The 288,358-nt window shown below is 37.5% G+C and overlaps 2 protein-coding genes across 8 annotated transcripts; both read right to left on the minus strand.

Annotated features, from left to right (window-relative positions):
• Nucleotides 1-2,049: 2,049 nt before the first annotated feature.
• Nucleotides 2,050-68,189, minus strand: MTNR1A (melatonin receptor 1A). 4 transcript variants are annotated; one of them, XR_010884277.1, is made up of 4 exons: nt 67,866-67,944; nt 65,001-66,172; nt 62,901-63,087; nt 29,111-29,276 (listed from the first exon to the last, which is right to left on the minus strand). XR_010884277.1 is itself a non-coding variant. In XM_067297140.1 (2 exons), the coding sequence occupies exons 1-2, from the start codon at nt 68,062-68,064 to the stop codon at nt 2,050-2,052; spliced, it is 1,068 nt and encodes a 355-aa protein (XP_067153241.1). In that variant the 5' UTR covers nt 68,065-68,189. The 4 variants fall into 4 exon arrangements, 1 of the variants encoding a protein (XP_067153241.1); XR_010884276.1 differs by lacking the exon at nt 29,111-29,276 and having other exon boundaries at nt 62,787-63,087; XM_067297140.1 differs by lacking the exons at nt 29,111-29,276; nt 62,901-63,087; nt 65,001-66,172 and adding an exon at nt 2,050-2,918 and having other exon boundaries at nt 67,866-68,189.
• A 43,888-nt stretch (nt 68,190-112,077) lies between these two features.
• FAT1 (FAT atypical cadherin 1) lies at nt 112,078-224,338 on the minus strand. Of its 4 annotated transcripts, XM_013942103.2 has the most exons (29): nt 224,257-224,338; nt 211,911-215,199; nt 184,445-184,759; nt 163,414-163,475; nt 159,720-160,049; nt 159,016-159,226; nt 154,608-154,747; nt 147,462-147,737; nt 147,004-147,214; nt 140,155-144,222; nt 139,318-139,514; nt 137,800-137,953; nt 136,135-136,368; nt 134,473-134,862; nt 132,886-133,100; nt 132,311-132,448; nt 131,856-131,999; nt 129,501-129,698; nt 124,400-125,201; nt 123,334-123,465; nt 123,062-123,225; nt 121,969-122,431; nt 121,294-121,447; nt 120,921-121,031; nt 120,073-120,704; nt 119,694-119,831; nt 117,232-117,291; nt 114,507-114,542; nt 112,078-113,553 (listed from the first exon to the last, which is right to left on the minus strand). In XM_013942103.2, exons 1-29 carry the CDS (start codon nt 224,314-224,316, stop codon nt 112,931-112,933), a joined length of 13,947 nt encoding a protein of 4,648 aa, XP_013797557.2. In that variant the 5' UTR covers nt 224,317-224,338; the 3' UTR covers nt 112,078-112,930. The 4 variants fall into 4 exon arrangements, with proteins under 4 accessions (XP_013797557.2, XP_067154095.1, XP_067154096.1 ...); XM_067297994.1 differs by lacking the exon at nt 117,232-117,291; XM_067297995.1 differs by lacking the exons at nt 114,507-114,542; nt 117,232-117,291.
• Between the last annotated feature and the right edge of the window lie 64,020 nt (nt 224,339-288,358).

Consider the following 288,358-nt stretch of genomic DNA (forward strand, 5'->3'; position numbering starts at 1 on the left):
AATGTTTCCATTACCAACTTGACATGAGTGAATGGCAACATGAGGCACCTACTTTTAAGGTAAGAAGCTGGTCAGTTGACAAAGTATCAGTGGAGTTTTCAAGTAAATATGAATATGTTCCCTTTAGCTTATTATTAATATTAAATTAAGGGTACACTAATATACGATCCAAGAGAGATGACACAGTATTAGATTTGTATCTAATGTATTAGATTTGTGTCTAGTTTAAGGAATTATATAGTTCAGGGTGACTCTTGCTTTCTAAGAAGTCTCAGCTGTTGAAAATCGGTACTTTTTTCCAGCATAGCAAGTAATAGTTTAAATGAATTGGTTTAAATACAGTCTACATTTTAACATAGGTTAACGGAAGTCTGATAGGCTATTCAGAAACTCTTAGTCCAGTAGAGATGGTTGGAATCATACTTACCCTGGTGTTCAGCTACTTCAAATGTAGTTGAACACCAGGGTGGGTATGAACACTTGAGCATTGAAAGGTATGACAGTTGGAGTATCCTTCCAGACCTAAATGCTCCTTCTCTCTAAGGTCAGTGAAACTACTGAATGGTATTTTCATATCATTTGAAAGGATCTTGGCCTATTAAATTAAAAAGGTGAAGCCTATTGTTGTAAACTGTTTTTCTCCACCAAAGGGCTTGATTATAAACATAGATTCACTGTTGCAGGAGACAGCCTGTCTAGCTTTGTTTCCTCACTTCACAGTGTGTTTCTTCACCCTTAAGAGGCACTGGTTATCTGTGGAAAGTCCATATGGCAAGTCCTGTCCTGAGAGTCGTGTGTTCCTCCTCGTACCAGTGTCATAAATAGCATCTTCTCTTTTTGATTATTTGAACGTGTCTCATTGGTCTAGGTTCTTACACTATTTTCATCATTGTGGTAAACACCTAATTATTATTTTGAAAAGCTTATCTCTGGCAATTTATAGCATAATTTATAGTCTCAGGAGCTTTTCAGGAGGTCAAGTTGAGAAAGATATCATATGGTCATCCTGCAAATATTTCTCATTTCCCAGAGTTTCATGTGATTAAGATTCTGCTAGCCAAACAAACTCTCATTCTCACCTGCTATCCTTCTTAAATGCATCATCTTCTTGGAGAGGCTCAGAAATTCCATACTTTATTTAACTGAGGAATGAGGAATAATGGGCCTTCCTCGCTTATGTTTCTAGGAGGTGTCTCCCAAAATCTCCTCTGGGGAACTTTCCAATTTCTTGTATTAGTTTCTTCAGAAGAAGAACGGTGTTTCATATTTCTCTCCCCATGCCTCCTTCACCTTTTTTCTCCCCCGAATGGCTTGATTTTATGAATCATGTCTTTTTTCTTTCCTTCCTGTTTATCCTCCTTGCCCTTATAGCTTTGAAAATAATGAATCAGGTATATTTCTCCTCCTACAAGCTATTTTAAAATTGAGAAGTCAATTGGGAATGCCATTCCTAGGAGGGCTGGTGAGGTTTAATTTCCACAAAAATAAATAATTATGCCCATTATAAGAGCAAAATAATATAGGTAGAGATACTTATCAAATATCCTGATGTCTTTTCAAATACCTTGATTTCTCACTTCACCAGTATAGTCTCACTAATATATTTGCTAATGGCCTCATTTAATCTTTTAAAATAAGTTCTCGGAGGTTTTAGAATCATGACTGTAACCTGGCTGGAAGGAAAAGCATGTAGAAAATGGTAGGAATGGTTTTGTAATTTCTTTTACTTGACTAGGCTGAATGGATACTTCTGTTTCAAACTATCTCTAGTTGTTGTCTCCATTAAAAAAAAAAAAAAGAAATTATCCATGTGTAATCCTGTAATATCCTAAAGAATTTGACTGTGTTGTTATTTGAAAGATACATCATTGTATAATAGGATCCATATGTCAAGGCTCTGTAACTTTGGTTCCCAAGTATCATGCAAGGAATTTTATCCAAGTGCCTTCAGTGTAGAACAGATATTTCACTGTAATATTTAATAGTAGGTTTAGTAAACCAGATACTGTATTTGGTTGTTGTTGAATGACAATAATAAGGTTTCAATTTTCACACAGAGTCCACCTTCATTTGGTTGTTGTTTGTAATCAATGGAGAAGGTTTACTTTTCATCCTGTCTGCTGCATCATTAGAACTATCCTGGAAGAAAACTTTTGCTGTACAAAAAGTGACAATAATTCTCTTGTATTCTCTTCTGAAATTCTGGTTCAGGAGTCCATATATGATAGCATTAAGGCAGCTGTTGAAATATGCCATGTAATAACTAGATACGAACAACCACTCTGGAATCCTAGGGATTATAGTTTCTGGGTTGACAGCCACAGCAAGGCCTATAAAGTTCAAAGGAGCCCAGCAGACTGCAAATAGTACGAATACCACAAACATGGTGACAAAGTTTCTGAAGTCATGTGGTTTCAGTTTGGGGTTGTTGTCTGGTTTAACCCTTCGCCTTACCTGAATAACAAGGATCCATATTCTCAAGTAACAGAAAGCAACTATGGCTATGGGAAGCATGAAATGGAAAAACACCACTGCTATTGTATATGCTGAGCTCACAGATTGTGCAAATGTACACGAGTAAATCCTAGGGTCGTATTGTAGAGATCCCACAAAGAGATTGGGCACGATAGCAACAAAGGTCAGGACCCAGATAAGAACCACATAACACAAAGAATTCTTGTCGCTGTACAGCTTGTCATATTTAAGACTGTGGCAGATATAGCAATACCGATTGATAGCGATGCCTGTAATATTGAAGATTGATCCAATGACACTTAGGCCCATCAAGAAGCCACTAATCTGGCAGTGAAGGTATCCCAGATTCCATCCATTGTGAAATACAGATGCGAGGACCAGTGGATATGGGTAGATTGCTACAACCAAGTCTGCAATAGCCAGGCTTACAACAAATACATTTCCTGTAAAATAAATATAAAAAGACAAGTATTAGTTTCTCTTTTGCTCTCTTCTGTCACTGCTTCTCTCAGTGTTTTAATGGCCAGCCTTAGCAGAATATTTTATATTTAACTAATTTCTAGTTTCTAGATCAACATTCATTTTTACATATCTTTAAATAAGATTCATTTTTAATCTAAAGAGGAAGATGCTCAACTTAAAGGTTCATCTTTTAAAGGAAAACTATTTGGGGGTTTTAATTACCATGAAGTACTGTTTTTATCATCTCATTTATTTGGATTCTCCTAATCTCACAAACTGAGAACTCATATCTAATTAAAATATTCATAATTTTAAGCCTGCTTTGGTCCTAAATAGATAGTCTCTTTTGAAAAATCAGCATAAACAATATGATGACTAATAAATTTCAAAACTTACATTTACCTTTCATATTTAACTTCATTCCTTTTCCTTAAATTACCCCTTAACTTTTCCAGTCCTGAAATTAAAATCTGTTTTTCTATTTGTATTTCAGGCTTCCATTACAGTGATATTGTCTTTTTCAATCTACTGAATAGCACTTAACTAAACCATTGCAATTCATATTTTGGGAAGTAGCAGCTTTGGACTTTTTAAGAAAAAGTTTCTGAGATTTGAGCAGAATGCAAACTCAGTTGTTTTTCCTAAATTAAGAGACATGCTCTTCAGTAAAACAAGTGATGCCAGGTGGTGACAAAGACAGTTGCCACAGACCACTGACGCCACATGCTTCTGTGCCTCCTAACTGGGAAATTAAGCAATGATCCATTCTCTAGGTTCATTTTTGAAAAAAAAAAAAAAGAGAGATTATTTTAGACTGTGTTCATTCCTGAAAGAACCTGTCTCTGTTCTTCAAAGACAATGGAACCGATCATAAATATATGTTTTGAATTAATCCTTTGAACATAGATAGATTATATATTTTCTCTTTTTTTTTAGGTATGTAAATGATAACTCTTGTTATATTTCATCTGAATGCCTTGCAACCATTCACAATTCTGAGATACATGGTTATGTTTTTCTTCATTTTTTAAAAAATAACTACTACATGGATTGGCCTAGTTATATATATGAATACATACATATCTACAGAAAGCTATCAATGTGTATGTATACATACTTACATATGCATGCATATATGTATATAAGTGTTTGTGTATGTGTGTTTATATATATGTGTGTGTGTATGGGATTATATTTTGGAATCCTGAGATTATTCACTGAAGATCAAATATGAGCTCCAATTGGAAATTGTTAGACACTATATTCCTAGTTTTATATGACACAAAATTTCACTAGTACTCCAAAGTGTAAGCTTTTATGGGTTTATTTTGAGTGGTCAAAATACAAACAGATAAAAATAGGTTAAAAAAATACTAGTAGGGCACTTTAGCTTTTATAATGCTCAAAATAATCATTTTTTAATATATTATTTGAAACATTTTAAAATGTGTGTTCTCTCACTAATCTGATGCTTTAAATGGTCAGGTAGAAATATTAAATCTACAAACACCCACAGAGAAAAACAGAAATTGTTTGGCTAAGGATTCCACTTATTTCCTTTTGTGTAAGTTTTATTTGATACAGATATTGAGTTTGACATTTGAAATTAGTCTAAACTAAGGGCAGCTGGGATAAATGGCCTCAGTTGAAAGATTGCTATACTATTTTTCATAGTTTTTGTATCTGGATTTATAAATATTTTTCTCTAGCTGATTTCTGTAGTTGTTTCTTCTTTTTGTCTGGGAGTTCTTTGCCAGACTGATATATGCTTATCCTGAAGGCTTTGGCAGAATTCCAGATCTTTTCAGCACAAACATAAGACCTTCTTTAAGCAGAAGAAGAGGACAAGGGAAAAAAACATTACTTTCAGCATCTACCCTTGACATACTGGCAAGTGATACAGGAATGGATCAAGACACTGTGTGAAGCTCAGAACTCTGTGTATAATAATTTATGACTGAGAAGTAGAAAGTGACTGAAAAGTTGTTGGTGTTTTTTTCTTTTTCCACACAATGTTGAAATTTGCAGAAGTGGCAACATGTAAACTCTAGGTGCGACTAAGAGCATCCTTATTAAAATGTAGTGCTTAAAAAATCCTATTTACATTTTAGTATAAGTTTTCAGTTTAGCTAGAGATTGCACATAAAATGCTTTTCTCTCTGCCACCTGCTGCAACTTCTGCTGGTGCTTTTGATTAATATTCTTATTACCGTTATTGGCAAACTTGAGCCAAAACCTTCAGCAATTGAAAGAACATGGCTACAAGAAATGGTTTCTTTTTGCCCTGTGTTGGAAAAAGAAAGCTGATGTGCTTTTCTTTGAATAGTTTTAGCAATCCTATGCTTTGGCAAACAGTGCAGTCCTAGATTAGTGGAGGAGCTCTATGTTCAGGTAGTACTTTTCTTCTGTTATCACTGTGTAACTCCACACAGGTTAGCCAAGGTACAAGTCTTCAAAAAATTCAGGTTTCATGTTCTCAGCTGAGACTTATATTTTCACAGCCAAAGATTCTGCTTTTATTAGAAAGGTGTAGCATAGGTCTGAGCACTTGCCTTGAAGTTCTAATGTTCTTTTAGTTGGGGTTAGGACCGGATAACTGAACTAAAACAGCAAAGGCATGTTTCCCATGCTGTTCATCATGTCCTCATACTGGTCTGTGGGGGACAAATGCAGATTGAAGGTAATATCAGCAGGTGGATGATAAATGACACATTGCACCAAGGAAACTGGGCAAGAGAACTGAGACTGGGAGCTGAAAATATCACTGGCCGGGTAAGGCTTCTGGAAACCTGACTTTCCATTGCATTCACTCTTTGTGACTGTGAGTTAGTAAGAAAAAATGGAGACAGACGAAGTAGAAATGGAGAAATTGGAGGAGAAACAGGTTGGTGGAAGGTCTGTTTGACAGTATTAGGACTGGGTCAGGAAGTGAAAAAAGTCATAATACAAGCTGGAGAAAGCTGATTGATAATGAAAGAAAGATGAATGGAGCTAAATGGTAGATCTGGCCAGAAGACAGAGGCATAGAGATAGACAAATCATAATTGAAAACTATAGGGGTTAGTTAGTTAGGACACTGGATTTTACAGGGATATATGAGAAGGATCTTCAAAATATTTGAGTGTTTAGAAAGTGTTGGAGTTTTGTGTCTGAAGCAGCCACATTTCAGGCTTCCCCAAAATGGGGAGCCATGGTTGTCTCAGCTTATCCTCTCTGGCTGCCTTAGAGCCAGAAAGCCTGTAAGTCTTGGAAACACTAGCTGCTTCATATAGAAGCTGGAGAAGAACAGCGTATCCTGGGAGCCTGTCCTTTTAAAAATTCATAAGCATGGAAACCAAAATTCCAGGCTTCCAGCTTCCAGTTAGCATGTCAGGTGGGACACCAAATAGTTGAGCTAGAAAACTGGTTGTAAACTAAATACCTGCTTGCAGAGAGGACTTTTAACCTGCCTTTCAGGAAGTGTTCCCCTGAAACCTGAGTTCTGATACATTTTCCTTGTGAGCACAGGAACATTGTAGTTGTAGAATGGCCAATTCAAATAATAATTTATTTGAGTTTAGTATGTTTGTTGGGTATTTTGAGGTTCATTGTTTCAGACACTGAAGTTTGATTAGCAATGGTGTTAGGTTTTCACACATTATAAAATAAGTACTTTAAAAATAAGACCTCAGATTTAGGCACCCACGATTACTGGAAAATGTTAACATTCTATGAAATAGAATGGCCTATTGTGAAAATAAACTCTTTTATGTCGTGAAGCACTTGGATAGTGTAGTGGTGAGCACTGTAAGGAAGATACAGGAATAAAGTAATTTTTATCTTTAGAATTGGCTTTGAACAGAATGCTGCAAATGAAGCCTGGAACTCCACATTGAACAAAAAAAACCAAAATTCCTTAACACCAAAATCTTGAATAACTTTTCATGAGCAAAAAGTATTCATTCCCTTCAGAAAGTGAGATCAGGCTGCTGTGAAAAAAATGTCATTTACGTTACTAAAGAATCCTTTACAGTGCATAAACACCAGTTGGCTGAACTGAGGATGTACAGGTTGAATTTCTTGACTTTGCCATTTAAATAACTTAAGCAGCTGTTGTGCTATAGATGTATGTGGGAAGAAAGATAAGTTAATGGTAACCAGCTTTGGCAGGCTGTGCTTTTAGATGCAGTCCAAAGCAATGTTCCATTAAATATTTTCTCTGCTATAACTGGAAAAGAAGCCCCTCTGCTCAGCAAACACACAGCAACATCAGACCTACTGGCCAAGTAAAAAAACTGCATTAAAGTAACAGGAAACAAAGTGCTCTCCCAGATAACTTAACTTTTCCAAGAGCAAAATACAACATAAATGGAACGGAAAAAACTGTGACCCTGACAGATTGTAAAAAATGTGTTTGGGATTAGTTGTCATGATGTTGAGATGGGTAGAAGAGCATCTCTGAAGAACTAGATGATGTTGCATCTTCAGCAACGGCTATCTGCGAAACATACACAAAATGCTATGTGGGTTGTGATTCCCTAGATGTAGTGCTAAATATGTCCTGAAGTTATTGGAAATTATGTAGTTTCCAGAAGTTTCTAAAAACATAAATAGGTGCAGAATAATAGTAGAAAATTGCAGTCACTTAGTCTACATAGTGCTAAGTGTCTTCTATTGACTTCAACTGGAAGGCTGAGCACTTTGCCAGCAGATAAAAAAGAAGCAGAGGGACAAATGCTTTCTTCAAATTTAGGAGCATAACTGAGAGTTGTGGTCTGCAGAGATGTTTCCTCATGTATTGAAACTGTGAAGTATTTTCTCTTTTCCAAAACTTTTATCTTGGACAAAAGAATGTATCTATGGAACAAAATAACAGTGTTTTAAAGCATTAGGAACTTTAGCCAGAGGTTTTTGTACTAATGAAATCTGAATGAACTGTGGAGAAGATCTCATTTTGGTGGCAAAAATGGTGAAGCTACTATTTCTCCTCCTATTTTTCAAGATTTATCTGTGCCTTTTAATATTGGTTGCCAGATTGTCGGATCACTATTTCTGTTAATCTATTTCAAAATATTTCCCATATAAATAATGTATTGGTTTCTTATTACAAATCTTTTCCGGATACCATCTTGTTTTCATCATGTGGCTACATTTTGTAGTCTATAACATTACATTTCCTATTTATGCATTAATGCTTCAGGTTGTACCAAATTTATCTAAGAGTACAGGATTTTTATGCTAACGAGATGCTTTTCCCTTTAGGCAAAACTAAACTGTAGATGCAGCTTCCATTGAAGTCAGGTTCAAAGCTTTGTTTCAGTGGCCATTGGCTCAGACCTTTAATGTTTACTTGTTAAATGTATCTTCAAGGAAAAAGGATAGTAATGTTTCAATGGTGGACCAATTATGAGATCAAACTTAATTTCTACCTAGCAGGTCCTTGCCATTCCTACCTACTATCTTTTTATCACCTCCGAGATACTGCCATATGTGTGAACAGTCATCTCTGATCATTTTATAATGAGGCTTATTTAGTAGATTGCTTTGCTATAAATTCAGGTCAAGTTCGCTGGAAGTTGTAATTTATTCAAATGTAATATTGCCATGATTTTTATACAGTTTTCATGTATTTAATGGTGCCAAAGCTTTAATTTATATTTTAAAGCACCAATTTCTGATTACTCTTAATACTTTTACTGATTTTCTTCAAGGATAGCTTACAGATTTTGCAGCATTTTGAAATGTTTCTCATTAGTCCAGAACTGATCTCATTTAATTCTATAAAAAACCCTGGCTCAGAATGTGAATCTAGGGCTGTGTGCTGATAAGTGAAAACAAGACTAATATTATCTGCATGCCAATGAATGTCTACAGCGGAAAGTAGAAAATTAAAATATGGCACCTCATAGTCATAACTGAACACAACACCATACTGACATCTGGCAAAATTGACTGAACTGATAGACAGCTGGCAAAACACCTAGCCTAGAAAATGAATAATTCCTCCCCTTCACAACAGAATGCTAGGAGTGATTAAGTCTCTGTATCTGGAATATGACACATCACAGGAAATCAGGCAGTAGGCTAATTTATAAAGAAAGCAAGGTTAGAAGACTAAGCATAATATTCAATACAGTCTGCTTTAATTTTCTGCTAAGAGCTGGACTTCCTTTCCTTAGAAAAGCATTTTTTAGGCATACCTGTTGGTCAGGCCTCTGCTTCTGTCACATGGCTGTCTTCATGCACAAAATGGTGTCTCAATGACAGATGCAAACACTATTTTCTTCATAATCTACAAACATTTCTGCCCTTAATGTTCTTCCATTAGCACCAGTATTTCATGTTTAAAATGTCACAAGCAACTACAAAATCAAGGAGTGAAAGCTGTTTTTGTAAGTACTTAATGCAAATTTAATAAACTCCTCCTGTTCATGTATTTGGGGACAGAGCTTAGTTTTATAGGCTCAGAAACCCTTCTCCCTTAGACCTTAACCAATAGTAAGGTTTCAAGAAAAGGAAAATCTCTCCAGAATCTTTCTAACATCAACTTAATATTGGAAAGTTGCTGTACCTGGCAGCCCAATTGGAAATTCCACAAAGGTCATGTGCAATAAAAACTATTAAATTAAAAAAAAAGAATCCATAAGGAGGGCCAATGTTCACTGTTTCTCAGACAAAATCCCAAAGCCATCTAAGTTTACCTAGAAAGAAAGTGTGCAGACAGTTCCAGCTTCACTGTAGAAAGATTTTAAAGGATTATGAAACTAACAGTCCTTGATGCAGCTCAGCATCAAAATGACATAAAACAGCTGAGCAGAAGTGTAGAAATAAATATTACATAAACTCCAGTTACTCTTGGGAGCTTCATTCATTTTACAGATCATAATATCAACTCCCTTAGATATAAAATGCCTATTTTTAAACTCAAGGTGCTATTTATAAACCTGGTCCGAAATCAAGAAGTCCACATGCACATTAAATTTGAATAGCATGATGGGCCTGTGGGTTTTGCTTCTGATTAGCAAATTAAACCTGGTGCTGCAAGTGGTGATACAAGGAAATGTGAATGGCTTAAAGCCCATAATGCACATTTTGGCATAAAACACGTAGGAAAACCTCTTTCTCTTTCTTTTTAAATTGAGAAAAGGCCTGATATTATTTAGCAGTTTTCGTACAACCTCATTCAGAAGTGCACATCTCTCTCGTAGTGGAAGGAATTTTCAGACCCACTGTCATCTAGTGGGGACACTAATGAAGCCTGCTATATAATTACGGGCATGGCGATTGCCTCCAGCTGCAATGATGTCAGGCAGGTAGCTTGACACTGAGGAGAAAGTATTAAATATTTACTGTATAGCCCAAAGTCATATGCAATAATCTTACTAAGGCAGAGATTTTGAATGTCATAGACTAGTTCAGATCCTGCAAGAACCTAAGTAACCTCAACTTTTAACTGGAACTGATAGACATTCAGGGTGGTCATGATCTCACAGGTCTGGACAGCTGGAGAACTACATAACAATAGATTTCAGAGACAGGGAAGAATAGATTTGTTAAAAGACCATGCTATAAGAATAATCTGCATTGTAATACTTCATTGCAGTGCATAGCAAGTTGGAGAAAATTTGACATAACCAGCACAGCATAAATGAAAGATCACACTGATACACTCCACAGTATTTAGATTATAGTAATTATCATACAGAAACTTCCAATGAAGCTGCAGCAACAATTTAATTTGAAATATCTGTGCCATCTTCTGGCAAGAAAATTAGATGCATGAAAGCATAATTGGCAGAAAATGGCAATGAGGAATTATATAATACTTAGAATAAAAGAATGGAGAAGGTTGGTGTCAGCTGAAAGTTGGCTGTAGCCAAACAGTATGTAGATGTGATGGAACAGTTTTGCAGATACACAAATGACATATAGTTTTCTGTGACTTTATCACCTCCCATCTTTCTCTGTGGTGTCATGACACAGGTGTGATTGAGACAGCTACTGCTCTCCTTACAGTCTAAAAAATATTTGACAATGCTATTCTTGGTGCTTCAGTCATGAGAGTAAAGTGATGTGAGTTTTGCTATCAGGCAGAGAGAGAGGTGAATCCATATGCTGAATAAGTGCTCCAGACTTGGGGACCTAACTTGTCTCTGGCAGTTTTCTGTGACATGCCAGGGCTGCTTTAAAAATGCCTCTTATATTGGATCTCTTGCATGATAGGAATACTTAGTTTGTACAAAGTACTAGATTTACTAGATGCACAGGACTTTGAACAGCTCAGCACTGTCAAGACTGAGGTATTTCTGATTATGTCAAGAAGGGCAACGTTAGCCCTTGGAGTAATTTAGGTACCATGAAATACAAAGCAGATGGGAAAATCTGCAGTAAAGGAAAGGCCAGGATCACAATTACAGATTTAGGCACCTAATGTAGAAGTAGGTAGGGCTTGGCTGAAGTCCTTTTGTGGGTCTAATCATAAGGATTTAGTGATAGTCAGGGTTTTTTTTCAAGAAGTGTAGCTTGAGAAAAGACTTTAAATGCTAGTGGTCTGAGCTAAACTTCAGGACATACTCATCTCACCTTTAAATTACATAGTGCTATAAAATATTTTCCTTTGGAAGTCTATGCAGTATGTTCATATCCAAGATAATTTGCTTTAGAGGCAGCAGCAAGTTGGAGGAGACCTTCCATTCTTGTAAACGAGCCTTTAAAATTTTATCAGGATAATATCCAGGTAATATATATATCTTTGGTATGAAAATTGGATTAAACTAACATTGTCATATATATTTATAATTTTACAATATAAAAATAACACATGAAAGCTCCTGTTAAATAAATAGTTTTGTAATCTGAGTGAACGATTCAGTTTTTTGAAACACTTTTTGACAGATCTCCAGTAGATGTTGATAAAATAAAAACAGTTTAATTGATGTTTAACAAATAGTTGAAATGCTGTACGCACATTTTGATAGTCAAAATGAGTATCATTATAGTTATGTGCTCTGTTCAGTGTGTAAATATATAATTTTTCAGGTCTACATTGTTTTTCACCAAAATGCAGAAGTCATGACATCTAATTCCATCAGATAAAATTCTGTTTAAATCATTCTTAACTTCAATTCTGTTCTGTCTACTCAGCCTAGGGAAGAGGATGAATTAAGACATAGGGTAAAATATCAAGAAAGCTACTAATGACATTGAAGAGAATCAACAAACACTGCTGTCTTGCAGGTGGAGGTTAGAAACCAGGGCAGGCAGACATAGTGGTGGATGTCTTCACAGAATCACAGAAAAGTTGAAGTTGGAAGGGACCTCTGAAGGCCATCTAGTCCAACCCCCCTGCTCAAAGCAGGGTCAGCTAAAACACGTCGCTCAGGATACTGTCCAATCTGGTTTTGAACATCTCCAGGCGTGGAGACTCCACAAGCTCTCTGGGCAACCTGTTCCAGTGCTCAGTCACCCTCACAGTAAAAAAGGTTCTTTTGTTTAAACAGAATTTCCTGTTCTGTTTTCTGTTTCAGTTTGTGCCTGTTGCCTCTTGTCCTGTCACTGGGCACCCCTGAGAAGAGTCCGGTTCCATCTGCTTTACTCCCTCCCTCCACTATTTTTAAACATTGATAAGATCCCCCTGAGCCTGAACAGTGCCAGTGCTCTCAGCCTTTCCGCATGTGACAGATGCTCCAGTCCCTTAATCATTTTTGTGGCCCTTCACTGGGCTTGCTCCAGTATGTCCATGTCTCTCCTGTCCTGGGGAGCCCAGAACTGCACCCACCACTCCGGGTGTGTCTCACCAGGGCTGAGTAGAGGAGAAGGTTCACCCCCTTCAACTTGCTGGCAATGCTCTTCCTCATGCAGCCCAAGAGGCCGTTGGCCACCTTTGCCGCAAGGGCACATTGCTGTCTCATGTTCATCTTCTTGTCCTCCAGGACCTCCAGATCCTTCTCTGGAAAGCTACTATCCAGCCCCCAGCCTGTACCAGTGCCTGGATTATTCCTCCCCAGGTTCAAGACTTTGCACTTCCCTGTGTTGAACCTGTCCATTTTTCCAGCCTGCTGAGGTCCCTCTGAACAGTAGCACAACAGCATCTTGAGCTCTGTGATGTTGGTTTTGGTGCTTTAGGTATATGTCTGGATCATTTTTTTTATACAATTCACTGGGCTGGTGTGATTTCAAGGTCAAGCCATCTACTCCTTTTGAACATTAGCCTCTTCTCCCATGATGACAGTATCTCAGAGACCAAATGGATTCACCTGAGTAACTTACCACTTTTACAGAAGGGAATTATATTACCCCTTCTGGTTGATCTTTTCTATTTCTAATTTCTCTAATTCATTCAGGAGAAAAAAAAAAATCCTGAAGAAGAGCATGTTTTCCAACAAGGTGTTGCCTAGATGTTGCAGAACACTAAGGTGATCATCACAGTTCAGCAAGCTGTATGAAACTGATTAGAATAACAGTACTGCTGATGTCAGAGGATCACACTACTGAACTGGATCAAAGCAGAATCAGGATAAGAGTATTTTTTCCCCTTCGATTGCATTTGCATTGGAGAGTGGAAAAAGTAGACGGACAGAAAATGCTACTATCACAATAATATCATAGCTCAGAGAAATAAAGGTAATAATACAGTTCAGAGGCTAAAGCAAAGCAAAGGGGAGAAGCAGGGAATGACAGAGATGGATGTATGTGAAATATTATTACATTTTGTATTTGTACAGAATTTCATAGATCAGTCAGGATCAGTGTGCTAGGAAATGAAAAGATACAGCCTCTTCCCATCTAAGTTCGAATATGTATTTTGATAAAAACAAGTAAGACAAAACAGGAAGGTGGAGTTACAACTACATAACTGGCAGCAGACTTTCATACTGTATGGAATATGAATATGAAATCTCTGTCCTGAACCTCTTTGAAAGTAACTGTTTTATATAATAGGGTTTTATGGCTGAATTTGTCTGTAGAATTATTCATGTGAAGAAAAAGAATGAAAAAAAAAGCCTCTCCAAAGTACAAAATAATCAATTTTTCTTTCCCTTATGACTAATAAAAGTATAGGTAGTCATTCAACCAACCCCAGCATTTAAACACAAAATCCAGAGTAGACAGCCAATAGTGTTAATTAAACATGAGTTTTTAAAATAGTCATCCCATTTTTTTCTCATAAAATCAGCAATGTAGGACACCTGCCAGGAAATTGCAAAGTAGCATTATACAAAATATCAATTATACATAGTTAGATTTATGTGCATTTACTCTTGCTTCCTCTATCCATTCTCTTTTTATTTCTCTGTTTCTCTATTCCTTTTATTCCTTCTCTTATTTATTCCATCTTCACATGTTTTTTTCTCCATACCTCCTTAAAACATAAAATCTTCCACCCTTCCAAAAAATAAACTTTTTTTCTTCTTTCTTTTTCCCCTGATTTTCTCTCTCTGTCCCAAATTCCTTTAAAAAAGGTGAGGAGACACAGAGAATTATCATATAACTCTCCCACCTTTAGTTTGATTGGCGTTTTTTAAAGGAGTATTCCATCCTGTCATTATGAAAGACCCAGCTGCCTCCAGTTCTTTCCCCTTCCCTTTCATTCCTTCTTTTGCTCTACTGTGCTACAGCAAAAAGCCAGAAGTGGCATTCTCATGACTGGGTGCCTGGAGAAGGGCAGGATGTTCCAGACACACTGGGGGAAAGTGAAATTGTCTCAAGTGTCATGGGAGATTCACTAGACTAAGTGCTGTTTTAATTGCAATGTTAGTAGGCTTTTGTTAGTGGAAGTAAATCATGGCAGCAAGAGGTTAACTCTTTTGTAGCTGCAGAGGTACATTTAGCACTGGAAGCTAAAGGAAGGACAAAGAAGTGGAACTTGTGCCTGTGTGGCTGCAAGGCCAAGGGTGTGTTAATACCTGTCTTCTGTTCTCTGATGCTTATCCATTCCTCTTTAGGAAAAAGGAATGGCGAAACTACAACTCTAGATTAAGAAAGGGAGAAGACCCACTGATGTGTGGTTCCTTTCCTCTGTAAAGAGTTTTATAAGCCCTAAGGAATTTACTCCAGCTATTGGATTATAATAGACTCTTGAGAACACGTACAGTATTCTCATATGTCTTTGTATGTCTGTAGCCTGCTAGGAGGATCCCTTCCTCAGCGTTTGCCTTTGTATTTTGCTGAGCACCTGTATCAACTGCAGGCTTCTGCACCTGCCTCACTGGGGTGAAAAAAAAGGTGAGAAATACAAACTGCTTACACTGAGTGCCAATCAAATCCACAATATGACACATCAACAATTTAGGTTTTGGACACCTTTCTTAGAAAGAGCATGTCAGCTAGTAAGTAAAAATCCATAAAATCGATATGAGAAATTTGTGTAGGATTACTTCAGCAAGCAGATAAAATTATAGCACTGTCAATGTAAGTGTGTCAAAAGTTTAGAAGCATTAGTAGATTTTGTCCCTTTATGTAATTTAAAATAAAACGGGTTTAGAGGTATGATACAAGACAGATTTATAAGAAATTGAGGGGAGCAGGCAGTTTCTTCCTTAGTGCCCTGATTCATATAGGTAATTAATTATCAGATTTTGGCACTTGAATAGGATAATATGACTCAGAAACAATGTTTGTTTGCTTAAATTAGACATGTATTTTAAATAGCTTGCTGACAAAACCTAAGGAAGCAACACAGCTACAGCTGATATTTTATATTAGAGTAGAGGGAATGAAGACATTGCACTAACTTAACTAAAACCTGTGTTTTAATTTGTGTCATGAAGCTAGGGAAAATATATAATTACTCTGCATCTAAACTTTTTTTTTTGCTAAAGATCTAATTTCTAGTGCTCTAACAGGACCAAAGTGGAGCTGGAAAAGTAATTTCTGTTTTCTAAGGCTATTTCCTTTGCTTGTAGCAATAGTCTAAAAAGATCGTGAGATAAACTTTAACATTTATGATATTTGAATGACTATAAAAATATTTTCATTCATTTTAGGCTTCTCAGGAGGCTTACCTTAGTACAAGTTAGTTTCTTCATCAGAAAAGCAACAAGGACTACAGATTAAAGAATAGGTGCAAAATGACTATAAAGAATTAATAGCACTTTAAAAAAATTCTTAAGTCATTATTCCTGTAATTCAGATAAATAAAGACATGAGGTTCAAGATTTTTCAGTATTTCTTCTGGATTGCCTGAAATATACACTGTGACTTTACTGCAGGCAAGTAATGAAGTCATCTTAAATTCATACTGATAATACCTTTACACTATACAATAATATGAGAAGCATAGATACATGCATGCATCAGCTAGTTATTCTGTAACAATGGTGTGGTAAAATATTAACAGTGCTTAAATCATTTTAGATATAATATTTAGAACAAGAAGTGTACTTCTACCTAAGCTTTTTCTGGTACAAAATGTTTGGAACATCCTCCATCTAGACATCACGACTTATGGGTCAATTGATTAGTGATAGCTTGTAATGGGATATGGAAGCAGGACTCTTGCCTTGTATTATCTGTTACAACAGCTGTAGTTAATAAATATATTTCCACTTAAATCTTAACTGAGTAATCTATTTTTCCTCATTAGAATGAATGGTAAAATTTCCACAGACATTGTTTGTAGTTTGATCAGGCTCTAGAATTTATGAAGGGGTGGGGAATTTTTTTATTGCTTGTTGCTTTCCTTTTCTTTCCCTGCATGATTGGATTCTACACACAGCATAGAATAAAATTGCCAAGCAATAAATATGTGACAAAAACGAATATGAGAAATATGCAGGTATCATTGCCCTTTGACACTTAACCATAATAGAAAACTCTTCAGTTATTTCCATAATACCCTCATGAGCTTACATAATTGAGGTCAATTTTCTTAAAGGGACTTTTCTTCCCTTTAGTAGATACTGTCATACAACTCTAAAATGTTTCAGTATACTCTTGGTTAGTTAATTAGCAAATATGTGATTTTTATATTTAAGGCTTATTAGAATTAAAATGGGGTTAGGATTTATGCCTTTTATCCTAACAGTATTAAATGAAGTTTTTTACTAAGAGCTCACTTCCAAGGAGATGTGTAATTTAGTATGAAGGTGAATGTGCCAAACCATTGCATTCTTAGAAGTAGGCTTGTGACTAGAAGCAGTTGGCTAACATAATGATTTAACTAACTCTCTTACTTCAGAAAAGTTGAACTAGTGCAACTGGGGTAAAAGGTAGCTCTGTGTGCAGAATGTATCTCATAATTTGTGTATTGAATACATTATTCCTCTCCAGCTTGTGTTAGTTACTTGCCTGTTCTCTAGGTTTTTCTTCAATGAATAGTAGTTTGGAATTTTTTGGAAAGCATTCTATTTTTCTATTGCCTAAGTCTAAATTGGTAATTTCAGTACGGTTAGCATTTAAAAACTGCACTGTGATATCTCATTTGAAGTATTTGTACCCATCGATTTTTGTTGTGACTCAAAAATTTCTAACTGCTCACCTTGAGAATTCAAACACTCTGTAAAATCACAAGTTCAAAACTTACAATGTAAAAAATGTGAACCTTTTCTTTGTGTGAAAATAAAATAGATTTGAAAAACTCTATCTCCAATATGATCTTAGTTTCATAATATTATGTATATTATATTTTGATTGTTGGAGCTTCTCTGCTTTTTTATGCTTCTTTTCTCTCTTATACTCCTTCTTATCTTTGTTTAAATACTTTAGAGAGAATCGTACCAAAAAAAGCTTTTAAGCAAACTGAACAGCTAAATATATAGACAGCTAAAGATAGTATCCTTTTAAATATTCGGTAAAAACTTAGCCTGTTCTCCCTCTGAACCTTACTCTTGAGCTCTCCATCTATTTTTAGCTACAATTTTTTAGTATGCAAATGTACTAAATTATTTAACAAAATTTAGCAAACCAGAAGACAACACTTCTAGTTAGGAAGCTAAAGATAAAGAAGGCACCTAAGAAAGATGGGATAATTATCTCAGTGAATGTTAAAAGAAAATCCCTATGCTGAGGATTTAAAGGATGCCAGAAAGAAGAGGTATTGTACAATCAGTGCATGTCAAAGATGTAGTGTATTTATACTGTGCTACAAAACCAGATAGGAAGTTTATTACAAGAAGAATAAAGTGGTGTGCAAGCATTAATGAAATCTTAGCATTCAGCTGAATGGTCCTTTTGCTTTTCTTTACTTTTGTCTATTAGGGAACAATCACCTTGTTTTTTTAAAAGTTATCCTTCTAAAATGTACTGAAGCTGACTGAACACTGAAGTCAGTCAGTTAACAACCACTTAAAGAGTCAGAGACAGTGAGAATTAAAAAAAATCTTTTTTGTGTGTGTCTCTATCTTCTGCCTCTCAAGTATAGCCTCCTGGATTTTCTTGCTTCAGTTTCAGAAACATCTGCATTTAGCTTTGTAGGTGAAAAGATTCCTTCAACAGTGTTGGAAGTGAAAGACAGCTTGAGCCTCCTCAGAGCGCTGCTTTAAAGTAGACTTAGATGTTTCCATGTATAAGCAAAAAAAAATGTATGCATTAGGAGATTAACTTATTTTGTAAAGTAATAGCAGAAAGACTTCCCCAAAACATCTGAAAATACTTCACTCAAAATGTAAACCCAGTCTTCATCTGTGTGAAATAAAACTGGTCAGTCCATGATGTAGAAAGGACTGTCTTGGTAACATGCAAAGATTCCTCCTCTGAGCTTTTACTGAACTTGTAGGTCAGTTCCAGCCACTGATGGGAAATAGTAGTATTTGCTCTGTCATTATATGCCTTTCTTGATAGACTTGAATACATATTTTAGGAAAGTCCATGGGAAATTTTTTAATAAATTCCAATATCTGAAATAGTCAGGACAGTGTCAGTTCTTTATGGTATATTTAGGCATATTTTATTAGCAAGATCAACCTTCCTTTAAATATGGTGTGACAGGATATTGAGTTGGTTAGAGCTGTAAGATAAATCTATTTACCTGCTTACAGTGAGCTCCATTAAGAAAACCATTTAAGATGGGGAAGAACAAAAATAAGCTGGTTTCTCCCTGCTTTTTCTGTACTTTCAGGGCAGAACTGTCCCTCCAGGGTTGATTTCAGTCAGTTCAAGGGTTTTGACAGTCTCCTGTTGTCCTCTTTTCCCATTTCTTAGGCCTGGTCTGCTTCTGTTCTTAGCAATCTCAGTTCCTGCTGGAGCTGCAGTCTCTCTTCTCTGGTATGAAAGCTCCTTGACTGATTGACTTATTGGCTGCTTGACCATGCTCTGCTGCTCCTGAGAGAGGGAGCCATCTCCCCCCTCCATCCAGAGGATCAGACTCACACACCTATGCCCTTGTTAAAGGAATGTAGCACGTGAAGTGAGAAGATCCTATGAAGTGAGAAATTCTATGCCAAACTGCCAAGCATGAAACAAACATGAAACAAAAAACATATCCAACCCTTTTTTCCAGGATAAGAAAAAACTTAGTGACAAGAGATTTTTGGTGGTTGTACACGAGTCAGTAGATTTACAGAGCAGGATGAGGTTCAGCAGTGCTGACCAAGTATCTACCTCAGCTTGGTCTCCAAGTCTTTCCTCTGATGATTCGTTGTCTGAACATCAGGCCAACTTGGAGTCAGTTTCACTGACAAGTGAACATTGCTGAGAATAGTCCCCACTGCTGAACAAGTCACTCAAGTGGGAAGAATAGGGGGTAGAATAGGTGAAAAAAGTGACAACACAGCAAAACTTCGTGTGACTGGATGCTGAGACAGGTGAAAAAGTTACTGAAAGATGTTGGGAATCCTAGTGTAGGGAGAACAGATTTTTCCACAGAGTAATACATTCTTCTGGAGTAAATACATTCAATTTAAGTTACGGGTATTAAAGGAGAAAATAATATATTATTGCTCCTAAGTTAATGTTCCATTTTAGTTAATCCTACCCTATAGGACAGTATACTCTTTTGCTCCAAGACCTATCTGGAAAAGAAAAAAGAAAGCTGTTGGGATGCTGGTTGTTTCAGTAGCTTCAGGCAGCCACAACTGATGCTCAAGTCTTACTAAACAAGTAGTCATTCTAAAGATGGGAATCTGACCAAGTGTAGCAATGGTGTTAAGTTCTAAGTCATTTTCCTTTATCAAAGAGAGAGTCTGATCGTGTTCCATGGACAAAGGACACACCAGAGTCCAACATTTTGTGCCAGTTTGCAGTGGTTGGCTTGGTTTGTCTTATCAGTTCTAGTGTAGAAGTTATGCAGGAGCTATAGAATTTTCATGTAAGTAACGCTACAGCTCTGTATTCCTTGCCAGCTCTTAGATTTTCTTTTCATCAGATAAAAAGAAGAAAAAAAAGATAGAAAAATGTAGGCATCTTCACATGAACCTCATAAAGTGCTTTAAATACGTTTTTCTGTGATCCCAGTCAGAGAATCTTCCCCCTACCACATCTCTAGATGAAAATGTAGCTAATCAGTTATTTGTAAGTGGGACCAGCACTTAATGGCAGACACAGGATTGTCTTTTGTCCTTGCATAATTGTGCAACCTCATGATCCCTTTTTGTCCTATGAAACCATACTCTTACCTAGTGTTTGTATTCACACTTCTCGCAACTTTTTCCCATGTTCTTCTTTACCAGTATCTTGACTGAGTATGTATTATGTATATATAGTCGCTCTGTGAACAAAATCTGAATTCTCAGTGTTACATATGCCATTGTATCTAACATTATACCAGCTAAGCGAACTACTTCATGGCTTTATTAGTGTATTTCCATTGTTGTCCTCATAATTAACTCACTTATTGTGACAATCAAGTTTCCTCTCTGTTATACCTATATCTGAGTGAGCAAAAACATGCTGAAGTGCACAGGATGCTAATCACCCGAGGATGATAAAATACTGTTAACCTTAAGGAACACAGAAATTATATCACTACAGCTTGATAGCAATCAGGGTTGTGTTATTAATTGTGTGAACATCTGTTCAACATCCAGTTTACTGTTGAGGTATTTAAAGAATATCTTGAAGGAGAACTGCTAGAATCTAAGGATTGGAGGCTGCTTTTTCACAATGGAATTGGCTGTTCTTGCTCCTCATTTGTGGGAGAGTTTCTAAAATACAGTTCCCTGGGGCAGGAGGGAAGTGATGGCAGGCCTTTCTCCCTCTTCCTATCACAAATACATCCAGGAACTAAAGTTGAGGAAAAGAAGCATGGACTGCAGTACATTTGTGATTTGATAAGTAGGGAAGATTATTTGAAATCACTGCTGTCTTTAGTTTATAATGAAAATTTAAATTTCAATGTAAATTTGATTATACTTAATACAAGATTTAAGATTAAAAAAACATGCCAGATGAGTTCAAATAGCAAATCAACATTACAGCAACTTCAGCTTAGTTGTATCTTATGCAAATATATAGGCTTTGAACTATGGTTTATAGTGTTAAATGAATGCCTTACCATATTCTAATGTGGTAAGTCTATTGTTGATACAGAAATGATTTTAGTGAGAAGACCAGTTACTACATGTGATCGTTTAGCATCCCTACGATACCTTCATCATTGAGACTATTAATTTTCATAGAAATGTTGAGCGAGAATCTCAGTTCCCCCCAAAAAACAATGACAGAAATCTAGTGAAATTCTTAAACCCATAATGTATTTTATGTCACATTCATTATTATTGCACACAATCAAGCTCTTCCATAAAATGAAGGCACCTCCAAATTTCCATTAGCAAAAGCTGCTGCATGATATTATTTTAATTTTGTCATTTCATCACAAGAAAAAATAACTAGAGTGTAGTGATTTCATAACAATGCTTTGCTAGAATAATATGCTAGAATAATAGAAAATGCTTGTTGCTGGCTATTTAAAATGTTGCTATAGACAACAACTTTAGGATTTCTTAAGTCAAATTCAGATAAAATAGCATGATTGCAAAAGAACTTAAATGGAACTTGAATAGCTCTCTTTATTTTTCAAATCGAAACACTATCTTTCAAAGTTTTAAAATACAAATACATTTTTGCAGCCCCCAAAATTAACTAATCAGGCATAATGTGTTTCCTTGGGAAGTTAACTATTGTGCAAGCAGAATTCACTTATATGCACTCAAGTGTATTTAAGAGTGAATAAAAGCATCCCAATAGATTCATTAGTATAAAGTTCTGAATCAACTTTAGAAGCAAATTCAAGGGTGAAAAACAGAAGTCTCAACTCCCTGGCTTTCCTGGCTAAGGTTATAGCAAATAAAAGTAGTTCTTTTTTACAGAGAGCAGAAATATTAACCTTTCTAAGCTGAACTTTTTGCACCTACTAACATCTGCAGAAATAAATTGAAATTCTATGTGTAAAAAGCAAATCACAAAATGCCAGAGAAACGGACGATGGAGACCTGTCCTTCAATCTGGAAAATGTCTCACAAACCTTGCTGATTAAGTGCTTATTTTAAATATCTTTTAGAAACCTTGAAAAGTGAATAGATGATTAGTTATGCAACTCATTACTATATACTCTTTGCTGATGAACGGTGCTCTTTCTTGCTATACCGCGAGGTCAGTGCTTGCTGTAGAACTTCTAGTTTTCACAGTTCATTTTCTAGGCAAAGGGAATTTTTTTTTTAAATATCATCAATGTTAGGCTGGAGTTAGAGGTTAATTTAAAAAAGCTAACATTGGGCACAACCATATTTGTGCATTGTAGATTCTGCTAAAAGGCCAGAGAAGAAGGCAAAGTTTCTATTTTCAAAAGCACGGTGACATTCATAGAACAAAGCTGTAATCTTAAGAGAGCTACAGTCTGGAGATCTCCAGCCTGACCTGAGGCAGCAGCAGAAGTTGAAGCCTACAGGCACTAAATTCAGGGATTGTCTCTAGAATGATGCTGGCGTTTTTTATTCTTTTGCTTCCTTCTCTGTTCTTCGATTTCTTCTCCCCTTCTTCTTCCCTCACTTTGAGGAACAAGTAGAAGAAAAGATGTCATCTCTAGAAGGTGAGCTCTGATTCCAGAATACAGATGCTCCAAAACCTGAAGGAACCAGATGCGTTAATTGCTGCTAGGGTCAACTGTTTTGCTTCCTTTCTTTCTCTTACTGATAAACTGCTGGTGGGTGGTTGATGGGGAAAGACAACCTCTGAAGAAAAATGTTTCATATTCTCTAGTCTAGTAGATGTGTGAAAGGATATCATTGAGTGATGGACAGCTTCTTTTCCCGAAGTTTTTATGTCATGAAGTTAAGAAAAAATAGGTCTCTTCTTTCATGCAAAAATGATATACTGGATGCTAGCTGATTGTATATTACCTCAAAGTCTTCCCCTCTCTGTCTCAAACCCCCCCCCCCCCCGAATTTATCTACAAAGAACTTTAATACTTTTTCTATACAAATAGCTATGGAAAACTCTAATAGTATCCCAAAACTGACTGTATAGGTGTGCAAGCAGCAACCCAGCAACAGAATCCTTACCATTACTTTTTAAACTAGGGCATTATGAATGCTCTCTACAATAATAGACAGTGCTTTGTGTGCCATTCCAAAGAGCTAGTAAGCATGCTTCCTGCACTGTGAGCTGTAGTGGAAAGATGGCTACACACATTCTCTATAAAGAAAGTACTCTCCAATTTATTTGCTAACCAGGACATAGACATCACTATCATTCTTACTGCTCAGCAGGGAACTGGCTGAAACAGAGTCTTTAGGCAATTTAGCCTCATTTGAAGTGGCTATAACACAGCATATAGACCTCAGAAAGGACCATCCAGCTGTGCTAGGAGTATGCACAATATAGGCTTTAATTCTGTGCATACAGATACAGTAGGCTGGCTATTTAACAACCAGTATCTAACATTTGTAGAGTGTGTTTAGTAATGAGGCTTGGTTTGACAGTAGAAGTAGGATCTTTTATTAAACTGATATTGTTGGAAACAACAGACAGTCTTACAGGAACACAAACCTTTCTTCAGTCTAAATGACTTTAAGCACAGATTGGCAATCTGTCCTAATACAGTAACTGGTGATTTAAAACAGCAAAATAATTTGGTCATTAAATCAGATTTGTAATTACTAGTTTACATTTGAAATAACATCAAGCATATATCATTGCAAGTGATAGTTTCATTTGTCTTTAAGATGAAGCTGAACCTCAAATCCTCTCAATGTATCCTCCCTAATTATGAATCTGTGTGGAAATAATTGTAATAACATTGTATATGGAATGCAACATAAAGTGTGCCAACAAGCTCATTCCTATATCTTAAGATACTGAGGCATGAATTTCTATGCAAAAAATTATCCACTCAAAAAAAAAAAAAAATCTATGCCCCAAAAAATCCACTGCAAACCAAAATGGAGTATTTGGTACAGTAAACTTGACTAAATTTTGTAATAAGATGAACTACGTAGAAGGAGTAGCCTGTAATATATGGGAGTGTATTAGCTTTAAGAAAATACCTATTTCTTTAGGTCTTCTGAATGAGAAGTGGAGATATTTTAAAGAAGTCAAATAAAACTGAAGGGAATAAACTTATTCAAGTACTTGCAGCTATCCTTGCTTTAGAAATATAAATCAACTGTAATCATCTCAGCCATAAAAGCACATTAAAGTCTTCACAGTGGGAAGATACTGAATGGAGTATTTTGAAAACTAATATGTTCAAGGTTAGCTTGGCCATGATAATAAACCATAATTTGGCACATGTGGTTTGTAACTGCTTGAAGTAATAATGAGATTAAATTATGTTGTCAGTGATCTCCCACACGTCTAAAATGAAAGAAAAGCATACTCAATGACAGCTATACGTGAACTTCTGCTGAGTAAAAAGTTTGGTAATCTTCATTTCTTAAGCAGAAAAAGTCCCATAAATTCGCTGATCCAGCATTGATTCATAATAAATTCACTATGATCCAGCACATCACTGTTTAATAAATGTTTTTCATACTACCAGGATCTTGTTTATTTGGTTTTCTTGTCACGGATAATCATTTAGTCATCACACATCACACATCAACAGTGAATGCTACTTGACTCTTGAATGATCATGGGCTTGGACCTTAGCCTTTACTGTTCAGTTCCAATATACAAGCACACTTTTGTCCAAGATGAAAAGCTATGGAGCTGAACAGCTGAAAACACATAAGGAATATGATTCTTATGTCACTTATCCAGCTATTAATTGGGAATAGCTGAACTGATGACAAAGGGATTTGGCTAATGTTAATGGTTAAGAAGACAATGAGTCTAATTGGTTTGAATTCATATTTATCTTCTAATCTCGGCCTAAACTGCACAGAAGCAGGAATGTAAGAAAGTGAAGGGACCATCTACTGTTATGAGGCCTCCTTGAGGTTCTTGTGTGGAAATGCAAAGATAAGCAATTTCTGTGTAGTTATTGATTATTCTTTGAGCTGATGAGCAAGGAATGCCATGAATCATTTGTGATCTGTAATCTTTCAGTCAGTTCAGCTGAGCTAGCAGATACATGTCATCAGTCAGCTATCTACCTGAAACAAATCAGAATCTACTTTGTTTTCCTGTAGTGAAAACAAATTTGATTCATTCTTTCAATGAATCGAATATTACCCATGAATTATTTTTTACTCTACTAGTAGCTTGTGTTAAACTGGCCTATCTATCAGTTGTCTAGCAGACACTATCCTGCAGCTGCTGAGTGAAAACCAAAATTAAGGTATGGGAAAGAACAGAGAAAAGAATATTTTTTCCATCTGTATGAAGAGAGCAGTAATTCATTTCTGAAAATTTGTCATATTTTATTCCTATTGATAGTTCTTTGCTCTAAAAAATATGATGAAAAACAAGATGAGGTAAAATTTACTGACAGATAACGTTTGCTAGCAGAAGGATCAAACTTGGATTCTAAGCATTAAGAAATCCCTTTTTTAGGTATGATGTTTAGATAAATTATGGTGATGCAAATACAATTTTTGTATGAGGGTAAGAAATTAAATGAATATTTTAAAAGCATAAATAAATGAACAGTCCCAAAAGTCCCAAATTTACAGCTTCAGTTTTAAAAAGGATAATTCCACATCAATAATATTTAATCAATCAGAACACTGAGAGAATTTTTTTAAACATTTTGCTAGGAAATCTATATTTTAAAAATACTTGTTAATATTCTTATTCTCCAGTAAGCAGATTAGAAGCACATAGATCATATTCCTATGTCTGGTCTGCTCTTCCTTGATTCCTTCTCTCATTTAACTGAGAAAGCGAATTCCATCCAGACTTCGTGCATATGCTCCCTCCCAGTGGCCATTGTCTACTTTTCCGTTGTTTTTCCTTCTTTCTTCCCATAATTCCTTCTCTTTCCCCTCTCTCACGTCCTATTATCACATGCCAAATAACTGTGTTGTATTCTTTACGCCTCGCCTCTTACGCCATACCCCTTCACTAACCACTGTAAAGTCAGTATTGTCCTCTTCGCTCTTGAAAAGATCTTTTTAACTACTTTAACAAGTGAATTCTCTCTGATTTCCAGTTGAATCCCCTCATTACTGATCATTCTGCTGCAAACACAGGGGAAGTTGTGTGTTCCCCTCACACCCCTATCACAATGTCCTCTTTGTTGACTGTCTAATCTGCTGTTACTTTTAACTCTGGATGTCCTTTTCCCAAACAATGTTTGAAACTTCTGAACTAAATTTGAAAGCAGGCATATAAGACACTGGTGTACAGTTTCTGCTAGTTGGGTGAAAATTTATTGCTAGTTAATGGACTAAGACCAATAATAATACTCCCACTGAGGGAAAGAAAGGCAGATTTCAGTTTTTATATGTTCTGTTTGGAAGCGATCTACACATGGATAACTCTGGATTAGTCATAGCAAGGGCTCTCCCTTGACTGCTAAATTCATAATAGGGAATGTGGGCTGGGGGAGAGACTGGATTTACTGTTTGGAAGAAGAGAGATTATAAAGATGCTGGGGCAGAAGTCCAAAGGAAACGAGGATTTATCATTTCTGTTGCTAATGTAATGATTTTCAACAGGACCTTCTTGTGCTGTCTTGATTCCTTTGCTCCTAATCTACTAATCTCATATGAACCCAAAATGCACTCTCTGAATATTTTTTACCTCATTCCAGTTCTGTGGAGAACATTAAGAAACTGTCAGTTCTAGTCTCTAATTTTTAGCACTTCTAATACTCCTTGCTTGCAATGATTACATTCTTAATGCTCAGCATTTGACTCAGGAAAGCCAGTCAGCCTACCTGTGGTTAATTAATGCTATCACCTCAGTTAAGAAACATATTGTAATTAAATTAGTTTTAAATAAAGAATAAGGCATGCAGTGATAATCTAATGGCCCATCTCCCAGAATTTTTTGAATATTTCAATACTGATTTCATAGACATTATGTTAGGAAATTCAGGTCTGATGTAAACAGATTGAGTCCCAAGATACTTGCAAATCTGAACCTTATAATATCAAGTCTGAACTTGATAAACTAAAGCTATGACACAGATCAGCCAAAAGTATTTCTACTTTAGCCAGTCAGATTCACTTCCATTTTTAAAATAACAACACTTTGTTCTTCTACTGTCTCATTTAATCTCTGTATGGCATGTTGCCTTGGGAGGACCTAAATAAGAAGGATGATCTGGAATCCAACACCATCCATCATTTTTAGGATTCAGGACCTCTCTTACTGGCAGGAGACTGAAAAAGTTCATATCAGCAATGTGTTTGCTGTTTGCAAAATATCAAAGATCATATACAGGATCTTCTTGCCAAATAGACTGCAAATTCACTCAGCATGTTAATGAAAAGGGGGAAAAAAAGGCAGCAATGATCTTACTCCTTTATCAAACTGCCTTAGTTCTAGGGCATTTCTTATTGCAAAAACTGATATTGCTATGGCATTGATTGTCACTCATGAGCACAAACCAAAGTGGGTGCTGCTGGAGGGACATGTCCCGAAGTTCCTAAGACATAGTCCAGGGTGCTAGCTTCTTCCCATCTTCATTGTCTATGCAAATAGAGGTGGAGGAATACTATCTCTCTTCTGTATTTATAGGCAAAAAAGAATAATTAAGCCTTTAGCGACATGGTAGATATGATTTTGTACTAATACTATTTCAACAAATATGTACATGAGATGACCATAGGCACAGTAATATAGAGTAGTATGGGATCCTATTCCCATTTGGTTTATGCCCCTGTACTACTTAGAATTTCTGTTACTTATCAAAAAAGCATCAGCTCCGTGATAATGAACACTCAAAAAACTGATAGGTGGTGGCCTTTGGTTGCTTAAACACAGGGATCTAGTGTCATTTAAGAGACCTTAGGGGGTCCTACCTGACATCTAGCTGCTGCTTCAGGATATAGGTGTCCTGTAAGTTCTGTTCATATCTTCCAGCCCTGTGCAGACATCTGTATCAAATACTCTAAGGCACCGCAGATGTCACCAGACACCAATGTTTAAGCACCTCATTCTTAAGTATTTTAAAAGAACGTGAATGTCCAAAAATGAGAAGGGGAAAGGAAAATAAATAATTTATAGAAAGGATCTGGATCTTTCTATTTTATGTTCTTTATTGTTAGAAAATTAGCATTGTATCTTGGCTCAAAGAAGTACGCCACTGAAGTACGAGCAAGACAACCATGAACTTGTAGGATCTTGGTAGCCAAATGTGTTTGTGCGTTATTTATTCAAAGCTGAGAAATTCTTGAAAAACAAGATGGACTAGGCTGAAAATAAACTTTCCCAAAATACCAAGAAGCAGCCATCTTTAGAAATATTTCTATTTAGAAATTATATAAACTAGATCAATAGAAACAGATATTTCTATATAAATAGAAAGTATGTAAAAGTTACACTGCTGCATCAGAACAGCAAGGAATACTCTAGTAGTAACATGAAGAAACTAAGACTGTGCCAGATTTTTCATTTATGCGTCTGCACTGATTCTCAGCTGCAGTACTACTGATTCTCTCAGTAACAATTTCTGTCATTAAGGAGTATCTGTGGTCCTACGAAACAGGAGGCCTAACAATGAGTACAGCAGAGCCCAATTTTGTGGAATGCGAGTTAATCCAGCTTGAATTGCACTTAATCTTTGTTAGTAGATTAACAAAATATATTTTTCTGTTTCTTTTAGATTACATAGAAATATTTGTAGAGATTAAGAACTAACATAGCTTAGAGCTCCATAACAAAAGCTTTATTGGTTATGATTTCAACAGACAAAGGAAAAACACAGTAATTGCAATTGACAAACTCTCTAGGAAGTAAAAGGACACAGAAAGTAAGAAGTCACAGAAAAAAAAATGAAGGTGTTCCTGGATATATACAGTCTTTTTCATAGGGACCTCCCTTTGTTCCCTTCTAGGTTCATGATGCTCGTACAACATTTCCATATAATTATGCTGCTGCAAGAGAAAAACATAAGTCTTTAATTATATCCGTATCTGTAATGATGCTTACATATACCTATATAGTAATATATACAGGTACATAATGCCAAATTGTCTCTGGTATAAATGTAGCAGCAAGGAATAGACTGCAGGTAGCTGTGATACCTCGGTGAATATTGGAGAAGTTCAAGTTCATACTAAGTTTATGGCAGAAGCCTGACTATATTACAAACCAAGTTAAAGGTTGGTAATCTTTTTAGGTGCATTTATTTGATCATAACTTATAGTGTGACAGCAGTCGTTAAATGATAGCATTAGAAAACAATGTGAAATAATAGTACAAAACTAAGGGATTTAACACATTCAAAAGTCTCAGTCACAAGTGTTATGCATTAGGGATATATTTTCTCCTGTTGAGCATGCATCAGTCTCATTAATATTAACTGGAGTGATTTATGCATGTTTAAAACTGAAGATGACATTTAATAACTGCATCAGCAATTGCATGGATATATGTTCAGATAATCGTACCACTCATTTCTGGAAATTGTTATCTGGAACATTTCAGCCTTGCTTGGTAGTCATGTTTGCTTTATTTTATGTATAAAGCTGTCTGAAACATGAAGTGTTCCCTTTTATACATCATTCAGTAGTAAATATGTCACTTTTTACATATATGGTACCTTGGTTCTTCTCATTAGTTACACACTTTGATTAATGATCAAGCCCTGATTTCCTGAGAGGCACTGGAATTTTATTGCTAAGACAATGATCAGAGTAAATCATTATAAAGTCACATTTGTGAAAGGTTAAATGACAATAATAAATCTTCCAAAATACTTAAAGTAGCTGTGCACAATCCTGTCTGAACTCTGTATCTGGCTGACTCTACATGAAATGGTCTACTTTCAGATGACTAAACCAACTGGTCTGTTTATAGAGCTCTTTTCCTTCATATTCAGATATATTTACACTTTAGAATATAACCTCATCAGGAATTTGAGGACTTCTGAAAATCTTGCCCTTCTTTCCTTTTTATATTTCTGAAAAATACATTTGGGGGAAAAGTATCAGTCTTTTCCTTGTTATGATCATGGCATCCTTTTCTTTTCTTCTTTTTTTTTTTTTTTGCCCAGAATCTGGTTACATCCTCTTTTTCTCACCTACCAAATTTGTGTCAAACAAAAAGTCTGTATTATTCTTCACTTGTCAACTCATCTTTTGTCACCTAGTATCACTATCACAGCAACTCCTCTCACCCTACTGTAGCACTCAGGCAAGGGGTAATCAATCATGTTGAATAATTCCCCTTTACACTGGTAGACACTTCTATTTATCTTTCTTCCCATTTACTCTGTTCCTTGAATTAGTCAGCATGAAAAACAGATTAACGTTTATCTCTGCCCTGCACAGAGTATTCCTACGCCTTTTCCTGAAACCAACCCACTGATTTTGTCAATTGAAGCAAAGTAAGCAAAGTAATAAGGTAGCAGTTTTCTTTGTAGCTTGGTCTTAGGTTTTAAAATGGGCCTCAGCAATGTGGATGCCCAGATCTCCCTGAAGTTCAGTGGGAACCAGCAAGCTAGTTTCCTTGTGCTTCTTTGGAAATCTCAGCCACATTTTTCGGCAGTAAAAACAGCAGATCATCTAAAGCAGTCGTAACCGAAACAATCAAGAACAGTTTGTAAAGTTGTAGCAGTTAGAAGGAATGAGCAAAGAACTGAGTAAGAATGTCTAGCAATTACAATTAAAACTTACGACTTTTAATACCTGGCTTTGAAAACTCCATGCAGATGACTGAACTTTTCTTATAGTACCTAGAGAAAGAGAGCGGATAACTTCCCACTGCTCTGAACACTGTCCAGTAATGTCATGTGCGTTTAAAACATTGGAGACATTCCAAAGTCTGTGCAAGATGGTTTTTGGCGTAGTTTGAGGAGTGCACCTTCACATCTCTGTTGTGACCCATGATCCCCCATGACTGTTACACACCACTGCTTTACATCCCTGTCTGGGCTAGACCACCACTGAACTCTCTAAAACATTCAGATTGCTGCAAAGGAACATTTGGATTCTGTATAGGTCTAAGGTATGCCCAATTTCCTTTTTTACTTTTTGAGGGGAAAAAGCAGAACATATGGAGTGTGTGGGTCAAGAAAAAAACCTGGGAACTCTTTGGGAGAAGATGAGCACAAACATGAAAGAATTCTTTGTACTTATGAAAAATAAGATAAGTTTCTTAGCAAAGATGAACTGCTGTCTCTGTGAATGAACATGCACCTATAGAAATTCATGAGAAAGCCATCCATAGAAGGAGATGAAATAAACCAGCCATCATTACCTTGATAAAATTATTACTATATTTAATGGATTTTCAGCTTCTGTAAGGATTATAAAATCAGACTTTATCACAGCTGACTGCTCAATAAAGAATACTACTGTGAATCCAGTGTTGTCTCAGATTCTGAGTTCTAATTCAATGACTCAATAACAGCATTACTACAGTATAATTAATCACTTTCTAGTAGAACTAGAAAATGTTTTTAAAATCTTATTTTAAGTAACTCCATTCTAATTCTGAGAAGTGATGCCTTAGATGGCATACATTACAGTTTGGTTTGTATCTTAAGGCTCCAAAAACATGGAACATTTTTCCCTCTAGCGTCTGGTAGTAGTAATTACAACTAGCTGAATGGATTTTTGATCAATTACAGTATTTTAATTAATTTATAAAGACTTTGTTTTAAGTTAAAAGCGTGTTAAAATCTTACTTACACCTAATGGGTTATTTTGAAATTATTTCCTAATGAAGAATTATTATCAGGCCCAATTCTTATACTGAAATTAAGGAAAGTTTTACTGTTGATGTCAATGGGCTATAAATTCCTTGTTAAAATGAGAAATTGGGGAAAAGACTTATAGCTTCACAAATGTAAGATGAGTTAAAGTAACATCATACTACTGAGTCAGAAGTAGTTACAGTAAATATAGATTGGAACTCATATTGAAAATGTGGCTATTTAGTAGGGTATGTTCTACACCTTTAGATGTATCAATATCATGAACTATAAAGCAGTGTTTTCTGGGAGTTCCTGACATCTATGTAACTTGCAGTCAAGGCCTGATTTGCCCTATCCAAGCTTGTCCATGTAGGCTCTATAAACTTAATATAGTGGAGCCATAGGTCAATATTGGCACCTATTATAGCAGCTAAATTTAAGAGATCGATGAGCAATTCAGAGTGCTTACTATCTGTATCTGCCATATCTGTCATATCTTGTATAGTCACTAGAGAAAAGCAGGAATGTAAACTAGGAACTTAAAGTGAATGTTTTGCATATGGCATTTTCCTTTCCATGTAGGGAGCTTTGGGGAGTAGATAGTCTGAACCATTAATTGCTGCCTTGAATGTCACAAGAGTGGTTTTATTGTAGGCCTCAAAGTATGCTCTCCAAATATGTCCTGTAAGTGATAAATATTATTAAAAAGAAATCAGACTAAACGATGATACATTTTTAATCTTATGCATGAAGCATACATTCCCAGAGAATTTACCATCTGTAATTTAATTAGATTAAACTAAAAGCTATTGTGTTCAAATGGTGCTTATCTTGGATTTTGCTACTTCTTGTCAGATCTGGTCAAAGGAGTCTGGGCTTGAAAGTCTGTCCGTTTTTTCCGGACACTACTATAGTGAAATTTGTTGTATCTTTCTACAAATCTTAACTCAGATACTAAATTTTTGTAACTTCTTTTTCAAAGTAGTATTTATGGCAGTGTGAGGGTATTGTTTCTCCTGTTTTTTTTTCCTTTTTTCTGATAAAATGTCTTATTTTCTTTTTTTTTTTGGTTAAAGATGTGACTATCAAAGAGAGTAAACTCTGTCTCTCATACCCAGCCTACCCACCAGCTGATCTGTCTCAGGAAAGGGGAAAGGAAAAAAATCCATGGCTCCTCCTTTTCCTCACCACTGCTTGTTCAGTTGTTCACAGAACTTGAGTATCCATAGACCATTTCTTCTCTCTTCCTGTTCTCAGGCTGATAAAGGGGAAAAGATAAAAGAAGGACCTTCTTCTGGCTATGCAGAGCTGAACTGAAATTTAACTTCCAGGATTTATCTAATTCTTGTGCTAGCATTATAGTGCAAAGTTCATGACATTTGGTGTTTTCCTTAGACTCTTAACTAATAAAATCTCTGGCTGTAGGTAGCATCTTTCATTTTCAAAAGAATGTAGAATAACAATGGAAATACCAGAAATCAAATAAAAAGTCCTAGTGTTTTCAATTTTAAAGCATCTCATCATATTTAAGATGGACAAAGTCCTTCTGTATACAAATATAGCTGTGCTTTATAACACAAATAACTATTCATTTTAAGATGCACCAAGAATAACAATTCCTAGTCACTGAATATGAAACTATCCCAGAATCCTGATCATACCTTTTATTCATCCACTATTTCTGATTCAATCGCAAGCCTGAACTTTGTCCCAATCTTAGTTAGGTATTAGTTACAAACATTACTGCTTTAAGCCATCAATATCTACTGTCATCACTTTTTGATCAGTTGTTTTCATCTTCTTAAAATAATTCCATGATTTTATTGTATTATCAGTTCAGTAAGTATGATTTTTCAGTTTCCTAGATAATAATATGGCCTGAACCAAAAAAGGGGTTCCTAGAGGAAGCAGAAATCACATTACATTTTCTCTTTTACTTTAATTCAAGCATAATGCATGAAGTTATAAAAAATGATCAAGACAATGTCTTTCATTTCAACTGCACCAAAGTACACAGAAATAAACCTTTGCTCTTTAGAGCATATATTGATAACAAGATTTTACTGCCTAGCTATATTTTAGGTGCAAGTATGTGCATGCACACACACACAAACACGTTTACACACATCTTGAAGATAATCTTTCTCCAAGAAAAAATAAATATAAAAAACAAAAGCAAACAAAGCTCATGGTTTTTCTTGAAAATCAGAAAAGATATAGCATATTTCCTGTTTAGAATATTTACCTGCTATTTAATAGAGACAGAAAAGATTTAAACGGTAAGTAACAATGATGAAATTCTGCCATATTCTCAGTTGGCATCAAATCAGAAGTGTGTTGACAGAAAAATACAATGTAAAATAAATAGAAGTATTTGAAAATCATGCTTAAAGTCAAGGAGAACTGATATATGATAAATTCTATAATCCTATCTAAAAAAAAATTTAAGTCCAGGCAATACAATATGCTATTGGAACAAAGTGGTTCTACTTCGTGCGAATAATTTACAAGAAAGTAATTAGTCATTTAAAAATGTAAAGTCTGCACTACAGAATAAGATTCTGCTTAGGTATGAGGTTTTGTGGTAATGACTTGCTTAAAGAAACTTTTGTAAAGTAATGGAAAATAAGACTAATAGAAGACTGACATTCCAGGAACTTCTGTCTGCTTGGAGATGCCATTTGTTCACTGTGGTCACTAAAAAGAGTAGGAGTGGAAAGAATCTGCTTGAATAATGTAAGAGCTGGTGGATCAGGGTGGAGGTCCCAAAATTATTCGAAAGGAGATCCAGACAAAAATAAATAAATAAATAAAGCTCACAGATGGAAAAAGAAGGAAGAGAACCACAGTTCCTGTTCAGTTGCTGAAAAATGAAATGCATGGCCTACCAAAAATGCTGTTTATATATTCACAAGTTATTGGGAAAAAATCAATGGCACCTGTATTCCTAAGTAATTTAGGCATTTTGTAAATGTCATCCCATGTATTTTCATCTCCTAGGCATTCATTTGCAAGTACACCCTCTTTCACATGTAGACTGCAGTTTCATTATAACTGAAACTTTTTTTTAGTTTTACAGTCTGGTTCTGTCTTGAGTCTTTGAAATCTGCTGAACTGATCAGTTACTTGGTCGTTATTCACTAAGTTTGGTGTTAGCCCCTAATGAGAAGAGCACATGCGCAAAACTGATGTAGTACTTGCCTATGAAAGAAAGAGAGCTTCCCACAAAGCTTTGTGCAAGCCAAGTTTCTTTTAAACTAAATGTGTGCTTAAAATCTGATTGTACACAGAAAGCAAAACCGGGGAGGATCAGTTATATTACTTGCAAAAATATGAACAAATTTTAGGAGAAAACATGGATTGTTTGACCTAAAGCTAACATACCAAACATCATCTATGACACTCACAGTATTGCAGCACAAGATAAATGTATCACTTTTGTTATGATTGTTAAGTATTTGGCCATGGAACAGTCAAACAAACTCAGATTTAATTGTGTGCTTATACTTCTAAAATGTATGGAGTGAAATATACTCTCCATTCACATTCATGTTAACAATATTATTTGCTGCAGGTGGTGAAAGGGATGCGTGTGAACCTGAGACACACCACTAATAATCTGTGAAGAGAGTCCTGTTTTTGCTACAGTTAACACATCAACTGTTAGCAGCCCTTCTTTCTTTACCCCGAAACAAAACAAAACAAGCAAGCATAACGGATACCTGTGGAAGACTGATTGAAATGGGGAGTAATGGCTGGCACCTTTATCATAGGTATATGCTAAGTATATCCAAACTGTTGCTAAGCTATTTCACAACTTCAGAATCATTTCAGAGACTCTACAATCTCAGATTCAGTTGCTCATGTAGAGCAAATATGATAGAGAAAACAATCAAGGAAAAGTGCCATAAAATGAAAATTGAAAATCTGCCTTCCTATATCCCCACCTGTTCCTTAAAGGGTTGTGTTAGCTCTACAGAATTTCAAGTAACAGCAACAGCAGTGGGAGATACAAATTTCCACATGAATGAACACAAGGATGTTAAAAAACAGCTAGATTATCAAGAAATGCATGCTTTTCTCTTCTTATTACACATTTGCTTTTACTTCTCTGCTTTTAAGCATAGCGGAAAAGATCAATATAAAATATACCTATCATCAGTAAAGAGTGAAAAAGTTCATACTATTTATGAAGTAATTATTTATTTCATACTATTTGAAGGGAACATTGTCAAAAACAGTGATTTACTGAAAAATAGTATTTATAATACATGTTTTGTGGTCATAAATATTTCATTGTAAAGAAGAAGATCTGAAAAGGCTTCATCTTGGACTCTAAAGTTTGCACACAGGATTCCAGAGATGAAAAATAAGTGAGAATGCCTGTATCATTTATTTTATTTTATGATCATTTTTACAAAAAAATTATTGAGAAGCAAATTCTGTGGCTTTTCTAAGTTTCTGTCACATCTTCATTCTGCTTTATGAAGCAAACGTATTACTCTTTTGGAGCTTTTTTTTATTATTAAATTATTTTTCTTTATGAGAGTATCCTTCATTTAGTACTTTACTCTCTTCCTACTCTGTTTCTTATCTTTCTTTTTTTTGTAGGCCTTACATTTTCTTTGAGGAAAAAGGCCAGATCTCCTAAAAGTTCCTTATCTTCTTTTTAGCCATTTAGTTTTTTCTTCTCAACTCTGTATCCCTCTCTGAGGTCCACTTTCCAGCTTTATCTCCTGCAAACCTTTCCACTGGTTTTTATCCGTAGAAGAAAAAGGGTTGAGAAGTCTTCTTTAAAAAATCAAAGACATCTCTTCACTTCAGTGTTTTTTTGACTATTCCTACGTATTTGATATCATACACAAAACATTTTTCTCTGAGACCTTCTTTTCTTTAGACATATATGACTATAGTTTATTCTTCTCCTATTTCAGTGGTATTCCTTTTAGTGAATCCTCTTTTTCCATTGTTCTACTGATTTTGAATTCTCCAGTTCTTACCTCCTTCTTGTCCTTTCAACAGGAGCTCACAGGTGGCTTAACACACGAGCATGCATTCTAACTTGTTCTACACTAACAACCATCATATCTTTCTTTTGTCCCTCTGTACCTCTGCTCCAACTCATACCTCTGACATCAGTTGCTCCGATTTGTGATATCTTCATAAGGGTGTCCAATAGCACTATATATTTAGTAGGAAAGTCCCATCTTTTCTAGGAAACTCTTCACCTTGCTCCTTTTACGTCATAATTAATAGGCCATCATCTTCCTCTCAGACATTGAACCATGCCATCTTGTTGTGAGAAGAGGTAGTTATCCCAGTAATAAAACTAAAAAGCAGAAATAGTTACTAGTGGAAAAGAGAATAATGGAGCAAACAGGCGCCAGCTGTTTGTTTAATGAAAAAAAAGATAGCTCTCAGAAAAATCATAATAGTTTCCATTATTAACCATTTGTATGACAGTTATATGAAGCCCTGAGACATTGTGCAAAAACATGATGGGGAATTCTCTCTCAGCTGATCAGCTTTCTTGTGGTATTTCCACTGATTTTATAGAGGTCTCTTACATTGTACTCGTAACTGAGGTACTTTGGCTGGTCCCTAAAAGTAGAAGACATGAATGACGCTTCAATAAAAAGAACACCTATGATATAACTAATAGATACAAGAAAATAAAAATGACAAGTATTATCCATTCTTATTTAAAAAGCAGAGATGTTAAGAGCTTGAAATTAAAAAACAAATTCAGTAAACAGAGCCTAAGATTAGATTTCTACACTGACGTTTAGAAAACCCAAACTTCAAAAGTTTGTAGCTGCCAAAGTTCTGTGGACTTTTTGTCCCCTAGTTCTTTAAAAGTCTACAAGACTGTATTTCCCCTGTTTGGGCAGTTGCATAAATGTTTTCTGGCCTAACATTTTTTGTGGAGGAGAAAGAACTACATACGGCAGGATATTTTATTATGACTCTTCTATGAAGTGAACAAGAAAAGGTGTACAATTTTTAGAGCAATTTTATGACAAAACTTAATTACAATTCTGAAGTTCATTATTATTTTAAAAGTTTAGCAGTGTAAGGATGACATCAAATAGGTAGTTTTCAGTTAAAGTCGATCTTGGTCATCCTGATAGACATTCTTACAATAGTATATCAGGCTTACCAAAAATGAAGAAGTTATATTCCAAGAGAAGAAAGTTTCAATGCTCTGAAGCAATCTCAGAAAAATATTCTCTACGAACATCAAGTAATGTCTGCTACAGAACTTACAAACTGAAAGATGCTGCATCATATTGTTTTTAGTGTCTTTTAATTAAGATAATTGCCCCACAGGGGAAGAAGTTCCAGTGTTCAGTGCAATATCACAACAGATTTTTAATGTGGTACTACTTGCTGGGAAAATCACTGCTGATGGATTACTTTCAAAATCTTAAGAAGCAAAAAATCTTCCCAAGTTTCGGTGAGCTGTAAAAATCTTATGTTTGTTGAATCTTCGGCTAAATGGTGCCAAAGTAAGTATAAATCAAATACTTTGCTTAAAATGACTTTTTAAGAAAATCAGAATTTACTGTAGATGAATTAACAGACGACTAGATGTAGAGGGAGTTCTTTGTAGATGGCAAACTAATGAATTCTGACAGGTTGAATGGTGCAAAGATAATGGGCTGAGCTGCCCACTGACTGTAAAGCAGAAGCTGATTAAGGTTAAGACTGTAGGAAAAGGCCCCCACAAAATTGGACTGAAAGGAACAAAGTATTTGATTTAGGGTTTGAACTGCAGGGATTCATCCTTTTTACTAAATGTTACTAAATAGTCCAAGTATTTTTAATTTTATGCTGGTATCATGACTTGAAACATAATTCATGATTGTTCTAATATTATCCTTCACTTCTCCCTTCCAGATATGAAGGGCCACATGCACAATCCTAATACAATCTTTAAAATAATTTCAGAATCCATTATATGTAGGGACATCTTACTGCATTATTTGTTGGAAAACTTTTTCAAAAGGGGGGTGCCTGAAATCAGATTGCGGAAGATGAAGCAAGACTACAATAATAGTAAGAGTTATCTACTAGTAAAAGTTATCTACCAAAGAACTGTTACACAATTTTTCTTGCAGAAGAAAAAAAGCGTCACTTGTGGCTTTAAAATCATGGCTAATGATGCTAGGATTTTATATAAGGAAAATTGCAAGACATATGTGAAAAGGTTGGATGACTTTTGTAAGGTCTCAAATCAGCTAAAAACACGTGGGATGTATTAGGTAGAAAAGGAAGTTCTGCTTCTAGGGATATTTATCTGCTTAGCTTTTGCACAGATTTGACTGATTAATTAAATGTCTCAGAAATCTGCAGTGGAAGAAACAACATTTACCCTTTCTATCATTGGCAGAATGAAAAGTAATCAAAGAGATGTTTGTTTCCTTTGTTGTTCTCTGTTATTTTTTAGATGTCATCAGCAAAAAGCAATCTGAACTGTTCTGGACAGTGACTTGTCTAATCTGCCAAGGCTGGATCCCTGTTATCACTACTCAGGTGTCAACAAACCAAGAAACTTTTCTTGGTCATCATTAAAAAGACTAAAAAAATTCTATGTATCCAAACTAGAGAAAAATAAACAGAATCTGAAGAGGAGAAGGCGAATTTGTCAAGATGTCAAACGTACTGAGCTTTCATAATAGGTTCTGAAAGTTGTGATAGAATTATGGATCATTAGCATCAGGGGGGTGCTGATATCAACTTTCAGTTAAAAAGCTTTTAATTAAGAAGACAAAGGCTATTTTCAATGGACAGTTAGCACATATGTAACCTCTACTGTCAATGCTCAAGGTTCAGCTATAGCTTACTGCTCTCAGACTACACATAAAAACAACTTATTCTTCTCAAAATGGATGTAACCATATAAAACAGTCACTTTTTTGTTTTCAATAATGCTAATCTATCACCAAGTATAAAAATCTAACATAGTTTGAATATAAAGATTTTGTGTTCCAAAACTATAAATACTTTAACAAATGCTGATATTTTTTGTCATAAACCTAAATAACATGACTCGTGAATTAAATAACCTGCATACTTACATTTTTGCAGGATTCAACCTATTTTTCTAATTGGCAAGACTCTTTTGAGAATTGTTTTAATGAATTCTTAAGTGAAAAATAAAGTGAATATTTCTCATTTTATTCTCTTTATTGAAAAATGATTATGTGTTTTCAGTCTTTGTATGAGACACGGAGATGTGACAAAGACCCATCAGAGATTGATAATGATATATTTAAGCTCTAATCATCAGTTTTACATGACTTCAGAAGCAGAAAGCAAACAACACTTCTTGATGAAAATGAGAAGGTAGTTACTGTGTGCACAGATGCAAAGTCAGTTTTTACTGCACAATTTTTCTGCACAGAAACAAGTAGATTCTGAAAGACAGCAATGGATTGATGTAGGAGATACCTTTTCAGGGTCACTTTAGTAGAATTGATCCTGCATTAGGTAGGACAAGAGGCAGACTGGATGACCTTTTGAAATTTGTCACATCATTCCATAGCTGTTTGCTCTTATCCCTCTAGAACTGGATGTATCTAGTATGTTGATAGCTATTAGTATTTTATTCTGAGGGCACAAAAGACTAAGAAGTTGAAGGAAGATAGAGTAGAACAGATCAAAATTTCCAAGTAGAAACAAAAATCCACGAATATTGTAGGTTCCTTAATTGTCTGTACTAAGGTCATGCTCGTGTGTCACATTCAGAATTCAAGTGCCATTATAATGTAGTAGAAGATCATTCTGCAGCCATTGCAGTCTATCAGCATCAGATGACAATCACTGTGGCTCCAAATTGTTGAAAATACTGATGTGAGACATTTTTCCATTCTGGATAATTGCACAATTATAGCTGGAGTCTAAAAAGACTTTCCACTTAGTGCAAGTGTTAATGATAGTCATCAACAAATCATACATGTCAGACAGATTTGGGTTGAAAGTCCAACAGGTAGTACCCCTATCTCTTTTTTGAAGATAGATGACATTCTCTTAGGACAGCCATGCTCCTGGAAATAATTATAGGAGAAAAAATCTGCAAAAATGCCATTATATTAAGAGACATGATTAATGAAAGAAATCACTGGCGCAAAACAGTGAAGTCATTTGTTTGCTGGAAGTGGTCAAATTTGTCTTTTGCAAACCTTCCATTTGCCTTTGGAAACCCGAAAAACCCTGGCTACTTCATAACATCAATAAGAGCTCTCACTTGAGAAATGGTCAGAGATGGAGTAAAGCATATACTGAAGCTGGGGAATAAGATCACCTGGAAATTAACTTTAAAAGAGCAAAGACAAACCCCAGAAAATTTAGCATTCAAAGATTCTTCTGAACTTTAGATAACAGTTGATGTGCACAGCTTTGGCCAGTCAGTACTCAAAGAATAGCATCACAAACTTTATTTGATGAAAGGCAGCTGCCTCTATTGAAATGACTTTTGTGACAAACCGAGCAGCTAAGGATGAGCCAAAAAGGAATGCAGTGTGTTAGAACTGATTTTGATTTTAGGTAAATTCATGGATTTGAGTGCCTGGAACATGGATATACCAGGCCTGAAGATACAGTGCATAAGAAATACTTGTTAGCATTGCTAAGAACATGTGTCTTAGAAACTTCACTTTGAATACTTTGTTTATAAGAAAAAGAGTCAAGTCATTTGAGCAGAAAGTGCCTTCAGCATCTGGATAAAAAATAAAATACATTTGTTTCCTCTTCTCAAGTGTAACTGGCACTGAAGCTATTTTTTTCTCTAGATGTTTAGTACATCAATCATGCTCTGCTTTTGCAGAGGTGTTACACTAAGATGAAGACAGAACTGTCTGAAGTAGCTGAAGTTATTCTTGGGACTTCTTGTAAACACAGTGACAGCATTCTGTGTGTCCTGAATATTTTCCACTCTCAAAAACATTTGAATTCTAAGTTTAATTGAGACAAGAGACAAAAGGAAGCCAAAAAAATCTTTATAATAGCTTCTAGCCCGAAGTTTTCTAATGCTGATATATACAGCTGAGCCCCAGATCAGCAGAGCTTTTAAACACCAGACAGTTGCAGGGGTAAACTTTGTTTGGGGCATTCACATCCTTAAAATGTTCATATTGAAATGGAGCTACACAAAAAAGAACACTGTCTGAAAAAAAAACAAAAAAAACAACAGTGACCACCTTCCCTCTTCTTCGCTGTACAAAAAGGTCATGTAAAAAAAGAAAAAAAGAAGAAACTTCATCTGAGGCCCCAGTGAGGTGACTGTATTTAAAAGAGAACAGGAGCCAAGTTCCTAAAAAAAATCTTCAGCAAAATGTACAGACTTACTGACCTATCCAGAATTTCCTGAAATGGCCAGAACGGACTGTTCCCCAGTCAGTAATAACCACACCTCATCCGCCATCTCAGGGAGAGAAAAAGATACTCACTAATAATTACTGGTCTTCCAAACTCCATGCACGCACATAACAGTGCAGGAAGTACATCCACCTTGCACCCTTCAACTGGAAAGCTTATCTCAAGAATATTCCTATAGAGCTCGAACGTCCTGCTGTTCTCTCCACTCCGCAGCTGGGGTAGAGAGGCTGGTACTTGACTTCCACCTCCCAGTTCTTAACTGCAGAGTGCTAGCGTGTCAGGGACTTCTGTAAGGGGATGGGGAGAGTAGAAATGAATGCAGAGTCTGCATGTGGATAACATGCATTGCAAAGCTGCAGTTACTGGTAAGCAACTTAGTGTTTTCCCTCTAGCACTACATTATATGCATATCCTACTGCGGGTGGCTCAAAAATAATAATAAAAAAAAATCCTGTCCACTCCACACAGCTTACAGCTCTAAACAAAGAATGTCTAGAGGACTCTGGCCAAACCCAGTGTCTTTTCTGAAGCCTCTGTAGTAGTATAAAGCACACTGAAAGTGTGTAAGGAGTTTCAAATGACATTATATGCAAATGCCTGAAACAAAGTCCTTTTGAAGGGAGGCCACTTAACCTGCCTTCTAACATCCAGTCAGATTCTGTTTTGACTTGAATGAGGAGATGTCTTATTGAATAAGAAAATGCCATAGCCTCCTTTATCTTAAAATTGAATTTAAATAGGCAAATATCATTACATGGGGGTGTGTAACATCAGCTACAGCTGACTGTCACAGCTCTAGAAACTGAGAACATTTACATCAGTTAAGGATCGTTTATTTGATTTAAAACAGAATAAGGAGAAAACTACCAAACTCTGTGATAGCACAGACACTCCACTGTCACACAACAAAATGTGGGTAGTGCCAGGGCTATTAAAATCTACTGCAAAATTGTCAATTCAGTGTAAAAACCTAGCATACATGAATTAAATGGGGCAGATGGCTCTGAATATTCATTCTGTATATGAAATGATACACTGAAGTGAAAAGAAAAGCTTGAGAAAATCAGCAAGAGTCCATTTGAAATCAGGTTTGAAGATAGATATACCAGTAGGATTGCCCATATTGAAAGGGTAGACAATCCAAACATCTGCAGCCAAAGGTATGTAGGTGTTAATTAAAAATGAAATGATTATTGCAAGGAAATACAAAAGTGTCATATAGCAGGTAAATATACTTTAGGTGTATATGATATGCATAGAATATATATGTACATACATATATATACATATGTATATGTATACAAAATGTGCTTTCGGTCTGCCTCATCTCTTACTCAACTCTAATACGAGTTATAGCTGTGATACACATTTAGAATGATTGATAAGCAGAGAATTTGAGAATACTGCTGTGATCAACCTTAAATAATAAATAATTGCATGAACCCCATTTGTAATTACTTGATTACAATTCTTTTAATAGGGACCTCTATTTTTTGTGCGTGTGCAGTGTTTACTACACAGAAGCTCAATTCATGACTGGGGCAGTATAAATAAGCATGAAATTGGTAAATGTTATTCCTATTGCTGTGTAATTCCATTTCTGTCATCACAAACATAAGTCTCTGTTTCATCTTTTTCCTATAATTTAGAAAGTAATATTTCAGTTAGTAGTTTAGGTTCATAGAAATTAAAACAAAATAGACTATTGGGATGTAATGCATGAAACTCATGTCTTCTGAGACTCATGCCAGCGAGGGAAGAGAAGGCAAGTGTTATTTACTGAGGGAATAAGCTTACTCTAGTGAGCTTTTGTATTTAGTGAGTTTAGAAAATATTTCGAGTGACTGTTCATGAAGTGATGTTTTCTTACACAAGAATTCTTAAAATGTGTGCATAATCACTTATAGTTGAATGAAATACACATAGAAAAGTCATCTTTTGAAATACCTGTTTGAATAAATACACCTTTTAAATGTTTTTTCCTTTGTGTGCTCGTAACAAAGTTCAGCCCCATAGAGAATACTTATTTTGACCTTTCTTTTAGTAGATCATTTCTCATCCTGAACATCAGGCAGTCCTTTCACTGCTAATGCAGTTGGTAAGCCAGGAAACCACTGACACGCTGTTACGGTAAGAACACACAAACCAGTTGCCTCAGGGTAGAATTTACAGAAAGTCAGCTGCTCTTCAGTAACTGTCCATTTGCAGACCTTAAATACCTGATGTGGGTGAGATAGCTAATACAATTTACCATGAATTACTTCATACCACTTTCTTATCATTCTTCCTGTCTTTCAGACCCTGTCCTCATATCTATGTCCCTACTTCCCCTCTCCTCCCTTCTCACTAACTCAATGAGTTAGTCTCAGGTTAGTCTCCTAAGCTAACCAGGAAAGTATTATGCATCAGATACCATGTGATCAGAAGGAGCTGCCCATGTAAAGGCTTTTGTTGGAGAGTAAATGCTAAAGAAATGATGACTGTGTGCGCCTTTTAAGATGACTCTTGAGAAACTTCATGTAAAAACAGTAAGTGATCTTCTCAAATGGGCTGCTATCTAAGATTCAGTCCTCAGGAGGGATAGACTGGGAAGCTTCACACTCACTTGTACTCTGGAGAGTGGGCATCTATGAAAACGTACTTTGCACCTTACCTCTTCTTAAACTAGTTCTGTTATTTGTAAATCTCTCATGAGCTTATAGCATTGTACTTACATTGTACATTTTGTGGGGCAGGATCTACTTTTTATTGCACATTGTGTGCAGTAACCTGTGTGCAATTATTATAAAAAGATACATAAAGTAGTGAAGTGCTGCGTGAATTAGTTACGTTAGCAAAATAGTAATCAGTGATATTAAAAATTGTCCTAAAAAGATTTATAACATTATCTTCACTGGTTTCATGAAGCAATTGATCTTACAGGCAACTACATATTATGTGCTTCACTAAAGAATAGGTTTCAACAAAAATTTACCAGTAAGCAGAAAAGTTTGGTTTAACACAGATGTGCATGTGTGTATGTCAAAAAAACATGGAGTAGTTCTAACCATATGAAATACAGAGACATAGCTGCATGCTGGAATAGATGAGTTTGTTACTACAGTCTTTATTGACTTAACTTTCAGTTTGATAAAATCTAAATCAGGTACAGTTAACTTCCTTTGTGATTAAAGCAGATTTGAACTAAGATCAAGCAAAGATAAAAAATGTTGAAGATGTTCTCTGATATTTTTAAGAGGGCCTGTGTTTGAACACTAAGGCTTAAAAAGCTCATTAATCAGCTAGTTTTTAACAGATATGTGTCATACTAAATACACACACACAAAAAAGCCCCCCAAACCCAAGATTATAATCCCTGTGCACTTTGTTTGCATATGCAAACATCTGATAACATGTTTATGTTGCTGTGAAAGACTCTGTTTTGTGGTGACTCTGATACTTCATCTCCAAAGGAGACAAAGCTCTCCAAAATCGGTGTGATGTCAGCTAAATCATTCCTATGTCTGGCTTCTGTCCAAATTCTGCCTTTTGTCTATGTCAAAGATAAGAGACACTTGCTTCTTTTGGGGGGAGATCACAGAGTCCACCTTTTAAACCAGGTTACTTTAGGATTTTCCATACAGTAGTGCCATTCATTTGAAGATAAATTTGGGGGATATCCAGCTATAAAACATAAAAACATATGGCACAAAACAGCAGAGAATGATATTCTAGGCTGCATGCTCTTCCCTGAGTTCTGTAGGGATTTCCACTGAAAATTATTTTGTTATAGGTCATTATAAACTTTTGAACTGCAATATCTGGATCTGTGCATTGAAAACATGCCATCCAAGCAAACTGTTGCAGAAGTCACAAAAGAAGCTAGATTAGCATGAAAAAGAAAAGGATTTCTGAAGTCTTCAGTGTTAGGGTAAGCACTTTTTACAAAATACGAGCATACATTCCTCTCTCCAGTTTTGAGCAGCTCTTCTTTGGCAAACACATATACTAAAACAAGTGAGCATCGGACATCATTTTTTCCCCATCAACTCTCATTTTTCCCCTTCAACAGATTTTTCCTTCATTCATTGTATTTCATATATTAGCAGCAAGATGCTCTGACTTCCTCTTTTCTTTTGCGGAAGTTCCATTGGGGAAGAGACAGACACTCCTTGTTTGTGCACAAGGAACGTGTAGCTTACCCAGGATTAAAGAACTGTACCAAGTACTATTGGCAGTACTTGAAATTCCCCTGGCATTTGACACAGAGGAACTAGTTCATCTTTCCAGAAAAAGTAAATAGCATAAAAAATAAACTGAAGAGCAAGCAAACCACAGAATCAGCTGACCAGAAGCTTGAGTAGACCTACAAAATAACTTTAGTGATTGATGTTTACTGAGCTTCCATTCTACACACCTGTCCTGCAAGTAGAAATGTTGCAGACCCTTCTTTCAACAACTTCTTAGCTCCAGAGGTAACTAAACCTAGCATGATGTAATAAGCTTTTTTGTGGGAATCTACTTTCTACTTCTATCTACTATGTTTAATATTGGTAGGGCTGACCAACTTGACTTTGGCTCATACCCAAACTCCATTAAGATCTGAAAAGATCTACATTGCTGGAGGACCCTTGAGTTCTAGCATCCCCAGGATTGGTACCTAAATGGAAACAGTATGGAAAGGGACACCACCTTTTTTTTTTTAATCGCTAGCTTAGTGATTAGGGAGTTCAACAGCTGTAGACTATTGTGGTAACAGGGTCTTCGAAGTTGAGAGTTATCCTGTAACAAGTTCAGATCATTATCTGAATGATATAAATTAATTTAGGTCTTGGCTTGTAAAAGTGCAAGAAAAAAAGTGAAATACTAAGAGAAACATATTTCTTGAATATTTTAATGTAGACTATGTGCTTTGTGCAGGAAATTTATTGATTCACCTGAGAAACACAATTAGAACTGCTGACAAAATGTTTTTGAGAATGAAATAGGGGGCTGTCAAGTTATTTTAACATTATGAATATCTCAGGTTCTAGCTGAGATTTCATGAATGATAAAGAGTTAGCAGATAACAAGACATATATGAAAGAAAATTTCTGAATTTCCCAAAATGTAGACAATTTGGAAAAATGTATTGTGAATATACTCAAAATACTGAAGTCAGAGGGATGCCTTCTGTGAATTTACTTAAGTTTTGGATAAAGCTCATGAGAAGAAAGGTTTTCACTTTCTATATCTATGAGTTTGACACTGAAGAAAAATTAAGAAAGGTAAGGCATAAATGAAAAACAACTTTGGTCTAAAAGTGACTTTTTCTCTTATTTGCTAAAGGCTTATTTGGATATCTAAAGTACCTATGTATATGCATAGATAGGATCAAATGCATTGTGTTAATAGTAACTGCTGTGAGCTCTGTAGGGAATATGACTAAAGACCATTAAGAAATTTTAAGCAGCTTTTCATGTAACTGAGCATACTAAACATGCATGCTTAGCAGCATTTTTCACATGGTGGAGTATTATTTTAGTACTTAATATTCTAATTTTCTGTTTATTTCATGGTACATTTCTAAACAGTGTCTCCACATAACTTCTTTCTTGCTTATTTAAGAGATTTTTCAGTCCAGTAAATGAATTGAGTTTATACATCCTCTTGTCAATCTCTGAAATTCTAAAACTGTAAACACCCATTTATACAAGTAGCCATTAATCACTGTTTACAGTGCATTTAAACAAGGGTTAGAGGATAAACCTAGGTATTTGTACTTCTGTTATAAGTAAAGGACATGTGATTCCAGAATTCAGATCCTTCATTAGTCAACAGAATCTGTCCTTCTATGATTCAGGAAACACTGCCATAAATAAATAGATTTGTATATGAATATATATATGAATATTTATATATGTATGCACACACACATACATGAAGAGAGAGGGAGCTTATCACTTTGCTGATATTTAAAACAGCATTTTGAAAATGAAGTAAAACCAGCTCACAACACAGAAAAGTAATTGATCAAAAAACTTAAGAAGAAAAGGCTTTATTCAGCCCAAACTTAAGAGTTATGATGTTTCTCCAAATCCGAGTATGTAATGTTATGTTTAGTTCAAAGGGAAAATAAAAAAGGATACGTAGTCTAATTTTGCACATTTTCTAACAATTAATTTAGGACCTATTAAAGCACTGCTCATAGGCCACTTTATCCCTCCCTATCTGAGAAGTACCCCTACAACAGAATCATCTGCTGGTGCAGACCCCATGTGATCAAACCTTGAATCTCTTGAGCACAGGACATTCTGGGATGAACCCAAAACTGAAGGAGAATTTCAAATAAATATTCTTGGTTCTTTAGCACTTTCCTGACATCCACTTTAGGAGAGAGTGAAGTATCAGTTCATCTTTGAATTTTGTAAGGTATTTGAGAAGCTCGTAGGAAGTTTCACCTCGCTTTTGAAAAGATGCATAAAGTATTTCCATCCTGACCCTGAGCCTGTGCAAACATTGGCAAAGAGATGAATCTGTCCACTGTGGTTTACCCTTCACTGGACAGATCCTTCTGCCATTTTGACACATTATTTATCCTATTTCAAACAATTTTAGAATATCAGTGGAGGGACTACCCCTATGTTTTTTAGAAAATATCTGTTTATAGTTTACAGCTCTGTTAACAAATCTGTGAGTCAAAACAGCAGCTTGATTTGTGGTTTGCTCTGTGGGACCTCAGCTTTGCCATTTAGGAACCGCAATTTCTTCAGGGAGAGGAATTTTTCTGGAGTTTGTTTGATTTGCTGTTGCTTTTATGAGAGAGAGACCATTTGCCTGCTAGTCTTAGACTGATATTTTAATGTAAAAAGAACGTTAATTCTATGATGATTACTTTTAAGTCAAAATCATTCTTTTCTGTTAAAATTAACATCAAGGTAATACGCATAACAGTGTCAGCACAACAGAAACTTTTTAGAAGTTTTTAATATCAGCAGTTTATGTGGCAAAGACCGTAATTATAGTAACAAACATTACTAGCTTTTCTGGTAGTGATTTTAAAGCTATGCCATGCCCTTACTCTGGGACAACTCTGTAGCTGTCAGTAGAATTTCCACACGCACATAGTGACACTTGGCTGGTATTTCAACTTGTTTGAAAGGGCATAAACAACTTTATGGGCTCATTGTACACTAAAGGAGACCTGAATTTCTTACCATAAAAGTGTCCCTACACATTTTGAGAGAAGAACATAAAAAGTCAATATTATTAGTTTTTTTAAAGCATTCAGAGGAACATGCTATTCAAAGGCAACTATGAGCTAAACCTACCTGATTGTCCCAATTAAATGTTCCAGAAAGTGAATGAAGCCATATACACAAAGCAACTGAGTAACTCCATGCTATTTCTAGAACTGATTTATTATTTCAAATATGACTTTCAAAGGTGCTGTTCATCCCAGTTTTTTTGTTATTGTTCCCATCAGTGAAATCTTATCAGCTATATCACATGAAAAGGTAAAACTGGATAAACTTTGTGGTGGGGATGGGAATTACAATCATGCTTCAATTGGATTTTCATAGCTATTCTGGGAATAAAAGAAACTTTGTAAACTTTATCTAAAATAGGCTTATTTTTCCAACCCTTATTTGAGTGAGATTCTCTGGTGTGGTAGTGATGATTTTGCTTGAATAAGTTTTGCAGTGTTTGAGCCAAGAAGATTTCGAGTGTTCTTGAAGTATTGTTTCATGTGTTTCATGAAACACAAATGTGGTACTATGATATTGATACCTCAGCTATTAGCAAAATGTAAGACAGAAACATGATATATTTTCTTCAGAATAAGAACTTTGAACTGATCAGAAAGCATCTTCTTCCATCATATCTGTCTGTATATTAATTGAAATGTTCACTATTGGCTCCACTCATCTCTTTGAGGCTAAAAATAGAATGCAATGTTAGAGGAGTGACAAGCTGAAAAACAGCTCCAAATGCCTCTAATCCCTGTGCAACTACCAACTAGAACAATTTTCTTTAATCTTCTAACTTGATCACATAAAATGTTCTCTTCTATGTACTCAGCAGTCATAAAAGCAAGTAAAGCTATCGCAACAGGATAGATTATCCCATTATTATTGAATCACTTCAATGTGACCTTTGCCTCCCTTAGGCAGATGAACTGTTAGTTTCTAAACACCCCTCATTCAAACCATGCTTCTTTGGCCCACTAGACTGATAGATACTATAAGTGGTGGCTGATAATCTGGAGGCTTTCTAGTGAAGTTAAAAATATCACCTAAAGAAAGGATAGCTGACAAATTTGACAGGGCTATCCTGGCTAATACAATTGTAATAGAACTGAACATCATTGACTCAATGTCTTATTCTAATGAGAAAGCATTGCTAACGTTTCCTTTGCAAATTGATTGATGGAAGAAAAAGTTTAAGTTATCATTAATATGTCTAACGATACATACTAATGAGGTTTAAAATCTGATGGGGAACTTCTAGTACAGTTTGAGTAGTCATAGACCATGGAGCACTGTAGAATTTTTATAGATGATTTTGCCAGTGTGTAAAATACCTGAAAAACACTCAAATTTTGTCTCTGCTGGAGTTCATGAAGCCTGTGCTTGAGTCATGCCAGACTGTTTTCAGTCAGCTACCGGGAAGCATACAGGCATTGTAAATTCATTTCCTTTGAATTAAACTAAATCTGAGATCTCAAGTGATAAATAGCAAAATGTGTTATCCTGATGCATCATCTGGCAACTAGAAGACAAAGTAGCCTCATATCATGTCTGCAAAATCCTTTTCACATAACTGTGATCATTTTGTGTCGGCATAAAAGATGGTGACATCTTCTACGTGTAGCTCTAGTTATAAGTCTACATTCAACCTCAAAGCTTTAAAATCTCTCTTTCATAATGTATGTCCCCCTTCCAATATTTCATAACATTTAGTAGGTAATTATGAAATTTTGAAAATATCGAAGGTGGGATGAAACATTTTCTTTCAGACATGTTAGATAATGATTTATTAAATATCAGCTGAAAATTTTTGGTTTGTCTAGCAAGCTAATATTTCTATCAGTCATTAATCCCCATACACCTTTTAAAATATATTCATTCTAGCTACTTAATAGAACTATTTGCTGTCTGATAACTAATTTCTTACTGCCTTTTATTTCATATTCCATGTGTTCAGCTCAAATTCTTTTGCTGATGAAGCAAAAAAGGCTTTTTTCTTCCCTGTTTCTCCAGTTTATCTAATAAGTCTTGATACAACTTTCTTTCTGTGTTATTTATAAATTGGACTTGTATCACTATTTACCACGTCATTCTCTTAGATATGATTTTCTAACTACCTCTTTCTCCATCTTAAGCATGGGTATGTTTCCTGTTAGGTCAATAAGGCAACCAGCGTTGTTAAAATAAAAATATTTTGCTGAAAAAAAGTTTACTCTTGGTTTATTCTTCTTCAGAAAATAAAGTATGTTAGTAGTATTTTATCAGAAAAATTTACTAGTCAGGCTGTAAGGGAAGAACTTCAATCTTACAAACATTTCTTCAATATTTAAGAGCTAAAATCTTTTACAGATTCTGTTTTCAATCTGTATGTTCCATCTTCTTAAAATGTTATTAAGCAAGCAAAGCTGCATCTCCGCAAGAATCATGATCCAGCCCATGATCAGGAAGAGGGGGCAGATGCTCTTCCCCATACATTATTACTACCAACTGCACTAGGCTGGTATGGAGTAGGCACCAGAACTGAAATCAGGAAAACTTTCTGCAGATTATACAAAACTGGGAGGTGTGGTTGATACACCAGAGGGCTGTGTTGCCATTCAGAGGGACCTCAGCCCCTCAACAGGCTGGAGGAGCAGAAGCCTCATGAAGTTCATCAAAGGCAAATGCAAAGTCATACACCTGCAGTGTCATAACCCCATACACAGTGTAAGCTGGGGGCTGATCAGCTGGAAAGCAGCTTTGCAAAGAAGGACCTGGAAGTCCTGGAGGACAAGAAGATGAACATGAGACAGCAATGTGCCCTTGCGGCAAAGGTGGCCAACGGCCTCTTGGGCTGCATGAGGAAGAGCACTGCCAGCAAGTTGAAGGGGGTGAACCTTCTCTACTCAGCCCTGGTGAGATACTCCTGGAGTGGTGGGTGCAGTTCTGGGCTCCCCAGGACAGGAGAGACATGGACATACTGGAGCAAGCCCAGTGAAGGGCCACAAAAATGATTAAGGGACTGGAGCATCTGTCACATGCGGAAAGGCTGAGAGCACTGGCACTGTTCAGGCTCAGGGGGATCTTATCAATGTTTAAAAATAGTGGAGGGAGGGAGTAAAGCAGATGGAACCGGACTCTTCTCAGGGGTGCCCAGTGACAGGACAAGAGGCAACAGGCACAAACTGAAACAGGAAACAGAACAGGAAATTCTGTTTAAACAAAAGAACCTTTTTTTACTGTGAGGGTGACTGAGCACTGGAACAGGTTGCCCAGAGAGCTTGTGGAGTCTCCACGCCTGGAGATGTTCAAAACCAGATTGGACAGTATCCTGAGCGACGTGTTTTAGCTGACCCTGCTTTGAGCAGGGGGGTTGGACTAGATGGCCTTCAGAGGTCCCTTCCAACCTTAGCAGTTGTGTGATTCTGTGGGTTACAGAAGTGTTTGGAAAGGGACAGACAGGACGAACAGTCAGGGCTGAGGACCTGGGACTAACTAGAGGACTAAGGACAAAGAGAGCTTAAAATAGTACATTTGAACTTGCAGTGCAAGAAAACTGAAACAAGGCATAGCAAAATAGGGAAGTCTTGAGAAAGGCAGGAAGGAGGAGGAGACTGAGCCCAAAGGTTACTGAGAAAAGAGGCCTGAGAAGTTAACATCAAAATTAAGACAAGGAGGTTGGAACTGAGAAAGAAAAGACTAGAATATATAAGCTTGAAAGAGAAGGGCCAAAAAAATCAGTAAGGCGATAAGAACAAGTGAGCAAAAAATGTCATATATTCTCTCTCTTCTGAAGCCTGGAATGGAACTAAAAATTTCAGTTTCCATACCTCTCTAATGTCAGCAGGTATTTCTGTGAAAGATAACAAGACAAATGTCTTGTTCCATTCAGATGTTGATGACAATCTGCTACTCCTGGAAGTTACTCACATAGCTCATATGGCTCTACTATTTCCAGCTTGGCGGATGAGCCATATAAAGGATCAATATGATGATACATTTCTGGGATTTTTCACAGTTGTTTTTCACGACTCTAGGAGAAGATCTCATCAGATAGATACACACAAAAACATATATTTTGAGACTACAAGTGTTGCAAAATGGTACTCAAAGATGTTTTATTTCTTTATTCCCACTAAGTACCGCACATTTAAATCAAGAGGTGTCAGCTGAACTGACTTCAGGCACTAGAGAATACAACTATGAGAAATATGATTATTGAGATAGCTTTAAAGGATTTTGTAGAGCTCAATAAATTCGGTAAGTTGACCCTAGAAAGGTCTGTGTTTCTGAAAACTTACTGAAGAATGTGTCTAATGCATTCTTTTACCCTAAGGTGCTACTCCATTCTGCTTTGCCAAGTCTAATTTCTAATGCTTCCTACATTTGGTCTCTGCAAGTAGGATTTGACTTTGAAAATATCAAAGTTCACTTGTAAAAACCTAAATGTGAATCAAAGGTTGTGAAGGCCTAGTATTGTGATGACAGTTTAGCTGTTTTTAAAATATTGTTAATACTATGATGCCAGAAACAAGAAAGTAACTAATAGGGTCTCCAAATTGCTAGCCTCTTGTATGAAGTGGAGGCAACTTTTGTAGTTATAGATTGCAACAGGCAGAAAACTTTTCTGTCATACTCCAAAGATCCCTCCACCAGTCCTGTATAACCACTTCCATTTTATCTAGACCGAGTATTAGGCATGCTGTTCTCTGATAACCTGCAGTCTTCTGAACAGTCATCACACATGCTGGTCTGACAAGAAAACAGATAAAGCTGTCTGTAAATAAGAAGCACTATAAACTTTCTCAGCCAGTACAGTATGGTTTTGGCCAAACTGAGGGGCTGGTTACTTATTTCACATATGTACACTTAAAATAACGTTAACTTCATTGATGTCGGCAATCTTAACAAGGAGAAAAAATGCAACTGAAGTCCATGTCCTGCTTTCATCAGAGTCCAGTATCTTCTGTGAAGTTTCTGATTTTAACAGCATAGAAAGCTATGTAAACGTAGTGGAAGTGATGGCAACATCTATTTCACTTGGGAAAATGTAGAATTTAGGGCCAACCCTGCAAGAAGCCGCATAAAATTTTGACACCAGAGCAAGAAATGAGAGAAAATGCACCCTAGGGCACATTAGGCATTATCTGAACTATCATTTGAGTCACAAATAGCGGAAATGTCCAAAAGCTATATTTTTACTGAAGCTTGGGAGTATGAGGCAGAGAAGTCAATAAAACCATATGGTCAAAGGGGCTGACAGAGCTAAAAGAATCCACGTGGGCTTTTGAACTTTGTGTCACTAGTAATCAACTGATATGTCTAATACAATGATCTTCATGACGTACCTAGATCAAAAGAGAGGTAAATGGAGATAAGATACTTAAAGAACTGAATTGTCCCCTGGGCTATTTTGCCATTAATTTTCTTAGTAATCTTCTCAGTAGTTTTCTCAATAATTTTCTCCAAAATGTGAAAATTAGAAACAGCAGCATTTTCCAAGGCAGACAACATAATAAATTTAGACAGCTGAGAGACTGAAATAGCATATTTTTAATTCTACCTATACTGAAAAGATTGTACTGTAGTGGAACCCAGCAGATCAGGTGAATCATAGTCTAATCAGCTCTACTAGTTTTGCCATCTAATTGATGCCTCTCAAAATGGTATGTTTTTGGAGCAACTCCAAAAAAAGTAAGAACAACATCCTTAATGTTTATCTTCATTGTGTCATCTCATCCAAAAGCAGCTGTGCAAACTTAAGTAGGAAATTATCTCAGAACATGATCATGAAAGAAAATCTAATTACACAGGTCATTTCAAGCTAATGTTTGAAGGTGTTCTGCACTTTCTAAAGGACTATATATTATCTGAATAAAAATTTGTGAACAAATGGCATTTGTAAGGAAAGATATATGGGATAAAAATTCGAGAGTTTTCTTTTTGAATGCAAGGTACATTTTCAGAATTTCACAAACTATATAAAAAGAATTTTAAGAAAGAGGAAGGAAGATCAAGTCTGAATTGCATACTGATGGACTCATAGATGACTTAAAGCATCAAGGGTAGAATCAAACTGGAGAGTCAAATATGAATATATGTAATTCTGTATACAGAATATATGCAACAGTTCATACAGCTGAGTCTGTATACAGACACAGCTTTTAAAGTAATGGGTCACAAATGTGGAAGTGGGGATCACGATCTGCCATGTTCAGAGTAGACAACGTACCCAAAAAGATAAATTCAACTCTAAAGTACTACAGAATAGAAGAAATCGCATGTAATGACTGGAGTTCAAAGAAACATAGAATTCTACACTGTATTTAGAGAATTTATCTCTCAAACTTTATAATGAGATTGAACCTAATGTATTACATTATTACAGTTATTCATTTAATAGACATAACAGGTCTCCCTTGGATAAGGTAGTCTGAGTCTGTGCTCATATAGTGTGAAGGAATTAAAAAAGAATCCAGAGGTGGGATGACTTTAGTGGAAGCAATGGCCTAGAATAAGGACAGTTATTAATACTTTTTCTTGGAAAGGTCTACAATGCCCCTGAGGCTGAAAAGCTTATATGTTGCTAAACATATATAAACATGCTAAACCAGGCATGCTCTGCACAAATGCATCCATTACCGAAATAAATCTAGTTATGCAGTGTCTGAAATTGTTTGAGGGGCTAGGGGCATTCCAGAACATTATACATTTATAACAGTTGATAGCCTCCCTTAAAAAACACGAACTTCAGAAAAATCTTTTTTGGTTAATAGACTCAGGAATACATCTAGAAATGGAAGAATCGTAAGTAGGGTGAATTCACCATGGCAAAGGTTAATAGCACAGCCCTAAGGCCCCCGCTCGCACACAGAATTACAGTTTGTATTAATCTTGAAGATCCTGACATTAGTTGCTAGTGGCAGGAACTAATGTGAAGCTCTGAATATAAGCAAAATATCTTAGAAATCAATTCACTGCTCTGGTGTTAGTCTATCAAGTTCTCTCTGTACAAGAAAAGCATGCTCAGGCAGCCTGACTCCAGCTGGCATTCTGGCAGCATTCTGCCTTGTTACAGCAATGGCTTGAGAAAAGTGAGAAAGGAGGACCTGCTAAAAACACTTACAACGAAGGGATTCATCAGTATTGTGACAAATGTTCTGTACCCCAGTACAGAACAAATACCTACAAAAAGTAGACTGCAAATTCCACCTCCACTAGGCTGCTTCCACTTAGCTTATTTGCTTCTTTTTTACATTCAGACTTTCGCACTTACACATGTCAGATTCAGCCATATCTTTGGGGCACATTTTAGGTAATGAATGTTTCCAGCTCTATGAACAAGATGCAAGTGCAAGCTTTGTGCACCTGTACAGTCTTCTCTAGATTGTCACTAAATATTCATTAGAAGTTCTTACCAGGAATAATTGCAAAAGAAGCACACAATGCCCTTTTAAAATGCTATTATTTGTAATACTGCTAAGAACAATGCAGCATCTCAGTATTCTATATCCCATATTCTACACCTCATATTTTATATCCCATAGAGAGTATGAAAAACAGTTTCACAGAATGCATAATGGATCCCATAAAGGAAAGGTCCAAGTCAAAAACAACACTAAAACAACAGCCTTTCGGAGGAAACCTGACAGATCTATCCTCAGTGGAAAAATGCAAGGAAAAGAAAAATCACCTAATTTACTTCAGGAGAAAACAATTTAACAAGGATAGTGCAAAGTCATTCTTCAACACAGGAGTGGTCGTCTTCCTGCCACCTTCAGCGTAATACTTTGTGGGTGTGGCTTGTCCAAGGAAAAAGTACAAACATGTGATGAACAGAACCAGGACAAATTCCTAGAACCATCCAAAAATAATTGAACAAAGGTGGCTAAATGAGGCAGAAGCAAAATGCTGTGGCAGGAGGCAGTCTATAAATACAGGAAGTATTATGCCATAAAAGCAATGAAAATCAAGACAGGTTTCCAGCAACCAACAAAATGTTCACAGTCAACAATCTTACCAGGCACTGCAGAGATTCCCAGTATGCTGAATGGACAAGAGAAAAAGGAGTCAGGAAGAGAGATGAAAGAACTGGAGCAGGGTGAGCATAGATTTCTAAGAGAAACTGCAAAAGAGATGCCCGCTTATTTGCTAAAAACAGTGTTTGAAAACCTTTGCTGCAGGAAAGTGCAAGAAAATATGAATACATTTTGAGCTCTGCTTTAGTTATTTGACATATGCTTAGACACAAAACTTGGATCTGTTCTCTTCTCAGTACTTATCAGTATACAAAGTAGATGAAAAGCAGGCTTACCCAGCCAGATGGTAATAACTATGTTAGCTCTACAGCCTTTAATGGTTACATGTGGGATAGTTAGAATGAGCTTGGCCAGTGAAAGCTGTGTTCTGGTGGCATTCACCAATACAAAGTTCCCTATGGGAGCCAGTTAAATAAGCGTGAATTTTAGAAACATTGAACTGTTCTAATTTATACTATGAGCTAAACCTACCACCTGTGTCTAGGTAGAGGAAAGTTGGGGAGACACTACTGTCCCTCCTCCCTATCAGACACGCTGAATATTGTTCTCCCACATATGAGATATCCTAATTTCTAGAGCAAGTGTATATATTCACAAGCAATAAACAAAAATGAGTTGCAATTTGTCAGTGGATGCATCATTAGAAAAAAAGGGTGGGGGAGGTATTTTTCCATAAAAAGACCAAAATAATCAAAGAAAATGTTTTTAAATGCATCTATATCCATAAATTTGTCAAACAAGTGAAAAATACCTTGAACTCGAAGAACCTTTGCTGCAAGTACTTTGTGCAGCATGACAAAGAACTGTAAGATTTATGTATGCCTTAATATGAATGTGTGTGTGTAACAGCAGTGCTGCTCTATATCCCAAAATCAAGACACAGCCAATGCTAAGAAAACCTTCAGTAACTTAGGTATTGAAGTGTGTTGTATCATCAGTGAAGAATAAAATGGGTTTATGAGATTCCCAACAGTATGGTTCATTAGACAAGAAAAAGAAAAGAAGAGAGCTGAAAAGGTAGTGGTGGGAGGTAGTCAGATAAGAGAAATTTCAAAAATAACATCCATAAATATATACGATGGTGGTGTATTTGGCAACAGAACCAGTAGATGATCTGTGCAATGAGGCTATAGAAACAGCCCCAGTTCTGAAATTTATTCTGCTTATTATTATTCTGCTTTATATATTATATGCTTATATATTATTATGCTTAATATATTGTGCTTATTGTATTATTTTGCTTATTATTCTGCTTATTTATTCTGCTTATTATAGAACTATGAGTTTCTAGAAAGCAGAGAAGAACAAAGATAATGTCAAGGATAAAATGATGTTATCTGACCAGACAACTCAAGTGCAAGCAAACCCAAGTAGCAAAAAATCCATTCATTAAAAACAAAACAAAGGAGTTAGACAGGACAGCATTGCAGTAGTAGATGGTCCTTTGGTTTTCTTTATTCCCAGGAGTGTTCTTGAAATACTGATTCTTAGACTCAATAGTTTGCCTGTCTACTGTATATGAAATGTAACTGACTTTCCATCATGCACTCACCTCAGGTTATACACATCAGACACTTACAGAGGGTACAGTGACCCTCATCTGCTGTCAACTTTTTTGCAAGGAAATCAGTGCTCTAACAATAATCCTGGTTCTGACATCAGAGTTCTTAAAGTATGCGATGAATCCCTTGATATTAGGAACATTAGGGATTTCACCAGATACCATGCCTAAAGGTGGTGTCCAGAGTAGCAATAGATTTAAAGGTGGTCTCTCATCTTACCACAGAGAAAGACAGAGATAAACGTAGCCTATGTCTTTGGATTTCAAGTTGAGGTCAGGTACAAGAAGTAAAGTTACAGTAGAAACCTCTCTGCCTACAGCACTTTGGGTTTAAGGCTGTTAGCAGTATAGTAGCCCTATTATTAGGCAAGTGTTGCACCTATGAAAAATTAAAGGAGACTGTCCTGGACCTTGGTAAAAGTTTTACTATTGATTTTACTACAACCAGGATTTTGCTTTTAGGGAAGGTATGTTCTAGAGCTGAGGCACTCCTAAGGGGAGAGCACCAATCTCAAAAGGGGAAAGGTTATCTTGTCAATAGACTAATAGAGTTTGATATTTGACTTTTTTGGACTAGCAAAATAACACCTAAGAGAAGATGCTTTTACTGTTTACTCAATTAGGAATTGAGTAAGATCAGCAGTTTATGCTAAAGGACAGTGGTGGTACAAAAGCAAAAGAGTATAATAAACTGACCTGAAATATGTTTAAGCAATGAGAATAACCTTCTTGACCTGGATAAGAACGGAAGGAAAAAAAAAAAATCTCAAGGTGTAGACTGATTCTGAAAGGATTTGTATGAATGCCTGTTACACCTGGGGACTGGACTTGATCCAGAAGGTCCTTGTCAGTCTTTTTTTCTAAGTGACAGCTGATTCAGCAACAGAGAGATTCAGTAAAGACTGGGAGATGTAACATGGGGGTAATAGAAATGTGGGAGAAAACCTGAGTTTCTTTAGTAAGTCATAATTATGTGAACTTGCATGTTAGGTAATTGCATTACAATACTTAGAGAAAGTAGATGCCAGTATTACACAGCCAGAGATAATCTGAAGACGTATCTTTAATGTAAATAATTACTGTAATTAAGTCAGAACATATGAATGCAAAATAGACAAACTGTTAGGACTTTTTTTATTTATAGGCTATTAATTCTTCATCCAAAACAAAAAATACAACTGAAATAACTGGTTCATTCACATTTATGCAAACACTGGTTCTTCTTATTCACCACTCCCAAATTTTCAACAATGATATCCAGTATTCCAAAATAAGCCTGTGGATACTGTTACTCAAGAAAAAAAAAAAAATCTGAGTAGTACTGAAAGAGGCTAAAAAGTCATTGCAGTTCATCACTTCATGAGTGGTTTGTGATGTTTGACTGAAGGGCCAAATAGTGGTAGTTAATGAGGAAAATTCATGTAAAGAAGACCCTTTCTTTCAATATCTCTAACATGAAGCTGTCCACACCTGAACTGTATTGGGGTAAGAATACTCTTTCACCTTGATAATGAAAACATTTCTTTGCACCCCAACACAGACAGGGAAATAAATGTGTCCTTAATTTTAAGTAAGATTAAAAAGTAGAAAACTTCTTTTGTCGCTCGATCTAGAAGACAGGAATCAAATTAAGCCCATACTTACTACCACGCGGGAAGAAAATATTCATGAATCTTCCCTCAAAAGCAAACAACAACAATGAAAAAATCCACTGAAACTTTTCTAGGGTCTGACAGGATACTGATTTTCATGGCTGAACATCATACTCCTGGCCATTCATCACTTGACCAATAGCTACAGAGTCAGCAGACAAGATGTCTTATCTGGCTGACTAACACAGTATTGGACAGTTGTGCTGTAACCTTACTAGGCTCATTGAGCTTGCCTGTTTTAGGATGGGGGCAGAGTACATTTGCTTAGTAACTTCTCCCTAAAAAGCAATGAATTTTGTTAACCTTGCCTGCGCACCCCAAAAGCAAAGCCAAAGTGATAAGATGCATACAGATGTTTTATTTCAGCATCACTTGGGGCAAAATGTAGAATAGATTTTCTACAGGTCTAAACAGAAAAATAACTAGACTTCATCTTCTGGATTACATAACCTGTTCAACTGACATAGCAAAAGTAGCTGAAATAGCCTGTTTAAGGGTGGGGACAGAAAAATAAAATATTTTATCTGGGACCATCCATATACCTTGCCAGGTGCTTGCAATGTATTTGAATGGAAAACTCCAGTGGTCACTCACAGCAGTGCTTGATAGCAGCTGCTTGTAATTAATATTGTTTCAGAGAACAGGGACCTTGGGAGTAAGGGATAATTGAAGAGTCTGAATGAAGTCTTAAAGGACTTTCCCAGAACCCGAGCAATGGAAAAAGATTAGAAGTCCTCCATGATGGGGGGGGGCACCCCCCCCACCAACCCCAATCTAACCGAAGTCCCTAATTCAAGTACGTAAAAATGCAACTCTTATCTTGCATAGTTATGATCATCAGTAAGATAGTAACTATTCTTCAAAAGGCATCTGTAACTATATGCAACCTGGTACTGTATTAGATCATTTATAAAATGAAGAGAATAAGCTACCCTCTTCCTCTGGGAAGAGGATAATGAGATAATCATGTAAGGTAGGAACCTAGATGATCCTGCTCTATTGTAATACTGCCTATCGTTGCAGACTTCAGAAGGGCTAAATTTTGAAGGAGTACTTCTTTAATAGCAGATTTTTTACTACAGTCTCAAGCATTATTTAACTACATGTTAAATACATGTTTATTTGTTCATTAAATAACCAAACATTAAAACATTAACAAAATACATGTTCTCTTATATGCTAAATAATTCTGTTAGTACCACTTGTCCTCCTGAAGAGGCTGGCAATCATTTCTCAGGAGTGGAAGGTTAATCCAGGATTTGAGACAGCTCTGACTAATGCGAGTAGAAGAAAAAACTGCTAACAGCAAGGGTGGCAATCCCTTTTTAGTTGCAAAGCTAAACTGTGATGCATAGCACTGAATTGACATTGCACAATTTTTACTGCCCTAGGAAAGCAAGCCTCCTTGTACAAACAGGTTGGACATTGTCATATTAACATTGGATTCCTGTTCTTGGTAGCACTTTAGTCATGGGAAAACTAGATTTGCTGCTGATTCCTTGTTCTAGAAACACGTGAAGTATCTATGCTGTAACAGGGTGGGAAAGCAGCTAACAAGAAGTAGAAAAGGGATGAGAGTAGGAGAAGCAGATCAGGGGAAATTGCTAGTGAAAAGACCTGAAAAGATGAGAAAATCTTAATGAAGAAAGGGAGAACTCCAAAAAATAATCTAAAAAGACACAGCAAGTAGTATAACCTATCAGTACCAATGTCTGTTGGCAGGAGCAAACTAGAAGCACTGCCTCTAAAGACTTCAGAATGCAGAAGTTTTCGGATGGAATAGGAGTAGTTGGGTTTGACAGACATATTAGTAAAAAATGGAGTATTATTTGAAGTGTTCATCTCTACCTTTGGTCATTGACAGAACGGTGCCATTTAAACAAGTTTTTGAATAAACTTTTGATTCAGTAAATTATTCATCAAAACCAGTCTGAGGAACAGCTTTATTTAAAACAATGCATTTTTATGCTCAATTCTGTTCAACAATTGGCAAAGTTCAATATATCCACTAGACATTTTCCCCTCTCCCATTTGGCTTACCATTTTTAATACCTGAAGTTACTCATGTCTGAAATACCAATGTTCATTGTCATCAACATCTCAGTTTTCATCAGAACCCTGACTTTATCTGCTACAACTTGATCTTCTGTAGGTTATCTCCCTTGAGTCACACATTTCTCAGGCAACCCATTTTCTCTCTGGACATAAAAAGAAGTCCAAGGATCACCTGTAATAAAAACAATGTTTCTGTTAGTCTGAATCCACAATAGGAGTTTCATTTATTAGATAAAAGGATAATATTAAATACTCTATTAAAAAATGTTTTAAAACAAAAAACCAAAACAGATCATCAAGAACAATCATTCTGAAAAGGCTGATGAGATCTTCAATCTGATTATTAAAAGAGGGTTCCAATCCTATGTTCAAAATTTATATTCTAGAAAATACACCAAGAGGAACACTCTTCACCAACCAGATTCTTATGCTGCTCAAAGTATATCATTTTTAACAAATAAAAACCAGTCAATTTTGAAAAGCCTACAAAAAGTTCTCACTGATATCCCATCCCCCAATTCTGCAATGCTATCCAGCATTTGTTAATAGTACATCAAAAAAATAGTACTAAGTAGCTGTTCTCCTTAGTTCTTCCAGCAGTGAGTTCACTGATCTTACAGGCTTTGCTCAGGGATTACTTTCAAGCTCATTCTTTTGAGTACTCAGAGCTGTCTTTACAGACCTGTTTGTTTCTAGTGCAGCTGAGGCAGATTTAGCATATAGACATAGTTTTCTCCCTTTTTCATTGCTGCCTCATTCACAAAAGTAGCTGCATGCATGCTTAAATTTAAGCATGCATGCAGTCCTACTGAAGTTAATAGTATCTTGCTGTTCTTGGGGCCCTGGAGCCTCAGCAATGTCAGACTTCTTGTCTGGCTTCTTCACTAATAACAAAAGCACAAGAGTTGTAGCAACAGAAGGCCAGGGACATGGGAAACTGGGGAAAAAGTACAAAAAAGCCAAATGTATCCATGTGCAGGAGACTAGCATAGAACAGAGATGGGTGAGAAGTGGGTGAATGCAGCTTTCTGCCCTGAGGTAGCAGGTGCTAGTTACCAGCATGGCACCAGTGCCTGAGCTGTCAGGTGTCAGCAGACAAGAGGATGCCTTCTGACAGGCACAGAAGATGAGGGTGAGACTGATGGGGCTCTCCTCTGGCCTCCTGGAGGCCCCTCCTGTCATACAGGCTTGCATAAAGTGGCCAGGAAAAAGCAACCCACTGGGCCAAGAGAACGGTTTCAAAAGGAAGAGAAAGAACAAGCGGGATAATAGTGCTCAAGACAGCTTTCTTCACTGACCTTAAGAAGGGTCCACTCCTGCAATCCTTGAGTACCCCAAATCCCCTGTGACCAAAATGGCAGTTGTGTGTTGACTCTTCCCCTTACATTTTAACTTAAGTGATAAACTAATCTTTATAGTCAACAACAAAGACTTATGACTGGTCCCTTAACCATGTTCTTGATGCATTGTTTTCTTGGTGTGGGTAACAATGAAGGCATAAGGATACTAACAATCAGTGATAGGAATGTGTAATATTACATAAACCACTTCTAACGATCTCTTTTTTCTATTTCCTGAGATGCTCTAATCCAATGATGAACAAGTAAAAACTTCACCTGATGTTGCAAAAACTACAAGTATTTCTCTAATCCACCTTTCCTAAGGCTAGTCATTTTACCTTTTCAGAGTGGAACTTTTGTTGAATTACCTTATTATTTCTCTTCTATGAATATTAGCAATGGAAAATGGAACACATTAAAATGATTTACACCTTTCTTTTAAGATGAGTGTTATTAAAGAGTGCATCAATTTAAAGTTTAAGATGCATGAATATATTGTCAAAATATGGGTTTTAAAATCCTTATGCCTTGAATGTTTCCCTTTAATTTTTGTTCAAAGTTAAAAGACCACAGACATCATAAACCAAATTCAGTCTTTGTGTAGACCAGCATTAAATTGCAGCAGTTTGCATCAGGACTGAACTGGTATCAGGTGCCTGTTAGAATATAAAGTCACCATTAAAAAATAGACCATAACTATGAAACTTATTACAAGTCAAGTACATTAAATAAAAGAGGATCCTACCAGTTGCATCATCGGCTTCTGTGTCTAGAAGAGCATCTACTGAAGCCACGCCTGTGACTATGAAGGAGTCTGTAGTATCAGACACTCCTCGCTTGCTGAGACAAACTTCTTTGAGATACTGACTCCTCTGCTTTGATCAGTGTCTTTTACTAACCTTCTGACTGTCAGGAAGGTTACACCACTTGTTGAGAAGGTGTCTAGGCCTTCCTACTATGCCCCAATGCACTTTAACCATAAAAAAGTCCACAGGTTCGATTTGTAGTTATCTTCCAAAAATACTTAAATAAGAGTGAGTACGACAGATGAAAGATATTTTCCCCCACTAAATCCACCTTTTTGGTAAAGTGTTAAGTATTCCTTATATCTGTTAGTCCTCTTTTGCAAGGAAGGAAGTCTTCAGTGAGATACATTTTCTTCAGGAGGTATCTTCTGTTCCTCCCTGACCTTTTCCAGTGGAATTTTCATCCTGTGTCTTTTTTCCTCAATAAATGTGCCAGCAAAGTGTTATTAATACAGTTGTTGTAAAATCAGAAGTTTCTTTATTACAGCTCTGTAAAAAGTTTTAACTGTCTTTATAATTAACAAATTATAATTGAATTGTATGTATAAGTCAGTATTTTCAAAATAATCTCTTCCTAAATAGCCTGAATTATTGAAAACAGTTTAGGAAGTTCTTTCCTCCCCATATTCAATGATATTGGGCCAGGATCTTCTAAATACTTATTCATAATTTTACTCACCTGGGTAACCCCTCTGAATGCAATGCCAAGTTTAATGGTGCTGCTCACATAAGTAGAGTTATGCATAAGCGTAGTTTTTCATGGGATTAGTCAAAAACAGCTTGCATACCATTTTATGAGGCTTATTATTTTCTTTCCAAAGTTTCCTTTTATCTGTGTACTAAAAATACGTAGATTTATCTGTAGAGGACAGAAGACTTAATCTACCTCCTTAAGAACTTTAAAAGTTACTTTTACTATTTTTCCCTAAAATGGACTATAAGCTATTTCCATCATGTACCAAGTACCTACTACTTTTAATTAATTCTTGATTTCAGAGAATAGAACTGTATCTACTTCATGTTCCAGTCTGGAAAAAAGTGCAGAAGAATGCTCTGTTCTCCTAGCTGTAGTAGATAACTGTTGCCAGTTTGCTGCAGTTCTTAACAGCCACTGTGAGGGAAAAGGCAAGAATGAGAAATGCAATGAGAGTGAGCATGTGTGGGGATTCAAGAGGGATTATGTGAGATCTGCAGTAGAGAAAATATACACACACAGAGAACTCAGTAATTCAGTTGTTTCCAGAAAACACACACCAATCACCACATTTTGTTCAAACTTGTTACCAGAAATGTCTGCATTATGAACTTCCCACAGAAGAGCTGAAGTGTATTTTTATTAACTAGGGGGAGGAGATATCACCCTTTCCCCTAGAGTAACCCCAATAATATGCCTATTCTCTTCCTTTATATGGAGGGATCCTTTCTCCCTCCATATAAAAACTTCTCATCAAAAGAATCCAGGATGAAAAGAAAGATCTATGTGATGGAGTAAGGGTGGTCAAGAGCTGACTTGAATTCTGGGGAGATGCACTACATAACCTTACCGGCCTTAGTGAAAGTATTTGTATCAAAAAAACTGAGAGGAGAATATAGCTTTTAGATCAGTGGCAATCACAGAAGGAAAAAAAAAATCAGTTTGTCTTCATTTTGATCCTGTGTGTTGGCATTCCACTATGACTGAATAAAAATAAAAACCATAATCCTTTTGAATTACCCGCCTTAACCTTAGAAAAGTAACCGTGGCGCTGTTTACTGGAGTCCAACACTAGCTGTCTTACTGTGCTAGTTTATAGCAAAGCCAGGGCTGGAGTTGCCTCTCAGATGAGTTTTAAATGACTAACTATTGGAGGTTAGTGGTGTTAAAACAAAGAATCTGACAGCTAATCATGAAAAAAAATGAAAGCAACATCTCTTAATTATCATGGAGTAAAAAACCCGAGAGTTCTGCTTTCATTAACACGGCAGCTCCCTTCACATGCTCCCATATTTTTTTCAGTGAAAGATGCATGGGGTTTTGAGTGCACAGATTTGGTACACGTGCACAGCAGCTGGTCTGAGATGATAAAGCAGAATGAATCTGAAGAAGTTCCTGTCTGGCAAACCAATAATCCATAAACTAAGAGGGATTTACTCAGTAGACCATGACAGATTCTATCCTGTCAAAATCACACTTTTTTTAGAACTTGCCTAAATCTGTTTCTCTGTCGGATGTTTCCAATCCCTGAAAGACCTAAATAGCAAGTAGGAAGTGAACAAAGAAAATGAATAGAGTGTCTTTGTTTATTCTGAATCTTGCAATGGCTATAAGTTAATGTTTGGCTTAATTTGAAGCTCCAACCACAGGATTTACTGTTGGAGACACTTCTATTTAACTCAGAGGAAATGAATCTGTAGAATAGCCTCTAGCATGCACAGGCACACACTGTATGTCACAGCAGCACCCCCAGTACCGTGTTTAATTTCACTCCTAAATAAGGCTTGCGAGGTTTCTTTCTTTTCTGCTAGGTGGGACTGAGCAAGAGCTAAAAATAGCACCACGATTCGGTGGCAGTTGCTAAAAATACCCCTGCCCGCTCGATCACCGATTTAGCATGAAACATGAAGCCCGCGGCACCTGTCACAGCCTGTGACGGCCAGCCCGCGATGCCCCGGACAGGGCGCAGCCTGGAGTTGGGAGCCCGGGCGAAGTTTTACGCGCAGACGGGAGGGCGCAGCGCTCCGCCGCCCGAGCGCGCCCTTTGCCGCCGCCTGCCCCGCCGCGGGGACACCGGCCGGGGGGGGTAGGGGCGGGCGGCGGCTCTTACCCGCGTTCCGCAGCTTCTTGTTCCGGTACACGGAGAGGATCACCAGGAGGTTGCCCAGCAGGTCCACCACGATGGTGAAGATGAGGATGACGGCCAGGGTGGAGGTGACCCAGGGAGGGCGGCGCGCCGCGCCTGCTCCCTCGCCCGGCGGGTCCCGCGGGAGGACGGAGTCGTTCAGCTCGCTGCCGTTCGCTCTCATCCTCCTGCCCCGCCGCCGGCTCACGCTCCCCGCATGCCAGGGCGGAGCCCGGCCGCGGGGCTCCCTCTCGCGGGGGGCCCGGCCGCAGGCTCCCGCTGCCGCCGCTCTGCCTGCCCTCGGGCGGGCTGGCGACACCGCGGGGAGCGGGCGCGCCGCCCACGGCCGCCGCTCGGGCTTGGAAGTTTCCCCGAAGCGTGCATGTGCCACGGCGGGATATTTTATAGCCTGCTCCCCTCCCCTCCCCTCCCCTCCCTCCGCGTCCCGTCCCGCCCCGCCGCCGCCGCCGCTGCCTCCAGGTGACACCGAACCGCCCCCGCCGCGGACACGTGCGCGGCCGGGGGATCCCGGCTGCCGCGCGGTGCCGCAGCGCCCCCCCGCGGCCGCCGCGCCTTCCGCGCCAGCCGGCGCCGCGGCCCCATTCATTCCGGGCCCTGCGGCCCCATTCATGCCGGGCCCTGCGGCCCCATTCATGCGCCCGGCTCGCTCGTTCGCGTACGGCTGCTTCATTCACGGGCCGAGGGACGGCGCGCGCGGCGGGGCCGCTCACCGGGAAGAGATCGATGGGTTTGCGTGCTGCCGTTCTTGGGTTTACAGCGTCTGGGGCTATTTTTAGCTTTCCTGGGTAATGCCGCCTTTCGATTAGACGTGCACTTTTAATTAGACGTTAATTATACCCTTCCCCTCCTCCTTCGTCTTGCTATAACACCGCACTCGGAAAGTAACGTGAGAGGGGCGAGAGCCCCCCCACCAGCGGAGCTGATCTGTGGTGCTATAAAAAGCTCCTCGCGAAGCTGCGCTCGCCGGCGGGTGGGATGCGAGGACCCGCATCCCAGGAGCAGCACGTGCCGCCGCTGCACGGGGGCAGCAGCCCGCCGGGAGCCGCCGCGCCGCGCCGCGCCGCGCCGTGGGCGAGCCGCCCGCCAGAGGTACGAGCCCGCCAGGGTCTGGCTCCGCCGTTCCCCCGAAGCAGCGCGGGGGAAATAGGGAGCCATTGCCCAGCCCTAAGGAGGAACTGATCGTGTGAATCAGGTACTCCTCGTACAACGGATGTTCCAGTAAAAAAGGCGTTTTCTTCTGACTGTAAATAACTGCACTGACTCCCCTCGCGTACGTGGTGTGAAGCCGTTTAAGACTCAGTTATCTGATCAGACTGGGGATAGAAATGACTCTCCTATTCAGGGTAACAGAGACTGCGAGCTCAGATGGCAATTCGCACTGTGCTCCGCTAAACAGTGCAGGGAAGGAGCAAGCACTGGCAGAGTGCGTGAGCAATTCTGGCAGCCATAGGCGGTAACCGGGCACGGAAGTCATGCTCGAAACATTTAGTAAGGTTTTGGGGTATCTGAAGGCGGGGGGGGGGGACGGGACCACGGTGCTCCCTCCCAGCGGGAGAACAAATGCGCTGGAAGATGGGGTGTTGCTTTGGTCGTGAGGACCTCGCTGTGCAGAACTGGGGAAACTGCTGCTGCATATCCTAATCTGCACCCACAGCCTGGCGGTTACTGTCTTGTAATTGAAGTCCTTGGTGATGAATAATTAAAGCCATCATTCTGAACGGTTAAAACCCGTTATTATGAATAGTGGCTCCACTGGCCACGTTATGTAACAACAACGAAGGCAGCAGATTTTACAAGAAAGCCGGTGATCATTAGCACAAAGGCTCAGAAAGGCAGCTGATGTGTGCCGTGCTCGGATCCTGCCCTTGGTGGGGGAACCTCGATAAAAATAGCATCCACGGGTTCGGGGCAGCTTTTACTTCGAGGCGTCACGAGCGGCTGTGCTGCTCCGCCAGCCCTGCACGCCCCCTCGGGCCCGCGCCGCCGCCGCCCAGCGCAGCCGCGGAGAAGCCGGCGGAGGCGCCCGCACTACCGAGCAGTCTCTCCCGCTGCCCCCAGCAGAATAAAGCCTGTCGGGGGAGACGGAGAGCAGCAGCCCGGAGCGGAGCGGGGGGCTGGCGGAGGGGTGGCCCAGGGGCTTCAATCCGGAGCTGGGCGGGGGGCGCAGCCACAGCCCGCACCGCGGTGCCGCAGCCCCTGGGGGGCGAGCACACCCCATCGCCCCCCTCCCCCCCGCCGGTGACTCTGCAGGGAGAGAAAAATGAGCCTGTGTGTCCTTGTAGGTGCATGAAAAATAGGTTTCCCAGCTGTGGGGGAAGATTAAAATTAGGGGGAGCCAGCAGAAGGGGGTGAACAGGGCAAGACAGGCACACGTGGAAACTGGAGCTTCCAGCCAAAACTACCTGGTCCTCAATAGACCTTGACGGGTGTTTCATTTGGCAGGGAGGGGCAGCCGAGAGGGAGAGAGATGTGAAGTTGCACAAGGTCAGATATTTTTAACCAGAAGGTAGAGTGGAGATGAGAATCGGATCAGCCCAGGATTCAGTTAAAAAAAAGGGAATCCAATTCATTTGCTGTCACTTTTTTCTTGCAGGGCAGGGGTGTTCGGCCACGTTTGCAGCTTAGACCCCCAGGGGATGAAGGCATCACTCACTCCCATTGACCCTTGTGACAAGAGTGCACGTTGGGCACAAAGGCCACTTGTGCTGGTGAGAGCAATGCTCAGGGAAGGCTGCACCTGAAAAGGAAATGGAGAGGTCATACCAGGAAACCCTGTTGCAGCTAAGGATGACCCAAGCACCACCAGCAAGGGCTAACATATATCGGAAAGCCCTGTGCTGTGAACAACAGTTCCCTTTTTTGTGCTGGAAAATGTGGATTCCTCACATGTGGATGCTCAGTGTGGATGCACTTCTTTCCTTCCCAAAGTATGGGAACATCAGTATCTGAGTCAGGTTCCAGCCTGCAGACAGGACTACCTTCCCTTTCCTCTTGGAAAAGGAAGAGGGATACAGTAGAAATGCAGGGATCAGATGAGTACAGTCTCTGGGAAGGTGCTGAAACTAGACAGGGCTGAGGGCTATCAGAACAAGATTGATGAAGAAATGCATGAAAAACAAACTAGATCAGGAATGAAGCTTGGTATTTGGATACAGTGAGTGCTTGGAAGAAGGGAGAGAGTTGGTGTACAGTGTAGAGTGCAGGGGAACTGGGTAGGGAAAAATCTCACAAAGACCACACAGCTGAGCAGTGTGGGCAGTCACAAATGACAGTAGGTTTTAGCAGAGGATTGGGAGATTCTGGGCAGTGATTCCCTGACATGGCACGTCAAGGCCCTGAGAGCACTAATAGGCCTTAATGATCCTGACAAGCCTCACCTGGGACTTCCACCTCCCACCCATGGGCCCAGGAGCTGCATTTAAGCTCAGGTGTGGGCCCTCAGTTCTTGCCTGAGTTATGTTACAGGTGTGCTTGCCTCAAGCTTTGTCTCTACCCTTGTTTTCTGTCTGGACCTTAGGCCTATGTTGTAGCCTTGTTTTCAGTCCTATCTGGGCTCTTTGGATGCATGCCAGCCCTGTCTCATCGTCTTGCCTTTCCTGGGACTGTTGTGGAATGTTATGAGCCCCTGTCTGCTGCTTTCTCATCCTGGGGGGCTGTGCCACGGTTGGTGAGGGTACTGCTTGTATGGTGTGGTTGCCTTTGACTCCTGGCTTGTCTTCCCTGGTGGAGCAGCCCTGCTCTTGCTGCTCCCCAGCAAGGGACCCCAGGTGAAAGGGGGGAGGTAATGGATCAGCTCCAGCTATCTGGAAAGATAGATGGAAATATGGAAATCATGAGAAGAAAGTAGCAGTTTCTCAGGCTCCCTGAGCAGGGAGGAAGGAGGCTGCCTGGCAGATGGGAGAGGAATATGGGATGGTCACTAGCAGAACCAAGTGCTGGGAGTGTGCTGGTAGGGTGGCTGGCAGAGAATGGAGGGGGAGAGCAAAAGGCATGAATCTTGTCTCCAGATGGAGAAGCCTTCACCAGGACTGCCTGTTTTCTTGCATTGGAGGAAAGAGCTGGGGAGGCTGGTGACAGATAGCATAGCTGGGAAGAGGCTGGCTCTGGCACAAGTGGTGGAGGAAGCTCTTGGATGGCTGTTCTGGGACTAGAAGGTAGGTAAGCTGTGGCACCCTGTGGTGGGGAACCAGAAGGCTCTGAAATCCTGTCTGTTTTGCTGCCTTTTTCTTCTGCGGAGAAGCTCAGGAGCTGCATGAAGTAAAATAATGCAGGCTCTGTCCTACTCAGTCTCAATAGGCATTTCAGTAATGAAATGTAGAAACTATCTTAGAGTAGAGAGGTGGAAGGGTTGAGGTAAATGAAGTGTGGTGGTGTGTTTCTGTGGCAGACAGTAGTGGTGGAGGGTGTGAGAAACAGCTTGTTTGAATGCTCAGCATTAAATTACATGAGTACAGATTCTGCCTGGTGCTGTTTCTTACTATAAGGCTGTAGTATTTTGAGATGTCCAGACATCTTCCCTTGAGGAATAGTTAGGATGATGCTGAAGGTCCTTGGACACTCTAGAAATAAATAAATTAATTAAAAAATCCCCATGGCTTATCACTATGATTTGGAGCTGCTTTGGCCACTATATTTACTAGCCTTTTGGTCTACTCTCCCAGAGCACTGACACAGTCCCTTAGTTCTCCCCAAAAACTTGCCTTGACAGCTGAGGTTTGGTACACAGCTCTTGCTGAGATACCTATGGGCAAATATGTGGGCAACTCCACTTTGTTAACGGTAAAACTGCTGTTATGGTAAGTATGCTTCATTCCACCCCACTGCTGGGGGTTATTTGCTCTTCATTACACCACGCCGTTGGTTGTGATGCTGGGCAAAAATTGAACTTGGCTATTGTTCAGAGGTGTTGTTCCTTGAGTCTTTTTAGAGGAATGATTTTAGAACGCCAGAATTTCCTTGTGTTTTGTTTTTGTGAGCTGCAGCTCTTTCCCTGCTGTGTCTGTGTGAGAAGTCTTTTATTTTAGTGGGTTTTTTATTTGCCATCTGTGGTATTTTCTGCCCACATGCTAGAAGTCCTGAAATAACTGTGTGAGTTGCATTCTGTCTGCAAATACTGTTATTGGGCAAGTGATGCAAGAGATGGAGGGGGGACATGCCAACTTCAGTTCTTCATTCAGTACTGCCTTAGCGCACATCCTTGTGCTTTCAGGAAGAGCTGTTGGAACAGCTCTTGTGCAGCACAGGGGCTTTCTGATTGTATATTCCTGCCTCTGAATATTCTGCTGTCTTGTGTGTGGATGTATTTTATCTCCTTCCCCCCTGCCCCCCCGAAGCATTTTTAACATCTTTGAGTATTCCCTTGTACTATTTTCTATGACTGTTTTCTTGGTCTGAGTTAACAGTTTCTTCATGTTTCCTTTTGTGTAAAAGATGGGGAATAGAGGAGGCATGTTTCAAATTGAGATCATTGAACTGGAAAGGGTCTACAGAAAGAACTGCCTGGAGTTTGATATATGAAAGACTTGTTACAGTCAGTTCCATTCTCGTTCAGTAGTGGAAAAGCAGGAAAACAAATACAAGGTCAAAGAATGCGGAGGGGGAGGGAACATGGCATGGTTAATGTGAATGGGAAGAAGTAAGGGGATTGACGGTCTCAGGAAGCGAGATGAGAATGAGCTGCAGGGGGCAGGCGAGGGGTGGGTGTCACGCTGTCATGCTATGAAGGTTCGATAGCAACGACTGAGACAGTAATATAATAATAATAAAAAAGATGTTTATTTCCTCACACAAGTTCTTGGATTAGTAACATCCATTAAAATAATGCGATTACTAATTTAGGAAGGATAACACAAAACCATCAGTTACTAATTTAGAAAGGATAACCTGAAACCGTCGATTACTGCGTTATTAATTGGAAGGACTGCTTATCCCTACTTGAAAGCTTTCTTGTTCACTCTCCTAGTGAGAGGGCTCTCAACCTCGAGGAGTTACCTTAACCCAGCGTCCCAGGGAAAGGGGAGGGGGGGGAATACTCACGGTCCAGCCGGAGAGGATGATCAGGTCACGTTCCCGTCCCTGCTCAAACTCTCCTAGCTCCCAAGTCTCTTTTTATACGGCTGGGGCTCTGGGCAAACACTGCTTTTGCTGACTTTTTGCGAGTTTCGCAATCACAGGACTGTCTGTTTGTCTGCTTGGGAGGACCCTGCTAGCGAGGCAAGACCACAACACCTCCGTATTGCTTCTTCCCTCCCTGGGGGTCCGTGCAGATTCCAGGTGGCAGACCTCTTCAGTCTTGTTAATGCTGCCATTCCGCAGCCTTGCGCATATCAGTCCTTGCGCATATCGCATATCGGTTGGTAGACGACTTTAGTCCTGTTAAGTCCTCTGTTCAGCAGCTTTGTGCACGTCAGCTCTTGTGCTATCAGTTCTTCTGCATATCAGTTGACAAACTTCAGTCCTGTTAACTCTTCACTCGCCCGTCAGTGGGGAAGTAGAAGTCTCTTTCATTGGAAAAATGTGTGATTGTGTTGGTAACTATTCTTGTTTTAGGCTGGTGATACTCTGTTGAAATCAATAAATAATCAGAAGTGGAATAAAACCTGACTAAGAGTGATGACAGTCCTGTGCTATGGATTGCATGACATTTGACCCTTACAAAATGTGGAAGTAAATGTAATTAGTATTGATGGAAAGCCACTAAGAAGACTTAACACAGCCTCTACTGATTTTAAATGAGACTAAGTATTGAGAGGTTTTGATAATAGTTAACTTTGCAAGAAAGGTATCATTAGCTTAGCTGCTGCTTAAGTTTTTCTAGCAAAAACAGGCTGTCTTCTTTCTGAATTATGATATCATCAGTAAAGCAAGGAAGAGAGCTTTTAAGTCTCCCTTGTTTAGTGTTGCTGAAAGACTTTTCAGACTTGAGTCTACAAATAATTGCTTCTTGGTGCTTTTAATGATAAAACCAGAGTGGCCTCGATACAGTTTGTAGTTGAGGATAAGGCTCGTGTTGCTAGTTTGCCTTTCATGTGGTACCTAGGAAAATGACAGCACTTCCCTTGAAGTTTGTATGCCGCTGTGAGCAGCTCCAGAACTTTTATCCAAGAAGAACAGAATGTGTAAGAACAAACGGAAGCTAAAAAAGCAAATGGGTGATTTTGAGTTGGCAATTGTGTACTGCTGAACTTTGTTTGCTTGGCTTCTCTTGATTTTAACCTTTCTTGCTGCCTTTAACTTCTTCACGTTTTCTGACTTATTTCTATTTGCAACTGTTTCACAGGTAAACAAAAGCAGGCTTCATAACAATTTCTGCTATAACCTGTTCATCCCCTCCCCAAAATGATGCAGCAGACTACATCCTTAGTAGTGTTAGTAACTTCTCAGCTAGTTGAGTCATGTGTCAGTTTAAAACCTAGCCACAAAGTAAACAACAAGGTTAGCAATGGCTTGCTTATTCAATCTTTAAGGGGACATAAAAGTCAACAAATATGATGTTTTTGGTCAGTGACTGAACAAATAACATACCTGACTTTCTTTAGTATTGCTCAGTAATTAAAGGACACTTTTTTCCCAAGTGAATCCAGTGCTCTTGAAAGACAAGTGACAGCTCTGAGAAATGTTTCCTGTATGTGGAAAGATGCAATACACCCAGTGGACAGAAGTGCTGGCTCTATTGCTAGTTTACCTGAAAACATACTTTAGAGACAATTATACAAAAGATGATTCTGCCTTCACATTGATTTATAGCCCTTGATATCTTTTCTGGAACTGCTAGTCAGGGTATCCAGTGATAATGGCTATAATGAAATGGGTAATATTATTCTGGATATGTAGGAAGATGATTGCTCTGGTCTGTTCTCAGACTCCTGACTTCTATATGCCATTGATCATTAACAAGGCAGCACTGACCAAGCCCACAATCTCCTATACTGAATCACAGTATTTGGTTTCCCTATGCCCAAACTGGGACTGTCTTAATGTACTGAGTGTATTTAGAGGGGGGGAAAGGCTGTAGCGGTGATGGGAGGGCATAAGAACTTGCAGCAGTCAGTGGCCCACGGTATGTCAGTCTGCCCTGTCTGCTCCAACGGTTCACATAACATGAATTAAATCTTGTGTTTGCTTGCCCAGCTTTGTCCTTGAGCTTACTCACAGCAATTCTCTTTAACTTTGTGTCAGTCTTATCCTCCAACATTTCTACTTTTATTTTTTTCTTTCATTTCACCTCTATCCTTAAAGCCTGGGCGTGAGATTGCGGTGAGCTGCCTTTTCCTTTTCCCTAGAGCTTATGGGTGGAACAAGAAGGGGGCATAAGGAAAGGAAATGGAAAGGCAGCAGAGGTGTTCCACACGGCTTGTGTGCGCACACACATGCTTGTGCAAAACTGGGAGCAGGGAGGAGGACCTGACTTTTGCCCCCTTCTTCTTTGTCCCCCTGTGAGAAGGAAGAGCCACATCACTGCACAAAGGAGGAAAACTTTGTCTTTTTGAAACAACCATTTAAGAGAGATGCAGGTAGATATGGTAGGAATCAGAATACAGAGTATCTGAGAATCAAAATTCATGAGGATTTTCTGGGATCAACAGAGATGGTATCAAACTCAGCTGAGTTGTCATGGTGAGACAGAAGTATTTATTAACTTGTGATCTCTACTTCTTCAAAGGTAGTTCTCTGAAACTCTTAGCAAACAACCTCTAGAAAGATGCAAAAAGATGAAGATAGTAAAAATAATCTGGTAACTAAACAGTTGCTAAACATCATTCACAGTACATGCAATAATCACTAAGGGAATGCCATTTAAATATGTTGGCTTGGGAGTTTTACATCACTACTAAAGTAATGCCTGTTTTCAAAAGCTGTATTTCTGTTTTCTTTAGAACTATTTTATAGTTCTAAAACAAAAACCATTAAATGACAACCTGCAAAGCAAAAGTGCCTGCAAAGACAACATGCATAATAGTGAAAGACCTGAATGTCAAAAGTAATCTAAAATCCTTGTTCCTTGAGGATTATGAATAGTTCCTGTAAAATTTTATTCATTCTCACTAGTTTATAGAAAATACTTTACCTGTTAAGCCTCTGATCATAAAAATGCACGAGTAAAATTACTTATGTGCACATATGTTTTCCAGGCTGATTTCTTATAAACTGTTTTAATAAATAAAACTATGTAGTACTTGTAATAATTTGTAATGATATAATTATAATCTGATCTGGTAGCATGATTCTTTTTACAGCTCTGAAATTGTTTCAGAACTCTTGAAAGTGTGTATGAACAATAGCTCCTTTATATGAAAAACCTCAAGTCAAAGCTATATAAAACCTTAAGGAAGTACTTGCTTAAGTTCAGGAGACAAGCATAACCAAAGTAGAAATGGATATTTTCTTAATCATTTTTGGGTTTCACATCAGATATTAAACTTTCTCCTACTCCCAGTAAGAGATGAGGTTTTCCCAAACATGTCAGTTGCACCTCACTCATGAAGTTTCTTTGCTGTAATACTGTTATGGCACAAGAGAAAAATTTAGATTAAAATCTCCTATACTCCTTGGGCATTTTACTTTATAGCCCACTTTTTTGTCCCTCTCAAGTGTTCAGGATATGTAAATAGTAAGTTTGGTTTTAGAAACTAAGATTCTGGAATTTGCACTATAGTTATTGAACTCTTGTTACCAGACTCGTTACACTTTCCTTGCTTTAACCTACTTTAAATACAGACTTTTAGGGAAGGGATTTGATTACTTTTTTTTTTTTGAGGCAATCATCTTCATTTTCTTCATAATGTCACTCCATTTTGTAGCTTTTCACTCAGTATTTTCGTTCACCTAGAAAGATGCTTTTTTCATCTCTTAATGTCTTCTTCATAGATCTATAGCAAATGATAATTATTTATCTTTGAAAGTTATTTTAACCATAAAAAAGGAGATGAGAAATCCAGAAAGACATCCTCCCTAATCTCTGACACACTCCATTAAACAACTGGAGACACCCTGAGAGAACACTTACTGAAATGAGTGGACTGGAAATCATTCTGCAAATGTTTTCTTAGGGTATTTAGTGCCCAAAGGATCAAGCTTTGCACTGATTTGTGTTGTATGTTCCTACTGGATGTTTTTAGATAGAATGATGTACCAAAAAGCAAATTTGGGCTTTCTTCTAATTTCTAAAGTTCCAGTCCCAGGTTGATCATGTTCCTGTTGAAGTTTCTGACTCCAGAAAAATAGGACTACTATATCTAATCTACTATAAGGTATGCAGTGAGCACATTGTTCCACAAATAGTAGATAACAAACAAGAGCTCACAGGCATATGTTACATGAAAGGTACAGATCTTCTTTGCTTGCCTTCCTTGAAAACAAGGAAACAGTAATTTAAGAAAGTCATTAAGATTGGCAGCATTGCAGTTCTAGGAATAATTAAAAGTAAATTGCAAATTAATGGCTAGATTTTGTTTAGAACTTTATATTCTACCTTAAATCTAATATTCACTTACAACTCAACATTTGGTTAATTTGTAGTTTGATCAATTTTGTTAATTTATAATTAGCCTGATTTATGTGGCAGTTTTGCTCTTTGTAAATTAAGCTTTGCTAATTTTTGCTTGTTTGGGATCCTATTATGTCATCATTAGTTTTTACTGAAAGAAAATACTTTAGATGATTAATTACTTTCCAATTAATATTTTCAATAAAAATAATCTTAGTTGAGGGGTGGGGGGGAAACTGGTATAATGCCATTTTCCTGTTGGAATGACAACAGGCAAAGTGCAATATGGATAATGCACAACCAAAGATGTAAATTATGCAGGATTACAGTGAATCCTGTAGGATCAAATTCTGACCATGTATCATATCGTTGAGAATAATAAGCAGGCTGAGAGATAAAATCAGTTCAAGGTAAAAATACAGACTTAGAAATCTCTAAATATAAGGAGAAAAGTTACGCTATGGTTAGAATTTAAAAAGTGATAACAATCAATAGGATGAGATAAATAGAAAACACTTTCCTCAGGAAGAGGATCCAGAAGCAAGAGATACATTAAATGGAAACTATACTAGAAGTATGTGCATATGCAACAGGTATAAGAGCCTGTTGCCATTGTCTGGGCAGTCACAGATGCAGTTTTGAGTAAAAACAATTCAGTGACAATTTGGGAAAAAAATCTCCATCCAAACTGATTTAGGTTTTTCAGCAACTAACCTGTGCATGAGACTTAAGTTTTGACCAGAAATGTTTTTACCTCATCATACAAAATAGGCTTAGGAAAAATGTGAAAAAATTGCCTGATATATCGCATTATCCTGTGACAGTCAACCTAATTGATTCCTGGCATATATTCAAACCTGTTCTTTCATTCAGGGGTGGATGCCTCATGGGGTTCACAGCAAACTGATTACAATACTCAGTTATTCCTAAAGTATTCTTAAAATGTAACCTAAATCTGCTGTGTTTGTTTTTTTTAATTCAAATACAGACAGTATACAGAGATAGCATTTAAAAATCAAGCTACTACATGAGCAATGAAACTAATGGAACCTGGTTTCCTGCAGATCTGTTACTTTCCCATAAGTTGTTCCCATCTTCCTGGGTGTGAGACTTCCTGTGGGCAAGAGACCCTAGTGTTGTGGCTAACTGGGAGCTACATGTACAGTGATTGACAGCTGCAGGAAAACCAGGTATATTTCAGTGAATGGTTTCTTCCCTTTGCTGATGTCCTCCAGCTTCTGCTCTCTGGGAAATGTGTAGAAAGTGCTGTTTTAGCTGAAACTGGCAAATCAGGTGGGGGAGGTAATGTCTGAGAGATGTAATGTGTGTTTGCATGAGCCTCATTTCCTAAGGAAATCCAGCTAAAAATAATACAGATCTGATCTTTTTAATTAAAACTTCATACTAGGGATTCCAAAAATCTTTACTTGGGTCTCGTAGCCTAAGACACCCTGCATTGCCCAGGGCAAGTCACTTAGCCTCTGTGCACCTTGCTTCTCCATGTGTAAAATGGAGATAATTATACATCTTTGCTCTTACCTTTCTAAGTCTTATCTGTTTTGACTGTCAATTTCTTAAGATAGGTACAATTTCATATTAAATATTTGCTTTGAGCTTAATGAACTGGAATTCTATTTGACTGAATCCTTTAGGCTATACTTTAATATACATTAGTAGTTGGTTATATTTACTGTAACACAAACAAAGTCAAATTAGGACATGTTTAGCCAGTTTTTAGTCATTCCTTATTCTTAAAAACAAACAAAAAAAAGCCCAAGCCCCTTCATTTCAGTAAGGACTAGTAAAAACTTCAGGGTTTGGTTTGTAATTGGTGAAAGGGCAAGTATAGCCATAACGTCTATACCTGGTGAGACACTTCCCTAACCAAATCCTATTTGGAAGTTATTCCTTGTGGAACAAGACCTTACTTTCTCTGAGGACATGAAGCACAAATTAAAAAAAAAAAAAAAAAAAAGCCAGACCAAAAGAAATAAGCAAATGAAAATAAACTACTTATTTTGATGAGAGATGTGGTTTTAGTTTACAGCAGGAACAGTCATAAGTGATCACAGCTGGCACTACTGGAAGCTTGATTGCCTTGTGTGTTTTTCTCTGATCTCTAAGGGGTTGTCTGTTTGGTCTCAAGAGTTTTTGCATAATTTCTTAGAATACTTTTTATGTTTATATTTCACTTAAATGCTGTGCACCTGCCTAGTAGTAGAAGTTTATGAACTATTTTTATTTTGGGTTACTGATGAAGACTGAACAAAGCCAAAATAAGAGAAAAGATGCATCTGGATCATATTAAAGAGTTGAACTTTAAAATGGCATCCTGGGAATAGCTAATCTGCAAATGAGAATGTGGTAGCATGTGCAGATTTAGTGCAATTAAAATCACCAACAGCAGTGTAAAGACGTACTAACGGACTAAAACACATGCTGGCAGCCAAAACAAGCTCTTGAAGAACCTAGATTTGTACTGTGTTGGCTAGCAGGAACTATAGGCCTTGTTAGGATGTGCTACACATGTTTGGTAGTACTACCTATGCTAAACTAAGGATGCCAATTCTATACTTCATTGATTGGATCTGACCAACCAATATGTGCTGCTTTTATTTGTAGTTCTCTAAGACTTGGATAGGAATCAGGCTATTGCCTAGACTATTTTGATGGTTTGTGCTCTTGTCCTTGCCATTCTCTTGTCTGAGAGCCACCTAATTCCTCCTTGCCAAAGAAAGACTAGGAGCACACCTCTCTCTCAGTGGAAAGGTAAGCATCACCCATCAGTGACAGTTCTACCTCCAGTCACGTCATCGGTCTGATCACCAGTGCTATCATGTCATGGGATGCAAATCCCTCATTTGACAGGGGACAGCTGGACTTTGCTCAGAAAATGGAAGGAAGGCTGCAGCATGCATCCCTCAAGGCTTTCATTTGAAAAAGTTGAGGGCAACTTCACAAGAGGGTGGGCACCAATGATTTAAGCAATAACTGACCACATTCATATTTTTTTTCCTACAAAAATCAGTGCTACATATCCCTTTGGCTTCTCTTATTGTTAAAAAGCCATTTCTCAATGGACTGAGTGACTGCAACTAACATCTTATTTTGACAAGCTATTGATTTAGCATATCTCAAATTGGTGGTTGGTATGGGTTTGAATATAGCAATATCAGAGAGGCAGGAAGAGTCATTTTGTCTGCAGCCTCTTCCTTTATTTTCAGACTGAACAAAGACTTTGGACTTGATTCTGTTCTGATAAAAGTGACTAGTTACCCTGCAGTCAGCTTCAGTAGTTTAGGGTCACATCCAAGGTGGAAAAAGTGCCATCAGCCTCTGTAAACTGGGCCGAGAGAAAAGTGGACAAGTTTAGTCTGTCTTTCATCTTTCAAAAGTTACAAAGTGGTAGCATTGACAAACAGAGGTATATAGGGTATTTAGTCAAAGCCTGAGGCAGCTCTACTTAGAAAACTTGCTCAGTATGCCAGAGAACTTCTTATCTCTATGGACTGCACCCTGGGCCTTGGATAAATGCCCAATATGTTGAGGGGCGAGGGGGATCATTATGCCCACTTTCATGTTTAAAACATAACTTGCCTTGCATATGTGAATTTTATGAATTGTGAAATTCTGAAATAACACATGTTAAATATACTGGTCAAATGTTTAGCTGAGATGGATAGCAACCTGCAAAAATCTTTGCTTTGCTTATAATCTCATAACAGATGAAGATGCAGACTACTTCTCTCAAGATTAAAAAAAAATCACAAAATATCCAGGAAATGTTTGTTCTACAGAGGACTGAATTGTTTAGTAATAAGCCTGCAAAAATAACGGCTGCTGTAAGCTAACTTGAACCAAGAATTACTTGTCTGTCTGAGGTTAACAGCAGATGAGCTTTGCACAATTGAATTTCTTCCATTGTAATGAGCAGTCTTAAGAAAACAGAGCTAGAAATGCTTGTTCTTTTAAATAATTCATTTGCACACTTATTAAATGATTAACAGGCCAATGGTAAGCAGCTCTGAAGGTTCAAGTCCTTAAGGAGAATATCGTCAGTCTATTGATAAAGTCTACTGACATCAGAAGAATCAGGCTATGGTATATTTTACACCAGGTCCTGATATATAAATTGCATTATTCTATTTTGGAATATTATCAAACCATAGCAGCACTGGAGAAGTGTGCTATGCTTCAGTCTGTTCAGATTTATTGTGTTTTTTTTTGTGGTGTGTGTGTAAAAGGGACTTGTATTGCTGCCATTTTAACTAGTGTTAGAACTTGAAATGGTATGGAAGGCCATATGGGCATCTCCATCTCTGACATATTTTTAACCCTCTTCAGTATTCTTAGCTAAAGGGTGTAGTGGTCCTAACAAGACAGCTATTGTACATTGAGGAGTTAGTTATCCACATAACAGTAGACCAGTGTGGGGGTGTGCTGTGCCATAATATACTACACATCACTTGGTTTTCAGGACTGAGCTGTTCTGCACATATCCCTTGATATAGGATGAACTTAGCTGACTAATCATAATGAAAGAGTCTGTAGGTAGCACCCATGTGGCAGCAGCCATGGTGCCACCAATATGTCCTAGTCCTTATCTTGAAGTGAAGCAACAGACTTTCATATGACCATCCTCTTGAAGAAAATCCTATAAAAACCTCTGAAGACCATAATGCCAGCGAACCTCACCATGGCCAGTATCTGTGTAGTGTGCTGTGGCCTGACTAGAGGTCCAGCTGATGCTCTATCCAATAGGGTTCCCAGCACTGGAAGGGACATAAGATTTCATAATTTGCTATCATTTCTTCTGTGATGTTAATAACTTTCTTGAGAGTGCTTGTGCCTGCCTTGGGGTCCAAAAAGGCCCAGCACCTCCTGGTGCAAAACAAGGGCAAACAAAACTATTACATTCAAATTATTTAAGATAATTGAAAAATGGAGGCTGTGGTAGTGTTACAATGTAACCATCTACAGAGCAAGTCCTGTGCTTCCACCTTATGTAGACATTTGGCTGGAAGGGCTGTGACCTTCTTGTATCCAAAAGATGAATCAGTCTCATAGAAGCCAAAATGGCTTGCCAGAAGTTTGGCAGGTGAAGCCGCAACACACTTTTCTTTGTAGTAACCCCCAGCAGGGTTTACTACAAATGCAGAATCTTAGTCAATCCTTAACTGCTCCAGTTAAAGTAGCAAGAAGGATCTGTAAATAAAAAGCATCTCCTTCCTAATCCTGACAACTTCTCCATTTCCTTCTCTTTTTAGTAAGAATTAATTGTTAAATTACTGAGCTTTTTGCCCTGGCTGGTGTTTAGCGCATGTGTACTTATTCACAAATGGTCTTGCAGATAACAGATCTCCTGAATTCAGCCTCTTGTATGACATTTCAAAGGCCCCAAAATAAGCATGTGTATATGAGAAATTCCATTGTGCATAGCATGGCAATTCTTATGCCACTCTCTCTGCTTCAAGTGCAGCAGCTTCCGTAAGCTCATCAGCAAAGCTAAGTCAGAAATCCACTGAAAAATATGATTTGGCCAGTTTAATGAAATCAGTGCTGCAAACTGCAATTTGTACCAGAGGACACCACAAACTGGTCAGCAGTACAAAGTTAGAGAGAATCAAGTTTTCTAGGAATCATGAAGTGGTTGTCTATTTTTTTAAAATTTGAATTCTTTGGATCCAATTTATGTATTTATCTGCTCTCTAGATGTGGCTATGGTGCAAAGATGTTGAAAAGACACACAAATGTATGTCTCTAAACCACTGCCCAGGCACACTATTTACTGTCTCCTTGCATTAAGAGGCCAGATTTTTCACTACATTTTCACAATGTCTCATCCTACTGCCATACAGCCAATATCAGAAAAGTAATTTGTCTAGGTTCCTTTCAGAAGGCCCCAGTATCAGTCTAACAATATTCAACATGTAAAGCCCTTTGTTTCTGACAAAAATTTCTTTCCCCTGACATTGGTGGCCCTCAAAGACAGTGTAGCAGTTTGATATTCTCTAGTGGTCTTCAGCTTCCTCATATTCCAGTTTTGCTGGGGCTTTTGATTACACTGTTCTTGCACTGATGCTATTTTCTAATGCATGTTCCACTTCGGCACCATGTGTTGAAAAATCACTCGGAGTCAGTGAGTCTGACAAGACATTTGCCTCACTAATTGGTCAGCATCACTAACATGATCTCTATTGCAAGGCAAGTATTTCAAGCTGAATGACGCCATCTTCAATAGCCTGTTGTTCTTTCTACCCCATTTTGTTAATAAAATTTACAACCAGCCTGCTGGATGAAGTTAAGGAAACTCACCTGGTTTCATCATCAGGCTGAATCAGTTGCAGATGAGTTCTGCAGCCATGTACAGGTTCCTGAAGTTTATAAAGCCACCAAAAGAAGGTATCAGAAGTATCTCAGTTCCTTGTGCATTCACAGTGTGCATTAACAGCTTCATTAGATCGTATTCTATTGTAATATATCTCTTTTTAGATGACCAATTTAATCAAAGCCTTATTGTATTTAATATTCATCATCTTTTCAAGGAAGCTGATGTGACTTGGAGGCTCAGGACTCTGTTGTTATAGTAGTTTGTATAAGGAAAAAAAAGGATGAATTACTTGATCAGCTTTGTAATATCAGTTTCATCATATCTAAATTTTGAGTCCTTGGGACATTTGCTATGAAAAATTCTGCAGCAGTAACCTAAACAGGAAAATGCGGAGGTTTCATTCACAAGCCATCCATGCTAATTGAAGTTGTGCACTAGCAAGAAATTTTTAGCACCATCAGTTTCAGTTATGTGGATTATACCTACAGTCCCCATGTTGACACAGTTGATTTATTTCAGTAGTTAATTGCTACAAGGTCAATTGAAGATATGTTGCTCTCTATTAGAATTGAAATTTCCTGCTATAGATACGGTCTGTACAACTTCCCAAATAATTTTGGTTGTCTTTATGAAGAGATGTATTGCTTTTAGGCTTATTTCATGGCTACAGATAGTAAACCATTATATAAAATTGTTATATACTTTTTATGTAGTCTGGGACATTGACTAAATACTGTGGCTATGATATTGCACACAACATGCATTGACTTTATGGAATTTACCTGAATTAGTACTGATGTTAAAGCTTTATATTCAGTTTCACATAGAAGCTCTTTTTCTTTAAAACTTCATAGCAGAGTTTAGTAATAGTTACATCACTGTGATTTCTTAGACAGCTGCACGTATTCTTTGGATCTATTTCTTTAACAAAGTTGCAAATTCCCTGGGGAAAATGTATGACAAATGTTTGATTCCTGTTATATCTGTACCTGAGGAGCTAGTGTAGCATTACATTGTAAGAGGTAAATACTAACGGCCAGAACATGCATTTTGTATTTGCATAGGTGATGAGGAAACCATGGATTCATCAGCAAGAAAGAAGATTCCCAAAGTTATGTTATATATGTTTGAATAATAAAGCAACAAAGAAAAAAAGGGAAATATCAGATTGCCAATAGCCATGGCACTGTATGAACACATCATCACCTAAAAAGACTCATCTTGCTTATGTTTATGCAGCCTGTGAGCCATTTGACAAATTTCACCATTCAGTAACTGATATAAGTTAATGCCTTTCATCTAGTTAAGGACAGGTGCAAACCTTGAAACAAAGGAATATTCCAACCTCCCCACCCTCTTCTATTAGCTTTTCATTAGCAAATTCAGCTGAGAAAATAAGAAAGTAATGGCAGTGGAAAGTAGCTTGCCCTTTCACCTTTAAGACTATAACTCAAGGTCTCAACCAGCATATGTGTGGTAGAATTTTTAATACTTTATTTGGTCTGTAGAGAGAAGATTTTATTCTATGCCTTTAGTGACCTAGCTATTTACTGGTGGACTGAATCCACTTAAAATAATCTTTAGTGAACAGCTATTTCACTAATAAATGCTTAACCAATAGTTAGGCATATTATCAATCAAAATGTTTTAATTGAGACGGTTGAATTTGCAGCTATCCCATTGCAACTAAAGAACTGTTATAATTTTGTGGCAAAAGAAAGTCATTAAAGTGGAGTTTTTCACTCTTCAGATGATGGGGAATAATTTCAGCGAATATGTGTGTTGCTTTTTTGGCAAAGTTTGCTTAGTTCTGCTGGCTACCTGTGGTCAATTATGCTACCTCTTTTGATGGCATATCTTGAGGAAGGTACACAAAATACAGAAGTTAAAAAGTAGGCTGCAGAATGATAAGGCAAAACAAAATAAAATAAACAATTTTGCCAGTACTAGGTTTAGGGGTTTCTTTGTTTTAATTTTTTTTTTTTCTGACGAGTCTGGGAAATACTCTTTGTTTTGAATCACAATTTTAAAAGCTTTTTCATCATATTTCCATTTATACTTATTTGTATATAATCTGCATGTACTTCTTTCAGTGCTATTAACCAGCCTTCTAATTTTGTTTAGGTGGGTTTCAAGTGGTATGGGTTTTCTTTTCCCTCTACAAGAAAAGGGATTGACATGTTGTCCTGTCCTATGGAAATGTATCAGTTATTGTGCCCGATATACTGACTTGTTACTTACTAAAAACTCTTTCTCCTAGCATACAGGATGAATTATTTGTTTGTTTCTCTTACTTTTGATTTATTTCAGACTGGGTCGTTCAGGCTCCGGTCTCAGTTCCTTGGGATCAGTATGTGCTTTATGAGGAGTTTTGGGTGTCATAGAGTTGCATAGATAAGAAAATGAATAAAAAAATGTAATCTGTTTTAATAATCTGTAACTGTCAGTACAGAGACAAGTGCTAGGAGGATCCATAGCTAGTAAAAAGATACTCGTTTTTCCCTCAGTGATTTACCCTTTGAAATAAGTTATTACCAGCTGAAGGTACCCATTTTTTCCATGTCTATTTTTGCTAAGATACAACAGGGCTCACTAAATTATGGAATAAGATTTTGTTATTATTTATTAATATACATAATCCTTAACGTATCTAATATAGCTCTCTGGAATGGTCCAAATAAAACAAGCTTCAGGCTTAGTTCACTGTAAATTTGTGTTCTGCACAGTTAGTGATCTTTTTTCAAGTGCTACTAATGTCCCACAAATCACTAAGATAGCTCACTACGTAGCATAGAGCTACCTTAGCAAAGGTAGCCAGAATGCTTGTGATATCTAGAAATTTTCAAAGAAGGAAACAGAGGCAGTGGAAATATAGCTGTATTTTGAATATGTAACTCATAAAATACCTTGGCACAGCTAGGAATACCCTATGTTAGGTTAACATATGCCTTTTGTATGATTTCAGGTATATTGGGAGTTGCAGAAAATTAAATGCAGTTTATGTCATAGTCTTATTTCTGTTCCAATAAATTTTGTCATCTGCAATGTGATTTCTTCATGAGAAAATTTCTCTTCTAAATTTTGCCATCACTCTTCATTATTATCAGAATCATTTTTAGATACAACTTTCCCATTTGTCCTGCTTTAACTTACAGACAGATAAAACTGGCTGTGGGCAGTAGTGGAAAAGGTATAACATTTTTCTTATTTAAATATTCTGGAATCTCAAAGCCTGGGTTAGACATAGTTTCTGTTTGCAGTCTAGTGACTTTTGCACACAAAAGACCAATATGTATGATGGAATCAATGACTACAGCACAGAACTGGGGCTAAAACATGACCAGTCCTTAAAGAGCAGAGCTGATGCTCCACCGCCTTCTTCCCCATAGGGTTTTTGCGGTAGTGGCAATCACCAAGCGTTAAGGAGCACTCCTACTGTGCAGCCCAGAAAGAGCAAATGGAAAACTGTTGAGAGAACAGTCAGGGCACAATTGCCACTTCTTCCTCATACACATACCCATTAGTGATGAGTCCAGAGAGAGCAACTGTGCCTTATTTTTCCCTGTGCATAGGAGACAGCCTAGATTTAGATGAATGCCTACAGATATCATAAGCATATTTTTTCAGTGGTGTTAGGCTTAGGCAAGTTCTAATGTTTGTTGATTACTTTATTTCAAGCGTGGAATTTCAGTTTTCTCATTGAGTCAGCACCTGTTTATTATCTTTTCTCTGTGTGACTTTGTTCAGATGAACCTGTATTTGCATGACCATGTCAGGTGTGCATGTACATGTGTTATTGCCTTCAATGAGCATGCAGCTGTTTGCTTTAGTTGCACAACTGAGTTATTTCAGAGACAAGTTGAGGAAACAGCCCAGAAAATATGTTGTCATTAAAGCGCAAGGCCAGTTTCAGTGTAGCAGAGTTAAAACTTATAATGAAGATGATAATATGTGAGTATTTCCACTCTGTTGAAAAAACAAGGAATACATAACATACTGTCTGCAATAGGTAATGCAGCAGGCTGGAGGGATGGAGGAGAGCTATTGTTTTGTGTATGTTTGTTTCCCCCTCTAATGATTTCTAAATTCCACCCTGAAGTGAAAGAATTCAGGTAAAAAGCGGAACGCAAAGTGCAACCAAGTTTTGGGTGTATGTTTAGACTAGTAAACAGAAGAGAGACTAGTGCTCCAGGATTACACCAGGATTACACAGACCATGGGGTAGAGCCTGCGGTTTGTTGGAGATGTGGGTAAGAGAGGCTGTCACCCAGAAAGCAGGTAGGAAGAGGGGAGATTTTGTGCCAGCTGAGCTCCCCTCCATGCCCTAAAAATTGATTAAACAATATGGTAACAAGTTTTTCAAAGCAAAGGGTAGCACCTACTGCTGTTTTTTACTGTGCTCTCTTAGAGTACATTTCATCCCCCCTGCCCATGCTGTCTTTTGTTTTCTCTGTCACTGACCTCAGAACCTATTCTTCCCCTCTTTTTCCTACTGTACTCTATTTGATTTCTGTGATTTTTGTTTTGCCTGCTTTTCTCTGTTGTCCTCCTCTGCTTCTTATCCTTGATGGTTCCCACTGTAATTTAATTTGTTTTGAAAAGACTGATTTATTTTCTTTTCCTCTTAAATACATCCCCTTATTTCAGAATTTAGTACTTTTCTACAACAGACAGGTGAATTTACCCACTTTTTATTTACTGCTATATTGCTCTTCACTTCCAAAGCTGGACACTACTCAACAAACCTGCCTGCCTGCCTGCCTTGCCTGCCTTTCCTGCCTTCCCCGCCTTCCCCTGCTGGCTTCTTGAAAATATTATTATGCAGACACTTTTCAAGGGTGACTCATGGTTTTTGCTGTATACTCCTAAAAAGGCAGCCATAGCCTCAGAATGGTCCTTTGGAGATCTAGCAACACAAATGCGCAGTATCTTCTTTGAATGTGACATTGGAGGTAAGCTGAATATAGTGTGCTGACTATAATATAGTGTATAGAGAATAGTAAGTGAAGTCTGAAAACATTTCTGATATTACGCTCTAAGTCTTATTATGAGCAAAAGGGATCACTCAACATACATGGAGCCAAGAATTTATTGCTGTGCTAAATAAATCTTAACAATCTAGTCAAAATACAAGAAAAATATTCTGCATCCTACAGTTGAGAGTGCCAGTAACCCTTAAACAGAGAAGCTGGGGGTGTCAAAGCAAGTCGTCATTGTCTCAAGCTCATTGTCTTGAGGAAGAGCTTAACACTGTTGAACACAGGGGGCTCCTTCCTCCTTGGTCTTGGAGTCTACTTGCTGTTTTTATGCAAGTTTTCTTGTCACAGTTTGCTTCCTTCCCCTTGCTTCCTGGCTTCCCCCAGCCTCCCCCAGCCCCTGATAGCTGAAGAGGCAGTTTGCTGCCCAGCGGCTCCCAGGGGCTGGCAGCCTTTACCCCGCAGGGTATTCCCAGCGCTGAAGCTAAAGCAGGTCGGCAGCAGGCAGTGACTGCTGCACAGCTGGCAAACCAGGCTGAAACCAGCTCAGGCCAAGGCAAGTGCTGACAAGTCCTGAGACCCTGGGCTGCCTGGTCAGTGCAACACCTGGGGCCTTCTGGTAATGGCAAAAATCCCATTTACTGGGCTACACTGGAGAGTAGGATTGTATGGGGGATCTGTCAAAATCCTGAATTTCACAGCTACCTCCTTGCTACAATAGATGTCTCAGAGCCCACATACAAGCAAAATTCAGGCTGTGTCCCTGTTGTAGGTAAGGGCATCTGAGTTCACAGTGTTAGGAGCTTGTGTGCAGACACTGGTTGTTTTGCACTTAAGAGACAAGTGAAATCTTGGGTGAAAACAGAAGCTCTTGTTCCAAATGCTTTGTTTGCCTTGCCTTTGGGGAAGATCCTCTCCTGTGAAAAACCTAGCTGCCAAAGTCTGGGCAGTTTTGCTCGAGTCCTCTCCTTTCCCTACAGGGAGTGGATGGACAAGGGAAGTAGCCAAAGCAAGGTAAATTCTCTTTTCCATTCAAGCTAAATAAGATTCTTCTTCCTGTTTGTCTGGGGTCTGTTTGGAGTGGCTGACTGAAAAACCTGAGAATTTTCTTTTCACATATGCCCTCTCATTATCAATTGTCTTCAACTTCTGTTTGAAATCACTTTGACGAACAGTACCTCTCTTTTTAGACACAAATACTCCTTTTAAATGAGTATGGAAAAGGTAGTACTCAATTTTAAGGAAAACATCTTTCTCACAGGCTGGACAAGGTCCAGCCATTTTTTCCTCTTCTGTTCTGCTCAGAATCATTTCTGATTATTGCAGCATCTACAGGCTTGCCATCTGTGACCCATGTTCCTGCTGTGTTTGAATGAGCTCCACATACCTGCAGAAAACTGCATTCAATAAAAGCAGGTACAAAAAGTACAAAAAGCAGGAGAGATTTAGGTGATTAGACTCCAAGGTGACTCTTCTGTGGATGCTGCTGCTGGGAGGACCTATTCTAGAGAGGAAAGAGGCAAACCTGCTCCCAGCAATGTGTCCTGCTGTGAGGGGTAGAATATGCCTTGGCAGAAGAGGTCCCTGAGACCCTGGCATAGGGCCATCAGCAGGTCGGTTGCCTCGACTTCAATTTTGCAAGGGAAGTAGTGCAGTGAGGGTATATGAGATGTTTTTCTGCCTTCTCTTCACCACAGCCACCAGCTGCTCATGCTTTAGCCCTCAAATATTTAACTCCTCAGGCACCCTTTGTGGAGGCATGGCAGACAGCCATAAGGTTTTGAGATTTTTTTTTCTTTTCTCTTTCCTTTACATCTCTCTCTTTTTTTATTTTTGTATCGGATCTTTTATTTTTAGTGTCATCTGCCAGTCTGTTGTATATAGCTCTTCAGAAGCATACTGACAGAGGTCATACGAACATCTGATCTGAATGACTTTGAGAGTCTACTTGTATGTCCTTCTTCATCCAGCTGCATCACCTCTTCATGGGGCTGACCTGGAGAAGTGGCTTCTGCAAACCTAGCATCTTGAGGTCCTTTCTACTCTCACATTTGTTTTCTCCTCTTATGCATGCAGCTGCTCTTTTCTAACTCTTAACTGTTTGGGAGAAGTAGACTTTGAGACAGGGATGAGTTATGTAGGGTGGCAGCACATCTCAGAGAAAGGTCTGGGATATATCATAGGGCACCAGCAGACCCATGGAAATGCCACCTTTGGAATTTTGAGAACACCAAAAGGTTTCCCTATTTTCTCCTCTGAAGCCCCTCTTGCAGCTGGGGAAATAAATAGCTGAGTTGGGAAAGCAAATCCTATGCTGTGCGAGAGACAACTTAGATACTACAGACATTTATGCACCTAATTCTGGACAGCTATTGCATTTAGACATTTCTGAGGTCCTAAAAATGGGAAGAAAGGAAAGATAAGTAGGATGAAACAGGGAAAAAAAATTAGCTGCCCAAACCCAAGTAAGCAGCAAAATCAGGGAGATGAACCTGCTATAAATGCATATTAAGAAGATAAGAAAGGCACTTTCCATCTCTTATTACCTTGTATGTTACTAGCCTTGTATTTTCCAGAAATAGCTCAGAACAGACTCTTTATCACTATTTCAAGTAAGTACCAGAAACCAGCAAAAGCCTTTAATTGAAGAGATGTGACTTAAATTCCAGGACAAATTGTGTCCTGATTTACAGTCTGTGTAATTCCACTGATAACTTCATTAACATGAAGTTAATGAAGTCTTCCTAGGATACCAATCAGTGTAGAAGTGTCTTTGTCTGTAGTTCGGTATCTTAGCATCTCATAGATATGACTGTGTACTCTTTTGTCTGCAAGCAGCTGCAGGGCACTGGAGGAAATTTTAAAATAGCCCAGATGAACCTAAAAGCTTAGCTCAATATGCACAATAGAATGCTTAAGGAAAAGCATTAAACTAAGCCTTAACCTTATTGTAACATATGTATTAGTAGAAACAATGTTTGTGTCAGTAAGACTTTTTGTATGCTTCTCTTAAAATAAATTGCTTTTTTTATATTATGGGTATACACTGTTACAGGCTACCTGTTAACATGAATGCTTTGAGGTCATAAGTATGCTAGTAAATGGACTACACCAGTGCTCTTTTATTTTCAGTCTGCTCGCAGAACAGATGCAATTTTAGCATTAACGAACTGCAGCTTGTAGGTATATAAAGATGTAGGTCCAAAAAGATGAATAACTTGTATCACCATGTTATTTTTTCAGTCCTGATATGAAGGAAATAATGTTATGTCCTCGGGTGAATACACTTGCCATGTAATAATTAGCTTTCATAAAAAATCATTATAACTATTTCTAAAACAGTGTACCATTTCATTTATCTTGTAAAACACTGAGTTCCTTCTGACACTTTCCAGAATTTGTAGCTATCTACAAAGCAGATGTAAACCAGTATGAATTCACAATGGGAGCTGTTATCGTGTCCAGATAGCAGAGTGGTAGCAAGATTTAGGAAGGAAGGGAATCCAGATCAGGTGCTTGTCTGTGGGAAGTGTCAGAGGCAGCAAATATATGCTTGAACCCCATGGGGCTAATGCTGCTGTTACTGCTGACCTGGAGGAGGAGGTGCATGTCCAAAAAGAGGGGCTAAGCAGGCAGCAGTAGTAGTGAAGGGAGCCTAGTAAGGAAGGAAAATGGTGTGGATGGACATGGAAGGCGTGAAACCTGTAGGAAGCATCCAGACTATGTGTCTAGACTGCCCTGATGTCTTGCTATAGTTATGAGTAAATGACTATATGAAGATCAAATGGAAGAAGACTGAAGAGCAGCCCTGTATGGTGTTTTCTGAACTGATCTTTTCGGTAATAATGGAGCCTCGTGTCATGGGATAGGGATCTACTCACTTGCAAAGAGAGTGCGGGTAAAGTCAGATTTGACTGCAGTGAAGCAATGGACAATTTGGAGGATTTACGCACAAGGAGGAAGAGGGTATTTTCTTTTCTTCAGCAGTAGAAGAATGTGGTAAAGCCCTCCCATTAGGTAAAGGTTAGAATGAGGAAGGAGTACTTTAAAGAAAGTGGATGTAGGAATGAGAAGAGAATGCATCTGTTTTGGTCAGGCATACATTTGAAAGGCAGGAAAATACTTCCAAAATCTTCGCGAATTACATGGTGTCATAGCAAGGCCTCACTAGTTTAGAGAATGTCGCAAATAGAGATAATGTAGTTTCTCATAAAGGAAAATGGGAACTGACTTTTTGCCCTTTGGACATCCCAGTTGTTTGTTCTACTATGCCTTTCTATCCCTTCATCCCCCATTGCCATGCAGATATGTAGCAAACTGGCTTGGGAAACTGTGCTTGCTTTTTGTTGGTAAGTTTAACTACTATCTGGTGTGAGCTCCTTGATCCAGTGTGTTGCACTGCAGCAGGTTGTACAAGCACAAGCCCTGTTTTTCTGTCTTCTTTCTCTATTGATTTAACTCTCATCTAAGTGGATCCTCTCTTGTTAGTATAGTCCTTCCTCCAGCTCCACCTTTGCATTTACTTTTCAAGGTAATTTTCTCCCTCTCTATATCCATATTCTCAGTGCACCTAGCCTTTAAGGGCACTATTACAATACAACAAATGGGTGTCCTTCATGATGATACAACATATTAGCAATTACACCAAAGAGCCAGCAAAATCCTGAGATGCCTTTCACCTCTCACTGAGCAACAGAACACATTTAAAAGTCAAAATGAACAAAGAAACTGTTACAGACCAGAGAAATGGCATCGTCCACAAAAAAAAAAACATATTTATGGGGGAAAAAACTACTGAAATATTTTATATAATTTGATAAAATAATTGCCAGTTATATTGTCTTCTAAATGAAGCAATCACTGAGGCAACCAATTCAGAGAAGATACTATACAAATACTATCTTGTTTACAGCTATTAGATTGATATTTCAGGAAAACTGTTCTGCATTTGGTGTCATGTGGAACTGTGCAACGTATTTAGTGTGGAGAAAAAATGTGTTGTTAAAACCAATGAACTGTACATTTTTGAAGCTGAATCAGTCCCAAGAGAGTTTGTGTGTTAAGATTTCTGAGGTTTATTTGTTTGCTGACAGAGAACTGGAAAATGTTGAACTTTCAACCTGATTCTAAAAGCCAGTATGTATGGTGATGGGTCAATAGGGACAAAAGGCAAGCAATTTAAGAAAAGCAAGGCTAAACAAAAAAAGTGTACACTGGAAAATGTTGTCAACATTGACCTGAATTCATATGAAATAAATATGGGAAGAGAGTTTCTTTAAAATGCTAAATAAGCCTACCAAGGCAATTTATTAGGAGAAAATAGGATAACCCTTCAAGGATAATGTGGTGTTGCTTGTTGTTTGGTGAAGACTGCAAAATATACAATGCAAAGGGTGATGTGTTCAACACAGAGATTAGCCAGGGCAGGAATTCAAACGGTGGGATTGTGGTTGAAAGAAACATGTGGAGGCACTGAGGCTTTGGGCAGGCTGTAGCACCTATGTCTGGAAGAGAGAAATGGACCTGTCTCATTCCGATACCAACTTGTTTGTCAATTTAGGTGGCAGTAATGTAATAGAGGACTGCACTGTCAGCTCTTGCTTGCTTCTGAGACCTGTGAAGCCTTGCCGGGGTAGTTTGGGCAGCAGCGGTGAGCTGGGAAAGGGCTTTTGGCCTCGCTGGAGTTGTGTGGGCAGTGGGAATCCCGCAGGGAGCTGAGCCATGCCGGGGGCTGGCTTGAAGGAGCGAAGTGAGCAGGGATGAGAGGCCAGAGTGGCTGTGGGACAAGCCTTCACTCTGCATGCTCCAACTCAGCTTTCTAAGCAGGAGCTGAAGAAGGGGGTGTGTGTAAGTAGAATGAAGGAATGGATATCAGGACAGGCCTCACTGCGACTTGCTTCTCTCTGCCGTATTACTGCACTAGAAATGATAAGCCATAACATATTTCAGTGTTGTTCAGTGAAGCAGAATCTGGGCTGGCTGTTCCTTCTAGTGCCTAATGCGTTTGTACTGTGGACAGGACTACCTGTGGCAACTTTATGGCAAGCCTTTATTAATTTGCTTTCCCTTTTAAGTCCTTGTTACCTAGCCAGGCAGTAGGCTGCTGTTTCATCCTTACTGATGCCTGATTCTCATGTTCTTGACCAGATTAAATGGGAGGACCTCCACTCTGAGAGCGCACCTGCAGCTGCGGGTGGGACACTCCTTTACTGATACATGACAAAAATATGCACTGAAATTCAAACAGAACAATGTTCCATAATTCGAGCTTTCACGAGTAGCATATCCTTTAAATGGTTCCCATTGCTTCTTTTCTACTGAAGCAGCATCAAGCATGTTCAGATAAGCAGATGAAAAGATCAGGCATAGCTCCCTTGGTTTCTCCTCTGAGAAGCTAACAACTCAGCTGGGCCAGTTCCAAAATCAATAGTAGAAACAGCATTTTAACTATCTTTGATACTTTAAGCACAAGGAACCAGTCTAGTGTTGTGATTTCAAGTGAAAGGAGAAATTCCAGTCAGTTCTAGATCCATTTAAATCTTAATTATATATAGCTAGCAATAAATACTTTCGAGATGCTTAAGATGATATTTAAGAATCAGCTTCAGGTTGTAGTGCACTTAGTGTCATGCTGCTTTGGCAGTATAAGTAATCCCCAAAGTTAGCATTGCTGTAGGTGTGTCAGAGCAGATATGCAGTGCTGGATGACGAGCTTTCAGCTGCAGAGTCTGATGTCATCTGAGGATACGAAACACAGAGGTCCCTTGGGCATCTTTCATCTGCCCAGTGCCTTTCTGATGTCAGATCCTGCTTTTTTGGCTATGGCTGCAGTTCTCACTCCTAATACTTTTGTTCTGAGTCTTATGTGTTTCTGTTTTCCCTGGGGAAGAGTTTTCCTTGCTAATTTGTATACCAGGCAACCATGACCATCTTGCTGTATAACATTCAGTTTCACTAATTCAGGCTGGTGTGCCATCTGCACTGTGTATTTAAAGGTCAGCTCAAGTGTTACTTGTAATTCTGTAGTTTCTAAAAGTGCTGCCTTGTCCCCACTGTGAACTAACTGACATGGGTTTTCTTTTACTCAAACTATCTATACAAACTACAGGATGTAAAAAGATTAATGTTCATGTTACAGTGCAGATATAGAAGCTATAACTTATTAACAAAAAAAAAGGCTGCTTTTTCAAATGGTAAGCTGGGGGGGTTCTGAGTGTAAATCATGTCAGCATTTTTGGTGTGATCTAGTTTCTGCTGGTTGGGGGGAGTACTTGGATTTCACTGCTTCAGCTGGTAGTTCTGGATCAAACCAAATGAAGGGATGTAACAAAAGTTAGCCACACCTTTTCAAGTGTAAGAAGGCTTCATCTTCATTCTGAAGACTGGTTCAGCACAGCTCTGCTGACTCAAGACTGATTTGCCTGTTGCTCAGTTAAGTAGCAGAGATCTTAACTGTTTGTCAAAGAACAGTTTGTACTCCTTCACGGGAAAGATGGATTGCATGCTCTCCTGAGTTCACTGCTTACAAAGCAGGCACTGAGATCACCTGTGATTTCTAAGACATGCTGTTTTATTGATTTCAAAAGTGTTGCTGGATATGCTGTTGAATTTACTGGATATGTGATGTCACTGATGCGAATCGAGATTCTGGCTATGACTGTGGTTAGCATTGCTAGTATACAGCAATCTCCTAGATTGTCATTGGGCACTTTCTAAATCCTGAGTCTTTTTTTTTTTTTTTTTTTGCAAGGCAGACAAAATATGTTACTGAAGTATGTGATAAAATTGTGGAATAAAATACTGTATTTTGTGAAAGCTTCTGAGTAAATGACTTAACAGTATCAAGGAAAGAGATGAGTCACTTGGTGATAGTGCTGTTCTCTCTGGCTTACTTGATTTGCATTTCTGATTTACTTGACTAGGGCTATAAGAGATTTCCTACTACAAGAAGAAACAATACAGCAAAATGGGGAAGGCTCAGCCTGTGTGCATAACTTTGGAACAGATGCGCTGTTTGCTTGTAGTTGCTTTCAGAAGCTGCTGTTCAGGACCATATAGCAGCTACTGCTTCTTGTCTAATGCAAAATAGTTGTATGAAGCTTGGGGTTCACGATAATTTTTTTTTAAATTTAATGTTGCATGTCTAAAGAGAAATTCTAGTTTTTGGAACTGGGTGGTAAACCAATGAGGAACACAAAAGCTACAGTGGCACATTTCTTGCCCTTGTTGTAATGAAACTTAATTCTTAAAAGTTGAAATTCATTTTGGATGCAAAAAATCCTGAAGTGGAATTTTACTTAATTTTTCACTTGTAAGTATATTTTTATCTCTTGCATTTTTAGTGTCAGGGAGTTGAGTCTTATTAATAAATCATGAGTAGTTAAGGAGGCAATCACTGCCAGTTCCTGAAAACCCAGCAAGACCTGAAAGTAATACAGCCACCTCCCCCAGTTTTCCACCAGGCATACTTCAGCATAGAGGATGTGAAATAGGAAATGGCAGGTGAGAACTATATTTCTTAATAAGTGGCGCTACATAGTAGCGGTATGCTGATTTTTGTTCTCTGATAACAGTAAGAGGATTTGGTTTACCCCTAAAAATAAATAAATAAAAAAAAAAGGTACCTGTCACCAGGAAGAAACCCATATGTCTTAGTGTTCAGGAGCTGTTACTGCATTTCTGAGCACTCATTTCATTACTCAAGTGCATTTCATGACATTAGATGTTAATGCACGCGGTGCTTCGCCAGCCCTGCTGTCTCGCCCGTGACGATTAACAGCGGCCTCTTGTGATCTCCAAAGCAGCTTTTGGCTCTTCAGGGTTTCCGCATAAGCAGCCTCAGTGCCAGGGGCTCCGGAGCCATGGCCGAGTGGGAGAGCGATTGCTGGGAGGCCATGCGCTCCGCTCGCTACCTGCGGGGGCTACAGCTGCGTCAGAGGCAGCAGCTTCAGGCAGAGTAAACAGCAAAAGGAAAGAAATAAATAGGATAATCTCAGGCATCTGTCTTGCTGCCATACCAGGCAACAGGCTGCTGCTCTGTTTGCTGAGCTCCTTCTGAGCTGTGCTCTGTAAAGGAGCCTACAGGTAGCGGCGGCCAGGAGAAGTACCATCATGGGAGCTTTTCTCTGGGGCACTGCCCCACGCACACGTGTGTCTGCAGGTGTCACAGCTAGACCTGAGCACTTGAAAAGTCTCCAAGATGCCTGTATGCTGCTTGGCTTTTTTGTTGTTTTTACTAGCGCAGTAGTGTATTTTGAAGGGGGGGGGGGGAGAGACACTTTTAGTGGTGAGGCCCAGCTTACAGAAGGAAGAAGAGGTGCAGCCACTGTTGGAGAAACCCTCCATCTTGCCAAGAGTAATAAATATTTCACACACCCTCAATGTGCTTGTGGGTTTTAAATTGTATGAGAGGCTTCTGAAATGCTCAAGAGGAAGCACCAGAGGGAGACTATGAATAAACTGGAATTTGAAACAGTAGGGAAATCTTTTGGCTTGAGTGCCAGTATTAGGGCTGCCTGTGTCTTCCAAATCTATGGTGTCAACAGTGTTGCACTGCCCTGTGTTGCTGCTGGCTGCTGCTCTGGATTTGGCTGCTCTTCCCTTTGAATGAATGAGGAGCTGAAACAGCAAAAATATTGGATGAAATCTTGTCATGGTATAAGTTTATCTACCACTAGTGGTTATTGATTATTAGTTGAACAGAACGCAAGTTTGGCCTAATGAAAAGATGTTTGACTGAGTCTTGATCTAATGTGTTACTATCATAGAGCAATTTAAGTGCTCAGAAGAAATGATCAGGAGGAAGAAAGCTCTGACTTTAATCTGTAATGTGCTGTTTGCCCTGGAAGTGAAAACAACAATAAATCAGTTTTATTTTATACATATTTGTAATCTGTAGACTTTACTTGAGATGCTGCTTTACTTACTTCAGGCTGTAGGGTTTGATGCCATCTTTACTTGTTTTATTAGCCTGTGTAATCAAGTTGTAACTTTAGAGTAAGCTGAGTGAGAGACAGGAGAAAGGATTACTGGAACTAATATGTGATGCATAATAAAGAGGTACTGAATTGCAGCCAATATTTTGCTATACGTGACTCTCTCCTTTTTCTCTTTTTTTTAAGATTCAAAACTGCCAGTACAACATTAACAAACTATGGAAGAATTTTCCTGTGGCAGTGATTTCTCTGACGCTTTATTTCTAGTGAAGGAAACCATGTTTCTGTAGTGGTGCGTTGCCTGAGAAAGCTGCAGAAGGAACTTTGTTGTAAGACATAGCCAACAGTCTTGTTATATAGTCATGGAGATGAAAAGCAATTTCACGAATAGTGCAGTAAAAATAATTTCTCCCTGGTTCAAACACCAAACTGAAAATTTCATTCAGTACTGCTGAGTGAAACTTTCTGTATCTTGCTGAAACGAACATTAAAAAACAAAGCAAAACAATAACAACTTGGGGCAAATGAACTTTTAGTTCTGCTTCAAAGAAAAGCACTTTGTTTCTTTTATTTGACAAAAAGTGAAGGAGCAGTGAAGGAACTAAAATAATTCACAAAAGCAGGGAGAGGCACTAGTGCCACTTTCCTCTACACCTTTATTCAGGACTCCAAGCAGCTGAAACAATTTTCCTTCGTTGGGGGAAACCTGAGTTAAAAATCTCCTTTAAGTAAAAGACTGTTTTCCATTTTTCACTTTCAAGGTCAGAGCTTGCTGTTGTATTAATAAGTCCTGTTTTTCAGAAAATATTCATCCGGTTATCCTTGGGTAGTAATTCTAACTTGATGCTTTGACTGAACCTGATTTTCAATCCCTGTTCCATGAATATCTGAATGAAAGCAGAAACACGCAGCCGTGGTGTCCGCGTGAGATCTGCTATTACCTTTGATAACATTGAGCTCTTTGGACAAGCATTTCGATAATGGTCATGTTGGCAGGTGTTCTTTTGCCTCTTTTATGTGTAGAAACAAAGAGAACATAATAAGTTGGTACAAAGAATCTGCAAGTGCCCAGGCTGGCGTCACGTGAATCTGCTCCGCTGGGCTTTTACAAGCTGTGGACCAGACTGTCTCGTTTGACTGTCTTGATTTAATTGTTCACTGCTGCTTCCTGTACAGTATTTTCATTTTTTTTCTTAAATGCTGTATTCATTAGAACCTGACACCTGGTCAGGCGATGGTTATCTAGCCTGGTATCCTGGCTTTGTCAGTGGCCAGTCTTGTGATCCCAAGGCAGTTTGAGCTGACTATGCCACAGGCAGTTGCTTTGCAAGTGATGAGTCTGTTCTGTATTGCCTTTGGCACCTTTCATTCTCCTTTTATTAAAAATAATCTTTTTATTGTGTAATACTTCAGGTTAAGACATTGCAAAGCAGAGAAACCTCTCAGTGAACATAGATGCAGTGGGGAAAATACCTGCTAGTTTCAAATTCTCTGAGGTTCCTGTTATGCCTCAATCTTCTGCTGGCTCTACAGACTCTGTGGCAGAATTTTCTGCTTTTAATGTGATAGAAAATAGACTGTGATTTTTTTTTTGACCTCTGCAAATCATTCCTCAAACATTTATGGCTAGTCTTACTCTGTAAGGTACTTGCCAGAGTTTGTTCCTCCTTAGTTTCCTCACCCGAATACAACTTCAGCCTCCTGAGAATCCCTTATAGCTGTTAATAGCCTTCCTTGCTTTACTGTTTTACCCTGCCGGTTTCCTTTTTGTCTTTCAAGACTTGTTTGGATAAATGATACAAGCTTGCTGCGAGCTGCTGCTGTTAAGTCTGTAATGTCTGTGCTCCCTGCAAAGAGCTACCTTTTTAGCTGCCTCTTTTAGTTCTCTTTAAAATGCTTGCTCACTTTTGTGTGGTTTGGGTGCTTTTTGAGCCTGCCAGTAAGAAGTTTTGGCTTTCAGTGCTCCTACAAAGATGTTAAATTTAACTTTATTGTTGCTTTGTTAAAGATTGGCTCTTCAACAGCGTTATTACTCAGCGTGCCCTGTGTACTGCAAAGGACATGTTCACGAGTTGCTTCTACTCTTTTGGGTTCCTGGGCTGTTTTCTCCAGTGAAGGAGTCACTGACAGGGCCAAGTTTGAAGGAAATGAATCATGAGAAAGTGCATTAAATACCACCATAAATGGGCATCAAGGAGAGAATATGAGTATTTCTTGAGGTAAGGTACTATAGACTTAGCCTTGTGGTAAATAAATGATATGTTGGAAATGTGGAGGAATCAAGGAATAATTGTGAAGTACTCTGAAACTCTCAGTTCACCCCAGGATTCCTTCTGGAAGTGATTAGAGTCAGGTTTTGTCAAGATGATCTGTTTTCCTTCATGCTGCTTCAAGTATGAGAAATCTCACTGTTACCATCAATCTTAATTTTGCTTCTGTTTATAGATAAAGACTTGATCTGATTCACTAAAAAAAAAAAAGATTTTTTTTCTTTCTGATTGAATGGGAAGCAAGCTTAGAGGAGTTGCTCTAACAAGAATGAAGCACAGTTGTTCTCACGATCCAGACTAATAGAGGTAAAGATTATGCCATGTTAGTCCTGATTTTTTTAATGACAAGAGATAAAACTTTATCATCTTCTCTGAGAGTCTGTAAATGGCTGACTATTAATGGATGTTGATGTGTCTAACTATTCTTATTGGCAAAGCCTACTTAAGCACGTTATAAGAGATTAGCTGGTTTCAACCTTGCATGCTAGACCCCAGATATGGCCTGACCTGTCCAAAATATCCTCCTTACTTATATCATCCTTTTTCACTAACTCTACAGAGAAACAGATAAAACTTGTTTTTACAAGGTTTACTTAAGACTTTAACTAGGCCTGTTGTGAAAAAGCCACCACGTGGGAGACTCGTAGGTTTTTAATTGAAAGCTGTTATTTTCTGTGTGGGCTCCTAAGGTGGACTGATTTAATTAAAAAAATGTTTTGGTAGAGCAGTTAAATCAAGTATGAACATGGAGGGGATGTGTTTCTGCCTTTTCCCAAGAAAGCTGACAAGTTATAGCCAAAGGGAGACAAACCCCTAAAGACCAAGGCTGCTTAAAGGTAGAAATAATAACACACTGTGAAGTGAATAGCATATGCTCCACTCCAGTTGTACAGAAATAATCTCTGGTATTTAAAGTATAGCATCACTGGTATTTCTTCATGTTTGAGGGGTGACTCAGCAGCATCTGAATCCATGTACAGTCTGAGCTGAATGTCAGCACCTCATGTGAGATCTGTTTTCCACTTGTTATAACAGTAAGTGTGAATACCATTGGCTTCTGGGAATATAAGCTTAGTCCTCCCTCCTGTGTGCTGGTGCTGTGGGGTTAAGAAGGACTTTTGCTGATCTGCAAAGCAGCTGTGGACACTTTAGCAGACATTCAGAAACAGGACTTTTTAATCTGAGAACTAGCATGTGGGAAGTGGAGGGCAAATGTATTGCAGTCGTCAAGAGACCCAGGGGACTTAAGAAACTAGGAGTCTGTCTCTCTTCCCTTTAATGGTAAGAATCCTGAGAGTGGGATTTTTAGGGTGGACAAATAGGAAAGTCACAGCAGCAATTTAAGGATACATATTTCTACGAAAGGACTTTGAAAATGTTCTTAGAATTTAATTCCTTGGACTTTAGAGCAAAACCTGTGCCTCAACAGCTCTTTACTTTTTATAGCTGTTTTCCTCAGACTTTCAGAATTCCTCACATTTTGCTTCTGTGCATGCCTGCTTCTGAGTTGATAGTTTCTTTTTGGTTGTTGCCGTTGGTTTTTTGCCCTACCAAAGCGCTATCAGGATCCAGATGCCAGCTGAAGGTGTCCGATTCAGCAAGCACAGGTAGAAGATCCTAGTGGTGCAAGACACTGTTTTGGCTAGTATTTCTAAAGAGCAGCTGCTTGCCTGCTAAGTTTGAGTGTGACCGTACCTTTTTGTTGGCCTAGAGCCTTTTGAAGCTCTACCATTTCGCAGCAAAGAATTAAAAGAAATTGTTGAGAGTGGCCTTTAAACGGCTTTTCACCTCTCCAGGGAGCTGGAACCTGCTTGGGCCAAGGCAAGCGGTCTTTCTACTTGCGCAGCCAGTAAGCTGTTGAGGTTGACAAATACCAAATGCTGCCAAACACATAATTTATGAGAAGATCTCTGTGTCGTTACTGTCTTTGGACTGATGTGGAATTGAGCAGAATGTCTATGGGCAGAAGCAGGCAAATGCCCATAGAGCATTATGCTCTTTCCTGTATCTTTAACTGTTTTCACCACTGCTGAGGGACATTTGGAAAGACTTCACTTGACAACCTAGAGAGACATCTCAGTAGAAAAAGCATCATCATCTAAAGCTTCTTTGCAGTGAAAAAGCTGTGGTAATGGGAGTCAGGAAGAAAGGAAGAAAAGTGGGGAAAAACTTTGCCATAATGAGCTGCCCTATTGAAAGGTGGTCTATGGCTTGCCGTACTGCTTTCTGCTCTTAAGAGTACTGGAGCTATATTTCTAAATATAAAGTCTTACTTAACAAGAGCTTCATTCTACTGAATTGACCTTGAAAAATACGTATTTCTGTTTTCAGGAAGAGAGTTCACTTCACTGTGTAGTTTATACTCTGTGGAAGTCACTTCTGAAAAGTGTATCAGCAGAAAAACATTATTGAAATGTTGCCAGCTAATGTACTATTTAACTGCATTTTCTCCCTAACCTCATGCCAATGCCTTTGTTCTAATAATTAAGCATCTCTACATCCGCTTGTGTCAATAAGAGAGGTCTAGTGCTTACAGGAATGAGAGATTTGTTCACTTTATGCAGTGATGATTTAACACAGTTGTTGTTGCTGGAGGAAGCAGAACTCCAGTTTTTGGGTAGGCAGTTGTCAAGTCCTGGCCCTGTGGCTCAGTGAATCTTAAATGTGTATGCATTGCTTCCCAAATAAACCCTTCAGAAAAGGTGGAGAAGCCCATCTTAATGAATCTGCGTGCCTTAAAGATAGAGGTTGCTTTCTAGATGTAGCCAAGATGGATTTGAAAACCTTCCAGTAGAAGAGAGCATTAAAGATGACTGCATTCAAAGTAGTTTTATTAGGATAGGTAGAGGTAGTTCCCTCTTAAGAAGGCATCTCCGTGTTTTTCTTTTAAAGATAGGTACCCAGCGCCAGGCTTAGGCTGGCTTACAAGATTTTGAATGAGGGAAAGAATCTCCTTGAAGGCGGGTGTGTGGAGGCATATGCTCTCCAGTGGAGTGGGGCGCAAGGTGCATCTCTTGGCCTTCGCTTTTCCTGTTGCCCTGGTGCAATGGTCTTCCTGCTTCCCCAGGAGCAGCTCTCAAGGTGCGTGATCAGTGAAAGATGCTTTTTAAATACTTTGCCAGAGAGAGATCAGAGATTTAAACTTTGTTCTCCTGCTTTCTAGGTGAGTTAACAGAATGAGTGTTTGAAGGTGGAGTTCTGTGCAATTCCAGTGGGACAGAATAGCGTTTAGTTTCAAAATAAACAGAACCCTTAACTGGAGCTGAGTTGCGTGGATTAGTTATCAGACTAGTTATTTTTTAACCTATTTCTCTATAACTAGTGGTCCTTTTTTCCCAGTGAAACTCAAAGTCAAATTGCCCCCTATTATCTTATGTGGTGTTTGATACTGTGTAAAACCTTAACAGCGTTCTTACCCTGTTTTTAGATGGCCATTGGAAGGTATTCATTATTTAAAAGTGAGGCTTTTGAACTTTATAAGTTACTCTGTGCTGTGAGTTCTCTAGAAAAAGAAATTAAATTAGAAAACTGAAACTTTTGATACTGTGCAGTCTTTCCTTATATATTTTTTTCAAAGTTAAACGCAAGCTCTGAAAGTATCTCATTTTGCTTAGCATGTTTTCAAATTGGTATGCTGGAGAGTATGTGAATGAGTCATACTATCATTAATTGGGCCTCACAGTGCGGTTCCTCAGACTGCAAAGTTTTTACTTCAAACATATATAAAAATACCAAGAAATTGAGAACTGATCATCTGCAGCAAAAAACTTAGAAAGGCCTTTCATGAAATACGGCTCAGCTTTGGTAACTCTTTAAAGGAAAACACAGGTGTTTGCTCTTGTTATAATGTTCATAATCTCATGTCCTTACTGATATTTTGTCTTGACTCCTATGACTGCTGCAAAGGCCTAATTTTTGTGCATGTGAAGGTTTATTAAATGTGTGTTACAATTAGAATGCTTTTGTGGATCAGAGTTAGCAAATGGACGTTAGGCATTGATATTCAATAAGCTTTTGATTATCAGGAAGTTCAGAAATTTACCTATGTCACATGAGGAAAAAATAATTTTGATAAGCTTTCTTTTAAAATTGTCTCTCCCTTGGTACCCAAGACCAAAGCAAAGACCTCATTTTCCATCTTTGCAGCTACACAGCATACAAAACTGTGCTTCTCTGATCTTTTTTCTCCCATCCTAACTGTAGAAGAATGAGCAATGCTGCTAAAAATCAGCCTGTTTCAGCTTGCTTGGTTTAATGGGGACTTCTTCATCCCTTGAGTATTTTTATGAAGGATTGTGTGGGCTTGAAAGCTGTTTGATCCTAAAAATTGGCAAGAGCTATAAAAAGCAACTTAAGCACCTACCTCATGGCTGTCCGCTCTCTGTGAATGGAGCAGCTTTACTGTGACATGAAGAGACTCCTTAGGCGAAGACTTTTGGTACCTTGGAGTAGCAGCTAGCTCCTGTTTAGGGTGCAGAACTGTGATCTAGGCAGAGCTGGTGAATATGAAATCCTGAGTGATTCTAGGGATTTTAATGAACTGCAGCTTTTCAGGGTGTGGGCACTGGTCTCTGTGAGACATTGGGCTGTACGCAGGTATCTGCCATAACCCCTGCCAGAGCATGGCCTAATCCCAGTTCCTGAAAGTAGATGCCTACAGTTGTTTTCAAGGGTTTTACAGATTCAAGGGGGAGATGGTACGCTTTGTCCTCCGCAAAAAGGGTGGAACTTACATTTTGTGTTTGCAGTTAGAGACTGATTTATCATCATCTTTGGCTTGAGTTGATTCAGATTTGCATCTCTTGACTCAGGCAGTTTAGGAACTTTCCTCACACTTGGTTGCTTGAGACAGCACTTGTTGCATGAGGGCAAGGAACAGAACGGAGAATGAAAGAGAAACAATCTTAGTTGTATTTTATACTAGGATGCAAACTCAGTAAATGTTGTTGCGAGGAGGGACAAAAACTGGTGCTCTGTAGTCATGTTCCTTCTTGTAAGCATGTGCCTCGTAATCCTAGATTTCTTGGACTAGCTTTGAATTTTAAGTATTGACTGAAAGAAATTTTATAGGATTATCTGTTATAGCATCTACTTCAAATACTGTTAATCATGTAGGATCTCAGTTCATCCTTTGCTTCAAGCCAAAATAATTCAAAATGATGACATTTCATGCAGTTGAAATAAAACACAGATTGGGCCAAACTTGTTCTGCCTGGATCTGCTCAATTAAACTTTCTTTAAATTCTGCAAGCTCATAAATATTTTTCTAAAATAAATAGGAAAAAAAAATCACTCCCGCATTCAGGATATTGCTTTAAGACCTTTTAATATGGACATGTCAAATACTAGGAAGCTGTGAAATTAAGTTTGTATTTCGCCTGAGACACTTAAGGAAAAAAATATATATATAACAAGCTTGTTAGACAGTGTTTTAAGATATGAACAATAGAGAGACATGTTGAGTAACCACAGAACTGCAGAACAGTTGGGGTTGGAAGGGACCTCTGGAGATTGTCTAGTCCAACCCCCCTGCTCAGAGCAGGGTCAGCTAGAGCAGTGCTTAGGGCCATGTCCGGCTGGATTTTGAAGGATGGAAACCCAATGGCAACCTCTAGGCAACCTGTTCCTGATCACCCTTATGGTAAAACAACCCTTTCTTCTATTCAAATGGAACTTTCAGTACTTCAGTTTGTGCCCATTGCCTCTTGTCCTATCACCGGGCACCACTGAGAAGAGTCTGGCCCCATCTTCTTCACTCTCTCCCTGCAACAGGTATTTATACAAATGGATTAGATCCCCCTGAGCCTTCTCTCCAGGCTGAACAATCCCAGCTGTCTCAGCCTCTCCATATAGGTCAAATGCTCCAGTTCCTTAGTTATCTTCATGGCTGGACTCACTCCAGTAGGTCCATGTTTCTCTTGTACTGGGGAGCCCAGCACTGGATCCAGCACTGCAGTTGTGTCTCACCAGGGCTGAGTAGAGGGGAAGGATCACCTGCTGACATGCTGGCAATGCTCTTCCTAATGCAGCCCAGGGTTGGCCTTCTTTGCCCCAAGGGCACATTACTGGCTCATGGTCAACTTGTCCACCAGGTCCTTCTCTGCAAAGCAGCTTTCCAGCCTGTTGGCCCCCAGACTGTACTGGTGCCTGGGGTTATTCCTCCCCAGGTGCAGGAGTGCAGGACTCTGCACTTCTCTTTTTTTGAACTTCATAAGGTTCCTGTTGGCCCACTTCTCCAGCCTGTCAAGGTCCCTCTGAGTGGCAGCACAACCACCTGGTCTGTCAGCCACTCCTCCCCATTTTGTATCATCTGCTAACTTGCTGAGGGTGCACTCTATCCTGGTCATTAATAAAGATGTTAAACAGTATTGGCCCCAGTATTTTCCCCCCCTGCGGGGGGAAACCACTAGTGACCAGCCTCCAGCTGGACTTTGTGCTGTTGATCACAATCCTCCGAGCCTGGCAATTCAGCCAGTCTTCAGTCCACTTCAGTGTATACTTATCTAGTCTGTACTTCATCAGTTTGTCTATGAACAAACCAGACTGTGAACTTCTTGAAACTTCATCTAATGATCTCTAAAGAGCAAAGTAGGACCTCAGCGTGATGATAAACAGGTAGGAAGAGGCAATTTCTGTTCCTGTTTAGAGTATGTTTACCTTCACTGCCTCAGTACTCATAACGACACATTAGGTATGTCTTACAGTGTGCTTACTTGAATATATTGTACCAAAGTCTCATAGGCATTTCTTGTGTCAGCTAGTATGTGGGAAATACAAGGATTCTGCAGGAAAAATAATTCTGTATTTTTAATTAGTTATTAAATGGAAGCATCTGTCTGTATTCTGACACTTCCACACCATTAAAGTATTGCACAAGAGTTAATTTTGCAGTATTGTGGATTTTGTACACAAAGTTACAATAATCCTACAATCTGCATGTTAGTCCTTTGCTCCAAATGTACTTCATGTCTTGCAGAGCAAAGTTTCTTTGCAGCATGCCCTGAAAGTGTTGCATGAATAGTTGCTATCTCTCAATAATCCTAGGGTTTAAACATTAATTCTTAATAGAAACATATGGCATGCAACCATGCTAAAATGTTTCAAAGTTGTTCCCCCCCTCCTTATGGCAGGAAGCATATAGTGGAAATGACACATGCTGTAAACCTCATAGTGCCCCAAAATGTTTACATTCCCAAATCCTGCTGTAGGACCTCTTAGGCAGCTGGAAGGAGTACTGAAGAACAGCACGGACAGCAGAACTACCTTGAGGCAACCAAGTCAATTGAGAGTATTAGAAAGCAGGTGGGAAAAGATCTTACTATTTATTTCCTCTCTTACCCCCCTTCTCTGTAATCAGAGCTGAATTCATGGGAAGGAAGTAATCTGCATCTGGCAACAAGTTCCCTTCCTGCCTGGCCAATTTAGTGGTTACTAAAAGAGAAATCCTACTTCATTTGCTTTCCATTTATTTAGAGCAGCAGCTCATCTGACATCTTGGCAAGTCAGTTAAGGAACATTAACCACTAGAATTTAGGTACTTCTTTTCTAGGTTTAGTATTCTCTCTGATGGTTAATGGTCCTGAACTAGCTACCACAGAAACAGACAAGTGGCAGTAAATACAGCTTGGGGAAGGACACGAAGAAGAAATGATGAATCCAAAACATGTTTACCTGCATCATCCACTAATTCTACTGATGCTAACTTGTGAAAATTGCTTTACCTGTAACCCTAATGCCTACATACAAGGGGTTAGGAAAAATATCTTTTCTTAACTGTTACTAGTTTCTCAGCAACTATGAGGACTTGAATATATGACTTTGGTGGAAGTCATTACCTAGTTCAATTGTTTGCCTCCTAAAATAAATCATCTGGCCAATGCTCTTGAATTAATCTTGAACTATTATCAAGTCAGCCAGCAATGCATTGCTCTATCAGTGTTCTAATCGGCTTTAAAATGGCAGCTCGTCTGTCTTGTGTATTGTCGTAGCTCAAGGTGGAAAAACAGATTTAATTTACTTTTTGCACTTGAATTAGGCAATAATAGCTCCTGGCACTTCTAAAAAGAGAGCATGTTTAACATGCTCTGTGTAATTAAGTGGGCATATTTGTGCACTACTCACCTCCTGCAAAGTTGTTGTGGGGTGAAACTGCCTGCCATTTTCATAAATGACTGGTATGATGCTGTCTTGTCATCTGCTGTGAAGTATAACTTGGGTGTTGCGTATTGCCTAACAGTGTAGTTCTTGTGAAGACGAAAAAGGGTATTCTGATACTTTCTAGATAGGGATATTTGTAAGCTAACTTTGTCTTTGCAGAGTAATGAGCAGACATTGCTCCTTTTCGGCAAGGATAACTCTATCCTATTTTACAATTTATCTAAACTGTCTCCTAGGTGCATAGTTTCCAGTAGGATTCTATTTTGTTTCTATTGCTGTATATTCTCTACTAATGCTATGGTCAAAAATCACTGAAGAAGTCAGAGTAAACAGAAAATATTATCTTGCCATACTAAAACAATGGAATGAGATTCAAATCTCATTTTTTTTTTTAAACTCGGGTCCACATTGGCCTACAGTTCACCGTACTAATACTAGCAGTTCACCATACTAATACTAGAGCTAAAGTATACTAAGGGGTTGATATTCTTGTCCATCACCTCTGTCAGTTTTTAAAATGTTTTCCAACCTTTCCATTGTAAACCAGTAACTCAAGAAAAGGTATTTACAGGGCAGGCTTTTATCTTTACTGCGAGTCATTCCAATTGAAAAATGGTGGTAGCCTGTGTTAAATTCATTCTCTTCCACTGGCTGACTTCCAAGACCAATTCCTACTGAGAACCAGATATTAAGAAATCTTGAGTAGAGGTGCCACTAAGCTTATCCTTTATAGCTCAGGAAGAGATGGACATTAAGCAGTGATCCAAATGCCTATAAAGGTGCATGATATCCTTTACTCAATTTTGTAATATTCTTTAAGTTATTAAATAAGAAAATACTTTTATTGACAATGGGCCAGATGTACAAAAAGCTCTTAATTGTCAGGGTGAATACTGCAGCTTAAAGACAGCACACTGCTCTAAACCCTGTTGATTAGCTTAGCCTTTTTACATGCATTACAAGGTTCTTTCTTACCTCATGTGGGCAAGTCTGAGGAAGGGCTGTGCAGTACCTGGCTCTGGGCTCCATCCTGTAATCCATTCATTTATTTATTTATTTCCCTTATACAGCTGTCAGGCTGGGATTTGCTCTGCTTTGTGCAGATATAACAATCAGAATACAAATCTAGTACCCTGTTCTCTCAGATGACGGGAGGCCCAGGTTTAGCACTCTCATGCCTGCGAGAATCTGATTTTGTACCTTTTCAGGCTATAGAATTTTCTGAGACAGTAAGAAAAAATGGAAGTGGATTTGAAATGGTTCTAAGCTATATGGAAAAGACACCAATGTGCTGGGGAATCTGTTCTGAACTTCAAAAAGTGTCCTTCACTCACACAAGCGGGAGAGGAAACTTATCTTACTCCTTCAGTGCACCACCAGGGCAATCTTATATTATAAAACAACACAGATTTGTTTTTGTCTAATTGGAAAAATAGCTGAGCAGTATACATGCAAACTGTGTCCTGTCCTGACTTCACACTAGAAGCTTAAGTCAATGCAAGAAACTGTGATTGAAATATAATTGCCTAAAAACCCCAATGTATTTATCACAAACTCAACAAAAATTATCACAGGTATTTCAGCATAGAAGTGCACAATCGGGGCAAATATTAATGAAAATCACTAGCTGGTGATTAAGAAAGGAAGAAATTGCTATTTCAAATAAACAGCTTTCAAAGTTGTCTTTTCTATGTACATTTTTGAGGACTTCAGAACAAATACTCAGCAATTTACATAGCTATATTATGTGTTTAAAGAAAAATGCAAACTACTGAGAAGGCTACTGAAGTTTGATACCCATCAATCTTTATTCATAGTGGCCCGATTGCTTTTAAAACACCATTAAGTAGACACACACTGCCATCTAGTGAGCATCTCTAAAATAGCTGCAGCTTGATTTCTGAGGAGAGAAAAATGTTGCTTGGAGCAAGTTAACTAATACAGTACAAAACATACAGACCTAAAAATGCTGCACTGAATGCGTTGTCAATTGTATAATATATAATAGAGATACACAGAGCAAAGCTAAAGTATTTATTTTATTAATAATTTATTGTCAGTAAGAAAGACTGGCTAATGGTAGTTTTCAGTAAAAACCTTTACAAGACTGTTGGATCACAAATATACAGACACTATAAAAACTGTGTCATGGTGGTTTTGGTTCTAAACTGGTATGTAGAGAGTCCCCAACACACTTTCCAAGAAGGGAAAAAATGTTTACAGTTCTAAAATACAGCAACCCATTTAAGACATTTCCATGTAGCTGACCCAGAAAAATATCAGACCTAACCTATGTACAATTGGAATTGTGTAAATATTTTGAGATTTTTTTACAATGAAATGTCAAACCTTAGTTTTGGAGGGGGAGGAATACATACAGTGATGCCCTGATTATAATGTCAGGGTGCTAGTTTTTAATGGCACACTAACACCACTAGTTTCAGTGGAAAACAAATTCACAAAATATCTACAAAATCTAGTTAAAACTATTAAAATCAAACTGTACATAAAATTTACAAAAAGTAGGAGAAAATTATATTTGCATTAGAACTATATAAATATATGCATCATGCTAACATGGAGAAGTTGTATTTTTTTTAAACACAGACAATGTAAGTACAAAAAACATGTTCAGAAATGGCACAGCCAATGGAAATCTTGGAACTTTCCAATTACAGTAGGTCAGGAAATGGAAATAGGCTGATTTAGTGAAATGAGCTGCATGATCCAGTGCAGCCATGCCAGTTTAGCTCACTGAAACAAAAGCATTCACTGTGGCTGGAAAAAAGAAAAAAAAATTTAAAAAGCTCTTGAAGGTTTTTCTAGCATTGACAGAGTTTGCTAAAGTCCAGGCACTTTTGTTGAGTGTGAGTGTCAGACTTCTGTATGTTGCTGGGAATCAAGTGGAGGAATTTTCACATCTTCAAAATGGCCATCATCTCCACTCTCATAGTCACTCATCATGACTTCAGACTCCATTTCACAGCATGCTGACACATCAGAGCATGAAGCCGTGGAAGCATACACAGACATGGACATGTTGTCTACAGTGGGTGCTTCAAAGTCTCTATTGTACCCTAACGTGTAAGGAGCATAAGGTTCTCTATAATTACTGTTGACACCACTGGTTGTGGTCTGAGGTTCTGACATATCTGCAGGATAGTGATGGGGAAGGTACTGGTTAAGGTTAAATCTCTGCCTGCTTCTTGTAGAACCCAAGCTACCTATGGCTGGCATGTCTCTGGGTGGCTGTATTGACTCAAACTGGTCGCTGTATTCTGGTGGTAATGGTGGAAGCTCATCAGGTGCAGGGAAGTCATCAGGTGGAGGTGGGAAATCACTTTCTATGTCATAACCTCCAGGGTAATAGTCTGTATCGATGGCATTTGGATCTGTGTAGAGGGGAGCTGCCTCCTCAACCACTTCGTAATTTGGATACTCTTGGATACCTGGCAATTGAACACTTGGCATCCAGTCTGATGTATCCCAGTGATAACCTGGAAGGTGAATTTTTTTAAAAGAAAAGTAGTGTTAGTATCTTGTCCTCACATCAATCTGAACTAAGAAGTCAACATACTTTTTAAGACAATGCAATCGCCTGTGATTAGGACACTACTTGTTAATTAGGGAGCAATTTGCCCCTGGTTCCACAGAAGACATTCAACACAACACAACTGTACATTATGCCATGCATTAGATATTGCATCATTCACACTTGAATTTTTAAATTTTTTCAGATATCTCACCTAACATGGGAGGAGCTGTAGGTCACCTATGGCATGTGCTGTCACGATACATAATGGTATAGAATTGTTCACTGGGTAACAGATAACAGCCTCCCCGGTCTAGCTTATTCTTATAGTCAGTTGTTGAATAATTACAGTTAGAATGATACCAGCTGCCTGTTCTTCTTATGAATATATTTAGCATATAGAAAACTTACTCTTCCTACTCAAAAGAAGCAATTTCTAATTGGTAAAATATCTAGAATATTTAAAGTGACTTTACCACTTAACTAAATGGTGACATTAATTTCACAAAATGCTGTTAGCTCTCCAGTAGCTGGCATCTCACAACACTTCCATATCCAGATAAAATCCTTTGACTTATTAGTAAAGACATTCCACATTCAAATAAAACAAAATAGCAAAATAGCAAAATCAAGCTCAATCATGCATAAATGACAGAACTTGTTTGTCTTTTACAAAATTCTCTTGAATAAGTCCTTATTGCTCTATTGGACACTAGAGGTAAGCCTAATCTTATTAAAAACAAGTTGGTTTTATTTGCTAAAAGGAAAATAATAGAGACTTGGAATAAGGTGCAAACCTAGTAAAGCGTAATCACTGCAGACAGATGCACAGCAAACAACTTAGAGTAAGTCTGTGTTAAAACTAAGTATTAACAGAAATATTTTGGTGAATATCAATGAACTGCATGCAGAAGTCACCTCTTGAATTGCTGAGGTCAGGAACAGCAAAAGATTCTTTAGGTGGCAGAATGAGAAGAAAAAAGGAGAAAACATTTGTAGTTAGGAATCAAACAGGAGAACTGATGTGAAGACAAACATAATGACTGTCACTGGTATACATGCTGCTTTTGTCTGGTTCTGGTATACTGCAGGCTAAATACACCAGTTTATTTAGCAGTACTAAGGCTGACATTATTTTCTCCCAGGCTCCTTCTTTATTAGACTTGAACTGTAGAAGGAATAGCAACTGAGTTGATGTACAGCCCACCTGGGACAGTTGTGCAGTGGCAAAATCTGCAGTCCATAGTTTGCTCAAATCCCCATTTCAGTAACTTTCAGGACTTCTGTTAAAAAGGTTTAACAAGACTTGGTCTGATTGTTCTCTTTCCTTGCATCCCCTTGGTTTTCTACATGGGGCTAAATCTATTAGGATTTCTAGTATCTCAGTAGATGGGAACTCTGTAGACAGGAATTCAGTTTAGCATCTAATGTCTGTAACATGGTGCCCTGGGAGCCCCAGCTGCCTCTGTACTGCAATCCCAACAACTCAGACTCAGCAGAGAACTGTCCTGTTATCTGATAAATCTTAAACCTTTCTCATTTCAGAAATGTATATTCCCTGTTCAGGGGTGTAAGGAGACGTGCTCATCCTAATCCCAGCATCATATCCTAAGCATTGATGCTTTTATCTATTTTCAGAAGAGTGGAGGGACAGAGGTTGACTCTACTTTTTTTTTTCTTCCGCTTACCTAACCAAGCAATAAAAAAATCCTGTCCATATTAAGGGAAGTATCAATCCTTTATTATCCATGACCTGAGATTCTTAAAACATCTCTGGTCTCATCTCCAGGGGAGTACTCTAATTGCGAGTCTACTTAGAAGACAGCATTATTCATTTTTCTGGGGAAACTGGACAGCAAAAACCCAAACCAAAAGTAATGGGCAGACTTCTGTCCTTTTGTGCTCAGCACCATTGATTTGCACAGTGACGCAGCTTTATTTGGGGAGCAGGGCAGGAGAAGTGCACGCCTAAAACTGCTTTAGGGGGAAACTGTCTAGTTAAAGTTCCTGTTCCCAGCACACCTGTTGGGCAGAACTCCTTGGGGAGGCTAAAGGAAAAGACTATCTGTCCCAGAGCTTGACCTTGCTTAAGGCTCAAGCAACCATTCTCTGCTGCTCAAACTGGTACCATTTTGGGGTGCACAAAACCAGAGCTCTTTATCTAAGATACTTTAAAGAAAGAAATGCTTATTAAGAATAGAAACTTCTAGGTGTTAAGAAGAAGCTGAGCAGTACATCCTTAACTTCTCTGTCCTTTATGAATATTTTGAAATGCATAAAATAGTTGTATGTGTTTATCTTACAGTGATACTAAAACACTGAACAATGCTTTTAATTTTGTCTTGACAACTGCATCAGTCATTTGTAGCCTCTATCAATTAAAATCAGAAAATTGCATAAGTTGTTGAATATTTCTCCAAGTCTTTTAATTTTGCCTTTTTAAGTAAAGTACAGTGCATTATGATTTTCTAGCAGCGAGGTTTATGGTCTGCAGGTATATATTAATAAAATATTCTCATGTAATTAGAAGTCTTTGCATTTGTCTGCTCCTATTTTTAAGTCTGCAAACATTATACAGGATATATTTCAAATTACAAACCAAACAGAATCCACAGCTACTATAAGCAATTTTATGTTCTTCAGGTGACTTTAAGTAGGACTTAATAAAGAGGAAGAAAACCTACTTTTTTAAAATTAAGAAATACAAAAAAATACTGCCTCCCTGATCTGTGGATGTTATTCAGCAGTAACCACTGAGAACTCATGAGAGGGGGGATACAAAGGACTGAACTACTTGTGTATCACTGGAACTTTCAAGGCTTGTTTTAGTCTCTTGAAATAACAATTAGCATTTGTGTAGACTCACTGGCACCCTTAGTACTGCTATTATTTCCAAAGAGTTTGTGTACTGTGTTTTGCAGAGTTGTCAGTTCTTAAATGGTAGCAAAAAAATCGAATTCCATTGAAAATAGCTACTTTGCCTCTAACTTCCAAATACTTACACACACATAGACCTCTGTGTGTGTGTGTACATATATAGATGCATACAGGCACACACACGCCTTTTAGATTCTCCAGTAAGATTTGGCGGTGAGCAGCTACTTAAACTGATTGATAGGCAAGTGTATGTCTCTATGTATCAACTGCTTTGTGAGAATCAGCATTTGCAGCTAAAGAGGCAGCCCGATCTAAAGGCCATGGAAGAGAGGTACTGACTTCAGACTCCTCTTGTGCTCAGCTGGACAAGGTGCCAACAGGTATGCAGGGGAGAAGAAAAGGAAGTGGGGGTGTGGGGGGGAGCTGCTGGTCTTTCATCTACTACAGTGTTTGTAATTGCTTTTGGTGTCTCCATTCTGCTGGGGGATCTTGTGTGAATATTTGCAGAAGGAGAGTAAGAACTGAGACCTTTTTATGCTTTTTTTGTTTGTTTTTAAATCACACTTTGAAGCCTGCCTACAGGGTAGCCACAGTGCACAAAAAAATATGAAGATACATACAGGTTAAATATATTCTTTACTAAAACTCATCAGAAAGTCTACATAAATAATACTTTATATCTCCCACTTACTATGACTACATTACTAGAAGACAAACGTTCATTATTCTGCCAAAGCAGTAAATAAAAATGAAAACATGTATATACCTTCTTTTTCCACCGAGTCAACAACAGCATTGACAAGGTGTATTACAGTCACTATGGAAGCTTGTAAAAGGTATAAAAGGAGCAAATTAAAACAAACCTATAGTTAGTATCACTTTAAACAGCATATAGGTATACAAAAATATTATAAATTGCAGTTCATTACTATTTTACAAAGCAAGATTATCTGTGTACATATACATGTACTATCTAGAAAGCAATTGCATAAAATATGTAACACGCTCCTAAACCTGAAATCATGATAAAGATGGCAAAGTAGTTATGATAACTACTCCTGAAACAAACAAATTACGCACAAGCACAGAATTGCTTTAGTTTTATGGGAATTTCTGAAATGTTGCCTAAACATGCTGTTTGCATACTACTGCATCTAGACAGCAATAAACTCAGTTTTTCTAAAGGCCTGTGTTGGGTGAGCTACAGAGTACTGCATTAGGCTTCCCATTTTCAGCTGCAAACTACTATTTTTTTTTTAATGAATGAATGGAAAACCAGGGGAAGAATCATTCACTGAAGCATGACTGAAATACTGGAATATGAAAAATATATATTGAAAATTTCTGTTACTGACCTACTTAACAAGTTAGGAGTGAACAGTGGTATATAGCTGAAACACTAAATTGAGGTTGCAACATTCTTATTTAAAAACAACCAAAATTAATGTACTTTTTGTACATTCTCCTCTTCCCAACATACTTTGGAAGGGAGAAGGATTTACTGTTATAGGATAGGATGAGGTAAGCACATGCAATTTGTTTGCATGCCTCAGGGATCAAATTTCAAACTAAGAACTTCAGAATCTACCAAAAAAAGGAAGGAAGGAAGAGTCTCTGATGATACAGTTGTTTTTTAGGATGATGTATTAATGTATCATCTACAGTAACAGAAGATAAGCATCATCTACTCTGTTACAGGAGTAGTGATCAGAAAGGCAGGAAGGGAAAGAAACCCCTCAGAAAGGAACTTCCACTGAAGCCGCTGGGGAGCTGTGCAAGTCGTAAGGATAGAGTTCAATTTTAGGGCTGTCAGCCTCACAGTCATGTCACTGACTTCTTTCATTAATTTGAAGAAGTGCTTTTGTATATTAAATTTCATATCTATTTTTCTATATCACCCCTCCCCCCTTTATGATCAATACATGACAAGAAATAGCAATAAGGATATATGAAATATATGGGATGGAGAGGAGAACACCATGTACTGCACAACACTTAGTACCACAGGAAAATAAAAGTTGAGAGTTGACATCAAGTCTATTGATAAAATGACGAGAACTATAAGCATACCATTTTACTTTCACCAATCATTAACACAGACATTTCTTTTCATGTTATTAAAGAATGAACCACTGTACTTTGGTGAGAAGTAGAACATTCTTTATTCCTAGACTAAAGGAATTTCAAATTCTTTTTACCATACAGAGACAAAAGCAGGAATTGGAATAGAGTCAAAACACCTTAACTTAGTGAATTAAATTACGAGGCAACTGTAACTTTGTCCAATCAGTCTTAATATCTGAAAAGTTTCTGAACACAAATAAATGCATATCAACTGTAGAAGCATGTGTTATCACAATGGAAAAGTGAAAACCTTCCAATTTATAAAAAGAACCAGATAAATAAGTATGCTGAGTAGATTTTGATGGACCAGGGTTATCATTAGAATGTTTATATTCCTATTTTTATACTGGCTTTTTTCAATGTATGAAATGCTATATGAATTCATTTTAATCATGGTGAAAGCCAAATATACTGCTCTACTAAAATAAAATTCCTTTTTGTGCAACTTCCTTCATTACTTAAGTAATCAAACTTACAAGCAGTCCCTTAAACTCTGCTCTCACTCAGAACTGATCTGATCCATATGGGAGCTGAGGTCGCAGCAAGGAAAAGGAAAAAAAAGAAAAAAAAAAGGGAAACAAATGAAACCATAACACCAGAAAGCTTTACTGAAAGCTGAAGGTCAAAACTAAAGTTTATATTTGTGCAGAGGCTATTTTTTAAATTGACTGTATTCTTCCATAAGGTGATAACTAATGATAACCTATAAGAGCATCCCAAATTTGAACATACTTTTAAACAGCTACACACACCTTGTGCTTCATTTTCATTGTTAATATTCTAACAGAAAAATGAATATATATAATTGTAAGGTAAAGTAATTAACTTGAGGTAGAAGATAGGCAAAACACTTTAGAATTTAATAGATTTTGATATTACATAAGTAAATACAGATATATATTAAATAAGCTATTATTTAATATATGTTTATATTAATATAAAATATATTAATATAATAGTAAAATAGTAATATATTATTTAATATACATTTGATATATGTAACACCTATTGATATTAACAATGCATATATAGATGCAAAGACAGAACATTTGAATTGATCATCTGAATGTAAGCAATAGTACAGAACGATCGTATTTTACATACCATTGTCATCACATGATTCAGACTGGAAGGAGCTAAGAGACTGGACCTCAGACATGCTTTCTCTAGCACTGTAAGGATGAGAGTTCTTTTCGTCTAGAGGCTTTTTTGAAAGGCAGGGATCAAGATCTACTACTTTCGCTGAAAGAAAAATTTCAAGTGGGACAATTAATAGATTCTAGGTTAAAGAGCCAATAAGTCCTAAAATCTACACATTCTTACAAAATTTATTTAGCATGAGGCCTGATCGGACTCAAAAACCTGTAAACTCACAATGTCTTTTCTATCATAATAGGCATAGACAGACTTTGAACTCATAGTGAAATTGTACCACATGCACGTACCGTTAACAGGAAGAGAACAACATAAAAACATTTCTTACTGTCATAGTCAAAATCCCAGCTGGGTTTCTGTATTGAATCGCTGTCTGAAGGAGAGTTGGAGGGAGGTGGAGGTGGCAGGTTTGGTGCTACACTGCAAACAGCTACAGCTTTTCGGTGACCATGCACAGAATCTGGGTTAAAAGTACTAAACTCTGGGTGCTCGGGGATGGCAGATCCCTCAAAAGAATTCCTGTCAAGATTGTTCCTAGAGTCACTTGGGATGCTTGGAGTGTATGAAATGGGACGAACAGGAACCTGTGGTGGGATGTCAGAATAAATGTTCTTATTCAATTTTGAATCAAAATAAGGTCTTTGCAAGAAAGCTGTTGTAGCTCCCAGTTGCTTGTCTTCAGGCTCTGGCTGGTGTTTCTTCTTTCTACTAATCACTTTGCGGCAAATAACAAAAATCCCAACTAACAGGAATATTCCTGCGATGAAAACAATAATTCCAATTACTTCAGCTAAGCTAATGTTCCAAGATGTTGAAACATATTTGTTAAGAACAATGTCTGTACAGTGTTTTCCTCCAAATCCATGGCTACAATTGCAATGATATGAACCATAAGTATTCTCACAAAGGGCACCATTAAGACATGGGTTTTCTACGCATTCATCAACATCAGCCAAACACCTATCAGAAACAGAGCAGAGAAATAATGGTTAGTATACATCAGTAGTCACTAGTGTAGTCTCCTTGTTCTCAACAATTCTAGATATTTGTTTTTTAATATGCTGTACTGTACGCTACCAGGCAATTTGTTATTTATCAACACTTCAGATTTCAACCAATTTGAATTGTTAAATAAAGTAATGTAGTTAAAAATTCACTGTGTGGAACACTACCCACCTTTCTCCGCGAAAGCCTGTTTCACACTCGCAAACAGGTCCATCCAAACTGTCAATGCACTTGCCGCTATTTTTACAAGGATTGTCTTTGCAATATGGACCCAACTGGCATCTGCAAAGGTTTAAAAAATATAAATAAATAAATAAATAATAAAAGATCAACGAACCATTACCTTACTATAAGTACGTAGTATAGGATTCAAGGCTATAATGTACTGGCTAGCATTAACCTCAAACAACTCCAGTAAGTACATTAGCTTTCAAAGTCTCAAAGCTTTAAATAGGAAACAGACAAAAAGGAATACAGAGTAAGTGTTACACTCATAAACTATTCTCTAAGGGGTTCATTTGTAGAATAAACAATACAAACATACCTTTGGCCTGTGTATTGTCCTCGGCACTGGCAGATAAAATCATCACTGACTGGGATGCAAGTACCACCATAAAGGCAGGGGTTGGAAGCACATGGGTTGACACTTACATCGCAGTGAGTTCCCATAAACAAAGGAAGACACTTGCAGTAGTAACCTGAAATCAAATATACTCTTTTGAAAGGCATGCATGGCTTTACTAGTTAAAAAACAAAACAAAACCCTCCCTGTCCACCTACCTTTTTAAATAGAGGGAGGATGGGAAGAAATAGAGAGATACATCTCATTAGAAGACAAAGGAAGAAAACTTAAGTTTTATGTGCAATTGAAGCATTACTTCCATTTCTCTCACAAAACTCAAGCTTGTCAGAATGTTTTCATAATTTTTGAAGAAAGACCCTGAGGAGTCTTCAGTTAGAGCAGTCAGAGGATGGACTTCAGGTGTTAATACCAAAGATTAAATTTCTGTTTTTTTTCCGATGTGCATTGTCTGCTTCATATCCCAAAGAACTGAGCCTGGAAGGTAGGCAGACACAGCCCTCCTACCTGCTTAAAACCAGCCTTCTACAACTCTCTGGAAAAGGAAGAGTTATTCACAAGGCTGTTTTGTCCCTCCAGGACAAGTAAGTTGGAAAGCAGCTTAGAAAACTAACAGCAGAAGAATAGAGCAGAGCTTACCTCCATTTGACAATGCATTGCAGATGCCTCCGTTCTGACATGGACTGCTTGAACAACCTTCTGTGGTAGTCAGTAAACACCCAGGAGCGACATCTACAGATTCTTCCATGTGTGCATAATTTCGTGGTTTGCTGTTTAGAGGTAGCTCTTGTCCATTAAGTACAATAGAATCCATACACCCTCTGAAACCATTGCTAACCTGAGGACTCCTGTCATGTCTTGTGCCTTGCTGCCGAATATGACCACCAAAAACCACATGATTATCCAGATTTAGTGTCCGAAGTGTACCAGGAGCAGTACCAGATGCAGTATGCACCCTGTCCAGAACAAGTCGTGCATAATTTCCGTCCACTTCAAGAGAAACTGAATGCCACTGGCCATCATTAATCTGAATGCTCTGAACGGAGACAATCCCAGGCCCACTGCCACAATCAAATTTATATTGCAGCCTTCCATGGTGAATCTACAGAGGAAAACAACATCATCAACAAATAGACCACACACTTAGGAGAGTCCCTGTGAAAAAACAAAACTGTAAAATATCGATGTCTATAAAAGTTTGTTTGCTGGTGGTGTTCATAAAGAGCAGTTTACTAATATTGTATTGCAAACATTTACAGTGATTGTGATTCATTGTACGCAGTTCTTTTAACTAAAATGTATACCTGGTATGTTTCTTCTCTAGTAGAGGAAGTCACAGACCATCAACAAAAGATTCTAGTACTTCAAGATGTAGCCTTCCCCTTCTGTGATCTCTTTAAGTGACTAATATCTCAAATATTTTAAGTGTTTTCTGTATGGAGTTACAGACTGCTCATACTTTACAGTAAACAGTTTATGCAAGCATCTCTAAAGTCTGTATTTAAAATTGCTTTTTTAATTAAAGAAAACTAATTCCTCTTACACATTAAAACAATTCAGTAGAAGTTTGCCACCTGGATGCATAATAAACTCTACTTTGAAGGCAATTTTCAATTATAAGAGTTCTACCGAAATGGTATGATTAAATCTTTTAAATTGACATTAAAAATAATGAGGTTGATGGTAACAATAACACAGGAGGAGATCTATGAAGTGGGAGATTTTAATGTACCTCTAGGATACTGTAGTCTGTTCCTCGAGCATACATAACAACCGCATGAGCAGAGTACGTTCTAAGCCTCATTGTCAGCTTCATTTCCTCTTTGTTCTCATTTTCCATGAGGCGGTATTTCACATAGCTGCTCCCAGTAAATGTCACGGCAGATCCAGCCGATGCTTAAGACAACAGAGAAGCATGAAATGGATTAACACAGGACTGGAACCAAACTTATCTTTGGAAAGTAGTATGGTTTTATGCAGAGAGTTTCAGAGTTAATTTCTCACCAGGACACTGTCCAGCTTTGCTGTCATGGCAAACACAGGTGTATTTTCCTTCCTTTGGATCTCCTAGACATTCAGTGCCTTCAGGGCATGGGTTTCCTTCACACACGCTATTCATCAGAGGGCATCTCCCTTCTGTAAAATGAAATACATTATTTCTCTTCTGTTGGCAGCAATGGTATTTTGTGGAGGGGGACACTTAAGTACAGTAGCTAAAGCAAAACAATCTTGGATTACCTCAAACCAAATGAAATTCCTAAACATCAGACAACAAGAAAGTGAACTGACAGTTATTGAACATGACTGGCAAAAATGCAAACTAGAAAAATAGTACATATAGTGACTGTTGGTCATAATTATCTTGAATGTGAATATACTTGAACAATTTAACTGGTACAATTTGGAAACTGCTGCTGTGGTTTAAGCTTTGCCATTACTATCATCTACCATAAAAAATCCAAGTAGATATTAAACATGGGGAAGGAGGATCAGGGAGAAGAGGAGATAAGTGTGTGTTTGTTTGACACAGAAAAGGAACTGGCTTTAAAAATTTACTTGTGATAATTCACCAGTAATGTTACTTAATGATAAAAAAATTATTTTCCAAAGAACCAAAGACCAATTAATCATCTGTATACCTCTATATATTTTAATGTATGTTCATTTCCCAGTTCAAGGTGTCATTCCCTGTCAAGTCTGAAAGCCATGTGGGATATTCCTCTAAGCAGAAACCAGGAAATATTCAGGTGCTTTACAAGAACTTTGTGCACAGAAGACTGGAAATGGCTGACAACTTAGAACAGGCAACAAAAAAGGAAGTTCTTTCATGAAATGGAAAATGAAAGCGTAATAACTATAAAACAATCCTCTTCCATAGGCTTATATTAGGTAAACTCTTAAAATGAAGTCATGAGACAAGAATTATTCCTTACTCCAAATATAGTGAGGGAAATGTTGCAGGGACGATTACAGGACATTCTTCAATTTTGTCCTATAACATTAATTTTCCACCATGTATTATGGCTATGTAAAACCAAGACATTCTTTTGAAGGATATTGCTTTCCTTACCTTTACAAAGACAAACTGCTGTTCTGTGATGACGTGGAGTGACAAAACTCAGCCTGGCTGTGCTGTGAGTTGACATGATGTTCTCATCCACTGTTACTTTTTCTTCACAAAATTTCAAAGGACAGTCTAGGCCTGCACAAAGCTTATGGAAAACATCAATTATCCGGACACCCAAGATCTCCTCTAGGTCAGCCACAGAAGAGTTTATCTTGTGGAGCAAAATTCTCATTGGGTGCTGAGAGCTGCCAGATTTTTCAATATTCAGGAGGACATCAAGGTTTGAAGGAGGATCAGAAGGCTGCAAACTAACAATCTGGATGTCATTTCTCCTCACACCCAATATGTTTCTTAAAGCTCGCTGGAAATTGCGCCAGTAATCACCAATGAATTCTTCAGGAGCAAGGTTTGCAAAGCGTATTGCAATGCTGTGATTTAGCAAATCTTGTGTGATTTGTCTGATATGCACAGTAATATCAGCTGCAGTTGTAAATTTTCCATCTGTAACAGTGATATTTAGGAGGTATTGTCCTACATCTAATTTTTTATGCGCTATTAGTTTGCCACCAGTACTGGAAACAGAGAACAGGGATTCCATTTTGGGGTCCAGACTGTATGTCAAAGTATCATAAACATCCTGATCAGTTGCATGAACTTTTCCAATGACGCCACCAGAATATTCTTCCCCAAAGGCTGTAATAAAGATTTCTAGTGGTAGAATTGCCGGAGAGTAAATGCTTTCCTCAATAACTCTAATATCAATGTAACTCAAAGATGACAACTGTGGTTTTCCATTGTCTGCCACCTAATGGAAGACGAGGAGAGAGTTATATTTTGTTTTATCTCATCAATTTCTACTGTAGATATTTGTATTGTATGCAGTAGTATATTTCTTCTAAAAAAACTCGTACTTTATAAAATGTCATAAATATAGGTCCTGACACAGAGTTAGTATTGAAAATTTAGAGCTGCACACACCCAGACAAACAAGTTTTGACGTCTTCCAAGATTAAATGGATACAGTGTTCTTAATACCCGGAAATGCAGGGAAGCCTACTAACACTTCTAGCAAGTACAGAGAAAATGCACAGTAGCTGATTTCAGACAGCAGATGGTGCTTGAAGCTTTTTTAAATTTCAAGCATGGAAACACATTAAAGTCAGAATGACTCATGCACTAGAAATTTACAACATGCTTCACCACAGTCATTAGGAGATGGTCTGTTAAAGACGATTTAAAATGCAGTATGCCAACCTACTTCAAAAGGAAAATAGCCCATGTAGAAAGTTACAATTAATTATGCTGTCTTTCATGATTTGTGAGCATGGAGAGGGGAAGAAAAAAAAAAAAAGACACCCCCCCCAACCCTGTAATGGTATTTGCTTCAGACAATTAAAGTAATTAACTTTGACAGAATCAGCCTGTCTACTTCAATTTCAAAGCCTTTTTAAACATCTTGTCCCCTGTCCTCCACCCTTTTTTGACAAAAGGGCACACTAACATCCTATGAAGAGAGGACAAAAGTAGCAGAAGACAGTCTTCCATCCTCCTCCTGTCCACTTTATTTCTTTCTACTTCTCAGTTCTTGTTTCCCTTCTATCTCTCTTCTAGAGAGCTCTTTCCCAGCTATTGAAAGTGAGACTAAAGAAAGGCGAAAGAAGAATAGGAGCAGGGGGCAGAGGGGATGCAGGGCTGAAAAGGTAGAGGATATCCTGCACTGTTCAAAAGATTTTGTAACTTTACTATGACTACAGGTAGTCTGTACACTTGCAGATCTATACAGAGAAGCTCCCTTTGAGTTGTCATAGAAATTTAAACAAAAGAGAAAAACTCCCAGCATATGATTATCTCTGGATGTGCATATAATTGTAGCATTTTTTAAAAGCTAATACATGTCTCACAGTATTACGTGAATTCACCACTAACTCCAAAAGACAGGCATGGTTGGAAGCTTGACCGCTAGTAACCCAAACTTAAATAGGAGACAGAGAGAGAGCTCCAGTTTGCAAAGTTTTGTTTTGCCTAGACTTCTGTCTGGAAACAAGACAAGGCAGGGAATGTAGCTACAGAAGAAATGCCCAAGGAAACAAGAAAATGATTAAAACAAACAGGCAAAGAAAGTATAACAAATGGACAGCAACTAGGAAAGAAGCGCTCCAGGAGAAATGTTTTTTCAATAGTGGAGATATTTAAAAATCTGCTGTGATTTTAAACTAAAGACTTAGGAGAGTGGCACAAAGGACGGTCTGACTCATAGCTGAAGATTCTGCACACTAATGCTGTGAGATGTTTGTTAACGGATAATCTACTTTCTTTGGAGAGAAAGAAAGAATATGCGAGTGAGTGGCATGCACATGTAGGTGGCTATTGAGGAAAAAAAAATTCTTATTTCCACTAAAAAGACAAAAGTAAAGTTAAGGAAAGGTTCATGTCCAGGGACTGTCAGTAAAGCTGTGGTTTTTTTGTAACAACTTACAAGTTGCCTCTTTTTTTTTCCCGGGGGGTGGGGGGTAACTTAAGAGCTCTGCCGCACAATCCCTACAGAAATCAACCAGAGGTGAAAGCTGTCAGTGCTGAAAGCTCTGCTAGTGAATGTCAGTTAAAAAAAAACAAACAACAAACCAACAAAACCTCCATATATCAAGAGATCAGACATGACCACTAACTTGTGAGGTGCAAGAAAAAAGGGCAGAAATGAAAAGCATTATAAACATGAAAAGATGCCTTTGAAAATCTTTCTTCTTAAGTGAAGAGGAAAAGAATATTGTTCTAAGGAAATCATGTACCTATTTTTAATGTGTATCATTGAAACTGAAGTCTTGTGATATGGAAATGTTAGTTTTAGTCTCAGATACCTTCATACTCATGTACGGTGCTTCTCTGAGCCAGGATAGTAGTGAATTATAGCACTGTGACTATTTTAAAAAGCTATCATAATAAATGATGATAAATGGCAGTTAAAAGACAGTGACATATTTCCAGAATCTAGGCAGGAAACTTGTAAATCAAAGAAACAGGTAAAAAATATTGGGAGTGATTGGTACAGTGTGCGTATACACACGAACACACACAAAGCATGACAGTGATATATTCTGCTTTCATGATATAAGCTCTCTGAAAAGCTTTGGTTCTAAAGGAGTAAATTTGTTTTAAGATGCATGTTCAGCTACTGGGTGCCATTAGAATACCCCTTTTTCATTCCCTAGAAAAAAGCACTTTTCACGTGCTGTGCTGAAGATGAGACAGCTGAAGTAATCACAGCTGATTACAGGGCAAGGAAGGGTCAGTGGTGCAGCGAACTCGTGCCATATGACAAAGACATTGATATCACAGTTCACACAGAACAGAAATAATCTGAGGTGCAGGCATGCAAAAGGAACACGTTCTAGACGCAAAACACATAGAAATTAGTTACTGCTTAAAGGAAATATAAAACAAAACATACAAATCTTGTATTATACTAATTGCACATATACATTTTAGGAAAAACAGTCCCTGTTCTTGCTCCCTAAATGAAAAGGTGACGTTATGGAATTGGTATACAGTTTGGCAAGCCTGTAAGTGCTGCGAAGGCCAGCTCTGCTGGTTTGCACTCCTGAAGGCTATGAAGGCCAGGAGAGACATCACTTAGGCACCTTGAAAGTTAATCTGTCCCATGACTAATTAGCAGATCATCAATGAGAAGAAAATAGCTAACAGAAGGATGATATACTCCTCTGCCTCCTTTTTAATCTCAATTCTTAAATCCTAAACTACACTTAAATGGAGCTTTTATCTATGCTGGTTCTTATACTGCTGTCTCCGGATATCATATTTCAGTTACTCAGAATAGTAAATCACAGCATGTGTGTGTGTGTGCGTGTGTGCCCTTCCATAAAGAAAAGAGACAGACTTCATGTAAATATGCCATGATTATTAACCCAACAAGGACAGAATTTAGTATACACTGGCACAGACATTACTGCTCTAAAATTCTGCACGTGCCTGCAGAAGTTGCTCAGAAGTTGTTTGCGATATTATGTAAGAGAATGATCTGGAGATTGAAAGATAAATTCTTGCAGGCCATGTAAACTCATGTAAAAATGAAGGTGAAATTTTTTTTTAAAATAAAACACAAATCTGGAAGTGAGGTTTAAGAATTAAGACCAATTATTTTCAGCCTTCCCATCTTAAGTCCACTGTTCACAGCCACTTAGTTTATAACTGAATTAAAAAGAGTAAGATTAAAAAAAACAGTAGTTTGAACTTTTCTTATGATAGGGTAAAAAAAGGATTTTTTTTGTTTTTTAAGAGAACTTAGCTGTGTAATCTCTAGTAAGACTGATTTTGAGACATGATCTGTTCTGCACAAGAATGACACATGTTGACACGTAATAGCCTTTCAGGGTTATTTTAGAGTTTTGTCCTGTGTTTTCCATTGCAAGAATCTGAGCCACACAGGTACTGCACCGTCTGTGAGAATCAGACACGAAAGTTGAATGCTGTAACAAAGTTCCACTGACCCTGGTTTTCCAAACGTAAAAAAAAATTTTCAGTTGCTGTGAAAGGAGGTTGCACTACAGAAAGATATTTCAGTACTGCTATGCTGTTCAACTTTTAACATCTGTTTCTGCTCTATCAGTGTAGACCAGCTTATAGCTTCAAGGGTCAAAGTGATAGTGGTTAAAAAAAAAAAAAAAGCGAAGTCTGCAGGCACAGAAGGTGGCTCAAGGGGCATATAGCCATGCTGGCTTTTCCAGGTAGATGCTAGAGTGTAGCAAAATGCATAGCAGTCTGAAAAATACACCGTGCATGACAGGCAAAGGGCTTATCAAGAACACTCACCCTGTTAACTTTTCACTTATAACTTATCCTTACGATAAGTTTAATTAAGCTCACTTGTCCATCTGTGTACATTTTCATTTAAATCAGCAGACTCTGCCTCTGAAGATGTCACCACAAGGAACATGTCTCAAATCACTACTTGGAATGTCAGGATCTTGCAACCCAAAGACAAGGGGTTATCCTCCAAGTAACAGGAAAAGGCAGTGGGTTGGGAGTGCTTAGGAAAGTTAACTAACACTTATGCTAATAGCACAAAACAGCTAGAGGTAGCATATCGTACCTTAACGTGAAGCAAGTAGTGATCTCTCACTTTGCGATTCAGTGCAGCAGTTGTTGTCAGCACTCCCTGCTGGTTAATCTGAAAAGTGCTCTCTTCATTTCCGCTCAGGATGGTGAAGAGAAAAGGGGGGCCGTTGTGAGAAGAATCCTTGTCTGTCACTACTAGCTGTAGCACACTGAATCCAATAGGCTTATTTTCCTATAAATGCACAATACAATCACAGCGGTTTTGTTATAATTAGAGATATAGCTTGACACTGATTTCTTTTTTACAACAGGAGAAAAATACTAAAATCAAATTACTGTCTAACCAGTTAACCAATATAAGTGAAATCCAAATGACAATATTGTTTAAGGAAAATACTACTCTATTTGAATAATGATGAAAACAGTAGAAGGCAGTATATTTTTTTTAACTTTGTCTTACATTTTTCTAAAGTAGCTCAGCCTTGAAACTTTGCATTTTCCACCATTGGTCTGAAATAGGGTTACAGCAAATTAATTACTGACTTATCATGTACTTCAAATTTAGCTAAAATACTTATTAAGAACAATCCAATGCCTTTGTTGGGAGGACTAGAAAAACACACTCCTCCACCTGACTCCCACGTCCTTAATTAGTGTTCTGACTACAGCCACAGTCTGGTTAAGGCATGAAAGGCAGTTTTTAAAATTTATTTCACAAAACCTCTTCAAGTTTGCATTCTGTGGATGCCAGAGGTTTCACAGGCACTTCACACACGTAGGTTATCATGTATCTGATACACGCACACCCCCCTAACACTCATAATATTTTTCCCAGAACATTCATGTTACACTGTATTGACTGTTATTTTTTTAACATTTTAAAATGTAAAAAAAAAAAAAAGAAAAAGTGTTATTGTGAAGTACAATGATAATAAAATGCTATCCTTTCACAGCTGCACACAGCCCAATAACAAGCATACTCTCTGCTCTTGGGAGAGTATGTAGGTAAACTTCTGTAAAGTTAATTATCAGATCTTGCAGCTGAAGTCCTTTCCCCCCAAAACAGACAAGGACTATCATTAAAAATAGAAATATTTACATTTGGATATCTAAAGTATTTTGATTTTCATAATAACCAAACACATTTCCAACTATGTCCAAATGTGCACCGCCAATGTATCATGAAGCGTGCACCAACATTCTCGGGGAACTCCTCGAGCTTTTTCTCTGCTACCCTCATAGTGGGATAGGCTGATATGAATGAACAATAAAACACAAGATTTTCCTTCTTAATTTTGTGAGAGAACCATTACAGACTTCGGTTATATAGTCTACAGTTTCACGGGATACTTTAATTAAACATTCACTTCAAGAGAGATTATGATTGGGGAAAGCAAAGTATCTTTGACAGCACACAGAAAAACGTGTGCATTTTTTTCTTTAAAGCAAGATCCACTTGCGTACTCTGTTTAGGTGGGGTAGAGATGAATCACCATCCTCATCCTTTTTTGGAAAGCTACCTTTACAAAGCATTTATATGGTCTCAAACAAAAGTGGTATGTTAGGATGGCTCAGTGCAGCAGTAACACTGCCTGATCCTCAGTATTTATCTATTGGCCAAGGCCAGGCACCAGTGACGGGACCCAAGCGACTGAGATCATTTACATTATTAGCATAAAGGTTTTAATGCAACTCCTTTGTTTCCTTCCATTTATTCTGTACTGGATTCAGGATGACAGGATGAACAGGAGTTGTCCTCTGCTACGTTTGCTTTGGCAGACAGGTGTCTGAATCAGGCAAATACCTGCCAGCTATTTGAGAATCTGGTGCCTAAGGTGCAAAATTTGTCAAAGGATTGGTATGTAGCAATATGAAATACTATTCCTGCTTCAGCTGCTTCTGATACCAGAGGAGGCCAATATGAATCAAATCTGGAACTATGTGCCACAGTGCAGAATACTTGCTTTGCAGTAGCAGTCAGATAAAGTATCTTTTTCTACGTAGTAACTCTAAGGTTAACAAAATAGCAAGACTATTAGGTATTTTAACCTAGCTGCATGATGTTAAGCACATTATAAGCACAAATGCAATATATATGCATGCACACACACACACACACACAAATTACATCCAAAAAAAGAACACACACTCCTTGCAACATAAGTTTCTAAATAGACTGCACAATACGGATTTTGTAACCCTTAGCACTTAATTCAGACAAGTGGTCCCGCTGACAACCTTGAGCAATAAAAATAATAAAAAAAAAAAGGAAAAGAAAATTGAAGCATTAGGTTTATCATAGCTTGCCTACTTTTTCAAGTCAAAATTAACACTCAAGTAATATTATTAATTTGATTCCTAAAACTTTATCGTCTATATTTAAGTTTACCTGGATGATGACACTATAATTTCCTTTCGAGAATACTGGAGGATTGTCATTTACATCAGAAACATCAATATTAACTGTAGTTGTATTTAATCTGGGTGGGTTTCCATTATCTGAAGCTTGAACTGTCAAGGTGTATCCTGAAATCTAAAAATAAATTTAAAAAAATCCACAGATTCACTATGGAACAAAGAAACAGTAACAAACCCAGCTTTCTTTTAATGAAGAAATATTTTTGTGCAAACCCCCAATAAGACTTAAGTTTATATAAGCATATCCCTCCAAATATGACCCCCACCCTCAGCACTGCCATAAATAGTTGCTTTCACTTTGTTTTGGTTATATTAATTCTGAAATATTTGAAATGGTACTTTACAAATATCATCCAAAAAAGTGGTGGTTTTCAATTACTTATAACTAAATTAATCCCAGATAATCAAAAAGTATCAAAAACTTACTTTTTCTCTGTCTAAAAGTTTAGTCACTTTTATTTCACCCCTGGTAGGATCAATTGTAAAAGGATTTCCCTGATTGCCATCTATAATCGAGTAGTGAATGTGGTTGTTTGAAGGTCCATCAGCATCATCTGCCACAACCTACGGGACATTATAGTCTCATTTAAAACAGGTCTAGACAGACACTATCATGTTTCAAATAAACTCATCCTGAAGACAAGCACAGCTGTTTCAGGCCTAATAAAATTACAGAGTTCTCGGGAGAAACATCATAATATTCGGCACATACCAACGTCACCTAAACTCATTTCCTGAATTCCTTCTGAAAATGAAGTCATGTTCTCATGAGAAGAATATACTACACATATATACAAATATACCACACAATATCATGTACTTTCCCATAGCACATCATGTCCCTGCTTTTGAAACTTTTTCAAAAAAATTTTCAATTCACTCAGTGGCAAATTTATCTATTCATTTATGCCTGTCTTCAAATTAATATTTATTCCTCCAAGACTGAAAGCATGATAGTCATAACAGAGCATTTCAAGGGAAAAAAAGATGATAATACATACTGTAATGATTGACTGTTCAAGGATAGCATCTTCACTGATTACTGCAGTATAAGTGTCTTGGCTAAACACCGGAGTATTGTCATTAATATCTGTTACATTAATATTCACTGTTACAACATCACTTAATGAAGGTGTGCCTCCATCTGTGGCTTCTACTGTCAGGTAATACTCATGGGAAATTTCATAATCCAGGTTCTCAATAATAAAAATGGCTCCTACAAGGGGGGGGGGAATAAAAAAAAAAAATCACACATCAACAGAAATTCTGCTATGACTGTAGTATTACATATTACAGGTTTTGAGTTTGTCTGACAAATAAGCAGCTTCTTCAGGACTTGATTCATCACTGTAAAGGTAGAGTTACCCAGTGATATAATCAGGCTTTACACATAAAAGTAAAAAGTTTAGAAGTTCCTGCCATTACTACACAAGACTCGCACTTTAAAACTACTTGGCTCACATTTTTTCATTAAAAAAAAAAAGAAGGAATTAAAAAAAATGTTTAGGAAAAGTCCTTTTCTTAATATTTAATTAATCAAAAATACGAAATGACTTCACTTCCCTTGCAGCCAGCATTAATGTTGGGCAGAGGAGTACACAGAGGTGATAGCAGAACTGTCTGACCATGGATTTTGGTTGATTGAAAAATTTCAGTTAAAAGTGTGAGTTTTTAACTGAATAGTTAAGATAATGCAGTCCCTAACAGACATGCTAATCTACTGCTGGAAGAATGTTTTTCTGAATATCCTTCTCCTCCTTTCAAATATGAGAAGAAGTCAAACTGGCAAGGTACCTCTATAGTACTAGTGTGCACACTGGAAAGAATAGTAGGAAGACTTATTTCAGTTACACTGGTATAATTAACTACTATTAACTTTTGGGTAGAAATCTTATTAAAAAAAAAAAAACTTTACCTGAAATTTTACCTAGAAAAAGAATTATGTAAGAAAGAAAAGCTAGAATAGAGGAGTATATTAACAAAATACTGCCATTAATGGGGTAATATTTTCCAAAGAATCTAAGTGCTTTCTGAAACTAAATCTGATTAACATTCAAGCCTAAAATTTCTGATGTCATGCTGGACATATGATTGAATAGAGTACTCCAATCTTTCTTTAATGCCATATCAAACTCCTCTAGAATTACCATCTTTGTGGACCAATGACTAGTTTTCCTTGCCAATTTAGTTTCTGATCTTTCTTTTACAAAGTCTGGCTACTCATTCTGATTATACATAATGGCTTTTGTGAAAAGACTATTATGCTTCTATAATTATAGAATTCTTCCATTCCCCAGGTGGAGAACATTCTGGCTAGGAAACCTTTACTCTTATAAAACTAAATAAATCTAATGCAAAAAAAACAATAAACAGCAGTATTAAATAAAGTTCTTGTTTCACATTCTATTGCCCTTCTTTGTATACCGCCAAAATGGGTGATTAAACAGTATCACCAGCTTTACAGCCAGGATGGCGGTATGGGTAATATACATGGATTATACATAACCTATTTGGCTGAATTATTGCAGAGCATAGTACAGCACAGTGCTCTGTTAGGCTAACGTATATTCACAGTTACATTCTGTTACCTGTTGTGGAATCAATACCGAATTTTCCATGTTCATTCCCACTGACTATTGAGTATGTGATTTCAGCATTGGCTTCGATGTCCCTGCTTGCAGCATAGATCTGGAGAACTTCAGTTCCAACCAAAGTGTCCTCTGATATGCTGGCACTATACTCCCTATGCTCAAATACAGGTGGATTATCATTTATATCCAAAACAGAAACTATAAGACTACTTGTGGAAGACAGTCTTCTAGGTAAACCTTCATCTGTAGCCTTCAGAGTCAGAGTGTACACAGCTTGCAACTCTCGATCCAAAGGTTTCTCCAGCCGAATGATTCCAGAGAATTCATCAATAGAGAACTGGCCTTCTGCAGAGTTCACCAGTGAATAATGGATTTGACGGTTTATCCCTGCATTTTAAAAAGAATTGCAGAGTACGATAAAACAGTTAAAATACACCAACATAATAGTGGATTTGATAGCTACAGAAATAAAATGTGCATGTGAAATACTATCATTCATCTTAAAGTAAATTTCAGCAACAGTTAACAGCTCCTGTCAAGGGCAAAATGATCCCCCAAAACATGCAATCTGATTAAAAAAACAACCAAACAAAGAAATTCTTCATCATAGAGATTTTCTGTCACAAAAAAAACCCATGAAGCATGGTTGTTTCAGTCACAGTACTGTATATTAGTAATATAAATTAGAACTTCAAAACAACAGCATCTGCTTAGCAGGCTTAAAAATAACACTGGAGAATATGGGGGAGTTGGGCTACCTCAAATAACCAGGCTCTATTCCAGTAAATTTAAGAATCATATCCCAAAATTAACAGGAACATCATTTCTGGCAAGATTTCTGTATAAAACAAACAAAAAACCCCATACTGTTTTGGGCCAAGCATTTTGCTCCTAAGCCTCAAAGACTAGTGAAGTGTCAAAACATCTGACTGTTATCTTCCAATTCAATAACCTAGTTTATTGTAGCACAAATCAGGTCAGTTGTTTCACGAGGGTGAGGCAATTATTGATATTATTTAATTGAAAAAAGGATTATATATAAAAATCATATACCTTTAAACAAAGACTATATGCTCTTGTGTTCTTCCTTCCAAATATATGAACAAGTCTAAGAACAAATTCTTTCTAATGTCATTTTCAGTTCATGTTCACTAAAATACTTAGAGCTAAACAGTGATAATAAAGAGGCAGCAAAATTCTTAATAAGGTTGCATATACATAAAGCTATAACTAACCATGGTTCTCTTTAGGATACTATCAACGGCTAGGCTGAGGAGCACACATTGAAAACATGACTTCTATCTACATGGACAGGGCTTCAGCTTCCTTTTACTTAAACCAGGAGCAAAAGGATGGACTTACTCCATCAGAACATTAATAGTTAACTGCACAAAAATGATCCTACATTTTGTCTCTCTCTCTTCCCCATTCTTTTTTGCACAGTCAGAGACATGAAAGGGATGTTTTCCAAGCTACTAACACATGAAACTTAGGTGTTACATCATTTAGACCTAAATATATCACTCAGAAGTCTAACCCTAAGAGGTACTGAACATCTGTCAGTTCCACTGAAAGACCTAACATCTCTCAGGATGCGACAAAATAAACATTACTGTAACTTTGAGACCATGACAAGAGAATCAGTTAAAGAATGCGTACCTGCATCTGCATCTGTTGCCTGCACTCTTGTCAAAAGGGTTTTAGGCTCGGTGTTTTCAAACACAGTAATGGAGTAAGGATCAGCTGTAAACTCTGGGGCATTATCATTCACATCTTCCAGAGTCAGAATAATATTAGCCTGGCAGAATCTTCCTCCTCCATCTGTGGCTTTCACTAGAAGATAATAAACTGCTTGCTGCTCACGATCAAGTGGCATTAGTGTTTTCAGTTCACCTATAAACAGAGTAACAAATATAAATGGATGCAAGTTGCAAGAATTAAGTGTCCCATAATGTTTTGTAGCCTAGCATGCTTTCCTCCTCTAAAATCCCTTGGTACTCAAAAAAGATGATCAATTTTCTTTTTGAGGATAATTTCATCGGTGGCTGAGTCAACAGCTGCACTGCACCAATGAGCTCTACTTTGGGCAAAACATGTCAGCGGCCTGCCTCTTCTGCTTTAAAAGTTTAAATGTTAAAACCCTTCAGCTTTGATTTTAAATCACTCTAAAACTGAAACTAGCTGAAGTAACAGTACTCAATGGTGCAGAGTATGTGCACACATGCATGCACATACATGCATGCATGAATCCATCCATGTACACTTCGTTTAAATAATTACGTGTTATTGTGTAAAGAAAATTAAAATATTCAAACCCTGCCTTTAACAAAATGCAAGGTAAAATGCTATGTATTTTCTGGGCTATTTGGTTGTGTTCCCTCCACAGTTATTGAGTTGACTCTCCTCCTTTAACATGTAGCAATGAATAACAGAGGTACTTACACCATCAAATATAACTTGTTGCTGCAGACAAATCTCTAAAATTTATTAATGTTATGAACATTATTTCTATTAACATAGAATTTATGAATTTATGTAACAACATGCTAGCATAGCACATCAGTGAAATCAAAGTGAAAAAAAAACTGTGAAGTAAGATCCTTCTCATTTACTTTGCCACTAAAGTATTCTTATCTTCTTCTCTGTATTCCCACTATATCTTTTTATTTATCAGTTATTTTTTATATATCATTTACTACTCCCTTATTACTACTTGTTTATTGTACCCTGCAGCACACAGGATTTTGGCCTTGGTCATCCAGAACACATGAATAGCAGGAAAACAAAAAAGAGTCAAGGAAGTTAACAGTTCATCTTGATTATATAATAATTCCAATAAAATTGGAGGTGGCTTTGGTGTATTTTACTACGGAAAGGAACTTTGTTCCTCAGTCTAACCTCAACCCATTTAATATGCCAAACCGAATGATGGCGAAGAGAATCTGAATAAAGTTATTTTTAATTCATAAACTCATTATGATTGCTACTGACTGATATACTGAATATAAAAAGTACAACATATATACCATACTTTTATTGCCAATCACTTTGACATGGAAGTTTCTGCCTTCAGGGCAATTACTCCATTTATTCTTTAGTTCTTCATATATTAAATACTGACCTTTTCCCTGACCTCTCATCAATATGTTATTAATATTTACATAATAGAAATTCACATTTAAAACAAGTCATATAATAAACTAACCATTAATACAAAGCTTAAAGTACTGACATTCACGTATGTCTTACATAATAGTAAAACATTTTATAAAGCGAGGCTATGACTGCAATTTTGTACAGCCTATAACATGTTAGAAGTATTACCTGTGTCTGAAGTCAGTCTGAATTTTTCTGCTCCTGTGCCATGCAGTGTATAAGTAATTTCAGCACTGGAACGAATATCTGCATCTGTGGCAGATACCTGCATTATCAGTTTGCCAGGAAGGGCATCTTCAGGAACAGCATCAGTGTACAAAGCCTAAAAGATTTTAAAATAACATTGTAAGATTAAAACATATGGAGTAAGTAGGAGTTGCACAGGGGGAGGGAAGAGAAGAGAATGAAAGATGAGATATTCTGTTTGAATGTTTGGGAACATGTGAAGTGAACCAGAGGATGAAATACCTGAAAATCATAAGGACTTGTGATTTTTCTAATTAATTACCTCACAGTTAATAAATTACTTGGAAAAGTAATTATTACTGACATTTGCAACCTTATGGACTCTTGAGTGTCAATGCATAGCTACGAACTCTAAACACCTCTAACTGATTAACTAATAATTTAAGACATCCCCACTCTTGGAGTTGTGAAATTTTTTGCAACTTTGCTTTTTCATCTTTGGGTAAGTCATTTTCTCTAGGTCCAACTGAATCTAGAAGAAATCAACACCTGCCTTTTATACTAAAGGGTTACAGGCTTCCAGTTTCAATAACAACTAAGAAAAAAAAAAATCAGAACGTAAAGACATGAAGCACACTTACTCATTCATGTTAGGCATGTGAATTACCATAGAAGGACTGGCCGTTATAACCGAAACCAATATTAACAAAGGAATAAAGCTAAAAACATCGATTTACTGATTTGTATTTAGCTACATCCTTTCTTACATGAGTAAGAAACACAGACTAATAAAAAGAATCAAAGGCTCACTGTATACTTAATCCTTCCCAGAAAAAGAAAAGATTTTGCCTTTCACCCCAATAACATCAAATCTGTTCAACATGACACAACCTGATGGCTATGAAGATTCCAAAGGTGCTAAGGAAAAAAAAAAGCTGACTGAAAACTCAGGGCTTTTTTGTAAAGCAATTATATTCCTTGCAGGTTCTGCTTTCCTGTTTTCTTCCATTCTTAAATTTTTTATTTATTTTTTAACAGATTACAAGTTTTTGGTGTTGTTTACTGTAACCACAATGCAATTTTCCAGTCTTTCCAACTCTTCTACTCCTATTACAGGAAATGCACAAATACTTTGAGGCTTTACCTACTTCAGAAGATAGAAGCATATAAAACTATCATGGCAGCAGCCTAAAACATTTTCTTTTGCAAAAGCACGCATTAAGACAGGAAAAATGTATTAAATTTGTCTTCATGCTCTTCAAATCCTCATCAAATAATGAAATTACATCATTGAATTGTCTTTGGGTTTTTTAAATTGCTAAGAAATCTGCCCAAGAAATCACCTTTCTTTTGTAGCATGTTGTCTTTGTAGTACAAAGTATATTTCTGTTACCAGGGAATACCTATTTGTCAGTCCTCTGAGATATGATTTCAGAGAAAATGAGCTTACATTTTACCCAGGAAAGCAGCTGAATGTGGAAGATAAAAGATTGGGCCTACCTTTTCACAAACAGGGCTGTTATCATTAGCATCAAGGACTTTAACCTCCACCACAGCTTTAGATGAAAAGGTCCCATCAGTAGCTGTAATATTTAGAAGGTAATTGTCCTTTTCTTCCCTATCCAGAAGCTTCTTGACATAGACCTTCCATTCATTCTGCATATTTTCAATGGCAAACTGTCCCAAGGGATCACCTCCTGAAATATCAATAGACACATTTCACTAAAAACAAGAGAGAGAATGTTACAATTACTCTATCAACATTAATTTACAGCTAAAAATAAAAAATCTAAATGCAACCAAGCAGCCACTCCCCATGGCTCTATATAGAAATATCTTTATTTTTCAGGTAAAAATAGTCAGTGAATGCTTAGACAACAAATTTAACTACAGCCAACAGAAGCTATAAATAATAACATAGAAATTAATGCAGCATTACAGCTAATGAAGACACTTATACTAAATAAGAAATATATTAAAATACTCTACTGGAAATTAATACTTTATTATTTTATGAAATTTCTTTGGTTCGGTCTTTAATGGCATCATTTATTTCAGTGTAAATATATCTTCCAATGAAATCTGATATATAAGAAGTAAACAACATCTTTAGAAAGACATTTTAAGCATGTGTCAAACAAAGCCAAAGATATGCTTTTGAAAACTCATTTTTACCTGTAATTTTTAATCTTCACTTTAAGACAATGACATTTTTTCCTTGCCACTATATGGCTTCAAAATATATATGTTTTCTAATAATTTGAAAGACTAAGTTGTAACTCACAGCATTCCAGGATTACTCAAATTAATACTCTGACATTACTCAAAGACATTTACCTGTAATGTAATAGGAGACTTGTCTATTGGCTTCTTCTGTATCAGCATCAGTGGTACTTAAGATGGCAATTACCCCACCAGGAGGGTCATCCTCACTGACTGTACCTTTATATATCCCTGCAGTAAAGCGCGGAGGATTGTCATTCACATCTGTAACATTAACTTCAACCACAGCCATAGAAGACAGCTGAATTTTTTCACCCCTATCAGATGCAACCACTGTAATTTTGTATTTGTCCTGTTTCTCATGGTCGAGCTCTTTGAGAGTGGTTATCCAACCAGTTTCCAGGTTTATGGCAAAAGACTCTAAAACGTCTAGTTCTTGAGAAGGATCTAAGCTGTAAGTAACCTGCCCATTGAGTCCTGAATCTAAATCAGTTCCTTTAACTTGGATGACTCTTGTTCCAGCCGGCATGTTTTCTACAATGAATGCTTCATATGGATTGGACTCCAAAACTGGTTTATTATCATTTGCATCTTTTACCTGAATGCTCACCTCTACTGAGGAAACAACATTATAATCTTCATTCGCATACTGTGCTAGCACTGAGAACTGATACCATTTAGTAGTTTCGTGATCAAGATTCTTCTCAAGTTTCAATCTTCCAGTTTGTCGGTCAATTACAAAAAAATCATCCCTATTGCTTTCAGGAGTGTTCCCTTTAATCAGACTATACACCAAAGTCTGATTATGCTCTGCTTTGATAACATCTATCTCAGCTCCAATTGGAATGTCCTCGGAAACTGTATAAGAATAGAACGGTTCTGAAAATTTTGGGAGAGGCACTTCTGGTGGGAGTATTCTAGCATAGACAGGAACAATTGACTCCTTTGGGGGGGAACCACCATCCACTGCTCTAATAAAGAAGGTTAGAAATTCATTTTCTAAACCAATTAAGCTTTCTTTTGTAGTAATTACACCAGACAATGAATCAATTTCCAAATTCTCTTTAACACTTTCAGACTCTGCTTCAATAGTATATGTGATATCTGCATTTGTACCCTCATCAGCATCAGATGCCCAGACTTTAATGACAGAAGTTCCCCTTGGAACATCAGATCCAATATTTACTTCATACTCTGTTGCTCGGAATTGAGGAACGTTATCATTATCATCTGTAAGTATTACATTAACTGTACAGAAAGCAACTTTTCCTCCTGAATCTTTGGCCATTAAGCTTATGGCAATTACTTTTTCTGCTTGTGTTTCACGGTCAAGCTTTTCAGAGGTAAATATCTGCCCTCTCTCATTTGTGTAAAATCTATCTTTGGCAAAGTCATTTACAATGTGGTAAGTGATGTGGCCGTAAGTACCAGAATCTTCATCTGTTGCTTTAACCTCAGTCACCAAAGTATGTAATGGAGCATTTTCAGCTAGTTCAACCTCATACTCATTCTGGCTGAAAACCGGGCTATGCATATTGGCACTGGTTACAATTATGTGGACTTGGGCTGAGCTTCTGAAGACTCCATCAGACACAGACACATTAAGATTATAATGTGACTTCAGTGTCTGTCTGCGTAGGTTTGAGATGGTGATAATGCCAGTTTTACTATTAATTACAAAATTCATATGGTCATTGCCTGTCAGAATGGAGTATTCCAGTTTGTCAACATCAGAACTATCTGCATCTGAGGCTTGTACACATGTCACAAAATGCCCACGAGGAGCCAGTTCACTAATTTTAGCTTCATAAAGCAATTGGGTAAACAGAGGGGGGTTATCATTGAGATCGGTTACATCAACAGTTACAACAGTATCACTGCTCAAGGGCAGCATGCCACCATCTATGGCCCTGACTAGTAATTTGTGTTGCTGAATTTGTTCATAGTCCAAAGTTCTTGCTGTCAGAATGAGTCCAGTGACGCTATCAATGTGGAAGTAGTCATGACTTTCACTGTTATCCTCAACCAAGTGATAGGAAATTCCCCTGTTTGTTCCAGAATCAGCATCTGTAGCGCTCACTTGTACAACAGATGTTCCAATGACAGATGCCTCAGACAGGGTCACAGCATAAGATTGCTCTGTAAACACAGGAGGATTATCATTGATGTCTTCCACTATTATGTCTAAAAACACATCAGCATGAGCTCCAGTTAGGGAGTCTGTTGCTCGAATACTCAGTTTGTAGGCTGGATGAGACTCAAAATCAAGAGGGGCAACGACATTTACAACTCCAGTGTTGAAGTTGATAGTGAACTGACCGAAAGGATCCCCATCTGTGATGCTGTAAAACACCTTAAGTCCTTCTGCGCTGTTTGCTTGTACATGCACAACGGGGCTATGAAGCTGAACATTTTCTGGTATCTCTGCACTGTAAAAAGGCTTTTCAAAAACTGGCATAGCTTTATTCATAACTGTAATTGGGACTACAACTTCAGCAGTGAAAGCAGGTTCTCCTCCATCTTTTGCCACTACTGTGACCATATACTCCTTATTTAGTGTGTCTGGTTCAAATTTTTTCTTCAGTGCAATTTCTCCAGTGGGATCAATTTGGAAGTGTTCATGATGTTCTTTGAGATAGTAACGCACCTCTCCATTTCTGCCTGTATCTTTATCTACAGCAGTGACACGTCGAATAACATGGCCTACTTCAGAGTCTACTTTAATGACAGCATAATACGGAAGATTGACAAAAACTGGAGCATTATCGTTTACATCTTCCACAGTGACTTTAACCACAACGTGAGCAACAGCTGATGGTTTATGCTCCTCTGTCACTTCTATCACCACATCAAAAGATTCTTGCTGTTCACGATCAAATGGTATTCCAGTTGTTGAAAGGACACCTGAAGTATAACTTATTTTAAATCTGCTGTCTGGATTTAGAATATGGTAAAACAAAGGCTCATTTATTTGATTCCCTACAGCAGTAACAACAGCTATTGTTTTTGCCTCAGTGGAATTCTCCCGCACTGTTGCAGAGTAAGAACTCTGTGTGAACTTCAGCTGACTTGCTTTGCTTTCTTTCACATTAATTTTTACAGATGCAGTGCTTGCAAATCTGCCGTCAGATGCTCTAACTGTTAATTCATATCTGCTCCTTAACTGAGTTGTATTTTGTACTGTTATAACTCCAGTCTTCGGGTTTATTGAAAATTTTTCTCCAATGTTGCCTTCAATAATGGAATAAATTAATTGTGAAAAAATGCCTGAATCAGCATCAGTGGCATTTACGCTGATGACTTTCACACCTTTGTAGGTTGGAACCAAAATGGATGTCTCAAACAACTCTTTTGAAAACACAGGAGGGCAATCATTGATGTCAATTACATAAATAGTAACATTAGCTGCATATTCTGCATATAAACGTGGTATCCCCATATCATGTACTTGCACTGAAAAGCGGAAAATGTTTGTCTCCTCATAGTCCAGACTCATTACAGTCCGAATAGCACCAGTGCTAGAATCAATGGCAAAATACTTGTGGACAGATGTTTCAACAATTTGATAAACAAGCAAAGCATTTGATTCTTTATCAGCATCTGTAGCTCGAATTACTAATGGAATATTCTTGTCAGTTAGAACCACACTGTTAATTGAAGTTGATTCACTGATGAGTCCTGTATATTCAGCTTGCGTAAAAATTGGTATATTATCATTCTCATCCCGCAGGTGCACCAGAACTGTTGCATTAGTGGACAAGCCAGCCATGTTTGTTCCCTGCACAGTTAGTGTGTAAACAGGCAAAGTTTCAAAGTCAAGTAACTTCTGAGAAATAATAACACCCGAGTTTGGGTTGATAGTAAAGGCATCACCTATATTACCATCTTTTATTTCATAAACCACAGAAGACTGACTGTATGCTGTAACCATGCCAACAAAACAACCAATGCTGGCACTTTCACTGATTTCTGTAGAGTATTCCTTGGCTGTGAATTTTGGTGAGGCATTATCAGAAACTGTAACAAATACATGCACAGAAGTCACTTCACTCATTGGAGGATCTCCTTTGTCTGTAGCTTTCACTATCAAGTTGTACTCTTCCTGGTTACTCCGGTCTAACTCTCTTGCAGTTTTAATTATACCCAAAATAGGATCTATAAAGAAGGCATTTCCAATATTCCCTGTGAAGGAAAAAGAAATGTAATTAAGAAAAAGGTATACAAAAATTGAAGAATGATTGTTCATTAGGCATAAACTAAAAGATACCATGTAGAGAAAACACAGGGAACATTATGGTTTCTTAATTTTGTTTAAAAATGTTCATTAGCCTCTTTGGAAAGTTTTATGTAATGAATTAGCACTAATTCTAAGTTTACTCACAGAAATAAGGCACCAAGCAGAGTTAGTAAAGCTATCCAAGACTTCAAAATAAATGCAAAAATTTGATTCATTTTCAATTAAAAAAAAAACTAATAAAGATGACAAGTATTTTGCAACTTTCAACACCTAAAAATTATATATATTTTCTTCAAATTACCTTTGTTATTGAATTCATGTTTAAGCCAAATTAAATATCTACTGAAGCTGAAAGAAAATTATATTCGGAAGCTGACATTAGTGGAATAAGAGTTTTATTATATGATCTAAAGTAACTAGATTTTTGAGGAAAAAGAAGTGTTATGACACTTTTGATTCTCAATTGTTTATGCAAGTATTCTTTAAATCACTGCTGCAAAATTAAAGGTCTTTCTGAATTAGATTAGAAGCTATTTCCACCCTAACTTCATATTAATACACAGACAAGTTATGCCCTGTGATAAAATGTTAGAAAAAAACACCACCTACTGAATATTACCAGCTGCCACTTGAAGACCATTTGTTTTCAACTATGTATTTCAAAATGTAAAGAACTACACCGTATATGATATTCAGCTCATGCACTAAAACAGTGTAAAATTAAACATTTTACTCCCTTAAAAATTACATTACATTACTAAAGCCATGTTCTCAGCATGGAAACATTTATTAAAAACTTCTGAGTTATGCATAGAAGTAGGCAGAAGATGTTATCTTTTTTTTTAGTGCAGGCTCTAAACACAGTGGCATTTTTAGAATATGCCATTACAAATCTCATCAGACATCACAAGTATTTAAGGAATGTTCATTCCATATGCTTGGAATATCAGCTATAATGCTTTAACCTCTCAGTAGATGACAATCCTATAAAACAAACCTAAGAAAGTCTTACATTTACTCCTACAAAAATCTAGAAGAAAGAAAAAGAACAGGGTGTAAATTCGTGCCAGACAGCATGCATACGCATTTTTTTCTTGCAATGCTTTGGTATTCACAAAACATGCACTACTGAATTAGGAAAGGCAAGAGAAAAGTTTCATGAACATTGGTGTCCTGCTTAGTAAAAAGGTTTGCTTTTCTCCAAATAACAGAAAACAAAGATATATTTTAAGCAACTTATCAGACATTCAAATATATTCTCCCTCTTCAGAGTATCATAATCACAGCTTTGTTTCAATACTGTGTTAAAGTATGCTTTCATACCAAAATAACACTTTTGGGGAAAAGGGAAAATATTTACAGTAAACAATTCCTATGTCTTTATAAAATAACTTGTGGCAAGAATAAAGAAGCAACATTTGCTCATATCATCTCGCACGTAACAGTAACTGCATAACTTTTTACCTACTGCTCTCTTTAATATATACATTTTCTTATACTTGTTACCGAAACTTTTATTTTAAAATACTTTCCAGCTTCAAAAGACTATAGCATATAGCTAACATAACTTAAAGAACACATTCTGTTTTTTTTCCAGTCATAGCGGCTAAATAATTCAGGACCTTGCTGATGGCAGACTTGTATCTAGATTTACTGGACCGAAACAAAACTCACTTCCAACTAGTCAATGTTTGGTATGCATCATTATCAGCGTCAGTTTGGTAAGTCAGTCAGTACCATCCCATGTTATTCACTATTCAAAGTCACCATCATTTGAATTGCACTGTTAGAGGCAAATTCAGGAAGAAAAAAAAGGGGGAGGGAGGGCAAAAAAAAAGGCAAGGGAAAAAAAAAAAAAAAAAGAGCTCATCATCAGTGGCCAGTCTACACAAGGGGTAGAAAATTTTGACAAAGCAAGGGGCAATACTACTGCTACTCAAACCATGGCTTATTTTATAAAAATCTACAAGATTTAATTTTTAGTTATAATAACGAGTTTGTTTAAGTAATTAAAAGAATAGACAGAATGTTTTAGAGATACTTTGAGGTGAAAGAAAACCAGCAGCACCTACTGCTCTTCTCTGGCCTGCAATGTGAAAGTCATCATAATGTTAAATGGACTATTAGAGGATTTCTTATATATTTTATTGAGCTAGACTAGCAGTCCCACTATGTAAAACCAGCCAGAGGGAAACACACAAAGTGAACCCTTCTTGCTGCATGTATCAGAAAACTTAACTTAAATTCAGACTATTTGGTAGCTCTGTCTGCAACAGTATATAGATATGTAAGTTATTTTTGAGCTTCCTTCTTTCACATTGCACTAAACACCAAGGAACATGTCGCAGGCTCTTACTCTTTTCATCAAATCCTTGCTTTGCCTATGCCACAAAACATAACTTACATCATCAGAACAGAACGCAATTTTACGATCTAAATTTAACGCTTCCGTAATTTCTAATGAACAAATCCTTTTAAGGGTCATCTTTAGCTTTTTCTTCAGGAGGGTAGTAAAAATAGATGAGGGAGATGAATATTAATTATCTAGTCCACTGCAATTGTAAGGTTCTCGGACTATAGTTTAAACGCATGACATAAAATACAACACAGACACCTATATCGCTCTCTTTTTCATAGCTGATTTTTCATATGTCTACAGAAAAAACGAAACATGATCAAGCTTCATTATTTTAAAATAAACTGAAGATTTACGAAGGTCAATATACCTGATTCAATAGAATACACAATTTCTGCATTTTTTCCCTTGTCCTTATCTAATGCTGTAACCTGGAGTACTGCTGATCCAACAGCTGCTGACTCGTATACCTGTCCTTCATAGGAAGAGCTGGTGAACCACGGAGCATGATCATTCGTGTCACTAACATTAATGATGATTCTAGCATAGTTGCGCTTTACAGGAACATCTTGATCTCGAACCTAAAACAATTAGCACATTACTAGTCATTAGCACCATACTACATTAGTACTGTTATTACAGTAGTTCATCCAATATTAGTAATAATTCAGGGTTCAATCTGTACCAGTCAGAGACAAAGACTGCATACAAATTCAACATATACATAAAAGTTTATATTGGGGGAGGAGCAAAATAAAAAGACATAAAAAAAAGAGATACGTTTGCTGTTGACTTCAGAACAAATGAAGAACTAATGTGTTTATTTACCATTACTGTAAGAATATGCTGGTTCATGGTCTCATGATCTAGTTTTTCTGAAGTATAAAGACAGCCAGTTCCAGGATCCAGACGAAATTTTTTGAGACTGATGGGATCAGTGCTACCCTGCATAGTATAAATCAGTTTATTCTTCTCATCTCTGTCTGTGGCACTGACTTGCAAAATTTCTGTCTCTGGTACAGTGTCTTCAGGTATAAAAACTTCATATTTTGAAGTGGAAAATTGAGGCCTGTGATTATTTGTGTCTATAACTTTAATGTACACCTGAAATGATATAATGGAAAGGGGAAAGTATTAATGATATTTGGGAAACACAGAGGAAAACAGAATATCATTAGAAATCAGACTATAATACAGAAATACTACTGCTGCAAGCCAGATTTTTCTTCCAAGAAAGGGGAGAGAAGTGGGGGGTGTAGGGGGGGAAACAAAGAAAATCTCACTAAACCCAAATTGGCCTCCCCTGCCCCAAAGTCAAAACAGAAGTCTATACAGTCAAGTGTGCCTTAAATATGGTATCTTAAAGGGTAAATATTTTTGTGTAATATAAGATGAAAAAGAATTCCACAGTAACTTTGAAATTAAAAAAATATATATTGTCAGTATAGATCGCAGGGTGGGTGAAAACGCTCTTTATTTTTTCAAATTTGGAATTTTAAGCAATGTTTTCCAAGGTAATGGATGCAGCGTGCCCTCACGTGGAAACAATACTTTTTCAGCTCTTTACAGTTCCAAGCCTAGGCTAGCTGTAAACCACAGAAAGCAAAATGGAAAAGTAAGTGGTGGAATTCCCACAACACGTTATTTCAAATTCAATTTTTTGTTCTTCTTGAGCAACACAGCACAACGCATATCTCAGCGTTGTGATGTAACATGCAATACAACCAGCTCCACTGCTGGGGAGCTGGGGGAAGAGACGAGAGAGACACAAAGAGCGAGAGCGTGTGTGCACGAGCAGGCGCGTGTGCGTGTGTGCAGGGACACAGCCACAAACGGAACTGCCTTAGTAGGGAGCAGTCCTAGGCATTCCAGGTCAGTGAACTGTAATCCAATATACAGTAAATTTGGGGAAATATCCATAAGCAAAGATAGCTTTTAAGTATCTCAGAAGGTCTATTATAATACAAACTGTCACTGCGGGTTACAGGAAAATGCCACCTCCCTCAACCTATTAGAATTCTCAGAAGATGGTGGCAAAGAGATAGAAAAGAAACTAATCATTTGACCTTTTAAAGCACCTTGATAAAGTTCCTCGCAAGAGGTTGCTAAGGAAACTAGGGAGTTTGGTTTCTGTCATGGATTAGAAACTGATTAAAGTCAGAAAACAAAGAGTTAGAACATTGATTTTCATCAGGAAGAGAGATAAATCAGAACTAAGTATAATATCAGAATGAAGTATGAATAAAGTAGGTGACTCAAGTTGTACTTTAGGTCAAGGTTTTAAATATATTCATTACCAAATTCAACTGGAAAATGAAAAACAAGAATAAAAACCCTAGACCTTAAATATGTAATTTTTAAAATTCTTTTAAATGTATAAGAATACATTCTACTGTATACTAGATTGTACACTATATATATCATATACACTACATACTACAATGTATACTATAACTGAAATCAAATACTAAATGGTTCAATATTAACTATAGTCACTTACATAGCACCTTTGTGAAAACATCTGCTCACTTCACATTGGTGCTCAGGAAAATGAAACAAAACGACGATAACCAACAAATAAAAAAACAGATCAAATCAAACTATACAAATATGTTTTGTATAAATAAAAGGTTAAAGGGCAATACACAGTTATTTCACTGTTAGCACATACAGGGATATTACGACTTCAGAATGAATGCATCTCAATCATTTTTGTTATTTGGTTTCCACCCACAGATTATTTAGACTCAGAAAAATAGTAGGTGAAAATATAAAGTCTAAAATCTGATGAATTTAATTGAAAATGATTATTTAGGTTCATGTGCATTTCCCCAAAATTAGAAGATAAGGAAACCTGGGGCAAACTCGGGGGTGGGAGGGAAGGCAACTCCAGAGCAACTGCATTAGATGAATTGTGAGACTGGAAGATGTGGCCATCTGTGCTGCTGCAGCTTTACAAAATAACTACAGGAAAGCAGCATTTCTAGAATGAAGCACCACAAAATACTGTGCAAAGTATTAAGTAAATACCAGGAGTGTGGTGATTGTGAAACCAACATAGCGCCTCCAAGACTAACCACGCAGCCAAAGAACTAGCTTAACTGAGAAGGGATTTGTTGGTCATATCATTACTAGGAATTAGCTTCAGCTTCCTCTGGTATTAGCAAACGATGCTGTTAGAATGACCTTACTGCTAAACACATACGGGACATCCACCAAAAAGGTACAGTAGGGCTAAACAGATAAGGAGATATCCCACCAAAATGTGGGATAGTAAATATGAATTATGAACAAAAATATTCCTAAAGAATGAACATAATGACTCAGCTATTACAATGCCTTGGCCATGTATTCAAATACTTGTCAAACTACTTGCTCAGGTATGTAATTTTTCTGCATACTGGTAAACACCAATGCAAATACATAATGAAATTCACTACTAGGGCAATTAAATCTTTTTAAATGTACATTTAAGTCAAACTCCAAAAACCCAAGTATAGTGATGACTCAACTGGAAAGGTGTTTTATCTACATATTTTAGGATTCAGCTCTCACTGACTAAAGCTATTTTGGGTCCACCCATGGATTCTGGTGGACAAGTATAACATGGATCAGATGTGTACCCTTGTGGTACTAGGCCTAACCACCTGCTGAGCTGCTTAAATAAGACTGCAGCCAGCAGGTTGGGGGCAAGGGATTATTCCCCTCTATTTGGCACTCACTTGTGAGACTCTAGCGGATCCAGTTTGGGGCTCTGCAGTGCAAGAGGGATCTTGACAAACTGAAATGAAACCAGCAAAGGGCAACTAAAATCAAAGGGGACTGGAGAACATGACCTATGAGGAGAGGCTAAGGAAATCGAACTTGTTTAGCCTGAAAAATAAAAGGGGGATGAGGGGGATCTAATTGCACTTCTTCAAACTATATAAAGGCCAGGGGGGAGGGCGTGTTTAGAAAAGAGAGAGCCAGACTCTTCTCAGAGGTGCCTGGCAAAAGGCCAAGAGGCAACACTCACAGGTTGCAGTAAGGGAGACTACAATCAGACATAAGACAAAATTCTTGTCAAGCTGGGTGGTTAATCACGGTCATGTAAAAGGATGCCTGAAGATGATGTGGAATCTGTGTCCTCACAGATACTCAGAACTGGACTGGAAAAGTCCCTGAAAAACTTGATCAAACTTTGCCCTGCTTTGAGCAGGAGTTCGAACTAGATGAACTCCAGGGGTCTCTTCCAATCTAAAACCATTATGGAAGCCTACTAACAAAACCCTACCTTGGAGACTGGGATGCTTACTGGTGCTAAGTGACAAGCACTAGATGTGTAATTTTGTTTTAAATGTCAAAGGACCAAATTTTCATATAAACTTTTAAGGCCTTCAATTTAAATAAAGGACAACAGATGACAGAAGTTCCAACTGTGAATGCAGTTTTGAAGACCCCCACAGAAAACGTGGGTTTGTGTGCTTGAGAACAAAGTAACTATGTAAACAATTTGTGTTATTCTAAAATAAAATTTATAGTGCAATCAGAACAGCTACATAAATTCTCAGTGAGATTATAAGATTCAATTCAAATGAAATATACTAATTTTGCTTAAGAGAGAAGCTGCATGTTTAAAAGGCACTATAGAAAAGCTTGACATAAGTAGAATGCAACGTGATCTCTGAAATAAAACAGTCTGAAACTGAAGAGACTCAACCTATTTTGCAAGGCGATGTAAATGGCCGTATTGCACAGTTGCACTCTGACACTACTCACTGACAGCAATATGAACTGGTTATACAGAGAACAACAGAGCCCAGGATTATTTAGGGGAAGGAATTCAAATCTATTAATTATATAACAGGTGAAACCTAAATTTGCATAGGAATGCACTGATTATTGGTGAGTTATAGAGAAGATATGTGCCATTGATAAAACATACGCAGCCTGTAATATTTGGAAATTATATCCCTTTGGATTGTTTTAATCTTATTTAGCATTTGCTGATTCCTTGTGGAGTTTAAGAATTCCTCCTGTCTTTATTCATAATTATATTATGGTTATGTTGATATGTTTATATTCATGTTCATAAACAAAGCTATATTAAAAGTTGTATCATCTAGAGAGAATATAATTGCATTCTGTTTCCAAAATGCCTCTGTGGAGCAGTGTGGTGATCGCAAACAAAAACGCAAATTTAATCAATGAAGAGCATTCTATCCTTCATTCCCAAATCAACCTCAAAGTATAATATCCATATAAATTTTGCATAAAACAAGATTCAATATTCAGCAATAGGAAAGCAATAGGGAAACTACTGCAATTAGCTTTAAACTTTCTCACGTATTACTTCTAATGAAAAAAAAGATAGCCATAGCAATGACTAGAATCCTATAAACAGGATTTTTATGTATATTTTAAAAAAGCAACTGAATATTTCATGTATTGCTTCTTATTTCCTGTGAATAACCTTTTCCATTTAAGGCCAACACACTATAATCCAAAAACATTAATACATTGATTTTTTTTTCCCTATTATATTCCTTCCTACTTGTCTCCAAATCATCTTTGTCAAGCACCATTACTGTAGGCCTGGAATTTGTTTATTCTTGTTTTGCATCATGCATTTGGCATTTAGATGCATACAAAATTCTAATAGCCTCCACGCCTACTGCTGCTGCTCTATTTTTCAAGAAAGTTATTTAACTGAAGTCCTGAAAGAGTCAAATGCCCTACAGATGTTCATGGCCTGAGGCCAGCAAAAGCCTTCTAATTTAGAAGTCAGACTCAATACACTACTTTTACATGATGAGATGGATATGTTTGGTTTCTTATTCACCTCCTGACAATGTCTTGAAAATGTCATTTGCTTTTTCAAAGTAAATTTAAAATTACTTAATCTGCTGTTAATCAACACCTATTAAATTGTTTACTGCATTTCAAAATGTTTACATCAATTATTTGTAAGCTACAAGTTCTGTATTGCATATTGTTGTTCTTAATATCCTACATACTCAGGATTCAGACTTTTTGTGTCTGACACTCCTTTTTAACTCATTATCAGCACTTTAAAGGATCCAACACATCATCAGCATTCAAATTTTCATCATCATTATTTCAGCTGTGAGTAATGAAATTTACACACTAGTAGGCATAAACAACACCTTCAACTTTAGGGGAATTAAAAGTGGTGAGACTCAAAGAGCAACAGCGTAACTTGTGCTTATCCCAGAAGCAGGGGAAAAAGGAAGATAATGAAAATGAAGTCCTTGTGCTCTCCTGTAACAGAAACCACAATCTCTATTCCTGCCAACTCTTGCTGAGGGAAAAGGAGAGAACCAAAAGCAAATCATATAAAATGCAATCATAGAAATAAAAGAAGATAAGTCTGAGACTACTGTCCCAATTTTGCTGCAGGAGATTGTTGCGGTAAGTGTTTATAATGTTCACCCGACTTTGCAAAATGCTAAAATAACAAGTTCATTTAAACAAATTGGACAAAAGCTACACTGTGCACTTCTGAGAAGTTAATGAATCACACAAACCAGGAGAAGAGAAGGGGTGAGGACTAAAGTATTTTTGTGACTTTCCAATTCTTGGTTGTTCCAGAAGACAAAACAAATCATGGTTCAACTCTGACAGTTCAAAAGGCCTGCATAAATTCAACTATATATAAGCAGCAGCACTGGATAGAACATCTGCCGTCATCGAGACCACAAATTCATCTTTTACCAATCCCCAAATTGCCCAAAACACCCAACATGGTGAGGTTTTTGATGGCATTCTTGAAGACAAGCCTCTTGCTGTCTTTCTGACTTTTCCTGGCAAAGGAAACACTCTTTTGGTTGGATCTGGGATTTTTATAGTCTTTTCACACTATGTCATGCCTTCTATCCAGCATTCTGGGATTGCAAGAAATGAATCCACTCAGTATTTTCACTACAGCTGGGCATTTCTATGTACGTAGCAGACAGCAGAAAGACACTATTTGCTCTGTGAGTTTCATAACTAAGGGGTAGCTCAATGATAGGTAACACACATGCATCACTATCCCAATCAAACAGTCTTCATTCAGTAAATAATTCCTCTCCTTTCCACATAGAAGAGGAGGGGAGCTCCACTGTGCTCATGGCTTCATTCACACCAACCTCAGCTAAACCTTACTTCCAAATACATTCAGGTTCTGGGCTGGGGAGAGAAACTAGATGTGAAAAACAGGAGAGAGATACATCCCAGCCTGCCTTATTACGGGTTACTTCTAGTAATGTCACAAAAGGCTGCTGCCTTAAAGTGAACTTCGTATTAGCCCAAATGCAAAGAAGTTGCCACCACCATGGAACCTCAGCAGGGAGGTAATCTGGAGAAATCTGGCTCGTCACAGATTACGAAAGACTGTCCAATAAGTGGCAATCTGGACCTTCCTTGAAGGTAAAAGAAACTACTCAGGAGAATGCACGCTGAGATGTTATCATCTAGAACTTGTTTCCATATGCATGCCATGCAGGAGGAGTAACTCAGTTTCATAAAACTGTATTTGGACATTGTACAGTTTGCCATCCACAGATCTTAAAATGATTTATAATGGTCTTCTAAATGCCCAGCTAAGTAATCACATTATTTAGTGATTTGAGGGGAGTAAGATAAAGAGGGGTAATTCAGATAAAGAGTATATATCCTTTTCTCATGAGTAAATCATGCAAGCAAGGGCTCAGTTTCTCCTTTCATTTACTCAGCTAATGTAGGAACATGATACAAATTGAAAGCCATTGATTCAGACTATGTTTTTATACTAACACACAGCCTTCCACCTGGACTGCCAAGCACTATGGCTCAATGAATATCAGAATCCACTTCTATTTTAGACATAGTCCCTAATTTATATAAACCAGGTTCACTGTGCAGGATGAAAAAAATTATAAAAGGAAAACAAGAAAAAAAATCATGCAGCTACAAATTCCTCCTTCTATAAACTCTTCATAGAAATTCCATTACCTGAGTGCTGATAGATCTGGTTCCATCTGTTGCCTCTACCGTCAAGTTGTAATTTGATTTCTGCTCTGCATCAAGAGGTCTAGCAACAATGATGGTCCCAGTGCCCTTGTCCACATCAAATCGACTGTCATAGTTGCCACCTTGTTCAAGAAATTGGGAGGAGGAGAAGTTCATAAAACACAACACTGCTGTACTGTTCCATGTATGTTCATGTTCTTCTTCAGATGCTTAATGAAGGTGGAACTATACAGACACATTTTAAACGCTTTGTTTTTCTGGTGACATGGTATGCTGCTATTACAGGTATTTAAATTAGAGTAGTTTTGGATAGAGCTGATTTGTCTGGCTCATGGAAAGTTCATAGGTAGATTCTGAGGCAAGAGTCTCAATTTTTTAATCAGAATTTAAGGATTCCAAATAGCAGGAAATAGAGAATTACCAGGTGAAATATGATAGCTTATTTTGTGCAGAAAGTCAGGCTAAATATTGTAAAAGGTCCTTTGTCTCAGAATAAATAAAAAACTCAAATCAGAAGGGCTGTCAAATTTATACCTCTTTGGGTCAGAGAAAAAATTAATACACTCATATATGAATAGAGATAAGGTTGAAAAAGCTACAGTGATGCCAAAGGATGCTTGTGTCAATGCTGAGTACCTAAAAAGAACTCATTGTCTAACTCCTACTGAGATAAGTAGGACTTAGATGAGCATTAAAAGCTTAAATGCTTTAAATATGCTCAAGCTCCTTTTCTGAAGCAAGTTAACTTACTTCCCTTGCAAAACTTTCAAATTACCCTTTGAAATATAGTTAAACCATGTAGATCAATAGCTACACTTAAGTCTTTTAAACATTTAGTTGATCATCATCATCTCTGTGCCACTCTGAACAGATTGTCATGAGAATACAATGTCCATTAAGCTCAAACAATGATAAATATGGCCATTAACTACAATTGCTTTAGACTTTCCAATAAACTACTTAAAATGGAGGAGTAAATTTTTGTTTTGGTCAAGCCAGTGCTAGATATAGCAAAGCAATTTCCTCTAATTATGTGCATATGTTTTTCTAATTATATTTTAAAGGGATACCATTCGGGTGTCACAAGTGCTTTATTTATTTACTTTTAAAGAGTTATTACATGCTATGTTTTGTAAATCATTAAATGCTTTTTATGAAAAGCCATGGCCAGAAGTGAGAGGGTGAAGTTCCAATGGTTCCAAATTTATATTTAATCTAAGAAAGAGCAGCAAACACTGGAATGGGCCCCCATTCCAACATAAAAGGACTGCACCTTTAGAAGGTTCCACTGCATAACAGACATACCAATCTAGGAAAGACGGGCTGGATTCTGCTTCACTGGATTTAAGATATTTAGAAACAGTTAATAATAAGGATACTGAAATTCTTCTAGTTTCACTGAAAGCCAGTTTCTCTTATTGGCCTAGAAGCAGTCTGAATCACACACATGGATATAAAATGAACAGCATGAAATGCAGCAGCTTTGTTTTGAGCAGGTGCATGTGAAATTTTTTAATTTGGTTTCGTGCAAGATGTCAGCTTCAGAAAGTGAGTCTCTGTCTTTTCTTTTATAGTTGATATGTGATATTGTTTTCTCAGATAGCTAGGAATGAACTTAATGTCTAGAATTTAATGTCTCAATGAAGTCATCTCCATTGTAAGGGAACAGCAGGATCAACGGGCATGAACCTGTTCAATCGGTTTCCCTGGCCTAAGGACAAGCTCACTGACTGACTGATTTATTCATTTATTTTAGAGTAAAGAAATTGCAAAGGCCTTATCTTATTTTTCTAGTAGCAGTGATATCTGGCAATCTGCTGAAGCAGCACCCAACCCAAATGTCTGCATCAGGTGCACTGAAAGTATAATAGCAACAGTTTTGGTCAAAAGCCAAAACTGGAAGCTCTAAATTGATGCTGTGTAAATGTAATGATGACAAAACAAAACAAAAACAAACCTGTCACAAATGCAACTGTGAGCACTTTGATTTCCGAAGAGTTAATAAAATAAATATTTTTATAAATGTACGCTTTCATTTCAGATCTCATAATCTGGTAATAAATTATGTGATCTCAGCAGATACCTTCTGCTGTACAGTTCAGGTCACAAGTCATCTGAAAGATGTAAAATACTTCACTAGCAAGCTTGTCTCCTGGCTCAGCCAAAAAGAAAGAAAGCATGGAAAGCAAGCACAGAACACAAAGGAAAGCTGTCAATCAAATTATTTCATGCTATTAGAAACAGTAAAAGAGGACAGTAAAAAGATCACCTTTAAGAGCAGCTGATAACTTGATAACATGATCACATACCAAACTTTCCAAAACACTTTTGTTAAGAAAACAGTTAAAATAAAATGTTTGCTTTTACAGCCTGTGGATAAGTCCTGCTGTCCCTCCACATAAAAAAAAAATCCCCTTAGGAGTTTTCTATATATGTCTTTTAAAAATAGCAGGAATAGATAGTCTATTTTCTGCATTAAGCATACAATAAAAATAAGTGTTCAACCTGTCCAAACTGCATGCTTAGGAGAAGAAAAATCAAAACAAACCCATTATCAGAATAATAACACACTATTCACAGTACACAGTAGTTGAAAAAAAAATAAAAGAAACAATAGAAAGTACATCCCCAATCTTGTCAATGAATTCTGCCAAACTGGAGACCCCCCAAAATGCCATTGATTTACCCTGTGGAAACTGTCGGGACTGAAGTCATTAATGATATCTGAGGCCTCTTCTATTTCATCTTCTTCATCTCTGTGAACCACTCATGTTTTACTGACACTATACTTTTCTTAATCGTGCCTTTAGTGGCCTCTTTTTGGTCTACAGATATTTCTGATTGTTGACTGGATGACCCTGGTTGAACCAGAGCAGACAGAAACTTCTCTTCATATTCCGTCTCTGCTTCCTTAAGCAATTTTTATATTTTCTGTCTTCTTTATTTCCATGTATGTGTGCATGTATGTTTGGCAAAATGGTAAAAGGGCAGTCCCAGTTCGCAAATAGTTCCAATGCAGATAGCTTTGCCCCATGAGAATTCAAGAAGGCATCTCAAACCCTCTGCTCCCTCTACACAGATGCACTGACCTAAGACCTCTCTATTCCCTCTCTTTGTCTAAAGGCAAAAACTTTTTATTTGACTATAATCTTTTGGACAGGAGCTTACTTTTTGCAGGTTACATTAAAAAAATCATAAAATAACTCTATATAAATATTTAATACATTAGCAATCATGTCAAAACTATCACAGGCTCCTCAGGCAGGAAGCAAGCTTTTACATAAGATCTGTGTCTGTTCTCACGTAATACTGTGCACATGGATTTGCTTGAAAGCTTTCAGAGAACACAGTCAAGCACTTCCTGCTCCATATATCAGCTTTACAAATTTTGTTTTTAAACTACTGCTGTTCTTGTGGCGTCCCTTAAAAACCATGTACAAATGAAACAAACTTCAAAAACCATTAAATCTGTAAGAAGTTATTTCAAAAAAATCTCCTTCACAACGACTCAAAACAACACCACAATCATGGCTAAAATTTTCACTAGTAACCAAGGTGAAGAAGATTCTTCTCTCTTGTGTGTGTGATGGAAAATCCCAATCTGATAGCACTATCTTAAGTCTAGAAACAGTTCACTATAGGAACATTTCCTCAAACAAGGCTCTGTTATCCTTGATTTTGAAAGATGTGAGAAAGGACAGAATTTGTTTTTAATATCAGCTACACAGTGAAGACTCTGTATTCCTGGTACTTGGAAGTCTAGTGATTAAGTCTAAAATTAAAAAGTTTTATTCATTTTGCCACTACAGCATCTGTGTATAGTCACATTACTGACCAGAATTCTCTTTCAGCGGAAGAGGCTAGGGGCACTCACTCTTTAACAGTAATTATACATATACAAAGAAGTTTGCTGCGGTTACAAACTTTATACTCTTTCCTCCTAGTACTGAACCAAGGCATAGTGGGGAAAGGAGCAGCCAAGAGGACAAGAAATCAATGTGAACATTATAATCTCTCTTTGGGCATACGATCTCCCTTTGCAGAAAACTGGCATTTTACTTCTTTCCCTATCCAAAAACCTGAGATCGATTTGATTTATCTTAATTCCACTGACACAATATTCATAAGTCAATTCCAAAGCTGTAACAAAGCCAGGTATTTTGCAATGTATTTTTCTTCTTCAATTGTGGCATTCATAAAAATTTTAAAATGCTTTTGATTTATAATGAAATAAAAAATTCTAAATGGGGGGAACCATCTGTAGCTAAAGAATGTCAAAACCTTATATTATTTAGAAGAGAAGCTAAGAAACCAAGTTACAATGAGCCTTTCAGCATCTCCCCCTTCATGCATTTGTTTCTAATAATAAAAGCCCTTAAGGCATCCTTACCCGTTATGTCAAACCAAAGTGGTGTTCCAAGAGGTTCAACAGCTATTACGCCAATCATGTGAGCAACTGGGTCACTTTCCATCACCGTAAAAGAAAAAAACGTTTCCTCAAAATAAATTGGTTCTGTAGGTGGGATGGGCTTTGGAATCCATTCTATGTGAAGCCGTGTAATTGATGATTTCTGTGGGCGACCATTATCTACAGCTTTAATCTGTGAAACAGATACATCCTTTAGGCTACAGAATCACATAAATCATTATGTCACATAAACGGGAAAGTAGTAAGAAGCCCCAAACATGTTTGCTTGTGTGAGATATATCCAAAAAGGTTAAGTGTCTCGTAAAGTGGCAAACAGAGTAAAAGCATGCAGCACCTGATAGTAGCATACATTCTGTTACCATAAATTCACTTTAATTTTGCTACCTTCCTGAAAGAGAGTCAGAATCTGTGATTATGTTCCCTCATCATGTTCATTATCTTTTAAGTTTTGGAAAAACAACAGCAGCTTCTTGATTCACTTTCTCAATGCAATCCTCTGAAATTATCCTTTAAATAACACAAGCAAAACAGTACTTCTGCATTTGCAGATGCCTGCTGTCTTCCAATACCACAGCCACTCATCTGCCAGCTACTGAATAAGAAGTGATGAGAATACAGATAAAAGCGCACTCCACATATTCATGATATATGAGATTTTGACTCACTGAAAGGATATCATATTCCCTTGCTGCAGAAAATTTCTTTGATGAAACCACTCCAGTTTTCGGTTCAATAAAGAATTTGCCATGTTCATCACCATCTTCAATGCTGTAAGATATCTCTGCATTGCGACCTTCATCTTTATCTGCAGCAATAACCCGATAGATTGGCTCTCTCCTAGCAGTTCTCTCTCGTTCTGGCTTACCACGCTCTGGAAGCCTGATTTTGTAGAACTTTTGCAAGAATTGAGGCTTATTGTCATTCTCATCTAAAACCTTCACAATCACCCGTGCAATAGTTGATTTTGCAGGAATACCGTTGTCTGTTACTGTTACCTGTTTTTATTAAAAAAATTTAAAAATTAATAATAATAATAAAGGAGGTTAATTCTGATATGGTCTTTCCAATCTGTGTGTGTGTTTTTTAATAATAATTTCTTCCAACTCTTACAACTGTACAGTATTTCCCTAACTTTATTTACTTACAGTGTTAGACTAAAAAAAAAAAGAATCACTTATTTTGTGAATTTTTAGAAAAGCCACTATAACGATTTATACAGCTATTGGCTTAACATTTTGATGCTTGAGGCACAGAATGTAGGAGTTAACAGATGCACATTAAATCTCTTTCACTATTTTGCAGCATGGTAACTGAAACATCAACTTCTTGAGTACAGGAACAGCACACAAGTACAGTATCTCAGGTAATAGCTTCACTGTAGTGATATCTTAACACACTTTCAACCTAGTGCTTCTTTGCAACATTTAAATCTAATGGTTTGATTTTACACCTCAAAAGATGCAATTTATAAGAGGTAAGCAAGAATATAACTTTTAGAATCTGACAGGCCTATGCATTAAAAGAAAACTATATATTCTAAGACATAAATCACTATCTTGTTTAAAAAAGGTTAAAAAATAGCCTTTTTAAAGAACACACATAGCAATCTATTTCCATATCCTAAATGAAATGGAAAATAAAACCAACTCTGCTCTCCCAGCAATAGTCAGGAGTTTCACTAAAAAGCCAATAGCAGAGTAAGGAATCTCCTTCAGTACTAATTCTAGGGCTGATCTGATGTTATTGATATGGGTAGTGAGCAAAAAAATGAAAATAAGAATTATGTTAGTCTGAAATTAAAACATTTTGGTTAAAAAACAAACAAAAAGCTCCAAAACCAAACCAAACATGAAGCAAACAACCCCCTTCCCCCCCAAACACACATGCACATCCCAGAACAGGAAATGCCAGGGGGTACAGGGGAACTAGTCTGTTTACATAAAATTTGCATTGCCTTGACCCAAAAGAATAAATGGCAAAATTGAGGAAAATCTGATTTGATTTGAAAGTGATGTCAGTTTTGAAGACATTTTTGATACTATAACAATCAGAATACCAGAATATGAGAGAATAACACGAAGACAAACTAAACTGACTGTATAAAAAAAGCTATCCAATTGGCACTCAGAAAATAGTTAAAAGTTCGTTATGAGAGAATGGTGCATATTATTACTATGAAAGCAAAAGTGCAATCAAGGGTCAATTTTAATCACCAACAAGGATTAAACCCACCAACCCATCTGGTCAACATTTCAATGCTCAGTTAAGTAGCCAGATGCACAGCACTTGGCTCAAGCTGCTTATAATATTGCCACCGCTCTTGTGCATTTCTGGGTTTCTTCCCAAGTTATTTTCAAAGGTGTCAACATAAAACTAACAAATGGGGAAACTGCTACTTTGGGCCAGGCTGCCTTTCATTATTGCTCTATGGTTAAGAATTTTTCCCTACTTTGCAGACTTTTATTTAAAACTTTAATAACCATGGGGAATTCAAAACGGAGGAAGACCTAGCTTAACCTGCTGTCTCTTACAGAGAATGTTGAAAACAGATGCATTTATTTAACATTGTGTGATACTGTAACCTTAAGAAAGTGTTTGTGCCTTCTGTACATATTATCCTATAATGACTTAGGTCAAATTTGCTCAGTTTACTTAATTTTTAATTTGGACTGCAATATCAAAAGGCAGGGCTTTGCTCTTATGGGCTGTGTTCATAGTATTACACCAAAAGGGATCAAGAATGTAGACATGGGTGTTAGCACCCAACTGTCCATACACTGTTAGTATGATCTCTGGCAGCAGTTTTGGCTGAGAACAAATAGCGCTCTCCCAAACAACGCCAAGGAACAGTGTGAGAATGCGCACAAGTCAGGCACTATTCTCAACAGGCAACGTGGCCATGGCTACCCTGTTCTAGGGATAAAAGCGTTTACCTGTATGGGCTTGAGCCATACTGTGGTAGGTGCCTTCAGGGTCAGAAAGTGATCCATGGCTCTTTTTATTTACTGTGTAAATCTCAGACAAGAGCCAGCACAATATGCAAAGGAGTAAAAGGCATTAAGTATCAATTTTACAATCAACATACACAGCAATGTCCGCAGAAATGAGTTTCATAACTGACATGAAGGGCTTTGGGAAACTGCAAAACAAACAGGTTTTAGATTTAAAACGGAATAAGATGGTAGCACTGCAGTCTTCATGAACAATGTGTCTAACTAAACCAGGCTTGACAATTAATTTACTTTCTTTTTATTATTGCTACTAGAAACACACTGCTGTGGATATTCCACCCTATTGCTACAGAAGTGCAAAGAGGTCTTTCCAAAGCTGATATAGAAAAGAAAATCCTGATAAAAATTTGGCCCAACAGCTGCAATTTAATCCAGCTTACAATACACCAAAGGGATAGAAAGGGGCCAGGAAGACTATGTGTACACCTGAGTCCCGTAAGGATAGTTTATGAATTCTAGGAATACATTCACCACTAAGCCTTCATTCAGCCTTTCATTTGCATTCCTATCAGAAAATCTGTCTACAAATTTTGCAAATTTTGAGTAAGTCCAGAATGGCTGCCCTCACTATGCTAGTTTTGCCAACGTACATTGCAGTCCCTTATCTATCATTCAGGAGGAGAGTGACAATAAAGTTTTCAGATGAGTTTTAGGTATAACACAGATACCACTGTGAATATTAAGTCTTCATTGCAGGTGAAGTACAAAGCTTTTGTACTGCCTGACAGCACTGTATTAACTGGTACACCTACAGTTGTCTATATTGTTGTTCTTTTATCTTGTTTTACACAAAACAAGAATAGCTATTACATAAATTCCAGCTGATCAGTTAGAAGTAGCTAGAAGAACATAGAAGAATTATATCAAGAATTTCATGCTCTTGGACTCCCAATCTATAATGTATATTTTACAACTGATCTACTTACGTGATGGATAAATACAACATGAAAAAAAAATGTGCATTTCTTTTTCACAGGAAAAGGCAGGCTGAAATAGCTATCCCAATAATTAGAGAGCAAAAACACTGAATCACACTCCTTCACTCTTCTAGTAATAATGCCTTTGTATTTTTATATCCCTAAACCAAGATTTTCTTCCAAACAGCAAAGAATTGCCTTCTATCTGTATCTTAATTCTTTTCTCAAGAAAAAGTCCCCAAACACTGTTTTTATAAGACAGATAGTTCTGTGAATTGCAATGTAATGAACCCAGAAGCAAATTACTTCTGAAATTCAGTTCTCTAAATTCTTCATATGGTAATCAAGTATGATAAACTCACTCTCTGTAAAAGTAAAGGAATAATGAACTTACAGTGACAGTATTTCAGAGAACTAAAGGAATTATTTACCTCCAAAATGTGTTCTCCCTGCTGTTCTCGATCTAGTTTTCTAGATGTGGTTGTAATTAGACCTGTAAACATAAAAGAATAATTCAGTTCCTTCGAGAAAATAATTTGAATGAGGGTTAGGTTAAGCCAGTAATCACTGATATATCCAATCTCAATTTCTTCTTAGGTGGTCTCAACTATTTTTGCAGAACTTAAGCTTTCATCGAGGCAGCGGGGGTGGTGATGGAGGTGGTGTTTCCAGTCCTTGAGGGCTGTGAAAATATTCTTTGCAATCTGAAAGCTAAACTGTTATAGCCTTTAAGACAACAGACACAGTTCTATTTTCCAATTCATCTGCACATGTCTCATGTTTCTGACAGGTGTAATATATGTAATTGTATCACATTAAGTCTTATTTGTATAATATCCTTACTCAGTTACAAAGGGTGTTCATACATCTTATTCGAAGGTTGCTCACACATCCTATCTGAATAATTACCAATCACTTTAGGAGAAGCATCTGCTTGTATTTTTTGTGATATTAACAGAAAAAAGGATGAATTGAAGAGATATATTAATGATGGGAAACAGCAATTTGTGTGTGTGTGTTGGCTTGATTTGGCAATGAGGAGTCAAACAGTGCTGCTGTTGGCAATGGCAGAGAACGAGGAAGAGTTTTTGAAGATATTAATTTTGTTGTAAGAGTTTGATACAAATTTGATGGAAGATGAGGAAGGCATGATGAGTTCTGCTCTAGATGAAGAAAGTCAAAGAGCACAAGGTGAAAAAAAGACAGTGAAATCTATCTACAGCAAAAGGATCTTAGCCAAATTAATTCCCCCTAGTAGTAGGTTCACAATTTTAGCTATTGCATTTTGTGAAAAGCAAACTCAGCCAACTTTCAATTATTGTTGAATGGCTTGTCCACAGTGTGGATTAACTGTGCTATGGATGCAAAGATAAGAGAGATTGCTCCATGAAAAGCCAGGTTGGGTCTAGCAGGATTTATCAGCTCAGGCTCAGTGCCATGCGAACACAGCGATAGTGTTTGTGAGGCCAACTCGTATCTGAAAGCAGCGCAATGGATTTTGTGTGGCACAGAAACCAAGCTAACGCCACCATTTGGATCCATTCCCCAGAACAGAAACACTGGTTAGCTCAGGGGCCGTGCTAGCTCTGCCTGACTCAAGCCACTACTGCCCAGAGCATCCCATATTCTCTATTGTGGGAATCTAGCATATGCTAGATATGGAGAACAGAAACGTGACTAATGCCCTGCACTGTCATGAGGCTCTTTACCCAACTAGCCCCATGCTTTCTACAGTGACAGGTAAGCACTACCATTCTTGATCCTTAATTGCCAAACTGAAACATAGGGAAGTAATTACATGATTAAGGGCAATATAGAGATTAAAATCCAGGCCGCATACTCCACGTTCTTTTTCCTAACTATAGTGTAAGCTGTTTCTTTATTAATATAAGACCTCTTATATCCAGCATACAAATCCATTTTATCAATTTTTGATCTGCTACAGCAACAAAAAAGAAGCCTTCAATTTTCGTTTCACCATTGATAAAAGTAGAGCATCTAAGCAAGAAAAGCAACATCAATAAAGATTTCATTTTCACTTTAAAGAGAAACACCAACAGAAACAGAATTGTACATAACTACCCAATACTTCTGTCACAATAGAGTTGTAGTCCACATACACCAACAAAATGGACAGCCTCTGCTAAATAATATGGACAAAACCTATAGATAGCAATATTACAGCTGTCAAGTGTTCAAATAACTATTCTTCAAAAAATAGATACTATAAATCGTGGCTGTTTCAATTATGGTAAAATCTGCCCTTGTTTTTCCAGCAACTTTGTTTGCCATTGTATCAAGTCCACTATACATCTAGTATTCTAGACATAAAGCTCAATCATCTTCTCCTAACTTTCTTTTTTTTACGCTTTCATAATACACTGAAGATTTTATTTGTATGTTATCATTAGGATATATATTTTAAATAGTATAAACTAATTGCCCTATATTCCCAAAGAAAGCAGGAATGAAAACATAAAACCAAGGAAAAAATGTTGCATTAGTACTATGAATTTAGGAAGAGGGGAAAAAAAGGATGAGACAACTCTGCATTTACTTCTTGAAGGTTACATCTTCCCACAGAGATTACAGAGCTGTGAACAATGACAACTGGAAATATTTATTGTCACATGTTCTAAAGAAAGCTTTCTCCTCACCTCCTGCCTGGGGCTGGCCAAGCCACACCTTTGCTTTTCACTGCCTCTATGGGAAACAGCCTGGAGCTGTTAAGTGGAAAGGAACAAAGGGCAGAGCAGATGTCTCAGCTGCTTCCAGGGAGCAGAGAGACTTGTAGGTGACTTCAGGAAGCACCTGCTCTCCTACACGCGCCTTTCTGTCGAGTACCTCTGAGGAGAGCCTGCACAAGCGCCACCATGAAGCATTAACCCCCTGAGACTCACCACAGAGGCAAGGAAGAGCAGTAAATTTCAGCATAGCCACTAAAGGAGTTAGAAGTTCAATAGCTTGGTTGAGGATGGAGAGGATCGCAAAAAGCAGAGCAAATAATTCCAGCATGCCTCATTATGCTTGCACTCCTCTGAATATACTTTCAATATTCAGTGTGCACCTTCAGCACAACATGAGAATTCATCTCTCGCGGCAGCAGCAAGGAGGAGAGCTGCTAACATATGGGAGCAGAAAGACAGCACCTTTCAACAGCTTCCCATCCATTTTTTCCCCCAGAGATTGCCACAGAGCCTGGGACCACTGTTAATAAATGCCAACTAATATTTAGGAAAAAAATACACCTTTTCTGCAAGCATTCCAAACAGAATTCCATCATGGACTGCCTACTACAGTTTGTTAACAAAAATCTGATTTCCTATATAATTTCTGTTAATTGAATTGGTTGATATAACTCAGAAACAGATAAACAGATAAATATCAGTATGGATAAAATAAATATACTTTGATTTGCTAACATTTCCAACTTTTTTAACCAAGCATGCCACACAGTTCTGTTAAAACACTTCAGACTATTAACAGAAGGGTTTAGTCTTCACCATATACATCCTGTAAATTCAGCAGAAACTAGTGCCAACAAAGGAAATGTAACACTTCTGGATTTAGAATCACATACACATGCATGACATTCTTTGTACTTAACCCTTTATTGCTAGCCACTTTCCTAAGTGAAAATTTAGCTTGACTGAAGATTACTCCACTACAGTTTAAAACTATAAAAGGTTTGATTATGGCAATCATTCTAAGATTTTTAACTTTTTTCAAGTTTTGGAGTATTCTGAATGTTAAATGCTGCACTGACAGATTTCATTAGATGTTAAAGAGCTTTTCTGAATTAAGGCCACGGTAAGGTCCAGTGTTGCTATGGACCCCAGCCCTGTGGCTTTTGTGACTGCCCACTAAGAAGGCTGGGGAGAATCTTTGGACTAAATGTAAGTCAGCACCCTGAGACAGGAGTTAACATCCTGCTCTGCCTACTGAGAACAAAATTTCTCAAACTTTTCAGATCTAGTACCCTTTCCTGTTTTCTGTAATCATTTAAGGATGTGCTAACCCTGCCCCTCCCTCTGCACATATAAATGAATAACCACACCTTCGCATACACCAAACGCCTGCCCTGCCAATAAACAGCCCCCTTTCCCGAGTGTAGCTATTCCTTTCCTCCTGTCCTGCAAGCATCCAGCAAAGCTGTCCCTGTCCCCATCCAGCTAGTACTCTGAACTAAAGACTCCCTGTACTTTTTGTTGTCTAATCAGCTGCCTACGCTGTCGAAACCATTGCAAACCTCTAGCTGCCTCAGCTGCTGTGCCCCCTCATCTAGAGTGAGAATTCTCAGTTCTAATAAAATATTTTTAAACACATCACAGAAGGCAACATAAGATGAAAGCTAAACTGCTGTCCTTTAACTCACAGTGGTATATAGCATTACAGCAGATGATTTACTCTTCTGCCACTTGTCTCAGAATTTGACAACCTGACTATGTACTAACACAGCTGAGCACAGAAGTGACAAACAAAAGATGAATTTTAATTTATCTCTGAAGAAGTTTGTAACGGAAAGTTTTGAAATCATTTTTACATGGTGCAGAGAATCTGTTCACTGCTGAACGAGAGAAATGAGCGTGGGGGAAACACATCACTGTAACAAAGCATTCATTTTCTGAAAAAACCTGACTCAGGGAGCATTGCTTTGCAGTCATATTTTCCTGTTTCTCTTCTACCTCTGCTTACCACAACACCCGCCCCCCAGCCCAGCAAGAACAGTGAGCTTCAGTAATTTGCATCACTGACTATTATTCCACTTGGGAATACACTATAGTGCACACTGTAACGAAGTGGCAAGATAGGTCAGTCATCCTTGGGAAAACACAACTTTATAACAAACATTTCAAAGCTAATGATGAACAAATGATTCAGTAATGTTTCAAAACTCACCTCATCAGTAATATTTTCATAATAGCAGCTTAAATACTTAGTCTTTGGATGAACCACAGCTGCTCTGCTTCATTAACTGGAGAGGTACTATAACAAACTGAATCTAACTGTAAACATCCCTATCTTAAAATAAATAAATAAATAAATAATAATCATAATATCATATAACAAATACAATGAACATTTATTGTTCTCCCTTCCTTCCCCCTTTGAGTTTACACTATAGGATATCTGTCTATTTGATGTTGACTGCGAAATCAAAATAGTTACATCCACATCCAAAGAGAATTCACTTCAGATTTGTATTTAAACAGTATTAAAACATAAACACAGTAAAATATGCAACTATAGCATTCAATTATGTAAATATAAATACAAATCTTACATCTGAAACAAAAAATAGCACGAGAGCTGACATTAGCAGGGATCTATTTTAGTCCCATATAAGCTTTCATCTCAGTGCCTATCACATTACCCTCTATATTTCACTCTTTGTATCTGAAAAATAGCACATCACCAACACTCCCCATTCAGTGCTGAAATGACAATCTCTTAAAAAAAAATGTAAAACACTATATAAGTACTAACATATTTTATTAATATTAGTGCCATGTTATTAGACATCTTTATGGCATGGATGATCTCAGTGATGAAAAAAATGGCATAACAAAAAATGTCATCTTTGCAGGGGGAAGAGGTTTTTTGTATGTGTGTATGCTGTTGCGTGTTCACAGACTTGCACAGACTTTCCAACTGCACACTCAGCTTTGGATAATGAAGTGTCTGGGGCTTTTTTTCTTCTAATAGAAAAGAAAACAAACTTGCAATCACTAAAGATCCAAAGGGCCAAAATATGTGCCAAGTCCACTAGCTGCCTCCAATGAGTTTGGACTAATAGGCATGATTTGAATATAGCATAACATTACTTGAATTATAGTGTATGAAAATAAACACAGTTTCTTTGATCTTTGAGTGTGTTGGCACTGAAGGTTTATGAATATAGAAAGCAGTTACAACATCTTTATCACTAACTTCAATAGATACAGACATTACAATTAAATATGATGAGGGAGGTCCCAGTTTTACAGTCATGTTTTGTTGATGAGATTTTTGTCTTCTTTGTTGAATGCAAACCATAACCATCAGCACCAGAAATGATTTCTCTAAGCTGCATTAGTGCAACTCCATCAGTTTAAAGCCTTGGATCAGTTTATAATTTTTTTTATTTATTATTTAAACTCCCGCTCCCCCAGTTCCACCTCCAAAATGGCAAATTGCTAAGAAATGTTGAAAATAATTATCTGGGGTTTTCTTTACAATGTCTTAATACTTAAACTCTCACACTGATTTATATAAGTATGGATTTTAAATTCACACATGACTGTAATGATAATCTAGTTTGACTACGGCATAATACAGGTCTAAAACAGTGGATGAACTGCAGCATACTTTCTATAAACCAAAGATCAATTATGGCTCTTCAGGTGATAAAGACGCTGTCATACCTGTAGGTAGAATTTCCTACTAATTATCCTCATTTAAGAAACAGCATATTACATCCAGTTCAAGGCAGCTTTTCCTCTTGGACAGAGGAGTTTAGCTTGCTTTTGACTGATAGACTGAGAAGTCCACTATAATCAGCAGTTTCCCCCCATAAAAGTTGTTAAATAGTGCAATATAGTCATGTTTTAGACTTCTCTTTTATAACTAAATACAAAGACCTTCTCAAGCCTTGCAGTCAGGAAGATCTCTTATGATAACGTTTTGAACAGCTTTCCAATATTTCAACATTTTCTGAAAGAATGGACAAAATGATTGATGAGCACAATAATCTCTAATTGTTTCATCGCTGCCACAGAAAGACAACTAGTTTTTTCAGTCTTTATTCTAGTGATTTCAAGTTAATCATGACAAACGCCTAACTTTACAATCAGTGACCATCAAAAAATGCCTATATTTCCTTTCTAAAGAAATTCTTAATTGTTGTCATTCAGATCTGCTTTTAGCAAACTATAATGAAACCTTGTCTTCTAGGTCAATCAAGACATGGCTTTAAATCCAATGGAAATAAACAGGTTAATAAGAATAGGTTAATGAAAATAATAGCAGATGGAATTAAGATCAGACTTTCGCTTTTCAGCTGAGAAAATATAACTTTCATGTCTTACCAGTCATGTATAGATGATTGTAAGCTTGGCAGTGTGCTATCTAGTACATCACTATGAATGCAGGCTGCCGAGTTAACAACAAAAAATCGCAACCAATCATGGTCCTAAAGAAAGCGTACCACAAAGAAACTGAACAGCTTTGGTTTACCTGGTCTTAAAAGCAACTTCTTAGCTATTTAACTTGCTTTTCATTCCTCAACTCTTCCTTGTCCTAAAAGCATTAATAGTTCTCATTAAAAACTAGCAACAGAATTGTCTCGAATAATTTTCAAGAGAAGTGCTGAAAAATTGATTATAAATATATAGTCCCAAAGAAACTAGTGATGAGTTAAAAACACATTAAGGGGTTGTAAATACCTCTTCCACTCAAGTAAAGCATTTAAAACTAATTATATCTATTCTTTGTCCAAGGACCAACAAATGTAAAAGTGATACCACTTTTCAGGAAAAAATGTTCAGAGCTATGATTCTTCTTTCCACGCTCTTAGCTGCATACTCTAACCACTAGCTAGAGGGTTGTGTTCTTGCTTGCTTGCTCTCTCTGGCCTCTTGAATGTTGTTTTTGCTGCACAGTTGTTCACCTAGAACAAAGATCACTTCTGCCTGGCACAGCCTGATGCTTAAGAGACTTTTCCAGGGAGTTTAAATCCCTTTGGAGGATTAAAGAGGAAACAGCATGTGATTTTCCACTTCACACTTGAATTTTCTGATCAGGGTATTTTGCAAAAACCAGTTATACCACTCCATGAATAGTTAGCTTTAAAAAGATAAATAAATAAAAGGATATCTAGTGTTGTATACTGTGCTGAAATCAGAGCTTTCCCTTTCTGTTCTGTATAGCATGATTGCAGTCAACTAATCACTCTTTCAGAGCTTAGGTGCCTCTCCCCCTTCATTTTCCACTTGCAGTAGTTCAGGCCACCAGGACATTCCCACTAGTTTACAGGCAGCTAGTTAAACTTCAGGCTGAAGAGGCAAAATGCTTTATCAAATGCTTTATCCAGACTTCTTCATTTGTTTTCTAGATCACCTTCTTTTCTTTAGGCACTTCCTGTTTCAGATGCTGAAGTATATGCTCTGGATTTCAAAAGAAATTCTCAAGAACCATTTTTGGAACACTAATCCCAGCTGAATAATGTCTTGCCCTTTGAATGGTACTCCATGAAAAGTAATGTAATCAATAATTGAGATATCTGAGTCCTACCCAGGTCAGGACTGCATCAAACAAGGGATAACTAGCCTAGTCCATAAGGGCTTGCCTGCATCAGCATATTAGATGTTTAATGAGGTACAATACTATCAGTGTTTATGAGTTTGGTATATGCTGCCAGGACAGACTGCAAACTTTGTATACTGAGTTAAAAGTTACTTACTTAATCTTATGCCTGATATTTCATAGCACCAGTCACAAGGTTCATCAGTAGCAAAGCAATTTAATTACTCAATTCTAATATTACAAAATATAATTTCATATGTGCACCTTACACTTAAGACTCACTTTCCTAAACTATTTTAACAACATCCAGATACAAAGACCTTGAATTTGATGATCAGAGTAGTCATTAATCATTTTAATGACTGCAAGCAGGGAGTAAGGAAAAGCAGTCCACCAAAGATTATTAACTTATGGTACAGGGAGGAAAAAACACTTTATACAAACAACCATAAAGTCAGTCAATGCAATAAACATTGTGGAGCTTCAAACTTTATACTAAAATCTAAAACCTGTGTTTAGTGACCATATCATTAGAGGAAGCTGCTCAGATATAGCCTCCATTAACCATGTAGTTTTGTTAGTTAACCATAGTTAACCATGTAGTTTTGAGTACACTAACTAATCAGAGTATTTTCAGTCTGTATTTGTTAGAGAAGTGGTATAACTGCCTCTGCAGTTACTCTTTTACTAGTAAATCTACTTGGGGAATAATAATCGCATCCCCCCAAAATAGTTATACTGGAAAAATAAACCTAAGCCTAGAATCCTGCATTCTGAGTACTTAGGAGCATTCAGGATGTAACCAGTTTCATTATCAATCATATTCTTCTGGTAGCTTGGTTCTCTCATACATGAGGAAAAAAAAGAAGAAAGAACTAAGCCATGAGAAGGATCAGACGAAATAAGGAAAAAATGATACTTAATAAATAACAAAAATAACTAAAATAATTTCAAATGGAAAAATAAAATAACAAAACTCAAATATGATTATACAAAGGAAACTAATAATACTGATGATGAATTTCCTGTGGAATGATCTTTGATCTTATTATCAACAGAACACTATAAATTGTTGTTATCTCTTTGGTCACCTAGCAAAAATACTCTGCCTTCAGCACCACCTGGTATACTAAAGCCACACCCATTCAAAGGCCAAATTCCACTGGTAATTAATTCTTCCAGCAACCTTATCTTCATCATTCTCCTTTATTCTCTCATTTTGAGCCGTACTGTCTTCAGTAAGTGCGGAGTTATTTCCATAAAATCTCACAACACCTTGAAAGATCATTTCAAACTGACATAATCTTACTGTGTTGATACTGTGTAAATGAAAAAAAGGACCCATGCTCTCCTTTACAAAAATTGCCATTTTTCCCCTTGACTAAAGGAAATACATTTTTCAGCTTACTGTGGCCAGCACTGAGCTGTTAACATGTTAAAAAAACAAACAAACAAAAAAACCCTATCAGTTGAGAGAAATATTTAAGAGAAATGATTAAAGGATTGAGGTTAGCTTTGAGGGTCACTTCCTCTGCCACAGATGCTTTTCGACTTCATGATTAATATCCCATAAAATTGTTGCAACACATGTATGGATTAAGGAAGATTGTGCCAGATTCACAAAGTCAGAAAAGGAAAAGACCATATGAAACTCTTTACACTTTACTCTGCTGGTAAAGCTATTGGTAAATACTTGCTCTGAAATGCGGGCTAGGTAAACAAAAGTTTGAATTCAGACTTTTTGCTTCGAGGTAATTGAAAGTATTCATCAACAAGTAGATTTGCAGGCACACCTAACTACCAACAACCATAAATTCAGTCTGTATGAATGGCAACTATACCCTGTTAAGCAAATAACTTATAAGCTTTAACACTAAGATTTTTTAAATTATTACAGCTAGTTAAGGATATCTAATTTCAAAGAGAAATATCAGAGCAAGTCTCCATGTTGGCTGATGCCTTGGTGTCCCTATTGCTGTTATGCAATTCAACTATCTCACAGGACATCATTGCACTTTGCTTGTAATTACAGCATACAGATAATAACAGCATTGACAGAGAACAACTAAGCAACATGACAAACTACTGAATGTTTTTTGACACTTAATAAAAAGTCTACAAACAGCAAAATGTATTATGGGGAGAAGAGCAGAAAGTTTAATACTACTAGAAAAACTGTTTTTTGCAAACTGAGAACAGCACAAGAAGCCACCTGCTATATGTGAGAAAAGAAGTTTTAATAGCGCTGACTTTCACCTTTGGAGGGCCAAATTCTGCTATATTGTACCCAGATAGCTAAGAAGAGAATTTGGCCCTCCAAAGTTAAGAGTCAGTACTATTAAAACTTGTTGGTAAATTATAGTGGTATGATCTAGAGTGAAATAAGAGATTAAAGTGTCTGGTTCAACATGCAAGCTTCTTAGTATTTAACATACTATAATGAAGAAGTGTCTTTTGGGAAAAGTTTTCAAATAACCTTACAGGATGCCAAAAAAGGCAACAGAACTACTAGTTTTATATATGGTCTCCCTTACTACAACGTCCTTGGAAACAGAACATTCAAGGATGAGTTTCGATCTTGGTTATCTTAGTGCATCTATGGATTTACACTGCATTTACACAAGGATAAATAAGCGCACCCTCTGGACTGAAAAATGTACAGCCATCACAAAATAAACCCCCTTTATAATTACACGTAGTTCACAATTCCATTACAACACCATGCTAGTGTTTGGTGTCACCACATTTAAAAAAACAGTAGGACAGGGAAGGCAGGGGAAACGCACAAAATAGCATTATGTATTTAAAATGTTAATTTTAATCTAGATGAAACATGTGACCTTCTCAGATCAGTTTGTATTATATAAATTGATATTTTTATTCACCTAACATTACATTTTATTTTTTAAAATACAAAATATGAGAAATAAATAAAATTTACTTATACTATCTGCAGAGAAAGGGCAAGAAAATAGCTAACTGGCAGTTAGAGACAAAATCTAGTACCATGAGATCTTGAAAACATGGATTACATTATGGAAGGGGAAAATTCATCTTCAAAACCTCTGTCATTAGCTATTTATTATTTTTATCTGTGTGGCTTATTTCACTTTTTTTTTTTTAAATCAATCAAAGCCACGAGGATTTCTTTAAGAAAGCTCCTCAGTTGCAAAAGATGATTGGTCTTTCTTTGCCAACTTCAGAAGCTGAAATTTAAAAGTAGTCTTCTACATTTGAAAAGGTATGCAAAATTGAGAACACACTTCCTTAACAAGCCAACAAACCAGACTTGTATTTCTACTGCTGGAATATAGAAAAATTTTGAAAGACTTGAGCTAGGTGAATTAAAGAATGTGACTTGGAAGCGGCTTTCTGTAAGTTTATCACAGCACTGACACTGGAACTAAAAGATCTTTCCTGAAGGAAGTGAGACAGAAAGAGTAGCATGACAGAAAATACATGGAGTGACCTAACACTATCAATAAAAACAACTCCTCCTTTTCTGAAAGAGCAGCCTTATTCCAATCTTAGGATTGTTCTGAATATGTGGATAAATGGGATACAAATTATTATTCTGAGATATTTCTGGGTTTTAGGCAGCTACGAGCTTACCAATAATCTTCCTGCAATATCTTTTTGGCTACATATTTCAATCTTTCAAATGGAAGGGAAAGTTAGGGCAACAGTATAATAATCCTGTGACATGTAATTCTCCTTATTATCTTTTCTTCTTTGATATTAAGAACGGTTTATGGATGACATACATATTTACAAAAATACAGAGGAAGTTGAAGTTCAAATGACACTAAGAATACTCATATTTCCGACAGCATTACAGGTTTTCTTTTGAGGCCACTAACTACCTATACATCTAAACCCTAAAATATCCAGTTTCCAAATGAGTATTTGGAGATTTATACAGTGCATTATTTTTATGCTTTAATTGCATGTCACTTCCTCTATTTATGAGACAGAGTACTACTAGAACAAATCTGGAATGCACTGCTGTCTTTTACCTACTGATAAAAGGGAATTGATTTTGTAACTCGACCACATGTAAAGCCCTCCAAGCAAAACTCATGACAAAGACAATCACAGACTGGTGCCAAAGGTCTTGTTTCAGTGCTCTGCAAAAAGAAGAGGAATTTTCTAGCTGACTGTTGGTTATCTCCTGACTGTGCTTCCACTGTGAATTTTTCAGCTAGAAATATTTTATTCTTTCAGGTGGAACTACCTTTTTGCTGGGATTGATCTTTTATTGTCATCATTCAAAAAAAATCTCACCAAGCTAAATGCAAATATGGGGCACTAATTCTGATTGAATAATTTTCTCTTAACAGAAATTAATCAGTACCGATGCTTATACATTTATTATATACACAAACCGCCTTAAAGTTACACTACTCAGAGAGCAAATCAAGGAAAAACTGATACCTGTGAAAGCCATTACACTGTTTGAAGGTGCTACTATGCAAGTGGCTCATAACAGAATCTGATTACTCTCTCTTTCCTGGTTACAATTACAATTTCCCACATTACATATTCCAGCTCAGAAGAACATATGACACAGAGGGAGTACGTTTCCATCACCATTCTGCATCAGGTTACATGAAGGTAGAATAATATCTTGGGAAGAAAACCGTAATTTTTTAAAAATTCCTGCTTTACTGCAAAGATCATGCAGAGTATGGCCTGAAGTTTTTATGTAGTTCCAGGCATGGAAACAGGAGAGAGGAAGGACTGCTGTGCTGTTATTTTGCTTCTCCTTTATTTTTCCCAGCTCCTACCTCTTCTCTTTTTCTAAAGAAATATAACAGAATAAAAATAAAAACAAAAAAAACAAAAAACACACAAATACCACCATCTAAAATTTAAAAGAAGTGATCTTCACTTAAAGGCTCACAAATAGTCTATAAAATAACTCTGTCTATAGTATAGTAAGTTTTCAGTCTTTTCAAGTGCTAAATCCCTAGACATTGTAAAGTGGATGTGAAGACCCTAATAGAAATTTTACAGATATAAACTTGTTTTCCCAGTCCCAAAAGAGACCTGGTTGAAAACCATTAGTCTAGTCACATTCCTTCAAGTGCTTGAAACAGCATTTAAAAAGAAAATAAAATTAGCTTTATGCCAAAATAAACTCTCTTGGCAAATGTATGTCTATACAAACCTTTGGCTACACATGTAATCTTCCCTGGTCAACAGAAGTTTCACAAACATTTAGGTTAATTCTGGTCCCATTTTCCATAAAGATAAAGAATTTGTCCTAGAAATAGTGTAACTGAATACATTTATTGTCTCAGCAATGTTCAAATTGTTCTCATATGCTCTGAGTTGTGTGACATGAATGAGTAATAATTGAGCCTGGTATTGTTTGACAGCTAAAGTAGTAACAAAAAGACAATTTCAACATTTGGGTTTTTTATTTATCTCTAAATCACATTAATGTGTAATGCAGTAATACTTGTTTTATTCAAGTTCCAAAATGTTAGGTCAACTGGAATGAAAAAACACAAGTAGTAAACAGAGATTTCCTTTGTTAAAATGAAGCATACACTATTGTGTGGTCACTGGCCCTTCATTTCCTCACTAAGTAATTCTCCAATGTTATCGGAAACCCTTGGAAGTTGTTTGCAGCTGTACCCATTTCCTATTTCACTTCACTCAGTCTCCAAATCAGCCACACGCACACACACACACACACACACACACACACACACACAAGATATTGCTTTGAAGGTTAAGAACAGTGTAAATTGATACAATCGTGTGAGGTAGATGATTTGCCCACTGGCTGTTCTCATTTTATAACTTTACAGAGCTCTAAGAATTGCTAGAGGCCAATAAATCAAGAGCAAGATCCACAAACTCAAAGTGGTACCAAAATTTTAATCCTACTCTTCATCAGAACAAACTTTCTATATTAGAATAGTATTATATGGTGGGATTGCACATATAAAAATGCCTTTAATTCAGTACTTAACTTGAAGGTTGACACTAGCTTTATAATGCACATTTTCAGGTGTGGTATGATCCATGAAACAAAAACTGCTGCAATCCTAAATTGCTACAGGATCAGTTTAGTATAAGTACTTTCAAAAACTTGAGAGATTAGAAAGAAGAGGGAGGGAAAGAAAGAAAATAAGAGCAAAAGGTACATCAAATAATATTACATCCTGTACAAAACATTTTTAGATGCAGAGTTAGTCACTCTTAAACTAGGAAATTCTAGAGTTAAGACTGCCAAACCATGTTAATTTGCCTATCTTGTATGCATGCATTAAGATACTCAGATTCAGGCCTCATTCTGCACACAGGATGCAGTATGTTCTGAAACAGGCAGTTACTCATTGTTTCTGTCAGACTTCCTTATGTAATAGATGTCTACAGACCTTATCTAAATGGCCTAAGACTACACCATAGGATTACTAATTTCCTCACAGGAATGTCTATGGTATTCTTATGATAATATCCAAGTCCTTCATAAACATGAATTAATTTATCTTCACAACACTTCCTAACAATTGGGTAGTGTAATTATTCCTATTTATAATATGTGCAAAACTGAAGCATTGGGAAATTAAGACCAAAATTAATTTAGTAATTATCCTATCCAGGTCATGAACCCAAATCTAGTTATTAAAAGGACACAGCATTTTGATATCAAGTTGTGTTAAAAGCATAGAAAACTATGCTTTTACACTCAGCATTTCTGCAAATCCAACTCAGAGTTCTTATATGAGGCAATGCCAAGTGACCCTCATTTGCTGTCATTGTTTTCAATTGCTGCAGTAGCTGAGGCCTGGCTCCTGAAGACAGTGTTATTTGCTACTCAGCCCTGACTCTTTCCCAAGTCAAATCTAGTCAGTACAACGAATGCAGCAGTCCTGAGGGGTGGACAGTAGGTAATCATACCAGTTTGGCCAAAAGAAATTTTATTTCACGGGATCAGAAGTTATTTCTAGCCTGCATACCTGGACAAAGTAATACAAAAGAGGAGCTCTTCCCTCACCATATATTGGTACCCAATTAGGATTCCAGGCTCTCGCTCAGTAACACTCACAAGCACTGAACTCCTTTCACTTTACCATTCCAATGCACATACTGCCACTTACAAGGAAGTAGTAAAGGCTTGTTTCCAGATGCCTTAACACAGCAATCTTTCAGATATTAGTTATATAAAGCCTGTATCATTGAGGAATAGCTATCTTTTAAAACCATAGCATAGCAGAACTATTATATCCCTATGAAAACAGATGCAGAGTTAGGCCTGGGGGGAACTCAGTTGGCTCCTTTTGTTTAGAGAGTTCAGTTTAACGGCTCTAGTGCTGCAGTAATTAACAATGCTCTCTTTAGCTCTTAAATTTCCATGTTTTGCATATGACTTGCTAAGCCATTATGGTTGGTCAGTTAAAGCTGAATCCCTTTCTTCTAATTTCACATGGAGTTTGCAATCCCTCAAGAAAGAATAAAAATAGAGGAAAACTACAAAGCACAGGAAGTGATAACAGAAAAAAAAATCCATTCTAGTCCCTTAGAAAGTCTGAAGTTCTACAGAACTGAAAGTATACATTTTAAATTGGGAACTTGTTTGTATACTACCTTTATAATTCTTACCTGGTCCAACAAAAACCCCTTCTATTTAATGCATGCTCTGTTTCATTTCTCAAGAAAAAAAAGGAATTATTTGTTTCAATTCAAACCTCTAATTTAAATGAATATAACCACTCTGTCCTGAACTGGCACTACCTGATCCATTTCTAAATTGTTAATCCAATATACATTAGCAATTAGCTCTCATCATCCATATATTCATTATATTATGAATCATCATTCATAAACAGCTCATATAAATGTACACTTATAGACAAGGGTATGATCAGCCATTCCTGGTAGATGCCCTATTAAATATTTGCTCCACCATCTAAGAATAACTACAATTATGCTGCCAACTGCCATGCTTCAAATATTCCTCTCAAAAGTAAAAGAAAATTAAGATATTATAATATGAAAGCATAGTAAATTAAATAAAAATATAAATCTGCCCCCGAAAATGACTGTTCATGTAAAAATTAAAATATTCAATGTTTGCACAAACACAACCATGGATGTGACTCACTGTGTGTATAGCTGAACAGATAAAGTACAATCTGTTTTTCAAAGCATTAATGGACTTGTCTAGAAACCAAAGGAAATCAGGCTCCCAAAGAGACCAGTGTGGACTTTTATGTAGTTGTCTAAAGATTAAAAAAAAAAAAAAAAAAAAAAAGCATTTTCCAATAAAGACAATTTAACATCCAGATCTAAAACAAATACTACCTGAGCATTAAAAATTCCATTATGGTCTGAGCCTGAAATAAACGTACTGCCCTTACAAGAATTCTACTATTATTCTATTAATAGTAGATTAATAATAATTAGTAATAATTCTATTAATAGTAGCAATCCATCCTATTAATGAACAAATGGATATTAAAACATCTGCAGAGATGAGAGACTCAGATTAAGAAATTTCATATTTTCCTCTGCTTACTTTGGGTACGTGAATACAGTCCTTTAAAAAAGCAGTCAATAAAGTAAGATCACCTTCTTAAGGATGATTCCAGCAAGATGTAAATTTTTTCAGTTCTGCAACTAGATTGGAGTTGAACTGATGGCTTACAGGTGAAACACCTTGTTGCTTGTTCCCTAAAGCATCCACTATTTGCCCATCTCTTTGCTACTTTCTCAGACAGAACCTATCCAAATGCCTCCAATGGATACCATCCATCCTTGTGTCTAGATGGGTGGGCTGTTTGTCAAATTTTATTTGTACATAGAGATTTTAAGAAGTTTTATAAACATTTCCCTCTTAAATGCTATACCTGAAATCTGCCAGGAGTGGTAAATTATGAATAAAACACCTGGGAAAAAGACACAGCCTTATTTATCAGTTTTGTTTTCTAATGAGCACACAGGCAGCTTCTTACCTTTCATTAAGATGTTTACTTTGATATTAGCAGCACAAAATTACAACAGGGCTCTCCTCCATCTTTAAAGACTAGCAGCTAAAGGGCATTCTGATAACTGAGTTTCAAACTCTTTGACCTTGTTACTTGTTATAATTACAAAATGTTAAAAAAAACACAAAAAAACAACCACCCACAAGCAAACAAACCCCGCCCACAATAAATAGTGAAAACTCACTACTTGCTACTAGACATACCAGAAAAAACAGACAGTGTACACTGGGAGCTCCAAATCACAAGACTCAGAATTTGCCTACTTTTATATAATCCATTGCGTTAGACCACTGTGCGAGTGTTGCTAAACAAATCTTTCTAGATCCTCAGTGCAAGAGCTCCTGCTTTAGAGAGGTGAAATTAACTATAGTGCTCCCACTATCAGAATAGCTATCAAATACTGCCAATGCCAACTCCTTCCATCTAAATACATTAAAAGGGTTCAGAGCCCTTTAGTTTTGGTCAATTACTTCCATATTTAATTTTAATCTATTCTGCAAGATGTTAAGCAGTATACGGTATCCTACACTAAAGACTAGATATAAAGCAGTTACCATTACTTACATATTTTCCTACATTTGTGTTCAGGCTGACCATGACAGTTGTGCAATTAATCTCTGCACCAATTCTTTCCTGCAAATAGCACTATGATAACTATTTTTATTTCACTTGGCCAGCTCACATGTACAGCAGCTTTTTTTCATTACATGTGAACTCTGGAACTAAAGAAAATGATATTTCGTTTGTTTTGATCGAAGGCCAGTTATATCTGAAAAGATCACCAAATATGTCATATGATGTAATGTGTTATATTTCCTGTTTCAAACAGTGAAATAGCATTTCTATATACAAAGTTACTAACATTTATTTTCAAAAATTTAATAATTACTTAAAAATAAAGATTTTTTTCAAGTTAATATGAATATTTACTGAAGAGAAACTGATCTCTTTAAGAAGCATGCAGATACCACTTCTACTAGTAGCACTTTTTGGTAACAGCTCAGTTAATCAACAGTTCTTGTAGCGAAAATAAATCTCTTCTCCTTTCTGTGAAACATGAACCCTCCCTTAGATAGGTCCAGGCCAGTCATTTTCTCTATCTAAAAATTCAGGATTATTGCACAAGGAAACAGACATCTTAGTTTAGAGGCTATAAGATCTACAAAGGAACTAACTACTTACAGAGAACAGGAAACAGTATTTTACTTGACGTAAGTTACATGTAGGTTATTGCTATTTATTATCTGTATTACTGTGTACAAGAGTTTAGTCAGGGCCCATGATACCATAGTGTTAATTCTGTAAAAAGATCGAATAAAAAGATGATCCTTGATCTGGATGGGAGACAATAACATAGTATCAGTTGAAACATATTTTTAGCACTCGCCACCCATTTTAAGAATCCCAACCCAAGTCCTTCCTTGGCTTGGGCTGAATGCCGTTATTAATAATTTAATCACTCATGACCTCAGTACTTGATTTGCCTTTGGGGCTGCACAATGACCCCAAGTAACAAACATATAATGTGTTTGGTTCTTTTACTTTCAAAGTTACTTTCAAAGTCACCTTCAAAGTTATTATCAGATACAGTTAAAAACTTAATTCATATTCTAGCGCTATCTCCTCTTTGGCTGGAAAGGAAACTTGGGGCCCTATGAAGGTTTCTCTTCCTTTAACAAACAGCTTACAGTGTGATAGCTGTCACGAGGACAAAAAGGGGTAACATGTCTGTATAAGAAAACTGGGCAGGATATGATCTCACTAATTCTAGTCTAAAGTTCTTTTCAGCTAAGCCCTGTTTTAATTAAGTGAGGGGTGTAAACTACATTCTGTGCTGTAACTATCACACTACCTAACTGTTTTTAAAGTTATTTTTAAACTCCTTAACATTCCAATCCGAGTGAAAGAGCTTTCACCTTAAATAAAATCTATTCAGAATAAACGTATTTGATTTGTAAGAGACAGAAGAGAGACTTGGGAGGTAATAAATCTGATAACCTCAGTCCAAACTCATCTTGATCACTACATTAGTATCTAGTGTAGATCGACAGTTTCAAACCAAACGTGCAGGAAGAGAATACAGCCCTTTATATCACATGAAATCCAGCTTCCTATACAATATGAAGACTGACACTCACTCTCACTCTCTCTCTCTCTACATATATATAGAGTTACATATATATATATGAGCCAGCCATTTGTAGCATTACAATTTTAACAGTAGCAAAGACATCAATTAATTTACTTGGCCAATGATACAGTCAGGAATAAATGTGGGCAGAGTTTATGTTCACTTGCAATTTGAGCAAAGCAGACAGTCAATTTTTTCAACTCAACTCACAGGTGAGTTTACTCCCATTTTATCTATATCTCTGATTGAGATAAGAAATATCAAAGTAGAAGAAAGGAAATCGTACTTTTTGAGAACAGAAAGAGGGGAGAAAGAGAAAGAATAGACAGAGGTGAGAAATATTTTTTCCTTTTGGGTCAGAAGTAAGCAGAGAAAAAGAGAGAGAAATGGAAATAAAGATCATTAACAGTTACTGCATTCACTTTAAAATGCCTTATGAATTTGTACTGTTCTACTTCCTGTCAGGCAGCCTTTGTTCTAAACCAACACTTCCCTAAATACACTATTTACTATATACTAACTACGCTAAGTATCTGTTGCTATAGCTATTTCATATATCCCTCTTGGCAGTGTCTTCTCATGTAGATGCAGCACATGCTGGCAAAGAAATTTTTGTCAGAAATAACCCAAATGACATATCTGTGTTTGTACACAGAGCTTTGCTGACACAGCAGTCTCAGCTGTTACAGCATGCAAGTTTTTCATACCCTATGAAACAGAATTAAAGCTATAATCTAAACACCACAACCTTCAAAACATACCTTTAACCCACAGTTTTACTCCTTTAAATTCCCTGCAATTCCCTCCATGAATGAACAAGAGCTAAACAGAAAAAGGCTTGTATTCCTCCCTTCTACCTACTATGTGTGTAAGAGATTAAAATTAAAATACCTATCTAGCATACCTCTAGTCTAAAATTCTCTGGATTCTGAGTAGGAATTTCTGGTTCAGTAAATCAGAAGCATCTCCTGAAATCTGTACTGTGAAATAGTACCTAAACATGTCATATGAAAAGCAAAGTTGTGCCCTGCTCAGCAAAATATGATTTAATTAACAACAACCTCTTTACCTTTAGGAAATATTTGTAGAAAAAAAAAAAATCCAGTATAGGTACTGTTTTTTCTACATTCATTCACAAGCAAAGGATGGTTGGCAATCTTTACACTGCTTTTAAGCCCACTGAGCAGCTTCAGTTAAAATGGAGTATTCTGTTTCCTGTCTCTCTGCCCTGCACATATTTCAGTATTTGTGATTCACAGGTAATAAAGTGTCACTTGTTTCTTGTATTTGTACTTTGCTATTGAAACCTCAGCCTGTTTTTCTGAAGCTTTACAAACAACTATTGAATTAAGACTCTTTCTTTTCATTATATACCAACCACAGCTACAAATCATTATCTTCCAGATTTTGTATCTCTTAAAATGGCAACAGTTACTTACACAGATAGTCCTTTCTGACTGTGGGACAAGCAAGTTTGCAGTTAAAAAATGGCCTGCATTGTGACAAAAATCCATGCATGAAAATTTGAAGAGGGAGACTGTTAAAAAAACTGCACCTAACAAGTTTTAAATCATCTAGTGTTTTGCCTCACGTCAGGATTGCACTTTTGAAGGAAGTCTCCCAATTGTCCCTACTGGCTGTGCTGTGGTTCACAGTATGGACAAGTCTTGCAGAACATGAAACAGATTCCTTTTGGATGAAACTAAGCTAAAAGATATACTGCAACAACATATTCATTGCACTCCAAACGCAAATGGGCATTGCTCAGTCTAGAGCAGCGCTACTCTGAAGTAAACCTCCAAAAATGTGTATAGCGAGGATGTCAAGTACTTTGAATGAACTGTTTCTCTCCCAGATCCTCTTCTACTGGTCTGCATGACTTGCCCTTATTGACCCAGCCCAAGATATCAGGTTATACCTTTAACTATTGTGAAAGCATGGTTATAATGTTAAACTTAAGATCTTGATTTTGCTCATTTAAAGTATTTACACAAAATAATACACAGATTCATTCATATTTAACATAAAACACTATGCTGTACCTACCAGTTTTGGGGTTTATTGAAAAGAACCCCTGTGGATTTCCACTAGTAATCTTGTAGGTTAACTTCTCGCTTGAGCTAGAATCTGGATCAAATGCCTCAATCTGAACAACGGATACATCTTTAGGTGAGTTTTCCATGACTTCTGGGTAGTAAACTGGTTCTGTTGTCTGAGGAGCATTATCATTAACATCCCCAACTTCTATGTAGATTTCAATGAAAGATGATAAAGGCACAACACCTTGGTCTGTTGCATAAACAGTTAACCAGTAATGCGAAGTAGTCTCACAGTCCAGCCGATCAGCAGTCTCTATAATACCTGTTAAACAGGAAGAAAAATAAATATAAAGCTCTATAAATATACAGAAAAAGAATAAGTAACAAGCTTAAAAAAAACCCAAAACACAAGTTCCACATAACTGAGACCAATTCTACAAGCTCTGTTTATGTGTACACATAAATGTATTAAGGCTAACCTGAAACCACAAAAAAATAAGATTACTAAAGCATTTTTCAGCAGTTATGTATTACAGACACCGAAACAACATACTACTAAATTTTCTTTCCATCATTTTTTGAGATTTATTTGATCAATTAACTATTCACAAAAGCTATTTTGCCTAAAAGACTAACTGTAATGAGTAATTTGTAGCTTTTTCAGACTTGAATGACCCTCTTTATTCTTCACCAATTACAGTGAATTTTATACTATATTAAATTATCTGATTTAGATGCCAAACTTTTGAATGTTTACCATTATCCATGTTAATGAGTAGCTACTTAAATGCAATATATTCTTATGTATGTGCCTAAATGAATTATTTAACTGAATTTTCTTAATGTGCATAAGTATTTGGGTTCACATAGAAATCTTACAGAAAAGAACAAAATTAGTCCTGAAGTTAATCTTTGTAGCTTTAGGACCAATGGCTGCCATTATTCTGGCAAGTGAAAGCAGTGCTTAGCTTCATAGCTGCACACCCATAAAATGAACTGCCGTCTAAGGAACAGCTACAGAATCCACAAACTTAATAAAAATCCATCTACTGAGTCTACAAGAGCTGAACAAGAACTAAATAACGAATGAGGAACTCAAGTTTTGATCCACTGTGGAGAGAATAAATATAGTCCTATTTTACAAGCACCTTATTCTATAAGGTACAGCCATAACATATGCGTTATATACCAAAACAGTATGTGATGTGGCGTTAACTTATTTGACAGGGGGGAGAATAACAAACAGCTTCATGGAGCCAAGCCATGATAGAAACTTTGCATTTTCCTTTTCTTCAGCCAGTCTCTCTTACAGGCTGTCTTCTTCCAGACATTTTCTAAATAGAATTTAAGGTGAACCCAGTATGTCACAGGGTGCAGGATCAAGCGACCCCTTACAACCATTTCTGTGGTAACCTTACAAGGGTTCTGCCATGACTCTTATTTTTATGTTATACTGATACATGTAGGCCTAATCAGGTTTAGATACCAAATGAGCCAAAATATCACCATGACATCTGGTTTTGGACTTTGCATACATTCACACGATGAGAGCATGCATGTGCGGCCCCTGAGCCCATCTACTCTACTCAGCATATACACTGTCAGGAAAATGGGACCTAGATAAACCATGCCATTATGCTTTTAAATTCTACAGATTTAATGGTAAATATAATTTCCTTCACACACCCCAGACACATGCACTTGTTTTTATTTAAGCAGCAAAATGAGATAAATATTGAGGAATTACTCATTTATTCATTACTTCCTTTGCATTGTGGGAAACTGCAAAAAGGTTTGATGGTAAGCATCCTGAATTTTAAGATGCCAGTAAGATCACTTCAGAAGGGTTGCAGGGGATAGTATCTAACACCTGAACCTGCAAAACACCCATATATAAAATTTCAAGCAACTCAGCATTTCAGAGCTACCGCCAGATGTCACTGTGGAAACTAGTTTTATAAAGTGTAAAAGATTTCAGAAATCAAGCAAAAAGGAGGGCAGACAAAATACTACAGTTTCAGAACATACATATACATACATTCTGTAAATATGTTCTTGAAAGCAAAATGGTGGCTTTTAATCTCCTTCTCTTCAGAGGAATACCAGCAAAAATTAAGCCAAGGTGTTAATTTTAAGGATGCTGGCATTTCTCATTTCCAGTCTCTTCAGCTCAGTATTTGTATTTTGTTTTACTTCAGTTTTAAAAAAAACAAATAAAAAACTTATGCAGTTGCTGTATTTGTGCTGTGGTTATCAGTTAACTGTATTATCTTCATAGATTCTGATTGTTAATGTACATTTAGCTTAATTTCTAAATAAGATATCATAAATTTGCACTCTCAAAAATGCACATGCAGTCTTGAGTACCCAGTTACCTGCATTCTATTTTTGTAGCTTACATCTGTTACACCTTTTGCATTTCTCTGCTTCAACCAGGAGACTTTTTGGTAGCAAATAAATTGCTTACTTCTGAAGGCTGTATATCCACAAAACCCGCATGTTGGATGTGGCATGCAAGCACTCCATCTTCAGAGTCTGGGTAGATTCCATATATGCATAGCAAATCTTTGCATAACCTTCATGTCCTACCAAACACAAGACTAGCCTGTATCAATTCCCTTTTAGCAAGGCTTCCAGCAATGCTGTTCTGTTGCTTGCGGCCTGTGCAGAACACAGCAGCATGCTTGTATCAGATTGAGCAACCTTTTTTTTTTTTCCCTTTACACCTGTCCTGCTTTCTTAAGTGTAGCTACATCAAAAGTGGCAGATTAATTTTAAGATAGCCTTGCCTGATTTTAAAAAAACAGAAAGAGAGACTCATCTTGTAATGGAGCTCTCCTCCTGCAGTCTGTTCACTGACACATACAAATTCTACTACCTTAGCTATCAAAGCTTAGCTAGAGGGGAAAAAAAAGGACTAAACCTATTTGCTTTGGTAGACTGTTAGTTCTCAAGTATTCACTCTCTGAAATCACATACTTTACAGGAAAAGAAAAAAACCACCACACCAAAACTAAAGAAATGCTTTTTCAAAAGGAAATATGTAAAAGGATTATAGGGATAGTGACTAACAGTATGATACAGCAAACATAGGCAACTTTATTTTTAGGTTCATTTCAAATTAGATCTGCATCTCTGACATGATTTATGTACATTCTACACTGACTCTCATAGAAGTACAATGACAAGTCCATGATCTATCTAATCATCTGACTGCTGAACAATTCAAGCAACACAGATGTCTATCCAACAGGGTAGCTTTGGCATTCAGAATTTCTCCAATTTTAATTTTCTACAGGGTCACCTGTACTCTAAGTGTGCATTACTAAAAAAATTACATGAAGTCTCATTTACTAAAATTATTCCATTTTTCTCATGTTGAAACAGATCCTGAATTGTTGAGTGAACATTTTTTCAATAAGCACTACTGTTTATGAGCCCAAATTGAAATAAAAAGCATCCAGGAAGATCATTTTCTGGGCAGTCACTTAGGCAAAATGCCTATATCAGTGTTTAGATTTAATACTAAACAAAAAATCAGTTACTGAATGAACATTTCCTAGAGGCATAACAATTTAAAAAAAAAAAGAGGGTAACCACACCCCCTGCATCTACCCCACTTACCCTTTAAAGCAGACAGAACAGCAATAAATATATAGACAATTTGGAAAATTTATTAAAGATGGACATCATGCATTAGAAGTGGATTATTTTGACAATATTAAAAATGAAGACTTGAAATAATATTCCTCCAGTGTACAAGCCATGCAAAAGGGGACAAGAAGATATGGGGGAAAGAAATTTCCCTTCACCTCTTACACTTAAAAGGGGGGGGAGGTCACCACACCTAGTTCTCTTCCCTTAGTACAAGCTCCAACAGAGAGGGAAGGGATGACTGGTCTACTAATATGACTCAGCTTTATTCATATCATTTCCACCCAACAGTAAGATGGAGCAGATATTGATTCAGTGAACATGCCTTGGAAGAAAAAAATCTCACTATCAGAACCTGAGTTTCTTCTGGTTCTGCATCAGCAGACATATTTCAGAAAACACAATCAATGACTTAAATAGATGCACATGCACAAAATACTTGTTTTTTTCCCCTCTAAAACTACCACACAATCTGACCTTACATCAGTAATTACCATGCTTTTGTCATTACTCCAGTTAAAGTCACTCGCTTCTTCAAGTTAACACTAAATCTTTCCTGATTTTGCCATGAGAACACTAGTAGCTTCATCATAAGTTTCTATGCAACGATAATGAATACAAACACACAGAAAAGTCAGTACAGTTTGCTATCCCTTTTAGAAGATACAAGTCCAAAGAAGAATAATATAACTAAGAAGATTTTGTCACAAAGATAACAATAAGTTCTCCTATCAAATCAGAGGTCTAGAGTCTGTCTTTAAAGTATTATTGGCTGGTCTGCCAACTTACTGCTTTTGCAAATTTTAACATTTGACTCTAGCAGCCCATTTTATATTTTAGGGTGTAATACTCTTATGATGTCTGAAGGCTAACACCCACAGATTGTAGATCTGGTGATTCTGAAGACAGCAGACAAAAACGATGTAGTGATTCAAATGTCAAAGAGAAATAATAACATAATCAATATAAGAGCAAGTTTCTTTTAAAGGAGCTAGCTGATTGCAAGATTAAGTGTCAGTGAAATGCTGATCAGCATCATCATTTTTGGCAGCATATTTTGGCTCTGAAGACGTATCCCCACCTTCTTTTTTCTTTAAATGGTGCAAAGCCCATGTAAGGGGTACAATTACGTGCTTCTATTGTATCTTCAGTGATGTAAAGATAGTCTCTGTCTTTAGACAGGAAAAGGAAAAGGAATTTTTTAAGCTTTTCAGGTGGTCAGGATAAAAACACATTCATATTCATCAGTCATTAAACGCCAGAGGGGAATACAAAAGTTTTCTGATGAAATGTTTCCCAGTCATCTGGGAGAGAACATCAGAGTTGATTTTACAATACTTGTACATCTGAAATTTTAGACTAGAACCACTAGGACTTTCCTGCTGGTTTCATTAAAGTAAGGCAGAAGTTCTAAGTTAATACTATAGGACAAAAAAGGGACAGAACGCAATATGGAGGAATGGAATGGCTTAAAAAGCTAAGGAAAAATTTGACCATTAACCCCACTCTTGACAAGAAGCATGAACTTTAGAACCAACGCTACTTCCAATTTAAATCCCATAATCCAAATCACTAGAACCAAAGTCACTCTTAAAACAAAAATAAAAATATAAATCCATCTGAAATCTGACAGCCTTACATATGCCAATTCTATCCAATTAACAAATGCTCAAACTATAATACTCCCAATTGCCAGGAATGATCCTCCTTAAGTGTGCTTATCCATGAGAACTCTCATTAACAATATTAATGACTCTGTAATGGAAATCAAAACCTGCAATCATTTCTTAGTAAAGCATGAAAATGCAGTTTAGCAGAATTTGCCCTGGGAGTGACATGTGAAACAAACTAAGAGAAATCCCTGGCCTGGAACACGGTGCTTGAAATCTGATCACAAACTTAATTAATCCAAATTCTAATAAGTTGGGCAAATCAAAAAGCTTCTTCAGCTGCTTTAAAAGCTGTCACTGCAAAACAGCAATATTTTAAGAATTTCATAAACACAGGTTTTGATCAAATATGGCCTTCCATGACAGCCAATTCAAATTAAAGACTTAAAAGTGAGTAGATTAAGTTTATTACAAACAGAAGCATGCTGTACCTCAATGACACTAGTCTGCAAACACATTAACACAGATTGTTACTTTGTCTTGAATTCTATCCAAATGTTAAGCCACAAAAGTATAAAGTATGGCTTCAGGACTATATAATCTTTTCAATTAAAAATAAAAGTCGGGGAAGGGGTTCAGCTTAGTACATATTTCAATTTACTTCCTTAATCTCCGCTACCTCTGTGTAGGCCACACACACATTCTAGAAAGCTACTAGTGTCTATGACGTTAGCTTTTTATGTGGGCAAGGGTCCACAAAACGCCATCTCCCAGAAGTTTGCAGTTATTTTGGTCAAATTTCTGCTTTATGTTTTGTGGAACTTTACTTAGTTGTTGCTAAAATATGAAGAATATTATCATATTCCTTGATTTGTTGGGTGTGGGTTTTGAGTAAAATGTTACTATACATAATAAGACTATTGTAATTTGGCTTCTAATTTTAAGAAACTCAGAACAGACACTATTTTCAAGTTGTCATTAAAATCGCCACATTTGCACTATGAGAATAGGCCCAAAACAACAAAAAAACATTTTCCAAAGCAGGTATTTTCCACTTCTGCAGTTAATTTTTGAAGTCTGCCCAGGTCATACTATTTAAAATAGCATGCATTCTAACCCCTACTTCATCTCTGGGTGCAAGTTAGGGACAGTGCAGTTCTTTAACACTATCCAAACTGAACACAGATGAATGCAAACTTTGCTTTGTCAGACTTTGTTCTGCCTTTGCCTTTCCTGCAACACCCCTCTCTTCCTTAGATTACTACCTGCCACCTCACAATAAGCATTTTACTAAGCCGTATAAATACAGAGAATATAGCAGAGCTGACAGGATAAGAAAAGGAAAGAGCATCTGCAATTGGAGGAGATGAAGTGCTTGTCTGCTACTCAGCAGTCCCCAGAGGCCTCGAAGAGGAACATCCACACTCTTTTGTCCTCCTTTTCCCCTTGAGTAACTTCCAGAGACACAATCAAATCAGAACAGTTGGCAAGTGTGATCCTGTGTTATGCATGAGTTTTTTTCCCCCCACTTTATGCTCGTGTCAGACATAGTATGAGAAAGCAAGGTGACTTGGAAGAAAGGCAAATTTACTAATAGAGATGTCACCCACCCACCCAAGATAAAACAGACTACAGCAGACTGGAGCGTATTGTTTCCAAAGCCTGACCATAATACTTGCTATAAACTGTGATTCTAGTATGAATTATGACCAGTGTCATACCGCAATCCTTCCACTTTTGAAACAATAATAATAATAATAATAATAAACTAGCCAATTTGTCTGTATTTCTGATGAGCCCAATTACGTCCAACTACAGCAGTGGTGACCAGAAATAGGGAAACACCTTGAAAGAGCAGCCAAATACAGCCACAACCCTACATGCCACAGAGTCCTAGGGAGCAAAGGTTTTGAAACATATAACATACTGAATTCCCAGGACAAAATTCTTTCTTTCCCTCAGGCTGCTGTGCTGCTGCAACTTATACCTCTATAGAGCACCAGTGTGTAAGGGATAATTGAGCCCTAAGCCTGCAGTTCCTCTAAAATAGCATCCAACAGTAATGTCAACAAAATTTAATATTATTTGACCGATCAAATAATAAGATCAAGCCACTTAAAATCAAAACAAACAGGCAGCACAAAGCCACACTGGTCTTAGTGGATTTTTATACTAGGCAAACCAGCTATTTTTAAGCACTAAAGATTTCAAGTATGTCCTGTCACAGAGGCAAGAAACTATTCAGCTTAAAATGTCAGTTGAAAAGACCAAAATCTCCATCCTGTGAACTCCTTGAAACAGTCTCCTACTAAAGAAGGAATGGAATGACATTCCTTTTGCAGAAGTGAAATGTCAGCTTGTCTGCTGTATAAACAGGGCAGCATGCCAAAAGAGGCACTGCACTCTAACTCTTGAAATACTAAAGACCTGGGGCAGGCAATGTGAGCTTTTAAAAGTGATATACAGCTTTTTTTTTTTTTTTTTAAGAAATAATGTTCTGATAACATAACTGAGCTGGAAAAGTGCTAGCCTTTCCCTACTTGTATCACATATGCACTTTGAACAGGAAGCATTACTTGTTCATACCTCTATGGAACAAAGTGCAACAGCCACCCAGAGAAATATGGTTTGCTCTTGAATTCCTTAGCAATTTAAGGCTTATCATTGACAACACAAGCTACTCCCTTATCAGGCTTCTTGCATCTGATTCATAAAACAGGCTAAACTGCACTGTCTCAGAATAGAAATAATCCTTGGTTGCAGCCCTGAAGGAGAGTAGAAAAAGTTTCAGTAACTAACGTTGGCCTTTGAATCACACATGAAGGAAAGGTGTTCACAGCTCTTCCCTCTCCTCTTCGTTAGCAGCTTCTAATGGCTTTATCCTGAATTTGTGTGTGTGTGTATATATATATGTGCATGCATAATTTTAAAATCTATAAATATTTATATATAACATTTCTTCTTTATAACTACTGAAGGAAGTATTGAAAAAATGAAACCTTCCAATTTCTGCTTCAGAGAACTCTCAGAAAAATATCTTGCAGGAGTAGCTGGGGAAAAAATACTGAAAAAAACATCAAATGAATATATTGGAATTACAAGCCCTTTTTCAGCTTTTATAAAGATACACAGAAAACTAAATGAAATTTCTTTATCTGCAGCTCTCTGAAATAGAAAGCTGTATACATTTCATATTGTGTCTTGTGTACTACCAGCTGAAACATCATGTTTAGACAGGATTGTTAAATGAAAGGCAATTCTTGTTACTGTTTCAAGGACAAATGGCTCATTTTCCAACATAAATCTGACTTGAGGATTTGAAGTAACTTATCACTAGCAGTATCAGCAAGCTGATGGCATTGTACTGAATTTACACTAACAAATTCTTTAGCAGGGAAATGACATTTCATTGTGGAGCTGCAAGGACTTCCCAACATGCCTAATACACCAATTCTTGCCTTCTTTCTAGATACTACTTACTGCAGGTTCAGAGAGGTGGAAATGGAAGAATATCATTGCAGAGCACATATGGTCTCTAGAGAACACAGAACTTTTAAAACACAGTGCAGTGTATAAAGCAGTATCATCATCATCAGAACCAGTTCAAGATTTTAAAGTCAGCTGAACAAAGTAAAACCTCAATCAGAGTAAAATTTTATTATTCAAAATCTGACCTTTTTTATATCTCAAATTTAACTCCACTGAACTGGCTAAATGTGATAAAAAATAAAGACAAATTCTGTCTTGTACCAACACCTTAAGTGAGATATGGGTGCAAGTTTTCTAAATGTATTGAATTTCATGAGACATCACTGTTTTAAAAATGAAACTATTTCTGCATATGATGTTAATGTAACAGTAGAAAGACCAGTGGGTGAAACAGCCATAAGTTATCAGTATCCTGTCAAACCTGGCAGACCCAGTTTCACAAACACACAGAAAATATAAGCGCATCCATAGCAAAACACTGTTTTGGGACAAAAACTTGGCATCCAGAGAGCACTAGGCATGTGGTAAAATCCAGACCTTGACATAAAACTTAAGACGCAGAACAATTTATGTCCACCTCACTTCTGCACTATGAACAGATGGCAGTAATTTGAATCGTGTTCAACTGCAGGAAGAGAAAGTAAGGGTCACTATTTATCTCTGCTACATGCAGCTTATGAGCAAGGTAGATAGAGAAATTTAAAAGAAGAAATACAGAATGGTCAACAGCTAAAAGCAGTTACTGCTTGAACCCAGCATCCAGAGACAGTACAAAGACCTAGAAGCAAAGATTTGCACAGTTAAAGCTCTGCTCCAAATACAGACTGTATTTTAAAACACTGAGAAAATAGGTTTTGCAAATTTTAGTTAAGGCTGGGTGAAGTAAAATAAATTAGGGGCTAACAGAAAGAATTATAAATAATTAGATGCTGCAATGTTTTGACTTTCAGTTCCTGCCACATTGTTTTCTGCACATTTAAACAAAAACAAGTCAAATGAACTGAAAACACATGTAGCCTGTTTATAAAAGAAAAAAATACCTCAAAAATATGTTCTTAAAAATGTCTATATAAAAGGTTATGCGCAGTAATTATGATTCAATACTAGCTAATTTGGCTAAAACTTGTAAGTCTGCTAAGGTCTACGCAGATTGTGAACTTGCTTTCAGGAAGTGTGTGTGGGGGGAATTGTTGCACTTAGAAGATCCCTGATGGGGTTGCCTTAGAACTCAACTTATTACTTCCAGTTCAGAAAATCTTTTGGGACAAAGGCAGACAGCTGCTATTGTCAGCCTCCTTTATGGTTATTTTAATAGCTCCAGCTTATTTCTTTCAGCTAGGCTGCTTGTTATACACAGGAACAGTTCTACATTGCTAAAGCTTGATATAGAGAGACATAGCTTCCCCCTACCCAAATGATTACACATTAGGGAAATGAAATGTTAACTCCTATGCCAATAGGAAAAATTATTGCAATACAAACTGTGCAATCTAGATTTTTTGGAAGAGAGAACAAGTAAAACAAGCTTTGTTATCGACACAATCAATCATCTATGATTTGAGAAAAAGCATGCTGAAAGACATGACTGCACTACTGAAGCTATGTCAGCATTACAGTGGGTTCATAAAACTAATATTAGTGAAAACCAAACACAAACTGCCAGTGTATTCTGGGCCAAATATTGCTCATTGTACTCCTCTTACTGTACCATATGAGCAAAATTTGCACAATCAGATGCAAATCATTGCTCCAGTTATTTGTCCTTATTCAGGACAGATTCTTGTCTTCAGGGAAAGATACAACTGGTTTCTACATCCCAAGAAATAAAATTACACAGTACTATAAAATTCAGATAAGTAGTTATGTTTAAGCAAAAATAGTTTGGGATAATATTGGATTCACTATTTTGTTACCTTTAAATCCTGCTGTCCCAGAGTTGCATGACTGACAGAATTTTGACTGCAATTTACATAATTCAGAAAGAAGTGAAGGGTTCTATAGCCCTAACATTTGCTTATTCGTGAATGTCAAAGAAAACAAAGTATTAAAAAAAATTAGAATGTCTGTGTACTTGCATGTGCATAAGAAATGCAAAGGATGAATTTCTATGTTCTTTGTTACAGTTATTAAGAATTTTTATATACACATATTAATGTGTATACACCTAGTTCACATGTAAATTCTTAAGAACTCTGTTTCACCCAATAAAATCTTTCTAACTTGACTGTCAATCTTCCTAAATCTAAGGAATTGTTGACAATGTGAACGGTTATACTACCACTCTATTAATTTAACTGAGAAACGAGGAGCCTCTGAAGGGGAAATTCCTTTGCAAATGGCCTTAGGACTTTTAAATCTAACTGGAGTTGACAGACTACCCTAGGTCTCCCTTAGGCAGAAGAACAGGCTACAAGGAAAATAATTAGACACATGGGAAGCCAATTATGCACAAAAACAACATATTTAATTGTATAAAGACTGGTTTGTTGATCCAGAAGGATCTAGTTGTGTAGCCCTCTGCAAACCATTAAAGTAACTGGACAGTTCCGGAGGAAGTATATTCACTTTTTCTCTGTATATCTCAAAATTTAGCAGCTGTCCTGAGTAAGTAAAATTGTTTCATGCATCCCAAGAACCTTTTTCCTGCCCACACTGCATTTCTCTTGGATTCTCTCATCAGTTGCAATTTAAACAGTTGCAGTCTATCTCATATTACTTCCATGAAAGTAACTTTGAAGGCCCAAGTTCAGCAAAGAGCAGCCCTACTATTTAGTAAGACATACATTACAGCTGTGTTTCACAGCAACGCTGGCTTATGACTTGTTGCAATGTGCAAAATCAGTTTGGCATGTGTATATTAGCAAAACTGATTTGTGTTTAGAACTGCTGCAATTTTGCTTCAAGCTTTCAGATCTTCAGAATATTTTCAGTTGCAGAAACCGCTGGTGAACACTGATAGTTCCCAGACCAGCTCTGAGCAACTAGGGATACTGATACATATCAAAAGGCAAGGAGTACATTGTGGAATGTACTTCAAGCCAGGCTATTACTGCTTTTTATGGTACTGCACCAGGTAGCTATATACACAAATGGCACTTAATTACTGTCAACAGAAACAGTTTCCAAGCAGAACTGTGTGGCAAAGAAGAGACGGAGTACCTGTGGGTATGGGAGAACAAAGCAAATCATGTAAATCATGAGACTAAAGCATCTGGAATCCAGTGACATCACAAGACATTTTCATCCCCATTTTGACAAGAGTCAGTTTTATTAACCTTCAAAGTATCCATTTATTTATTCAGACTTTACTTCTGCTCATCTATCTGGAGGGGATTCTACACTGATTAATATTTGTTATACTAATTTTATATTGTATACCTTTGCATATGAATCAAAATAAACAAAAGGCCATATATAGAAATGTTTCTGAACTAGTACAAACTTCAAGGGAAGGACATGAGTCATGAAGGCAAAAAACTTTGAGATTAAGAAGTATGTTTGTTTTTTTGGTTAGGATTATTGCAACAACTAAGTGAGAAACATCCTTCATATCCAGGCACTTTCTTACATGTACACTAAAGAATCAATTGTTAAAATCTAAAAAGAAGAGATTTGCATCTAGAAAACTAAAAATGATTTACTAGACATCAAGCATATTTGTAAATGCCCTGGATGTTTGTTAGGAGATGGGTTCAACCCTTTTCATGTGAATGCTGGATAACTGCCTGCACGGTTTTAATCAAAATTTGCTGGAAGACAAAAATAACTAAAGCCAGTAGAAGTTAACAGCTTTAAAAACTATTAAAATAGTCTGTAAATTTGCTCTGTATTTATTGCTTAATAATGGAACCTGCAAGCATTTCGATAAACTGAACACATAGTTTTGCTGTTAAGCATTTCTGCTAGAAACTTATTACTCTCTGCAGAAACATCTTCTTTCACCTTTAGCAATAATAGCAAAGAGAATGACTAATGTGAATAACTCTCCACCAAAGAACAAGTTTAATTGTCACAAAGTCATGATAAATCTAGACCAACTCTGTCTACACTAACATAATCAGTGATGTTGTAGGTAATTAGCAGACCAGTTAGGCACAAAACTCATTTTGCTCCTGAACCCTTGAAGGTTGAAGGTTTTCCTTAGGAAAATCAGAATGGACTCATCACTTGAGCCAATGACAACTCATCTTTTGCTAACACAATTTTTGAAGTTTCTCATCCCCGTTCCCCATCCCTTATCTGTAGCAACTGCATTTCCAAAGTAAGGCATATTTCCATTTCAACTCATTAGATCTTTTAATTACTTCTTTATATTGCCTTCCTCTGCACAGGTTTAGAGTCAGTCCAGAATTTCACTACTAAACCATTCAGTCTGAATATTTTAAAGCAAGCAAAAACCTAATTGAAAAGTCCAGCTTCCAAGATATTTTTTAATATTTGCAAGGACAGTTCTTGATCTAAGTCCTCTTTTAAGAAACTGATTAGAACCGGTGTGAAACAGGAGGACTATGAACAGTTGAGAATGTTATTGCTTTCCAAGGAGTCGTGTTTCCTCTATAAGCACACACAAAATAATGATGAGCATTTTTATCAGGTTTTCATTTCTTCTTACATATTTTCACTTTAAAATGTTCTAGACAAACCCAGAAAACTGAAAATATAGCTAGTAGTACAGATATAGACATACATATGTGTGATGAGTGTATTTAAGAGATAGAGACATAGGTCATTTTTCTACTTCTGAATATTTGCTGAAATTGGTACTGTAATATCCAAACTACTTTCAGCAGAGTGAACTATGATACCAGACTTCCTTATGCAAAGGCATATAGTCATCTTCCATCCCCCTCCAAAGTAATTAAAATTCTTTGCACAAGCAGCTGGACATTTGTTAATCATTAACTGCTTGTGTAATAAAAATCAGGGAGGGAAACGCTGTCAGCCATTCTTCACAATGGAACACAAAGATCTTTAAAACAGTTAATGAAAACAGTTTAGTGAATAGTGTAAAATTATTTACAGTAACAAAAAAATTTTGTATTATCAAAGCATGTTCAATATTTTGCTGACAATACCTGTCTTTGTGACTAACACTTTCCAGATTCAAATCTGAGTAATTCAGGAATTTTTCAATAAAAACAGCACTTTAACTAAAACAGAAAAAAAAATGTCTTTACAAAAAATGAACTGTGACTGCTGTTAATCTCCTGGGTAAGTAAAGTAATACATATAACCAGAATTGCAACACCAAATATAATAGAGGCATAACCAACGCACACATTCCAATCTTATCTAGAATCACTTTGATTCACTCTGCCTTGCTTTCATTACAGGAAGGGCACAGCAAGGGCATTCCTCTCAGATCAAACAGAAAATTCCACAGACAGAAGTTTCCACATGTCTGATTCATTGCAGATTAAACCCTTATCAGTAGACAGCAATCTCTAAGTTTCATAGAGACAGGACATAGCCTCTCATGGTAAATCTACAGGCAAAGAATCAGGGGCAAAAAATTCTGTGGAATGGAGACATATTTCAATTGAAGAAGCTATGTATGTCATCCTCATAGCTTTGGAGAAATGGAAGGGACGAGGTATTAGCATAAAGATCACATACGTAATTCTACTCATACATTCCATCATAAGCTTCCTGATATTGCAAGTCTTTTGAGCTGAACTGCCAAGGACTACTTCTGGGCATAAATACAACTGGAACCACAGGTGAAATACATCTGGAGAAGTTTGTACTAATTCTTAGCACATTAGCTTACCAAATTCTTCATTTCTTTAACCACATGATTGTAACAGTTCTGTAATGCCCATATTAACCAGTAACTCACATTAACCAGTAACACTAAAATCAGAAGACTATTCTGTTACCAATACTTTTCATATTTTGAAAAATTTAAACAATAATCTCCTAATCCTGAAAACCAGTATGAAACATGAACAAGCACGTTATGATTTCAAAACCAAACCCCATAAATTTTCATTTTTAGTGTAGAGAGGTTTTTTTTAACATCAGCAAAATAAAAATGACCTTTTGTTTAGGTACTCAAAAACTTGATTTAGAAAACACAAATATTTTGGAACCAACCCCTGGCAGTGGTTTATTCTAAGTAGTAGCTTGTAAAACTGGGCCTTAAAACAGTGTAACTACTGGATTTTCTGTATGTAATCTTTCACATCATATAGATACATTTCTGTTCTGGGATCAGTGACACCATAATTACAAGTCTGCACAGTCACAGAACTCTAAGCAGAAAAAAGTCTTCACTACTGGTAGGGCAAGACAAATTATGTCCGCTAGCTCAGCAATTTGCTCTTTAACCCTAACGCCTACCAAAATTATACAACTCTTCACAAGAAAGATGATTTATTAATTCATCCTTGTTCAGATATATAATTTAAAAATGAAACAAGAGCAGCTACCAGAAGATAGAATACAAGGTGTTTGGGAAAACTTCCTTTCTGAATAAGGAAATTATCTGTTACACTCCTATTGCTAGATTCTTTGACCATTTCTGATTTCCCCAAAATTCATCTCTGATGACACACTGGAATGTTAGTGACTTTTCTGTTCAGCCATGTTGAGCCTGCTGAAATTCATTTTTAGTCATGGTCAGATGACCAGTGCAATCAAGTCACAGATGCAATAAGAATTACAAAATTGACATGCAAACTATAGTTTCAGCAAGGCCAAAAGTAATTTTAATTCCAAGTTCTAAAGCTGCAACTATTGCATATTATGAACTGTAGAAATTTGCCAAATACTCCTGTAGGTTTGTCCTTTGTTGAACATGTTCAAATGCTGTATGATTAAAGTTTAAAATCTTCAAAGAAAAGAATAAACATTATGTAATCATTTTCAAACTCCCCTCCTTTGACCTTTATATGTACTTCAAAAGCTAAGCAGATGCATAGTAGGAAATAAATCCCCAACTCAACAGATGTACCAACAGAGATATAGCAAGATGCACCTTCCCTAGCTTTTGGCAATCCTTCCCTTTTATTATTCCTCTGTTCACAAGAGCTTTTCAAGTCAAAGAAAGGCCTAAACATGTTAATAGGTCCTTAATAGGTGCTCTGCTGCCTGAATTGATTGCTGTTTATAAGGTAATCTTTGAGACCACATGTGGCTCAGGCTCAGTTTATTTCCTACAGAGAGACAGCCCCTAGGCAGCTCTGTTTTCATCAGACCAAGCTGTAAACCCAATCAACACCTTTCACAACAGAACAATCCCTTACTTTTAGCACCGGGGAACCCAACCCTTTGTATGGACTCTCTATCTGCCAGCTAAGGTGATGCTTTACTCAGCAGGATACCTATGAAAATTCTCAGGCTACTTTGGAAGATTCCCCTGCCTACAGCAAAACACAAGATGATCACGTTTGTCTAAAACTAATTCAGCTTCTTCCAAAGATATGTTTCAAAAGCCACATTAACAAACCAGTAGCACTTTGTGAATTACCACCATCACAAACACAAACTATATAAAGTTGCTTCTAGCTTAAGACAAAAAGGTAATCAACTAGCTCCAGACAGGACAGGATCTTGGTGACCCTGGTCCAAACACAGGCCTACTCCAGGCCTCCTTAACATCTGCCAAACTGAACCTCAGCATTAGCTTCAAATGCCCGTCTTAGCTGTAGCAATTTTGACCCCACTGAATACAAAACTAAATGTAACCAGACTGCCGAAAACAGAATCATTCCAGAAGTTAACCCAGTGGCACTTTAAAGTCCAAACCTTACCCCGAACCTAATCGTTAGACCCTCTCTAAGCACATTAGAGCAAAGCAGCTGCAAACTATAGTCAAGCCTGGGTGGCCCCTGACAAGGCCAGTCTCAAAGTTAACCCTTCCAAACTGGAATACTTCTATGCACACGACCAAATTTGGGTGCAGGCAGCCAGGCTACCATTGGTACCAGTGCTAAAGCAACTTAACACACCTCCAAAAGTTATCTCCTCGTACAACGACTTTCTGGACTGCTTTTTGTATAGCAGTGAATTTAAGACTTAACCCCATTTTAGACCACAGAGGTGCTCTGACTCTCTTACTCTTAGTTCTATGAGCAGACACACATTGTGCTGACCCAGCTCTATTTATCTTTGAAGAAAGTTTTAGAATTTCTCCTAAGACTTAAAAGGAATTTAAAAACATGACAAAGCTATTCTCTAGCGAACTGCTGTTAGAGCTGTTTGTACTGCCTAGTAAAAGAACATTTATGTACCAAATGCCTCATTTTTAAAACCATAACAAATTGGTGGAAAATATATTTTAGTTGCATGAAATTTTAAGCAAATGTTTTTAAAATTCAAATTACTACTCAATTTAGCACAGTGAAGGCATACAAATTTTTTTTTAACATAACTATTTTTTTTTGCACAATAGCCCAAGTTTGGCCCAATGCTACCAAAGAAAATGCTGTAAAAACAGAAAATGAAACCATACAGATCTTCCTCTGTATAACTTTCACTCCTATTTTCAACATCATACTGACCACACTCAAACAATGAGATGATACCCTATTTTTAAGATAGTCTACACAACAGGGTTTTAAAATATCTGTGACCAACAAACATAAATATGCCTCCTTGGTTTAAGCATCCCACACAAAACAGAGACATTTCTCTCTCTTATCTTGCAGGCTAAACCAGAATTTCAACTCTGCTTCATTCATTGCATGCTTAGCTATCACTGAAAATATTGGTATGGAAAATAAGTCATCAAAACATGGGCTAAATGCCTTAAAAGACAGGTTATGATTTCTGAGTGGCTATGGCATATCAATATTTACTGTCACTACAAAACTTTGAGTTTGATAGGGACAGTCCTGCAAAGGATTCACAAGACTGCCAGTGGGAGAGTTGAAATGGGTAGACCTCGTCTCCAACTTGCATCAATTCAAGTTGTTATGCTGCTCTCTTTCTCAATGCAGTATCAAAGGGAGAGAATGCCTACACACTTCAGGTCACAGCACAAAATAAGGATGCCACTAGAAAAAGAACATTAAACACATAACCAGCATTAAAATATCTTTCCAGAATAGGCCACCACCAAATTCCTCTTTGTTTTTTTTTCTTTGAAAATACTGTTTTATTTTTGGTAAACTCTCTTCACATGACAAGCTAAAAGAGTAAGTATTTCTGTATCTCTGACCCAAACTACTTCCTTTTTCCAGAACAACAGCTGTAATTTTTTTTTTTTTTTTTTTAGCAACAGGCAGATCATACATAAACTGATATTTTATGAACAGAAATGTTTCCAATATTTCTCAAAAAGAAAATCCATACACTTTTATCCTGGAGTACATATAAAAAGCCTATCACAAATTTGAAAAATGTTACTTGAATCCATTTAAGAGCTTTAATCATACACTATTTAAACAAATAGAAGATGTTTGCCCTTTTATCATTTTCCAAAGAAAGAATGAGTTTAATAATTTGTGCTTGAATACAAAACCTGGAATCTTTAAAACAGTTGGGCAATTCTGCCAATTTTCTTTTCCAAATGTCAGTGCGGCAACAGACTGATCAACTCCAGATTCCAAGGAATAATCTGCATAAATCCTTTGATTAAGAAAAACTCCTCTCTGCTTACTAGAATTTCACTCAAATCTCCACTGTCCATTTACAGAGTAAGGTTTTGGCTCTCTCAACTGCTAATTGAAGTGCTGAAGCTGTCCCTCATTTAAAAGATTAACCTTCCAAATACATTAACATTCATAGGCCTAAGAACTTTAAGTTAGAGTTAACAGAACCCTGTAATCATTCTACAAGTTATTTGACAAACCACATCAGCAATAACCTTAGAAGTTCTGACTCTGGCACATTTATACTTCAGTCACTGAAGGAAGTTCAGCTCCTACAGCTCTATGGGCAAATCAATTAACTCAGGTACTGCTAACAACGTAATGGGGCAGTACAGAATTCAGTGCGAGGTGAAAAACTTGTCCAAGAAGCTAATTAGATATTCAATAGATTAGTCTGTGCTCTGAGCCTCACTGATATCAGTACCCGAACTAGACAGTGTAAAAATTTCTTGTGCAAAAAGCAGCAATCACTTAGCATTGAACAGAAACACAGCACCTTCTAATTCAGCTATCCTTTCAAAAAGAGCGGAAAGCGCTGCTGCACTTTGCAATGACAGAGCGTTAGAAGAAAACCCTCACAGGAGAAGCTCTTTATCCCGTTTGCTCCCAATTCACTTACAGAATTTTAATGTCAGAACCTTTGTGCCAATCAGACTATTAATAGACAGAAGCTAAGCTGGATTTTTCACAAATTCTGTAACTGAATTCTGACTAAATCTTAGAGCACCTTATCATTGCCTATTATACCAAACTCACCAAGACTATTTTTCCTGACTGTCAGCATCACCTAAACATGAGATTAAAAATCGTAATTGACCAACAGCTTTCTTAAAAAAAAAAAAAAAAAAAAAATCCTGTTAATAGTTTTCAGTGACATATAACCCATCTGACAGCTTTGCATTGATTGAGAATAAACACAACACAGTCACCATATGGCTTTGATAGAAACATGTTTGGAATATGCATAGCAGAAAACTGGAAATTAGGAAGTTTTGTGGTTTGTTGGTTTAAAAAAATAATAAATTTTAACTCTAGTGAAACTAAGTTCTCATATATTCTGGTGTTTAAGTTATACAAATGGGATAAAACTAAAGACTAAAAAGTATATAAAAGGTGCAACTTCAACATGAGTCATTCACTAAAATAATTTGAAGAAAGCATTCTTACAAATTTGGGACTTAATTACAATGAACTTAGAAACACAAATCATACTGGTCTCAGTTTTGAATAAAAATGCCTACTTCCAAGTGGCTATGGCTATATCAGTATGACAAACAGGGTCAGGAAGCATTTCCAGGCTTTGGAACTTCATTCTTCACATTGCCAAGTTGCTTTTGGCCTGGGCCAACTCTCACTCACCCAAACAGCACTGGGGCACACTTCACTGCAGCAGATACCGTTCCCAACAAGCTACCTGGATGCAGCCATCCTGTTTTAAAGGTAAGCGAGTTTGATAGGATAGATGCAGGCCATTTGCTTCTGTGACAGATAATAGTGTGGGTTTAATAGGTATCCAATAGGTACTTAAGTGCTGTGCTCCATTCATGATCATAACATTTAATCTTTGCTAATGTCTGTCTTCATTAGTAAAACTCAGCAACAGTGAGTGGTGGAATGATAAGAACAACTCAATCAAAAGCCAAAGAACACTGAAGATGCAGAACTTAAAGTTGTCCTCTTTGTACAAATGTAAATCATATCCTACATTTTTTATTAATGCAATTACAAGAACTCTGCAAAAAAATGTTAACATGCTTATTATGAGTTAACAGTGTTCTGTATATTTTAGGAGTTTAATTCAGTACTTAGAGCAAAGTAGTTACAAATCTTATTCATTCTCCCTAATGAATTACTGTCTTCCCTGCTGGAAACAGTTCTGGAAATATTAAAAGTAGTGTCTCATAGACATTAAGCTTTATTGATGATATTTTATACACATAGAGATAGTGCAATAAAATGAATTTTCCTCCACACACCCCCATTAATATCTTTTTACTTGCTCCTTTAACATTCTTTAATGAAACAAATCATCTTTCCTTATTGTGTTAGCAAGGTCATATTTAAAAATTACACTGTTCCAAGGAAAGACTACACAAGAAAGATAAATCCACCAACGGTTACTGAATACTTACAAACCACATCTAACTCAAGAACTCTCCATGCAGAAAACAATCAGAGATTGGGAAAGTATTAGAAGAAATTATCATATGTTTGTCCTGCTCTTATTCTTCCTTAGAATACTGGAGGGTGAACATCAGGGTAGACAGACCCTTGTTCCAATCAAACACAGTCATACTTATGTCCTCTTCAGTCAGCAAATTAAATTAATCACCTTAAACTTAGCTGTTATTATTAGAACAAAATTACTGTTATTCTATAACATTAATGCATAATAATTTAAACTAAGGTAACTGAAAGAATAGTAAGATTTCTAGTAACGAATAATTAAATTACTGGATTAAGCACCAGTAACAAAATTATCATGCACAAACTTAAAACTGCCACATCACCCTCAACACTGCTCTGGAACCAGGTTATGCTCTGGGAAATATCCACAGCTGCAGAAATTTAGAAGATACCTGCTGGTAGCCTTAGAGGTTGAGCTAGCTCTGAATTTTCTAAAAAAAGTGTTTTTGTAAGACTCATTGTGGTTTATTAAAACAGTTTAAATCAATTTTCCTCAGGAGATCATTAATGTTTAGAGTTTATATGGAAAACCCTGGATCTGGGAAAACAAGGGTTCCCAATCCTATGGCTCTAGTATACAACTGAGAAGACACCAACAGAAGCCAGGGAATTGTGACTCTTGAAACTTCCTTGGTTTCAAGAACTGGAACCCAAAAGCAGCAGCTTCCAGAACAGGCTTCTGGCTTCCATAAACATTGCAATGAGACCCTTCTCAAGCTAAATGTCCCAGAGCTCCTATAGTCCCAAAGTCTGTTGGCTCTCTCCCTCAGCTAGCTAAATTTTGAGCACTCAAAAAAAAAAAAAAAAAAAAGCTCCCACATTATAAAGTGTTACGTACAGCCTAGTGGGTGATACTAAATAGCCTTGTTCACCTATACAACTGGAGAAGGCACCGGGATTTCTTACTAACACTATTTTTACATACTGGAGCCTCCAACTTTTAATTCACCTTTTGAAGAGTGTAATTACTTACTGGAAACACTCTATCCTTACATTTGACAGCCTGTTCCTTCAATAAGAGGATATTTTCCTTTTTCCTTCTTGCCTGCTGGGATGGGAATTGGGACAAGGAAGGAAGAGGTTTCAGTGTTGCTCTAGCCCCATACAGCTTCTGCTTTAGGTTCCCCTCCAGCAATTGCTGCGATCACTCCTTAGAGCTTTTCTAAACAGCAGTAGCAGCATGGAATTGACATGATCTATCTCACTTCTATTGCTCAGTGCTAATGGGATTTAGATGGTGCATGTGTTCTTTGCAGCACACTGGGATCTGTATCAATGCAATGCATTCTATTATTAATACATCCCAATCTGTTGAACTCCTCATCAAATTCTTTGGGAAAATACTTTACATTTAGTAGACAATTTATATAGCCAGCTGATCATCTCAAATTGAAGATTCCATTCCAATCTAAATCATACATGAAACACTTTTTGAACTTACAAGTTCTCCTGAACACACATAGGTAAAGCATAAACAACTAAACTGCTTTGTTGTATAGATTCACTACACATGAATCTCTTCCTGTATTAAAATTTTATTCTCAGTTTTACTATACCCAGAGTCTCCCTCTGTTAAGCAATTTTGTCTTTGTATGTTAACAGTCACAATGCATTGTTATATTTCTGAATCATCATCTTCAAATCTTTGTTCTCCAGTTGATGTTCATTACTGTCTTTTCCCCCATTTCTCTGTAACACCCATAGATGGTAACTGCCTTCCCACAAGGACTGCTAGGAACATCAGAAGAACCTGGCTATTACTCCTCACCCAGGGTTAGGATAACAAAAGCTTCATGTAACAGAGGTATTAAGATTACAATTTATGTTGATTTTTACTGACTTTTGCTTGAGAGGTCATTATTAATCTCTTTCCATAGCGAGGCTCTTCCCTACAAGGACTGGGGGGGATGGAAGGAAGCAGTCAACATATATAAGTGCAACTACTGAAGAGAAGCAGAGCAGCTGCCTAGGGGCCCTAAGGTTACACAGGTCTTTGAGGTAGTCTTAACTTCAATAAAGCACAAAAGCATGAGTGCGAAAAGAGTCACATCTTGATTGCTCCTAAGCAGCTGCAGAAGCAAGGGGCTGATCAGAAACAGCAGCCAATGCTACAGAACTGTTGCACAACATTATTACCAAGAAAAGCCTGGAAGAACCAGGCTCAAAACCAGAACTATTAGGCACTTAGCACCTATACTTACTCTTATCATGACAAAAGGATCAAAAATTAATTAACATTCCTAAGTATAAACACCACAAAAAAATAAAATCAGGGAATACTGATGCAAGCAAGCTTAAATTTCACTTTATACTTCCTGGCATAAAAAGGTTAATTCATATTAGAACAAAATTAATCAAGCATGCATTGGATAACTAGACACAAACACAGTAACACCATATGAACATGCAATATGTGAGCATTCATAACTGCCCGTACAGTGTCTTGCATGGAACCGTTAATAACACAAGCCAATGAATTGCTGTAATATCAACACAGAGCTGCCTTTTAAGTTCATACTTCATTATTTTGTTCTTGGATTTCATAAAAATTCATACTTTTACTAAAATCACTATTAAAGTGAAAACTATTATTAAAATAATGCTGTGGTGAACTCAAAATTAATAATAGAACTTCAAGTTTCAGCAATAAATCTGCACATACAGTAACTATGTTATACCAGTTAAACTAAGAAGGCAATAACCTCCAAGTAAAATTTGTCGAGGAGGAACTGCTCCTCCTTACCCGTCCCCAGATTTAAAGCACCTCAACTGCTCTACAATGATCATCTGATCGTGCTCTAAAAGAAGCTTTGAGGAACAGAGAATGCTTTGAAAAGTGAGAATTTTAGTCCCAGCTACCCATATGGATGCATATGCTTTATATGGAAATAAAAGTTTCTATAGATTTCATATTTCTAGATCTATAACTTTAAGTGAACTCCTAGAAGTCCTGGAACACCTAGAAGTCCACTTTATGTATATACACACATATATGTACAAACACACACACACACACATATATATATAAATTGCATAATAATAGATTTATGCTGTTACCTCAGAATTGTTTCGCAAGACAGAACTAGTAGGTATCATTCTCTAGAGATCTGAAAAAGCCTGTATTTAGGTTTATTTATTTATTTATTTTGGTGAAACTGAATTGCCTGTTTTAATCTATCAACTTTTACATTTACTCAGAGTTCTGGCTTCCCAGGATGTGAAGAATGAACTCCAGCAACAATTGAAGCTTGCCCAATACAACCTCTCACCTTAAGTTGTCTCTGCAGATGGAGTTAAGGTTTGCTAAACCATCCCCTGCTCCCCGACTGTAATGATGACTGTCTGTCCCACTTTAAATTTCCCAGAGTCATGCTGTAAAACTGACCCATAAACCAGCCTAACATGATGTGTACAGGAAAACAGAAAGACTTTTTCTTCTTCTTCACCTCTAAAGTGGCAGTGAAAATAGGAAACACTCCTCTACACTATGGATGCCCTTTGGTCACGTAAGAACTTCTGTAACATGTTGTTTGGCTCAGTGCCATCTCTCTAGACGCATTAACAGATAATCAGGAGAGAGGATAATTAGGAGAAACTGGTCAAGTACTGAGTAATGATCACCTTCCTTACCCACTTGTCTTCCAGTTATTATTAGTTTATAAAATTAGTTTATAAAACAGCTTCTGTATTGTAGCCAAAGATGTGCTTAGCCTCAAAACAATCTCATCTACTACCATTTATTTACTTTGGTCATGCTTTTGGCCTCTATAACTTACTGGGGAAGTGAGTTTCATTATTTTATTATGCTAGATGTGAAAGAAGACTTCCTTTAGATCAGCTACCTATGTGCCCCCTATTTCTTGCATTGTTATAAGCAGGAAGTAAGTGATATGAAGAAGGCGGTTTGGAAACTACTACACTTCTACCTTCTTCCTCTCCTCCTTTCCTGTCTATTATCTCCTTTCTAAGCTAAAGAATACTTATTTGAAAGGTAAGATATGACTGATTACCAAATTCATCCTAACTGTACCTTTTTCTTGATCTTCTTGAAGGCCATCACAGATTGGAGCAATTGGGCAACAAAGTAATTAAAGTAACTCTTGAGTTTGAGATTAAGGGTGCATTATGGTCTTGCTTTTAAGGGTTTGGGCAGGACTGTAGCAAACAGAACCTACGGAAATCAGCTGGCCTGTGACAAAGATAAGTCTTTGAAAATGAAGTACTCAAAAACTAGTGGCAAAGATATATTAAATTCTCTTTTGAAAATTCCAGAATTAAAGTGCAAACATCAAACACTTGTATAGCTTCCTACCTTTTGAAAGATTAAAAACCAAAACAAAACAACCCCAGAAAGCTAGCAAAAATTCCATGCATGGAACTATTTGATGCTTCAGTCATTACCAATCATCTAGTCCTTCTGCAAATGTGATTGTTATCCTTGATTCCCAAGAAGCAAGAGACAAATGGGTTCCCCTTAGCCACTGAATAGCTAAGTGTTGACTCCAAACAGCTTCCTAAATCCATTTTATCCATCTTGGAATAGGAAGGGTAGAATGATGCTCTTGGTGGCAGCAGCAAGAGATATCTAGCTCAAGGGTTTAAGGTAGAAGAACCCTTTAGCAACTTATCTAGTGTGCTTTCTTTGCTAATTATCAGTCCACTCCCTGTATTGAGGCCAGTCTGTTTTGAAAAAAATGACAAGTATTCAGATATTGAAGTATAAGGAGTGCCTCCTGTACTAATTTTGATGGCTTCTTATAAAAAAAAAATTCAAGACAGTTTTGTTTATTAATTAAATTTCTGTTATGTTTAAGATACATTGTCAAGCTTGTAGATACTCCATGTTCTTTTTTCAGTCCCCTTTTTAGGCCAAAATTTCGAGGAAAAACATACGCATACCCAAACCCACAAATACACATATCCTTCTCTACCCCAGTGCCTTAAACAGAATCTGTCCACTAAGATTAGAAACAAGTAACCCCTCTTCACCCCCTAAATCCCTCTATTTTCATTACTGAAGAACAGCAAACACTAGATACCAGATATGAATATAAATGTAGACAATGCCTTTACTTACTGAAATTACTGAACTACCGTCCTAGACAAAATTATTAAATAGAAGACCCTTTTGCCCCAAATTCTGCCAATTTACTATTTTAAACTTGGCAGATTAAAAGGGATTTAATAAAATTCACATACATTCTTCAGTAAAGAAAACTAGTCTCATGCCAAAAGAGTAAAGACACAACACATGGAGACAACTGATTCTGCCACAGTAGTAGTGTCACAAAAAATACATATATGCGGACAGCTATGCATAAGTAGGCATACGTGTACATACTGGTGTCAAAATAAAGACATTTCATTCTTTCGTTATCATTATCTATTACTCAATAAAACAGCAAAATCAGATTCATTCTTTAGAACAGCAAAACACTTTTCTAAGACAATGTTCTATCCTGCATTGAAATGCACAATAAACTTGAACATAACTACATTAAAAGACAGGCACAGTGATACACAAATGAATAGCCTGCATGATACCAAAAACTAGAGGAGAAACCACTAAATCTTTGAAAGAACTTGATTCTCCATTTTTAGAAAACCCGTTCCATAATCTTAACTATGTGCTTTGTTAAAAGCAAAGCTAAGAGAAGCAATGCTTCATTTGAAGCTCTAGAGTTGTCTCTTTAAACACAAGCTATGTAATTTAATAACTGACTTTCTATAGAAGAAAAAATATTTCAAATAAGTTTATTCTAGAAGAAAATATATTGCAAGTAACAGTTTGTTCTCTTAAACTTTGAAGAGTGAAGTGACTTTGTAAGTCCATATTACCCATATTCACACTTATTACGCATGTAAAACCCACAGAATGACTACTGGATGAATCAGACATGACAGCTATTTTTTTTACTTCCAATTACAAGTTATATCCTGTAAAACAGCAATCAGTTATGAGCTCATTATTTAAATACATATAACCCACAGCAGAATTCTGCACAAGATTCCTCCTGAATTTATTTTACGGAGCTTACAGAGATGGTAGCATGATACCAGCACTCTATCAGAAACTTAAAATATTCGTATATTATGGCACAAAAGAAAACAGTCTTCACTGTTCTGAAGATACCGCTTTTATGTGAACAGTATTTTGCATATTTTATTGTTTTCTAGAAACAATAAAATGAATATGTAACTACACAGATGTGCAACCAAAATATTAGAAATCATTAGAATCTTACTGAAATAATAATGATGTTTCTCCTAAGTACATGATACTGGAATAATTCTCACAGTTGCCCCTCAATTTATGCATCAAGTCAACATTTCAGTCTGCTTCATTTACACAAGTTATTTAAAGGCTGCATCCATGCTTTGTTTGACAAGAACCTTTCCATGAAGAAGGCACTACCTATTATAATAAAAACGGGCACTTAGAGCTTTAAAATATAACTACCAAACCCAGCAAGTATGGCAGTATCAGATACATGCATACTTCTAGTAAATGAAGCAACAGTGATGTAGTTTAAGATTAAAAGCATGAAAATCCCAGAATTCAATCCTTGGGGAGAGAGTAGTTTATTCCCTTAACTCCACACCCCCAATATCCACAAAACAAGATTGCCCATATGAGGCAAACCTTCACATAACAGAATTCCTCTTGGGTGGTAGAAATTTTAAGATCCAAGAATTACTTTAGGTATGCTGGATACAAATAAGGACAATGGAAGAAAAGTGCCTCTCAAGTGTGTGTGTGTGTGTGTGCGCGCGCGTGCAGGTACGTGCGCGCAGTTTCACTAAAGTGGTAAGTAAGACTATACACATTACTGGTGACTTTTTTGGTCCTAACCGAAGTATCTCAGCAGGGACAACACAGCTGCTATCATCTCTTTTTTGGTATATTATTTGATTTAGAACACAAAAGTCACCTTACCTTTTTCTTCATCTATTTGGAAAACTCCTATACCAGATCCATCTCTGATGGAATATCTAATCTCCCCATCTCTTCCTGCGTCCTCATCGTAAGCAGATACTGTCATTACTGATGAACCAACAGGAGCATCTTCTTTTATAAAGCCTTTATCTGCAAAGATAGAGAACTGTGGAGGGTGCAAATTTTCATTTACATCAACTACCTCAACCTCAACGTAACATGTAGAGGACAATGAAATGGGTTTTCCTTTGTCCTTGGCCCGCACAGACAGGTTATAAAGCTGTTTCTTTTCATAATCCAGTCTTTGCACAATACGTATTGCTCCACTTAGTTTATCAACATCAAAGGTGCCATCTCCACTGTCCAGAAGACTGTATCGTACTTGACTTGATTGGCCTAAATCAGGATCATAGGCTTCTAGCCATGTAATAATAGTTCCCTCAGGAAGATCTTCTCGAATTTTCACATGATAATTTGAGGGAATAAACTTAGGGGGATTGTCATTAACATCTTCTATAGATACTTTTAAAATAACTGTTGAAAATAATTGAGGTTCTTCAATAGGTTGGTCCCTAGCCTCTATTTTCAGGAAATAGACATGCTGTTCTTCGCGATCCAAAGCTCCTACAACTTTCACAACTCCTGTGACAGCATTAACAGTAAACTTGTCTGTATCTGTAAGAAGAGAGTATTTCACTTCTCCGTTAGATCCCAAATCTTTATCAGTGGCTTCAATTTGAATAATTTCGCTGTTTGTCTCTTTGTTTTCATGCACTTCAACAAAATAGCTGTCTTGTAGGAACTCTGGTGGGTTGTCATTAGCATCCAAAATTCTTATATCTAAAAGGTGCCAGGCAGACTTCTGTGGTATTCCAAGATCATAGACCGTAATATTCAGAGCATATTTATCTTTTACTTCTCGGTCGAGGGGAGATAAAATTTTCAGCAATCCCTTCTCCATATCAACAATAAAACTACTATCTTCATTACCTCCAGAGATAACATACACAAGCTTTCCATTGAAGCCAGTGTCAAGATCAGTGGCACTCATGAGTATTATGCTGGAGCCCACAGGCTGGCCCTCTCTTACCTCAATGCTACTGGGGAGAGTACTTCTAAACTGAGGTGCATGCAGATTCACAGAGTGAGTGTCAAAGAAAACATCCTCAACTTCTCCACGATTGTGCAATTTATTTGCTTGTAAGAGTTTCTCTGCCAGCATTTTGGCAACACCAGTTTCTTCACATTGCAAGTTGACCGGTTTGCGACTGGCAGCTACAGTTATGTTAATATACAATGGTTTTGCAAAGTTCTCTCCATCTGTTGCTGTAATTTTCAAGCTATGAAAAGACATTTTAGCACCCAGGCCATCTATTAGCGACTGCTTGAGTGAAAGCACCCCAGAATTTGGATTTAAGCTAAATAAATCCAGTTCATTTCCAGATTCAATTTGGTATCTCACCAACTGGAGCTCATCAGCATCAATAGCAGATACAGTAGTTATTTGTTCTCCAACACCAAGATCCCTGGGGATTGTTCCCTCACAATTGATTTTCTCAAACAGTGGTATATTGTCATTCAAATTATTTAAAATAATAGTTACAGGAACTTCAACTTCTCGACGATATGGTATACCCCAATCAGAGGCACGGATCCTTAAATTGTAAACCCTCGGCATCAATTCATAATCCAAGTCTTCTGAGGTACTAATAATCCCACTGAAATGATTAATCACAAATGGCAAAGGATTTAGGTTTGCAATGCTATAGGTCACATAGCCATTCTCCCCTTCATCGGGATCTTTTGCACTTACTCTCATGACACTAGTACCTATTGGCACATTCTCATCAAAGGAGGCTTTATAGGATGTCTGAGTAAATTCAGGAGGATTGCTGTTCATGCCTAGTACCTTAATGAATACTTTTGCAGAGGCTCTTCTGTCACTTGTCACAACTTCAAGTTCAAAATGGGATGAATATTGTGCTTTTATTGGTTCTAAGGTGGTAATAAGGCCAGTATGAGGGTTTAAGTTGAATCTTACTTTGCCTGGTGTATTTTTAAAGACATATTTCAAATGCGGGTAACTAGGCAGAGCTTTTACCACTATCACAGGTGTGCTTGGAGGGGCAAATTCACTTACTTCAGCTCTATACACTTCTTTTTCGAATCTAACAGGACCAGACTTAAATTGTGGTGATGTTACATGAATAACTTTTACAGATGAAAACTGTGGGGGGTTTCCTTTATCTTTAGCTTGAAGGGTAAGGTTGTATCCAAAAGGGTGGCTCTCCCAGTCAATGTGACCAATGGCTTTGATTCTGTATTCTTTACCTCCTGGAACAGACCTCACTGTTTTGAATTGTTGAAGTGGATCACCTGCAACAATACTTAATGATGCTATTTCTCCATTTGAACTCTGATCATTGTCCTCTACAGTTACAATTGCATAAGTTGGATCCTTGTCCAGTTCTGATGGAAGCAGTGTAACAGCTGTAATTACAGGGGCATATTTGTTTGCTTGCTCTACGTGGACAGTTAGCTTTGCCATACTGCTGATGCCACTGCTGCCATACAGCTTCATTCCACGGTCCACTGCAAGAATTTCCATCTCATAATGCTTAGTGTCTGAGTAGTCAAGTCTACCAGTCAAAACTACCACTCCACTAGTTGGATGTATAGCAAACATATCTGTTCTTTCTTTAAAGCTATAGTAGAACTCTCCATTTGTCCCTATATCTGCATCAGTTGCACTGACTCTTGCAATACTTGTCCTTATTGCCGTATTTTCGGGCAAAGAAACACTATAAGAAGTTGGAGAAAACAAAGGCCGTAAGTCATTTGTATCCAGTACCTGCACCCTGACCTTCGTGCGTGTTTCAGTGTTTGTGTTTTTTTCAACTGCTTTAACAGTCAGCATGTAATGGTCTTTCACCTCTCTGTTAAGTATAGCTGTGTTTCCTCCCTTGGTCCGTATTCTCAAAAAGCAAAAGTTTCCCAGAACGTACTCTTCAGCTTTGAACAAGTTCTCATTGTCACCAGAAATAATTTTGTATCTTAAATCCCACAGCGGATTTGTGATGTAAATACCCATTTTCACTGGATGCCCAACATAAGTTTTGGCTGCAGAATTCTCATACACAGTGGCATTATACTGTACTTGTGTAAACTGCATTGATGGAGCATGATGCAGCCTCTGATTTCCTTCACAGTTTCCAAAATGCTGCACCAGCAGCATCAGCAGCAAAAGCATAGTCAAGTGTCTTCCCATGGCAGCAATTACAAAAAAACCCTGAAACAAGAGAAAGAAGTGTTAACACTTATGACCATTTAAATATTATTCAAATAACCTCGACGTTTACTTTAGAGCTCACGTTTGCAAGAAAGCTAGAAGTAACATATCTAGGTTATACCCTTTTTTGCAGAAAGCTTCAATGTGATTTAGAGTAACTAAAAAGCAATAAATTACAATTAAAAAAAAACCAAGAATATTAGCACAGGAGAATGTCAATACAGTAACCAGAAGTCTAGGGAGTACTATCACGATGCAATGGGAACAAGCACAGTTAATTTTAAAGTTAATTTTCATGTACAGACAACTAAATTATCACAATGTCTAATTCCAGCTTCTAAATACATGGGAGTTCTAATTTGCTGGTTTCCTACAAATACTAAATTATTTCAGTTCTAAAAAGCTAATCTAGTAAACAAATGTGAATATAGTTTTGCGGAAGGGTAATTTGGGGGTGGGGGTGGGGAAGGAATGGTATTGCTTCTCCGACGGATTGCCTCTCAAATTGCCTTATTCAAAGTGAAATACAAATGATAATCAGAAAATACTTTGGATTTATACAGAAACTCAAAGCTAATACATTAACATGCCTTCTTATCATAAAATTAATGATATAACATTTACATCTCCATCATAAATCTAGCAGCTTCAGCTTGCTTTCTCTGTTTATAGTTTAGAACTTTTCTGCAAGTAATATATATGCCTAAAAATATATATATATATTGCTGTAGCATATCAAAGCTATAAATTTCATTTGAAACACTTCATGAAGCAACACTGTTAAGAGAAACTTGTCAGCATCATCTACTATAAGTGAGCAAATTAGAGAGATCTGAATTAATCTGGAGTTCGTATCTGGCTTTTACCCCAGTCCTGTACTTCATACACAGCATTCTGTCTTCTGACAGAAAATTCTTCTCCCTCATTGCATTTCGGTTGTTAAATAGTTGATGTCAAATGATGCTGAAATGAACTGCAAGGATTGGTTTAAAATTATCATTAATTTTCTTTTGATTCTTCAACATATCCTTTCAGCACCTGCTCCAAGAATTATATAAATTACAACTACAGAGTTATTTTGCATACATTGTATTCTTTCCAGCTACAGCTACCCTTATAAGGGTAGTGGATGGCAGTGCATATCATAATAAACATTCTTCTCAAGCATCACTAAGTTGTGAAACCATCAATAGAGGATGAGACATATTCCTTTATTCTGCTCTCAGAACAGCTCTGAAACAAATTAGCATCATAATCTACAGGAACAGGAATCTATCAAAATAACTGGCAGGACTTTTAAGACTTGTTTCTTTTAAACACCCTCCAGAAATGATAGACAGGGATGCAGCCCGGAACAGTAAGACAGACATGAAGACATGTCATCTTTGGCTTTACCTTCTGAAAGAGAAGTCAGTACATAGTTTCTAATGTCTGAATCCAGGCAAGACTGCAACAGGAAGAAAGTTAGAACTCTCAAGAATAGGACTATTCTGGATCCCTCTCTTCATCCAGATTTATTGCACCAGTTGTTACTCCCAAAGTCTCACAGGATAACAAATCAAATTTTCAGAATGCTTCCTCAACAAGCCCAAGTTTTCCAAAAAAAAAAAAAAAAAAAACTTAGGGGAAAATTTATTTCCAGCAAGTAGAAAGCAATTTAGCTTTAACTTGGGTTATCAATTTTAATCAAGTAGCACAAATTATTTTCTTTCACCTTTCCTTATTTATTCTAAATATTTTTTCTTATTTCTCCTTTAGCATCTTCTTCCCTGCTCAGTCTTTGTTATGTAACTAGTTCATAGCCATACTAATTCCTAACTGTACTCTTCTTTCATTCTTTCTGACTTTCTCTCCCACATTCTACCTCGTTTTTCCCCCTACCTTTGCTGCCAGCCTCTCCTCAATGCCTGCCATCACGCTGGTTCTGTTCTCCCCCACTGAAAAGATATCACATTATGTTGTTTCCTTCCCCCACTCCCATCTTCTCTTGCAGTATTTATCCCTCCCCTAATTCATACCTACTCAGATACTTGAAAGATCACACTGGCTGAAATTCTATGGACTGCTTCTGCCCACTAAAAAGTATTAGAGCTAATTAATCTGCTTGTGTGAACAGTTCACTCTAAAAATTCAGTCACAGCTATTAGTGAGGCAGTGATTTTGAAGAAGAGGACTTAAGACTCAGATCCACAGAACCATCGGAAACAGCAGAAAGTAACAATAACCTAGCCAGTACCATTTAGGAAGGAAAAAAAAAGTGTGCCCATCTTTCAAACCCAGCAATTAAATTACATGATTAAGGCTATGGTCATAATGAACAATAAAAAGTGTGTGACCTTCTAAAAGTAAGTCACCAGTTAGAATTACTACTTAAAAGGTCTTAAAGCTAGAGGAAGGAAAGGTGTTTGTTAATAAGACTGTCAGTTCAGCTTGAAATAACCGTGTCGGCAGGTTAACAATATTATTCCTCTCCTTCTCCCTTACCTATTCTTTTTCCTAAGCTATGATTTGTCCTGGGAATAAATAGGCACTTGGGTCTCCAGAGCTTCATCCTCTTACTTGAATGAATATACTGCTAAATAAATAAACATTTCCATCAAAACAAACAAACAAACAAATGAGTGTAGTTAATAACTGTCAATACAGCTCTTCTACTATGACAGGTGAAACAAGCTCTGCTCTATTGGATAAATGCAGGTGGCAAAGAGAAAATGTTCACCATCTTACTTCATCAGTGAAAACCTTCCAAAACTGTAGAAAAACAAACATTCGGGAGATAAAAATGGAAGAAGTACAGTCAGGCAAAGGGGAGTCTTTCCTATCTATCAGGACCTTTCCCTGTGAACCTCTTGTTTTCTTCTTACAGCCAAGGTAATTCTCCACAGGTCACTTCCATGTAATTTCTTGAATTTCCAGCTATCATTTTGCTCTCGCTTCCAAATTAAAGACACATTTTAGGCCTATAATCTGTTAAAGTTTAGTAGCAAGGAGCATGCATTCTGACTCTGTATTTAAGAGGCTGTTATTAGTTCTTTTACTCAAGCTTGTTGGATTTTTGGGAGCTGTTTGTTAATAAAAACTACTTATTTATTGGTTAGCTCTTATGCTGTATAATTTTCTTCCTCAGCTGCACTGGGAATTTTTTTATAATTTATTTTGAGGCCCAATACTCAGTCTGACCTCTGATGCTGTGACATCCTATAACTCACTGCCTATCCTTGCTAATATTTGCTAGGAAGATATCTGAAGTGGTGTATTTGTTATATAAATATTGTATCTGTCTGTATATATTATCATTTTGCCCTCATATCTCAGGTATATTAGATACAACGTGCCTTAGACTACGATGCATTAGACTATGTTAAGATATCCAAACTCTTCACTAAAACTCTAAGTTGAACAAATGCGTAGGTTTTACTATTAACATAAATATTTTTCTGTGCCATAATATCTTAAGTACTTTTTGCTTATTTTCTGTAATAACTTCAAGTATAGAGTCTGCTTAGAACAGGCAACACGCAGGCTGTTAAACATGATTATGCAACTATCAGTAAGAGAATCCAACCCTCAGCATCAACTTCATACATCTGCTGATTCACAAGCTAAAGCTTGAAAGTATCTCTCAATTGAACAGATAGTTAGCCACATTACATTAAAAACAAAACTGGATATCTCTGTGCATAAAGATTATGATTTTAAACACTTTTTCCATCTTGTGTCATAATTTGGAGAACTATTGGAGACTAAAAATTGTTGATGTAGGATTATCTAGAAATTAATATATAACAATCTTGATAAATATTTAAAGCGTTAAACAATGCTAGTTAACTGCTGAGGGAATGTAAGAAGGTGTTAAGACAAAGTGACAATGTGTTAGACAGAAACTCAGATGGCTCATTACAGTGAGTGAAAATGACTACATTTCAGAAATATTTTAGCCAAAGGCTACACTTTGAACTCCTAAATTTATCATCACTGGAATATCACCAGTTTAGGATTTTCTGCATCCATTTTCAAGACATAATGCAACTGTTTGCTTTATTTATATGCATATTCAATACAGGGATATGTATGCTGGTTTTACTAACTAGTTACTTTCTTAACAAAAAAAATTTTACTCATGACACAGGTAACATCATTTGTATATGTAAAAAATACCAACACTCACAACTTAGAAATATGAACTATCTTCATAGTAAAAGTAGCAAAAGAAGCCACAAATTGGGGCTAACAGACCTCAAATTCATGACTTCTAAATGAAGATGATTTACATAAGGCAACAGTACAAGACTGGCTTAGCAGTACACTTACAGTGGGTAGGCTTCAATGTTTATAGTTTAAAACTTCAAAGTTTTAAGACTCAAATACATAAACGGCAACCCCAGTGCCAAGCAAGCCAACAAATGGTGAAAACGAGCTTTATTTGCTACATTACGTATCAACGGAGAGTATGCATTGGAATATTTACTCCTTTACCAATCAAATAAAAATCACAGGTAGAGAAAGAACCTAAATCAGGCTAGATACCCTAAGTTACAACGAGTCCTAGTCCCATCGTTACCCTTTTTCTACATATGAGACCTGCCAAATAAGTCCAGAAGGGCATCCTGTAAAACTAAGCTACACCATTTGTCTTAGCAGAATTAGACTCTAACTGTGAGTACAGCCTGTTACTCTACTCTAGGGAAACATGAGAGATCATTTTGAGGACTAAAAGCGGTTTTAATGTGCTTGTCTACTGAAATCTTCCACTAACTTTTAACAAAGGTGAAGTAGTTTTTTGTGGGGGTTTTTTGGACATGCACTTCTTTAATTTGAATGTTTGCTAATTAACATGAAATTAACATGAAAACATCTCTGCAAGTCAAAACATCACCATTTCAAAAGTCAGTTTTGATCAGTATATGCAACTGTTTGACACACGTGCACACACACAGTGAAAAGTTATTACTGTTGTTACTGCGGTAACTTAACTGTCACGACAGTGTTCCCATTGTAGAAGCCTAAGAGAGATCACGTGGCTTTGTGGACTGTACTAACCATACAGTTACACCTACTCTTTCAATTCCTTAAAAGAAATAATTTATGTAGTCTGACTGGAAACCCTTCAGATTTAACTGTTTTAACATGCTTAAGTTTCCAATCAAAAAAACGTAGTGATATCTTTTGTAATCAACACAAAAAGTTTTTTTCTTCTTGTGTGGAGGGTTCTATTTGCTTTGATATTCAGAAAATTAACACATAATGAAAGCATAAGGTAACGTTACTTTATTAAAGCTGGTAAGTTATTCAGAAAACGTACACTGTCATGGAGATTAATATAACAGTTTCAACTTGTGACTAAACTCCAGAAGGTTTTATGCTTATATTCCCCCACTTTATGAGTTAAATCTTATGAGGTACTTTGATTTATGCTTTTGAGATCTTTGCTGATTAAACTCCTGAAGTTTAAAAGGAAAAATAGCAGCTGTATCTAAACAGCACACAAAGACTCTGAATCCTGAAGCACAAAAAAGTTCCACAGAGAGAATTTTGACTGTTTACCTATAGGACAGTTACTTGCTAGTGTATTGGATTGATTAGTCTCATAAGGAAATGCATACCTCCAATCTTTGTGAGTGAAAAAGTTCAGTCCAAAGTTAGCAAGATGATAACTTAAAGTTTACAGGGCCCAAAATAGTTTCACTGAGCTTGCTCTCAACTTTAAGCTAAAAATTTAAATTACAAGTTATAAATCTTTGTCTTTTTTAAGGAGTTATTTTGTTTGCTTGCTTTTGCTGAAGCCAGTGATAACTTAGTCCTATAAGGTTCTTTCTCATACATATATTAGTTATTCAAATCAGGAGACTGCTACTACTAAAAGCTCATCTTCCAGTCTCTCTTAAAGGTGAGATCTTAGGATTTCACCCAGAACAAAGCAAAACAGAAAACTTTACTAAAGAAGTGTTTTTCAGTATTAAGATAAGACATTTTACTCACTAAACATTTGAATAATATTTCCACATATTTAGACAGGTAAATAGGAAATATATAGTGTTCATAAAGCTTTTACAGAAAGACAGCAGAGATAATAATATAGGCATAATTTCCCATGCAGCTAGAGTGACACAGAACTGTAGAACAACTTGCATGCAAGTAGTTTAAACTTCAGGAAAAACTGTTAAAATGCTGTTTTTATTTATTAACGCACTCCCCCCCCCCAAAAAAAAAGTTTATTTACCATGCGAGAGTACCAATAGTAAGATACATTGTCATTACTACACACGAGAAGATTAAGAAGTGCACCTTTCAAGCCAAACTTTGCTTTGTTTGAACTGCCACAGAGAGAAAAAGCAAAAGCCTGCTGAGATCTCGGCGAGAGCCACCGTCAAACACGGCGTCCTCGGGGGCGCCTGCCCTTTATCTTTCGGGGGAATCCAGCGAGTAGAAACGACGAGAGCTACATTGTTAAAGCGCAAACAAAGACGAACAATCTCTCCGAGGTACTTATTCACTGCGAACCGCTCCTGTTGCTCTACGCGGCGACGTAAGTTTACAATGGCCCATTAAAAGCACCCGCAGACGGACACCTTGCCTCCAGAGGGAAATATTATCGCCATCCTTCCTGCTCCACGTAGCTCGGCAGCAGCCTGCCGGCACGACCCCCGGCCGGCTCCGCCGCTCGGCGCGGGACGGAACGGGACGGGACGGGAGCGCGGCCCCGGCCCCGCCAGCGCCGCCCGCGGCCACCTGGGCCGGGGGGGTGGGGGGGACACGGGTCCGCACCGCCCCCGCGCCTCACCGCTGCCCCTCCCCCCCGGCCTCGCCTCTGCTCCTGAGGGGCTCGCGCCGGCCCGCCCCCCCCTCCCGCCGGACCAAACTTTTCCCAACTCGCCTGGCTGCCTCCCCCGGGCGGCCGAGCCGGCCCGTCGCCTCGCCGCGCCTCACTGCCCGCCCGGCGGGGCCGCGGGCCGGGGCCAGCCCGGCATAGTGCCCGCCGCGCCGCCGTCCCTTTCTTCCCTCGCCGCCGGGCCGCGCCGCGCCGGCCACGCGCCTCCCCGTGCCCCTCCGCCCCCGCCGCTCCGCGCCGCCCTCGCCGCCGTATTCCTCCGCGACGCCGGACGGCCACCGCTCCGGAACTCGTTTCTGCGGCGCTGCGCGGACGGGTGGCGCGGCGCGGCCCCGCCGCCCCGTCCCGTCCCCTCCCGTCCCGTCCGGCGTGGGCGGGCGGGCCCAGCCTCGGGGGCGCCGCCGAGGCGAGCGGCAGCAGCAAACCCTCCTCCCGCTGGGGAGCCTCCGGGCGGCGGTGCCGCGCTGCTCTGCCCGCGGCGGGTCGCGCCGGACCCGCACGCCGAGGGGCGGCCCGGCAGCAGGAGCCCCCGCCGCCGCGCCCGGCCCTTCCGGGCGGCCCCGGCCGGAGGGACGCGGGTGCCGGTGCGGGAGGGCGGGCGGCTCTACGTCTAGTCAAGTCTTCCCTCGGAGGGGTGACGGGGAAACTTCAAAAGGCTGATGTCTCCGGGCAGCAGCCTGGCCCTTGCACGGATCTTAAGAGGATCTCGGGAGATACCATCAAAAAAAGAAAGAAAAAAAAACCAGAAACAAGTAATCCTCGCTCACAGGGATAAGCCGCTCAAAGAGCGCCAGATCCCGGGACAAACCCTGCGGCCCGGCTCCCCCGCGATGGGCACTTCCCTGCCCCCAACAACTTCAACGCCGCAGAGCGGGACAGGCCTCCCGGCGCTGCCTCCGCCGCCCCGGCCCGGCCCGGCCCGGCCCCGGGGCAGCGCCGGCACCGCGGGGGTACCGGGCAGGTTTGGTTTCGCGCTCAGCTGCCCGAGCCGGGGCTCAGCGGCTGTGCGAAGGGAGGCTTCCCCACCAGCGGCCAAAAATAACTAGTGTCTATCCCAGCTCCCCTGCAGGACCGGGCTCTCCGGCCTTCGCGACCCTTTTAAAAACTATCGTTGCCCCCAGTACCGGAAAAGGCGGCAGGAGGGGGCGGCGTAAGGACGCGGCGCGGTGCCGCCCCGCTCCGCTCAGCCCCGGGGATTTTGCTCCGAGACCGCTGCGGAGCCGTACGCGCTTCTCCATGGGGCGGGGGCGCGATGCAGGAGTAAAGCTGGAGCGACTGACACTCCAGCATACCCCTCGGAGGATTCCCCATTCATTAATAAGTGATCACGCTTAATAACGATCAGGCGTTTGTCTGGGGAATCCCGGCTCCGCGGCCGCACGGCGAAACCCCGCAGTCCGGCGGGAGCCGAGCCGGCGCCGCGGGGCACGTTCCCCGCGCACTAGCCCCGCCGCGCATTTTAGTAGTCACATAAATAAATAAAGCCGGCGGCGAGGGAGCCCTTCTCTAACCGAAGCCTCGCGCACCCGGGGCTGGAGACCAGGCGGAACCGACCTAGCTTAGCAAGAGCCAACTTTTGATGCAGACGGCGGCGAGAGCCCCCCCGGGCCAAGCCCTGCGCCGCGCAGCGCCCCGAGGCGCCCCGGGAGCCGCGGGCCCGGCGGCGGCGCGGCAGCTCCGCGGCGGGCGGCCAGGGGGCGCCGCGGCACAGCGCACGGCGGGGCGCGCCGCCGCCGCCGGGCTCCGCGGCGGGAGCGAGCAGCGCGCCGCGCCAAGCCAGCGCCGCCGGGCGGCCCGCCGCGCCGGGGCCCTCCGCCGCGCTGCGGTGCGGTGCGCGGCGGCGCTGAGGAACCCGCGCCGCGCTCCGCGGGGCGCTCGGCCGCTTCTGCGTTCGCCTGGGTTTGAGGAAACTCGGTGTGTGCGCACACACACACACACAGCCACACGCATATACTACACGCTTGCGAACTGCAGTACCTTCGCGTTGAAGGGAAAACAACCTGTTTTCGTTAACGCAACTACCTAGGGCACAAAAACTCTCATTTGAATCCTTTTTTTTAAAAAAAATACATTGCTGATAATAAACTCATTAAACAACTCACCGGACCAGTTGGACTCAACGCTCTTCTCCCCAACGTGCTCCAGCTCAGTTAATCCCCGCACATTTTTTGCCCCCCGTCTTTTTTTCCTTTTAAGAAGAAACGAGAAATGCCCCTGTGCCCACACACCTCTAGAGCGTGAACTTCGCCGCGGCCCCGGCGCGCAGGAAGCCCGGCGCCCGTCCCCATCGCCACAGCGCTGAGTGTCGGCTCCGACCCATCCGCTGTTTTAAATTTGAACGAGGGTGGGAAGGCAAAAAAGAGGGGGGGGGGGGTGTAAAGGAAAAAAAATAAGAAAAAAAATAAAAAGGAAGAAGAGGGGAGAGAAAGATCCAGCACTCTCAAGACATGTCCAGGCAAAGAACGGGCAGAGTTGAGTACTTGCAGCAGCGGAGAGTGAGAGTGGGGAAGCTGCGACGGATCACTGCTTCCCTCCCGCCCTCCCTCCCGCCCGCCTTCGCCCGCCCCCCTTGCTCCTTCCCTCCCTCTCTGTCTCTCTCTCTCTGTCTTCTTCTTTCTCACTCCGTCCGTCCCTCTCGGACTCTGCCCCCGGGAACACCTCTCCTCTCCTCTCCTCACCTCTGCAGCCGATCGGAGCCGCCCGCGGCGGCGGCAGCAGCAGGCCCTCGCCCCCGGCCCCGCCGCCCCGCAGGCGCCTCCGCCCCGGCTCCGTGCGGCGCCGCCGTCGCGCACCTGGGCCGGGGCCGCCCGCAGGTGAGGCGCGACGAGGCGAGGCGCATCGCCCCCGGCCCGGCCCCGGCCCCGGTTCCGGTCCCAGCCCCGGGCCGCGGCCCCGCTCGCTCCGGCCGGCGCGGCGCCTCGGCGGGACGCGCGGGGGCTGCGCGCTGCCCGCACGGCTGTTTCTCGGCGGGGCAAAGCCATTTCCACGAGCGGATCGCTCTACGTGGGCTTAGCATGGGAATCTCTCACTTTCCCCTCAGCCACATTAGGACTAGAGTCTTTTCTTTTTCTTTTCTCTTTTTATTTTATTTTTTTCCCTAGGGCAGCTGTACTTTTCTAGGAAGAACAAAGGGCTTCCCCCTCCCCAACCTCAAAGCGAAATGGCGGCTGCTTCTCAAAAATAATAAAACACAACCAAGCAACATAGTTTAAACTGTGGTGCTCCCTCATTCTAAGTAGCCCCCAACCAGGCACTCTTCCTTGAGAAAGGCCAAGAGCTGGCATTGCTCAGGGGCAGTGATCTGCTGTAAGCAGGGGAGTAAACAGGAATGCTTGAGGTCCTGAATCACCAGGTCTGCCAAACTTTTGCCAGCTTTAAAAGTTGCCTACCTGGGAGAGATAGTGTAACACTAAATTTGTAAAGCACTCTGAAGACTCTCACAGAAGGCATATTTTTATTTTTATTTTTTATGGCTCCATTAACCCATAAGGACCTTAAGGCTGTGGCATTGCTCCAAAACCCACACTGACTTCTGAAGATACTAGATCATTATTTCCTATGAGATACCACTGAAATTCAGCAGCCAAGTGAATGTACAGCACATTCTATGTTAGGAAGAGCAGATACACACTGCAGTATCTATCTATCTATCTATCTATCTATCTATCTATATACTAAGATACTAAGCATATTTCCAAATAGTGCATAGAAGCCAATTCACCCTGGGGATGGTCACTTTGAATGAACCTGCCTGGAAAATTTAATATCAAAATTCTCTGGCCTTGTAGATTTCCACAACAAACACAGCTGACTGATTTACTTAGCATCTCAGAGTTACTTTTTGAAGACCCTAAATGGAATTATACTGTTTAAGTCCTTATCTGAGTGTTACTGGGCCAAATTATCTTTCCTTCTGTGAAGACTGCTTCAAAGTGATCTTCATGAAGTAAACTGCATTGAAAATAGCATTCCAGACAAGGGCTAGAAGGGGGGACACTTTAAAGGCATTATAGTTAAGAGCTAGAAACAAATGTTAATCACACATGTATGCAGTACGTTTGCAAATATTTCATAGTTTTGGAATATAAAATCAAGTATCTTTCAGGTTTATGGCAAAATTTTGGTTGATTTCTGAGTTAAGTAATGAAAGACCAGAGCAGCAGATTGTTTAGGCTTTTGTTTCAGGCTTTAATTCGCAATGCCTAGAGAAGTGCAATAGCACTTAAGGAAGCTAATTGCACTAACTTCCTGAAAGTGGGACAGGGAGCATTTCTCAGAAGTAACTGGTAAAGATAATTAAAACATAGGGGGCTTTTGTTTTGGGTTTGCTATGATACACATACTATGCTGACAATAAGCACTTTAGATGAGGAATAAAGGGATATGCCATCACTCTCCAACAGCGGGTAATGGTATTTAGCACTTCAGATAAAGCATTTGAGCCAAGATCTCTAAGCAAGTGTGTTCACAACTTCTTGATATATATCATTTTACCTTCAAAAACAGATTTCTAATATTGACAATGTCATTTTTGTAACATCGTTACTCAATACTCCATTTTCATTCCACTCTGCTCTTTGATTTTTGTTGTTGGAAATAATGTCAGTAAAGCTATTATAATCATCGCTGACCGTCAAATTTAAAGATGAATTGCATGGTATCTTCTTGATGTGTTATTCTAAAGAAAATTAGTATGTTATGTTACATTTTGCTAACCTATAAGGAAAATACTAAAGAGAACATTTGAAATCACACTTAAGTGCCTAATGAAAATAAAAGACCATACACCACTGTAAAAGGCTTCCAGTGTTATAAACATTGTAACAAAATACGTTCCAGACTATGTCCTCCCCATGATCTATTAATATCCACTATTTCTTCTATTTCTTATGAAAGTACCTAAACTAAAACAAGTTTTAGCTCAGCTGTTAATAAAAAATAGCTCTTTGGATTAGATAGTTTTCTCTTAAGAGAAGCACAGATCCTTCAAATTTGAACTTACTTCCAAAAAACTAAAACAGAAATCCAATATCATCCTGACAGAAAACAATTGCTTTAGAGGACTCTTCTCATAAAAGAGTAAGACCATCAGACATTATATTCCTGCGTAATGATATTCATCATCATCATCGTCTTTTTTTACGGCACTAAGGCACTAACACTTTTCTCACTAACCTACCTCAAAACCTAGCCTCATAGATCTCAACTCTTGTTTGCTATATATTTAACAAAAAAGGGAGCTGATAGATCAACTGGGAAAGTCAATAGTTACGAAGTAAATACGGAAGTCAAGTGTCCTCCTGAGGAATTTTCCTGCTACCAGCCCCAGATGGGGAGGGCTGTCTCAAGTACTTTGGACTGATCTCTCAGCTCCCACGTTTGGTAAGAGAAGTTACTCTCAAAGTGTAAGGACCTCAGCTGCATAAAGCTTTAAAGATCAAAATCAGCACTTTGAATTGCACTGGATCAGAAAATGGCAAAGGCAAAGATAATTATGGTCTGGTCTCTAGGAGGGAGAAGCAGTTGCAATTGCTACACCAAGCGCAGCTGAAAAAAGGCACTTCTGAACACAATAGCAGCCTGTGGCTCAGGGGCAGTCAAGGGCCCATAAACATTGAGCTTCTGTGGCAGAGGGCAAATACATCTTTTCAGTAATGGGGTCAGGCACAGTTTCAAGCAAGTTCTCAGTCAGTTAAATATGAACTGATCTGATATTGGTTTTATAGTAAGAATAAAATTCTCTACTGTACAAAAGGCTAGCACAAAACCTATATACTATCTAAATTTCATTTACTCAGAGAGAAAAAGGCTGATTAGTAGAAGTTGTGCTCCAGCTGTTCTTCCTTTCCTCATCTAGCCCCAGTCTCTCATAACAGCAGTTTGGGAAGAACTCCCAAGCATCTAAATTATTTGCAACCGTTGGGAAAAAAAACATACTTGGTAATCATCTTCTTCTTGGCTTAGATGTATATTCCTTTACCATCCTATTTCCCTTTGTTTATTTTCTTGTAAATGCAGACCTAGAGAATAAAAAAAAATCAGCCTGTTTTTCCTGGTTGTTCTTTCTTACTCTCTGCAAACTTGAGTTGAACAGCACTGTCCAACTTTCTCTTAGAGGGAAAAAGGGGGCAATTTGTATAAGGTACACATATGAGGGTGGGCTGTCATTCTTCTACCTAAACCAAACTTTTGCAAGACCTCTAAAATCTTTAAGATTGCTTTTGAATGCACCTCTTTAACTAGCAAGATTTGGGTAAGAATATTTGACTTTTCATAGTTTAATTATTTGTATTGACTTTCTTTTACCCTAGAGGTTTCTTACAGTGTGAAATAACACTGACTGATTAGGTACCCTTTCACAGTGCTTGTTAAGATTTTTAAAGCAGCAAAGTGAGAATAATAGTCATATATCAGTGTTGGTATAATGAAATGCTAAACAATCTCAGCCACTTGGCAATGTGTCATGTGTCCTGTGAACCTAAAGAGAAGTACTGAGGCAGCTCAATCATTAGAACCATGAGCAACAGCTATTTGCGGATACTCATTAAATACACACATATGCAGTAGTAAAGAAAACTTGGGGCAATTCTAGAGAGAAAAAAATTAAAAAATACTTAAAATATTATTTAATGTTTCTAGGTACAACAGGACTGAAGGTACTAATGGTGTGAGGATGCCCAAAGTATTTGGAAAACTATTTTCTGAGCTTTTAAACTGGCAGAGACAGCTGATCTGAAAAATGACTGATTCTCTTTCAAACAGCAGGAATGAGAACTATATATGCTAAACAAGAATGAGCCAGTCAGCCTTGTATTAACAGCATTTTAATCCTACAGACTGTGTATGTCAGCTTTTGAAATGCATTTTTCAAGTCACTTCAGAAATGAGACTCCATTTCCACTTGCTACTTTTCCTCACCAATCTATTTCAGACAAAGAGCTGATCAAATAGATTAATTTAAGCCTACATAAAAATAAACAAAAAACACCACATATGTAAAGTTTGCTTTTATGGCATTTATCCTCCTGTGTGCCATAATGGCAAACTGGAATGAAACTGGCTGCACAGTTAGGGACAGTACTGGTATTTTGATTAAAGGTTTGGATTGAAATTAGGGTAATGGTTTAGTACTAGTGTATCCAAAAGCAAAATGAAACATTGCACTTATCTCGAGTCTTCCCTAAGGTGGAAGGTATCTAGCTGGCCTCAAACTCAGCTAAAGCACTGTACATTTTTATATTTAGTCACTGATAATTCAAATCTAATTATATCTAGGTGTGAGGCTAGTACAAAAAAGGGTCAAGTGTCCATGTGAATTCAGTACTTTTCAGGGAGTAAAAGCACAGCAAGAATGTTTCTCTGGGAAAAAACGAAAATAAAGAGATTAGAGCTGAGCTGAATTTTCATAGTGCTCAGAGAAGTAAGAAGAGGGCTGGGGCTGACTAGGACAGAGATGGTGTCTTCCCCAGAGATGGGTGGGCGGCTGTTGCTCCAGGTTGGCGGACAGCTGGCCTGCCCCAGAGCAGTGGGTTGTGGGCTTGTGGCAGGGAGGAGGAAAATAACCTGGGGACCTGAGTCTCTGTTAGGGCAAACAGAGGATGGAAGGGGGTTCACCTCTGAGAAGGCCTCAGGTGCCTCTTGCGCAGGCTTGCAAGCTGAAAGCCCAGGATGTGGGGTGGTCTTGATGCTCTGGCCTTGTGAAGAGAAGAAAAGAAAAAGCTGGAGTGGCCTGTCCAGATGGCAGAGAACAATACTGGTCCTCCAGTTAGGGGCAAAACTAAAGCTAGTCACAAGACTAAAGTTTTAAGAGCCTGGTTGACTTCAGTATTACTTAGGGCTGAAAGTGGTAAAAGAGGGCTGGTATTAAAGTACTGTGTTCTGTTTTGTGGTAAGGTACTGGTCCTTCTGTTTCTAAAACTGGTCCTAAAGCTAGAATTAGGATTTGAAGAACCATGGAAAAAAACAGAGAGCTCCAGTGACTGTAGTACTCATAAATGTCAGAAATAAAGTTGGTCATAAGCCTCAGATTTTCTTAATGTTCATGGGCTGGTAGTCTAGTTTTAATTAAGTCTAGATTAATGTTAGAATTTAATACTCCAAATGGCTTAAAAATTCTTTAGGTCATAAAGAAGAAGGAAACATATTGGTCTCTACTGAGACTAAGTCATTATGTGCTTTTTATTGTGGGCACTGGTCCTTTTATAAAGACTAGATTTAGAGTTACAGCTTATATATCTAAAGCATTAGAATACATATAATATGTAAATCTAGAACATAATTGACTTCAGTGTACTGTAGGGTTCAAAGAGCTTTTAGTTAAGTTGGTGTCTACAATGTCCTAAGCCTCATGTTTCTTTAAGCATTCTTTAGGCATTCTTTAGGCTCACTCCTCTGGCTTTAATGAATCTTGAGTTATGGTTAGGTTTAGAATTTGCAAATCCAAATACTCAAAAACCTAGATAACTTTAGGATTTTGAAAAGCTGACAGAGTTGGAAAGAATGCTGTTTTCCATCATGGGTAAGGCCTAATGTTTTATTCCATGGTATAGAATACTATACTTGGTCCTCTGCTGTAATTAATCTTGAGTTACAGCTAAGATTAGGGTTTTCAAAAATGAAGAATTGAGAACCCAGTGCTTGTCTGTATGCTGTTAAGCTCATCGAGATTTAATCTGCTGTGTGTGTAAAGGAGTACGTCCTCTTTTACTGTAGACTCTGAGCCCTTGGATTTCATCAGGATAAAGATTCCTGGGTTTTGCTGGTGGTTTGAAAGAGTACTTTTACTAATGATAGGATTCATTTTTGAGTGAACTTTATATACGTGTATCAAGCTTCTGGAGCCCGATATATTTGGGAATATTACTTAGTCCCGTGGAAGACAGGAAGGAAGGAATCTCATGACTAGACATATTCATCCCTCATGAAATCTACTGTAAACTGAGCCTGACCCAGAAGGAGCATTTATGTTAACAGGCCCTTTCTTCATTTGTTTACACAACGTTCTTCTCTATATTATTAATCCAAATCCCACTTAAATCAAAGAAAAGAATCTGACTGAATTCAGCAGGTAACCACTGGATCTTGCAAGAGCGGTATGCCTGACACAAACAGAAGGGGTCCAGGGTGATGGCAGGTCCCCTGCCCTTTTAGCCCTCTGCTTCAGTCACAGTGTCCTAGCAAGGAAATGGGAGTCTGCACTTTAGGGAAAGTATGCTGAAAGGAACAGAGCAGATACAGGATGCCAGGGAGGATGGAAAGAAAGTGGCTTCATAAGTACAAGAGGACAGCTTGTTACAACTCAAAATGTTACTCAACCAGCTGAAACAAAACTAGGACGGGAAACAAGGACTCCTCCTGCAAGGACATGGTGGACGGGGAAAGAATTGTTCATGAACTCTTTTTATTTCTTTTCTGTCTCACATAGTCACTTTGAGTTTTCCATGTTTAAGAAGCCAAGTCTTCTACTTCAAATGTTAATAAAATTTACTTTTTCTCTATTTAAAAGTAATTTGCCATCCTTTTGGGAAGATCACCATAGGAGGAAGATCTTAGCATATCCACTTATAACTCTATCTGATTTGGGTTTCTTTTCATAGAACTATGGCATTTCTTTTCTGGTATATTCAAAGGAATTGTGTTACCAAAAATAAACATTAAAAAGGAAGGATTAATATATATGTTCAGTGTAAAACTCATCTTTTTTCCCTCCTGTTTTTTATTACTGAATAGGATTTGACCAATGGTCTTTTCTCCTACTTTTTCAGCACTTATAAACTTCTGCTTCTCTTTCATTATAGAGAACTATATATTATAGAGAGTCTCCTGCTTTCTCCTCTCCTTTTTTGCAAAATTCTGTATTCTAAATAATTAAATCATTAAAAGACTCACAGAACATCTAAGGTTAATCTAATGCACCACCTTCCATAATAAAGCTATGTCTTATATTTAAGCTCTAGTTTCTGTACTATCTTTAGTACTGTATACTATCTTTAGTACTGTTATGGCACATCAGATAGGGTTATTACTATGTAAATTAGCCAGATAATGAACACTGTAGAAGTGTTCATTTAGACCAATATTGTATCACTCTGAATGTGCTGGAGAATTCCTTCATGTAAATGGGATCACATAAAGGTCAATGCCTGTAAAATAAAAGCATATATCAAAATAGAATCTAAGTAAGAATCAATATCAATATACCCCATTTTTGCATCATGAGCATATATAAAGGTGTCAGTCACAAGAAATACATTGTGTTCTTTTCCATTTGTAATTGCAATATCATTTTATCTTTACCTACAGTTAGAGCATGCCTTTGGGCATGAATTGCCCTTAAAATAAAATTTTATTGTATTATTATTTTATATTGACGCTCTTTATAAAGCTAGCGTCTCAGAAAATGAAGCTGTATAATAAGACTGGTATGCCACCAAAGCTCAAACCCTAACTGGTTTCTTTAATTTCAGAGAAACTTACTTTTCCTTTAGTCCAAACTAAATAAAAAGACATACTTGTCAAGAAGATCTTACACAGGGTGTAGAAAGAAGAAGGAGAAAGTAGACTGGTGAGGTAGTTTGTGTAGTGTTCGACAGATGCTGCTTGGGAGAGTAAGGGAAGTGTTTTCCCTTTCAGAAAAGATGCTATGGGAGCTACAGGTATGCTTAAGTCATAGACACAGTTAAGACATTCAACTTATCATTGTACCAGGCTTTTTTTTTTTTTTTCATGTTTTATGCAGATTTTATAATAAGCCAACCAGCATAGTTAGATCTAGTTGTACCTCAAAAGCACAACGTGGACAGTAATAAATGTTTGTGGTGATTCATTTGTCTGTATATGTCTTGTAGAGATAGAATTTTTAAGGTCTGTGAGTAGAATTGTAGCTACATTGTTCAAGGCTGCTGGGTCAAAACCCTACCAGGCTAATTCCGATATTCTGAATGAATCACAGTGCTGCCCAAACACAGGAATAAAGAATACTTCAGCATATATTTTAACTGACATAAACTGACTAATTAATACCCAAAGGAAAATGTATTTCAGTTAATTTGAGAGCAGTCGACTAACAGAAAATGGTGAGCAAAAAGGTTGATGTAAATTTTACATTTGGCATTTTCAAGGCATTGCATCAAATGAAATGACTTTGAAGAAAAATTATACCTAGTCCTGCCTTTCTTTGGTTGCCATTTTATTTGTATTGTCTCCCTCCCCTCTCCTTTTTAACAGATTTTCAGGATATTTCTGCTAATGCTGTCTGTCCCACAGTTTTTCTATGTACTTACCATCCTATGGTTGTAATAGGAATCATGATCCGAGTACGCAACTGAAAGCTGGCTTTGATGAGAACTCCTTCTCTGCCCTCAGACAAATTATTGACTTCTCTGCTCAGTTTTCCTCTTCTATTACTGTTAGTACTGTTCAGAAATGGGGCACTCCAGTTGAACTTTTGCTAAAAATCCATCCAAGGTCAGTAGAATATCTTATCTAGTGTTTCCTCACTATAAATAGGAAGCCTTCTGTTTCAGGAGGTCTTGCTTTTGAAACTTGCTTCCCACAAATGCAGTGAATCCCAATTTTTTAACCATTTGTATGTTGCAAAGCCCCTCATTCCCTTTAAAAAAAATTAATATTATCAAGGCACTATGTCAAATGAAATAATTTTAAGGAAAGGGTGTGCTGAAATAATGTTTTTACACTAGCATTTTTAATTTATGACCCAAAGAAAACCAGATAATGTAAATGCAAGAATTTATCTCCCATACTTTCCTGTCAGGCTTGAGGTATAGCAGGGAATCACAAGCAATTGAGTGATTGTATCTCATGAATTCACTACCATAACTCTCTCATAATCCATTGCAAAATGAAAGTAAAATGCAAAATAAAAAAAGTTTTACTACTTTCACAGCAATAGAATAAGTATGTATTTTCAGTAAGTAACTGTGCCTGAGCTGGCGGGAGATAAGTTTTTAAGTCTGGCTATCTCCTTATTTCATTACTGGTCGGGGAACAAAGTATGTTATGTGAAACCTTATATATTGCTGTATACAAATCTTCTCATCCTTACTCTTTCTTTGAATTTAAGCAGTCAAAGATGCTGTTAAACTCAGTGCTTAGGCACTGTGATGACAAGGACTCTGAAAGTATCTAACAGAGTAAATAAAAGTACCCATCAAAATGATTTTGATTAAGTTTTTCTGGCCTTCTTTCTGATGAAAATGAGTATTTTCAATCAGGTAAGCTCATCTAAAAAAGATTCTAGGTAATTAAATTACAGTGGCTATAACAGAACACTACTTGATTGTGTTATGTTAACTGCAAAGCATCTGTAAAATGCGCCAGGGAGATTTTGTCCTTTTTTAATATTTGGCAACACTGAATGTTCCTTTCAGTTCTGATTGAAGTATTTTTTCCAGAATGCCTTCACACACAATGTACTGTGTTTCTTCTTTTATATTTTCTCCAGTTGTGTTCTAATTGCAAAAATCACTGCACTGAAGAATAAAAGCTCTGACCATGAAAGAGTTTTCTGCATGTTGCTGAAATACCAAATATAAAAGTTAAATTGCCTGTATCTTACCAAGCATCCTAAGGTACTTTAGAGTTTAGTGGAAATAAATAATTACAGAGTAAAAATGCTATCTGAGATGATGGATGCTCAGGGGAGTGAGAAAGTATTTTTCATTGCCAGGTCACTGGCTTGAATTGACCCATTTCAGTAGAGAGTGAATATAGTTACCTTCTGATAGCTCATAGCTGGCTGTATGAAATCTGTTTGTGGATTAATCTAGTTTTGTGCAGATCTGTGTTTAGGATGGAGAAAAAGCCATCAAAACCACATAAAGTTTCAGAAGAGAAAAGGGATACTTCTAGACAGTCTTATCATAAGACTAACATTTTAGCTGAAAATGCAAGTAAGTGGGCAATAGCAATATAATGAAGCCTCTATCGTCGTGCCTGTATATTTGCCCTGTGGATCAGGCACTCCAGTTTCTGAGGCTTTTTACAGAATTTACAGATTACTACAAGCAATAATTATTTATTTTAAAAGACACCTGTTTAAATGTAAAGAGAAAATCCATAACTGCTATTGAACAATACTGCTTCCCTAAGCAAAATTCAGTGTAAGCAACAGTTGCCAAATTGGACCCTAAGCAAGTAATTCAAGATCCAAAAAAATGTTACCAAAATCTTAAACTGAAGAAAAATATAGACTGATTTTTGATGAAAGTAAATTCAGAAAAAATATGTGACGCAATCCCAAGAAAAAATTTCTCATGATTTATTTCTTAAGCAGACACCTTTCAGTTTTCCATTTGTGAACTATGCAATTATTAAAAAGGAACATAGTTAGCCAGTGACTGATTTTTTTATAACTTTTTTTTCCCCTTTGGTTAAAATCTTGAAATATTTCTTAAAGCTAGCTATGTAACATGATCTATTCTAAGTGAGACATCCACAGTTTATTATGTGTTCATTTCATTCTGCTATTAAACAAACATTTTGTTTGGATTCTTAATACCATGATGACCCTTTAAATAGTCAATACATATTCTAAAACAGGCACAAAAATAGAAACGCACACACAAGTATGCTTCCACTTACAAGAGATCTGTGAGGAGTGAGGAATGCAGTTTTTCACAAAAAGCTTGCTTGCTTTTTGTGTGCGTACAGAAACTACAGAAAACTTCAGAATCTGCTTTCCTCACCTTTCTTGAAAATGGACTGGTTTTTTTGGCCAAATTCATAACATACATTACTGTTTCCTCTCCTGTTAATTCTTCCTCTTCATAGCTATTGTGTACTTCACAGTCTTTAACATGTTTCTCTTTATAATATCTCTTTGTGGTTAGAAGGTTTTGGTATATTCATTTTATACCTGAGGAAAAGAAGCACAAAGGAGAACCTTTATTAACAAGTCCCAAGTCCCATTTTTAAATGACTTTACTCCTAGATGCCAAAATCTCACTGAGTGCCATTGATATTCAAGCACCTAAGGGACATATTTTAAATTATTACTTGTGAAATAATGAGGCATCAAAAAATAGGTCAATAAGGCCAGAACAACAATAATTAAAATTTTATATGAGACAACATCAGAACCAACTGCATCTGGCTATATTTTCATTACTATTACTGCTGGTGCTATACCTGAGCCTGAACAGTGAAAACTGTGGTGACTGTATCTACTCTTAAAGCTGGTAAATGGCTGCAAGTCAAGGTTTTTACTCTCAAGCCTTGGAAAAGCATAGAACCATCATTTAGGAAGTTGATGTGCTATTGCAGTGTAATAAAATACTGACAATTTATGGTTCAGAGGCTAAAGACTTAAAGGACAACATCATTCAAAGAACTGAAGAGTGGACAGCAAAGAGCAGCCCTCACTATCTGATTGAGGACCTCTATCTCAAGATACGGCTACTTAAAACTTATTCTATAGTAATCCCTATTGAACTATACAGATCCTGTGAAAATTTTCTTTAAATAAGAATATTTGCATGAAGAAAGCTTTCGGGGTTGCAGGTTGATAAAGTTTAGCTCTAGAGTAAAAAGATCACTTAAGAGTTAGTAGTTTAAGTGCTATTGAGACTAATTTAGGGGAATATCAAGTACCATTTGTGATGGAACTTAAAAAGGAAATATGTAAAGGTAGCAGCTAAACTGGGCTATCTCAGCAAGCAAGCACGATTTCCTGGAGATTACCTTCTAGCATGCTACAATCTAAGATTTTAAGAAAGGAGGTCCGAAGGTAATTTGTGTGACAGAAAATGCGATTAAATTTTTTTTGGGTGCTTTCAGAAGTGCTACAGGAAGTTAGGCACTTACCTCTTTCAGAAAGTTAATACAAATCATGAGTTGCCACCAAACTCATCTATCCACATCTGTAAATACTACTAGGCCTGAAATACATGTACAGATTGCAGGGATAATATTCAAAATATTAAGCCTGAAATAATTCAGTGGTGCTTGTCTCAGTCTGGAGACAGCCTAAAATTACAGCTTCTCAAGGCTGTTAACTATTGGTCAAACAGTAGAATAATGAAGAGAGATAACAATTTTGTGCATGACTGTGAAGTTTACTTTAACTGATGACTCTTTCATTAAACACCAAAACACCACTTCTGACTGAAAGAAATGCCCAAGACAAAGTGTTGCATGAGTGTCCTGGAGAAATATCTCTATGTGCTTACCATATATTTATGTTCTTTCCCAGGCATTTCTGTTATCCATTGTTAGAACCCTGGATGCTGGGCTAGATGGATCTGTTATGACCATTCTTATATTCTTGTTTTAATAACTTAGATAGAAAGAGATTGTTTTCAAAACAGATACCCCCAGTACTAACAGCCTTCCTAAGCACGCCCCTATATCCACAAAGCAAGAGCTGTCATGAAGGGATTTTCTGTAATCATATTCCAAGCATGTAATGAGAACCACTTGGACTGATGTGCCCCTTCCTTGATGTTAAAAAGATGATAGGCTAGCAATAAAGCTGTGATGTTTTAAGTTTTCTGGCAAAAACCAGAGATTACCTGAATAGCCAATTACTGTTTATTTTACATTCATGTTGAGCACCCATGCCCTTTAAATGGTCTTGACAATCCTAACCTGTAAACTAGGTCTATAGAGAGAAACGTATGGCCTTCTGAATGAACTTCTTTACCATAATTTTCTGTAAATTTCATAAGGAATAAATCAGTGCAAAATTTGTTGTTTAGCTTCAACCTCTGCATGTATTGTATTAATTCAGTGTGAACATCTACAGTCATATGTCACATGACATTCTATTATTCTTTGTTGGCATAAAAAGAAAAGACAGAACATTTAAAAATAAATTATAATACATCAAAAGGAACAAGCAACTTTGATCCTCACATCTAATTAATTGCACATTGGATAGATTTAGCTCATACAAATGTGGGATAGTTAGTCTGCTGTAAATAATTAATAACAATGTACGAACACTTGTTTGTTTTTTCATCATTCTTTTAAAATGCAGAAATGCAGACACCTACAGTTCAAGCATCAGGGAAAAGGTTAAAGCATGCTTTGTCTGACCTCTCCCTAGTTATTTCTTTATGCTAGGTATGGTCTGAGAAACACTAATCTTCCAAGGGCTTTTCAGTAATTCAGCTCATAAGCAGGTTGAACATGTATGCACTTCCCTGAGCATCATTTGTAAGTCAACACAGACACTCTCATACATATCAGTTAAACATGAGGAGCTATGATTTATAATACCTAATATACCAAGATCCGCTTACTATGCTTTACATCTGTACAGCAATTGATATATAGTGCCAATTCTCTTGGGATATGTGAAAACCTTGGGGACAAACATAATCTTATTTAGAATCATGAGGTACATCACAAGCTTCTTTGATCTAGATATAAAAGGAAGCATAAAATAAACTACTTTTCTAATGAAAAATTTCATGTAACCACCAAATATGCTTCAGCTCCTTTCTCTGTGCCTAAAATGCAGTGGTTTAAAACTAAAATTTTAAAGATATCTCTCACATTATAGTCTGTGATTTTACAGTATTATGCATGCATAATAAACAACCACTTTTTTTAATTACTCTTTGACAAAATCCTACCAAGTGGCATACAAATGAATCATCCATGATAAGTAAAATTCTACATTCAGTTACACAGCAGTAATTCACATTGATTTTGGAGAGTATGATTTCCCAGTGAATGAACTGCTATAAATATCTGCTGACTTCTGCTCTGAAATAGCTTGTGCGTATGTATGTACAGGTCACACAATCTCTAGTACCTCTGGACACTCCACAGTTTCTCTGGGATGGTAGTAATTGAGAAAGTGAAAGGTGCCCATTTTCCCCGCAGGGATCAAAGCAGAAAAGTAGTATAACTGAGATAACCTTTGTGTCAGGCTCCCTCCACAGTGGAATTCCCATTTAAACATCTTTCCCAGAGCAGCATCTCTTTCTCTCCCCATGCTTTACTGTTGCTACACCAATGGCTATAAGTAGGAGGTGCAGTGAAAGGTGAAACCAAAATGTTTTGATGCTGGGGGTTTTGATCCTTCCTACTGTTTTATGATCTCTTGTATCTGAAGCCCTCGATCAAGTTCTGAGAAACTTCAGGGAGGAAGGACAGTCTTAAACAGTTTTTCGTTCCTTTTTTGTTTCTGCAGATTTTCCCACAGAAGGGCGTATTCAGATTCCTAAAGAAGGCTTTGAAAGGGATCCAAAGAGGCAATCACATGCATGTGCAACTATTTTTTCACCAGGCAAGAGTATATGGAATGTGAATGAAGTTTCAGCATAGCCCTGCAAGTGTGAGTATCAATTGAAACTGTGCAGGCAAATTTCATTAAGTTCTAGGTAAACTAATGTGCATATAGCGATTGAGTTACTCACTTTGTATAACTGAAAGCAGGAAAACCTGCCTGCATTCAGCTGTTAATATAAAGTTTAATTAGAAGGAATATCTTTAAGGGTGGGAAGTGACATTGAACAATATAGACTTCACAGTGTCTGAAGAACAAGAAGAACATGATTCTACAAAGTGTAGGATTTCTGAAGAGAAAAATGAGCGTTAGTCATACTTTTTCTGTACAAATACTACTATCTGTAGCCCTTTTATCTATAGGTCAGCCCTAAATGGGAGTAAATATTTTCCAAAAAACAGACATTATAGCCTTTCTCCTCAGGGAAAAAGGTGTAATTGAAATCCATGTAATTTATTAAGACTTCAAAATGTAAATTAGTTCAAACATATGTGCCTATCTGATTTTCACATTCAAAATAGCTAGCATAGAAGTAACAGCGTTTGCTCTGCATTATTCTCTGTCATTTTTTATTCATTATCCTCCTGCTTAAAAAGTTCCAAGTCATCCAGCCAGACAACAAACACAGGACTGTTTTAGACCTAAGTGACTACTGCGAGAAATACGGGGGGACTGACCAAAGGGAATAGCTTGCAAACAGCATACTACTTATGCCAACAGTTCTCAGGCTCTAGATCCATGCGCTGTACCTATGAGTAAGGGATACAATCACAGCAATTAGAATTAATTATTGAATAACACAGAAGCAGAACCAAGATGCATTCATTGGAGACATCATTTGCTATGAAAAATACAACCTTACCTAAAAATTATTTACTGCTTGTGTGGTGGTTTTAAGATAAAGAGCCCCCCAAGTTACCAAAGGCCATTTTTATTATCTTGATCTTATTTCCATCCTTATTTTCTAGGAATGCCCTATAAGCCTTTGAGGATCTATAATTATTTGAGGACCTATGCAGAATGGCAGTAATCCTTATGAAAAATTCAAGCAATTACTGGTCCTCATTGAATTTTAATTTTGAATCTGAGCCTCCAAACTGTACAGAAAATAAATGGCTAGACAGAAAAGAAAAAAATGGCTCAGTAACAAAAGCATGTCCTCTGTTTTTATGTCTCTTTTTCTAAAGGAAATATATGCACTGAATATTTAGCAAAACAGATTACAGTTGTTGTTGTTTGAAGGATGTTTACTGGATGTGGTCTGTAGGGCTGCAAGTAAAGCACGATATATTCATGTTTGCTTGACTTTTCTCAGTTTACAGTGACCCAGCATTGTTGGGTTTGTTGTATCTTTATTTAAACTTTGTTCCTCTGTGAGGAGCTGTGGCTTCTGTATTTCTCAGCATCACTGTGCCCCGTGGGTGACATTTCCCTCTGATCCTTAAAATGCTGCATTTCAGATGTTATATCACACCTCCAAAGAGTAGCTTGCTAGGACAATATAGCTATATTTTCCTGAAGGAACTGAAACTACATCTGGCTGAGTTTCACCCTGTAGATTACATAAGCACAGTATGATGTTATACAAATTGAAAACAAAGGGTGAAATCTTGTCCGCTAGTGAAGTCAGTGAGAAAAAAACCACAACTGAATATACTCTACCCCCACACACCCATTCCACTGATATCTTAAAGGCAAGGTTTCTACTGTGCAGTCACGGTGGGTAAAATTGCTTTCCAAGAGGAGAGACAGACTGACAATTTGGCCCTTGCTTTGTAGCTCAGGTATATAAAATGAGCAGTTAGAAGGCTGTATACCTTACCTTGGCCTGATCTTGTTTAGAGAAGGTTGGCTGAAGGCTTTTTTTTTTTTTTCCTAGTTTCAGCTGACTTTAAATGTCCTTTTCTAGTTTTTTATTAGGTTCAGATGTTTAAACTGTGTGGGACAATCTGGCTTTGCATTAGGGAATTTCTTGTCTTTATTTTAATGGAAATTTTGTGCAGTCTGTGTATCCTCTGGGGCAGCTCCATGTTCCATTCTTTTCATCTGCATTATTTCCAATGCTCCAGACCCCACACATTGGCTGCTGTGATCTAGATTAGACTGCACTGCGTAAGCAAGGGATCAGTATGTACTAGCCGCATTTAAGAGACAGTGTCTGCAATCTGCAATTTGTCTAAATGGGAACCTGCTCTCCTGTGTCCGTAACTGGCTGAGAAGATTTGCTGATTAGAGGAGACAGAACACAGAACTATAAGAAAGTTGGAGAAGTGCATCTTAATTGTATCTGATGTTCTTCAGCATCTGAGTCACCTCAAAAGCCATAGAGATCCTGAAGGGGCATGTTTTCCAGTGCTATGATATGTGAGGAGTTGCTTGGGTCAGGCCTTTCCACACTTGGATGAATACTCACTCGCTCTCCTGTGTTCTTTGTCCCTCTTCAAAAGACCCAGCTCAATCTCTCTTTAGTCTTCTGTATTTTTCAGCAGAGTTCCACTATTTCTCTGCTGAAATCAAGACATACTATTCTTCATGGAACAGTGAATGACCTGGTCTGCTGAATTTAGTTAATATCTCCTCATCTTCTGGTAGATATTTGGTCTTCAGAAGCGCTTTGTACATATCTATTACTATATCTATATATATCTCCATGTGTATGTATGTAAAAATAGATATAGCCATAGATATAAAAAAAATATATTTCTTTATGTTCAGAAAGTGGACACTGGCGAAATTCCTTACAATAAATAGAATGTATAATGATGGAAAGGTGTAAGGCATGTTCTTTTCAATTCCACAGAGACTGAAACTTTTTCAAAACTTGAGCACAACTACAGTAATATAACAGAAGCAATTCAAGAATATGTGTCCGCGCTTTGTGGGAGCACTGACTACAGAAGAAGCTAGCAAAAAGCAAGAGGTCCAGGACTTCTTGTAAGTTTGATTAACCTGTCAGTGTGGTTGCAGGGATTAACAGCTTATTAATTGTTAGTCAGGAGTAAAATGACAGATATCTCTTTTTTTATCTGATGTTTTCCCTGGGGTAGAACATAGAACAATGATTTTCTTCCTCCTTTTCTTAGCTAATTCTTAAGTTTTCAAAACCACTGCTATAGATCTGAAAGTCCATACCTTTCTGTTTTCCTTTATCTAAATATTCCACTGTTGATACTTGCTCCCTTTTTTAAGAGAGTAGATTATAAGAATACTTACCCTCTTCTGCATCTTACTCTTTTAAAAGCTGCTCTTTCTCACTACAAAGCACTGAGATATACTGAAGAAAAAGGTACTGCAAATTTTTCTCTGTTGTTTTTGTAGGTATCTTTGGCCATCAAAATGCAATCTTCCATTTGTCCCTGTCAAGAACAGTGCCTTGAGCATGTAATACCACAGAATGAAAGAATGTCCTAACAAATGCTTTTAGACACTACTCTGGATTGTTGCTTCACAGTAGCCTTTTAATACAGTTATAGAGTTTTATCTTCCAGATAGTAAGAAAAGACATAATTTGTTTGGTGGTGATAGTACTGTTAAAAACCTTTTAGAAACAGCAGAAAGGGTTTTAAACATTTCTTTTGTTTTGAGTAGCATGTAAATTAGTGCTGAATTTGTAGCTGGTAAATGTTTTGTACTGGGCTTGTCCCTCACATTTCTCAACATTTTCCTATTCAGTGTGAGGAGGAGTTGATATGATACAATAATTTTACATGTTAGGAATATAAATAATAAGCATCATATGCAAAGTTTTCAGACATCTCTGTCTCAACAAATCTTAATTCCTTCCCTTCTCCTTTCCCTTCCATGTCTGTTTTCATCATTTTAGCTTATGCATATAATCTGTATTTGAAGATAGCAATGAAAGTGAGTTCATTCTTGGTTCACATCTTCATTTCCCCCACCAGCTTTTCATGTAGTTGTACATTATTAAGCCTCTCCTCATTAAGTCTTTTTCCAATCTAACATATTCTGCTCCTGCTGATTCTAGATGAGGCCTAAAGAGTCTTGCATAATGGGGTCATTATCTTCCAAGGTTTAAATTTTAAGTTAATTCTCAACCTGTACCAATATATAAAGCTGAAACATAGGTGAACAGATAAAGAGATAGAGGCTTGGGCAGATAGCCAAACTAAAGATATTAAAACATAGATTATTGGAAAAGGAATAGGAAAGACTGAAAAAAAGAACACCCACACTACAAGTGTAAATCAAGGCAGCTTCAAAGTAATGCAATTCTACTGATGTTCACCTGTAACAGGTAAGGATCTCAACCTGTGACCATCAACCCTATGTATAGAGATATCTCATAACATTACTTGAATTGAGGTCAACTGCATATTTAATCAGTTTAGTTTACTGTGATCCTTGACAGTGAAGAGCTATATTGTACAACGTGATTCAGAACACCAGAAGTGACATTCCCAACAGTTGCCATTGCTCTCTCTGCTGATTTAGAGCAGGATATTTTTACACCATGTCATGCAGTGCTATATCAGACTCCTCAGTCAACTTGTTCATGCAAACAGAGCAGCCCAGAGCCAGGATAAGATGCTACCCGATGGACCGGAAGGTGCATAGCAGAATTAGCACACCACTGTGCTTGGCCTGACTCCTACTACACATCAGTGGGTCTGGTGGGAGTGTTGATGAGCCAGATTCACAGCTTTACTTCAAGTTATCTGAAAGGAAATTTGACAGAATGCAACACAGTATTTTTTTGTCCTTCTCTTGGCCTATTTACAGGGCTACATATCTAGGGTGCAACATCACTCTGATGGAGCTACACTGCTTCTAGTTTTGGAGCTACTTTAGTCAGCACTAGCTAGGTATCCCTGAGCAACATCATGGATAAGCATAGACATGCTCTTAAGTTGTAGAACTTCCCTCACTGCTCAACAGTGGTTAAAAGTTCCCACGCCAGCTGGATGCTCTTACAGAGATTTTTTGGTTTTCAATTCCTATTTATTTTAGTTACTTGGTTCATAGTGCATGTCCACAAACTATTGTGTTATCATAACTCAAGGGACAGCGAATTGTGGTGGGGGTGTGTTAATGTCTAACTTCACCATTGAAGAAAAAGATGTACTGTCTACAGAAGAACACTTGAATTCACTGGTTTCCTGAATGTCTTGAATGATTTTATCCTCTTTTATTGAGTGTTTGAACATTTTTCCTTGCCAAATTAAATATTTATGAAGTGAAACAGAAGCTGAGATGGACTTTACCACCCAAAGGTCATGGCATAAACATAGACCTTCTGAGAATTAGCTGCAAGATCGTTCCCCAAACTGATCAAGGAGGAAAAATTGAATCCCCAAATGATTCATATCTTATAATGTCATAGTTGCACTCTCTCTCTTCCCCTCTATCATACTGAAGAATTTAATTCTTTTTGCCCAGCAAAGCAGCTTTAAAAGGAGAAAAAGATATTCCCCCCTGCCCTCTAAATAGCTTGTGGTTTGAGTACTCTTCCAAAACATCTAGGGTTTCATCTTGAGGGAGAAAGGCCTTGAACGAGGAACTCCAATGTATTAGATGAGCACTTTGGCTCAGCTGTTAGCAAAAGCAGTATTATTTTGAAAGAAAAGTTGAGGTTGTCTGTGAAGCCTGATTTTGTAGACGTGATAGGAATTTCTGAAGCATGCCCAACAGACTGAACACTTGAAGATATAAGGTGCCTAGATTATGGATCCTCGGTTTTAATGACTTTTAAGTGGGGAAGCTGTGAAGCATCAGGAACAGAGTTCTCCTGTGCACCCAGAAACAGAACTTCAGGTGTTTGGCAAATATCAGTGTTCAAACTTTTCTGCCTATGGCACTTAAATGCTTTTTCCTTAGGCAGACTTGAGCAGAAACCATGGCTGTGTTTTTGGAGATGGATAGAGTGTAGTTGCCTGAGCCTTTTTTGGGCAAGCTGCCATGCATTTCATAATAAACTTATCCACTTAGCTCAGAGCTCTGAATTCCAATAGACAAGCAAGAACCTAAGAATGAAAAATTGCTTAACTGAGACCAAGTTTCTTGTATGGAGCTAGCCTCCGATTGCTATTGATTTCAATGAAAATGGGACGAATAACTTAGGAACTTTTCAAAATGTAACCTATATTATGAACACGCTAAAACTTTAGATTTTTTTAGGAGATATTCTAGTAATTTTAAAGAGCAGAATCAGAGTATTGTGTTAGAAATATGCTGTTCGTGCATGATTTCTGCTTTTTTTGCAGTATCAAATGCATTTGAAACTAGACAGCTCCTTTGTTCCTACAAAATATTTGAATTTGTACATGCACTGTTTGCATAAGAGTATGAGTCCTTATTGTTTGCACAATTACTTTTATGTGTATATCTGTTCATTTTGTTTCCAAAATTGACTGCTTCTGCAAAAAATCACACTTTTAATACAGGGCTTTTAAAAATGCATTTTTGAAATTTAGCCCTGGCTGTTCTTAAGACGGAAGAAGAGATTAAACTTCATATATCAGCTTCTTTCTCTCTTTAAAGCTTGTTAGCATCTAATCAAGATTACATACTTGGCCAGACTTCCGGGGGAGGTGTGTCACCAACCAATAACATGTAGAATACAATGCAAAAAGTCCCATGTTTGTTTATCCTAATTAAAGTGGCAGAAGGACTATATGGCTGCTTGAACCTGACTCATCATCTGGATGCAACCTTGAAAATTGAGTTTTTTTTCATGATTCTGTCATTCAGCTGATGTTTCACTTTTTTTTTTTTTCCTTAAGAAGTCCAACCATCAAAAAGAGAAGGAGAACAATTCTCTTGAAAATATTTTTATGATTAACTGGAGATAGTAGTGATTATATAATTTTAAAAGACTATGTTTGTGATTTGGCATCTATCAGAAAATTATTTATTAAGCTGTTGATACAAAGCAAGACCCAGCAGAATTATAATTACTAAAATTCTGATGCTTACCAGAATATCTTTTTGACCTGGAAAGATTGCAATAAAACTTTTAAAATGAATAATTCCCCCCACCCCAAGATTATCCTTATCTTGAACTATGCCTTAAGTTGTATATAAAATTAGAAAATGTTCTCTATCTTTGGCATAAAATTCATGGCCTAGATTTTTTTCTATTAGATCAGAGAGGCTGATTTCATCTACTGACTTTAGAAGGAGCAAGAACAAATCCTCACTTTACTGCTACTCTCCCCAGACGTCTTTTTTCAAAACCGTATAGTCAATACTTTAAAAATAAACCTTTTCTACAATTGAGATAATATATAATTCTCTTTCCTACCAGAATCCATACATTCATATTGACAGGGGTTTAACCACAAAGCCTCTCTTAAAAGACTTCCATCTGTAAGGAATGTGCACATAAACATTGCATTCTTCTCTGGGATCTTTCTTTATAAGCTACAATATCCTTAACCAAAAATAACAGTTGTCCAGCCTCCCTTTCTCTTAATTTTTTTTTTCCCCCCTCCTTCTTTTGTTGCTTTAGGCACTATGTGCATTGACAGAGATGAACACAGTTGAAAGATTGGCTTTAAAAGGAAAGCACGGTGTTCTGTAGACGTGCAATTTTATCTGGCAGGGAGAGAAAAAAAATTCTCATTCTTGTTCTCCATCCCCTAACCCACTAGGTATGCAAAAAAACCTCCAAACAAACAAAAAAACCCCCCACTCGCCCATCTTTCCCATTCTTCAAGACAGCTACTTATGTCATCAAGAGAAATCTTAAATACAAAATTTAATGCTCAAATTGTCCCAAGCCTCACCTGCATAGTGCCTTTAACTTACTGAAGATAGCTAAATTTTTTTCTTGATTCCTCTTCTATACACATAGCAAGAAGTTAAAAAAAAAAAAATCACTGGGAAAGATCAGAATCTGTTACATTAGCTTGCAATTTTTATACAAAACACAAAGTGTGATAGTTCCGCAGAGCATTATTATTTTTAGATATCATCACATTGTTATCAAGGCTGAAGCTGTGCAATTTTTTGGAAAGATACGATATGGTCGTCTACTACCAATCTGTATTTAATTAGATACAAATCTTGATGGAACATTTTACCTAGACAGATGAATGTACGACACAAGGAGTAACTACAAGTGACACATAGAGTAAACCCTCATACAGCTTGGATTCCTGTTATTACATATGAATATAATGTAAACTCAGTGCTATTTAAATTATATGGAAATATGTTAAGAAAGTGTAATCTTCACAATTATTTTCTGAGAGTCTGCCTACACATTTTCCTACCTGTCCATGACAAATCTTATAAAAAACCCAGTTTAGTAAGAATATTTATTCCAGTTTGGTTTGTATAACCTCTGTTGAAAATGGAGTAAAGTAATTCTCTTCTCACCTCTGCTTCACATAAACATCTGACATTTCTTGAAATAGTAGGGCAATATTGTGTGTAATTTAGAAAAATAAATTAGATTTTAAGTAATGAATTCTACTTAACTCTCTGGTTCTTCTTCTTCTTATTTTTTTAAACATTGGCAGAAGAATTCAGCGCAAGTAAAAACATTTTTGAGACTGGAAATACAACCATAAATTCTGACACAACTCAAACACATTTAAAACAGCAATGTATTTGCTGCACTCTGTTTTTCTCCTCACTCTGGGGTCTTTTAGCTGAAGGCTCCAGTACAAGGTAAAAATTGATTTGAAGGAAATTCCAATAAAAGCTAGAAGAGATATGACTCTAAACAGGTGTATAAACAGTAGAATAAATCGCTTCTTCTAAATGGAGTAATTTAATAATGTTTTGTTCTGTAATTTCTCTCCGAATAGCAGAAGTGCATCAAGTAAAATTATATCTGTTGCTTTAATCCTGTATATGCTTTATTTGAAATTAATGTACACCGTTACTAAAGATGAGTTGGCACATATCTATAAATGTATGGGCAATTTTCACTGACGTGCAAATGAATGCAGTGGGGCAAAAGCAAAATAAGGCCCAATAGTAAAATTTCTGCTACGGATAGTACATTGTCTGGAGAGTGTATACTAGCTATGGCAGTCAGACTCCAGGATTATTAGCAAGTGGTGGAGTTACCTTGTAATGAAAAAAGGCTTTATTGTCTGCATTTTTTGCATACATTCATTTTTATATTAGGTAGAATCAACACACCATTTGCTGGTAACTCTCATTTAGACTCAGCTTCAGAGTCTTATAAGCTTATGGATATAAAATCATCAACTCCTTTGAAATTTTTTCAGATTACAGGAGGAAAGATGGTAAAACCTGGAGAGGGCACAAAAGACAAAGTTTAGTGCAGCTGAGCTGAAATCTGTGTCAGCAGTTGTGGCATACAAATGTGAAACAGCTTAATTTTAAGAGGATGCTCTACAGAAGACTTCCTGTATACTCATACACAACACCATACATCATGGCAATTTAGTTTCCACTAAGAAAGAATAAGAGTATAGATGTTTTTACCTGAAATACCCAGAATCCAAGGTATAACGTATTGCTTCTCTGTCTATTCTTCAATCCCCATCCCTGGGAATCCTAAGGAAGAGGACTCCCTGGAAATAAAGGCAGGACCAGATTGTGATTACAGAAATAGATATGCCATTTTAAGATATTAGCAGCATTGCTGCTCTTTGTTATTGCCAGTCTACTGGAAAACTGAAGAGCTCACGTAAGTTGGTCTATATCATCTGTATCACCACGCAAAGACAGCTGAGTTAGTTTACCCTGCATGGAGAACTGTATTTAAACTGACTGTACTGACTTTCAAAAGAAACAGAAGATAAAGAATCAGGTTGTTCAAGACTGAACACTTCCGAGGTCTTTGCCTTCTTCTATTCAAGTTGTTCTGTTATTGAGGTATGCCTAAATAATCTGTGTTATCTGTTATTAAGGTATTCCAAACATTTTTCAATCTGAAAAATAGTCATATGTATATTATTTAACAACCTTGTAAATAATAATTAATTAGAACAGTAAAAATAATGTGAACTGTGTTTTACAACACCAAAATATAACTTAAAAGAGCTTAATACTTTGCTTGGCAAGCAGTTTCCTTCACAATATTGTTAATAGTATTGATCTAATTTATCCAGCTATTCTGTTCAGTTCTATCACCAGGCTTTAGTGGGCATTCCAGAAGATTCGTAAGACTCATGAAATTATCCCCATTCATGCTTACAGTATTGTAGTGCATTGGATAATAAATTTGATCATTTATTTCTGAAAATTATGGGGGACTGAAGTAAAAAAATAACAGTAAGTACCTCATACCTTGCATCTCAGAAGTTGAATGCATTTTGCATGATGTTTAAAACTACGTTGTAGCTGCATTACTTAGAACAAGAGTGGTCTAGGCCTCAGATCAAAGGCTTACAAATGCAGTAAGTATCAAAATTGTATAGTATGTAAATAAAACAAAACAGAGCAATATGTGCAAACTAGAGTACATACATTTAGTGGGCTGTACCTCTGTTTTTGTAGGAGACATTTATATGTGATGTGGAAATATCTTGGCATTGGTATGCTATAAATTATATAATTGATATCCCAAATATATCCTAGAATATCACAGTATAGAATGTTTCCTATAGTGTCAGTACTTTCTGATTTAGCATCATTTCAAATTTATGCTTTCTCTTTAATTTTCCCACAGAACCACAGGAATATAGTAATGATCAGTTTGTAAGTTTAATGGCTTTAGTCAATAATGGTTTGCAGAAGTGAGCATTTAGTTCAATAAAATTCTGGAATAGAAGTGGCTAGCTATTAATTTCACTTTCAAGAATCTTGATTAAAATTTGTTAAGAAAAGCACATGAAAGCTGAACAGCCTTGATTGTGCAGTTTTTTTTTTTCTCCCCCCTTTTCTTTTTAAAGGGGGAGATTATAAATATGGGGCCAGACATTTACTTTCTTGAGCTGTATAGCACTCCGCAAAATGTTTCAGGCATATTTTCTATAGGACCTCTCAAGATGTTCACTATTATTCTGCATGAATATAAGGATCCCAGTAAGTCTTAGACATAAACCAGAATGCACATAGACACAGAAAGCATGATCTGCAACCTTTCTTCATGGGAGCAAATTAAGTCCACCATACTCCTCACATGTACAATCTGCAGGTTCAAAAAGATGAAAATGAGTAAACCACACAAAATAGTCACTTTCATCCTCTTGCTTAACTTACTGCCTGGACATTTGTTCTCATTTTGTAAGGTAGAGTAAGCCTCTAGTTATTGCTAGCTGGACAACTGAATGATTTTTTTTAAGCTATCAGATAGTCTCTTTATGACCTCATTTACCTGATAACATTTAACAATGAAAGATATGATTGCATCCCATTACCACAGATATGTTTCTAACACAGAAGTATTTCTAACTCTATATATTGCATTTACATTTTATTTCTAAACTCTACAAAGTGAAAAATTGTTCAGACAGATTGGTTGAATGTTTATGGTTTCTTAACAGATAATAGTAGATAATAAGAGGATGCCACTTTGAAGAGATTAACCATAAAATTAATATATTTTGTTTTCTTTTACACACATGCAAATAATTCTCAATGACCCTATTGCAACTCCCATACTTTATCAGAATTATACCCCATGTATCAGTAAGCAACGTGACAAGGGAACTTCTTTATGTCTGGTACAAATCAGCAATTACTGCCTTAATTTAAAAGCTGAGCAATGATAAGATGCTCCGACTCAATAAATTTGAGCTTTTAATATTACACAGAAGAACATAAAACCTGTTTGTACATTATAATATAGCAATACTGTAGCCATTCCTAATCACTGGCACACCTAACTTCTAGCTTGCCTATAACATGCATAATAAAAAGTTTGCAAAATGTGGAGAATTTCTAATTTTCATATACTTGCATTATGAGTCCCTGAAGCTATTACAAAAATATACTAAAATACTTAAGCTATGAGAAAATACAATTTACAGAGTACATTTTCTTATTATTGCCTTTGAAGATAGCATCAGTTGTCTAAACAGACCTATAAAATGTTTTAAGGGTTGCAAAGATACACCTTAATACACTTATCTTTCATTTCTTAATAAAAGATAAAACAACAGCAGCATTCTTAGTGATAAACAAACAAAAGCAAGCAATAACTTACTGCTTGCCTAGGTTGACCTCAGGTTTAAGAGCCAGGGATTGCTTTCTGTTGGCTCTGGTATTGGCTCAAAGAAATCACAAAGCACATTCTCAGATGGTGTGAAGTTGCCACAATTGCATGCAAGAGAGGAACATTGCTTTCTCCTGGCTGCAGATGAGAGCCCTCCCAGGACTAACCACCTGTCTGCGTTTTAGAATTAATGGGGGATAAGACTGATTGTTTTGCAACTGTTAGCAGAGGCTTGGCTTTTGATTAGTTCTTTTTGACCTTGTCTCTTAATGCAGAGATCTCAGCAGGAGACGAAAAGGGAGTGGGAAAGGTGAAACAGAACGATAAGGAAGCTGTGATGTTGTCTAGTGTAAGAAATTAATCATTTAATAAATGCTCATTGTGAACTTTGTGGTCTGTGGGGGATGTATGTGTTTATTTTAGCTTTTCACAAATTCAACCCCCTCCAATTCATTGATCAACTGTAAAAAGAAGAGAAGGTACGAATTATTGTAATGTATCTGTGACAAGAGTAAGAGGGAGAGGCGTAAGTCTTCCTAAATTAGAATTGCTTCACAAAGAATATTTTTGAGAAGGCTCTTCAGTATAAATCATGTCATTCTAGTTCAAAGCAGCAATTCAAACAAGCATACAAAATATACAAACTACTAAGTTCAGGATACTAATGTAGATATGGTTGTTTACATTCTCACCCCATTTTGCTGTGTGTGAAATGTTGAAAGCCATTGTAGAGATCACAAGCATTTCAGTCCTGGCTTTAAGTAAAACAAGATATGTAAAATAGGAATTATTTACTAACTTGAGGAAAGATTTAGCAATATGCACATTTTCTTTGAATAACACTTTCATACGCTTAAATTGTTCAGTGGTGGAATAGATTAATAAAATCTCTCTTTTTAGCAAAGAAGGGAATAAAAGACTTCATTAATATGCTTACAGCTAGTGTTTACAAAATCTGCTAATGACCTCACTAATGAAGTTAGATTATGGAATATATTTTGCGTCAGGTTCGTGCCTGAAGCAGCTATTTTATGAAGAGTCCCTGACAGATGTTAGCTTTTATTTTGGATCCACAGTTCTTCAATTAGAAGAACACATACTATACTTGGGAAGGGATCTTTCAGTGAGTGCATTTGCATGTACTGCTACCTTTTTTCTTGCAGTTTTCTGAATCTTCTTTGCACATTCACATTTAAATGATCAAAAAAAATATTCTTCTGATGATTTCAACTTTAAGTGTGCAAAACCCTTAAAAGAATGTGTGATACTCAGTTTTCTTTGGTGTGCGATCCTAAGCGTCTCTGGTGTGTTTGTATGGCCAGATACTCTTCCACCTTTAAGTACTGTTTGTGACCTACGGCAAGTCAACTTTTAGAATGATGTAAATAAATAATCCCTTTTTTAGCACAGTAGCAAAGCTAAACAAAATTAGTCTCTTGAAATGCTCATATCTGATATTTGCATGATCCCACTGATGGAGGAAAGATTACAGAAAGTATTTTACATTGGGTTTATTTAGAGACTGCAGGGCCCAGTGCTGATGCTGTTCAAGACAATGAAAAATTTCTCATTAATTACAGAGAAAAGAAGATTAGGCACAGAATAGGTAACCTCTATTAGATTTTATTACTTACCTCTAGGGCTGATGAAGATACATCTAACTTTCCATTTTCCCCTGCCCTTCAGGGTAAGTGTTTGCAGTATTCACCCTTGATGAATAGTACAGGCAATCATAGACTCTAACCTGTGAACCTTCCCCACTGCGGTTCTGCTGTGAAAGAATAGCGCCTTTTGGTTTTTTTAAACACCTGGGATGATTAAACCAGTAAAACACTATAGAAAAAGGACACTAACTGGTGTCATGACCAGAGGACCATGCTATGCCTTTTTGTTAATGGGGATGCAGAACGAAAAGGATAGGTGGAGATGGAGGGTGTGAGCTGCTGGGTGGCTATGCAGACAGCCAGGAATATGCGATGGGTTACAGGGCCGTGATTGTGAAGATATCTGCAATGCCGAAGTGCAGAAAGTAAGTTCCCAAGCAGAGAGAAAGATGCCTTGTGCCCTGACGCTGCTCTCAGCTCAATATTATCCTTACATTCAACAGGAACACAAACCGATCTTGAGGATCTTATTTTGATTTCATATAATTGAGGATTAACCCCTATAGCTCAATTTAAGAAAAGGCCTTGGCATTTCATGTTGTGGAGACTTAACCTCATTAGAAAGAAGGAGATGACTAGATATTAATGTCAAATATTAACTATATTAATTCTAAAAACAACTATAAAATATTAATTAAAATATTAAAGCTACAATATTAAAGATAGGCCGTTGGGTGGGAAGAGAGTCACAGCCTGGAATATAACGTAAAGATAGAAAAAGTAGATTTTCAAGCTTCGCTTCATCATGCCAAGAATCCCAATCTTTTGAATTTTGATACTTTTTGTGTTACTACCAACAAAAATGATATCTCTAATACAGGTAAACCCAAAAAACAACTAAAGACATGAACTGACTTTGCACAGGTGACCAGCTAGCTACCACTTGGAAAAGTTTTGGTTTTTGAAAATTTAGACAAAATTAATTAAGTCATCTAGAGATTTACAGACTTTTTTTTTAACTCTATATCCATTCCTTTGCCTATCCATTGATTTTCATCCATGTCAGTAAATAAATTACTATTAACCATTAGATTTTTTACAGATACATATTTTTTATATTCTTTTTACTAATTACAAAGCAAGCATATCTTTTTAGAACAGATTTCCCATTCATCACTTTATCATCCTTCAGGTACTAAAATTTTAGAATTGTAGCATATTCAAAAGCAAATGTCATTTATTTTAGTCTGCTGTGGTTCTTTATTTCTCAAAATATTTTGACAAGCCTTGGAGAATAAGGTGGTTTTTGAAGAGGAAGCATGAATGTAAAAACTATGAATACAGAATGAGATAAGTGTAAACCTGCAGAAGACAAAGGTAATGGAATTAGAGAGAACTCAGCTGGGATACAAAAAACATTTACTTTGATAAGTGGGGAGGAAAAAGGAAGGAAATTACTTCTAGGTAGATTTTTCAGACATTTCCTATGCACAGTGGAATGTTAACGTACTGAGAAAATTCAGGGATGCAGTGATATATATGGCTAGCAGGGACCTAGGAAGCAAATACATACATATATGATGTATTCCTCATCACCAATATGCTGTAGTTTTCTCTCTCCTTATGATCTTGCTCCCACTGCAGTCCTTGTCCTATATTCATCTAAAATTTGAGCCAGCTTTGGAGATAGTTTCCTAATCCCTCTCACCTTTGAAAGCTCATGGCCAGTTTGTATAGATCAGGAAGTAGGAAGTCAGGGAAGAAGCATTAGAGAAACAACTAAAAGAAGTGACATTTAAATGTTCTTTTTACCAGCTATCTAGAGGGGATCGTAGGAGGATTCATATGAAGTTTGCTTCTCCTTGCAGAAGAAGGCGGCCTTTACACATAAGTTTTTACCTTCTTTTAACTTCTGTTAGCTTTCCTTGGACACTCATCCCATACCAACCTCTTGGTATAAGCGAGCACTAATGTTAGTGGCAGTTACATACACCTTACAAGAGAAAGGGAGGTGTTAGATAACCTGCGCTAAAGGGATGAGAAGGATGGAGAGTTGTATGAAAATCTGCAAATTCCAACAATAAAGGTGTGCTGGGCAATTTACATGCTTTTGTGGTTTATCTAGTTAATATACTCATTCTAACTTCTTTGGATACCTGTAGATCCACATGTATAGTAAGGACTCATAATTACAAACCTACATTTATGCTCAAAGTGTTAAACTTTGCTTTCTTAGAATCATCCTAACCATTCTCTGAGGGATTCTTCTGCTGTAGAAAATCTACCAATGCATATTTCTACAGAACGGCTCATTGATTTCTCTTCCTGTACTTCATTTTATTTCTTATGTGGAGTCTGCACAGCAATTAGGTGCTCATGTTTCTGACTGCTTTTTCTTTCAAGTTTTCCTTTTGAGGATTTCTTTCAGCCTTAGCTGGATTTACATTTTTATTTGTGGAGCTCTTGAGCTGCAAATATGAAGGGCAGGCTTAACTTTATCATGGCTTGTTCTGTCTGCTTTCTTTTCAATAAGTCCAATCCCAGCATGTATGGGGAATTAAACTCTTAGGGTCGGTCATCAGTGATATAACAGACTGATATGAATATATGTACTTTTTAAAATTCAAGAGATTGAAGGTCCAAATATACTCATACACATATGCCTGCATGAGCATTGATGGTCAACATTTAGAGGTCAGGCTGCTGAAGTCACTGAAAGATGTTTTTAGTTATTTCAATGTACATTACAGTAGAGCTGTGGTTAAATGATAAGTCATATTTTTTCTAAAGTTATTCACTTAAATATTACTTGTAGAGTTTTTCAGATCTATTGCATATTCACAATTCTGATTGATTTCACTATTCAGAAAATCAGGGCAAATATTCACCCATGTTAAGGTGACTAATCTTATGCTTCTTGAAAATGCTTAGCAGAAAAACATTACAATGAAACCTTTTTACTCTTGATGAGGAAAACAATAATTCATCTGAAATAGGAATCAGATTTAAAGATGCCATTGTGTTCCCTCATGGGAGTTTTAATTTGGTTTTGACATTCTTCCGTATACATATATTAGGCTCCTAGAGTTGACCACATACCCTGTGATGCAACAGTGTGCCTCTTTTTGATGAAAAGAGATGATGCAGCATGGGAATTCCTAATGATAGTGCCTTGTAGCAAATGTGAACACAGCCCAGAGGGGAAAGTGGGTATCTGAGGCAACCAGACTGCTGTTGCCAGATGTACTGCAACAGCACATCCAATTAAATGTTTTGATTTTTTTTATTCTAAGACTGCAAATATTTCAAGTCACTATATTCTCTTTTTTAGGAGAAACTGAAATTTTTACCTCAAAACAAATTTTTATATGGAAATATAAAGTGTCTTAAAGTATATAAAAATGAAAAAACAATTGTAAATTTCTGAGAGTTTTTTTGAGGGGAGGAGGTATTTGGTTTTGCCATAGTACTCGGGTTTGATGGAGACAGAAAAAAGTAAAGTAATATACTCATAAGCTAACAAACAGTTAGCAGTTGGTTCAAAGCAGTTGATTATATCAGAAATTGTATAGCATAAGGGAAAAAGGGATAACTCCATGCATTAAGTCCTCTGTAAGAAACAGAGGTGTTCAGGAACCTTTGTAAAGTCAGCTCTCAGTTAAATATGGTTGGAAGAAGCAGAGAGAATGCACCAGATGGAGAAGCATCTGGTTTATGTGTATAGGAGAACGGTGTTTTGTTTTTCTGCTTGTTATAAACTCTTTATAGTACTCTTTTTTGTTTGTTTGTTTGTTTTTAATGTAACTAAGTATTTAACACCGTGCAGGGGATAACAAATGTTTCAGAAGACAGATGTCTTAATAAAAGAACCTTTGTTTTGCTGGTAGACAACAGGAATCAATCTCAATTGTTTACATGCTCTTAAGTGCTTCCTGGGGATCTGTGCCCAGCAACTTTATTATTTCTGATACCTCCCAGTGTTCAAACAGCACTAGAAGTAGGAAGTATTTACAAAGATGGGTGTATATAGCAGCCATTGCTGGGTCAGAGAATATGATCAGATGAAGATATGGATCCCCTCCCTTGATTAGGGATGCTATAGTTAGATTAGAAACTCTCTCCCCTTTACTCTCATCTTTGAAGAATCAGAGAACATCATCATTATGATATATTAAGGGATACAACTCACAACCATGCAGATATACATAGGTTTGTAAATATGAGTCTATACACTCATATTCGTAGAATGTGGCTCATAACCATTGCCTAGTCTCATGAAACATCAGGACAATGCAATAATCTCTGCTGAGTTAATGCAATTTCGAAAGAAAGAAAGAAAACCAAGAGACAGAATGAATAATAAATCGGTAAATACTGGAAGTGTGCTTTACTCTTTACAGAAATGTAATTGTCATGCTCTAATTCTAAGAGGTTGGCAAGACAAAATATTTCAGAATTGCTGTGATAAATGCCTTGATGCTTGCAGGTTCATGTGCCTGACATACATCATTAGTGTAAGCTGGTACCACTATGTAACAATTAAGGAAGTGTGCCAGAAAAGTAGGCATCTGGGTCTGATTTTACCAGGAAAAAAATATTGCTTGCTTAGTTATCTTATGCTGCAAGACAAAGTTGTTCATGATCTTGCAGATTGGAGGCCATCTGGAAAAGGCCTGTGAGTGAACAGATAATTAATCAAGTTGAGAAATATTTCCACTTTATAGAAGCCATCACCTTTTACAGTGAAATCTTGTTTCATCACAGGTGGGAACAAATGTAAATGTACACTGAAAAGTAAGGGTGGAAATGCCGAGCCAAGCACATTTGCTGGAGAACAGAGAACTGAAATCCTGGCAACTGAGACATCACTTCCAGCAGACATGGGCTGCACAGGCAGGCACCATTTGCCATGAAATTATAAACAGTGTTGAGTTTATAAGGCCTCTGAGCCCTGTGCTTGGAAGCAAACACCTGCTTTTTTAAAGGCATTACTGTTTTCTAGCCGTCTACCTGCCCCTTGGTGGCACATTCCCAGTTCCTAAGCAGAGGGAGCAGAAATGAGCACACGGAGCCAGCTCTAAAAATGAGGGATGTGGTTTCCTGGAAAAGGAGGGTGTTGGCAACAACATAACGGTGGTTTAGGACAGTGTCCTGGCAAGGCAGCCTGGCTGCTGACACTGCTCCTAAGGCAGGCCATGGTGTGGCATGGGGCCCTGCATTTGGGTAGTGAGGAAGTGATGGCAGAAATCAGGGCTTCGGGGAGGAGCAGCCTTGCCAGCATGAGCTACTGCAGATAGTAGCTGGGCTCTATTTTTTCTTGGTCTTTCATCTCAGCTACTTCTTCTCCCTTCTCCTCTTCCAACACAGCAGTGACTCAGAGGTGGCCAAGCCCTTGTCCCTTGTCACTGGGGCAATAATATTCAGCCTTGCCCTTCCTGTTCAGAAATCTTTGCACCGCTTCTGAGTGAATGCATGGCCTTAGCCGCAGTGATTCATGCTCAGGTGCTTTAATGCAATGCCTCCATCAGGAACCCTGCGCACTAAGATTTGAGATGGTGGAGCGGGCTGAGCTGTAATACTGTAAACCATTTTTGTCGTGCTGCCTATAGCAGGGGGCTGATAACCGCTGGGGAGGGCATGAGAAGACAGCTGGGGAGCCAGGATGTCTTAATATGCCACAGCACCTTTGTTGGCTATGTTACATTATATAACATAAGCTGGACAAAAAAAAAAAAAGTCCAACAAAAACTACATATTTGGCAAGCCTAAGGTGCTTGATGAGAGCATCACCTTTTTTGTACACTGAAATATTTACAAAACTCAGTTTTGTCATTTTGAAATTTAGATAATTACATTTTGAGTAGTCTTTCTGTTAATTAAATTCATTTTTACTCTAAAAACACGTTTAAATGATCAAAATTTAAGTGAAACCCTTTGCTTGTCCTATGGCAACATTTTGAATTTTCAATTTAAAATGCTGACATTCTACTTTTGTTCTGAGCCAGTGTTACTTTTTTAATTTTGAAAAAGCTAATAAACTAGAAAATCAATTTCCTCCCCTATTAGAAGACACTGTTAGGGACACTGAAAGAATAAAGAAAATAAGACAATCTTTGACTTTTTAAAATGTCTTCTTACTTGCACCAGAATGCTCTCACAGCTGCCACAGAAGTCATGGATGCCATTCATTTTCATGCTTCTTTCAACTTTTAATATGATTGTACAAAAGTGAACAAATGTGAGAGCAATAAAATGGGCAAACTTAACTGAAAGTATCATATTTAAATCTGATGTTTTAAGGGAAGTTAAAAAAAGTTGTCAGTAATGGAGAATAACATAAGGGACCTCACATCTAGAATATAAATTTTTTAAGGAATTGTTTATTTTTTAAAATGTCAGCTTTGGCTTAGAGCTTTCAGCTTTTGGCTGAAAAATAAATGTGCTCTGGGATGCCTATTCCACACGGAGTGCTGTAATGGAACGCACACTCTTCTTATCTACACTGAGCAGGAAAACCAACACATCATGTCAGACACAGAGAAATGCCTGTAACTTTTGACAGTTTCTGTACCATGCTTCGATGTTTATGAACTTTTCCTTAGGGAATATTTATCTTAGAAACCACCAGAGAAAATCACAGGCCTCAAAAATAAAAGGAAAGGGCATGGATATGAAAAACTGTGTTTTATATACACACTGGTATATGAAACAGTAACAAAAAGTAAATGAAGAAAAAAGAGCATTTCATTGCTAATTAAAAAGTTTCACGTTTAGAGGCCCAGTAATCTCTACTGATGAGGAAATATGTACATATGAACAGATGCAACGAAAGTAATTATATGTCTTGTTATGTTTCATCTAATTAGGAATTATGATGACTTTAAGGTATGCATTTAGAAAGAAATACAGCTAAAACAAGTCTGAAGCATGCACTCTGACCAATGCATTAGACTCAGGACAAAAGGAAAATTTAATCAGGCCCTTGTGTAAATTAGATCTCAAATGCAGAACAGACCTTAACAGTATTTTTTCTTCCTGCAAGAAAAATTTACAAAAATAAAGCTGCTGAATGGATACTAACACACAACAAACAGGATACAATGCATTATTTTCATAAAGGAGAAACTGCATTGTAAAGCAGATTGTCTCCTGTTACTTATAAAATCATGGTACCATGCACTGATCTACCCATAAAGATACATGACTGAATATAAGTTTTGGCATTTTTACTCACTCTCTTTTGTAATGATAATATTTTTTACTTCATTAGTTAAATCAATATGTGTGGTGTAGCTCCAACAGAAAAAGCAAGAGGAAAGTGGCAAGGATTGGGTGGCCGATGGCTATTTTATACCATCTGTATGCTCTTCGCAGGCAGGGAAGTCTCTGGCCATTTAGGTTTAGTTTGCCAGGGAAAAATGGGTGCAGTCTAGCAGATAGTCAAGATTAATGATTAACAACATACAGGTACAGTTTTTTGTGGTTTGTTTTAATTTGTTTGTTTGGTTAGTTGGTACTTTGTCTCCGAATTGCTCTTTTAATTGATTTACAAATTATTTTATCTGGACAAAGGACAGAATTAAATTTCAGAATGCTTACAATGTCAACTAACTTGGATAGGGGAAAAGAGGTGACTCTTAAGAGAACCTCTCCCTAATTTATTTATTCTTTACCCATCTTTCTAGTAATGCTATTTTATCAGTGATAATACTGCCTCTGACATCTGCTACATAAATGCATAGCATCCACTCCTAAGAAGCTGTCAGCTGTGAGGTGTGCTATAGTAAGGTCAGAGCAGAATTAAAATTCTAGTATTTTTGCCATTAGCTGGGTGCAGGAGCAAAGTGCTTTGGAAAATAGCTTGTTTCCACTAAATCTGGGTGTTGTCACTGTAGGGGAGATCTGAACAGGCCTGATCTTCCTTGCAACTGCTCCTTCTCGTAGCCTCTCCGTGGAAGAGGGACCAATATGATAAAGGAGTGATGCTTTTGTAGTGATAGCTCTGGCGACTCAGGCGCCTGGTTTCGGTCCCAGTGCAAGTCTTGTAGTAAGCCATGTTTCTTCATGCCTTAACCTCTCTTTCCAGGAAAAGGTGTGCAAAGCTCACCTTGCTTCAGACTGGTGCCTGGGATTCACCTTTAGTGTTAGTGAGAATACTGCAGTGACCAGAGGGAAGTTTAGATACGTGTGCTTATGTGGGGGGGTGTGAGTGTGTGTACGTGCATGTGCATGTGCAGAAGCAAATCTCGCAGCCTTAGGAACAAGGCAAGCAAAAAGGCACCAAGTTCCTCTTTCACTCATTGATCACTTTTGGATTCAGTCTGTGCGTGTTTACTGCCATGCAACACTGGGTAGATGGTGCTTGTTTTTCTAAAAGGTGCAAAGTCGTTCTTCTTATGATACAAAATTTAAAAAAAAAAAGGTAAATATAAAGAAGCAAGCTTGCTTTTGCATAGCCAGTAAGAAATTCGTTTATGTTGCTAAGGAATATTATATCTTGATAGTAGAAAAAATGGAAGAATATTTAGGATAAGAATATTTAATGAAAAAATTAATTGCCTGATAACATTTTTTTGGCATAGTTGCAGGGAAGAGTACAAAATGTACCATTTCTATATTTATCAAACTGCCTTATGACCTGTATATAATGAGACCTGACCACAGTCATGAATATGAAAATAAATCACAAAGTATGTAAGTTAAAGACAAATAAAAAGAGGTCTTTGATAACTTTTTACTAAATCCAGAATATTTTTCTCTAAACATAGGTATTTTAGTTAATAGTTGAGTTATGTAAGAGCTTAGACATATACCTGTCAGTTATGAGCTGCACTGTATGATGTCTGGGGTGCATTGTAAAGACAATTGAGGCTATTGAGGCTCTCTTGAGCGGGCTGTAACTCTCAGAATATAGACTCCCTGTCTGCAATATTTCACTTCTCGCATGTTTCCCAGGACTAGTGATGATACCTGGACTCCATGATATTTTATGAATATGATCTCCCAGAGTTTTTCAAGTATGCTGGATTTACAATTCCCTTTCCAAGGCTTCTGTTAATTGAAAGAAGACATCCAGACTTTCCAAGAGACTTTAACCACAATTACCCCTTACTTTAAATAGCACAGAAAATAGTTGTAGCCAAAATAATAAACATATCATTCTGTATGATTTTGTGTGTCAGGAAATTGGTCAGCTTTTAGGAAGTGAGTCAAAGTCCTCTAGGAGTCTTTTGTGCCTTGAACACCATTTCTTCGCTAAATCATAGAACCAGAGATCCTCAGCTGTGCATTGATTACCCCTTCATTTTCCTGTCCAAACATCCACAGGGTAAAAGACACTTTATTTTATAACTCCTATATACCACTGTCATATGTTTCCCTGGTTAGCCTATTCAGGTAGTTAAAGTTCCTTTCTCACATCCTGGCTACCAGCCCACAAGGCAGAATAAGATTAATTTATCTACAGAACTGCACAGTTAAATCTATTCAAACGTCATTGAGCCCAGACAGTTCACCCTTCCAACTTAGATGTGGTTGTGTGCCATACATTTATCCATTCACTGCCTTTTTCTCAGTCCCAGAGAGTATCTCTGAAAAGAAGTTAATCTCTCAAATTCAGTTAAGCAACCAAGATCACACAGTTACACTGTGACACTTAATATTTCGTAAAAATACTGCAAAAATTCCCCATGGTCTGCAACAGCTGACATTTGTTGGAATAATTTATGCCTAAACTGCTAAAGGTGTAGCTGTGTTCAGTGGGGAGAGGTGTGCCTGCATGAGATTTTAAAATTATTTTGTCTAATTCAGAGATCTTTAAGGATTTCTCAGAGTCTCTAGATTTGTCTGTGAGCCCATCACTTCTGCAGGATTTGGAAGTCTGGTGGTGAGTAATGAGTTATTATAGTGTGTTCAGCAGTGAGAGGTGCAGTCTTAGGCTTATTCTTTTCATCGTGACTATACTAGCTGTGTTGTAAAAAAACTGTAAACTAGTATACATTTCCAGCTCTTTCTGGGTTTTTGTTTTCTATGAAGTTCACCTTGGCTTTTAAGTCCTACTCAGTATTCTTTCTATGTCCCCATACCCCTTCCATTTTTCCCCCTTTCCCCAGTCTCATTTTATATCTCTCGTGCTGAGACAGGTCAGGCAGCTGGCTTGCTGTGACAGGAGGGTTAGAAAATGTTAGAGGCCTCTCTCAAAATGACCCACAAACTCTGAGAAGAGTAGCCTGGTGGCTGTAGGCTTGTAAGAAGTTGGACAACCCATGAGGCCTCTGTCTTCATCAGCCTCTCTGCAGAAGCGTGTGATGAGTGTAGAGAGATGCAAAAATGTGTGACACAGTCTGGGTGACTTAAAATGACAAATACCAGATGTATGTTCCCATTACAGAAATTGTCCCATAATGACACAGTGAATTTTGCTTCAGAGACGATTCAAAGCAATGAGTAGGACCTACTGAATAAACAGATCCCTTCTTGTAGCATGTGAACATTATGAAGTGCCTGTTCAATCTCCTCCTTACCCCACCATTATTTAGTTTGAAATTTTGGGAAATAGTAGCAATATGTGGTTCTGGAATGTGTCCTGGGCATCAAAAAATGAAAACACACATCTGATGTTTTAATCTTTGGAAGAAATCCTGGCTTCATTAAAATTAATGGTAACATTTCTGTTGGCATTAATAATGTCAAATCTCATTTTTTATTGTCTTTCACTTTTTAGCAGAAGAAGACATGGTTTTTAGTTGTGTTTAGAGTTTTGCTGCATAATATCTTGCCTGTGTAGAGAAATTCCCACTTTTAATTTAAAAAATCCTCTGTCTTTAAAGACATCAAAAGTACATATGGATCAAAGTGAGAACTATTTATCTGGACTTTTTTCCTCCTCCATTGACTTTGGGCAAAGTGGAAGGGATAAATGGACTGAAGCTACATCTTCTTCAAAGACTTTGACTTTGTAACATCTAAATGTGATGTGCCAAATTTTGGCAGAGTCAAAATCAGCCTTGTTCCATACTGGGGGCAAAATTACAGGAAATAATGTTGAATATTTCTGGCTATTTGTATGCAGAATGTGAAAAATGGTATATAACAGGAAAAATGTTTCATTATTTTCAGGGTTCTTGGCCAACTGAATAGATGGACAAATGTATTTGTTTAATGCAAGGAGTTTAGAGAAGAGAAGAAGTATTGAACTGGGAACATCTACTATCTTGGGCTACTGAAACAAAGGAGAAAATCAGTGGTAAAATTTAGCTCTAGATGTTCTAATGCAATTACATTTGAAAATCCAGTGTTTTGATCTTTCCCTTCACTCATTTTCTTCCCCTAACAGTGGACAGGCTGTTTTTTCTCATCTTGAGTAGATCTTGGAGGGAATCCAGGGCCACCCACAGGTTATTCTGAAGCCAAGAGAAGAACAACTTATTTTTCTCCCAAAGAAACAATGTTTTCTAAAACTGAAATTTATAACTTCATTATTTAGGAATCAAGAACTTTAAATGGGAAATTCGGTAAAGATAAAACAAAGACAGGAAGGAGGAGTGTGCTGCCAGTAATTAATTTGATTTCTAAAAGGGGAAATAGAATCAGACAATATGTAGGAGAATTGTCTAGGACTCCCAGCCATACCGCATATTCTCTACACAGGGTTAGTGCAGGTAAAAGTGTAACTAATTCTATGTGAAAGTGAAAGTGGAAGAGGATGATGCCCATACTTTAGCTCCTTTATGTAAGGCTTATGTAAGTAAGAATATGCTAAAAATATACAGGCTTAATTCTTGTGTCTAGTTTTTGTTGTTTTTAGTTCAAAACAGTGTGCTTATCATGCAGTATGCTTCTGTTGGCCTAGCCCTGTGTCTTGCTTTGCAGAAGAAGTTTGGTTGGTTGGTTCACCAATCAGCTAATATGAACCAAGGGATGTGCCAGCTAGCGTAATTTTTAAATACTTTTCTCTCTCAAAGAAAGAAGTGGCAGAAGGTGATATGCAGTGCACTACACCTAGATACTGTGCAAAACTTGCCCTGAGCTGGCAAAAGTTTGAGTATACTAGTTATTCTGTACAATATAATCACATCCATGCTCTTTTCTCAAGACTTAGCCTTTCGTTTGGAAGGATCAGGAAAACGTATCGCAACAAAAGACTATCTCACCTTGAAGCCCTACTAGTACTTAATTCCATTGCCAAAGTATGGATTGCCTGTTGCTGTGGGCAGGCCTCTTTGTGGGAGATTTTTGATACTAATCCTTAAAGCCTTTTGCTTTACCTCTCACTTTTTCCTGCATTTGAGAGAGCTTCTAACTTAGCTGATGCACTGAAAATAGGCCAGGGGCCTTCATGGGCAAAAGTCCCTGCAGCTTGAACTAAATAGCTTGATCTATTAACATTCATTCTGTGGTTTGAGCAAAAAAAACACATGTATTATGCACTCTCACTTGCCTTTGGCTGGGAATGTTTGTCACTAACACCTAAGAATAAGGTTCAGTATTTGCCAGCAATGTAAATGTGGTCGATCCTTCACTCGGGGAATGGCTTCTGTTTGAAGCAAGACCATGAGCTGGACCAGGGCCCTCCAGAGCCGGCTGTGGGGACCAGATGCTGTCTGAAACAGACTGGCCATGGTACCCAGGACACAAACGCAGAGGATCAACTTTCCTACTTATGATGGGCCAAGTCATCAACTAATACAAATTGATATTGCTCCATTAACTTCAATGGAGCTCTGCTGATTTACTAGTTGGGAGAACAGTTTTAAATCCCACTATATCCTGAACAGTAAAAACAGAGGACTAAAAAAGGCCCAACTGAGGGGTAACTGGACTCCAGATTAAACTTCCAAGGGTGGATAAAACATAATAAAAGGAGTTTTGCAGTGGCAGGCCCAGGAAGAGAGAAGCCTTTTGCTCTGAGGCAATCAGAAGACAGTTGAATTTGAGAAAACCCTGTACCGGGGTTGAATTCAAATCTTTGTGTTTAACTCAAATCTTACAATTCAAAGGTGTGAAGTACAACCTCGAATTTATGATGTTAAATTCATTTTAATCCACATGATACATGTGCTAGATGAGTAATGCTTCAGATTAAGGAAATTTGATTAATTAAGATGCCTAATGACATTCTACTGTTTCTTATAAGTCTAATTTTGTTTCACAGCTAATAAGAGCATAGAACTGAAACACTGCTCTCATCTTGTCTGTGTTACAGATCAGTTACAAGTGCAACATGCAACTCAAAACCACACAGCTGATTTACAATTATGCAAGCAAGCACTTCAGCTAATTGTATAATGATACGTAAATTACTGAGGTATGGTGACATTCACTTGTTATATTCAAGGAAACAAGTAGCACAAAAACATTATTTCAAAATGTATAATTTTAGTGTACAACTGGACACAGAGCTTAAAGAGAGCTAATAAGTCCTTAATTAGCATCAAACTGGGCTGAGTTATCTCTTCTGGCCATTGCAAATTAAACACTCTAAAACATTTTTTGGTAATTACTTTTCTCCTTCTGCATACTTCAAAGCTGGTAGCCTACATTTACTTTAAATGTAATTATTATTACTTAGGGGAGCTCAAACATCTACTAGTCTTTCTTTTTTTTTAACCCAAAACAGTGCTTCATGTTGCCTCCTGTTTGTGTGCACGTTTCTGTTTATGCTTTTAAGCAGTCAGTTCTAAACTAGCAGCATTCTTTCTTCTGTATGATTGGTCTCCACCCATGACAGCAACAGCAGTGCTGGTACAAACAGCATACAGCTTTTCCCCGAGGAATATAGGAAGTGATTATAATGCCTCAAACACTGTGCATTTGTTTGAAATGTATGTTTTTGCCTAAGTACAAAGTAGTACTTTTTTCTATAACTTCATAATAAAACAAAAAAAAAAAGTTTATCACTGAGAATTCTTGGTAGTCCAAACTCCACGAAACTTCAGGTAAATTTGACTGTGAATATAGAAGGATATTGGGATAAAAAGAAGAAAGAAGTATACTATCATTACAGCAAGCCATATATTTTGGAAAACAAATGCTTAAAGTGGAAAGAGCTAACAATATTCAAAGAATAACAATATACCAGGAACATCTTTTGGCTACTGTGAAACTTCTTGTGGCAGAAAACCTGAAAGTTGTCTTTTAAATTTTTTACATTAACCTTTTGATCTATGAACAAGACTAATTTTTTTCAATATTCTATTGCAGATCGCCCCACCAGGAAAGGCCCTGTATCCTGTCTGAGGAGGAAACAATTGTTAACTGCACAGAACAAAACAACTGTTCCATTGCAACTGTTCTGCTTAGAAGTGAGCAGGTAATGAATTAGATGCAGAAGCAAACAAGCTGTGGAGAATTCAAATGAGCTGTTTTCTCAACTGGACTCAAGGTCATCAACAGCTGAATGAAAAGGTGGTGTCCCAAGCCAGGTGCGCAGGCATGGAGCCTTCAGCATTTAAAAAAGATATGAGGGGTAATTGCTGAGCAGTTCAAGGCATCTGCATCCCCTCCTGAGCCAGAAGGCCTGCAGTCACCAGCACAGGTGGACAATGCTGGCCCAGTGGCTATGAGTCTAGGGATGGTGGGAGGGAAAGAAATAAGGGATATGTTGATTAAGAGTATCTTCTCCTCATCCGTTGCTGCTAGGGTTCCTATAAATTCCTGGCAGATGGTGAAGCTTGCCTTGGCAGTGTATAAGTCAAGAGCATCTAGCAAAATAAACAGGATTTATCCTACCACAGAGGTAAACCTGCCCTCAGGATGTGATAGCACTTGGTGCTGATTGGCAATGTTTGTACCTAAGTGGGTGAATTTGTTTCCTAAGGGGAAAGGGCAGATAAATAGAATTTAGTGTAATTTTCCTATGGAGTATCACGGTCATACACAGGCCTGTTGTTCTTTAGTAAAAACAAGGTACATCAATAGGATGGCTCAAAGAATAAGGTGCTTTGAGTAAGGGTTCAGCATCTTGCCCTTATGCTCCATTTTAACTAACATAGTTAACAAAGAAATGGCTGGCATGAAGTGAACACATGTGCTTAGAGAACTGAAGCCAAATTCTTGTCAGACCCATGCAACTCCATTAGCTTCAGCAGAGCTGTATGGGAATATGTTAGTGAAAATCAATTTTGGGTCTCTTTGCAGCAAACAGGTCAGATATTTGGGCAGAATCTTGGCTAAGTTTTGCTCTGGCTTAAATAGTATGCAATTCCACTATGTAAAACAGAAGAGAATTTGGCCATTTGTGGGGAAATGTCTGCATGTGAACACCAGTGTCTACAACTACTAAACTCTAAATACAGCTTTGTTTTGCTGATGTTTTAATTCATGTACACTGCTGTAATGTGCAGCAGCAATCTCCTCCAAATTATTACTATAATTATTGAGAAGACTATTATGGTTTTAGGTGCCATTTAAGTGATGGTGCTATTTAAGATCCTATTTGAGTGATGGTACCAACTGATTTGGATGGAGAAAGTCATATCATCCAATGCCATGCATGAGGAACATGCCCAGCTGGAGAAGCTTTGAAGCAGTCTGAGTAGGAGAATGAAGTTCTGTAACATAATTAGACTGGAAAACAAAGACAATCTGAGTCAAAGATGCTATCACGCTTAATCATTTCTGCTGTATTTTTATCCTGTATCATTGAAATCTAAAGGAAAAGCAAGGAAAATTATTTCCTGAGGGACAGATCCTACTGTCATTCTTGATACAAAGCCTCTATAGACTTCTGTAAGAATTTTCAAATAAAAGAGGTGATAGGATAGGAAATTACTGAGGCTGTGTGATATGTTTTGTAATTGGTACCAGAAAAGTTAACACCAGAAACCTCTTACAGTGGAGATAATGCTGATTCAGGCACATCACTTCTGGATTATCAATAAACAGCTTAACAGTGTTGAAATCACACATGATGTTTTGCTCTCACCTCTACTACAAAGCAGTACGGACCACCCCAACTCAGCTTTTCAGTTGTGTTGAATTCACGAATATTTGAAAGAAGTCATGAAACAATTTAATACAAAATACATTTCAGAACATATGCTTCTATTATAATGACACTTGGGAACTGTGTAATAGGATGAGCAGTAGATAGTATGACTGAGTGGGAAGCTGCTCTCGGCAAAATACATGATTAAGAAGAGGTACAGCTGAAATGTTGGTCTATGAAATCCAAATAACCAAACATTTTGGAAACATATCCTGAAATAATTCTGGCTGACCAGCAGCTGATCAAATTGATAGGGACTGAGGAGATCACAACAACTGAAGATGAAATAAAAGCACAACTTTACAAAAAAAAGTCACTATTAATACAATGACAAATATTACATGGTTAACAAATGAACAGCTGAAGGCTTAAAAACAGACTTTCCACTAGTCATGCTGTGTACATTTTAAATGTCCTCACTATTAAAAGCCAGTATCTAACAGTGTTAGAAACTGTAAGAAAAAATAAAAGAAAAAAGAATGGAACATGAAGTCACAGATGGAGCCCTACATGAGAAACAGGAACTAATCGAAGTATGGTTAGATGATTGAAATATGGCAAAAACATTAGGCATTTAGGGCTTTTTTGATCTACAAATGCGGAAATGAGAATGGGACTACAGCAAAGAAATAAGAGTTCAGATTGTAATTTCATTGGAAAAGATCTATATCTCTTGAAAATCTTCTAGAAAAGATAGGGAGACATTTTCCTTAAGGTTACTCAAAACTACATTAGGAAACTGACCTTATCATTTAGAAGCTACTGGGATTGCAGCAGAGAAGGATGATCTGCTGTTGGGATTTGCCTCAGACAATACTAAGCACGACACAACACTATACTAAAGAAGTGAATATGATTCTCAGATGAAAGGAAGCTCTTATTTATATCAGCAATGTTGTAATAGTGTAGTTGTAGCTGCTGCGGTCTGAGGCATTGTTAGCCTTGCAGCTTGTCTCCCCCTGCTCCAGCTATATCAGTTTGGTCTAAGAAAATGTATTACTTTTCATGGCAAACTTTGCATGCTGTAGATCAGTCATGCAGTGATTTCCTCATATTTGCAAACATTAGCTGTATTTAATCTTACAAGAAAGACTAATTCCCTGTAACTCTGGGATAGTTATATGCATTTCAACTTTTGAGATGAATTACGTGCTTACTATTACATGTTTTCATATCCTCTTTCTGAATCGGTTTGTACTTTCATGGCCACACAGATTGCTCTTTATGTACATCTTCCTTCTCAAGGAGTCTGTGGGGAGGCTTTGTAGTTCCACATCTGTTTTTACACGTTCTGCTCTTTCTGTGTCTCTTTTGTACCACAGGAACATATGTATCAAAAAATAAATTAAAAAAAAGAAATCCATTTACGTCTTTTTCTCCCTCTCTCTTCCACTCCTCCTCTTAAATTAAGATTCAGAATTGTTAGCATCCAGAAGATCAAAGATGGTCAACCTTGGTTCTCAGGCAGTCAACATACTTCATCGATTCACGCTCTGGTCTTGTTCAGATTTTGTAAATAGACCAAATGCTGTTTTCCTCAAGAAAAGATGAGGCTGTGAAAGGAAGAGGCAGCCTTACAGAACAGGATTTACCAGAGAGCTGGTAGACTGCTGTTCCATGAACCTACCTCTGACCATGAACACTAGTTCAGGACAGCAAGCATTCAGGCAATGTGACAGGGCGCTGTTATGCCACAGTCCAGATTTCCTTATCAATGTTATAGATGCACCCAACCCTGATTTCCATTGTCTGAAATCACTTCTAGATATGTCAACTACAATTTGGCTTGCGTTACGGAGGTTCCTGGTAGATTCCTTAGTCTCAAAGGAAATAGTATTTTATTTAACTTTTACTTCCTTTTCTAATAAGAAAATCCCAATCATCTTTATGGTTGTGGGTGTCAGTATTCTTTAGGAGACTGACCCCAAATTCTTTAAAGCCAGTGGTGATTTCAGAGCATTTTTGTTGCACAGGCTCTAAGTCAGTCAGTAGTACTTCATGGGAGAGAGACATGCCTCTCCACCTGTAACTATGTCCTTGAAAGGGGGGAAGTTTTCACCCGATGATTTGCTTCAACATTTTATACTAGCAGATATAGATGGTTCCCCAGACCACCAGCATGCTGTTATCTGTGGCTCATTCTTTGGTGCAGTGTGCTGGATTAATGTATGTTCTGCTCATGGACACACACATTATTCTCTATTAAGCAAAAGATATCTAAAAGGCAAGCATTCCCATGCAGAGCCCAGGCTGCCTATGTGGATTTAGCTAGAAAGGACTTAAGATCGTGAAACAATCCAGGCAATGCTGGAAAAACAGCTGAAGCACTGATGGCCTTTTTTTTGTGTGTCTTTTCTGCTCTATTACAAATGCCTTTCCATAACTACACTCTTTCAGTTTTATGCTGAGCATTTATTAATAAGAACATCTTTCCTACTTCTTGCTTTTTCACAGGGTGTTTAATCATGTATTTGTGTCTGTTTATACATACAGTAGCTAAGAATGTTCTTTGGTAATGAAAAGTTCTTGAACTAGTAAAGCAAAGACAAAAATCATGAATCTCGACTGAAGAGCAATTCTGGGAAATATGCTAATATAAGTCATTTTATTCTTGGATAATGGAGAGGAAAGTGTTTAGAAAAGAGGATAATGAAAATCTCTTTTTCCATATTGATATGAAAAGCTAACCGAATAGGTGAATACAAACTGTACATTACTCCCCAGCTTTATTTGACATGATAATTTTGTTAGAACTGTTGTCTGTGTAATTTCCATAACAGAATCTGAACGCATGAAAATAAAGAATCAAAATGCAAGTTGAAAGTAACTGTGTGCATCTTCATAGTACTCTTTTGTATTAATAGAATTCCACTAACTTAAACAGCTTTCCTGAGAAATTGTATTTCAAGCAGAAAAGAGAAGAACCAGAATGAATATTTCTTTGACAGATTTTTTCCTGTTCTTGATGATAGGAATGGTGTTAAAATCTTTTTGTCATTTTCATTAAAGAACAAAAAGTGGTAAAAATTTTATTACGATTAAATTGTGCAACTGTCAAAATTTTGATTCCCATCTTGGATGGCTCCTTTAATGAGGACAATATAAATTGCTTTTTTATGATCAAGCTCACCTTTGCGTCATGAATCTAGAGTTTAATATCATCTTAAGAGATCAGTGAAGAACTGTGAATATTTTGCCCCATAGTTACCCCTCTAACAGTATGATCTGGGGCCAGCTATTTTTCTCTTTTAAGTGATATTGGTACAACTTATCTTTTTTATCAAAACATTGCTATCTGGATTTCTGTGAGCAAACTGTTAGTGCTCTGAGCCAACAACCAGATTTAAGGTCATATGAACATCTAAGTGGCTAGTCTGCAAATGATAGGGCCATTTGGATCTCCCCCAAAACAGCTGAGTCAGGAAGGCTTGTGAATGGAGCACGATGTACTTGAGGGATGACTAGGTATGGTAGTATAACTACAGCTTTTGTTGTGGCAATGTAACTATGGGCTGTGGCTACTGCAGATCTGAACAACATTCTTCCTGAGCCCCCAAAGTTGATCTCACTTAATCTAGGGAACTGTTGAGCAAACCTGTGACCTACACCAGTAGAAGCAGGACAAGGTCAAGAAGTTAGCTATTTCTGGAGGATGCAGGCATTTTCTGTGGAATTAATTAGTTATATTTAAAACATTTCTTCTCGATCCACAGAATCGCAGTCTGCCTCCACTGCCACACATGTGGTTCAAGCCCATTAGAGGAAAGGGCCATGGGTCAGAGTGGCCTGCAGCCCAAGGGCCATGAGTAGCCTCTCCACTGATCTCAGACAGTTTGATTTAAGTCCTAGATTTGATTTGGTAACAGTTTGTATCAGTTTCTTAAGGTTATCTGTCATGCAGATCTAAACATGTAAACCAACAAGTTTGAAAAAAGAGCAAATGTGATTAGGAAATTGAGTACTGGGGTTTATGTGTGGTGAGAGAGTATAGAAAGAATTTTAGATTTTTGAGAGTAATTTTTATCTATCGATTATATAACCCAGGGTGTGGAAATAATGAGGGCAGGTTTGTATACAGGTTCATATCACCCACACTCAAAGCGTTTACAAATATTGGCACATTTTCTACAGAAAAACCTCTGCAGACAAGCAATTATCGATTTTATTCTCCCTTCACTAAAAAAAAAAGAAATAGTATGTATTAAGACCAATAACTGGAAGTACAGTGTAGGAACTAGATAACGGTGATGGTTGCTCTGGAAATTGATGTGATAAGAATGATGATAAAAATAAAGTATTGGGGAAAAAAGATTAATACAACAAAAAAGAGAAAAAAGAATCTCTGGAGTCACTGGGAATGAATGCTATGCTGCATGGAGCACAGCAATATGATGCAGACAATCTGCAACATCCACAGCCAGTTTAGACGACGTACAAGCAGCAGGGCAGCAGGGCCTGTGGCTGTTCCTCAGCTAAGGCTGATCCTGGATAGATACTAGATTTTTGAGACATTAGATAGTATGGCCTAAGTGTCCAAGAGGTCACACATTGAACCTGTTTCCACAGATCAACATGCTGTTGTGCATCCCTTGAATCATGATAATTCACCCTCCGTATATTCTCAGTTTACAGCAAATTTGAGTTAAACAAATATCCTAGCTTAAGTCTTAACTGATGTAAAGTACCTGTTTTGCCATGGTAACTTGTTTGTATATCCAAATCTCTTCTTGCTCTTGTTGAAGCCAATACTTAAATTTTCTTTCTTCAAAAAAATCATATTCATTTCCATATTTATTAGATACACCACTAAAGGATTTAGAAGAATAAATATGAAACAGGTGAATCCCATGTACTTACAGCATTAACTCTATTTTCTACACTCAGAAAATGTGTTCCTCTTTGCTTTAGGAAGTACTGCAATCACAGGTTCTAATTTACTCTGAAAATAATACTTAGCCATTCCCAAAGCCAGAGTACTATTTCCTTAAAGCCTGAGAAACCTTTTCCATTGGGAAATTACAACTACTCTGAGTGGGCTGGAAAAAAGCCGTGAGAAAAGAGATTTTGGCAGGGGAGATCTCAACACCTTACCAAACTCCAGTAGCTAACTGGCCTTTTTGCAGGCAATATAATGACTAGCTGTTCCAAACAGCAGTCGAAAATCAACTCTATACACGGCAATTCATAACATGTAGCCTGTAATGAAATTTGTACTTTGTTCTCTTAAGTTAAACTAATCGCTCTTTTTATGTAATTCTGGATAAGGCCAGCTGTTATCAGCAGGACGATAATGTCTGGTATCAGTGTGCTGAATCACAGTCTAAAATCTATTCTTTATTATGGTATGCCAGGTAATCAAAAGAGACAGGATCCAGAAAAAATAACCAGCAGTTAGGACTCAAAAGAAAGACCAAAAATGTCAAGAGAGTTTGCACACTGGAAATGCCAATGCCTTAGGTGTGGTATGACATACCCAATTCAAAATAAAAATCTGCTTTTGAATTAGAAAAGTGGGAAGCATCATGAAATAGGACTGAAAGTACCTCATTTAATTTTATTTTGGAAAGTAAAAGAAAAACTCTTGATAATGAGCAAAACTGGAGATCAGCTTCTTGCTCTAGAAGTTTCCACTTAAGTTATGACTCCCTGGAGGGAGTTTATAAACAAAAAAAAAGTAACTGGGCCAATTTTGTTTCCATCATTCTTACTACAGCACTCCTGAAAACACTCTGGATCAATCACTTAAAAATCAGATTAGCATAAACTATGCTAACTTAATATTATAAGCTACTAATTAATAGACATTTGTTTAAAAGAAATTTAGCAAATGAACCTAACAGGTTCACTAACATTCCCATCAGATCTGTTATCTGTGAACTTCAGAGGTGAGGTGATCCAAGCAACTCTGGCAGACAGCCAGTTGCCACACCAGGCTGAAAACATTAAGAGGACAAAAACTTGGTTGAAGTGAAGGACTTGGCAAAACAGAAGTTGCACTCAAGTTTTACTGAATATACAAGTGGAAGGCAATGGAGAATCAGGCCTTCCATCTTAACATGTATAAATAGTCTCATCTGGTGTTCCCAATAATTTGGGAGAGTGCTTTGAACTGGTTAAACAAATATACTGTACTTTAGATTTTAACAGACAAGCATTTATGGATTTCATTGAAGTCAATAGCATTTTTACACTGGCTTTCAGTATAAAATCCAGGAACAGGACTGGGCTGTAAGTAGCCCAGAGTCCTTGTTCCACAATGCCATGACATAATGTTTGTCAAAATGTTCCCTTTAAACTGGCATTACCATTTCACAGCTCTGTGATTTCACGAGAGACCTGCAGGACAATGCAAAGAGGAGCATGCCTTCCTGCAAGGCACTTAGAGCTGTCATTTTATTTCTTAAGACTTATGAATGAGGGTATCACTGAAACCAGCTGTGCCGTGAAGAAATTTAAGCTAGATATTACTGCCTGTGGCGTTTGTGCTCAAAACATTTTGAACACTGAAATTACCGTTTGTAGAAGTGAAAAATGCAGGCTACATTTGGTCTAGTAGCACTTTAATTCAGCTTATCGCTTGCTCAATATTTTCTACAGTACCACCATTATTCTTAGCCATGCCTTCATTTGTTTTTTAACCCTAATCAGTTTGTAGGAAATTAGCAGTGTATAGTTTTCTTTTCCTAAATATAATGTGTACTGAAATTTTTACACTGAATTTAAAGATAATAATAGTGACAATAATATGTTTCCAGGACACTGATTGTGATTTCTTTTCTGATTGTCTTTTTTTCTCCCAGAAAAAAAAAAAAATATATATTTGTCCTATTTAAAACAGACTTTGAGAAATGCAAACTAAAAACACAGCCAATGGTAAAAGCCATTTACAAAACCTGAGATGCCTGATGATGTAAATCACAGGCCTCAGCTTAATTGCATCTGTATCTCCTATCTAGAGCATTAGTTGAAATATGGAAAAATTAACTTTGAGGTCAAATGTCATTCAGTTTCACAGGAACTGAAAACCCTCTGGTATACTATTCAGCTGCTTACACCATATCTGTTTTCAAGACAGTGGTGCATAAGCTATGAGCCTACTATAAAATGGGAAGGAATCCTTTCCACCACATTCCATAAATCACGTTTTTACAATTCAGGAGCAATTCTAAATCAGCAGAGGAGCAGGAAAGAAATGGCTGCAAACATTTTTCCGCAGACAGCGCAAAGGAAAAATAAGGCGGTGTGTCAGCTAGAGAATTTACAGCGTGGCTGTTCGGCATGATCTGGGAGTTCCTATTACAGCAGAACGACTGAGAAGTCAGTAGGGGTTTAATGCAGAGACCGAGACTTTCAGGGCTGGTTGCATTCATTTGTCATTCAGCTGTTAGACTACTCAGCACCAGCATCTAGTCCAGTGGTGTCTAGGAGGAAAGTAAAACTTCTTTTACAGCGCATTGTCCTCCACACTTTGCAAATGAAGAGCAGAACCGCTGCCCACTGCATTTTGTGCTCCTTCTTTCTGATTGCTGCTCGACTGGAGCACCTGGCCAGTAGCCCTGCTATTTCCCTGAGCACAGAAGCTCAGAGACTTCACAAAATGGGGGCTCAGCCTGTCCTCATCTCCTGATTGAGCTCCTGCAAGAGCCTGCAAGGAAGGGCTGCCAACAGGCCATTTAAAGTTTGCTCCTGCTGCTAAAGACAACTGAGAAATGAGTATGCTGGCATAAAATACAATATTTATTTTTATTTTTTTAAATTTTTTAATTCTACAATATTTATATTTATTAATTTACATTTATATTTAGAGTATTTTAAAGAAAAAGTCATCAGTGACACAAAATACTACTAATCTGCTGTCAGTAATGGTTTTTGTATATGAATATTATTATTTGTTTCCACACCTGCTCAAATACACTGAAGTGGTATTATTTCCACATACCTTTGTTATAACCTTCTTCTGGTTAAATATCATTGCTGTCTGTCTTCAATGATGCATGTGTATAATATTAAGTGACTGAATTCTGCACAGTGCTTTGCTAATCACTGTCATACAGTTTGTTTATCATATCAGTTTCAATTTGCTAAAAGTCTAATTGGAGATGGTATGATAGTATTATATTCCAAAGATGCTAATGTTAATTAAGGTGTTTTTTCCTAAAGCTTTTATTCCACTGGGGAGTTCTCATACATGACAGGGAGTATTATATGAGAACACCTTTTACTTTTGGAAAAAAAATTGAATCCTGTTACACCTGTTGAGCAATGAGAAGATAATTTAGTCTTTTAAAACATGTTTTGACAAGGTAGTTCTTGATATAAGCAGTATGCCTTGTGAATTGGCACATAGCAGAGTCAGTAGAACTTGATTCCCAATGTCTTCCATATCCAGTCTGTGATATATACAGAAACAAACCCAGAAATATTACTTATTGTGATGATATGTGGACTGTTTCTTTAAAAGTTTAGCAAGAGGCTGTTAAGAGAAACTGAAGAGGGATCCAAGAGGCAGAAGAGAAAAATAACTGCTTTACTTGTAAGTGAAATTATAATGATTGAAAATTATAGAAAATCAGTTTCTTTCCAACTTACACTCTGTTTCTATTGTATGATTTGTGCTCATTTTACAAAAGAAGTGTAGAATGAGCAATATGGAGCCACAGTGTATATAACAGAAGAAAGAGATTTTTTTCTTGTAATGACCTCAGTAACATCATCTGATGCATTCAAAATGTTTTTACTTAGCAATTCAGAAAATAATAAAAACAGAATTAATGTGTTATGTTTACATACTGCAATTGTTTGGTGATTCTGTCTGAAATTTCCATGTTGTGACTGGTTCAATTACATTGCTGTTTCATGGCATATTATTGCATAAACTGAGCCAAGTTTTGCTACTGCTTCTATTTTTGCTACATGTTTCGTGCATGTCCCAGACCAGGGACAACTGGGAATCATTAATTTGACTCATTCACATGGGAGCACATTAAAGAATGGATTGGCTCCAGGTTAAGAGCAAGGGAGTGGAGTAATATATATTTTTAGCAGAAAAAAACCTCTGCATAGCTTGCAACAGGTTCTCCCTTGCTGACTTGGAGAATTAAGGTCTAAAGCAGGGGACCAGAGATCCCTACAGAACCTGCAATCACTCAAAGTGATGAAGGCTGTGGCTGGGATCTTTCCATGCACCAAAAACTTTAAAATAGATCTGGGGGGAGCTTTTAAAAACTGTAACACATGAAGGCCTGTAATTTTTAGGAAATGTTCACATGAAGTTCACAGAAAAGTTCTTGCAATACAAATTTTCAGCAGGATTGATAGTGGGCCAGATACTCACCTGAAACACAAATATAATCACATCTTCTATAAGTTTTTATTATATTGACTTATATTTCTTGGCTTTCATTTAGATTGACTTCTGCTTCAGCTGCAGCTTGGTGGAATAAGTGTTTTTCAATGTTTTATTCACCAGTAGAAATGAATGACAACAGTAACAAAATAGCCCGTGGCAATAAATTAAGCATATATTGCATGGATGACTATAGGGGTACAATTCTTCTCTCACTGCTATGGTTGTAGTGCTACTGAAGTCAGTAAGATCTCATGGTTTCACTTATGATAAGTCACTTGAACGATAGGAACTGAAGTAATGAAAAATATCTAGTTAGGTGGGGTTTGGATCCCTGTGATTAGCAATAGGTCTAAAATAGCTTTTTGCATAGGAAAACTCTTCAGAAGTGATCAAAAATATTACTGTATTCCATTACACATGTATTTTGGTTTGGAGGCTCCAGTTCAGTTCTCTCCTTGGAAGTCTACAAAGTTAAAAAACTACAGAACAGTGAAATCAAAGCACTTCACAATAAGGCTGGGCTGTTCATGCTTCTATCCAGAAGGGACAGAGTTTGCCTACTTTTGATTGTGGTAGCTCCTTTGCAGTGATCACACAACAGGGACGTGAAGGATCCTTGAGCCCCTGAGTTCTCTATCACTGTATCCTGATCCATATCAGTTGCCAGCTGTGTCAGATGCAGGTAGTTTATACTAGATGTTTTTTTCCCCAGTTTTGCATTGGAGAATTCTATCTGTAGAACTGTCAACACAGCACCTGTCCAATCCCACAAGTCACATAATTTATATTCAATGAACAGATGAATGAATCTATTTCCAGATGAAGGCTGTAGGGAAGACAGTCTCCCTGGAAAGGAAAGGACATATGAATCTTTTTTAAAAACACAGTCTTTGATAAGATTATGTTATAATGATGCTGAAAAGACTTGGGCACATTATGGATGAGCCATACAATCTTCTATTGCTGCAATGAGTCATGAATGTAACTCTTACTTGTTCAGGACAGCACCATGAAAGCTAATTAATTACTAAAAAATGCTAAATTAATACTAAGAAAGAAAGAGAATTACAACTTCTGTTGAAAACAACTGAAGATCAAAGTCATGAATAATAAAAGACTATTTCAGATAAAGGCAAATCTTGGCTCTATTACTTTCATGGCCTTCTTCCCAGGAGAGAATTCTGTATTAGAAACCTAAGTTCCCAGGCAATTCACGGGTAAATTAAGATTGACACTTAGAATAACATACTGTGTGTATAGTTGCCGAGTGTTAAACAACTGGATGAGTTATTACTTCTGTCCTCAAGTCAAGCCACCTGACTCCTCTCCTGAAGACAAGTGTCTGAGTCTTAAAGAAATACAGTTGTATGAAGAACCTCAGTTTTAAGAGCAGAGCATTTGGCCTAGAAATAGAGAAACTTTGGTTTAATATTTCCTTATTGCCTCAAAGAATTCAAACTCGCACCTGTTTTTTCAAGAAATTCAACACTTTATGAGTCTGAGACAGAACATGATGCGGCAACCTAGTAATTTAGACACTAGTCTAAGAAAGCAAATGATCTGGAGGCAGTAAAGACTGTCTGAGTTTAAAGGACTGGAAAATTTCTAAAACCTGCTCAGGGAAGAAGGTTTCCTGAGAGACTATCCTAGGTACTAAGTTACTCCAGCTTAGGTGTTTCTTCCATCACTTCCTATTCTTTCTCCAGTCATATAAAGAAAAAAGAAGGTCCTTTGAAGCTGGCTAAGGAAAGGACTGTGCTAGAATTTCACAGTTTTTCAGGATGAAGAGACATTGTGCTTTAAATGATTGTAGTTCCTTGCAGCTACACTTGAGATGAAAGCTGAATGTGTATTAGGTGTCCTTGAGATGTCTCTCAAGTCAAGTTCTTTGGAGAACATATGTAGGAAACTACATAATTTTGGATCCTAATCTAGCAGGATAAGCAAGGTGTGAGCAAGGCATTGTGAGCTGCTCAGCTGCGTCAATTCTAGGCATCTCTGGCATTTAGTTTTAAAAAGTGAGTCAGCTTGGAAGTTTAGATGGCAGCTCAGTAAGAATTTTTGAGTGCTGTTTGGACTTGATTTCAAAACTACGTTGCGCTCTAGGTATCTCATTCCTCTGCTGCATTTGACCACTTGTTGGTTTGTGCTCAGGGAGTATACTTCACAGGACAGTGTTGGTTTGTATTGTATAATGAGAATAAACATAGAACTGGATTCGGCTGCATATAAAGACACTTTACAAGGCAAGTTTTCTCTTTGGCTTTTAAGGTATCTAGGTATCAGGAAGTTTTTCTCCTAGTTCAGATTAAAAGTTTATTGTGCTTTTGTATACACAGCAGGCAGATATTGTAGACAGCACAGAAAGGGCATTGTTCCTGGACTGTTTTTCATTGTTTTGTTAGAGCATGCCTCAAGATAATTTTCTTCCTTCCAATTAGGAATCTGGCATGTTTCAGAGATATGGAATGTACAATAATTATAATGATCAAGTAGCTGAGTGTTTGAATGTGTGCCTAAAATGTATGAGTAATTGGTATAAAATGTGCAAATATTTGACTAAGTGAAATATTTGACTATGTGAAATACTCTTCTTCTCATCTTAAAGACAACATTAGGGTACAGAGACTTCATCCAAATAACACCTAGTTTTAATACACTTCTTTCTTATTTATTACGTACAGTTACATTTAAATAATTCACAGATTGAGTTTCCCCAAAGTAATTGCTTCCCCTGCTTTAGGAATATAAACTAATATATGAACATGAATTTGTACTGCACATGTCAGCCTATTGCTCAATTTGTTTATGCAGGTTATCTGTGTTGTGCTCTATGGGTCTGGAAGCAGCATATCCATGTTTGTGAGGTGTTCATCAAGAGATCCATGTGGACCTAGCTGACCTTTTTTTCTCCATTAACCATGGTATTATGTTCTTTCAGTTTAATTTTTACCTGCCTTGCATTATCCATGTTTCTTATTTAGATTATTCAGATTATCACATCTAAAAATTATCCCACTTGAGAGCTACCTGGATGCAACTTTCCAAGGTCAAGCAAAGGTCTTGACTATTCTGAATAATCTTATTGTCCTGGTCCTGCCAATGTAGGCTGCCCTTTGTCAGATGCCATCTTTCCTTAGAAAGATTATTTTTCACTTTCCATTTACAAACAGTACCTGAATGAACACAGGGAAATGAGAAAAAATGTATAGCACTTTGAAGAGGAGAGACTGAAAAAGGGAAGGCAGATTAAAATAATTCCTTAAAAACAGAAGGAAGGATGCTTCACTGTTTAAAAACTTCAAGCTTATTAGTTTCTGATTCTGAATCTTTCCAAGGAGACATCTCCAGAATTATTTACTTCTGTATTTTCCTAACCTTTTAAATTGTATCAGGATGGTTGGATAATTCTTGCCAAGTAACTTTGAAAAGTTCCATTTGCTTTATGTAAATACTGTTCTAACTGTGTTCCCTCCAAAAATGAAGACTCCTGAGGGAGAATTTCACTGAGGTACACTATAGTAAATGCATACAAAATGCCTTGTGTTTTCAGAAGGCGTTCTGAAGTTTTCTATGAAACTATGAGACTTTTCTTTTAAATTACTCATATTTCTAATCTGAGAAGTGTAAAAATGAAATCACTTACAGTCTTCCCAAATGATATCAAACCAAGAAAATATTAACTCTCTTTTTGTTCCATTACACTTCGTGGATTTTTGTACAGGAGAGACAGTCAACTCTTTTTTTAGGAAAGGTACGTTCCCCACTGTCTCCTAACCATACATATTCACTAGCTATGCTTGCTTTTTTTTTCTCCATGGCATTCTGTGATGTTTGTAAGTGAGAAAGAGAAAGGTTTTTGTGATAGTGTGCACACAACATGACCATTCAGGAGACTGTAGCACAATCTTACTTTGAACTTGCTATCTGGCAGCATAATTCTATCAGGTTAAATAAAGTTATTTGTGACCTATTGAAGTGTACATGGCATCAGATTCAGTATGCTCTGAAAGCTCCTTCCCTTAAGGTCTGGATATTGAATCCTCTGTGGTAGTATTGTGACAGGACAAGCTACTATTCTGTCATGAAGCTGGCTATCTCTATGAAATGAAAGAAAAATCTGTAACATTAAAAGAAAAAAATAAAAGTCAATATATTGGTTATGAGATAACTATTGCCTCTAAAACAAATCCTGGAAATGGAACATATGTTTACTGATTATTGTCTGCCTTGAGGGTCCACAGAAAATAAGAAGTGTATAGTAAAAGGGAAGAGGAAAACACAAGAGATTCAATGTCCTTGTAAAAGGAGAGAATGGAGTAAAGGAACATATATATGGAAGTTAAATGCTCAGATTACATTCAATGGGGGATAAAAGGTGCTTAGAATAGGATCAGCTAAGTGTCAGAAATAAAAAGGTTACAGTGGTTACAGTTGGACCGTGGGAGGTACAGGGCTGGAGTGATAGCAGCAGAGACAAGAAGGTGATAAAACTGAATGAATGAAACAGGATTAAGAGAGACATAAATAAATTAAACTGACTGAAATCTTATTTTGCTTCTGCCATTTAATTATATACAGTTATTTTAGTGATCATGAAGCTCGGAAAATTGCAGCCATTTTCTACAAATCTGTTTTAAAAAACCCAAAGAAACAAACAACATATACATGCACAGAGGGAATATATTTTTATAGTTTTCTTGACCTGTCTTGAAATATTTTCTTCTCCATTCTAAACTTCCTTATGTCAACTAGAGCAAGCAGCCATTCTGGGAAAGACATCATATTGTGCTGCTCAGATAAATTTTATAACATGAAAATTCCCCAGAGAAAGCTGACTTAATCAAGCAGGTCTTTTTGCTGGGTTGCACTGGCAAGATACTAGGGCCATTTTTCTGCAAATCAAGCACGGGGAATGTATCCACCAGGTGGGTAGAGCTTTAATACATATTTTATATTTATGATAATAAGATATTAGCAGTGAGATTCATCTCAGATAATTTTAGTTGGTTGAACAACAATTTAGTCTTACCCAGTCTCCTTTTTTAGTCAATGGGGAGACTGGTGTCTCCAGAGCGCAGTTTATCAACTCACTTCCACAAAGAAGGAACCTTGACAGCTAATTTTTAAATAGCTGAAGTTAGGTGCGATGAATCAACACAGACTCTCGGTGGTTTCACTTCAGGATAAAAGACTTAAATTTGTATTTGTGGTCTCTGTTCTTCAAGCATTCCAAATTTTCTGTGGAAGATACTAGAAAATCTAAATGCTATCCCAGTTGCATGAAAATATGTTAGGTTATGTGAAACAAAGAGAAAATTACTACTAATTCTGTCAGTGGTGTTGTATTTTATTAATATTAGTTGTGAATGTCTGCATCTCTGAGAGGAAAGGATTACCTAAGGGTCAGCCCTAAAAGTCAGCTACAATCTGGGTACGAAGGCCTCAGAAACTGCCTACTGACCACTAGAAACACCTATTCTGATTTGTGATATCATACACCTTAACAGAGGACTGTAACTCTGTGATCAGTAAATTCACTTATTTATGATATTTTCATGAGTCAGACACCATTGTGTGCCTGGAGAAGCAGGCATTGACATTCCACATGCGTCAGGGAGATGCTCTGTAGTAAGGCTTTCAATAAGTTCTCACACATTTTCCAAAGTCATTCTCAAGTTGCCTTTGCTACTTACTCTTCTTCTCATGCTTCCTAAAAGTTTATTTTTCCATACCCCTTTGCAATACACACCTACACATGAAATACCATGAATAAAAATGATAGACAGGAAGCTAAGTTATCGTAATCTTCAAGAAAATGATTTAATATATCAGATGATTTGGCATCTCTTCCAAGTGTAACATTGTTCTGATCCAAAGCTCAACTAAATTATTAGGATGCCAATAGACTTTAAAGAAGACCATAGTAAATTTCTAGTGACCTTGTCAACAGGTTTCAGGTCCCCTGAGAATTAAAGAAGAAATTCTTCTGGAGCACTAAACACAGAAAATAGGTATTAATGCTTATATAATAATTCAAAAACTGCTCTTATTTCTTATCTATCATTTAGTATTCAGTATTCACTTTCGTATTTAATTTGCTCGAAACCTCCATTTTAATCATCTTAATAGTATACCTGACTGAGGAATAGAATGTCCATAAGCCAAATTGCTTCAGAAAACAAGACACAAAGATGGCTGCAAATTTTCTAGTGGATCAACTAAGGTCATTACTATAGTTTTAAATCCAGCTTGCCATTGAATATATGGGTTTGATTTGATTATTACAGAAAAAGATAGTCAAACCAACCAAAGAAAAGCCTGGACTGATGTGCCAATCTGTGTCACATCCTCCTAATATAACAACTTTAGCCTTTTAGCTATTTCACTGGATAGAGAAAAAGCCTACAAAGCTAAAGATTTTAAATCTGAATTAAGGAAACAGATATTACATAGGAGCATTGATTTGCTACGAGGATATAGAAAAGATTAGATTCTAGCTGCATATTTTGTGAATTAAGAGGGCAAAATACAACAGATATTGATCTCTGCACACAGGTAAACAGCAGTTACAAATACAAATTACTATTTCACAACACCATTCATACAGCATATCCCAAGGAGCTTTACTTGTTTTCAATAAAAAAGAACAACAAAACTGCTACTGAACTAGATAAGCCTTAGAAAACAGATGTCTCTTAAGTAGTATTAAAGTCAGAAAGCCAGATGCTTGGGCCCAGCCAAAGGCTGATGCAGGATTTGGGAAAGGGAAAAGCATCTGTCTTTAAATCACAGTCTTATCTGGGATTGGCAAAGGCCAGATAATGGTTCATTGCCAGTAAACGTATTATACTGAGAGGAGGAGTGAGACAGATGGAACAAATCTCTCAGAGATTCTCCCATACTCCTTCCAAGGGCAACATCTTTTTGTATTTCCTAGACAACCAGAGGCACTTGGACAGGGGGCTAAGAAACCAACTCTAAAACAAAACTGGGATGAAACAGCAGCACCAATTTCAGGTGCAAAGGTGGAGCTGAGCACAGGTCCCTTGAGCTTGAACTCCCTTGAGAAGCAATGCTGGGTCCCAGAACCAAGCTACAGCCACTTGGCATCACTTGATAAGATGTCGTTTGGGCCAGCGAAGAGTTTTAACACCCCTGCGCCTAGGCTGTTCCTCTTTGATGCAAGTATTTCATCATCAGCTTGTATGAGTTTCATGTAATTTATTGAGCCGAGAAGAAAACTAAGTATCACAGAATCACAGAATCACAGAATCGCTGAGGTTGGAAGGGACCTCTGGAGATCATCTAGTCCAACCCCCCTGCTCAAGCAGGGTCACCTAGAGCACCTTGCACAGGATTGCGTCCAGGCAGGTTTTGAATATCTCCAGAGAAGGAGACTCCACAACCTCTCTGGGCAACCTGTTCCAGTGCTCTGTTACCCTCAAAGTATGTTAAGGGTTTTGTTAGATTGAAAGGAGGATCTCCTACATCAAATGAAATAGCACTCTACTTACATGGAAACATATCATATCAGTGAGAATCAGTACTGGCTGGTCTTTTTGTATTTTGACTGGTTGTCTGCCCTGGAGTGACTGGTAATTTGTTCTATTCTGCTTCCTTCCTCACAGTTTCTTTAAATCACACCTGTCACTTTTATCTTCTTTTCCCTTCTCTGTTCACTTCATTTTCCTCCTTTCATATTTCTTTCTATTTAGGGTGTTTTCTCTTAAGTAAACCTCAGTTCTTATGAAATAATGCATATATACATACAAACCAAGATGGAATTAATAGCATGTTGACTGCTTTATTACTTATACGTCATACTTATTTCCTCTTCTTGTGTTTATCTTATCAGTTAGATGAAAGCTATTGAGGACACGACTATCTGTGATGATGTTTTTACACTTCTGTGAGTACCATTCCTCAGCGGATCCCCAGCATTATATATCATGTTTATTAAACTGTGTCTAATGGTGTGTTCCATAATTAATATAATTAATAATTCTGAACACATAGAACCACCAACTTTGCATCAAAAGTGCAAAGTGTGAAAAAGATAAGATATATATAATTTTATTTTATATATAATATTATATTATATGTTATAATATTTAAAAATAATAAGCAGTAAAGTACTATCAGAAATATAGTAAAATGAATGAGTCAGGAAAGAATATACTTTCAGGCAGTTTTAGCAAATTATGTATTTGGCAAAACACAAATTTTAGTAAAATATATGGTTACAAAACATTGCATGGAAACAAATCTTTTAAATTTTACTTTATGAGGAAAAGCAGCTAAATTGTAGTCAAATGCCATTCACACCAAGAATATTTACCTATTGTTGAGGTTGCTTCAGGAAAAGAAAAATCCAGTTGAATGTTATTTTTACCAAAAATATATTATTCACATACCAGCTTTCTTAAGTGCAATGGAAAGTTATGATGTTTACGAACCACTGTAGCATGTGAGAGCATCACACAGCTTAATGTCTTCATCCTTTGAATTTTCACATGAAGTAGAAACATTACTTTTTACTAATGCATTGCAGATAGAAAATGAAAGACTTGGTGACCTTTCCAAGGTGACTGAGTTTGGGCAGTGACGTGAACCTCAGTTTCCTAACTTTCTGCTTAGTGCCTTGTCAGTTTATGTGCTCTACAAATAAGCCACCATTTACACTGCAGGTTTAAACAGCATCTGCAGACTTATCAATTCTTTCCTTTTATTGACGAATGATGCCCGTTTATCTTTCATAACATGCAGAAGATTTCTGTGAGTAGTTCACTCTAGCTCATGAGGGACACAAGGCCCCTGTGCAGGTGTCTGAAATCATTGACTTTTCCTGAACACATACAGAAGACCAGTTTGGCATATGGGGGTGATATGCTTGGGACATAATATACCCAGGGAATCAGACTATGTCAAATTGTAAACTCCCACTTCTTTTGTGAGTAAAGGTTGGATCACTATCTCTCTGATAATTTCTTTAGATGTGAAAAACCAGTTTGGAAGAAAATCTCTGAGCGGTGGTGAAAAAGTGCCCCCCTTGATATGGACAGCATGATCTGATAGGGGACAGGATAATCATAAGTGATGGAGGCCTTCAGTACAGAACTGCTATTTTCCTGTAGATCAATGTATTTGCTGCTCACAGGGTCACTGCTTTGAGCTTTTGAGAGAAGCTAGTTTGGTGAGGGGAAGGGTGGAAAGTTCTAGTTTAAACAGATGGCTAGGAAAAAATTTTTGGTTTCTTCTATTTGACTAGCTAACCACAGATGACAAAGAAAACTTCACTGAATTTTGAGACTGGCAATGGTTAAGTGATTAACTACTATTTAATGTGATTATCTAATATTTACCCATATTATTAAAATTATTTGCTCAAAACCCTAAGAAATCTTGTGAGGAACAACTCATAAGAGAGCTTTTAGCACTTACAAGGTACATCTCAAAAGGATCATTCTTTGTTTTGGAAGTGTCTCAATCTTAGTGTAGCAGAAGTGATGCTGAAAAAGAAGGGAGAGCTGGTATTCAGCTAGCCATCTGAAGTTGTCTGGTAAGAGGGATATGATAAAAATGAAAGGGAAAAAGAGGGAAAAGTGAAAAAACATAAGGGACAATTTGAAAACAAAAAGAGAATGTGTTTTGCAGATAAAGGAAAGGAAAACAGAACGGAAAGAAAGGGAATAAGAGCAGAGATGGAACAGATTAAATAAGAGGAAAGAGAGCCTTTGACAGAGGTGATACTTGGAAAACACAAATACACTAGTCCTGCAAAATATTGTTTTATACTGTCATTATTTTTGATAGAATATTATGGTTTCTGTGAGTCAAAGTTCCAAAACTGATTGGTAACATCTGCTTTTTATGAGTCTGTAGCACTCAACAACAGCATATTACATGCTGTGGAGACTCGTGCTTACATTTCTAAGATCTTGATAACTTCTCACATGCCAGCAATTCTGAATCGGCTATGCTGAGTACAAAACTAAAGAAGAAAACTAAAGGCACAAAACTAAAGGCGGA

This window comes from Apteryx mantelli, chromosome 5, assembly GCF_036417845.1.
Source record: "Apteryx mantelli isolate bAptMan1 chromosome 5, bAptMan1.hap1, whole genome shotgun sequence".
Classification (NCBI taxonomy): Eukaryota; Metazoa; Chordata; class Aves; order Apterygiformes; family Apterygidae; genus Apteryx; species Apteryx mantelli.

What these genes read in the sequence shown, in the direction of transcription:
- FAT1 (XM_013942103.2), bottom strand. Translation starts at nt 224,316, where the DNA reads ATGGGGACGGGCGCCGGGCTTCCTGCGCGCCGGGGCCGCGGCGAAGTT. An exon ending in TTGAACAGTCAATCATTACA is followed by an intron (nt 132,449 to 132,885) that starts GTATGTATTATC and finishes AATGTCCCGTAG; the next exon opens with GTTGTGGCAGATGATGCTGA. An exon ending in TGACTCGGTGGAAAAAGAAG is followed by an intron (nt 114,543 to 117,231) that starts GTATATACATGT and finishes TGCCACCTAAAG; the next exon opens with AATCTTTTGCTGTTCCTGAC.
- MTNR1A (XM_067297140.1), bottom strand. Translation starts at nt 68,064, where the DNA reads ATGAGAGCGAACGGCAGCGAGCTGAACGACTCCGTCCTCCCGCGGGAC. An exon ending in CAAGAAGCTGCGGAACGCGG is followed by an intron (nt 2,919 to 67,865) that starts GTAAGAGCCGCC and finishes TTTATTTTACAG; the next exon opens with GAAATGTATTTGTTGTAAGC.